General features: G+C 38.7%; 9 protein-coding genes and 1 non-coding gene across 23 annotated transcripts in view; 9 read left to right on the top strand and 1 right to left on the bottom strand.

The window, feature by feature from the left end:
* The window catches only part of si:dkeyp-72g9.4, a 10,838-nt gene extending 9,477 nt beyond the window's left edge, over positions 1-1,361 (top strand). For both annotated transcript variants that reach the window (XM_036588309.1, XM_036588308.1), the window contains one exon: positions 1-1,361. This exon is cut by the window's left edge and continues 1,090 nt beyond it. The gene's annotated coding sequence lies outside the window, so the exon portion shown is untranslated.
* A 1,503-nt stretch (positions 1,362-2,864) lies between these two features.
* Positions 2,865-13,260, top strand: kiaa1191 (KIAA1191 ortholog). Of its 4 annotated transcripts, none has more exons than XM_036587948.1 (9): positions 2,870-3,079; positions 4,438-4,569; positions 7,265-7,374; positions 7,883-8,076; positions 9,559-9,670; positions 9,879-10,003; positions 10,427-10,530; positions 10,642-10,820; positions 12,183-13,260. In XM_036587948.1, exons 3-9 carry the CDS (start codon positions 7,347-7,349, stop codon positions 12,392-12,394), a joined length of 954 nt encoding a protein of 317 aa, XP_036443841.1. In that variant the 5' UTR covers positions 2,870-3,079; positions 4,438-4,569; positions 7,265-7,346; the 3' UTR covers positions 12,395-13,260. The 4 variants fall into 4 exon arrangements, with proteins under 4 accessions (XP_036443840.1, XP_036443841.1, XP_036443838.1 ...); XM_036587945.1 differs by having other exon boundaries at positions 10,639-10,820; XM_036587946.1 differs by lacking the exon at positions 2,870-3,079 and adding an exon at positions 3,088-3,534 and having other exon boundaries at positions 10,639-10,820.
* A 19,360-nt stretch (positions 13,261-32,620) lies between these two features.
* Positions 32,621-56,040, top strand: gfpt2 (glutamine-fructose-6-phosphate transaminase 2). Its single transcript, XM_036588663.1, has 19 exons — positions 32,621-32,776; positions 34,180-34,287; positions 34,981-35,076; positions 35,253-35,378; positions 38,055-38,113; positions 39,166-39,300; positions 43,522-43,583; positions 46,556-46,635; positions 47,993-48,110; positions 49,164-49,327; positions 50,400-50,495; positions 50,828-50,925; positions 51,606-51,726; positions 52,379-52,536; positions 52,626-52,740; positions 52,854-52,981; positions 53,189-53,356; positions 54,046-54,207; positions 54,897-56,040. Exons 1-19 carry the CDS (start codon positions 32,770-32,772, stop codon positions 54,939-54,941), a joined length of 2,046 nt encoding a protein of 681 aa, XP_036444556.1. The 5' UTR covers positions 32,621-32,769; the 3' UTR covers positions 54,942-56,040.
* A 936-nt stretch (positions 56,041-56,976) lies between these two features.
* On the top strand, positions 56,977-77,524 carry mapk9 (mitogen-activated protein kinase 9). 3 transcript variants are annotated; one of them, XM_036588661.1, is made up of 12 exons: positions 57,038-57,603; positions 65,586-65,737; positions 66,322-66,451; positions 66,550-66,608; positions 68,271-68,409; positions 69,914-70,079; positions 70,202-70,273; positions 71,813-71,995; positions 72,297-72,421; positions 72,551-72,614; positions 74,057-74,128; positions 74,228-77,524. In XM_036588661.1, exons 2-12 carry the CDS (start codon positions 65,622-65,624, stop codon positions 74,368-74,370), a joined length of 1,269 nt encoding a protein of 422 aa, XP_036444554.1. In that variant the 5' UTR covers positions 57,038-57,603; positions 65,586-65,621; the 3' UTR covers positions 74,371-77,524. The 3 variants fall into 3 exon arrangements, with proteins under 3 accessions (XP_036444555.1, XP_036444554.1, XP_036444553.1); XM_036588660.1 differs by having other exon boundaries at positions 57,039-57,541; XM_036588662.1 differs by lacking the exons at positions 71,813-71,995; positions 72,297-72,421; positions 72,551-72,614; positions 74,057-74,128; positions 74,228-77,524 and having other exon boundaries at positions 56,977-57,541; positions 70,202-70,284.
* Positions 77,525-77,561: 37 nt separating this feature from the next.
* si:ch211-247j9.1 (rho GTPase-activating protein 24) lies at positions 77,562-102,083 on the bottom strand. Of its 3 annotated transcripts, XM_036588659.1 has the most exons (8): positions 102,032-102,083; positions 92,396-92,509; positions 84,184-84,391; positions 83,840-83,972; positions 83,135-83,208; positions 82,930-83,051; positions 81,035-82,064; positions 77,562-79,080 (listed from the first exon to the last, which is right to left on the bottom strand). In XM_036588659.1, exons 1-8 carry the CDS (start codon positions 102,081-102,083, stop codon positions 78,843-78,845), a joined length of 1,971 nt encoding a protein of 656 aa, XP_036444552.1. In that variant the 3' UTR covers positions 77,562-78,842. The 3 variants fall into 3 exon arrangements, with proteins under 3 accessions (XP_036444552.1, XP_036444550.1, XP_036444549.1); XM_036588657.1 differs by lacking the exons at positions 92,396-92,509; positions 102,032-102,083 and adding an exon at positions 86,050-86,704 and having other exon boundaries at positions 77,586-79,080; positions 83,840-83,969; XM_036588656.1 differs by lacking the exons at positions 92,396-92,509; positions 102,032-102,083 and adding an exon at positions 86,050-86,277 and having other exon boundaries at positions 77,590-79,080.
* An 11,119-nt stretch (positions 102,084-113,202) lies between these two features.
* On the top strand, positions 113,203-120,280 carry clk4b (CDC-like kinase 4b). 3 transcript variants are annotated; one of them, XM_036588254.1, is made up of 14 exons: positions 113,209-113,308; positions 114,275-114,432; positions 114,794-114,830; positions 115,714-115,927; positions 117,405-117,495; positions 117,794-117,860; positions 117,946-118,062; positions 118,167-118,333; positions 118,584-118,678; positions 118,765-118,894; positions 119,014-119,096; positions 119,200-119,279; positions 119,573-119,663; positions 119,783-120,280. In XM_036588254.1, the coding sequence occupies exons 2-14, from the start codon at positions 114,306-114,308 to the stop codon at positions 119,930-119,932; spliced, it is 1,449 nt and encodes a 482-aa protein (XP_036444147.1). In that variant the 5' UTR covers positions 113,209-113,308; positions 114,275-114,305; the 3' UTR covers positions 119,933-120,280. The 3 variants fall into 3 exon arrangements, with proteins under 3 accessions (XP_036444148.1, XP_036444147.1, XP_036444149.1); XM_036588255.1 differs by lacking the exon at positions 114,794-114,830 and having other exon boundaries at positions 113,203-113,308; positions 119,783-120,140; XM_036588256.1 differs by lacking the exons at positions 113,209-113,308; positions 114,794-114,830; positions 117,405-117,495 and having other exon boundaries at positions 114,306-114,432; positions 119,783-120,140.
* A 1,209-nt stretch (positions 120,281-121,489) lies between these two features.
* On the top strand, positions 121,490-260,499 carry LOC118820319 (collagen alpha-1(XXIII) chain). Of its 2 annotated transcripts, none has more exons than XM_036588613.1 (30): positions 121,490-121,983; positions 122,902-122,971; positions 213,008-213,043; positions 219,630-219,637; positions 221,098-221,124; positions 225,373-225,399; positions 227,565-227,591; positions 230,600-230,626; positions 230,858-230,884; positions 234,986-235,063; positions 236,068-236,184; positions 238,974-239,000; positions 239,131-239,157; positions 239,269-239,322; positions 242,629-242,682; positions 242,804-242,839; positions 243,078-243,125; positions 243,711-243,764; positions 244,122-244,166; positions 245,639-245,719; positions 245,855-245,908; positions 247,227-247,292; positions 247,408-247,434; positions 247,543-247,611; positions 250,675-250,737; positions 250,832-250,858; positions 250,956-251,009; positions 252,284-252,370; positions 254,328-254,366; positions 259,253-260,499. In XM_036588613.1, the coding sequence occupies exons 1-30, from the start codon at positions 121,717-121,719 to the stop codon at positions 259,253-259,255; spliced, it is 1,626 nt and encodes a 541-aa protein (XP_036444506.1). In that variant the 5' UTR covers positions 121,490-121,716; the 3' UTR covers positions 259,256-260,499. The 2 variants fall into 2 exon arrangements, with proteins under 2 accessions (XP_036444506.1, XP_036444507.1); XM_036588614.1 differs by lacking the exon at positions 234,986-235,063 and adding an exon at positions 233,323-233,382 and having other exon boundaries at positions 121,491-121,983.
* A 7,533-nt stretch (positions 260,500-268,032) lies between these two features.
* On the top strand, positions 268,033-268,105 carry trnav-cac. Its single transcript has one exon. It is a non-coding gene; the product is annotated as a tRNA-Val (tRNA).
* A 733-nt stretch (positions 268,106-268,838) lies between these two features.
* LOC118819904 (receptor of activated protein C kinase 1) lies at positions 268,839-273,279 on the top strand. Its single transcript, XM_036587903.1, has 8 exons — positions 268,839-269,065; positions 269,620-269,791; positions 270,571-270,718; positions 270,836-270,931; positions 271,492-271,602; positions 271,883-272,023; positions 272,794-272,904; positions 273,132-273,279. Exons 1-8 carry the CDS (start codon positions 268,957-268,959, stop codon positions 273,195-273,197), a joined length of 954 nt encoding a protein of 317 aa, XP_036443796.1. The 5' UTR covers positions 268,839-268,956; the 3' UTR covers positions 273,198-273,279.
* A 4,960-nt stretch (positions 273,280-278,239) lies between these two features.
* LOC118820277 (heterogeneous nuclear ribonucleoprotein A/B-like) lies at positions 278,240-282,542 on the top strand. Of its 3 annotated transcripts, none has more exons than XM_036588557.1 (9): positions 278,246-278,519; positions 279,036-279,218; positions 279,972-280,140; positions 280,214-280,372; positions 280,455-280,586; positions 280,681-280,774; positions 281,110-281,274; positions 281,368-281,453; positions 281,913-282,542. In XM_036588557.1, exons 2-8 carry the CDS (start codon positions 279,049-279,051, stop codon positions 281,436-281,438), a joined length of 960 nt encoding a protein of 319 aa, XP_036444450.1. In that variant the 5' UTR covers positions 278,246-278,519; positions 279,036-279,048; the 3' UTR covers positions 281,439-281,453; positions 281,913-282,542. The 3 variants fall into 3 exon arrangements, with proteins under 3 accessions (XP_036444451.1, XP_036444450.1, XP_036444449.1); XM_036588556.1 differs by having other exon boundaries at positions 278,247-278,519; positions 279,032-279,218; XM_036588558.1 differs by lacking the exon at positions 281,368-281,453 and having other exon boundaries at positions 278,240-278,519; positions 279,032-279,218.
* Positions 282,543-288,358: the final 5,816 nt, after the last annotated feature.

The following is a 288,358-nucleotide window of genomic DNA, read 5'->3' as shown; positions in this document are numbered from 1 at the left end:
GCAAAAGTGACCCTATAGATGGTGACGTGTCAATGCCACACCATAGTGTAGAGTTACGGTGAATGTTAATGCTAAAAACTGATCAGTGTCAGTCCAGTCGTGTCCAATTGTGATCAATAACTGTATTGATTGTTGGATGCCTTTAACATTGTTTGGTGAAGAAAAAAAAAAGAATTCTATCATCAAAACTGCAGTACTAATATAGAATACTATACATATAGTTTAGCTTATTCAAGGTCGGGACAATGGGACAATGCACAAAGTAACAGATAAGTATATCACTGTGTGTTTGTTACGAGATTTATTTGCATTTTTATGTCCAAAATCCTATTTTTTACAAGTTTGCATAACTGGCAGCTAGGGCAAAACGTCAGTCTCCATGCTTCCAAAGAAATCCCGAGATATTTAACGGAAATTCAATACAGCTCCCATTTTCCAACCATTAGGGTGTAGAAGCTTAATAATAGCTGTGAAGCTTAAAGCTTACAGGCCATATAGGTCTAATTTAGGACGTTATTCTTGCCCAATCTTGTTGTCTACACTTGTACACCTGGAGGGACTGTACATATCAAAAAGACTGTCTCCAGGTGTACACGTTTATTAATGATATATGAGTTCATGTATAATGATGTGATTCCCAAACAGGTCCTGTAATGCCCAGTTAGCTGGATGAAGAGCCAACTGCTGAGACCATAAGATCCACAAAAGGAAGGGTTTAGGACGCAGTTTAATATTGGCCCAAGGCTTTTGGTGCCACCCAAACAATAATTCACTGCCATCTGCTGCCTGCAGCTGCAAAATAACTATAATAATCATAATGATAGCCATTCTGTTCAGGCTCAGCCTAATGTTGATCAGCTAAACAGAGAGCACTGGGTGCCAACTTGCAAGCATACATTCCAGCTTTTAAGGGATTGATTCTCCAAATAGGAAAGCAAACATGTCAGAGACCACCTTTATGTTAAAATGGACCCTCGAGCATTTGACCTTCAACAATCTTTTCTGACATTGAAGCATAATTGTGACAAAAAAAGCCAATCTAGGACTGCGCTGTTATCCTATTATGACTGTTTTTACTCACAGACCCTGAATCCTTTCCAGCATTGATTTGGTGTTCCAGTATTTGCAGGTAATTTATCTGTTAAATGACAGACCTTAGAGGAAAACCAGTAGATGCATGACTTTGTAAATGATTTTCTATTTATGCATTTGAAGTCCTTTAAATTATTATGATGAATGCCAATGATTTGAGTAAAAAAAATAATATTATATGGGGAAATAAAATGTTATTTGTAAAGTCTTCGAAATTGTGTTCATTAGATTTTTTCACTTTTTTAAGCAAATAAAATGTCTGTGTTCTAGTTCTTTGTTTTCTGTCTGTGTCCTTCTGTTTTTTTTTATTTCATGCTTAGATTATTGCCAGATAATATGCATATTTTAGAATATTCCTTTAAACTAGTTCTTTTACAACATTTGTCAGCATAACTGACATAATCAGGCAACCCACACAGAAATCTGATATATGACCCTATATGCCCATGTATTATATAGGGTCAGGCATATACTTCAAAATATATGTACATGTATGTAGTGTACATATATGTAAGTATTAAATATTGTACATATGGGCACAATATATGTATCATACTTATATGTCTGATAGGTGGGTGAACACATATGCACGATATATGGATCATGCATACAGTGTGTGCTCGATACGTATGTTTGATCCGTGGATCATACATACCTGATACAAACACTAAAAGGTTTTTTTAAAGCAAAAAATCAAGATGAAATGCTCCAGAAGCATACACTCAATGAAAAAAAAAAATCTTATATTATATAACATGATGTTTTCTGTCATATGTTTTCAAATATATGTGTTGCACATATATGTGGGAATAAGCTGATAAATGGCTGCCAAATATTTCACATATATGACCACATGTGACAAAGGTGAGTTATATATGCTAATATGTCATATATTTGAAATCCATATATTACCATACATCAGATTTCTGCTAATATGACATGGGTTACAAATATAAAATTTACCAAAAATAAATCAGTTCAGACAAAAAGTATCTGTTGACCAAGTAATTGATGAAACAGCATGATGACATATAAACATTGGAACGAAATCACAACTAATGTCAAATGAACGTCATCATTTAACATGAAGGCAGATATGAGCTCACGGATATGTATAATTTACATAGGTCACGTGTTCAGGAGACAAAAATGAACATTCCGGTGTGATTCCTTCACGTTTTGACACAGATCGACCTTCGGTACAGTTTTTTTTGTGGTCAGACTGGAACGTTAGTGGATCTGTGGATTCACTAACACTGCAGATTACATATACCAATGAAAAACTCGTGAACGACTCGTTCATTTGAACCGGTTCTTTTTAATAAATCCACTAAACCGATTCACAAGTCCAACTGAATCGAATACTTTATAGCATTTACACGATGTATCTGAATTATAGGATAAATACCTCTAATATTCGACATAAAATACATAAAACATATGGATAGTATACTGTAACATTTTGCAAGCCTCTCTAAATTAGCTTACATTTTTTCATTACTCTGTAAAAGGCTTCTTACTTCAGTAATTTATTTGCCCTTTTAACATTAAGAATCTGAGTCAATTACTGTGCACAAGTACCGAGTACAGACTCATTCACTGAACGTCGTTGTATGTAGCGGAGATGTGAATCAAGTTGCTTTGACTTGTGAATCAATGAATCGTTGGATCGCGCATTTGATTCACGGAGGTGGACATGTCATGTGGTCACTCACTGCCTCACTGCGTTAAACCGAAGTACTGCAACTGCGTGTTGACACGATAAAGCATCGCGAGATTTAACGGGAGTTGAGCGCCCTCCCTCTCAGGCCTGTGTTTTCATCCGTTCACAGACAGCTCTCGGGAAGTTATGGCAGAAACAAAAGGCGACGCTGTTCAAATACGTTCAAGGAGTGATTCAGTCGCTCTCTTCAGACTGTCCTCGTCATGTTTTTTTAATTGTTAGCTATCGACGAACAGGTGGCTGGCTCCAGCATCACTCCGCCAGGTAATTTAGCCACTTGTTTTATTGTTTGGTTTGTCGTGCTCGAAGCGCAGCCGTTAGCCAACCAGGTTAGCTTGTTCAAGTGAAACTGGTTGAGAAAAAATGACGGTCCAGTTTAGAGACAAAACGCGGTTGACCCCAGCTTAAACCCCTGTTCCTGACGTGTTTGATACTTGACACGAGTTGTCAGCTGCCGTAGTCGGCTATGTTTTTTTCTGTACCCTCGTCGCTTCAGTGCAGTCAGCTCAGCTTCACGATTACATAATGCTTTACTGACCGAGTGGCTGTAATCCTGCACTGACCGCCCACACTCAGTCGGCACCGGTGTTTAACTGAGCCTCATCCCCACATACTGTCATGGACAAAATATAAGTATTCCCTAAGTTATTGTAATTAACGGGATCTGTTTAACGTGCTGTCATATAAGATGGGAACAGAAAGTGTAAGGCCTTCCTGAGGTAATTACGCGTTAGTAGTTGTTGCTAACTGTATCTTGGGCGTCTCATTTGTATGATCAGCAGTTTTTAGTTGTTTATTACTGAGCTAGCTAGTATTAAGTGCTACAGTATAGGAGAGATGTTTTATTTATTTATTTCATTTTTTTAATGAACTTTATGACCCGCTGTTTCTTTGAGTTCACGCCATTCAGCATGGGCTTAATTTTTTATTTTCTAGTGCTGTTGTTGATGTTGGTAGAACGACCTTTTTACACTGATCTACATACAGTCTCTTGCTTTTAGTAATAGTTAAAGTGAGGATTTAGGCAGGTGATACTGTTCCCAGATATAAGAACGGACCTTTTTAATGGCTCTTTTTCTTCGTTTCCAGTCATCTACTTTTCCTCACTTACTGTACTTCCTTGGTATCCCACAGTATTCAATGTGTGACTTTCTCTTCGTGTTGGTTAACAGTTAACCTAATCTCCAGTTAATGCTGGATCTCTAGTTCTCTAGTTATTTTGAAGGGTTTTTGGTTGTAGATATGTAGATCTAAACTGTAAATTAAATAAACCCTCACTCAGCTGTAAGTCACATAAAATGAAATCATGCCAAAGTGTGGCATGTGCGTTGTTCTCATGACTCTGCATTAAATTGTGTATGTAAATATGTATGTGGTGTATATACTTATGTAGTATGTAACAACTGAATAACTAACCAGACCACGATTTCACTGAAAACATTTAGCATCCGATGGCAAATCTGATGCAAGATCACAAGCTGTGGAGCAATTATGAAATACGAAGCCAGGATCAATGTCTGGCATCATCAGATTCAGCCAGAACTGTGTTAACAACAAGCTAGCAATCAAGAGCATTAGGCTTCATGGAACCTTTTGTAATGGCTCCTTTTCTTCATCTCCAGTGAATCTACCTTTCCTCACTGATTGTACTCCATTGGTATCGCACGATGCTCAGTGTGCAACCTTCACTTTGTGTGAACCAGCAGTATCCTTCGCTATAGCAGCAGTACTCCAGGCCGAAGTGCCCTGCTCTGGTAAGCACGTACTGTCCTTACATGTTTATCTGCTTGTTCCTGGAAAACTGGGGGAGCTAAAGAACACAGTAGCACCTTTCACCCACAGTGGTGTTGATGTATATATTAACTGGCTTTACCTACTGCTGCTGTGTTCATCTATGTCATCACGGCAGTTAGTTTTGATTTGCACACATGGCATTTTAATAATTTAACCAGCCGCAATAAACAGAACTGGGTACTAACGGTAATTTACTGGCTTTTAGATGATTTTCCAGTAGATTTAACTTAACATAACCAAAGATTTCATAAATCTTAATCAGTGTTGGCAAGTAAATTGTTGAGCTGTAAATTGTCTCGACTTCATCTCTCACTCATACAGATCTAACTCAGCAATTTGACACAGCATTTCAAGGTTAACAAGCACATGTGAGTGCACATAGTGACCCTCTAGAAGGAAACCAGAAGAAACTTTCTGTTCCTTTGCTTAGTTTTCACGTCTGGTTCTTGGCGATTGCTTTATTTGTTTGCCTTCATATCGCATTCTCACCAGCTCACACAGCAGAAGGTGCCCATCTGCCCCATGTCGCAAACAAAGCTCTTTTAGACTGGAGGGATGGAAGTGTACTTGAATATTGCATCATAATGACCTCCGACTAGGAATGTAAATGATGAACTGTTTTACCATTAAAAACCCCAGGGAACCTAAATCTGTGTCTTCTTTCTAATTAGGTTAATCTTGTTCTTGCAGGCAAACAGTACACATAACTAAGTATACCCTTTGAATAATATTCCAGTGATCAATAAATATATTCAATGAATCTGTGAATGAATGAAGAATGAATCTATATTTCACCAAATTCTTCAATCCTCTTGATGTTAAACAAATTATCCTAATCTTGGGTAACGTTTCCATAAGCTTTCCTCCTTACCAATCACAAGGCCCCGTCCACTCAGAAAGAGTCAGAGAAACTTAGTGAGCTAAAGCTAACCCAGCATAACCAAAAGCTTGCAAGCTAGAGCACCTGTCTGTAGCTGCTTGTCGCCCATTCCTTCGTTTATCTATACACGTTTTGTTTGTTTGTTTGTTTGTCCATCCATCTGTCCACATGTCTGTTCACCTGTTCCTTCGTGCATTGCTTCATCTGTCCAGTCGTTCATTCATCCATCCATCCGTCCGTCTATCTGCACATCTGTTTGTCCTTGACTTTTTCCGCCCAGTTACCGTCACATAAAATCTGGATAATGATTTTAGTTCTGTATGAGTTGCAGACCAGGCTAGGAGTGTTGGACAGAAAGCTGTCAGTAAGTCTGCTCATTAGCCACACCCACACCATTCTGATCAGCCTTTTTTAAGCCTTGTTTTATCATATTTATATCTTCAGCTTTGCTGAATGTGTTAATATAAAACTAAAGTGTAGTATCATACAGACATTAATATTTTACTGTGTTCCCTGGGACTTTAAAAGGCAATGAACTTTAAATGAACAAGTTAGCTTGTTCAAGTTAAGGAAAGTTTTTAAATGTTTTTTGAGAGTGTAAAAGGCAATTGGTACCTGTAGATACACCTACCAAGAAATGAAGGACACAGCCAAAAATAATGCTGTTCTGGACCACTTTTTCAAGAAGATCTTTTGCAAGGGATAACACAAATGACTATATTGTCCATGTTCTGTGTGAGAAAATATGGTGCTCAGTGGTGTGAGAAAATCACTCATGATTGTGCGAGTTTATAGAGAAGGACGTAGTGGACTACGACAGCTTTGAGAACTCCTGAGCCAAGCAATGAGCCAAAGCTAGCTGCGATCATGTTATTTAGGTTCAATTTAACTTGAGCTAGTAATGAGTAATGAACAGAACTTTAGAACTTCAGAGCATATAACCTTCAGTAGCCCATCACTGTGTAACAGTCATTTTGTCAGCAAAACAACAAAAACAGTGTTCTTATATGCGGTATGTTTTAATATGGTTGCTTACTTCTTCTGTTTTAATGATTTTAGTCTTGTCAGTTAACAAATAGTCTCTAACTAATGATGGATCCCTGTTTTCCCTAATGATTAATGGTTATTTTGAGGTTATTTTTTGATTGTAGATATATAGATCTGAACTTAAAATCAAATAAACTCTCTCTCAGCTGTAAATCAGATAAAGTAAAATCAGAGGATCACATATCTGTTGTACCTAGAACTATTCATTAAATATTGAATGTTAATATGTATTTAGTGCGATGCAGTGTAGTGTGTGTGTGTGTGTGTGTATATATTTATGTAGTACGTCACAACAACTAATCAACTAACCTCAATTCCACTGAAAATATTTAGCATCTGATGACAAATCTGATGCAAGATCACAAGCTGCAGAGTAGTTGTGAAATACGAGAAGCCAGGATCAATCCCTGGCATCATCAGATTCAGCCAGAACTGTGTTTAGCAAGCTGATTGGATCTAGTAAAAAAAAAAAAGATAATCAGATACTGAGATTCAGAGTTACTCAGCTTATCCATACTTGACATTTCTGATTGTTTCTATTCTGTACATAATTGATTGTGCTTTAGGAGGATAAGTATGTTGATTGACTGACCGCTGTAATGAACGCTTAGTATATGACTGTAAAATGGAGCACACAGTCAGCATTTCATGAATTCGTAAAGGAATTCTTTTTCCACAAAAGTGTAGAATATAATGTGATGTGGAGTTTTTGTCCTGTTCTCTTGCAGGTCGGACCCAGTCTGCCACCTGTTTGGCTATTCCTACCTTATTACACACTTTCGCCTCAGACAAAGTCTGTCCTAAATAGCCATGGTGTCCAGACCTGGTGACATTCCAGGTGAGGACGAAGTCTTCTGTGTTGGCTTTGTTGAACCTAGTTATTTCCATGACATGGTTTTACATCTTCATCTTTCTTTGCGGAAATGGCCTTGAAAGATTGCACAAAAGTGGTCTATTTTTATTTCACTGATTTTTTTTTTTTTGTTTTCACATTTGTACCATTTAGTCTTGACCAGCTGCCATTCTGGCACAGGAATCTGTCTGACCTTACACTCATTCAGATTATGGAAAATGTGAGAAATATGTCAAATGTGGTTTGTGTGAGAGTGAAGCTGTTGCCATGCAGGCTAGAAATGTCATCTTCAGCATTGGGGGATTATTTGTTTACACCAAAAATGCATTAGTATATTGTAAAATTTGTCCAGTCCTTTTAGTGGTCACTGACTGGAGCATGGCAAAAATACTTCAGACCATTCAATCAGCTTTAAAACATGACCTAACTTGTTTTGGAAATTGATAGTCATCTGTAATCTGTTCACCCATAATGTGTTGTTGTATTGTCGCAGCCCTAGAGGCGGGCTCAGGAGGGAGCGAGGGCCTGCTCGGGGGCATGTCCATCCCCGCTGGAATGGCTCGACGAGCCATCAGCTATGACGACAACCTGGAGCGGCCCATGTCTCCTCCTCCCTCTGATATCAACATCACCAACCTGTGGAAAAGACCCGTCATTCCTGAGAGAAAATTCTCCCGATTGGCTGAGGTGCTCTATCTGCTACTGTTGTTTCAGTGAGAATGCAGGGCTAAATGTTTACATTTAAAGAAATAGTTTGTTGAAAAATCACATTTGCGTGATTTTCTACTTGCCCCAAATGCAGTTGATGGGTCAAGACGTGTTTGTTGTACAAATTTTGTTTCTTTTGTTTAAAACTGGAACCGCTAGGCAAACACAGGAAGTCTATTAAGTCACCATAACCATTTCCACAAATACCTACAAAAATCTTACATATTTGGTTTACATTAAGTCAATAAGCTGCTTAAACTCCTTTTAAAAATTGTTTATTAAAATAGTCCCTTTAAAATAATTAAAATTGATCCATTTTGCAAAAATAAAAAGAAGTGTACAGACGGTCTGGTACATTACCACCATTTCCATGCAGACAACACATGCAGACTGTGGCTTTTGGCCTACAAAAAATAAAATTCCTTATTCTAAAATCTAGAGTTGTAAATTTTTGCGAATGACACCTCAAGCAAATGTTTACTTTGTCTACATGTTTGTTGTGCTTGCTTCCTGTCATGCCATATGTAGCTATGGGGTGGTCTGTGGAGTCACTGGTGGGTATGGCAAGTAACTGACTCACTTTTTTATGTGTATGTTGAGGTAACTCAAGGTTGATGCTCATTTGTGCAGAATATGTGGTCCTCAAATTTGTAATCGGACATTGTATTGACCTGCTTAGGTTCTCTATTGACGTGACCTTACGGTGCTGTGTTGTGAATGTCCTTAGCCCCCTCTTTCGTAATATTTTACAGAATGATACCCAGTTGTGCTAAGGAAAATGATTCCAGATATCCAAAATGGCTGCCCCTTCTGTTAACTGCACAGAAAAGTCGCTTTGTTTTAGTGTTTATAGTAGGTAATAATGTGTTCTAAACCACATGGACTTTTCTGTGTGACCTGAATTATGACCTGGGTATGGTTTGAGCAGGTTGAAAGACATTTTGGGAATGTATTCACAGAAATGGTTTGGGTAACTACTGACTTCCAGTGTGTTGTAGCATCGTTAGCCAAGCAGCTCCTGTTCTAAGAAGTAAAATTAAGTAAAAAAAACATGTCTTGGCTGATCGACTGCATTTAGGCTAAGTGGAAAATTTGATTTCTGATCAGATGAAGAGTTTACCTTGTTCAGACAGTTGTGCTCATGGTCAGTGAAGTGAAATATTAACAGTGCAGTGTGATTTATGGCAGCATAAAGGATTAGTGTTACTCAAATTTCCAAAATAAGCCAACCAAATATATAACTAACCACATGATATTCCATAGCAGGGCCACATCCTGTTTATTTAAATTATAGGCATAATACTTTGCAAACTTTGTGTAAAAAAAATTGTTGGAGTTCTGTGGATATTGATGATATTTTTATTCTGAAACTCTGATATAGTGTGAAAAAGATGATGGTTACAGCAAGGTGGCATTTGCTTGTAGTGTTTTAAGGGCTGATGTATTTTTGTGTACTCTCAGGAGGTTGAATCAGAGAACGCAATCAAGAGCACCCCTGTCCTTGAGCCTTCCCATCCTTCAGCTCCAGTGGTGAAGGCCAAAGCTTCAGTCCTCATGAACTCTCTCATCATCAGTAAGAGCAATGGGCAGTGCAGTCTGCTAAACTGTTTTGGTCCAAAGGACACTATCTGACAGTATTAACACTAACAATGCATTATAACTTGAATTCAGAACAAATTACTGCCAGGAGAGTGATTGCCTTTGCTCTTAGCAGTAACACTGTTAGCTGGTGATATGCCTGTAGCAAATACTCACAAGGTACCTCTTCTTCTGTGCTGTAGAGCAGACCCAAGAGAGCATGCAGAGCTTTGAAAAGAGAGCTGGATTGACAGATACGGGCTACACGCCACACAAAGGCCTGACTGCTGAAGAAACCCGCTACCACCGCATGGCTGAGTCAATGCAGGTGAGTTTCCAACCTGTCATACACAGCCATTCAGTTAGAGCCACTTATCATGTTATTTTAGATATTGTATATGTTCCCCATCGTGGTGTTTATCTGTTTTCTTATTTTATATATAGTAATACACTGTAGATGTAAATATTGTGAATTAGACAGGTGTCTCTTCGGATGTGTTTTGACTCATATTTCACTGTAATTATTTATTTGCAGTAATTTGGTCAACATACCTGCCTTGATATTTGTTCCCTGCATTTGAGTTATGAGGCATTAAGGATTTATTTTGTTACTGCAACTCAGTTGGTTTTAGATTTATATTGAAAACTTTGATTTTAAACTTTTGAAGTGTTGTTGCTATTCTTAGGATCAATGTGCCTGAAAAATTTACTGGTGCTTAATTTTTATTAACTGTGATCTTTCATGTTGTAGAAACTGCACATGCAAAGTGTTGACATTAAGGAGGATAAGCAGCCCTCTTCTGCTCAGTCAACCCCAACTGGAACCCCTCAGTCATCCCCCAAACAGAAGCGCAGGTACAGTATCACTGTTTTCCCCCAGTCTGGCGAAGGGGGATTCGGCAATTGAAACTTAATTTCGTGTACAACCGTATGAAATGGTTAATGTGTGTTTGTGTTTGTCAGAAGCTGGTTCAGCAGTCAGGGCTCTGTGGCCTCCCTCACTGGCTCAGAGCTCAGCTCCAGCTCTAGCTCTAGCATGGACCTGGGAGCAGGTGATGGAGCTGTGGAGCGCTGGAGCGTCTTTGGACCTAGACCCCAGGTTCACAAGTCTACCTCTGACATGGGTGCAGAACCAGGCTCCACAGGTAAATTACCTAGAGCACCCTAGATGTAGGAAACACCATCTTAACATTTTAGTCTAAAATTCCACTGAAAGTGCTAAAAAGCTTTGAGGACAAGAGCTTCTTTATGTTACACTAACATCACTCCTGGTGCAGGACTTGTGTTTTGTGTCTCACATGTTGCAAATAAGGCCTCAAGTGTGTGTTTCACACAGATTAGACACTGTTCTCAAACATCAGTTCTTCAAAATTAATTTTAAAACAGTAAAGGAAATGGAAACAGTTTTTCTATTAAGAAAAAGGTGTTTGTAACAGCCAACTTATTATAGGCATCCTGTTTTTAATTTTAATTTTGATTTGTTGTCAGTGCCTTATACTCTCAAATTTTATTACTGCATTTGAATTAGGGATGCAAGTTTTATAAATTCTTTTGACAAAAACTGACTGTTGTTAGTCAGCAATACATCATTAACCAGTAAGCCTAAAATCTAGGGTGTGACCCGTCAAAATATCAGTCATAAATAGTTCTGAAATCTGAGTTGGATGAGACATGTTTGAAGCCATTTTAAAATATTTGATATATGCACACTTAAGACTGTACTTGTGAGTCCACTTAATGCATTGAGATGTTAAGTGTTCCTCGTATGGATCACTAAATGTATTACTGATAGGTGAGGCCAGGCGAAAATATAATCAGTTAAACATAGACGAAATAGCTTTCTGACGTATCACTTGCGAATATTTGCTTTCAGTGTGGTATATTGTTATGGTTAACACTACCGTCCTCGTGAAAAGTTGCCCTAAACACCACTATTTTTAGCCTTGCAGAACCAGTAGCACTGGTTGAACAATTGTTTATTAGTTGGTTAATGAGGGGTAAACCTTTGTATAAGTATAGTATAAATGTATAGTTACTCTTAGAGCATACTGCTAAATTAAATGCAACCATTGTGACATTAAAACTAAACTACTATTCTCCAAAATTAACTTTGAACTAAAATAATGGGCATTTGTGCAGGTCTTAGCATAAAAGCTTCCTAAACTGGCCCTCTTTTCTCAGCTTAATCTGTGTAATGGAACATTTTCTTTCTGCCCCTATTTTCTTGATTTGAGTAGTAGTAGTTTTAAACAAGATAGTGTGCATGTAAGACCATCTTATTTAGCCTTTGCCATTAGCTGTATTGACTGGCCACATCACACAGACAGACTTTTGTTTTCTTTTGGCTTTCTAAGCTGTTTACAAGGCAAGGTCCAGCGTGCTAATGACATTGCCCCTCAGAGCTTCTGAATGTTTGCTGATGGTTTAGCACTAGGGATGTTATTTACGCTTGCTGTTCACCACTGACCCCAAAAGGTTAAACTCTCACTGTTCTCTGGGTCACACAGGGGGCTTTGCCCTGCAGTCCTACAAGGGCGCTCAGAAGCCCACCCCCATGGAGGTCATGAAGGCGCAGGCCACCCGGCTGGCCGAGGATCCGACCAACTTCAAAGCTCCGCCAAAAATGGAGATCCCCACTGTGGATGGCAAGCGGCAGATGACGCGGCCCCACAAGCTCAAACACCGTGACATGAACGTGCTAACCCCCTCAGGCTTCTGAAAGCTCACTCTAGCGTTCCCTCACACCACTGGAAACACGTAGCTGGTCTACCCTCTTTCCCTTGCTATTTGTGTCCCTCGTGCTGTGAGGTGACTGAAGTGTGTGTGTTTTTTTTTTTGTTTTGTTTTTTTTTTTTTTTTTTTAATTATCCCTTTTAAAAAAAGGTTAAAACCAGTCTGTGCCCACATGATTCCTAATGATGGCCTTCCTGTTTTGTCTTGTGTAAATGTTATGCCTCAAAGTAAGTGTGTGTAGTGAGGTGCCATTTTTCTTTGCTTTCTGCCTCTTCACACTTTAGCCTTTGAGTGGGCTCCAGTTACATTTCGTCAGGTGTCTTATGTTTATCTCTTCGTCTACAACAGTGTTAAATTACCTCTGATTCACGTTCTGTAAGAGACATTGATAAAGTACACGCTAGACAATCTGGCCTCATGTTCTGGGTTTTATGGGTTGTTTTTGCATGTTCTATAGTGCAGCTTTGAGTTGGTAGTAGACCCCTCGTTTCCTGCCTGCCAGCAGCTGTCATCTTATATTCCTCAACTCCATGGTAGCTACTGTAACCTCAACATTCTGTGGTCTAATCGTGTCTCTTGATAACCTTAAATCTTAAGTCTTAGCTACTGTATTGAAGTATGAAACAATATTCTTGACAGTTTTGATACTGCAGTGTCAAGTATATTGTTAGGAAGGCACTAATTTTGTTTGGCTGATGACTAATTTTACTATTTAATGTAGATGGCGCGAACAGGTGGTCTATTTTTGTTAAATGGTGAAAATTTTATTTGTTAAATTTCAAGAAGTCGAATGTATAGTTCAGCCTTCTTGGTGGACCTGTAAAAACTTAAATAAATCTAAACACGAGTTTAGCTTGAGTGTCTTCTCTTATCAGCTGTCATTCGCTTTGCTGGAAATGCTGGAAAATCTTTCTGGAATGTGAGTCATTGCAGTGGACTTGTTCCTTGATGTCCAGACTATCAGAGTTAGGTCATCTGCTTTCTGTGTTACAAGAGAACTTGATTTATTGATGCTGGATCAGTTTTTTTGGCAGTGCTCTCAATAATGAGCCATATATGAGCAAGAATTTCTGAGTTGTATGGAAATTAATCAATTTCTTGAGCAGTTCGTTTGACACATTCTCTGATCTTGTTAGGGCGACATTATTTAGAGGGAACAGATTCTCAAAACTCTTAAAACAGTCTCAACTCTCTTGGACCATTGCATCCTCCAAATGGTCAGAACTGGTTGCTCCAGTGATTCTCAAAACATTTTGGGTGCCGTAATGTCATGTTAGCGATCTATTCTATGGATGTAGTTGTAGTAAAATTTACGAGGATGACCTCAGAGCAGATAAGACCACAAGATATTTATGAGCTCTGTAACAGAATGACATGGAGACATTGCTCCCTCTCAGTATAACCCAAACTGAAATGAACTGTAAAGCCAGCAAAACCTGGCTTTTAAGAAAAGCGCAGCTAACAAAGCACTTTACGGAAGACAGTGGTTAAAGTAACATAAATTGTTGTAATACAATATAAAATAAACAATAATTTTTGGCCAAAATCCACAGTTGTCGACTCCAAAACAACGACCTCATCCTTTGCCACCAATTTCTTGGACTCTTCTACTAGACTGGGGAAGCGGGGCTGCACAGAGATGTTTGGCCTTTGAGCACTTTCTTCCTCACAAGCAGCAGCTGTGAGCTTTTCACTGTGATTACGCTGTAAATGCTGGATCATATTTGTTGTGTTAGCCGTTATATAGGCCATGGTTTTCTTGCAATATTTGCAAGTTGTTTTGGTTTTGCTAGTTATCCTGTCTTCGTTTTTTGTGTTGGAAAACGGGGAAACCAAAATGCTGCCACACCTCGGATTAATAACATGACAGAGCATCCTTAATCTGAAATTCACCTTCACCGGTTTGCAGAACAGAAGAAGCAAGGCATTATCAAGGCTAAAGACTGTGCATATGGGAGCGTGACATATGATGTGCTAGTGTGGGTGAAATCATATTTTTGCATTGTGATGTATCGTGTCACGATTTATCGATACACCTCTACTAATTTCTCATTACCACTACACAGTAAGAAATTAAATCTATAAATAATCTTTTTTATAATCAGAAGGCTCTTGTCATACTAAATATTTTAAAGCTAAACATTAACATTAACATATGCACACAGTATAGTATTTTGCAGTTTTATTTCACTATGGCAAAACATGAATAGTCATTTAGGCTTTTCTTTTTAATTGTGCCACATAGAAATTTGTTGTTTTAGTTTGCTTCCTTAGAGTTAACAAGGAAAACATATACATTTGTGTGTGTGTGTATGTATGTGTGTGTGTGTGTGTGTGTATATATATATATATATATTATATATATATATATATATATATATATATATATATATATATATATATATATAGTGTGTACACAGGTCACTGTTGCTCTTTTATGTGTTGTAACTATGTATTAATTATTTTTAAAGTGTTTGTGACCATTCATAAACTCTTTATAAGGGTAGTCATACTGTAAAGCAGAATCATAAACAATAATGTAAAATTAATGTGAGTTGTTAATTTGATACCATTGTTTACATTAGGCTGAAGGAAATGGCATACCATGCGAATAGGCTCTTTCACCCACTTCCCATTGGCTGCATGCATACTAGAACATTGTCTGACATCGGTAAAGAGCAAAACAGCTGCCATGCCACCTTTCCTTTAAGTTTTGGCCCAGTGTTATGATTATCTCAGGATGGTCCATCCTTCTTTTGAGATGACACACTAGGATGCATACAAGGCGGTCTCAGAGTGGTCCCAGGTTTGGAGGATCGTAATACAACTTGGACAGATGTCTCTATGATGCTTTAAGAATCTGGCCTGGAAAAATAAAACAATGTTAGGATTGCTGTTATTAAATACAAGGTTGAATCCCAAAAGCTGCCACAAGGAGGCGACAGTGCCGCAAATTATTTGGAGAAAACGTAGTTGAGTTTGCTGTCCAAGAAACAGGAGGCCCTGAAAGGGACTGCTTTGAGCAGCGTGTCTTCAGGATGCCTTTGCAATGTAGAGCTTTTTCAGCTTTCTGTGCATTCATTTTGCACAGCCTTGTCAAAGATCAATTACAATTGCAATCATCACATCTAACAATTAAACCTAAACAATGTATTGTCTTTACTCAGTGTCATGGAAAGCTGGATTTAGTCGTGTACATATTAGCACTATAAGTCTGTCTACACATATGAGCCCTGCTGTGTTTCTTCAGCTCATATGCTGCCTTATTGGCAGCCTCCTCACGTCTGGAGCTGCCATGGTAAACACACTTTCCTGGAAGTCCCCTGCACCCCCACCCCTAAACACACACACACATGCATCCCTGAGCCCCAGGCCTCCTCCCTCTGTGACGCTGGAGTTTCACTCTCTGACACATCGTAGGTCATTTCCTGTGTTCGGCGGCCTCCCAGCGGGATGTCTGGAGTTAATCTGGAGCCTGGTGGTCCACCCAACCTGGGGCTGCCACAGCTCTGCTCTCTACGAGTCACTGATAGAGCCATGAGATCACGGTCTGACCACCACACTGGACAGACGTGGGTTTGGGGCTTAAACAGGGAGGCGAGACAGCCACAGAGACTGTGGCTGTGTTCCAGTATGCGTACTTGTGTCCTTAGTATGAGGCGTAGCTTGTGTGTAGTGTTCTGGCAGAAAGAGCACCACTGTGCTAACCAAAATGGTTAGCCTTTGTGCAGAATTCTGGCAGGCAGACTACTTCTGTCTTAAAATGCTTACCTGTTATGGATAGTACTGGCAGGCGGAATATTTCTATCGTAACGCTCTTAGCCAGACTCTGTGCGAAATTCTGACCACTAAAATATTTGTGTTCCACTAGGATGCTTTAACTATTGTGTAGAATCCTTTTGATGTCCCCAAACATCATTTTAAAAGGAAATATGATGGAACGTTTTTGGAACATGTTAAAGGCATCAAGTTTCTAAAAAATAATTGTAATATTTATATATAATTCATATTTATTTACCATTGTTTTGTAATCTGATCCGTTATTTCATTAATAGGGAACTCCTCCTCAAAGGTTTGACATAGTTAAATGGTTAAGATGTAAACAAAATCATTCTGAGTGGTCTGGTGTGAAATGCTCTGTTATAGAGAAGCTTTCTGAGTCAGAAGTGTTCACAGCGCTAGTGATAGGAAACGTTTCTAAATGCACTGTAAATGGAGGGCACTGTAAGGCAAAGTAATACCCAAAGAAAACATTTTTTTTTTGCTTTGCTTTTCAAATTTACCACTATTTTACCATCATCATAATTACATATGAAACACTGATCACTTTGGGTAGTAAGTAAAATGACTTTGCTCTGTAGACATTATGACTCCTGGTTCCTATCACCACCACTGTAAAGAAATCTGAGCGAGCAAGTTTCTGTGCAATGAACCATTTCACATCAAACCACTGTGAATGAGTTTGTTTATGGCTCAACAACTGAATTATGCAGAGCATTTGAAAAAAACAGTAGAATTCCCCTTTAAGTAACTCGTGTTGGACACAGAGTTAATGTACGTACATTTTGAGTTAATTATATCTAATGTGTTAGTTTGGAGTACTGTTTTTAAATAGAGTCGTTCACCCTCGACTACTTGTACACAATGGCATCGTAAGAAACTACAGGTCAAAGTACATTATGAATTGAGATGGTAAGACTTTTTTTAATTTTAGTTTTCAAATGAAAAAATGCTACATGCAAAGAACAGATGAATATCTGGCCACAAAAAGTGGGGGAGATTCAGTGCCACTCTACACTCATATAAGAAAAAGATGGTTCTTTAGTAAAGACAGTGGTTCTGTATACAAACATGAACACTCAAAAGAGTGTGCTTAAATGGTTTTTTGCATGGTGAAGTTGTTCTTCCGATTGATGGCGAGTTTGTTTTATATGGTTCTGTATAGACCCTTGTTGAAAATGATTTCTATATACCACCAAAAGGGGTTCTGCTATTGTTATGTCATTTATGTAGAACCAGTATCTTTACTAAAGAACCCTTGAAGAACCTTTTTTAACAGTGTGGGAGGGGCAGTTTCAACATATGCACTTCTGTGGCTTCAGTATTGCGCCCTCTGTTGGCCGTCTAGATCTCTACAATCTAGAATTATCATAAACACTATAATTCTAATAAGCAGACAGAATTCTAGACAATAGTTAAACTGTCTGTGCACCACCTTTGCACACTAGCATCCTAGCACACATATTGGAACACAGCCCATTCCTCACCTCTGTGTTTATTCTTCAGTGTGGTCACGTGGGCCTTTGTTTTTGACTGGCATAATGGCATAATGTTGGGTTTTCCGAGTCGGGATTCAGGAATGAGTGTCATGGTTGAGATCACATGGCCGTAAATGTGACACATAGTTATGCACAGGATTCAGCAAAGGCTTGTTTCTTTATTCCACCCTGTTAGAAGAAAAAGCAATTACTCACTAAAAATTCAATAAAACATTGTAGCTCAAAGTCACTCAAAGTGCGCTGTTACGTTGACAAGGCAACAGATTACAAGTAATAAATGTTGAGTAATGTGAGCAACACATTGGGATTTTGTCCTTTTGGCCTTAAGGAAATACAGTAGAGGGAATACTGGAACAGCCTACAGCACTGCTCACAAGTTTGTCATAGAAGTTTATCTCTTAATTTCATAATGAGCTTATGCAATGATGATTTAAAAAATATAGACACCGAAAGGTATTTTCTGATGTTTGTTTTTTCCCCACTATTTCAAGTATAAATTCTTTGTTGACGTCTTCAGAGTGTCCGTATCCAGATTTGATCAACCATTTGCAAACACAAGACATGCTGGATATTATTTGGATTACAACTTCATTCACATTTCTATACAGCTTTCACAGTCATTCTGGAACCTACAGCTGCTCATCATTGTATATGCATCTAAAATGTCTTTTTATTTGTCAGCTTCCTACAACCCTTTTAGAATGTCCTTGAAGCTAGCTTGAAACCTTTTTTAAAAACATAGACATCAAAATTTCACTATATTTCGAAACAAGTTTCAAGTGCTTAAGCGTGAGCTTTTGGATAAAAATGTCTTTAGGATCTACATACATTCAGCAGTGTTCAAACTAAACTATACTGTAGGCTCAACAAGATATAACAAGTTTCATTACAATGGTTGCATTGGTTTAGTCGGGCATGTATGCCGTATACCTGACTTTTAGTATACTAAGGTCAGCCACACTAGTGATAAAATGAAACTGGTGAAAGCTTTTATCTTAAATGTGACATAATCATGACATAGTCAGTATGCTACAAACTAATGTTGGCTCAGCATTTCTCAGTGCCCACCTGCTCGGATATGTCCTCATCCTCCTTAAGTAGCTTTTTCATTGTTGTCTTCTCAGAGCCAGCTGGTTTTTTGTGCAGTTCTTGCCACTGCTGTCCATCTTCACATAGTTACAAAGCCTTGGTGCAGGTGGGGGCTGCTGATTTACCCCCTAAATTGGTAGAGATATAAATTTGGATGTAACATTTGTAGTTTGTCTGAGTGTTCTTGTGCTTCTATGTGTGAGTTTACATATTAGCTCACAGTAACCGGCCCAAAAACTTTATTCAAAAGATGCTGTCCCTTCTTTTCATGTAACTACCAAAACACAAAGAGTTTAAGTCCATGGGCGGAGCCTTATTTTAGCCACACCCCTGCATTTTAGAGCAGGAACTCAGACTGTATCCCTGTCGCTCATGGCCACATAGTGAGCAGTTAGATCCCATTGTTTTCAAATAAACATGTCCCACAGTCTAAAAATCAGTGTGTAATACTAAGAATGCTCACTACCGAACCATGTCTTGCAATAAAGTAAACTTTTTTTGGTTATAATAAAGTTATTATGATATATATATTCATATTATGATATATAAGTTTGTACAGTTGTTCAAAGTTGTGTTTGCTAGTCATTTAGTGGCACACATTTTTGGGTTCTACACTATCACTGCTTAAGCATTTGGTAAAGTTTGGTAAAGGTGTTGTTATGGTTGTTTTGGTAGAAACTAAACTGAATGTTCATAAGTTTTAATAAAATAATATGTAAATAAGGTGTGAGGTCACTCAGGCCAAAGCAAATTTTTTCCAAAGGTGCAGCTGTTTTAATACATGCATGTTTACAAGGAAGACGTTACTAAACATGTTGTACATTGCCAGTGTTGGCTTGCCCCACCTTTTACTTCCTCTTGAGTTTTGGCTCTGACTGCGAGGCTACGTGAGCGTGTTTCATGCCTACCGACTGCTATGAGGAAATCGCATTTCTGCATTAAAGAGCAATCAACTGAAAAATAAATCAGGTTGACTTGAACAAAAAGAGACTGATTCTGATTTGCATTAATGAGCACCTGGTGAGCAAAGTAATGTGAAGTAAAAGTAAAGTGACGTGCAAAAGGAAGCATATCATCATTTTGAGCGGCTTGTGAATTCAGTTAAGTCACCTGAGGAACATTCCATTGTCACAAGACAGCAAAAAAGGCAACTTTTATTTTTCACTTTGCTTCAGTAACTGAACTGTATCAATGTTGACCCTAATTGGGTAAAACCAAACAGCGCTGGCAGAAAGTCTTCAGTGATATTCTGGCATCCTCCTTAGAATCCTAGAGTCATTGCAGGAATTTTGCTTTCTGTCTACATTACACAATGACTTAAATGCCATTACATAATGAATCGTTGCTTATGTAATAAAGTACATTTACATTCTGTACAGACAGGTTTGAGTCTGCACTTCTGACTTTTTTCAGGTAGTTTCAATGTCAAACAATGAGAAAAATATGGCAATAAAATACATATAGTTTTTCCTTTTCATCACGTTTAAATCATCATAATATATTTTCTATTTTATATACAAACACAAATGTGTTCTCAATGAAAATTTACTTTTCACAGAATTTCTCCATTTGTTTCACTGAGCTATGACAGAGAAATGATTAAACTAAACATAAAAGTTTGAGAGATCAGGACCAGTAGTACTGCTCAGATATGACTATTTGTGTATGTGCACCCAAACCCTTGTAGACTAATGGTACTAAAACAGTGAAGAAGGATACTCATATACAACTAATATACAACAACACAAAGTCTAGAGTTTGATTTGGACATTATGGCAGTGGCTCTGTACCGCCAACAGGAAGTTTTAGAGCCAAAAATAACAATTCCAAGTAATGTATTAATGTTGTCTGAAAAGCCTTAGCTCCGACTACCTCTATTTCCGCAAAAATATCCTGAAACAGCTCAATCTCCCTTTGTAACCTAATTGGTTGGAATCTTTTTGAATCCATTCATCTGATGCAGCAGGATTGTGTTTTAGTGAAACTCCTCTCTTTTGTGTCTCATTCATTGGTTTTAGATCACACTTTTTCATTTGGAATTTACTAGAAAGCCTTTAAACCTATTGCTTTTCCCAAAACTAGAAGAATAATGCCAGGTGCATGGATTCAAGCGACTCTGATGCAAAGTCTCTTAGTATGTGTCTGCTTAACTCTATGAACTCTATGAACACTACATTCTTAAAAGTAAAGGTGCCACACTATGTTATGCTGTGGAAGAGCTACTTTTGGTTTCCTAAAGAACCTGAATGGATCTTATAAAAAATTAGATCCTGATAATGTTAGTGTTATACAGTACTGTGCAAAAGTCTTAGGCACTTTAGGTTTGGAAATGGTTAGTTGAACACATTTGTATACATAAAATAAGTGCTTATTATTTTAATGTTATTTGTATTTATTCTAATATTAGTATTTCTTTGTATTTCTCTGGGAAAATACATGCTTACTGTCCAGATAAATAGCCTTTTAATTCTTACTCTCTCAGGTGCCTAAAACTTTTGCACAATACTGCATACAAATGCAGGCTTATCACTCAGTTGCTTATAATAAGACGTATTGTCAGGCAACTATGATGAATTATTCAGTAACTGCTATGAATTATTCAATGAAACTAATATGTAAGTTGTGTAGTAATGGGAGTGATGACCTGAACTGTGAGCTCACATACAAACCCTTAAGAGTTTAAGGGGTTAATGGACACCTATTTGGCCATTGTATACAATGGCGTTGGTTGGCATAGCATAGTGGGTAACAACACTGCCCTCCATGCAGCAGTATAGGGTTTGATTCCCTGCTCAGGCAGGAACACATGCTATACCAATAAGAGCTCATGAGCCTCCTAATGACACATTCACCTTCTTCTGTAACAGGATTAAAAATGTAAGTTGTAAAAAGAAGTGTCAGCTCCACTAGAACCTTTACATTATGTGCAGGTTCTTTATACTTTAAAAAGGTTATTCACACTCACATATCTTATTTACAACTATGGTCCTTTAAAGAACAAAAGTTCTTTGCGGAACCAAGTGTGTAAAGGTTCTATACCAATTAAAGGTTTTTGATAGAACCATGTGCCCAAGCAAGGACCCATTTATTTTTAAGAGCACTGGCTTCTTACTGAGTTACTAATTGTAAACTAAATCATTCTGTAACTACTGTTAAACTAATTTGTAAGTTTAAGTTGTTGTGTAGTTATGAGAGTGAGGAACTGAAGGTTAATCTACTCTGTGGACCAGTCATAATACAGTAATATAATTTATTACTCATCCCAGCTGAAGCTGGTTGTTTAATCATGATAAAGACCTTTAACCAATTAGGCAACACAATAATAATCTGGGTCCATCGAACACAGGGAGGGAAAATTCCCTTTTCTTCCCCGTTTTATTTTTATTCTCATTATAAAAACCACAGTAGAAATCAGTAACCAACCAGGAAGGCTTTTTTATGCTTTACTTTCAGACTGATTTATAGGTGCTCTAAGGACGTTCTTGAGTCAGGAGGTCAAGTGCTAATTAGGTGTGTCAAGACTGTAAGAGTAGATGGGGAAGTACATGTCTGCCATGTATGTTTTTCTGTTTAGCTTATCATTTAGTCTTTTACAAGGCAGCCTCACCCCACAATCCCTTCCCATGATAAAGCTCCCCTGATAGCAAACGACGTCTTAGTAGGGCTGTAGTCAAGGCCACCTTTGTTTAGGCCAGGACTATGGCTAGTTGAGCATATATGAAAGTGAGAGTCATGATCATGAGTCCTCTTCAAAGCCAAGCTAGTCTTGAACTGCTTCCAGTCCACTTAACACTAGAATTCTAGATTTACCGCTTTCATTTTACAATACTGTTTGAATGTAACTATGCAAGTACATAGATAATTACAAGAAAGTGTGTTTGCTTTCATTTTCTATTCTATATTGACAGGTCCGAGTCTGCACTTTTTTCACTTTGTTGGCTCTTGTCCATTTGTTTCATGGTCAGCAATATGTCTCTGAAGTCGTGTCATCATTCTGGCTATATTTGGAACTCTGTGTCTGAGCTGATTTTTCTGTGGGAGAAAGAAATGACATTTTCAAAAATTGCTGCCGACAAGCCCTGTAGTAATCGAACAAGTTCCAAAATCAATACACGTGCATACAGAGATTTTACCTCCAAACGTTACTGGATCTTCTGAATTACGAGGTCATTAAAGAGCTGCAAAAAACTGCTATTGCTACATGCAAGCTAACACGGCTACACGCTGCACTGACATCATAAGACTGGAAACCTCATCAGAATGCCAAAATAAACTTTGTCAAATGTGGTAGTTAAGTTACTTTGGCAGTAGTAGCCTACAGTAGCTGATGTTATAAAATAATGTTTATAGCAGACTTACCTTCATGTGATGCCATTTCAGTGTGCAGGAGCGTACACAGGATAGAACACTTGGCTTTTGAGTATTTTGTTTACCACAGAACATGATGGTGGTGATGCAAAACAAAATTGTACAACATAAACATAATCAAATTCATTGATTCAAACATAAATGTGATCTATATCAAAGGTTTTGAAGGTGGCTCCAACATAATGATGCACCAGTGTCCTGACTTTACTGGTGTTCAATGCCACCTCCTAATGTAATGCCGATGGAACTTGGCTAAATTAAACATAAAGAAATGCAATGATCTGGTTTTGAGGTGCTTGAATGTGAGTCATTGCTCAGTCCTTATTACACCAATATTTCTTGGTACTGAGCTGATAATATGTGATTTCTTTAAGAGTTTGTGAGTAGAGACTACATGAGACCTGAAGATCGAAGTTACCCAACTTTTGATTTCTTGTACATCATACATAATTGTATAATTGTATATAAGTTCATATGAAAGTCTGAAAAAGACCATTTAGTAGTACCCTTCCACTCAAATGAAGATACAGAGAGGCTCATTCATGCATTCACATTGTTATAAGCAAGTGGGATTACTGTAATTCTTTGCTAACTGCTTCACTTGAGCATATTATCTCAAAGCCTGTTTGCTAGAGCCACGAATCTGATTTGAAAATGTGTTCATGCCAGCAGGACAGGATACTTCTTACTGCAGAAGTTTACAAAAAGAAAGAATTCAAACTTTCTTGTTGGTCCACTGATACACATCTGAATCATCCAGGTTGAACTTTACTTCATTATCAGCCCTGCAATGTGAGGTGAAGTGTGTCAAAGGTACAGTAAAGAAAAAAAAGATGATATTGTAGAACAGAGGCTATACAGTACATGAGTGTTGACTTACTGAGGCTGGCTTTATATGGTGAAAACTAAGTTCCTTAATCCTATGTAATCTGTTTGTGTATATTAAGCCTTTGAAAAATAATTTTTAAGGAGCCATTATGGTTATAGCCCACCTGATGCCTCGCTCTTCCTGTCCTAGAAGCACAGGTTCGCTGAGGAGCATATCTCAGTATCCTCTTCTGTAATAATTTTCACCCTTTGGATCCCAAATAATTTTGTTCTGTGTAAAATTTGGGGGCATCAGGAGAGGAGAAAGTGAATCTAGCTATGTGGATCATGTTAGCAGCAGACTAGAAGAATAAATGATGGCACAGTCAGCCATGTAAACAGCTGTTAGCCTTAAGTCAGTTGGAGGGAGTGTCTCTTTGTGAACCGCCTTATAAACCATCTTGTGTTTTATTTTCTCCACTCATCCGGTGAAAAGTATGTTGTACGTTGCTTCGATTGGCTGTTTAATGGAACCTATTTCATGTTGAGACACCTGCAACTGTTGTGGCTGAGTTTCAAATGAGTTGCAGGACTTTTTACACAACTCAAGTGCAATTTAAATACATATAGGTTTAAAGTCTTCTTGATGTCAGGACAACCAGTAAGTACAAGCTTGGAGCTTGATTTTCTCCTCTCTCTGAAAGATGAATGCTAAGTATTGTTTATCTGATCGGTGACAGTTTTGTGATCTATCAAGTTTTCCACGATTGTTAGCTCCACCCACTACTTAACTTCACACACCTGCAGATTTTTGGCATACATCGTTCCTAAAAAAAAAGTCCACTTGATTTCAAAGCTGAGGCTGAAGGCCTAAGTTGGGTACAATAATCTCTTGTCTGAATGCCATCAGTGGCAGAATTTTTCGTCACAGCTCTGTTGAAAACAGTGGAATATCTGGTTTGCCGGCATCCATCTACCACCAAGATTTGAACGCAGTATAGACACTGAGGCTTTTACTTGGATATTGCAAGTCCAACACCGCATGCCATCTGTGGCCGGGAGTCCAAGAAGCCCTGTTTCTCCCCAGTCACTCAGCAATGCTATCTGGAACAGAGCTGAAAGTTAGCATTCTCCTCCAAGCATGTTGAGCTGTGCAATAATGTTGCATTTGCATCATATTAAAAAGATGTAATGGCCTTTCACATGTCTCAAAGGAAGCATGTGCTAGCCTTCACCCTCCCAGCTTGGTAGCACTGTATGATAAAAAAATTATTGAACTAGGGGGAAAACTGAGTAAAAAAAGTAACTCATCCCCATTAAGTTTCATTGTCCCACCATTAAAGCAGCAGAATGATTTATAACACATTAAAATGATCAAATACTTATTACTTAAAAAAGTGTTGATTTCTAAGGCTTATGATGCCCCTAGTTATGAGTAACCAATTTCCCCTTGACAAGTGCTTTAACAAACACAGGCTAAACCTGAATACAAAACAGCATTGTGGTCACAATAACAAAAAACATGTAAATTGCATCCAAATCTAACAATCAGTGTGAAGGTAACATATCAAACCACAACAAAGCTTTATTTGAAGAAAACTGACAAAAATGAGAGCTAATCAACAGAAACCGGAAAAATTAGGAATGCTGGGAAACTTTACACATCTATGTAGAGTTTGTTAAAAGAACTCTAAAAGAAAAGAATGTATGAGAAGCTTTTTGACCACATAATGCATTGAGATCTTATTTGAGAATTCTTTTTCTTAACCTAGTAACTCTCATTTTTCATATTATATTTCAACACCGATTTGATTAGTTTTTCCCAAAGACATGTCTTAATAGGTAGTGCAACATATTCTGCCTTAACTCTTGTGGATTATTTTTATGACCCAGAAGTGTTTTCACATATAACTTCCTGTCATAAAACTGATTCTGTAATCAGAGGTAACTATCAGAGAGTAAAAGATTCCAGGGAAAGATTCAAGTGACTAAGACAAGAATATCAACAGGAGGAAGAAAACTGAATTTGTCTTATGAAATGTATTATCTTTACTGTTGATTTTAAAAGTTTATTGAGGTGTGCTCGGTTCACGCAGGTGATTCTTTTCTTCCTCCCCAAAGTTTACCTAGTTCCAGCTGTGGCACATCTGTTGGGCCCCCCAGGAAGGCACCACTTACCTCCAACTATTCAAGCAATAACGAAAAGCTCTAGAGACGATAGTAGCCATGAGCTTTGAGTTTAGTGACAAAAGTCAGTACAGGCTGTCTCTTTTCTATCACTATGAAGAAGCTGTGCTGAATCCATTTTGGGTGGTTGAGGAATGAAAATCATTCCTAAAGTGGATGTGAGGCTGAGCGCAATGTCTTCAAAGTTATTTTATATCTCAAATAGACTTGTTTATGTGGTTTCCAACACTAAAATGTCCCATTTTATAGCTAAAACAATAGTCGCATCCATCTTAAAGCCTGAACTTTGTCTGCACCTTTGTGTAAATTAGATTTTAGACTGAAACATTGCTTCATCAAGATCTGTCTGCAGGGTACACAGCACATTAGGTCATCTGTAATACTCAGAAGACAGGCTAGTAGTGCGTAAGCACACACACAGCCTCCTAGCTGCACAATAGCAACTGTTATTGCAGACCACTTGTGTTTGTCTGCAGCACCACCCTGTTAGTGGTCACTGGCAAACCGCTGCCCGTGGGCAGATCGGAAGTTTCTCACACTGTTCAATCTTTAGAGTAATTTAAGCCACATGGAAGATAATAGTCAACCATGTGGAAAAAATGATTGTGCTAATGTAACCCTTCTAGAGTTAATACTATTATTTAGCAAAAATATTTAATGTAATTATGTAACTAAAAGGGGAAAGTTCATGAATGAGATTGAAGTTGGCTTGATTGTTGCTATATGGTCTCAGGTGGTTGCTAAGATGTTGCTTGGCCATTGCTATGTTGTCCCAAGTGCTTGCTAACATGTGTGAGTATATATATATATATATATATATATATATATATATATATGCTTATATATATATGCTTATGAAAGTAAATGTGAGAAAAGACCTTTGTGACATTATTTGTTGCCGTTAAATTTGAATTATCTCATTTTGGCATTCAAAAATTGTGTTTGAACAAAAAACGCACGTGATTGGTCACAAAAAGACTATTCCCATGAAGGCTCTACGATTTTACAAAGAACTGGCTTTCAATAATAATATAAATAATGATACAGTTAATTACATAATGAACAGGGATGTACATGGCTTACCTCAGAGCTGTTGTCTTACCTTTTTAGGTGAAAGCACAGGTGTTGCACAAACATGTAGCTGCATGCTGAGGAATAATGTTTACCTTTTTTTTGCATTTTATTATTCAAAAATATCTGAGGGAAATGGGTAGGTTTTTCTATTACATAATTAATGGAGGTTGCTTCAGAGCTAATGAACTAAATTCTTAGAGCTAACAGGTACAATCAGATGCTTAAAAAGTCATGTTCCAAAGTTACACAAGGTATTTTCCTCAGTGGACAATGCGCCAACATGGTAGTTTGTCAGAGAAATATATTTTATTGTTTCTGGAACTAGTTCTGGATGTCTGACTTAAAGGTAATGTCCTGTATAATGCATATATATATATATATATATATATATATATATATGGCAAAAATAAAAAGAATGGACTGTAGGCACAACAATAATTTCTTATCAAATTTATATAATAATAAAATGTTTCTTCTACTTACAAACACGAAACTGGTATCCACAGGCAATCTATTGTTATACTTTTAAAACTTCCTCCACAATTAATCATAAGCATAAGAAGAGAGTTTAATGGCATAGGCCATGAGTGACCTGGGGTGGGGTTAAACCGCCATCTATTAAAATGCATAGCATTGTTTTGGTCCATTCAGGTAGACAATAGTTGAGAGTTCTCTGGTACTGATGATTATTGTTATTCTTTGATGTCATGGGGCTGTGGCGCACCCAGAGAGCATGGAAAAAACTTGTTGCATTGCCACATAAACCAGTTCATTGTAACAGACTAACAGTGCCAAGCCAGAGTAGTAAGAAGAACCTTAAAATTCACATCAGACAGCAGTGATCTAGCAAAGCGTCCACATTATGGGCTGAGAACCAAGAACTAGCTTTAGGTCCCTTTAGGCAGACGTGGAGATGAATGGCAGAAAATACCAAACTTTGAGGGGGCAGGGAGGATGAGGCCATTACGTAATACACTACTATTTCATATGCTGTTCTACATGTGGTTTTAATTCCCAACTCTCAGGCCTGGCTGTTCTCTTTCTCTCTCTCTCTCTCTCTCTCTCTCTCTCTCTCTCTCTCTCCCTCTCGGAAAGGGAGCTCCGAGAATCATGCTGCAATCTTAAAACCCTACTACTGGCCATTGTGCTTTGTGTAAGAATAGAACTATAAAGAACCAACTATAGAGCAGAGTGGTCACTCTGTTTCAAGCCTCCTAAAAAGTATCTGACTCTTGGCTTTTCCACCTGAATTTACAAGCTGAAATCTAGGCTTTCTATTAGCACTTCACATGTGCAATGTTGTTGGCAGTTTCACAGAAAATCCCTAAAAATGTCCCTTTCTGAATCTTATTTTCAAATCCAATTTTGAACAGGGATAATTTAGAGAGAACATGGTCTGCATCATGTCCTGAGGCGGTCTGTCTGTTTTCATGGCCATTATTTAAAACTAATTCATAACAATATAAAAGCTCAAATTGCAGACATTGGTGAGATCCTCAGCAAAGGTTCAAGCTTAAAATAGTCCTCATTTAAGGCTATGTTATTACCCAGATATAAGACATATTTAATCTCAGGTTTCTGTAAGTAAATGAAACACACAGACAGGTGACAAATTAAGGTAAAACCTGGGGAAATGAGTGGAGAAACATGCTTCTCGATACAGTAAAGCAATTTATATCCTAGACTTTGAAAAAAGATGGCTCTTCAAGGGTTATTTAGTAAAGACAATGGTTCTACATAGAACCATAAACACTCCAAGAACCATTTGCATAAATAAATGGTTCTTTGCATGGTGAAATGGTTCTTCAGACTTCAGATGTGGTTCTTGTATTTTTTTAATAAGCTTGCATGATTAAAGGATTCTCTGCATCGTGTAAGCGTTCTTCAGATTGTTGGAAAATGTGCTGTAGATGGTTCTGTATAGCACCAAAAAGGGTTCCTCTATTGTGACAATGTCAAGCTTGTAACAACAGAATAACCCGTTTAGGTGCTATATAGAACCCTTTTCAAAAGGGTTTTATATAGAACCATCCACAGCACATCCTGTAAGAATCTGAAGAACACTTTCACGATGCAAAGGATCCTTTAATCATGCAAAAGGTTCTTTGAGTGTTTATAGTTCTATATAGAACCATCTTCTGTACTAAAGAACCCTTGTAGAACCATCATTTTGAAGTGTGTAGCAGGGTTGCAGTGTATAAAACTGTCATTACAAAGATGAGGGTACATTTTTTAATTCAGTGGTGCAAAACTACCACATAGTGGCTCAACACTTTTAGACACTTCCTCCATCTGTACGTAATTTTCCCATGTGATTTTTCAGTTTTTGGTGAAATGAATTATTATTAAATGACAGATTAATCTCTCTTTTAAAGTAATCAAGCATGTTTATGTGAAATAAGTTTAGTGGTAAATGATGAAGATAATGAAGTAAAGCACAGAAAATGCAGACAACTGTGGGGTGGACTGGGCTTAAAGCAGCCCCTTGTACCCTTTAAGCCAATGTTACCCCTGTTTTATTTCAGAAAAATTATCAGTTTTATTAAAAGAGAGAAGCTTAAGCCGCTACATGAACAACAGAATCACTTTATTGTTTTAAGAACAACCAACAAACATTTAATTTGTAAGCCGTTGTCTAAGTCGATTAACAATCAGTCGCAATATTGTAGGTCAGTTTAGATTCTGTTAATCGACTGAGTACATTTTTTAAATTTAATTTACATGTGTTTACTTATTTGTATACACTTTTTATAAAATGCTGCCATAAGAAGTTTTGTTAAGTGATAAGAGGAACCATTTTAATTTCCTTTAAAAGGAACCATTTTAATTTCCTAAAGAACCCTTGATGTAAATGAGATGTGTAAGTATGAAGAACCTTTTAAAGGTTCTTTAAAAAAGGTTCTTCACATTCACATGTCTCCTTTACTAGAATGGTTCTTTAAAGAACTATTGAAAGGTTCTTCAGCCAGCCAAAATGATTATTCTGTGCACTCAGAAAACATAGAACTGGCTCTAGTGCTTGTCAAGAAAAGACATTCAGTTGATATTAATCAAATGGTCTAATTTTTAAAATGTACATAAAGTAATCATGTTAAAAGAACAGAATTCTCCTAAGAGTTAAGTCAATTAAATTAAAGTCAAATAAAAGAGACTGAATTGCATTTTTCAGCTTCTTCCACCATCAGTTCTCATTTCATGCTTAAATGGTGTTGTTCATGGTGAAATCGCTCCTCAGATTGATGGAAAATGTGTTGTATATGATTCTATATCCTTTTTGAAAATGGTTCTGTGTAGCACCAAAAGGGTTCTTCTGTTGTTATGATGTCAAGCTAGGAACTACACAAAAAGATGGTTCTTCAAGGGTTCTTTACTAAAGAAAATAGTTCTATATGGGTCTATATTCTGGACCATTATTTTGAAACATTTTTAGTGTACAGTAAAGCCTCTGTATTTTATTTCAAGCTTTGAATGTTTCTCCACACTAGTTTCCTTCTTTACTGATTTTGTGGATGAGTTGTGACTTCAGTCTTCTTTAGTCTCCTATCCTCTGAGCACAGTCACACAGGGGGTCCAGAATCCCTTCTTCAACCATCTTAATACCACACAGATGTCTGCAAAGGGGCTACATTTTCACTGTAACTGCTGGTCACCAATAAATTAGGCTAAAACAGGCTTGTATGAAGGGACTGTGGCTGGATTTGAAGTTAGCGATACTGGTGCATGATTTGGTTCATATGTTTGCTTTCCACAGAAATATGACCATGGAAGCTCCTGTACAGGTAAACTAAGAAGATTCCACATTAGCATTCAGGATCGGTCTAAAGATGTTTAACATATTTAGAATATTAGCTGGTCAGTGTCCTTTTTAGCTAAGAAGCTATGAGTCATTTTCATGGAAACTGCAGAATACCTGATTAACTGAAACTCAGGAAGTCTATTTTTTTCTATTCAGAAGCTAAAATGAAATGCATATAAAGCATTTATCTAGAAGAGACCAGGAAGCTAATCTTAATTTAAATTCATTCAGGTCCAAGAGCCACACCACCAGCATATTTGTAATTAGTGCAGATAGGTGGTGATTCCAGCAGTGTGGAATTTCTAGGCTGGACTCCCATCTACTGTCTGCTGCTATTTATATGACTGCACTGATGACAATAAATGGGTGAAGAAATGCTTAAATGTGTTTTTAAAAGTGAGTGAGTGTGTGTGTGTGTGTGTGTGTGTGTGTGTGTATGTATGTGTGTGTGTGTGTGAGTGTGTGTGGTATTTAGCTCTTTGTGGGGACTAGATGTACCCAAGAGGAAAACATTTTGACCTTTCGAAAAGTTTCTAAAAAAAGTTTGATGTGGGCACATGTGGCTCCATGAAGAAAAGTGTTAATGTAAACAAAAGCATTTAAAAGTCTGAAATAACTTGCCAGGTTAATAATTGCTGTTATTTTATTGATTAAGAACTTGTACAGTGTAGACTGAATTGCCAAGTTAAACATCAGAGGATATTTCAAGATTTATTATTATATTACACATTCAACAATGGTTCTTTTTTTACAGTTATCTATTAATTAATTGATGACTCAATCTATGATGTTGTAGTAGCATCGCACTAGAATATAATTTCTGACATTTATTTGCAACTTGCAAAAATACATTTTTGAATGCATATATATATATATATATATATGCCTGTTGCCCTGTTGTGTGTAAATTTCATGATGAATGGACCAAAAGAAAATTACTTGAAAAAAAGTCTAGTTCCATTAACTTACATTAAAAGTAAAACATGTTTCTATATATATATATATATATATATATATATATATATATATATATATATATATATATATACTTTCTGCCTTATGTAAAAATTTTATGAATTTTATGATAAGAAATGGTACTAAATAATTTGGAAAAAATAAGTCTTGTAAAATTAGCTGCCAAAACTACTTAAGATTGTTTTAGTATTTAATATAGTGATTATATACATATATTAGCATATATTAGCTACATAGAGAGCTACACTAGAAGATAGTTATACAAATATAAATATGGAGGAGGGGTCAGGGAGAGAGAGAGAGAGAGAGAGAGAGAGAGAGAGAGAATGTTGTCATATAGTCATAAAGTCATCTTATTTTAAGCTTATTTTGAGAGATGTCATTTAATGAGTTCATTCTATTATAACAAATTTTATTTGTTTTATTTAATAGTCAGATCATTATATAAAGCTCTGAACGCAGCGACTTGAGTAATTAATTCAGCTAAGTAGGAATTATAAAATAATAATCTGTAATCAGAAAGCTGACGCGGTGAGATGCGTCCTCGCTCTCGTGCCTCTCTATGTTAATGAGGCGGAGTGGGCGGGATCAGCGTTTCCGTGGAAACCGGAGGTGGAGCGGCCGCTCTTATAAGTTGAGGAGGAGGCGTGAGTGTGTGGATGTGTGTGTGTAACAGCACAGTTCTCTCCTCAAGTCACTGGAGCTCACTGCCTTGACTGCAGCGGTTTATTCCTCCACTTCAAGACACTCACGGCTACGTTTACTTGAAACAAAGACATCATAACGATGTGTGGTAAGTCAGACTGCTGTCATTTTTGTCACTCTACAGCTGAGGCTAGCTGAGGTTAGCTAGCTGCTGTTAGCCAGATAACCTGCGTCGTGGATAAGGCGGATAGAGTTCAACAGCTGTGAGAGAGCTTTAGTTTGAAGGATGTAGTGATAAATGTTGAAAAAAGCCGCTTGTCATTAGCACTTAAATCGTTTGCCCTGCTTTGACGAAGCCGCCTTGTGTCAACGTAACGCCACTGACAGATCCGGTTTCAAGGCAGCAAGGAAAGTGTGCCAGACTGTACGTTCTTTTTCTTTCTAACCGGACAGGCGAGGCTACGTGGCTCAGTTTTAAATGAGTCACTGTCAGCTTGGCTTTACAAATATTTAACAAGTCATTTGAATCCCTTAATTTCATACAAGTCCCCCTCTCTCACTTAGCTACTTCGTCTTTCCGTCTAGAGGTGGGCAAAATATGTAATGATATTTTTCTGAAATCTGATAGGTTAGAACAGACAAAGTAGTGCTACACTTTAAAAATGCTATTAAAAAAACTGTGAAAACAGTTACTTGTATTTAGCATGTCACACACTGTGCTGCAATAACTCTAATTAAGCAATAATAATTATACTCTATTTTTTTTATCAAACATGCAGTTGGGGTCAGAAAAGCTTATTGTGACATTTTGTGGTGTACTTTATTATGATGAAGATACATGTCATATTGCCCAGCTCTATTTCCATCGTACAGTTAACCCCTTAAACTCTAGGTTTATTACTCAGCTATAAATCTTAGGTCTTATTATCTAGTAATTACCATGAATTCTTCAGCAACTGCTATGAATTAGGTCCTACTGTGAGGCCCTTAGAGTTCAAGGGGTTAAAAAAATCTCAGACTTGAATTGTTTATTGTTTCTAACTCCAGGCTCATTATATGCTCAATCAGTGACATTATAATGTTGCAACATGTCTGAAAAGGGTTTATGAGGCTCAACACTTGAATGTTTATGTCTTTTAGAATTTAATGCTATACTTTTTTAAAAAACTTTCCCTACTTCCATTTTATGCACCCCTAATAACTTCTCTCTGACTCAGTTACTTCATAGTTTCCCATCACATAGTTATGCAACCCCTTAAATTCTATGCTTAATATTCAGTTATTAGTCTTAAGGCTTGTTAATTGCTAAGAATTATAACTACTATGAATCATAACTATCACGCAGTAACCACTGCACTTTATACAGTAAGCATCATAAATCTAATATGTAATATTGAGAGAGAAAGGAAATTACAGTTCTTCTTCTTTGTCTCATTCTGTGTTCACTTGGCTACATTATAGTGTTGCAACATTTCTGTAAAGTCTTTACAAGGCATGTCACCTGCATTTTAATAACCTTTCCGCCTCCTCTGTCTAATGCCCCTCCTCCAGGGATTTTCGCCTACCTGAACTACAGAGTGCCACGGACAAGGAAGGACATCTTTACGACGCTGGTAAAAGGACTACAGAGGCTGGAGTACAGAGGTTATGACTCTGCAGGTGAGATGGCTCCTCCCAGCTCCTGTGAAAGTAATGTCAGTGTGCTGTGCTGGAAATAGATCCGGCTCAGAGCTGAACAGAGGCCTCGTTTCATGTATTTTGGCAGTGCAAAGAGGCCGGTGTTTCTGTGGCTACTGTGTTGGCAGCAAACTGCAAAGGTGATGCATTGACGTTACTTGATTCGAGAGTGTACGCCACCTCTATGTGAATAAACTACAGTTCATTTTGGGGAGTTATTGCCAGAAGTAAGTAAACTGAAAGACAGAGTTGTGTTGAGTGTGTTGTTGCTACAAAAAAGAAATATCTCAAAAATAGTAGGAGAATGCAAAAAAAAAAACAACTTTTTTGTAAATTAATGTAATTAGATTTTACTTTTACTTTACTAAGTCATTTTGGAGCCGTTCTATTGGTCCATTCATCATGAAATTTCCACACGATATACAGGACATTGCTGTGTTCAACTGAGGTAGAAAAATAAAAAACTAAAAATTGGGGACACGTTTTTTTTCTGGACAGCGGTGTGGAAATGCTGTACACTTTTGACTCAAGTAAACTGAATGCATCCCTTTTTTCAGTGCAGACTGAATTTAAGCTCTCCGATTTATGTCTTCACTTCCAGTTACCTTTCTTGAGAACAGGGTGACCTTTCATGTTTTTTTTTTTTCATGTTTTAACTTTGTGTGTCCTGTCCAGGTATTGCAGTGGATGGCTGTGGGAAAGACGACAAAAACAGCATCTGCCTCTACAAGAAGAAGGGCAAAGTAAAAGCACTTGACGAGGAGCTCTACAGTGGGTCCAACCATTATGTCATAAATCTTTACCTCCACCTTTCTCTTCATCTCTCCCCTTTCATCATCGTCTAGTCCCTGTCCACTCTCAGGCTGATGACTGCATCACTCACCCCTGTCCCCTATTCATATTGAATTGAACTACTCATTTACTTGAATTTCCCTTCATTTTGCCAGAGAGTGACTCACTTGATTTGGACATGGAACTGGACACACACTTTGGCATTGCACACACTCGCTGGGCCACACATGGAGAGCCCAGCGCTGTCAACAGTCACCCGCAGCGCTCTGATAAGAACAACGGTAAGTCATGCATACACCTTCACACACTTTCAGAGATTGCACAATACTGTGTTACTTATTACATTACAAAACATGCATTTCCCAGTGACTGCCAGACATCTGGAATCATCACTGTATTTGTCAGTATGGCAGCAGTACACATTAGAGCTGTTGAATTATTTAGTGGCCGCTATCAATTTGGTCCTGTTACAAGTTTGTTAGAGTTAAAGGGTTAAAAAGCTACTTCAAGAAGTGCCAGTGAATGTTTTATTGGGCAAATGTGCCCAGCTTGTTTCGCATTGTTTTATAATTGCTCTTATAATGGGAAAACCTATTTTCTCAAATAAAAATTTAAAATAAAATAAAATAAAATATAAAATATTTTGTTTTGGTATGTAGTTTGTAAATATTGTTAAATTTTTACAATGTAATATCATCTCCCCAGTCCGTTTAGTCTATATATAGACAGCTAAATTCATTGTTCTTGTGATATCATGAAAACCAACACATTTACGTGCATACACATATTCAGTCTACAGTAGTTTAGTCCAATCAGTTCATGCTGAAGTTGTAAGCAGTTCATCTCAGACTGCTTGGGGATTGAGTCCCCATACAGGGCAGCCAATCAGAACAGAGCTGATGTACATATATTAGCTTTAAAGGCTCAGTAACCAAACAGTCTGTTTAATTCTAAGGGGAAAAAGAGGATGGAAAATGGCCATGAAAAAAAAAAAAATATTCTTAGTTTTAGTACATAAACTCCCACAAAAATGAAATTTTTGAAAGTAACCTGGCTGCCTTAAAATGAAATTATATATTTTTTTTAAATTATTAACATTTTATTTTAAAATTTAACTTCAAATAATGAGTTAACAGAATGTAACACACATAATTATTGAGCCGTTAACTCGCTATTTGATGTTCAATAATCCTGAAATTAACTTTTTACTTTTTTTTAACTTTAACTTTTTAAGTTCAAATTATTTAAACAAATTTTTTACAGCAGTGTTTTTCTTACTCCATGCCCTTTTGTACTCCATCGGTCACTTTATAAGGCTTCAAAATTTCTGTAAAGTTTTTTATGAGGCACCCAACTTAGTCTTCTCACTTGCTCAGATAAATTTTGGCTTCCTTATTTATTAACTATCTATTTAGTACAATACAAAAGAAAATGCTCTTTTTGCTGATTGAAGTAAATAAAGTGCAGTGAAACTGTGCTCCTTTAATGGTAGCATAGTTAGTGATTTTATCATTTTAGACATTATTATGCAGCCAGAATGGTGCTTTGCCTTCACACAATTTTAATGTGTCAAATGGTTTTACACAAATAAAATGTGTTACAACAATGTAATTCTTGCTAAAAGAAGTAAACTGAAAGACAGCAGTTATGCTGATATATTTCATTCATACACATTGACACATTTGAGTCAAAGCACCCTTTTTTCAGTGTAGTACACACCCTAATCCTCAGCAGATAAGAGCAGATAAATGGCAAGGACTGGGCTTAGGTTGCTGCATATTACACCGCACCACACAGCTGATCCCTGAAAAGAAACAGGACGTTCATCTCACTTTTCTGACTCCATAAAGCAGCCTTAGACAGAGGATCCATTTAGAGCCACTGATGAAGGATCCGGTGTCTCCACTGTAATCCCCAAGAAGACAAATCAGCTACAATGAGCACAGAAGGTGTGCAGCTACTTTCTCAAATAGGGAGACTGGGAGCTCACAAGTTATGTAGAGAACAGATGACTTTGTTTCTTCTACAGACAAAAAAGTGAATTTTCCATCAGCAGTAACGTGTTGAAATGCTGTCATGCACATTTTTGCAAATGTATTGTGAGACTACAGGAAAATGCAAATGGGCTTGAAAATGCAAATCGGTAGTAGCCGCTAATGGAATTCTGCTGTATTGTAAATCTAAATAAATGTACCTTGTTATTCAAATGAACATTGTAAAAAAATAAAAAGGGTCAAGTGAAGTTGACATGTTTGTCAGATTTGGACTGATGAGAAACATAATGATTTAAATGATTCTTTTGCTGTTATTTTATAAGATATAAAATATATATTTATATAAATTAAATGTACACGTATATTGTCACTGTTAAAAAAAACCTTGTATCTCCAAAATGGTAGCTTTACAGGAAAAGGAAATATATTCTTAATTCACTACTCTCTGTGTAATTTGACTAGAGGTTTTCAAACAATACAACTGTATGTACATGAAACATATTGAATATCAACATCAACCCACAATTTCCATATCACTGCATACCCCCATATATTTGACAATATTCCAGACTCTATTCCCACTTATTCCTCCCCTGATACTCTGGTGAGCACCTGACCTTATCTGTGGACATTTGGGCTGTGGGCTTTCAGAGGATACTGGGCTGAGAGAAGCAATTAGAGCGAGAGCCAGAGCAAAGACTTTATATTTTGAGCAGGCTAATACAGAAAGACAGGCAATTTGATTTGTGTATGTGCCAGTGTAGGCCTGCATGTGCATGTGTGGGTGTGTGTGTGTGTGTGTGTGTGTGTGCGCAAGATCAAGAAAAGCAAGAGGCATATGTGCTCCATTTTATTTTAAGTTAAGCATAACCCATTAATTTTTGTCTGAATGGAAAGTAAAGCAGTGAGTGGGCGCTATGTATTGAGTGTTTATTTATAACATCTTTCTGTGTCTTTCTGTAGAATTTGTGGTGATCCACAATGGCATTATCACTAATTACAAAGAACTGAAGAAGTACCTGGTAAGTGAAAGTTGACATTGCACACACAGGATGATTCATGTCAGGAAAGTTATTGACCCATCCATTCTCCGCTCACTAATGCATTCTTTTGTGCTGGTGCAAGGTTGGACAAGCTTTACAGAATGTTAACCAAAATCCTATTCAAGATAATGAATTTAGGTTAGAGTTTAGATACACTACATTAAATGGAATTGATTTCCTGTTTAAAATGCTTGTTGTAGCTAATCCTAACTAGGGTGGAAATGGCAATGAATTCGCAACCATGCAAGAAATTTGCAGTGATATTTTTCCACACCTCTAAAGTTCAGTCTTGAAAGCTGGTTACATTTAGGTGTAATCTTTCAAACAATTGAAAGAATGCATATCTGAGTGGAGAATCTATGGTTAAAAATGGCAGTGGCCTAAAGAACCAACGTCTTAAAATCAGGTGTTTGCAGTTGGTTCAGTTTTACAACATACTCAATATTCATTCCTGAGGGTGTGCCAGTTAAGAGAAGACGTAGTGGGTAGATCATATTATGGCAACAAACTCTCCTTTGAATGGATGGTGAGAGATTAAGAGTAGTGATTGTAAGCTTTTTTTGGTGTTGGGAAGAATGTGGAGTGACGAGGTAATGGTTTCCTTTTTTTCTATGAATGAAACTATGCCAGAGTTGGATTGCAGATATTGAACTCCCTCAGAGACAGATGACTAATATTGTGAGCCATGTGTGAGACACCCACTCATAAAGTGCACTTTCTTAGTCCAAACTCATCCCAGCACGTACAACTATGAGATTACAGTGATGGATATACCTACTTAATACCACTGGAGCGTTAATGTAAAAATGAGCAAGCCTTACTCACTCCTGTGGTGTAGGTTAGTAACCATCATTTCTCAGCAATAGTGCTTTAATGTGATCAATGTAATCCTTGTAGTGTAATCCTTTTAAGAATTAAGGGGCTTTTTTCCTTTCCTCCACCAAGAAAAAAAACCCAAAATGTTGTTGTTTTGCTGTTCATGCTGTTTCAATGTGTAACCATGGCTGTGTTGGGTCCCACCCTTTTGACAGGTTTCCAAAGGCTATGAGTTTGAGTCAGAGACAGACACAGAGGTCATCCCCAAGCTGATCAAGTATCTTTATGACAACCGCGAGAGCAATTGTGTGTCTTTCTCCACCCTAGTGGAGCGCGTCATCCAGCAGCTGGTGAGCATCAGGACTTTGCGTCTGAGCATGTGTGTGTGCGTGTGGGGTGGTCTTACTCAGACTCTTCTGGAACCTCCTGGTGCATATCGTCAGGGCTAAAGTCCAGTTGTTGCTCAGAGTGTCTCTAAAAGGCAAAGGGAGCTTCCTAATAACCCTCTATTGAAAGTATCTTATTACCAGCTTTATGGCCTGCTGTATATCTCGGTCATAATTACTGCTGGTAAGGCAGCTGAGACACTGTAGGTTGGAATTAAGTGACATTTTGACTTCTACTAGAGTTTAAAATATTTGTCCAAACTCGACAGCACATTCTTTCAGGTTCAGATGTTGTTTCCCAAACGACATTCAGGTTCTAACAGATCCACTTTAAACTTATTTTACCTTGCGTTTCCTCCTGCTTCAGTTTTCTCCTTACTTTATTCTTTACTAATTTCACTACCTTAAATAGTTTTTAATCATGCACGTCACCCACCCAGCACTGAGGTTCACAAGGTCCTTCCTCATGAGAAAACTTAAACAATGAATCGATTCAGGAAAGTATCTTTAGTTAAGCCTAAAGAACATTTGATTTGTTTGGCCAAAAATATTATACAGTCATATGCAAAAGTTTTGGCGCCACTGGTCAATGACATATTTCTTTGATTTTCTAAGTGAAAATAAGTTAGCACATTTGTTAAACCAGAATTTAAACTTATTTTTGGACAGCTGATTATTTTATTGTGGCATATTATGATATATTATTTTTTAATGATGGCTGTTATTGTCATTACAAAGTAACCAGCTCTATCATGTCAGGTTTTATTTGGCACTTGGGGTGATGTTGGGCTGGTTTGGCTCAGATTCGGACAAAATTTTGTCAGACTCGGATCGGTTTCAGACTCAAAATGTGATGCTGTGTGTCATTTTTAGGTTCAGAGCAAAATTTCAGGTCCAGATTAAGCTCTGCTTCCTAACGTATTAGGAAGAAAGAAATCTCAGAAGCCATAATTTGTTACATAATGAGTAAGACTTATCTAGATTTGAGCTGAAATCACTATGATCTTTCCTGTTAGCAGCTCAGAGGATTCATGTATTTATTTTGTACTGGAAAAGGAGTGTTTTGTTCTTATCAATTGTCAATATCACCTTTGGACGTCACCTAGGGCCAAGATGCTCCCCCTCCAGATTCAAAAGTCCACATCTATATAAACGTCTCCATTGACAGCTTGGACACTTTGAACGTGCCATTGTCACTGCCACCCACCTCTACTGCCTGCATTCTCCTTACAGGAATCAATAGTTTATCATTAGTTTATAAAGCCCAGCTCTCTCTATCAGCTCAGGCCTGTTTAACTTTCCCCTCTTCTCCCCACATCGAGATATATCGTCCTTTATGGCTTCTCCTATAAAGTGATTTCATTATCTAAATTGGCTTGGCAGCCCCGACTTAACTTAGCGACGGAGTTCAGCGAGATGAAAGAGCGATAAAGTTTTGAATGGCCGTGCATCAGGTTGTGCAGTATGTGGATTTTATGGGTCTTTCGCCTTCCTTGTAGCAAGCAGTGCTAAGGGAAGAGGCTTCGGTTTACAGGCAGTAGAGGGAGGGAGAAAGGATCAGAGAGATAGTCCGAGGTGATTGAAAACAGACTGAGCCCCGAACATGTTCAAGTGCTCCACTTGTTTTGTTCGTTTTGTGTAGTTGCGTACACTATGTATAAACACATAGTTTTTCAGATTGTTTTTAATTAGTGAGCACGTTCTCTATGTCTGTTTAACTTAACATATTAACCCCCTAAACTGCAGGCTAATTGTTCCGTTACTAATGTGAAGGCCTATTATTTGGTCTCTGATATGAATTACCCACTAATTACTATGGAGCTACTATGTAAGGTATGTAGTTATTGGGGAATAATGCAATACCCCACACATTTTATCCCCTTGTGATGTCAGCACTCAAACCTTTCAAGTGGGGCGTTATGTACTTTTTAGTATAGTTAAGAAAACTGTTGAATCATTATTTAAACAAAAACTTCTCTTCATAGGCAAGGCAAGGCAATTTTATTTATATAGCATCTTTCATACACATGCCCTGAAGCTGAGTGTCGCAAACTAAGCGTTTCACCAGTCATGAATTTTTATCACTGATTCAGATTCTTTACAGAAAGATGTGTATTAATTTTATTATCCCAAAGCTCACATTGTGTAAAACACATGAAAGACACTAGCATTTCCAGTGCTTTCTATCAACCAAAGTTGCATTATAAATTGCATTATTGTGATTTAGTAGTTTATAAAAACTGTCATTTTAAATTCTTAAATGGAGAATCAGTTACCTATTTAAATAACTGAAGGCCTGCCTTGCCTCTGATCTGGTTGGTCAGCACTGAAAAACAATGATGACGTGGGGACTTGAACACTTTGAGTTGAACTTTTTTGGACTCAGGGCATCCAGAGCACTGATGAAAACAATTGAAAACAATAGAAAAACTGTACCTCAATTTTGCTATGAAATTTTGGTATAGGTGTAGCACTTTCTGACACGTTATTTATGTCTAAAGTTGTAACATAGATCAGCCAAAATGAGAATAAAATATTGTCTTATTGCTGTGTTTGGAGCAAAAATTGGCCGATACCAATCAATTCCAATGAATTTCGATAGCACCTCACCTACAGTTGTGTAAGCACCCTTTTTCTTTTCTTTGATCCCGATTCCAATCTTGGCCATTTCCAATCATTCATCACTAGCGCAAACAACACCCAGCCAAATTAGTATAATAGCTTACTGTATTAATACAACCATTAATGTTTAACAGGCAGACTAAGTGTTTATGTGTGTCACTTTTAGTAAAGGTATGAGTTTGAGTGTCTGTGTGGGTTGGTGTGTGATTTCCTCTCAGTGCGAGTGCACACTCAGTGTATGGGCAGGAGGTGGGAGCTGGTGGCACACAGAGGGCTGGTATATCTCCCTGCTCTGAGCTCACTAAGGAGTTCTGTTCCTCTTAGCACCTCTCTCTGGGCCCCTGATCTCCTCACACCGCAGTGGTCGGCTTAACAGAGCCAAGAGAGAGGGAGCTGACAGACTTTACAGTTGACTGCAAGACTTAGGGCAGCATAACATGAACCAAATGACATTTGATGATGATACTGTGTAAAACAATTACAATACTGTATTTCTAAACAGCTGATTACTGTATTTTTACAGTTTTGTTTCCTGCACCCTTTATTTTTAATGTACATAATGTACTCGTATATACTGCACCCACAGCTGTCTGAGGGCCCTCAGTTTTGCTACATTATGTTGTAATTTCTGGTAGCAAATTCTTGAACAGCCATGCTTACTGTTAGATTGTTGAGAGATAGATCATGCTATTTTTCACAATGGCATAGTACAGTTCATAAACCACACCATCAACTGAACATCACATTACAGCAGTTCTGAGCATTTCTGCCAGTCGTTAAGACTACAAAGATGGCAGTAACCAAACTTCTCTCAATTACAACGTTATGAGATGAAGTGAAACACAAAACACCATCATGGTTGGAATACCAAAACATGTAAAATGCATTTGGTAGGAATAACATGTTAAAAAAAGAAAAACTCTTGCAAAATTAACTGTAGATGAAAAAAATAAAAACAAAAATTAACAAAACTGCAAGGAATACTGAGAAGCTTCATCTCCATCACTACAATATTTGGTTACTTTCCCAATGTGCTTTGCAGAGTACAGTTAAAGTTCTTTGACAAGAAGCTTAAAATGTTTCACCCAGAATGCACCATTTCTCACAGCAGTCAGCTGTATTTCAGAAATACAGTAGATTACAGCAGTGCTTCCCCTGTACATTTACATCAGTGATCAGTGATGCATATTTTATCTGTGATATGCATTTTGATGAGCCTTTAACCATTAATAGGTAAAACTTGCCCTGTGTTATTTAGACCAAAGTTATTTACATTTGTTGGGTGATGGGAAGCCTTACTTCATCTAAACAAAAAAATCATGTGGAACTCTGGTTAGTCAGAATGCTCAGACACACAGTAAAGCATTTAGTGATTTATTTTAGGGCTTATTCACATATTGCAAAAGTTGGCAATATCATTATTGCAAAGGCTAATATTGGGATAACAGTTAATAAACAATACATTGCAGAGACCTAGCAAGAATTTGTGAGGTAGCAAGGGCATTTTTCTTTTATTATGACATTTTATTATGAGTGCACAAATGATTATCTTTTCTCTTGCAGGAGGGAGCTTTTGCCCTTGTGTTCAAAAGCATTCACTTCCCAGAAGAGGCCGTCGCCACCAGGTCAGCAGCAATAACGTCTAAAAACTCTTTTCTGTGCTGTTTTCTTTTTCTTCCTCTCTCTGTATACCTTTTTAATCTCTTCCTTCAAATCAACTGATCACTTTTGTTTTTAGTCATATGTTTAATTTTCCCATGCTTCGAAACTGGGTCATTGAAGCACTGTGGTTTTGTGTGCCACTATGAAAACAAGTCTTTAATGCAGGAAATCGATAAGGATGTACTGATATGCTGGCATATGGCCTTACTCTAGTCTTGTCTTCACCTCATGTTGTGCCTCAGACTCTTTCATTTTGCACAAGTAAGTTTTTAACACAAAGTAGTGGTTTCCTGCTAGCTAGTAAAACAAATAACTTTGTAGTTGTAGAAATGGGCATGACGTGTTGCATTTTCCTGCTGTTACTCATGCCTTTTCCAGCCATAAATCAGATTCACTCCACTAAGTTCCTCAGTTAATGCCTTAGAATTTGCAGTTGTCACTGGTGATAACAAAATCATGTTGCAAGTTTTTATTAATTTTTTCTGATTGTGGCTCATTAGAACAATTCTATCAAAAGTGCAGATTCTAAACTCTCAATCTATACCAGATTTGTGTTTGTAAGTGGGAGAGCACATATTTTATTAAGATTTGACTTTGATGAAAAGACATCGTTGTGTGCAGTGTTGTTTTGCATCGAGAAAAAAAAGATGCTTGACGTTTTGCCTTGTTTTTATTATCATTTGGCATTGAAACAAAAATTATATATATATGTATACAAGTCAGAAATGGAGACTCAAACATGGTGATTCAGATCAGAAATCAATGATAATAGCGTTTTTATAGCAAATAATAAGTAAGTAACAAATAAGTAGGGATAAAGAAAAAATGAATAAAGAAATGTAATTCATTGTGTAACTTGCCCTGTATGCCTCTCGACTTCTAAGAGTTAAACCGGATCTACTCAAGCCTAATGCAGCAGAGCAGTGCTCTAACCTTTCAGAGACAGTATATATCGATTTATACATATGAACGTGAGCCAAGTGAGACCACGTACGGAGTTAATCACTCCCATCTGCCTGCCTTCCTCTGAATGAGTGCGTTGTTGCTTGTGGTCAGTTTTCTCTCCAGACGGGAGAATTGTGTAAGTCAGCGCATGTTGCGCAGATAATCTGTTTTATACTTTCTCATGAAAAAGTGTCCAAGTTGTTGTCTCAGGTTTTTGTTGCAATCTGTTTTACTGTCTGCCTGGAATGGTTTTTCGAAGAAACCTTTTTTTAACTGAAATGTGCCTCAGAGGACACAGATCGTTGAGGCATAGTTGTTTGGTAGAAAGATCTTCTCTCCAAAAGAATTCCCATCGCCAGGTCTCACCAAATTGTTGTGGAGAGCTTTTTCTCTACTAGGCTTGTCATTATACCCAAATTTTGACTTTGATACTGATACAGAGGAGTGGGTGATGTGGCAAAAATGTAAAATCATGATACTTCAAGAAGTTTTCTTCAAGTTGTTAATGACATCTGAAAAGTTGGAGCAGACAAAGCAGTGCCACCACTTTATGTTACATATTTTGCTGAAAAAATGGTATGTTTTTGACATGCTAATGGGTGTCCAATTAGCATGTGCAATTAGATTTAAATACAATGTGAGTATAGTTTTGGGCTATAGGAATAAAGATTTGAGAATACTGAAAGTATTGAATTACCACATTGCAGTATTGAAAAAGCATTGAGCTTTCGTGCAGCACTACTCTCTACGTTGTCCTTGCCCTCCCTTATTTGACTTGGATTTGACTGCACATCTCACTGGACCAAATCTTTTCGGTCCTATTCCATGTCAGTCTCTTTGCTACATCTGAATTAGAAGTCCATTAAATATAATATTATCTGGAGTGCTCTTCACAGGTTAGGGAACGTTACTCAGTTGGCTGAGCTTATTTTAATGCAAGTGCCACACCTGTTCAAACAGAGCAGACTGTAAGAATGTGTACCTATGAGACTTCTGTTTGGCGTATGTCAGTGTAAAGATTTGTAGATTGTGGCAAAATATATTGATCTTGTGTGCGAAGGGAATTTATTTGGTCATATTTCCTCTAGCCGAGCGGATCTGAACAAGGATGTAAGGGGAGAGAGAGAAGGATAGAGAAACAGAATAAGCCTTTGTGTCACACAGGTGAACTGTTTGTTTGAGCTCTTGTCAATGCTGTGAAATGAAATTTATAGTATATGAATGTCTTATAGCATAACATAACTACGTCACTTAGTTTTGTAGTAGCTGCCACATAATTTATAATAGTTACTGAAAAATAAGTCAAGATTTATAACTGGATAATAAGCCTGCAGTTTAAGGGGTTACCATATTAATGTCTGTGCAAAAACAAAGTCAGCAGTTTGTAGATTTGTATTTTGTTTCTGTCCCAAACTACCATTTTGTGTAGAGCAAGCATATAAATAGGACTATACATCCCACTTTTTGTTGTTTGTCTAATGAAACAAATCAATAACAAACTCTTAGTGATGTGAAATCTGTTCTGATTGGGTGTACACGCTCGCTCAGAAACTATCAAAGTGCATCCAAGAATAAAGGCTGCATCAAGCTTCTTTTACGCAGTGAAACATACTAGAGAGAACATTAGAGAACATACTACACAAAGCTCAAATTCCTCATGTTGGCATATTTTACTGTGATCAACATGAACATGCACATATTCCAACTACTCTGGTGGCAGATATTAATGAGTTAAAGGGAACAAAGCCAACGCATCTGAGGGGCAGTTTCCCAAACATAGATTAGTCTTGGACTAAATTGCACTGCCAATAGTGAATCACCATTGAAAGTTCTTTTTAGTGTAGGCTTATGCTTAATATGGACCTGGCCTTGAATGTATCACCAGTGAGATGTTAGGTTTGATAGGGTAAACAGTGATTAGACAGGATTCTTTAGTGAGTTTCAACAGTCTGTGCTCTCATTTAACTCTGTTAACTTTTTTGCCTTCTAGGAGAGGAAGTCCTCTGTTAATCGGCGTGCGAAGCCAGTACAAGCTCTCCACTGAACAGATCCCCATTCAATACAACAGCGGTGAGTACCAGTCCTGCACTCATCATCCATGCAGAATACACACCCATCAGTGCAACCTGAACAGCTCACCAAACCAGTTCTGTGAAGGAGGGACTACTGTCCTTTTAATGCATTCCTTTACAGTGACCTGCAACTGACAAAATGTGGTTCTGGCTTTGTGGCATTAAGGCATGGCTAAACAACAAAAGCAAGCATGCAGAGCATGTCACTTGGGGCCAGGCATGTGGTACTCTTGAAAATGTGGTTTTATTTAGACCAGTAGTTCTATATAGAACAATTTCATGCTTAAATGGTTCTTTGCATCGTGAAATCGTTCTTTGGATTGATGGAAAGTGTGTTGTATATAGTTCTATCTAGAAACTTTTTGAAAATGGTTCTTTGTAACACCAAAAAGTGTTCTTCTGTTGTTACAAGCTTGACATTGTAAACTAAAGCTTGACTTCCTAGGCTACCTTTAACTAATTCACGGTGTTATTCATTCTGAATAGTCTACTGGCAGTGCAAACCCCAAGCAAATCACATTTTTCTATACTTGTTTTACCCATAAGAAATGTGTTAAGATGGCACTACATTAATACTCTCTGTAGTTGCACTTGATTTACATGCAATTTCAACTAATATTATACGTGTTGTACTAACGGCATAGTTAATACCTGATTAATCTTCCTTTCTGTGTTACAATTTGTATGGCACATGATCATTCTGTGCTTCATTAGGCATGTACCGGTTTACACAGCTAACTGTTTTAAAAATGGGAGGTCATATGTTCAGAAGAAACATTGTCTCTAGATCTTGATCTTCCATGAAATTGTTTGTGTTTGATTTGGAACGGAGGAGATGAACAGTAAATAGTGAGTTTTTTGCACTCTTTTCTTGTGACTTGGACCACATAGCACAAACGCCAGCTGGGTAACATATACGATTATACAATTTAGCGTAGATTTAACAATTTTGTTAGAAATGTTTTTCAACCTAATGTCTATCTGCCACATCCATAGCAAATTGTCCACTAGCATGGACAATAATACTTAGTTTAAGAACAGAAAACCCAATGACTCTGAATCACAATTACAATAGAAGCCACAGATGCTGAAACACCTTTTCTTTGGCTTCTATTATAAATAAATACAGTAGAGAGAAATTGTTGTCTGTGGTAATCAATGGTACCATACACATGCAGCAGTTAGAGATTAGACCAAAAAATTCTGGAGTATTCATTTAACCAGCAAAGGTGGTTATCAGTCACAAATTCCAAAAGTCCTACTGCCCAACTCTTACATTTACTGTTGTCAATTAATGTTGTTAATTAAACTGTCATTTCTTTAGTTAATGTAACATGTTTGTTTCTGATCTACAGGAGATGCTAGGAGAGACATTCAGAATAAAAACTACATTAACAGGGTGGACAGCAGCAATGCCTTACACTCTGTAAATGACAGGATGGCTGTGGAGTTCTACTTCGCTTCTGATGCCAGGTAACACGCACACACATAAACAGACACAGACTGTCATTGATAATAATCTCAGCATGGATTCATGAGTCTCTTCGTGTAAATAGGAAGAATATTTTAAAAAGTATTTTTAGACATTCCTTAACCACAAAAATCCAGGTTAGATGAGTAGAGCATTAAGTAGGCAAGGCCAATACACCATGAACAGGCAGCTCAGCACTGCTGCCTTGTGGCCACAAAATCTTGTTGCAGTGTTGATATTTTCCCTACATCGGGTTTCTGAGCAACTGTATTGCCATACTTTATTGTAATACTGTTACACAGAAAAGTACTGATTGATGTTTTCTGTCATTTTATTGTTCATCCAATGTACTTCTGAACATAGGTTACACAGAATCTACAGAGTACACGCGTCTCCACACTGTTTGTTTTCTGAATTTAACATACTGGGAAAAGAAAAAAGAAGGGTAAAAAAGTGGCACATTTTAGATATTATTTTTTTGTCCGATATATTAAATTCACCATATTAGTAGAATTTGTGCCCCACATTTTGCAAAATGACATGGTTAAGTTTGTTCCCTGTAAAGGATGTTAACTTATTTTTACTCAGAAATTCAACAAAACATGTAATTTAGCCAGGGGTGTTCAATTTTTTGCACAGAACTTTATGTTAATGTTTCCATTTTTAGTTTATTGAAGCAATTCATTTAATGTTACAAAAGTACAGTATTTCATAATAAGCTAATATGTTATCCCCAAGCTAACATATGCTTACGAGGAGTGTGCATTTCCTCTCTGCTCTTGATGTTTTCAGAGAGAGGGGCTGCCCTCACTGTGGGCTTACTTGTGTAATTTTTATTATACTTTATGCAGTAAACTCAGTATTAAACTGAGTACTTTATGTGCTCCAGTCTGTTTAATGTATTGTTTGATGCATGTTTATATTAATGTAATCAGTACAATATGATACGTACTATTGGTACAATCCTATTACATTTCTCTCTCTCTCTCTTTCTCTCTTTCTCTCTCCCCACCCATCACCCTATATTTGTCCAACTCTCTCTCTGCATCTCTCAGTGCCATCATTGAGCACACCAATAAGGTGATCTATCTGGAGGATGATGACATAGCAGCAGTGGCGGAGGGGAAGCTGTCTCTGCACCGCATGAGCCGCAGTGCTGGAGAGGATCCTGTCCGAGTCATCCAAACCTTGCAAATGGAACTTCAGCAGATCATGAAAGGTGACAGACCTGCCTACAAGACATTTGCACACATATGTACAGCAGTCACTGAACTGAAGTGAAATACTAGAACTAAATTAGAGACTTCTAGAGTAGGGATGTAAAATGCATGCACTGATCTGAAGGTGCATCAGTTTTGAGTGTTAGAATCAACGGCCATTGCTTATAATAACACTCAATAAAATATGCACTCATATTTTATGAATATGAACAAAAACATTGAGTTCTGTGCAAAAGTCTAAGGCACTTTAGCCAATTTTTAAACCCAGTAAGTGTGTTTTACGCTCTATAAAACTTAAAAAAAAGTAAAAGCTTTATATAATATAAGAATAACTACTCATAAACACAAATTCAGTAAAATATAACTTTCTTTTTTTTAAAAAAGTAGTTGTGAGCTAGTTTTAGTTCCAGACTTCACTTTGACACCTCCAGCTGCTGCATTGATTTGTTCAAATCCACCACCAGCACAACTGATTCAACTTGAAGTATTGATTAGCCACATTAGGTATTGGATGATGACTACAATTAATTCTGGGCTGCCACAAGCAGAGCTTTGAAAATGGTTAAGTAAACTTATAGACTTACATAAGACTCATTGTGCTAATATTCTTTGCTCTTATTTTAATATTACTGTTTTTCTGAGCAAATAACACTTATTGCACTGCTAAATTGCTTTTTAATTATCATTTTCTCAGGTGCATAAATCTTTTGCGTGGTACTGTATGTCTATATGGAACATGTCTATATTGTACTGCTGTGTAAATAACTTCTCAAGTCACATTTGTGTATTCAGTGTATAAAAAGTTTACTTGTGGTGAAAGCTGAGATTTTACGATGCATTAAATAGTTTCCTAAAGAATCAAATTTGAGATTTACAGCCCTATTATGGGCAAAACAAAATAAAAACATTCCCAGAAAATAAATGCATAGTTCTGCAAGAAATTTCAATTAATCATCTTTCAAGTGATCATCTTATATCATTCATTCTGTCTCTCTCTCTCTCTCTCTCTCTCTTTCTCCCCCTCTCTGTTTCTGTATGCTGATGCTGGCTCTCATGGTTCTCTCCCCGCAGGTAACTTCAAAGCTTTCATGCAGAAGGAGATTTTCGAGCAGCCTGAATCTGTCTTCAACACCATGAGGGGCCGCATCTGTTTCGACACCAACACAGGTAGAGCCTGACCTCTATCTCCACCAGCCGTGAAACAGCAAACAGCACTCACACTGCGCTGCCTCCAGGGCCAAAACGTGCTCCACTGATTTGGAGTGCTTCCACCAGCAGGCACTAGTTTAAACTGGGGCACTGCTTTCTGCATGCCCTGGAATAGCTTGTACATCTTTGTGTATTGTGGTAGTAAAACACTTTTACTAGAAATTAATGGAACTTGTTGATGGAACTTGTAAAACTTGAACATATAGCAAGCGTTTCTCAGTAGACGACACATTTTTTTTGGGTACGGCGCCCAATAACACGTGTTTCCTTATGTATGTTTTTGTGCACAGTGGTGCTTGGGGGTTTGAAGGATCATCTGAAGGAGATCAAAAGGTGCCGGCGCCTCATTATAATCGGCTGTGGAACCAGCTTTCACGCAGGAGTCGCAGTAAGTTACTTTAATCCAGGAAAAGCTTGTTAATTAGCTAATTAGTTCAGTCAGGTGTATTAGAGCAAGGAAAATGAGTGACATCTAGCTGCAGCAGGGCACAGCCTCAGCTTTGACAGAAAAAGGTGGAAGTTAGCCAGTTGGTTAGTGAACCATTCGAGTTAGCTAGCTTGCAAAAGTGCTGGTGAAGTAGCTTAGGTAAAAGTCTATTAGCGCAGTTGTTTCAGAGAGGATATGTGATAGTTACATTTATATGCAGTAGAAAAACTAAGGGTGTGTTAGCTAGCTAGCTACCTAACATAATTGCAAGTGTAGATAACCTTCACGCTAACTCTAACCTCACGTTTTTATTTTAAAAGAACAAATTACACTAGCTAACATGGTTGGGGAAGTAACTAACCATAACCCTAACCTTAACTGTTCTATGTAACATTGGCATGATCTGTCTCTAACACTTTGCTAGACACATAGTTGGCTAACATTTGTCCAAGCTGGGGCTATTTTCACCCAAGCTAAGGCTTTGCCCAGCCAAGGGCTTGGTCTGTGGGGCTGCAGCTGGGTACTGCTGGGGGAAGTACCAAAATGTGCTGGGCAGGGCCAGGATCATGTTTAAGAACAATCTGTATAAGTGAATTAAGTATTTCATTATGCTTGAAGTTTGTATCTCTCTCTCTGTTCAGACAAGGCAGATTCTGGAGGAGCTGACTGAACTACCTGTCATGGTGGAGCTGGCCAGTGACTTCCTGGACCGCACCACACCCGTCTACAGAGACGACGTCTGCTTCTTCATCAGCCAGTCAGGTACACCACAACTGAGACACTGCAGCTTGCTTAAACTGACCAAGTGTCCTCTACTACCTTACTCTGGTCTGCGCACCTATAGCGACATAATGATAATATTGTGCTATTATGAAAACTTTTGCCAGTCATTGGTGTAATATTATACCAATGACTGGCACAGTTTTCTCCTTACCTCATATGTAATTGATTATCTAAGACATGCCTGGTGTCCAAAGTTTACTTCTTTAGTTTTGCATCAGAGAACACAAGGCTAATGTATGACACACACTGTTAAGTTACCTATCAAAATGAACTGCTTAGCATAGCTAAAAAAATGCATTTTTTATCCATTTGGATAGATCACAGTATGTTATACAGTGTCTGAAACCTACCAACTCGATGTGAGGCAAGTGTGTGATGATTTAGGCATGAAGTTTGCACATGGATAATCAGTGGGGTGTTAACTTCCAATACTGGTTAGCTACATTAGCCTCATAGCTCTAGTGCAAGACTAAAGAAGAACATCAAACATCTTGGCTGATTAACCACATTTGCTATAAGAGGAAATTTGTGTAAATATGATTTTTTTGCCAAACTGTTGCCAAAAGTAGACGACAGTGGCAGCTACAGTGACAGCAGTGATACAGGCTAATGTAGGTGTGTCTGTGACTAGGTGAGACAGCTGACACACTGATGGCTCTGCGCTACTGTAAGGAGAGAGGAGCTCTCACTGTAGGGGTCACCAACACAGTGGGCAGCTCCATCTCTAGAGAGACAGACTGTGGAGTCCACATCAACGCTGGGCCTGAGATTGGAGTGGCCAGCACCAAGGTACGGTACAACATGACAGGTTGTCCCTCTCTCTGTTTCTTCCATCTGTCTCTCTCTCTCTAATGAGTTTGTATGATCCTCCTCTGCAGGCCTACACCAGTCAGTTTGTGTCTCTGGTCATGTTTGGTCTGATGATGAGTGAGGACAGACTCTCACTGCAGAAGAGGAGGCAGGAGATCATCAACGGCCTCCGCAAACTGCCAGGTGTGTGTGTGTGTGTGTGGTAGAGTTCACAACACAGACTCTGTGATTTTTGAGATTTAGCATGTGTCTCTGAGCTGCACTGATAAACACTCCCCCTCTCTGTCTCCATTCAGAGCTCATCAGAGAAGTTCTTGCACTGGACGAGAAGATCAAGAGCATAGTAGATGAGTTTGACCAGCAGAGGTCTCTGTTAGTCATGGGCCGAGGCTACCACTATGCCACATGCCTCGAGGGGGCACTGGTGAGTAGTTTAATACATCTACTTTAACTCAGGAACGGCTTGTTAAGTAACCTATTAGGTGACCAGGTGTGTCAGAACAGGAAAAACACAAACATTTACAGATTAAGGTAACTCCAGGATCAGTCTTGGGAACCATTGCTCTCAACAAAAGAGCTGTTTTAAATGAATCATATGTTTTGATTATGAATGTTATTGTGCATCCTGCAGAAAATTAAGGAGATCACGTACATGCACTCAGAGGGCATTCTGGCTGGAGAGCTGAAGCATGGCCCCCTGGCTCTGATTGACTACCACATGCCTGTCATCATGGTGATCATGAAAGATGTGTGCTACATTAAGTGCCACAACGCCCTGCAGCAGGTCACAGCCAGACAGGTAACATACATTTTTTAAAGTGAAAACTCAAAATCTGTTTTTACTCATTGGCATATGTAAACACCTGAATGTGTGAATGGTCACAGATGAAATTATCTGTTTTCTGCTGATGTATTGAGGCTGTGAAGCAGCTTAGCTCAATGTTGGTTCTTTTTAAACTGCTATAAAATGTGCCTTCTGACTCATTTTGATATTCAAGTTTCCATAAGGGATACGATAATGAATGGATAATTGTTTAACCGCAGGGAAAAATTGAAAAAAAAAAAACAAAAACAAAAATGGACATTAATGTAAGGCTGCAGGCTTGCATTTTAAAAGATGGTTTATTATTCAAAAATACCCCAAGGAAATGTGTAGGTTTTTCGTGTCTGATGAGCAACGAAGGCTGCCTCTTCAGAGCTAATAAAAAATAGTTTTCATAAATAAAAAAAATTGTTAATTTCCTTTCCTGATGATCATTTCACCAACATACCACTTGTAGCTTTGCTTGGTTAAAAAGAATAATGCTGAAATGCAACTTTTTCAAAAATTGTCAAAAGCAGTAAAGCAGCCAATTCCTGAAATTGTGGTAGAGAAAATATATTTGCCCACAGACCAAATCACTGACTTCTACCATCTATTCACCAAGACATCTATTTTCTGAGTATATATTCTTTAATGAATAATTCTCCCTGCTGTGTGTCTCTCAGGGGCGGCCCATCATCCTGTGCTGCCAGGACGACCCAGAGATCAGTAAGATGGCGTATAAGACCATCGAGCTCCCTCATACAGTGGACTGCCTGCAGGGCATCCTCTGCGTCATCCCCCTGCAGCTCATGTCTTTCCACCTGGCTGTGCTCAGAGGATATGATGTGAGTCAAACTCTCATAGTACTGTGTCCAGCTCTGGGCAGTCATGTTTAGATTTTTCTTTTAGATATGTGCTGTTTGTATGTGTTTCATGTATATTTACAGTGATCAGTTTCGGTTGTGTGTTCAAAGATATAACATTTTATTTCGGTTCCATTTTTTTGTATATTAATCTTTTACCCTACTTCCTGAGATGTTTTCTTAATACTCTTACTCAAACTTAAGACAATATTGTATATTGACTTAAACCTCTCCTAAACATCTCTCTGGGATTTAAGCAACAGGGTGTTCCTTTGTCTTAAACTTAGTTACCTGTGTATTGTGGAGAGCAATATTAGGCAATCGAATCCCTGAAATTAACTGTCTCATCTGTTTTATTAACCAAAGCATTTCATCTGTTTTATTAACCGAAATGCATATGTTTCAGCAGTGTACTATGTACAACGCACTGTACATAGAAGAGATTTTACATTCTTTACCTAGACAGCAAACATCCTAAAGATTGTTATTCAGTGATTTTATAGAAAACTATGCAAACTGTAAGTTATTCTTAAGTTATAACAGTGAGGAGTGGAACTGCCAGTGGTTCCATGAAGTAAGGGATTGAAATATACGACAAATTTTCTGTTTCCAAAATGATATTATTTTTGTAAGATGCAGTTTTTTCATCTATTACATGGTCTTTATCACAGGTGGACTGCCCAAGGAACCTGGCCAAGTCTGTGACCGTGGAGTGACCTGTCCTGAGAACCCAAATCTAGGAGTGTAGACTTGGAGAATACCTACCATCATAGTGCAATTATGAGTGTGTGTGTTTACATGCGACTGAGTGCGCATGTGTAAACGTGTGCATATTTATGAATTATGACCAAAACCCTGAAGACCAATCTTCCCCTCAGCTGAACCGGTGTGAGGGTGCTCCATGAAGTGCATTGATTTGATCTCTACAAGTGCCTAAAATTTCTACTACTAGTGAAGGAAACACTAAACTGTGCCTTAAAACCTCCGCCCTCTGCACTCGACTGAGCCAGAGGAGCACAGAGAGGTTGAATGTTTACTTCTTTCAAACCAATGTGCAATACTTTAAAAGTGATGGGAACCAAAGACCTTTATGGGTTTGAGTAGATGAAGGAGTACTAATAAAGAAATCGAATGTCTTTTGCCTTCTCCACTGAGAGCTGTGGAGGTACTGACGTACATAAGCCAAATCATATTTCACTGTGAGTGACACCTGGATTCAAGTGAAGGGAGTTTACTATTGATTACAGCACGAGGAAACACTGTAAATACTCCCAAAGTCACCTCATTTTCAATGTTATGTAGCCTAATACTGAACATTTTCAGACATCCAGATGACAGTTTTGCTTGTAGCTGTTTTTTTTTATTTCACTGTAAATATTTTCTGGGCTTCACTGGAAAATCTGAAAAAGTAGTGCTGTTAGGATATTACATCAAATTCATATTTGCCTGAGGCATTCTGAGGTACACTCCATTGTATTATTAAATTTACATTCCAATTTTTTACCTTGAAATATTTACATGATTTGTCTCAATCTATTTATGTTATGTAGAAATTAGATAACTTATTTTCTACTGGCTGGGAGTAAATAGGTTTTTAATTGCTCCCGATAAGTCCTATGTAATTGTCTCTATTGTCTGTATTCATGTTGTCAATGTCCTTTTTAAAATCAATTTTATTATATATTTTTTAAAGTTTTATGGGATGAAGGTTAAGGGGTATGTATATAAAAAACAAGTTATATGGAATATTTACTGTTTACTATTAGACAGTGATCACTTGTAATAAAAAATTAATAAAGCATGAAGTATAGGTGAGTTTGTTTTTTGTTCATTTCTATTTGCATTTGAGTTTTGATAGTTAATTTTTAGGAAAATGCAATAAATGCATGTTTTTCATTTCTTTCATTCACAGAATCTGGTGCTAAGCCAACCCTGTCTCAAAAATAGCCTGAAATAGCACATACATATTGTATGATGTGATGTTTTTTGCTGTATGTTGAATCTTGTGGGATAGTGGAGTGTTTGAGTAGTTTCAGCATGATAGCCTTTTTGATGTTCACCATAAGTGCTTTTATTAAAAAATAGTGTTGCATTCACCACTACTAAAAGAGAGACAGCTTTCGCACAAGTCGTGATGCTTTATTTTCCAGCTGTTGTCGGCCACACCATACATAAGTGAAGCTTTTCTCTGTCGAACAGCTCGCCTATGACTCCCTCTGTTTCTGCACACACACACACACACACACACACACACAGAGACACCCCTGGGGCGGTTCCTAGCCCTGCCCTCTCAAATAAGAGTCCTTAACAAAGTAAGTCCAGTGAATAAATGCTAGAGAACAAGAAATATAAAATTAACATGTAAACATTTCTTGAACCTGCTACAAAAGCTCATTTTAAAGCTTCATAATTTATAAAGAAAAAATATTGTAGTGGTATGACCGATACTCAATCTATCAATATCAATATGGGGAAAAAAGTGACGTGCCATTTCTATCCAAAACCTTTTCAGCTTTGGGATACAATAGAAACAGTGCCACCATTCAGATGATCAGGGTACCGTGTGTATGAATTACATGTTCCTGAGAAAACCCACTTCAACATCTCAGCCTAATTCCAGTGTAGCTCACTGCCACTGCTGTGCTCACCTCAGGTTTGTTGTGGTGTGTTTTGATGGAGTTTTTCCTTCGCTTGACGGAGGAAGTCACGCTTAGAGACGGTTGTGATTGGCTGAAAGGCGTGTCAATCATTATTTTTGCAAGTCGTTTTAGAAACAGCGCTACAAAAACACTGCCGGTGAACAGAGCTGAGTGGGCGGTAGATCATGGACCAGTGAAAGTTCAGCATTTGGAACATCTGCTCGGTCCACACAGCAGGAGTTTCACATGCAGACCTAAACAGCCTTGAAGGTGTCGTTAGAACACTTCCTGTCCGCCTGCTCTTACTTCCTCCAACTTTTTCTCCTCGCGAACTGAAGTTACGGCTGACCTGACGGCTACGCCATTACGTCACCCTCGCTCGCGCAGAACGGTCGAACATACACACGTCTCTCTCTCAGACACACACACTCTGTCCCACCAACCGCCGCCCTGCAGTCATGCCACTGACACACGGGCAGAACCGCGGATTTCACCCTGAAATAGTTTAAAAAATACACAGAAAAGCGCAGAGCCGCTCTGCTGCTCCCGCGCTCCAGCCTGGGAGACCCTGTTGGATGTGAACCGCCCAGCCGGAGACACTCTTCCGCGATCGAGGCTCTCCTGTTCGGCCGCCGTGTATGGGAGTGAAGCGGGGAAAGCGAGCAGACGAGGAGGAGGTGAGCAGCGAGCCAGCTAATGAACGATTACCCGGCTAACATCACATTAACACGGCGCTTTGGTACGTTTTCCGTCGTCTCTCAGCCATGTATAAGCGGATAATGAACGCTGCCCTCTTTTACGGCGTACTGTTGTAGTTTACCGAGAGTTTGCGTCGACTTTAGGCGGCGTGCTGTGCTGTGTTGTGCCGCGTTAGCTGCGGCCACACATCTGCAGAGTGTTGGCCTGGAGCTACCGCCGTGGCTAAAGGCCACATTTACCACCAACACGGTTTGAGACAACGTTTAACTTGGGTGAGGACTAAAAGAAGTAGCTACCGTTAACTGCTTTCTCTTTGTTAGACGAGTAGACTGGAAGAAGTGTGGCTGTGGATAGCCAGGCTTGCTTGCTAAGCAGAGCATGCCGTTAGGCTGGTAGGGTTAGCGCTGGAGGCGACCAGAAGATCCACTGGACTTGTATGAATGAGATGTTTTAAAGCAGAGAGAAGCAAAAGGTTTCTGTGGAATAACTGTAGTCAGTGCGAAATGTAAGACTTTGTTTTGGATTCATGTGTATTGTTCTGAGGAATACGATCTCATACCCTTCATCATACCTGCACAGACAAATTGCTGAGCTGAGTCCTAACAGGTCTGTGTGGACGAGCTGTGAGAATTCAGTTAGAAGTGAGGAGACGCTGCTTTAGTAACGTACGAGCTGTGTTGACATTTAGTGCAACACAGTATGAGAAGAGATGCCTGCTAGAATGTTCTTTGGGTGTCCTGTTTTTGTATGGCCTTAGTGAAATGAAAATAAACCAGTGACATTAATCTTGGTCTGCTGGGTATCTGGGCCCAGGAACACTGATACTTGATCCCTGATAAGCATTCTTATTCTGAGAAGTTTCATAAATATGGGCCATTAGTTCATTATGAGTAGATCATTTGATTGAATGATTTGAGGGATGCACCAGTATGGGAATTGTGGGCCGATGCTAATGTCCGATATTTTTCGTGTACATATCTATATGGCGATACTTATGGTTTTATAAAATGCATAAACCTGGACTTAATCCATCTGTTTTAGCATTATAGAGAAATGTAACATTTATTTTTGTAGGCTTATAAATACAGTGAAATGGATCAAATGCACACATTTTAGTAGCCCCACATCTAGATGCTCTGCTCTTCCAGAGTACAATACATACGTCCTCAGATATTTTAAAATATCTGTCTATACATTGGTTTCTGATGTCATCATGCATCCCTAGAATGATTATTTCATCATTTAAGAAAGAATTGCCATTAGTTGATAACCAGACCTGGTTTAGCTTCTTCCTTCTTTAAACCTGTTTTATATTTCTTACACTATCTTTCCGACATCTCTCCCATCACAACGGTAGATTTGTGATGCCAGTGATGTCAGCATATTTAATATTAGAATATGACTGCAGAGTCATATGTGCAGCCGTAGACTGTACTTTGGTGGCATGGAGTTTGGAGAGGTTTGGCACTAGGGGTCATGTTTCATTTTTGATCCTAATCTGAAATGTTGAAGATGGAGTCAAATTTAATCATAGCTAGTAAAAGAGAAATAAAAGGACTAACATGGGGCTGAGGGGACGAGATAAAGTCCAGCAGCAGCTGCCCCCTGGCTGAAAGTCTGTGGGGCCTTTCTAGGTCAGACTGTGTGCATACTGTGGGGCTCTTCACACTGACCGCTGCTTCTGCCTCTTATTGAGTGCATGGCGTAATATCTTTCGTGTATGTATATGTGTGGGTGTGTTCGTGTGAGAGTGTGTCTGTTTGTTTTTCTTCACATTTGGATGTCAAAACTCATACTTTAAAGCTATCTCATCTTGTTTGTAATTTCTGACCTCTTCCGTCCTGCACATTTGTAACCCCAGCCAGCCGCCGTCGCTGACTGTGAATTGCTTCGCTTATCAGGCTGTAGCTCAGCTGTAACAGACAAGTCTGCAGTAATAAAAATAAATATATAAATTAAAAATGTCTGTGTCCTCCGCTTCCAGACGGGCAAGGAAATATGGGCATGGAGCAGTCGGCGCTCGGGCAAAGATAAAGTCAAGGCAAGGGGGTACCTGTTTGCTGCAGTGAGCTGAAGCAAGCCTGGCCTTTCTCTCAGTGATTTAGCACTGGAGACCCAGGCGAGGATGGGCGTAATTCAGCACGGGCGGCCGTGCCTGGTGGCTGTGGTGTGGAGAGAGGGAGTTGTTTTATGGCAGCATCTTGCCCAGGGTTTTTTCTGCCATGCAGCTTCCGAAAGATAAGAGTGGCCAAGACGTACTTCCATTTGAAAGTAAGCTTTGTGTGTGCAAATCTGCTTGTCTGTGTGCCTGTCTTTGTGTCTGTCTGTCGGGTGTGTGGCGCGCCACCACAGTTTTGGTTTGTGTAAATAATGTCACTAAATGTGTATGTTGCATGGCATTGCAACACTTAGTGATGTTTGCAGTGACTGAGCTATAGTCATGCAGTCACATGGTATGTAGAATGCAATTAGTGCCTGAGTTTAACCTCATTTTGTTGTGACACGTGAGTACTATTTATTTAACATTGCTCATTATCCTTTCAGTATTGATATTAGGCTGTTATGACTCTACTAACAGGGTTAATTCTCCTTGCTCATCCAAATGGCAGCTGAAACTAAATGCTGAAGAGGTGTGCACTGATATGAAAATTGTGATATCCGATAATTTTCATGAATGTATTTGCTGGAGCCAACACCAAGGCATAGACCCTATAAAATGCAGAAATAAGAACTACATCTACTTACATTAGCATTTTGGAGGAATGCAAAGCTTTTTTCTATAGAATTCCAAGTAGGTCTGTCACAGTTATTACATTATAACTTGATCACAACAATTTGAGCTAATCGTGATTATTTTCCACAGTTAGATCCCACAGTAGAATACTGCTGCAAACAGAATATTATGTTCTTTTTGATTAGATTACAGTACAGCAAATTTGTGTCAGTAAAACATTGCGGAGAACACGTTTATTGAGACACGTCTTGAGTCTTATGACAACACATTTGTGAAAAAGCAGCTGTGCGTGATGTTTGTATAACTGATATTTGTTAATAAGTGCAGTGGTGAGTACTGTTTGTTTATTTGAGCTTGGGTTGTGTTCGTGGACGCGAGGTTGTATTCGGTAATTTGGTGTAATGAAACATTAATCACGTACTATAAGGTTATTGTGGACACCTTGAAATACTGTAACTGCATTTTAGTCAAAAAAGCTGCCTTTTCACCAGAATTTTTTAAAGACCTGAGCAGCTCTGCTTTCATAAGCTCCCACTATGCTGTCACATTCTGATTACGGTCGCGATACGGTCCCTCCTCTGAGCAGCCAACCACAGCACGACAGAGGGAGGAGAGGTCCTAAAATGTGTTTTTCCATTAAAAAAAGGTTTAGAAAAATCCACATTCCACCCAGCTTGGAGGAGGGGAAATGCTCCCATACATGTATGTTTAGTCACAAACTGTATGTGTATGAAGTACATACAAAGTAATTGGGGGTGGGACTTTACTGTTAGCTTGACGTTAACATGATAGACAATCTCATTAACAAGCTTGTAGAAATTAGCTTTATTGTCATGTCTTTTTGGATAAACACAAGCTACTAATAAGGTATAATCAATTTTATGTATTGATATGCACAGCATGTTCATGATAAATTACAGCACGTAATCATGTTGTTTATATTGGAGTATTTTCACAGCTCTTGGTAAACGGCACTGCTCTATGGCTGGCTTCTCAAGTCCAATCCTAACTGCAAATAGTCCTGTATGATAATCACACACATTAAGCGTCGTTGTGTGGGCGTTTTTTTTTTTGTTGTTGTTTTTTTTAAATGTTTTACATCACATATTTAAGTACTGATGAAATCCACAATATACTCAAAAGAAAATAATTTGATAATATTGTCGTATTGTCCAGCTTGTCAGATACTAAGTGTTTATAACTAGTAAACAAGATAATCAGACATGTTGGGCACTTTAGGCATTGTACTTTAAATTGTTAATAGTAATTATTTATACAGCACTTAATCATCAGCTTGTTATGGTTGACCGGCCTAGTTACAAATGCAGTACACAACAATGAATGTGTCAAAAGATGTTGGTCAGTCAAATCTAAACATCACTCTGTTGATTAAATTTGTATTATATATAATTTAGAGAGAGAGAGAAATCATCACCAGTTCTGATATAAATCCAGTATAGTCATGCATCACTAATGCTGAATATTTCAATATTTAATCAAAATGAAGATACTAAGAGAGAAAGTTGACAATCTGTTACCTCTTTTGGTGTGCCCTTTTTGGTCAGGCATTAGTCATAAGCAACACGATACCACAAATGTTCATCAGTTATAGTTTTTCGTATTGATCTGCATGCTTGGCTCGATTGCTTAATTTCCTACTGTAAAAGTGATGCCATTGCAGGCTGGCTGTAGGCAGAACCAGCTCCATTAAGATATTGGATTATGAAGCTTTCTTTAACCTGATTATGTTCATCCATCTCCATACGGGATCAGATGGCCTTAAGGAGAGAGTGAAGGCTAACCTTAGCAAAGCCCCAGCTTATGGTGTTAAGGGCTTGGTGAATGTGGAAGTGCTAATGGTTTTGACTTCCTCACTTTTGTTTTACATGTAAACTAAGCATGATTCCTTCAGCTGGTTCTTATTCGTCCGTTAGCAGTTTCTGTGGCCTTGCTAGTGTTGCGCTAGCCTAGATTTCTGAAAGCTTCACAGTCTAAGTTGTAAACCACCAGAGGATTGTCTTTGAGACAGTTTAGAAAACAAAAGGGAAAAAGAAATGCTGAATTGGTGCAGGGGGCGGGGTTCAGCTCGGAGGAATTAAGCCTAGCTGTTGAGGCGCTGGCTCAGAGCTTCACAAAACACGGTGAAATCAAAGGACATCAGCACATGAAAAACAAAGTTTGTTGCCTGTTGGGATGATGTTCTGTGCTCCCCTGTTCTGTGTTGGAGGAAAGCGGAGAAAGAAAAGAGAAGCGAATTGAGAAGCAGAAGATTTAACGCCCTGTGACAGTCAGGGAGATGATGACAGTGAAGAGTGGAAGAAAAAAGGTAACATTGCCTCAAAGGAAGCAAGTCGAGAAGGCTCGGCCGAAAGTTGTAGCTGTCTGTTGTGCTAAGGGTTTTTATAAAGTGATGTTGCAGTAAGAGGGGAATAGTTCTGAGAGAGGACATAAAAGAGGGTATCTGAGGAGAAGAAGAGAGTCTGAAATGAAATGAGAAGGGAGAGTGAGAGGAACAGAAGAGACAGTTTTATAGGCAGAGTTAGAGAAGGGCATCATGCTGAGCCTAATCAGTTCTTCGCTATTACGTAAACTCCAGGAAGAGAGGGAAGGGCCTGGTGGAATCACATCACCGTGCTGTGTGCGCGTGTGTCTGTATCGGTCTGTCTCAGACAGAGATAATCATTAGGAATTTTTTTTTTGTAGAGTAGCATAAGTGACTGATGCTTAAAGGAATTTTCCTTCGTTTTTCATCCGACTGGCTAGCTGTCTAATCTGCAACGTACTGTTGATCACCACAGATGACATTTTTGTGCCGTTTATCACGAGAACAATTCAGTGAAATGCCACATTACATGACTTTTAAAGTCCTAGCAGATCATAGGTATCTCACAGTATGTGTGAATGGAATTTGATGTACATGCACTTGATTGCACTCATGCCTTAAACTCAGTTCATTAAAAAGCTTAGCTACACGCAAGTGTTTTTTTTTTTTTTAGCATTTTCTTTCTCCTTTTTACTTTTTTTTTCTATGTTTACTTTTTACTATTATTTGAATTTTTTTGTACTAGTATTTACTTCTTTTGTGCTCGCAAATTTCGTTGGCTGTTGGAGGAGTCCATTCAAGTCGAGTAGCTGAATGGCATACACTACTAGATGATGCTCACTTGAAAAAATTCAAACTTTTGATATACTCTGACTTCAGGGCTGGGCGATAAAACGATAACGATAATTATCGCGATATAACTTTTCCTCGATAGAGCGATACGACATGTTCGATAAATGTTTGATATATTACACCATTCTCACGCTTCCACGTTCTAGCAAAAGCCTTGGTGGCGTTTTCTACTGCAAGGAAAGCGACACTACTCTGCTGTCGCCAGGAGAGGGCGCACTTCCGAGTTTTTCTACATGATTAGTGAGGGAGGGGGCCACGAGTAAGAGGAGTCTTTAGCAGCGGCTGAAACGCAGAGTTATACGTTCCCTGTTTGAGTGGAGCGACCGGTGATCTGTTCTCCTGTGACCGAGTGTGAGTGAAGAGGTCAGTGGTGTAACTGTACTGTCCTACAGCGAACTCACCTCTTTCTGTACATCCTAACCAGCTTTAGCAGCATTAAATCACGATCACAATCCTCACAACTACAGAGCTGTTACAGCGCTCGGACAGTCATATTTAAGTATGAGTGCATTCCCAAGCAACGAAAGTGAAAGAAAGAAGTGAGTTCATGCAGTTACAGCCCTGATTTAAACGAAAGTAAACTGAGGAAGCTGTTAGGCATTGGAGAGTGGGAGAGCGCTAGCTTTCCAGGCTAGCTGTTTTTAGTAGCTGGCTAACTTGAAGCAGCGCTCCGTCACTCACACAGCACGGAGAATTGATGAGACTGTAGATCAAACACGGCACAAAAGCACCGCTTTAAGTTTAAACTTACCTAAAAGGAGGACTCTGTTTGTCTAGTGTTGATATTTTGAGGTTCACCACTTAAACTACTACAATTGAATATCCAGTCGTCGCTAGCTGGTGTCTGAATACTGTGATGTCATTTGTAGCGGGGTAGCCGAGCGCTCGGCACCAGCTAAAAATAATCTGTTTTCTTTCTTAAATTATGACTATTACAAAATAGCCATGCTTTTCCACCTGGCAAAAACAGCTCACCAGACACTCTCTCCCACTCTCCCATGACAGAATTGTGAAATGTTCCACTGTTTGGTGAGTGTTTGTCGTGTTCCGACCATAAAGGATAGTTTAAAACAGCAATTAACCACCCAGGAGCAAAAATCAGCCTTCAAACTTGAAAGAAATAATGATTTGACATTTATCGTGGGATTAATGATTTCAGTATTTAAATCCTTGCACCTTGAAAGGTTAACTGAGGACTCGAGTACCCATGCAGATCCCTAAAACCTAGTCCTGCATAAATTTTGCCCCAAAGCTGTTTATAATTTTATGTTTTTCCTTTTAATTGTTTTTTCTTCCCTACAGCTATTAGCTCTTTTCTTCTGTAAGCTATTGAGGTAATGCTGACTGTTTGCTGTGCCTTTCAGTGCACAAACATCTGCCTGTAGTTCTGATGTAAGTAGCTGTTAGTATTTCTTTTTATTTTGCATAATAGTCAATGGTGCTTTTGTAATTTGTAGTTTGCTTTTTGCTTGAAGGAGAGGATAGTTATATTTCTGTTTACGCAGCAAAAAAAAAGCCTGTCTGTATTTGCGTCATATCCAGTTAGAAGCAAACTATTTTAATATCCAACAGCTTTATCAAGAGTATGTTTTTTCCTGCTCCTGTAAAGGTCTCATATATATATATATATATATATATATATATATATATATATATATATATATATATATATATATATAACAGTGTAAGTGTGTTTGCTTAAACTCTTACTGATGAAATTCAGCAACTGCCCAATCGCTTCTAAGATAATTGAGTTTTGACTCAAAGGGTTTTCTGTCCTTTTCCAAGTACACAGAAACACATTTGAATTGGTGTCTGTGGTCAACTGTATGCTGTATATGCAACAGAAACAGATTAGGTTAAAAATCTTGGAGTATTCCTTTAACCACTGCATTCTCTTTGTCTTATGTCACTGCTGGCTCTTAAAATATTGCCCTCTAGTTGACATTTATTCTTTCTGATGTCACTGATGCCCTGTGTCTGGTTCTACTTGTATGAGTCATTGCCAGTGTCATCTGCACACAGCACTTACGCAGTACACCTGGAGAGGGGAAAGTAATACATTGGACGATCTCTCTCAGTACTTCCCTTCTCTCTTTCTCCTCTCTCTCAGGTCTGATTTGTCGAGAAGCAATCAGTGGGCGGAGCCATGACTGAGGGGGAGGGGCACTTCTACAGTGTGCAGGTGGGCGACTCCACCTTCACGGTGCTGCGGCGGTACCAGCAGCTCCGCGCCATCGGCTCCGGGGCCCAGGGCATCGTCTGGTGAGTGGGCACTGTTGCACTGCCATTATGTCACCTCCCCCAGCTTAGCTCATTCAAGCTAATGACAAGTCTCTGTCTGTCATCTCATTTAGCATTAGGCAAAATATGATTTTATTTGAAATACTCTACTGTTCACAAGTTTGTAATCAGTGTCTTTTAGTAGTATATAACTGGTTTTGCTGCAGATACATGTAAAGTCGTTCTAATATGGTGCCAGTACTGTGCAACTTTTAAATAAGAAGTTTTAGATGTGTCCACAGTAGAAGCCACAGAACAGAGCTATTCCATAATTATTAAGAAACAACTTAATTCTCATTGCTAAAAAAATAAATATGCAGAATGCTGTGTTTGAAAAAGTATGAAAAGGCAAGATAGCTTGATAAGCAATTTCTGTTATTTGATAAGTTCTTGTTCCAACAAAATATTGAATTAATGAAATACCTTCTTGTACCTATTTTGTAATATAAGTTATTATTGACTAAAACAACAAAAAATTATAATATGAATTGATTTAAACAGCTATGTATATGATGATGATGATGATGATGATGATAGGAGTGTCCTTTCTTCTCTACTTGTCGAAGCTCTGCTCTGGACACTGTCCTGGGTATCCCAGTAGCTGTAAAAAAGCTCAGCCGGCCTTTTCAGAATCAGACCCACGCCAAACGGGCCTACAGAGAACTGGTGCTGCTCAAATGCGTCAATCACAAGAATGTACGTCTCCACCACTAAATCTCCTTGTGCGCATCAGGCTAATTAGCTCAGCCGACTATAACATTTAAATCTCTTGTCCGTCTCTCCTCTTTCTGCAGATTATTCGTTTACTGAATGTCTTCACACCTCAGAAGTCCTTGGAGGAGTTCCAGGATTTGTAAGTCTGCAGTGTTTTTGCTAACTGTGTCTTTTGTGTGCTGTTTCTTTACTGCTTCAGAGAGTTGTTTTGTTAGAGCCCAGGTGGGGCTATTAATATTCATAGGCTTGCTGAGGCTGTAATGCACACTCCATGGGTGCGGATAGATTATGTTGTGTAGAGTGCCTATGGTTTTATGATTGAACGTCCATAAAATGGTTCTGGTCTGTGAAGCACTTTCAAAAAGGAATTTATGAACATACTTTAAGTCTAAACTAAAACGTATTTACGAGGGTTGTTATGATGCACAAAAGTAATGATTCAAAATATATATGATATGATGTGGTGTGTTAGTGTTTAGTATTTTATTTAGGTTAGTATTGTGTTGCATATTCCTTCTTTTGGATGACAGCTTGTGTTTTTCTAGGCATGAACTGCATAAGCCTTTTTGACTGATGCTGAACCGGGTTTGTTAAATCTTCTCTTTTGGACGGCCAGGTTGTGGCAGGTTTTGAAATTGGCTTTTCTCTTTCCATGACTTCAGTATAAGTGATAAGTGTTTCACTTGATTTTGGAGTCTTCAATAAATCTGCAGTCTGTCTCAGATGTTCAGTCACCAAGAGACAATATTTTTGACAGATTAATCCAGCTAAGTATTTAAGTGAAGTGTTTTTATATATATATATATATATGGTAAGCCAAACAGGAAATATTTAATCAACATTGATATATATATCTACAATGAACTGAAATAAATTATTTTGAGTCAAGTGTTGTTGGGTGGTGGTTTTGCAGGAGTACCATATATAATGTATAATACCATTAAATATGATATGAGACTGCTAGGACTTGGTCATGAAATGTTGGCTGACAAGTAACTGTCTTTAAAAATAACTGATTAACAATTTTATTGTCTTCTTTGTTCACTGTACACAATTAGTGAAGTACAAACTTAAAGTGGCCATTTTGCCTGATTAGCCATTATGCCTCTTGGGTATGTTAACTTAGTAGCCAAAGTTGCCCAGTTGGACCAAAAGTGCTGATAAGTTACAATGTTGCTGAAATTGTTTATTTTTTAATAAGATAAAGCACAATTTCCATAATACATTAACAAATTAAATAATTCTAAAAGCATAAATAACAATTGAGATGTTCCAAGAACACTGTTACCTGGGAAACACTGATTTTTTTTTTGTTTTAAAGTAAGCACATGAAGACGCGAAACACATGCTGTGTTTTTTCACTGTAGCAATCAAATGTGGCAAGGAAAAAATTCAGGAAATATCATTGCAGTTCAGCAACCCCAGCAGCGAATCATTCATCTGTTTTTTTTGTGCTTTACCCGACTGACAGACAGTACTTTTTGTGAATGGACATGCCATTGTGGTCTTCTTATATGCTAATATGCTAGCCATGCTATGGTCTGCGTTCAGTTTGGACTTGATTTTTGTATGTTTTATTACACCCCAGCAGTATAATCAGCATTAGAAGGAGCTGAATGTGTGGAATTTGTTGTGCTCGATGCCCTGTCCGTTTCTATTCAAGAGCCTCGTCTTGAGCAAATAAAAATACTAGGGGTGTTGTTACATCCCTAGTACTTTTAGTGTTGAATTCCTATAGAGGAGAATCTGTCTTGGAGTAAATTATTAAAAGTTAATCTGACTTATCGTTTGATTCTTCTAGGTATCTGGTGATGGAGCTGATGGATGCTAGCCTGTGTCAGGTGATCCACATGGACCTGGATCATGAGAGAATGTCATACCTGCTATATCAGATTCTGTGTGGAATCAGACACCTTCACTCTGCTGGCATCATTCACAGGGTAAAGAGTCTATGTAGCCATGAGTAAAGCCTTCTTCACCTGGCATTAGCAAAGACTGCGTAGTGGATTTAGAAGCAGCATTTTAATACTGGAAGAAAGTGGATGTAGAAAGTAGCATTTTTCAAATATGCAGCTATTTGAAATTCTTAGTATTTGTTTACTTAATCTGCTGTCTGAACAAGGCATGTAAAATACAGTAAATGAAAGGTTTTGTACTATCTTGCAAGTTTTAGTTAAGTTTTTAAACACATCATAGAACTGCAGAGAATACGACATGCATGCAAGCTATAAACACAATTTATGTGAATTATGTAGATTTGTAGGGTTTTTAATTTAAGATTTATTTGCATAATCCATATATGTATTTTATTTTTGTGAGCCAATGTAAGATAACGTGCAGCATCTTCACAAAGATTTAAAGTAGTTACTCATTTACCTGGTTTTCATTTAGCACAGCCGCAAAATTGATTTGGAAGTAAGCTTTGTTACTCTTGTTTGTTGCTACATAAAGTTCTATAGTTTAACGGCTTAACTTTTGCTGCAGTAACTTTATCTTGCCAAATTCATTAACGATAGCTCATGGTTCATGCAGTTAAGTTAGTTTTATATTGGTATTGGTGTTCATATTTTAGCTTTCGAACAGAGGATGCAAGAAAGACTGTGTTAATCATTTTCTGCAACAAAGGCAATCAGCTATGATGTAGTCTGTGTCTGAACTGATGCCATTTTTCATAGAACACGTTGATTTTTTTATAGACTGCTGTAACCGCTGAGCTGTTAAGGGACTGTCAACAAATATAGCCACAAGTGGTGATCATAAGGGTCCAAGCATAACACGCCAATCTGGAGACATGAGTCAGTAAAGGCCTTTTTGCCAATAGAACACAAATGATGTGCAGTCATAGTTTTTAGAATGCTCTCCATTTATAATGATTGTTGATGGATGGTCTTAAAAGAAAATATCTGTCAAACTTGTGCAGACTGACCTTCTGATCTTTGAGGAAGTGGATGTTGTTTTGGCTTCTGAACCAGTCCATTTGCATTTGTGGTGTGGGGACACAAGCAGCTGATATTGCGTCTCATATAAAGTGACATGGCGGCATTTTTATATGTATATGTATGATGGTACATTTGCACAGTACATTACAAAGTCGTGTGACTCTTGGTACCAATCTGTAGGGCAGCTGGCAGTTTATCACACATGCCTAAAACTCAAAGGTAATTGTTATATCAAGTGAATATTCAAGTGCAGATCAATTCCTTATGTTGATGTAAAAATATTGTTAAAATCCCCATCCTTAATAAAAAGCAGTTCCAGCAACTTGCGCTATGCAGACATCTAAAGCCTGAGCATTTTGCCATGTTCATTTGAACATCTGGTGAGTTGTATTATGTGTGTGAATTGTTCCTAGGATGATGGGCAGTAGTTAACAAGAATCACTATGGAGACCAGACTGTGTAGTAATATATTTTTTTATTTATTTATTTATTTTTTGCCCTTCAGGACCTGAAGCCCAGTAACATAGTGGTGAAATCAGACTGCACTTTAAAGATCCTTGACTTTGGACTGGCCAGAACCGCCTGCACCAACTTCATGATGACTCCATACGTGGTGACCAGATACTACAGAGCACCAGAGGTCATCTTGGGCATGAAGTACAAGGAGAATGGTGAGAGCGTTTACCTACCTAATATACTTCCAGGTTGGGTTATTGGAATGCTGCTTTTGAAGACCTGTATTTGAGTATTTGATTATTGTGTTTGAATGTGTTGTCCTACTTTGCCTTTACAGTGGATATCTGGTCAGTGGGCTGCATTATGGGGGAGATGGTAAAAGGCAGTGTTATATTCCAAGGCACTGATCGTATCCTTTAAACAGACTTTAGATTCTTCAGGCTCTCAGAGCCTCTGGTTGCTGCTTACTTGGTTGTAGTCACTGGTTAAAAAGTGCATTTGAACAGTGGCTGAATGGTCACACACCACACAGTGTAGCTTTTTGTGTTTTTTTTTCTTATACAAGGCCAAAGGTGTCAGGATACACTTCCTTTCCCACAGACATTTGTTTGAATCATGTTGGCAGCTTCCTTTGATTAGCTGCTGAAGTACTGTGCAGCGCGTTTGTGCACGCACAGATGGCAGCAGAATGCATTTGCAAGGCTTTTGCTCTCTTGGGAAGTAGGAGACTGTGTTTGTTCTTTGAGACTGTCTAGACCCGCTTGCTTTTCTCTAGCACAGTTGAATATTTTATGTCTTAGTAACTTAAAAAGGGCTTCCTAAGATTTTGCATTAAACATTCTGAAGTTGTGATGCCCTTGACATGGGCCTGTAGTTTGTGCAGTGCATCCTTTTTCTTTGATGACAAATGAAAAACTGCACTTGAAAAACATATTGCCTTATTGTTATTTCTTCAATGTGTAATAGGACTGTTCTCACTGCAATTCCAAATATTTGCTGTGTTGACTATATTTGGAGGTGTGTAAAATACTGAATTAAATAGCAGACCACAGTTTAGATCGCTCTCATATTTAAAGTCTCCCCTCAATTTTATTCAGAATAGGCTAGTTTGATTTTACCATCAGACATGAACCCTGTGATTGATGGAGAACAGGATGTGTAAAGACAATAACCTTTGTCTTTTGCTTTCCTTTTTGTTAGACCTGGCTGGCCTGATCAAAACAGTCCTCCATGGAACAGCTGCATTACAATTGCCTCCTTTGCCTTTTTTTTTTTTCTTTTCTTCATACCATGTTTTTGCTAGTTTGTCATCAGTCTTGCTTAAGCATGTTTTGTTTGTATATATCTTCTTGCTGTTCAGTTAGGAACATCCGTTTACCAGTTGACTATCAGCGCATATCTGTAAGACTATCCAGCCTGCGTTTGAGCTGTAAATAAACATACTTACAAACATCTAGTTTTTCCTTCACTATTATAAATAAAAGGGATATTTTAACAGTCAGAATTCCTTCAGTAATTGCAAGCTAGGGGAAAGCCAGATGCGCCTGCATGTGTTCGTTCCCTATAATTAGGACTTTCCGTGCTTAATTTATTGTTTGTTTCCCCTAAAGGCTCAAAACCCCAAATCATTAAACTGTGATAAGTACTCCTGACCTACTCTTACTCCAAAATTACACATTATGCAAAAAAATAGCAGCTGCCTACCTAAATATTTCTTTTCTGCTGTACTCATTTCTCTCTCAGCCCTTTCTGTTTTGTTTTGTTTTACGTTATTGGCACACCTTACTACCCTCCCCTGTGTATACATCCATATGTATACATTGATATGTATATCCGTACATGGATGCACATATTTAGCTCAATATCTCTGTACATATCTCTATATCTGTGTATCTCTGAACTAGCAGAATCCTTTTCATTTTAACTCACTTAACTGAGCTCCTGCCAGACATTGACCAGTGGAATAAGGTAATCGAGGTGCTGGGCACTCCCTCTCTGGAATTCATGAACCGTCTGATGGAGACAGTTAGGAACTATGTGATGAACAAACCCCAGTTCCCCGGAATCAGCTTCAGCGAGCTCTTCCCTGACTGGGCTTTTCCTTCAGAGACTGAGCACGACAAGCTCAAGAGTGAGATTGGCATTCTCTGCTTTATAATCCTCTCACTGGCTCGGTCACTTTCACTCTCCTCGCTTGGTTGTCAGCCAAGTTTCCTTGCTCTATCTGTCCCTCTTTCTCCCCGTTTCATCTTCTTTGCTTTCTGCCCCTCCCCCATCATCCTCTCTGTCTGTTATGCAAGCAATCATTCCTCCAGTGTTCATCTCTCAAATATTCTCATGTTTCCAAAATTTGTCATTGATGCCTTGATGTTTCCCCTGCAAACTTTATGACTGTATCTTGTCCATGTTCTCTTCCGTCCCGCCTCCTACAGCTAGCCAAGCTCGGGACCTGCTGTCAAAGATGCTGGTGATTGATCCAGAGAGTCGCATCTCTGTACAGGAGGCCCTTAACCACCCCTATATCCATGTGTGGTACGACCCAGCCGAGGCTGATGCGGTCAGTGAAGACTCCCCCTTCTCCCACGTCACATAGCCCATTGACACTGTTAAACTGAGGACGTTTTTTATTGTACCAGACAGACGTCGTCTGTTAAGGTCATTTTTAATAGCTCTTTTGTATTTGCAGCCTCCACCTCAGATCTCGGACAAGCAGTTGGAGGAGAGGGAACACAGCATAGAACAGTGGAAAGGTAAAAATGCTCTGTGCACAATTCTGGAAGGCCAAGAGTGCTAGTTAAAGTGACGGTTCAACCAGAAACACAGTTTTTCACTTACCTCAAATGTAGATTATCAATCAAGCTGTGTTCAGTGTCCAAAGTGGGGCTTTCAGCCTTAGCAGCTAATGGAAGCTTAAAGTTTGGCATTGGGGCATTGTGTGCTAATAACAACTGAGGCTAAGACTAGCTTTGTGCAAACTGCATGCCTAAATCATCACGCTTTCCTGAAACCATGCTGGGTTATTAATCTCTAAAAGACTTGTTTATGTGTTTTTTTTTGTCAGTTATTATTAATTATATTAATAATAGGCAAAAGCCCATGCCTTAGCCAAAACCAGTACAGCATCTTGAAGCCTGAATTTTGTACATTTTATGGACAACCGAAACCGCATGAGCAAGTCTATTTCTATTAAACTGGCCACAACCAATGGATTTTGCTTTGGCTATCTGTGCATTATAATGGGAAACAAACAGGAAACAGACTTATGCAAGCTATTGCTCGGTGTGGTGTGATTAGTATTACTTTGATAAATTATTCAGGATTTTTTTTTGAAGAAGAATTTAGTAGTAGTTTTAAAAATTCCTCTACATGTCACACAGAACAGCAGTTTGTGGTTTGTGATTTTACATGTCAGTCGAACCCAACCCAGTTTTCCTGTGTCTATACACCTGACGAGTGAGAAATAAAGTCTGTGCTGGTTGGCCCAAGTCTGCAGATTTTGGATTTTTTTGAGGCAACAGTTGGTTGAGTAAATTGAGAAGTGTGTGTGGGGTGCAGACCTCCCAGTTGTTAGTAAGTAGTGAGTAAAGTTTATTTATATAGCGCTTTTTACAACAGGTGTTGTCACAAAGCAGCTTTACAAGGAAATGAGCATTACAAAAAGAAATCCGGGTCCGAGCCCCCATGAGCAAGCCAGTGGCGACAGTGGCAAGGAAAAACTCCCTAAGAGAAACAGGAAGAAACCTTGAGAGGAACCAAGACTCAGAAGGGGAACCCATCCTCCTCTGGTCGACACCGGATAGTAAACATTGTTAGTATAAAGTATTATAGTACAAAAACAGGGTAAAAGGTACAAAAACAAGGTAAAAGGCATTTCTGACTAAGTAGGAGAGTATTAAATGTTTGAATCTCTTTTTCAACCTAACTCTAGTAGGGTACATTGGTCAGTGACTCAGTCTGAACTAAATCCTCTAACAGCCAGTGAACCATGCTAGGAATGGTGGAGGTTTGAAGTATGGGCCTGCCACCACTGCTGAAAAAAATCCTAGAGAAGACACTGCGTGTCTTGGCTTATTTAATGTATTTGGAGAATGGGAAGAATTACTTGCATTTTTTTGCCAAACCATTGCATTAATGTGCTAAATCTCTGTTGGCTCCCCGAATGAAACGATTCCTTCTCTCTGCCTGTTTCTAGAGCTAATCTATAAAGAGGTAATGGACTGGGAGGAGAGGAACAAGAATGGTGTTCTGAAAGAGGAGTGCTTAGGTAAGTCACTGATGACCTAAATGCCAAATTGTGTCTACTTTGTGCCTGTTTTACATAATTGAAATGTTAACGTGTCTGTTTCTGTTCTGCCCTCTGCAGTAGACGGAGTGGCAAACAGCAGTGCTACAGCCTCACAGTCGTCCTCCATTAATGACATCTCCTCCATGTCCACTGAGCAGACGCTGGCCTCTGACACGGACAGTTCCTGCATCGACACCATTGCAGGGGGGCTAGAGGAGTGACAGTGAGCCTCTTCTCCCCAGTGCTCCCTCCCTCCCTCCCTTTCTCTCTCTCTCTCTCTCTCTCTCTCTCTCTCTCTCTCTCTCTCTCTCTTCTCTCTCTCTCTCTCTCTCTCTCTCTTTCTCTCTCTCTCTCTCTCTCTCTCTCTCTCTCTCTCTCTCTCTCTCTCTCTCTCTCTCTCTCTCTTTTCTCTCTTGCCTCATCTCACCCACATTTTTCCAGATGGCAGTGCGGCCCATGATTTGGTCCAGACTGGAAGACTGTGAAGTGGTGGGGCTTTTGTGGATGGAGTTCTTGCATATTTCTAATCATTTAAGTGATGAAGAAATGTGAATAACTGGTTTCATTGCCTTATGATCCCATGTCACTTTTACATTTAAATAGTTTCACTAGTAATGCGTATAGGCTAAATGACTCACTCCAAGGTCTGTGGAGTTTATCGGTGCTTGTTCCATTCATTTGTAGGGCCCCTTCTTTGCTGAGCAGGAGACTGCACTAATGAAATTAAATGGTTATGTAGAGAGTTGGAACTAGTACTTGTTGGGGTTATAGCACTCAATGAGTATATTTTACCTCTCACATTAAAAAAACAAACAAACAACCAACTCAAGACTTTATACGGTGGCATGTGCTAAATGTAGCCCCCTTTTTACATTTGCCCATCACCTTAAATGCTTCCTGTGTGAATGGGTGAATAGGGCCTCATAGGTTTATATTATTACTAGCAATGTTTTTAGCTCATCATAATTTCTCAATTTCATTAAGAGGTGGGCTAACGGATTGTCCGAAATCATTCTCTCTCTTTCTCTGTGCCATGTAGCTGATATTGCCTTTCATGCCATCACCCAAAAGAAGCACAGTTTGACACTCGTGGAATAGGCTAATTAATAGCAAATTCCCCCTTCAGAAGTCATTTCAGTTCTCAGTGCTCTGTCTAAAGTATTGATGCATGTTATTTACCTTGAACACTTAAGAAACGACTACAGATCCTCTGCATATACCTGAATACACCTATACAGAAATGGTCGTGCCTGCCTCTGTATATAGACATAGTACACCTTGTTTTCAAACAGAGAACTTGATCATGCATCTCATTCATATAGGGTGTAGTCATGTATATACGTATATAAATTTTGTGTAAATGTTTTTTTTTGTGAAATCCTGATTTTACAGCTTCTCTAAATATGTTTTAGCACAAGTACTGTATAGCATAAGCATACTTTATTTTAAAAAAATTAAATGGTTGCAAATTGGATAAGAAAAAAAATGCACACAGAATTAAAAAGATCATATACTGTGTAAAATATTCAAAATGTAAAATGTACATTGATGACAAATGCTAAAACTGTGGAAGCAGTGCACAAGCCTTCTGTTCCGTATCATTCCAGAAAGAATTTAGAAGAAAACTGCAATTTTTGAAGATCTTGGTGCATGATCTGAAAGATGACCATTGCCTTTTTTCATTTTCGCAAACTTGAGGAACCCGTGTGAATGTTGTACGAATCAGTTATCTTTTTTTGTGAAAGACTTTACAGTAGTTTTCAGTTGTTGAAGATTAACAGCCTTTCACTGAAAGAAAAGGATAATTATTAATTGCTTTATATTTTACACTTGAACAAAAAGTTACCAATCCTTTGTTGTTTATTCAGTGGCAAACTACAAGTTACGGTGGATTCAAAGTCCTGTGATCTTTTAGCACAACGGAGTGTGGTACACATTGAGAAAGCAGTCTTTACGTGCGTCTCCAGTCATCCATCCCTCCCAATCGCCCTATTGTCACTCTTAGAGAAGGACCAGAACATGTACTCTGCTGACTCTTGAGAAAAACAAAACACAACTTGGAGCTGTTCCATTATGTGGTATAGCTGTATGCTAACAGAATTGCATGAAACTCATTCAATGCCAGGGTTGCTTATTGGAGCACATTGATAACTCCTAATCTAAGGACATCTGTGAAGATCTGCTTCACCTCCTAGATATTAATAATTAATTATGGACTCGTCAGGAGATGGAAATGGCTGGCTTCAGGCGGTGTCTGTGTGTATGTGTTTGTATGTCTTCGGCCTGCTCTAATGGACTAAAAATGGGCTCTATCATCCTGCTAGACGAGCCCTTCACTGACTGACCGACGTGGAGTTCGGCCTCAGCATCATAACCGTTCATCATGCCTTAAGCTATTCACCGTTTCTGCACCTACAAAAGCATTTTCTTGCAGTTGGATAAGACATTCAGGGTGATAATTTTGCTCTTGCAAAATCACCTCCTCATTTATACACATTTCTCTAGAATCGCTGTAAGAACACGCACTTGGTTTTGTTTTTTTGCATTCTAGCATCAATATGAGACATGTAGGTATGCATGACCTCAACAGGTGCTTCTTCTCATAATAGTAGCACTGTAATACTGTATTACAGTAATGCAATAGTGCATTGTTTGTGTAATTTTTTTTTTTGTTTGTTTCACCTTTCATGGGTTAGCTTGCCTGTTATTAGTGGAATCTGATTTGTCCGAACATCCAGTTCTGAATGAACAAAAGTGGACTTTAGTGGTATTAAACCCCTGTACGGGTGCAGAACAAGCTGGCTCTAAACTTTCTCAAGGGCTTTCTCTTTATTTTGGTGTTACCCTTGTGGGAGAGGGTATATGTCTGTATGGCTGTGTCACTTTGACAATCTGTATTGTTGGAGACGGAACCAGTAACTGAGTAGATTTGTTTGTCTTTTTTTTCTCTGGTCGGTTTGTTTTTGTTTTCACCAGTTCGCATTCACTATCAGATTTCTCCCAGGAGCAGTTCCACATTTTTTATTTTTATTGTTATTTTTGCTTTAAGACTACATACCTACATTTTTAAGCCATGGGTCACTCAAACTTGTTTCAGTCAAAACCTGAAGAGTAAATATCTTAACTGCTATGTACAAATATGTCCGTATTGCTTTAGCGTGGTTTGTATCGTCGTGACATGTATGGATGCGTTCTTGGTGGGCTGTTGGGAGTGAAAGCTCTCAGTGAGTTCTTGCCATACAACCTTGTCTGAAACATATGCAAAATCTCAAACAGGATCCTATATCTACTGCAATGGAGAGTCAGATCCATTTTTCTGTAAGGGAGAAAAAGAAACATCTGTAACAACTGGCTAAATAAAAAAGCTGAAAACGATGTGCTGCTTTTACGTTTCTTACATTTTTTTATTTCTGTATAAATGCATGTCAGTTAAAGTACAGTATGTACACATTATTAGAATGTTTTTTTGTGTTACGTAAAATTTATGAATAGTTGCTTGTAAATTTCAGTGTTATTTCCGTTAAAGCACCCAACTTTTAGATACAGTGTCAGTACATGAAATCATACATCAAAATCTAAATAGATTCTCAATACTTCATAAGACCTAACTCATCCTGTCTCATGTATTTTATGATATCCATGCTTCCTAGACATATCTCTTCCCCTACGTTTGGGTCGTTCCATTGTCTCTGAGTACCTGCATAGCAAAAGCCATCTTTCAGACAGTCATCTCTTAAAGAACACCCTGGTCCTCCTGGTTGCTCCTGGCTCTTAGCACCTGCGCTGCTTGTATTTGAAGCACTTTTTCCCCTTTAGGGTTGCAGTAGGCTTTTATCATCAGTGAAAGCCTGAGACGGTTTTAGAGGGTGTTAACAGTACCAGTCAAAAATTTGCACACACCTGATTGAATGTGTTCTTCATAACCATGGTTTAGGCATAATTATTGAAATTTGCTTCTAAGGCAAATAATAGTGGTGTTTGATGCCTGCATGAATTTATTACCAAAACACAGAAGTTGTTCATTAAAATATGTGTATACACCCTCAGGAAAAAAAAAGGTGCCAAACTGTCTTTCATGACACTGGGGTGGTACCCTCACGGGGACATAGATGTAAAATATTCCATTGTATACTTTTTGTTTGTTTGTTTGTTTATTTATTTATTATAAATTGTATTTACTCTGTTTTGACTCCAATGTTAAAATGTTTAAAATGTACAAATACGCCCCTTTCCTCGACAAAAGTGAATGCAGTGTAGCTTTAAAACTCATTTGAAGTCCACAGGTTGGCCTTAAGACTGTTGTTGCACCTTTGAGGGTACATTCACATTGTTTGTACCCTGATGAACAAAAGGTCTATACAATAGCTTTTTTTCCTGACGGTGTACAGTATATTTTCTGTGCCCCCTAACAAGTGTTTTTATACAGAACTTTAGGTTCATTTATCAAACGTCTGTCCTTCTTAATGCATTTAAATAAATTAGTTGTGTTTATGAGGTAGCATGGCATGGGTCAGAATAGCCCTGATAAAAGGTCAGTATTTCTGACTATAGTAATACCATTTTTTTATGTTTTTTTTCTTCACTGTTATTCTAAAATGTGTAAAATATGACCGTAAAGAAGAGAGCAGGTTGTGTTCAAATGTTCAACTGGTATCGTTATGGCAACACAGATTGGTGGCAGTGTCTGGGAGCCTCAGAAGCTCTGAATGATGCGCTCTGTTTTGCGGGCCTCTGAATTGAGCTCTCCAAATGTGTGGAAGAACTGCTCCATTTCTCTCTGCAGTGCGGCGTTGCGCTGGTCTGCATCCACTCTGGCTCGCTCGACGTTCCTCATCTTTATCTCTGCTGCACTGACCCAGCGCCGCTGCTGCTCCAGAGAAGCACGCAGTTCCACCATCTGCCCCTGGAGGGCCTCGTTCCGACGCTCCAACCTGTGTACCCAGAGTAAACATTCACTCAACCAGTGCTACTGTTCAAAAGAGGACTCACTGTTTTTAATCATGTAAAACTGCATAAACGGTCAAGTCATGCGTTTCTATGATAAAGTTCAAGCATAAACGTCTGTTATTGGGGGATATGTCCTGCACAGAATCTCTTGCTGGCCATCAACTTGATTTTCCTACATTTCAGCTTCATGAAACACCTCAAAAGTATAAGAGTATCTTGACAAAAGACTTTTTTTTTGTATTTTTACCCAAGCAGCAGAAAGTGGGAATTAATATGAAATCAGTTTGAGGCAGAATATTCCAGGGAAGCACATTGCCTGATGATATAATGGGGAATTTTTGGCTAGGAGCCATTTTAGACACATCAGATGATGGTGATGTCTTTATGCATCTTCACGGCCCTGCAAATTTATTTTTATGGCCTGCATAAGAGGGTACTTGTTGGATGTCTCTGCAAAGTATTCTGCGTAAAGATCTCTCAGCAACAAGTAATGGAAGAATATACTAACTGAAAATGTGTTTATTCCTATTGTGTTGGTTAGTCCAATTTTTTAATACCATGAAGCACTCATGACACATACCTTTTTTAAAAAATGAAAATGAGACATAACTGTCCTTATTATGGAAAATAGGATTAGAAGATATTAGTTTGAGATAATAGTAAACGTATTTTGGGGGTGGGGCAATCTTGAGCTCATGATGTAACTTAAGATATTGTAGAAATGAGTCATTCATAGGTTTGATAGAAATGCAGGAACACTACAAGAAATGGTGAGTTGCCATGGAAAAAAACATTAAAAAAAGATTATAAAACAATGCTGGTAAAAAGACCAGAAGGTGAATTTGAGATGATTCTATAATGATTGAAAAAGCTGCATAGCATAGAAAATGACGTTTTCGTGGAATGACTCGCATTTTAAGTCATTAACAAATCTCAAACATAATTTGACAAGTAATTACTAATAAATCTAAATTACTATCTATTACATACATAATTAGATCATTTGTCATTTAAGACAACAAATGATCTTGACATTACGATTAGTCAACAAAGTTGATTAGTGGTTAACATGTTGGTGCATATTGGTGCTTAGCATTCTGTGATGCTCTTTATCAGAGGTCACTAATAGGCAGACCGCGGTCTAAGTCTGGACCCAGACACTGTCCTATGTGGACCTGGCCTATAACCAATAAACTATGGAGAATTATTTAATTTTGACCAGGTGGTCCTATTTTAATCAGCGTAACTTTTCTAGGCTTTACAGTAGCTTTAGCGGCCCGGGAAACTCATAGACCAGCCGCATGCGTTGTAAAAATCACACGTGATGCTACAATCAGATCTGTGCATTACTGTGAGCACTGAGACTCGAGTGAGTGGCGCATACACAGAGGAGGGACGAGGCGAGACGTAGCAGTTGGAGAAGAAAGTCAGCCAGATTGTTTTACATGGTGTGTTCTAAAAAGAGAAAACTGACAATAAATATTGTTGAAATTTTACTGAATTGTACTTTATTTGATTCGACATTCAGTTGTTAACTGTATAAGATGTAAATATAAGTACTACTTCAGTATACAGTATATGGCACTGAATCATAATGCAAGCTAGATATTATGAGGCTCCGGACCTTTGCTTGAGGAAATTTTCTTTGGACCTTATTGAATTTTAATTAAAGACCTTTGCTCTATAGTGTCTGTATGATACAGGCAGTCATTCTAATAAATTTCAATACACTACAGGAAGGAAAAATGGCTTCTGTTGTTTTGTTCCAGCAAAAAGAAATCACTTATCGCACAGACGGAACGTGATGGCAGCAGTATGACTGTGCAAAGTGAGAGGAAACCGCAGAAGGCGTAATGGTTCAATTACTTGGTTAATTGAATAGTAGTCAATACATGAATCGATTATGGAAATTCTTATTTGCAGCCGTAGAGTGCTTACCTGTTGATCTTGGCTTCATACTCTGCTTTCTGCCTGGCCATTTGGTTTCGGAGCCCGGCCAGGAGGCACTGCATCACTTGGGAGGCAGCAGGGCTTTGTGGGTCGCCATTCGGAAGAAAGACCTCACTGCTGCCAGTACTCAGAGGGGCATCTGTGGGGGCAGAAGAGGAAGCAGGGGAGTTGGGATGTGGATCTCCTTCCCCAGGCTCTGTCCTAAAAGAAGGGAAGTGTACAGAGCTGTGGCAAGGACTAGCAGGTCCATCGCTCCTGCTTCCCGCATTTGCTTCGTCAATGGGCAAGATTTCACAGGAGGACCAGGAGCTGCTGCTGTCAGCAACGCTAGGGGATGCTTCCAGCTCCTTCATTCCAATGACCACCTCCTGATCTTCCACAAGTTCATTTGCTTGTTCCTCGGTGCCCATGTTGTCATATACAGATAAGGTGCTATCCTGGGCTTCGCTGCTTCCACCACTGTCCCCTAAGACTCTCTCAGTCTCCCAGCCAGATTGTCCCAGACCAGGCCAACTACAAGGCTGTACAAAGTCATCTCCACCTTCTGCCACTGCTGTCATAGAGGAGGAAGCAGAAGGTGGTGTGGTCGGACAAAGGATAGGTCCTTTGCTGGGCGACTCCTGTGCAGAAAGGGATGGGTTGTGGTTCTCATAAATCAGAGCCGAGCTGGACTGAGGAGAAGCCTCAGGCTGCCACTGCTGCGTCTCTGATAGAAGACGGTGGGTGCGCATACTTTGGTAGGATGATCTCCTTTCTGTCATAAGTGGCAGAGAGAGCTTCCGTGAGCATTGCATAGAGGTCTGAGTTGACTGGGGCAGTCGCTCGCCACTCAGTCCCACCTGAGGCTCACTTGGATGCCCAGAGGACTCAGCGTGCACCCACTCCACCTTACTGCACTGTCTGTGTATGGGAGAGAAAGTAGGTATAGAGGTTCCTGGAGAGCTGTGGTTTTCTTTCGAGAAGAGCGTACAGTGCTCTCTGATTAGCTCGGACATCAGATGCTGAACTACTGCTGCCCCTGCAAGTAAAAACACACCACATTAGTGATGACTGATGTACTGTGGGAGTGATACACAAAGGAGGATTTTCTAGAGATTTGGTTTGTCCGGGCGGAATTTTTTCACTCCTTATCCTGTTGGGTAGCCTTGACATTTTTTTAAGCTGTACGCAGTTTATGTCTGCCATGAGATTTTGGAAGCTTATGACCATGCACTCTCAGAAAAAAGGTATGAAGCTGTCACCCTCAAGGGTACATCTCAGTACCTTTTGTCAGGGAACATAACTGTACCATAATCCATTGAAATTATATTTTCTAAATTGTATTGACTCCACACACCCCGTCTCGTCTCCAGGCTTTTTATTTTATTGTTCTCTTTTAAAACATTAGGTTATGAAAAGGTACACATATCTATTTTTCCCTGAGAAAAACTTATTTAAGGTACACAATTGGACCTTAACACCACTGTTGTACCTTTGTGGGTATGTTTACATTGTTTGTACCTTGATGGGTGAAAAATGTACCTGCACAGAACCTTTATTTCTAAAAGTGTGGATGACTCTTGCTGGTGTAACTTTAACTCCTCAACTTCATCGATACACGTTGTGAAGCTTGCCCCGGTATGAATATTATTGGCTCAATAAAAAGACACTGGGAATCGAGAAATCTTGCATCTTGGTAGCATGACATTGCTCCTTTTCCAAGTTATTGTTTTCTGTTGTTTGTCCTGTTTCATTATTTGATTTGGAAGCTGTCCCCTAGCTTTCTGATTCTTTTGGGAGATTCAAACTATATCAGCACATCAAGTTTGCCTACTACTTTCTTTCTCTCCCATTACTTTTCTGTCTGGCTCCTTTTCACATACATATCTTAAAAGTATGCCCACCTCCAATAATACTCTCAGGGTCCTCAGCTTTGGGCCGTAGAATGTTTGGCCCAAAAACAGTCGCCAGGTTCTGGATACTCATCTTGTTGGTGCTAGAATAGGACTGGACCTCATTTAAGAACCTGCAACAAAAATACTGATTTGGACTGGAGCGTTTTGAAGATCTAATGGCACCTGTTGTTACACCCTTTGAACCCACACTTACTGGCAGATGTATTTCAGAAGGTTAAAGTTGGCTACGGGAAGCTCATGAAGAAGATTTCTCAGCTCCAGCAGACCCTGAAGACCAGACCAGAAAAGTGTTATACAAGATGAAGCGATGGAGAATCTTGTACTGGATCCTCTACTCATTAGTGAGCACTGTGAATGTATTATATTTTACTTCCTGTCTACATAACCCTGAATATCCTTGCAAGGCCTTCTGATTAACCTCATCGTCATTGATCATGCGTGTCCCACCTCACATCTACCATTTTATCTGACTGGTCTTCCAGCAGATGGCATCAAACACAGCAGCCCGCCTCGCCTTTTTAATATCTACTTGGTACTGCAGGGATGTTAAACTTCAGTCCTAGCAGTTCTGACTATCCCTGGTGCCAAAGCTAATGAAGAGAAAGATTCTACTTTATGCATGTAACCATCAAATCATATGAAGATCCCTTCATACTGTGGAATTCACACTTTTTCAAATTTGAAACTTTGATTAAAATATGCTTCTGATGTTGAAAGACTTCTGCAAATGTGCAGTTGGTGAGGAATTTTTAAATTGGGACTCTAGGGACCTTATGATCCACTTTAATGAACCTTAGATGCATGCATTTGAACCACTCAGGGTAAGAACGTGTGCTGAATGATGCAACATAGTGCAATCCTCTGCAATGTAATGTGCTGTAATAAATGTAGTGGTTACCTGCTCCCTGTCTGAGGGGATTTTCTTGCCACACATAAGAAACTCTTGGTAGCGACAGAATGGCACGAGTGGTTCAGGCAACTCCCTGAGGTATAGCTTTAGCAGAGATGCCACTGTGTGGACATCTGTGCTGCTGGGATAGCAAAAACACAGAACTCAGCTGACAGCGTTCCCTTCTTTGCCAGTTCTATTTGTCTAACATAGTTACTTTCTTCATAAGTCTTTGATCTTTTGGTATGGTATGCTGTGAATGATTCATCTGATACCTGATATGACTGGAATGACTTAGTTCGTGTCTAAGAAGGTTCTAAAATGGAAGTTCTTTGTGTGCTGCTAGCACTTACCTGTCGAAGGAGGGTTTTTCGCCAGCATCAAAGGCCTCCTGCAGCTCTTTGACCAGTGTGGCCTGGCCAGGCTGTCTGAAGAGCCCCACCTCCAGCAGCCCGCGCTCCCTGATAAAGTCCACACACTGCTCCACCACCAGAGGAGCCATATGATTGCCATAGCGCCGCTCGTACAGCACGGTCTCCTCCAGCCGCTGCCCAAACACACCTGAGATGAAGAGGCAGGGCTGTTATGGTCCAGGCTTTGTGTACCCAGCCTTGTCTTGTATGGGGAAAAAGCCTTCAAAGGTTGTACATGATGTTCAAAAGTTTGGAAACACTGATGAAAAGTTTGGAATTATAATTTTTTTGTAATAATATAAAAGCAAAAACTGACACCATATTGCTCTGATACGGCACCATACTTCACAGTTCACAGGTTTCACATAGTTAGTTAAAAACCACATTGTTGATGTGTCCAGATTGTAAAATGACTGTATAGAATCTATATAATATTATATATAGTATAGTCTCCATTTTTTGCAATTTTTAATTTTCTACATAATTGGAGCTCAGCAGCTGTCAGCTGTAGCTGTCAGCAGCTACATTGTGGAAAAATTTCATGATGAATGGACCCATAGAAATTGCTTGGAATAAAATCATGTTAAATGAACATTTTTGCCCTCTCCTTTAAAGTTACTATTTCAGAAATACCTGTCTTTCTTTGGACAGCGATGATATAATTTATATAGTATTCTTGATACTAAATAGTATCAAGAATGATGTTAATATCTAATGTAAAAGATATCGCTCACACTTCAGCACAGCGGGACATTATAATTCCCTTGTAGTGCGCTTACTGAACCCTAACAAGCCAGTATAGTTGTTATTTAACTTGCAGCTCTTTACTAAAATTTTTTTAAGCTACAGATACAGCACTTCCAGAATACTTTTATATGTGTACATAATAGTCTTTTAAATTTGTTAGGTGTCCATTATTAAGCCATTTCAAGCTAGTGATTTACTAGTGATTAATAACTAGTGATTTACTGGTTTATTATTCCTACATTATTAAGCAGTAACTACAGAAATTAACCAGTTCCAGAGCCCTTTTATCTATCTGTTATATAGTATTATAGTACTCAAGTCTTAACAAATTACTCAGCAAATTAATGGTCCCAGTCTCCTCTCAATCTCAAGGTGAAAAAGAGGTACTCCTTTATTTTATTTCTTCTTTTCTTCTTTTTTGTTTTCACCATGAGAATACAGAAGTGTGTTTTAAAGCTTTCATTGCCATGATATGTCACTTACCAGCTATTGGCTTAATAAGGCTTATTAATAATAATGGACATTTAAAATGGTCTGCAAAAGATTATGCTGTGTAATACAAAAAAGTCAATATCAGTCTGTTAATTACTGACTGCTGCTTTAATAAGCTCAATAAAAGGGCATTATAGTGTCACTCTAGACAGAAGTATTATCAAAATGTGTAATATTTAATATTAAACTAATAGCCATATAATATATATGATGGATAAAAAATTAAAACGTGTGTGTAAAATAAAACATCTAGAAAAATATCTTTGACGTCTAGTTTAGATTGTATATGTTATTGTGTATTACATGACACAAGTGACATTAACATGGCAAATGATTACAAACTTTTGACCTGTAGTGTATTACAGTAGTAATGTCACTGTGGGCAATAAGGCAGTAGTAGGTCAGTAAATATACAGTATCTTGGCTTGCAATTTAAAAAAAAAAAATGTTTTCAAAAGCATAGAGGAGTGAACATCCTAGATAAAATTAATACCGCCTGTTAGAGGTCCCTCAGCAGCGCTGCAGCATTGCACCAAAGCTCTCTGCAAAAATCTCTGAAATACTCACGCCTCTTGAAGCTCAGCACCCTTTTGATTTTCCTGTAAGCGGACTGTGAGAGGTAGCTTCCTGTCCGCTGGACCGCCTGCTTGTTCTCGGGCATCTTCCTCCGTCCTCCTCCTCACTAAACAGTGCCTCTATCCTGCGATCTGCCTTAAAATCACAGTTTCTCTGGCTGACTTAGTATTCCCGAGCAGAACAAAGCTCCACAGCAAGCAGTGCAGCCTCACCCTCCCTGTCCTCCTTCTGACGACTTCTTCTGTTTTGTAAACTCTTGCTCTGCCCTGGACTGCACGTCCTGCTTCTTTCTCTCTCCCCCCTCTCCTCCTCCTCCTCCTCTTCTTCCTCTCTCCTGTGCGCAGGTGAGCGGATATAAGCCCCAGTGCTCTTTCAGCCTCGGAGCTCAGGAGAGGCCGTCTGAGCTGAGGAGAGGCAGCAGTGACCCTCAGGCTCAAATATGCAGGCTAATCAGATATCAGCATTCCAGCAGTGACAACAATCCTCATCCCTCAAGAAGAGGCATTGTTCCTCTGCAGCATGACCCATACATGTAAGTGGAATTATAAGAATTTTAGATAAATGTTAGTTAATTTAGGTTTTTTATTGAATTGTTTTAATAGTTTACTTTTTATGTAGCATAGCATGAATGAATTAATATAATTAGTTTAAATTAACATTTACATTTTTATAAACTGTGAAAATAAAAGTAATAAAACAGTTCAAGTCAATTACAATCCAGCTGTTAGGTGGATGTTTCTGCGATGAAATGACTTCAGTTCCTTGATAGGAGGCTTGTCTTAACAGAGCATCCTTAATGACCAAGCTGTGGAAGCACCTCCTCCCTTCGGTGACCTTCAACCTCTGATCTCCAGTGAGCTTGGCTGAGGGGGCCGTCCGAGGGCAGCCATCCGCTGTTCCTGTTTCTTTGTGCTATTTTGAAGGACTCCTAGGGGGTCAAGTTTCTTTGCAGGAGCTTGCAGGTGTCCAGGTCACATGGCATGGTCAGCAGAGATGCTGTCTTTGACGAGCAGAGATGTTTGTCTTTAACGAGACACTAATTACTTCGAGGAGTTTCCAGTGACGCGAGTTGGCACCTCCTTAAGCTCACTGTCAAATCATGACTGCCTCCCTAACTGCACGTCAGTGTGGTCAAGGCTGCTCCTCCTTGAATACCTTTGGAATTGCGCTCTCTCCCTTTTTCCACCCCAGTGTCACATGATCACAGTCTTTATGTTTCCCTGCCTCTGTCCTCACGTTTTCCCATTTCTTTCCCTCTCTTGCTCTCTTTCTCTGTCTCTCTCTCTCTCTGCTCTCCTCTACCCTTTTTTACCCCCCCACCTTATCCCGTATCAGGCTACTCTACTGCAGGCTTGTTGGAGCATGGCCAAGGTGGCGCCAGCTCCCTCTATGTCTCGTTCTATCTCCCTCGTCTCTCCATGAATCATTAACGCTGCACAACGCTATCACAGGTCGACTAAAAATAAATGAGCTAGAACGTGTCGCCTTTTACCCACTCTTTCACTTTCTTTCAGGCTCCCTCTCTCTCTCTCCACCCTCTCTCTTTCTCTCTCACTTTCTCTACTCCCCACTCCCCCTAACCTCACATGGCTGCTTGTCTTTGGCTGTTTTCCATTGGCCTGCAGTGGACACGCCCCCAAGCCCTTTTTTAAGGTGCACATCCGGTTCGGGTAACTCGGTTACTCTGATGACAGTTCTGATCAAGCATGTAGGAGACCTTGAGCGTGCGCTGTGTGTGTGTGGGAAGTGCATTACTGTGCCAGTGTGTTATCTGTTGGAGAAATCTGTGTGTGTGTGCAGGAGCCTCAGGCTGGGGAGTAGTTATGGCTGCGAGGTGGTGTGGGGAATTCATTGGGACTGTTAATCTTCTGGGAAATGAGTGACGAGTTCAGCTCAGCGCTAGATCGCCCAGAAGGACATGGCCTTCTTAGTCTTCTAATGTTCCGTGATAATGGCTTTACAAAATTGACCATGGAACATACCACCTGAACCATGAATTTGAAGCCATCCAGTGCAGAACAACACTGCTAAATACTGTTTCTGTTTTGCTTTGTAAGTAAGTAGGGATGGGATGGTTACTGGCTTTATTTATGTATCACAGTGTATGACCCGATGATAATCATGCCACTTCATGTTGTAGTATTCTGATAACTGTGTATTATTATCTCTTACAGTGTAAGTAAATAGCTAATATGTGAAACTTGTTACTTTGAGACTTTTTTTTTCATTTTTTTTAATAGTCGATTTTTTGATGTTATAAAGTAAAACAAGTCTGTTAGTATAATATCTGTGATAACAATTTCAGTGTGTTTCAATGCTGTTTAAACATTTTTACAGTGTTTACTCTAGATATTTTTTTCAGACTGGGTGGTAGACCCCTCACAGTTATCAGTGTTGTTATGCATACATGGGGTCATCAAACTTGTGCAGGGATGGAGTAGTATCATCATACAAAAATATTTTTTAAAATGCAGTACAAACAGTGTACATGATACACCAAGTTACTTTCTGTACACAATTATTCGCAAGAAGTGCGATTGTGATTGACTTCATTAATATTCAGTTAATTTATATCCTTTATGTGCAAATATTTTACAGTTAATACTAGGCCAAAAATAAATCCTATGTATTTGCATAGAAATGTATAAGAATAGTCTCAATAGTTCCTTTAAACCAATGCTAAGTATACCAAATAGTATCTGGTGCTCACCTGATAGTAGCTAGTGCTCACCAAATAGTATATGGTGCTCACCTAATTGTAGCTAGTGCTCACTGAATAGTATCTGGTGCTCACTTGATAGTACTAGTTGGTGCTCACCTGATAGTATCTGATGCTCACTTGATAATATTTGATGCTCATCTGATAATAGCTGGTGCTCAGCAAATAGTATCTGGTACTCACCTGATAGTAGCTAGTGCTCACCAAATAGTAGCTAGTTCTTACCAAATAGTATATGGTGCTCACTTGATAGTAGCTAGTGCTCACTTGATAGTAGCTAGTGCTCACCAAATAGTATCTGGTGCTCACCTGATAGTAGCTAGTGCCAACCAAATTGTATCCAGTTCTCACCTGATAGTAGTAGTTGGTGCTCACCTGATAGTATCTAATGCTCACTTTATAGTATTTAGTGCTCATCTGATAATAGCTGGTGCTCAGCAAATAGTAACTGATGCTCACCTGATAGTAGCTGGTGCTCACCAAATAGTATCTGGTGCTCACCTGATACTAACACAACATGCCCAGATCAGTTGCTCTATAGTTTCCATATACATGTCTTGATTTATTTACTTTATTATGATAATTTTTTTGCTTTTCTTTTACTGACATTCTCAGTATATTTTAGTTGTTAAAAATCTGTGATAATTCTTGGTCCATTCCTATTGTTGAGGTAGTTGAAAGGCGAGGACAGTGATGCTATTGTTTGTATGTCTAGCACAGCACAATTTCTCCTCACTGCTCTGCATTAAGGGGTGTGATAGAGAATGATGGGGAGCTGACAGCACCCTTGAGACAACCGAGGTGTACTGTAGTGCTGTTGGAACCGGGAACCTAGCCAAGATGGACCCACAACTCCCTCCCAGGATCTCTCTCACTCTCTTTCTCTCTCACTCTGCCTCTGTGTCTCTCTACCTATGTCTCTCTGTCTCTCCTTCATTATCTCTGTCTCTCTTTCTTACACACACATTGCAGGTGTAAGAGACAGGACAGTGTTTTGCCAGTGGGGGCCAGATTGGGGGCGGGGTGGGTTGGATCGGGGATGTGGGGAGTGCTGTACTCTGAGCTGCCAGGCCTGAGCTGAAATAGTGCATGAAGTGCACAAGCAGGAACTGAGATTTAGAATAGTCTGTTTATGCCAGGAGGTTTATATCCGGCACACATTGAGAGGTTTCGAATTCTTGAACTCTCTATGACACTTCAGTGCCACTGCTAGAACTTTCTCCATCTTGGCCCATTCAGATACCTTAATCCTGTTCCGTTAAGTGAGAAACATGAGGGGAATTCTGTGTTTTCGCCAGAGTTGGATGACATCGGATTTAAGAGCATGTGGTTTGCAGAGTTTAAGTCAGATGTGGGTCACTGTAGACAAAGCTCAGCTTGAGACAGAGCTGGTATGTGTAATGCATTGACCATGTCTGGGAAATGGGGGGAATGTGTGTATTGTATCAAGTGGTGTGCGTGCATGTGTGTGTGGTGGGAGGGGAGGGGTAGTATTATGACTCAACCCTTGATAAACTCTGGCTGCCTAGGTAGCATAAAATAGGTTCAGACACTTTCATCATAGTGGCTTAATCAGGTGTGGCATCAGAGAAACAGGCAAAAAGCCCCTTTCTGGATTTTCCTGAGAACTTAAAGGGGGATACCATACATAGATTTTCATTGAATTTTCTCCCATTAAGACCATTTATGCCTCATGTGTGTTTTATGTATCTAAATACAGTCATAATTTATTCTACCATTGCTATTTTCCAACCTCAGAATTAAACAGGCTTTTTTGGTTATTGTTCTTTTAAGTCTGACACTGTACTTTGCAAAAGTCATGTATTTAGTTTCCAGTCAAAATGTCCATTAAGATTTTCATTCAGTGAAAAATCAGAAAACATATATTTAACAGAAAATTACACTAAAACCCCAAAGTCTAAATATAATGTCACTTTTTTCAGTGTGTCCTTTTTTGCCTTTATTACAGCTTCCATTCTTTTCAGGAGACTTGCTTTTGGTTTTTCAGAGAAATCTTGCAGAAATGTTTTTCCACATCTCCAAACTTCAGTCTTAGAAGATTCCTGCCTCTCACAATCTATGTAATCCCAATTACAAATTTAATCTGATCATCCATAAAACCTCACTCCACATCTCTAATGCCCAGTTTCAGCGTTTTAGTGCAAAAAAAACTTTCTGCTTTTTTGTTTATTTCTTTTCTCAGTAACAGCTTCTTAACAGATATACATCCTTTCAGACTCCTAGCATTGAGTCTGTCCATCCTTCAAGGATGAAAGGTAGACACTTGTGGATTTTTTCAGATGTGAAGTAAGAGTGGAGCTTGATTGTCTCCTCTCTCTTAAATATATAAGATGTAAGTACTGTTTATCTGATGGTGACAGTTCTGGTGGTCTATCAGGTCTTTTACAGTTGTTAGATTGTTAGTTGTTAGGACTCCCATTTTATATGTCTTGTCAGAACTGTTTGCCCCAGTGGATTTGCAAGGGTACAGTGGGTGCCAGTGAAGTGAGACAGGAACTTCAGCCCTGAATAAATGGGCCTCTGCAATCTCTGCTCCACCTGGTGTGCCTGAACTGTTAGGGCTTACATCATGTATAGCTGACAGAAGGCTGTCAAAACTGCTCTACCAAGAGCTACATCTTTGGGCGTAGTTTCATTTGGTGGACGTAGCTGTAATTGGTTGGTTTTAATATTGGAAGGATGATCAAACACAAGCAGGATTCTAGAGGCTTTGTCTCTTGTGGCTATGGAAATCTGAATTTTTAGGAGATGCTTCCTCCACTATTAAATGAAAGTAGAAAAAATGGCTTTTAATGCATAATTGATAATGTGTGGGGGAAAATTTTGTAAAAACATGCAAATTTCCTCCGTATAGCCACCATAAGTTAATCCATTTTAATATCATTCATCAGATGTACTTCATTCCTGAAAAGTTGTATAAAAAGAATAATGATTGCTCCTGCTATTGTCCCAGATGTAAAGTGGGGATAGGAACTTTGCTAGACATGCTGTGGACCTGCCCCGACCTGGAGGTATATTGGAAGGCAGTTTTAGATTTTATCAGGCTATTGTTGGTGGGATTGTTCAGTTTCGAATTGTACTGATATGTCTATGTTACATATAAGCTTGACTTCATGGTGAAAGACTAACAAACATATTAATAAAAGAACAAGATTGGAAGAATGGAAGAGTTAAACTGGCAGTACAGTGCACAAAACCAAAGAATGGACCATTTAAATACTCCTAGATTTGTAGGAGGCTATTGTGTATTAAACTCCATTTCTTGCATTCTGGCTCTAAAAATGAATAACTTTTACCTATTGGCGGTTTTGACCAAAATTGAATAAACAAAAGGGTGGTCTCTGACTTTTGTACAGCACTGTACATAAATAATCTCTATTTTGATTGGCTGTTCTATGTTATCTCATTCAAAAAGCAGTCCAGGCTGAAACACTCCCTGTACCTTCAGTGTGGATGACCAAGGCTAAACTACTGTCGGCTAAATATATTTCAATGTGTTGGCTTTTGTGGCTTCACACAAAACACTGAAGTCAAAACAGACAGTTGGACTGCTGTGACTTCCAAGTGAGAGTAAAATATGTCTGTGTATGTGATCACCTGTGAAAGGTATCCACACTCCTTTATTGAGGTTCTTCAGCCATTCCTCCCCTTGACCACAGCTGTTAGACAGGAAGAAGTATGATCCAGGGCTTACTAACACGTCCCTGTTCCCTACCAGAGAAAGAGGGAGGGAGGGGGAATTTGTTACTTTGTCTGTTTTGGTGTCATATTTAACTGTTTAGCATTTTTCTCATCCACACAACGCAGCAGATTAATTTATCGATTTTAGCTGTTTCATCAAATTGGCAAAGTGATCAGTAATCTCTATATTGCGGTCAGAGACGTGCATAGGAACCTACAACAAACATGCAGAGCTTTAACTCTAATTTGAATCGATGGGAGGCACTTGCTTAATACCGCAATAGATTGAATGGGTGCTTTAAAGAGGACTCTGGTGACCCTCGCCATCATCTTAAATGTCACTCTTCAGAGCTTTTCAGGCCAGTTTAGACTTTGTGCACAAAGTGAGTGCAGAGACAGTAAAGGCATTCATCCTGTTTCCATCAAAACCTTTCCTGAATAAGTTCTCATGTATATCGTCACTGTCATGTCACAACTTTGTACCTTTATTTCAGTTTTTTATTTTTTACCTCTTTTGAAAATTGCCAGCTTTTCATTTTATTTGAACATTTCATGGTGAAAGGACAAATATTACCTGGAAAAAAAACTTGTCACCTTAGAAGAGAATTTCCCTGATTTTTTGCAAATTTTGAGCATGAATGATTAAATGTAAACAAAATCATTCAGTGTGGTTTGATATGAAATGTGCCATTCTAGGGAAGCTCACCGAAGTAGAATAGTTCACAGCGGTGGTTCACAGAGTTTAATACCTCCCTCGCAGACAGTTCTTACAAGAAATGGTTACAAATACATTACCTGAGACATTGTTTTACAATAGATTTAAATGTTTGGCCTAAAATTTCAAAAATTAAAATAAAAAAAACCTTTCATGGTAGAGGGACATGCAGGGCATTTTACAGCAAAATAGCAACTAGACAGCGACTATTTTGCCATTATCAACATTACATAAAAAAAGAAGAAGCATGTAGGTTCAGAGATGGTTTTGGATAATAAATAAAATGTCTGTATTTGTGTTGTAGATATTATGACCCCTGGTTCCTATCACCACCACTGTAAAGAAAGTTTTTCAACTCAAACCATCCCTGAAATAATCTGAATGTTCTCAATGATTAAACTATATACACTCTTCAAGGGTCTCTTCAAAGGTTCTTTAGTAAAGAAATGGTTCTATTAAGAACCATGAACACTAAAAGAACCCTTTGCATCATTTAAGCGTTCTTTGCATCATAAAATGGTTATTCAGATTGATAGAAAATGTGCTGTAGATGGTTCTGGGTTAAGCTTTTTTTCAAGGTAATACATTCTTCTATTTCTTGTTGAAGAATGAAAATAATTTTGCTTGGCATAACATTTACAGCAACATCACCACCATTATATAATGTTTCTAGATCTCTGTAATATAAAAGAAGCCAACAAGGAAAGATGTAATACAGTTGGTCAACCACATACACCTTCTGAACATGAGGTGCTGAAGTAAGCATGAAGCATGCAGTCTGACCGTCTGCAGGTTCCTCTGAAGGTCAGATTGAGTTACCTGTATGAACATGCTCTCCAGGTCCTAAGCCTGGGAATTTTCCCCACAGTCACTCCATACCAGCCCACCAGTCAGACATGACAAATCCGCACACTCATAAACAGCTCTGTTTTCCATTCCTGCTGTGTCCCAGCCCTTCAGCTGAAAACTGCTCAAAAGGAGGGGGAGCAATAGATGTCTTTAGAGTATTCTTGTGATTTCTAGTTACTATGAGGATTTGGGAAGAGGATTGTAGTCTCTGTGTTGATTGCTTCTTTGTGAACCAGCTGGAAAATACACCTGAGACATTTAAAGGGGCATTCCAGACGAAATTTAACATGGAACAGCATAGTACAGCATTATATATCTCAGCCTCAACTCTTTGACAGAAATAACAATTTTGTACCCTTTTTGTGTTTTCGTCCATTAATGTTTTCTCAGAAATAAAATAAATCCACTGATGAACCACTCTTGGAAACTAGTAAATGCAGACATGATATTGTATGATGCAGCTTATACAGTTTTCTATTCATACATCTTAAAACTGTGTTTAACAAGCCATGTTGTCATATCACTACTTAGAACAGAAATACTATAGAACATTTAAAGTCTACAAAAATATGTGAAATTATTTGCTTTCTGAGCTGATATCTAGCCTGATGATCTCATTTTAGGGTCTTTAGCGACCTCCTGCTTTGAGTTATTTTATTTTGATGAGGAAAATGTAAGAAAACCTAGACTGACTGAGCTTTTCATATGAACAGTGTTAAATAAAAGTATATATGGGTGGCTCGGGAGATCTAAGCAACTGTTTATACTGCTTATTGCAGGAAGCAGCCCTGCATGTAAGTGTCACTGCTCTCTACTGTGTCTGATCCTGAAATAAATGGGATAAACAATGCATGACAGTAGATGGGTTACAGTCCGTGACTGTACTCTAATATAATGGATCTATAAGGTGGGCAGAGTTCATGAGTTGGCATGTAAATGGAAGAACATGGTATATGTTTCTAATGAAGTAGATAGTACATATGTCACAGAATTCATTTACAGCTCCTCCAGTGCCCAAAAAATGGGATTATTAACTTTCCATTTGTTAACAGGATCAAGATGCATGAAAAAAAAACAACCATACTGACTCTTCTTGAGCAGACAATCAAACAAGAACCCATCTCAGTACAGACTAAACACAGTACTATGAGCAGATCCTCTAGTAATCACGGTCACTCTGTCCTTTCGGTCAGTCTTGCATCTAGACGATGGCCTGAGATGAATCGGGTGACCATTTCTTATCTTTAAGCACTGCTGGAGCTCAACGGGGGGAAGAGCACGGCATTGATTTTCATAATTTAATTAAAAAGTCTTGCTGTTTTTCCCCCCATACATTTCTCAGAGGAGATATTAATCAAAGAATGGGTCTCGGCCACAATTAAACCATGCTCCAGATTCCGCTCACATTTGCTGAGAGAGAGTGCAGTAATTAATTTCAGCAAGACACTTTCCCCTAACCAAGAGAGAGCGGTAAAAACCAGCTAAGTGGTTTATCAATACCTCCTCTATTCCGAGCATGGCTGGTAGGACCTGCCATAGCTTAATGACAGCGGAAAGAAAAGACATTCCAAAGGGTTCAAGGAAGTCACTGCTGCTATAGGCACCAAAGCTTACTGAGTTTAATGCGAGTGAACATTTGTAGCCCTCTCAATGACATTACTGTTCCCTCCCTCATTCTTCAACCGAGTCCCAGACTACTACTGGATCAGTTGCTCGGCATGCACTGATAAGAGAGCAGGCATTTACCGGTTAGCTTAAATGGATTAGAGAGCTTATAGATAAACATAACAAGGTTTAATGATGAGGAGTAGCTGGCAAAAGCTAAGAGTACACAGAATCATATCAGAAGTTTCGGACCATTCACTGAATCAGATTGATTGGATGGGATGCTGAACGTGACCCTTTCAGTCAGAACATCCATTTGTAACCTAATACAAATCTAGAGTCCAGTTTACTAGGGCTGGGTCAGAGATCGTATCTGGGATGGTTTCTCTAAGTAACCACTGAGACAAAAAGGACATCAAGAACTGATTTATTGATTGATGAACCACAGTGCGTTCTCCATCTCGTGCAATCTAAACTACAGATATAATATGAGTTGGATTTCGACATTTCCGTACTAGACCTCACTGCTCAAACAAAACTATCCAAGTTATTCCTTAGAAACACGTCAGTCTGGCACATCAAATCATGACTTTCATGCTAAATCTTGGGACATGCCCACTTCTTTCCAGTGCTGTTTCTTTTTCTAATCAGTCGCTAAGGACCTCTGCACCACAAGGGGACCCGCAAGTATTTATTATTGTTTGTGTCAGTCATTGTATTGGCTAAAATGTATTTTATGAAAAAATGATTGATGACTTTGCTTCCAAAAAATCAAGGAAGCAGAAATGATGCACATGCCACACATAAATAATTTTATTTATGTTTATTTTTCTGTTTCATTGTGTGTTTTATTTATTCTCTTTTGCCCTCTATGTACTTAACGACTTTTACTATTATTATTGTGTATTTGTCTGGTCAAAATTAGTTTACGTATTAATTATTTTGTATTCTTGCATACAAAATAAACTCAGTGGGTGGATGAGGAGCCCCTCAAGTAGTGATGGCACTTAGGGCCCATCAGCATTCATAAATGGCCCTGTTTCTATCAAACTTGTAAATTGTCCATTTTTGCAAAGTCTGTTTTTTTAAAGTTTCAAGTCTATTTGGGATCTTTTTGACCTTATACAGCAAAACGTTTGAGTGCCCCTGTTCAAATGACACGTTTTGTTGATTAAGTGAAAAGTAAGAAGTTTGCTTAGAAAATCAACAAAACAAGGGTCAAGGGTGCCCAAACTTTTGCACATGACTGTATTTTCTCAAAAAGGAATACTCCTGTTTCCTTTGAACTTTTCTTGAATAAGCACACGTAAGTTTCATTAGCTAATAAAAATTACCTTCATGCTTTAATAGTTTTTTAACTTTTTTAAGCCAGTATTTACTCTTTATTTAAAGAAAGGCAAGCACTGGATTTCATGCTGAAGTCTGTGAAGATGTACTGCATTCTTTCATTTCTTGTTGTCGAGGAATCCATTATACACAGAATCTCTTGCAGAAACCAAGAGGTATTCTGTCATGCCGGCCATCAAAATGACTTTATTGGGCTGTGAGGATGCATAAAATTTATAAAGACATCATATCATCGTCACCTAGAAACCACTTCCCATCATAGTGACGAAGTGCTTACCTAGGAAACGTTGCGTCAGATGTGAAGCAGGTATGGTAAATGTTCAGGCTGTTGCCAGTAAACATATATTAGCACTAAAGCAGTTATATGCCCAGGGCTGCAGTGAATACAGAAAATTAAGCTTTTCTGCCTAGACTACATGCCAGAAAGTAAGTAAACACCACTTCTACTTAATGAATTTAGCTACTTTAAGGTGCACACATTGCTGACACACCTTGTGAAAATTAGAAGATGGCAGAAGCTGATTTGAAGCGGATTTGAGGTATGATTGATGTGCAAGTATTTATTTGAGTTGAATAAAATCTGTTAAATCGCTTGTTACTATATGAAGGTTTTTATAGGATGAAATAAGACCATTTTTACGTTGCAGGCTTTTAATTGCTCACCATCCAATACCTTTGGCATATGAAGTGGAGTTTGTGATCCAGAGCTAATTATCCAACATCAGTACCTGACCTCACTAATGCTCTTCAGCCAATCAAATGCTCACGGCAGTGTTCCAACATCTAGTGTAAAGCCTTCCCAGAAGAGTAGAGGCTGTTACTACAGCAAAGAGGGACAAACTGCCTATAAATACCCTTGATTTCAGAAGAAACATTGAAGTGTCTATGAACATTAGCCATATATTATTGCTACATCCAAGCTGCAGGAAAGACTGAGGAAATCAGGTGATTTCCAAATAGTTTATTAAAAAATATTACAGCATTAATAAAACATAGCACATCTGTCACTGTCCAAAAAAAATACATGTATATCCATTTTGATCAGATTTTGTTTTTCATAATTTGAACATGCCAGATATCCTTTACATTGTGTGAAAAATGTTTTGATGAATGGGCCAATAGAAATGCTCCAAAATCACTTTTTATTAAACCTCTTTACATTAACTTACATTTAAAATTAAGAGCTAATAGCCTTCTCCTGTAAAGTTACCATTTTGGAGACATGTTTTTCTTAATATTTTAATGAGAAGAAATTTGAAGGACTAGTGGCTTTTGAGATAATACAGGGCCTGTCTCTGAAATGTTTAGTTCTGAGTTCTTACTAGTTATGACCTCAAGATGTAGCTGTAAAAAATATCCAACAAAAACATGTTATAATATATGAAGTTGAACCAGCTGATTTAAAGTGAGATATTATTCTTACTGTTGTGTTATGTTTCAGTACAGTCAGATGTCAGCACTCAAAAAGCATTTCAACTCAGTATTATGTTTAGGAAGTAATTAAAAAAGTAATAAAATAAAGTTTTGAAATTTTGCATGGTTTTACAAATTAAACAAAAGATTTTCCTTTTTTCATAAGTGCAATAAACCCTGTACATTTTGAATATACTGAAACAAGAAGTTTATAACATTATATATAAATATGCTTTAGCTTTTTAGAAATGCTTTGAATGATTTTTTTAAAACTACAACTTAAGCACTGTGAGGTTTCCACACTTAGAGGTGGACACACCGTCTCCAGGTTTTTGTTCAGGCTTTCAGTAAAGCGATTCCTTCAAGACTCGGAATGGCACACCAAAACATTCTTTCCATCTTTATTGTTGTTATTGGCCTAATATCTACATCTCCCCGCATCTACATCTCAGAGCTGGTGAAAAGGATGGGGGGAAGTACAGAGAAATTATATTTAAGTAAAAATTTGAGTGCTGTGTCAAAATCTCACTCAATTAAAAGTTGAAGTATGGAGCCAAAAATAGACTTAAGAAAGTCAAAAATTATGTGTTTAAAAGAGCGATTTGTAAGAGTTTAAAACATTCCCAAATTAACTAAGATTATCAACAGAATGTGGAGAAATAAGAGTTTTTATGTTATGTCAAAGAAGTCTATCATGTTGCAGAGACATGTACTAAAGTTAGCATGCTAACCAGCTAGCCCTGGCCTTTCCTGTCATGTAATACCACTTTGTACCTGAAGAGGTGATAGTGAGTCACTGTAATGTCGATTCTGCCATCAGTACAAATAATCAGAGTTAAAGCAAACTTAACTTTTCAAAAACATTACTACTCATTTTCTCTTATTCTGATGTAAATGTATGCTTCATTTTGCCAGTTTTTGCTTTAATGTTTTTCTATTTGCTGATTTTGCTGATATATTTTTTGCGTCTGAAATCACTCTTTTGCTTCTGACCTGTGGCACTTTTTAACAGGAGGCAGGTCTTAGAAGAGGGTGTTCATTTGCAATCTCCATTTGAGATTTGTAACAAGTACTTTGGAGGTCTAAATTAAAATAAGGTACAAAATGTATGCATAAGTAAAAGTCTTCAATTTCATAACGTACAAATCTTTTAAAATATAGCTTAAAGGGGAATTCCACTGATATTTCTCAAAATTTCTGCATATTTCAATTACTGATTACAAGCAAAGTAATTCAGAGTAGTTTGATGAGAAATGGTTCATTGTAGTGAAACACTCAGATTTCTTTACAGGGGTGGTGATAGGAACCAGAGGTTGTGATGTCGGCAGTACAAATATAGCCATTAGTGAGCCTACATGTGTCCTCTGAGTTTTTATATGTAATGTTGATGATGGTAAAATAGGGGTGAATCTGGAAAAAGAAGTTTCTTTGGGGACTGTTTTTTCTGCATGTGCCTCCAAGAATGGATTTTTTAAAATATGTTGTAGGCCTGAGGCTTATCTCAAAACCATCATAAAACAATGTCTGAGGCATCAGACAGTGTAGACAGCTTTTAGAAGAGTTAAACATTTCAGATGTCTGAGAAATTGGCAGAATTTCCCTATAAGTGTCATAATAAAGTACAATATAGTAGGTACAGTAAGTATGTTGTATAAAAGCAATAGAACAATTGAGGTTGTGTGTTTTTGTGACTGACGAACGATGGTTATGTTATTCACGGTAACACTTTCTCTCATGTTCTGTTGCTTAAGGGTGAAGAATATTATTTTTCATGAATGTAAAGTTAATCTGACAGAATTGTTGGATATTTGCAGATGAAGTGCTTGATTCATGCACCTTGCACTGTTTAAACACTTACTGCCACCTCTCTCAACTGATTCAGAGTGTTTTGGGTTATCTGTGGGTGCTTGGCAGCCAAGTCTCCTCCAGATCCTTATATTAAGTAGCCATGTCCTCAGCAACACTGTAGCCGTCACTCAGCCATCCATCAGACTTTGCACCTCAAATCACTGTACTGCTTGGGCTTGGCTTTCACATCTGTACTATGATCCCACCCTGTGAGCCATCAAACAGCCCCTGTCTAGCCCAATAACCTTTTGCGGTGTGCGTCTAAACCTGCCATATCCATCTGAAGCACGGCACTGACAACACTATTGATAGGTCCACTTAAGCTGATGGACATGCCTCTATTGAAGCGCTCTGCAGTGTTATGAAACCAGATCAGTAGGTCAATTTGTATACCAAATCTGAGCAGTCTGCTTTACACCTACCTGCTTTACACCCACCTATCTGCCCAAGCACCAAGTACTGTTATTGTTTTTGCTCAAAATATCTAAAATCACTATAAACAAAAAAAGTAAGTTGATTACAATTTTTGTTGATTAATTTAGGAATAGAACAAAGAATACAAATTCAACACCTTTCTAGGTTTGAGATAATTTGACTTTAGTGTTGGGAGAGTGAGGTGAGGAGGACCTGCCACTGCAATGGTAAAATAACCCATGCTAAAATAAAAAAAAACACACACACAAAAAAGAGTACACTAGACCACACTGCTCAACCAGAAACTCCGCTTAAGCTTGACACATAATGTCATCATATCTATTATATCTATGTTTAAAATGAAGACATAAATATGGTCTAGTATTCCCATATTTCTGTCACATCATTCTGCAGCGTCTTTCAAAATGCTCAAAATGCTTCAGAACTAAAAATCCATTTAGGATCTTTTTGAATCTTTGGTTTCTTGAAAATGTTTCTTTCCACCTTTTTCCTAGAGCTATTTCGTATTAATAAAAAATGACTTGGGCCCTTCATGGCTTATATCAAATCTGCTAAGGCTGCTTTACAAGTCTTCACAGATGATCTCTCTTTAGCCCCCCAAGCACCACTTGTCTGTTTATTATTGCTGTTGTTGTTGTGCATTGTGTAACTGCAATGTGATAGAACTGAATGGAACACCGTAATTATAATCTACAACTTTACCTCTCGCTCAGTGTAGCCTGCTTTAATACTGTATAATAGCATTGATTTACTCTGAAAAATAAAGACGCCAAACATTAATAATAGCATTAATTCGAAAAATAAAGGTGCCAAAAACATGTAGAATCACTGTTGCTTCCCTACAGGACCTTGAAATGGTTCTTTAAACTGTGAGTGTCAGGAACCTTTTTAAAGTTTATAGAACCATAATGGCAAGACTCTGTACCAGTTTAAGTTTTTTTCTAGAACTGTCAAAAGTCAAAAAACGTTAAAGAACTTTTATTTTTTGGAGGTGTACTCTTACTCAGTACTTCTGTTTTGATAGGATCTCTGTCCAGTATTGCAGTCACTGTCCTGCACAACATTTTTCTACATTGTTCCGTCCTGCACTTCTGCATTGCAGGTTGCACCAGTGCAAACAGGTACAACAGCAAAGTTTAACTGAATTGAACTGGAATGAGATTAGCTGCTGCTGCTGCTGCTGCTGCAGGTTTTCGAATCAGCTTTTCGCTGTAACAGCACTGTGACCTCAAAGACAACACAGTACATTTCAAGTCTGCAGAATCCATACCAGAACACATGACGGATGGATAAAGAGGCACTGGGTACCGGAGTGATGACGTGATCGTGAGCGCACTGACCTTTCTGTGCGGCGCTGTTGAACTTCCAAGACTTGAAGCAGGTGAGTCCCATGCTGCAGATGTTTTTATCGCCCAGCTTCACCACAGCTCCGGTCCTCTGTGGCTGTTTCTCATTCTCTACATGCTGGGGCTCCCGGCGCTGGAGCTGGGGCTAAGGCTAGTAGAGGCTGACCACATGCGGCGGTGTCCCTGACCAGACCACAGGCTCTCCAGCTCTGCCATGGCCCGCTTTGGACCGCCCCATCCGTCTGCCTCCCCCTATCTCCCTCCCTATCCATCTCATCAATAAAGGCCCAGCGCCGTCCCCCTTGGCAGCCCGCGCTGGGGAGATGGGAGGGTGGGGTGGGGGCCCTCTGCGGCAGACGCACCTAAACACACACACACGCTTGCTAAAGGCAAAGTCTGGCCTCAGCATCCGTCCAGCAGCTGTAATTACTTCAGTACAGTACAGCATCTCAGGCGGGCAGGCAGGGCCAATTTCCCTAATGCATCCACCCCACACACCCACGTCCCCCCACCCCGGCCCCCGCCCAGCATTTTCTTTAATGGCCATCGACGTGATCGGCCCTCAGCCGCACGCAATGACTCAAAGAGGTTATAAAGACGGGAGCGGGTGGCCGGCACGTTAAACTTTTGAACCATCCTCCATTACACTAAGCGGAGCCTGTCTCTCTCTCACTTTCTCTCTCCCTCACTTTTCTGTCTTGCTCTCCTGGTCCCCACTATATCCTGTCCTCTTTGTGTCTCGCTCTCTTCTCTTAGTCGCTCCTTCTCTCCCTACTTGCTCTCTGTCTCTCACTCTTTCTATCCCTCTTTCACGCTCTTTTTATTCCACCTTTACTCTTATTTTGCTCTTTTGCATTTCCTTCTTCCTCTTCTTTTTCTGTTCTCTCTTTCTCTCCCTCCTTTTTTGTCCTACCTCTCTCTCTCTCTCTCTCTCTCTCTCTCTGATGCCCTCTCTCTCTGTCTTTCTCTCTCTCCTTTTCTGTCCTCTCTCTATCTCTCTGGCATCTCTCTGTCTGTCGTTCTCCATCATCTCTCTCCTCTTTTCTGTTCTGTCTCCCTTTTTGTCCTCTCTCTCTCTTTCTCTTTCTCCTTTTCTTTCCTCTTTCCTTCTCTCTCTCTCTCTCTCTCTCTCTCTCTCTCTCTCTCTCTCTCTCTCTCTCTTTCTCTCTCTCTCTCTCTTCCCTTCTGGCGTCTCTCTGTCTGTCCTTCTTTGTCATCTCCTCTTTTCTGTTCTCTTGCCCTTTTTGTCCTTTCTCTCTCTCTCTTTCTTTCACCTTTTCTGTCCTCTCTCCTTCTCTCTCTCCTTTTCTGTCCTCTCTCACTCTATCTCTCTCTCTCTCTCTCTCTCTCTCTCTCTCTCTCTCTCTCTCTCTCTCACTCTCTCTCTCTCTCTGTACAGGTGATTTATGTTCTCTGCCTGGGCTGTGTCTTGGGGATATATTGATCCTGATGAAAGAGACTCACTTCATTTGGAGGAATAATTCTCCTGATCAGACTTTACACGTCCCATCAAATCTGGAAGCTTTAGCTGGACTGATGTGCTCACTCACTTGTCATGAATATCACAAGCAGGACGGTCCACAGCTGCTGTCCATACTCTTACTAATCTTCCTCTTCTGAATGTATTTCTGAGTGGAAGCAGAGGAACGGTCATCTCTGCAGTTATTTCTGTGAAATGCCATCTATTCTTCTCAAGTGCAGATAAATGTGCTCGTTCTCATCCGGTTGACATTCTAAAGTAAATTTCTCTTTGGTTATGATGATCAATATCTGTCACATTCTTATTAGCATTTCTTCTCTGTAGCTGTTTCTGCAGATGACTCCAGCTACCTCATGATGAACGAGCAGTACACAGTCGGAGTCAAGTTTTGCAGAGTTTTCAGATTTCTCTCCTGCAGAACTCATCCTGTTTGATTTGGCTCATGTCCAACCAAAGTGCCTCACAAGCAAGATGACAACGTACTCCGCTGTGGCCAGCTTAAAGAGATACTTTGGCAGGGAATCAAATTTACAAAATTTCCACATACCCTGAATGTCAGTCAGCCAAAACAGGTCTGGTGTCTGAAGTTCTCTTTAGGCCTAGTTTTGCACTTGAGCTACAAGGCTAATGTAGATAACAAGTAATGGAAAATAACAGCCCAACAGTAAGCATTGTTCTGCATGCCTAAATCATCACATATTTGCTTCATGTCATCTCAAAAAGACTTGAAGTGGTTACGAAACTGTATGACTACCAAACCTGCAGTGGAAGCCATCTTAAAACTTACATTTGGTCATACCTTCGTCCATTTTGTCCTCCACATGTCTTGGTAAATGAACTTCATTTGAGATAGTGGAAGACTGTGTAGATTTGATTTTTCACCAAACTATCGCTCTAAAACTGAATGTTTTTCTATTTACAGTGCTGTACAACAGTCAGACCACCCTTTCATTTGTTTATATCCCAGTCAAAATGACCACTAGGTACAAATTATTCCGCTTCAGGAAAAAAGCAGAAGCCTACACAGAAGCTTCATTTAAATAATATCATTGTTTCCAGTGTTTGGTGTGTTCGTGCTTTGCCTTTATTAAAGATTTCATTCTATTCAGAGGACTTCCTTTCAGGTTTTCAAAGAAATCTGCAGGGAAAATTTCCGCAAAGTTCAGTCTTAGAAGTTGGTTGCTATTTTCTGCTTCTCACAGTCCGAAAAAACCTGATTGTGCATCTCAGATGTCCAGTTTCAGTCCTCTGGTCTTCTGTTTTTCCCTTCTGTTTCCTTCTTCTTGACAGCTACACATCCTTTTAGACTCACTGAGTTCTCACAGTGGAAGGATAAACAGAAACACCTGTGGATTTTTCAGATTTGAAGCAATGATTTTTTCCTCTGTCTTAAAGATGAAAGCTTTCAGTACTGTTTATCTGTTGGATGGAGATGGTTTTGGTGGTCTACCACACCTTTTGTTGGGAGGACACAGCTGGAACTCAGCTGGTTCTTGGTGTATATATATTTCTAAATATGTGTCTGTCAAATATATGTTTTCTGTTTTTTTCCAACAGTGAAAAAGAATAACTCGTATGGTCTTTAGCTGTTTTAACTGGACATTAAATAAACAGAAGGGTGACTTTTCAACAGCACTGTTCATATACAAAAACTACTTGCAAAGTACCTGTTGATATGTTGACATGATGACTTTGTGACACAGTGTGAGCAGCAGATTGGTCTGCTCTGTCCTTCGTTGCTCATAGTCTGCGATGATTCACTCCATGACTGGGCCTCAATGGAGGCCATTCCAATTACCACTGAGAGCTTTCACCTCCTGTGTCAATACGCCTGACTCACACCATTCATGTGCTGAGGCAGAAGCTCTTCAGAAAATGAAACCACACACCAGCTACACACACACACACACACACACAGACACACATACATACACACATACACACACACATACAAATATCTTTCATCTTGCCTCGTTTTTCATGACATGTCAGTCTATGAGATTGAATGGGACACTATATGTGAAGTCAGACAGGCTTCAGTTTAATTTAGGGTGTGGGCCCTCAATTGGAGCTACTGTGGTGCAATTGTTGTGGGTACACCATGTTAGTTCCGTCAGTAGTGTGCACCATATCCCAGTTTTTTATATGTTTACCTTGCGTTTAGTAGCTTAGCATAATTATTGTCTCACTGCATTACAGAGTACACAAGAATCCTTGTTTTTGACATAAAAGAATTGAAGGCAGCTGTCCAAAACAGCTCTGTGATTTCAGCACAGCAAAAATGGAAATCATTTTGACTAAAGTATTACAGGTCTACTGGAGACATGCCATGGCTACACAGTACTGTAGTTGAATAAATCTATTGTATTTGTTGTAGGACTATGTTTAATGTCACCCACTCCTATATATAGTAAGCTTCAAAGACAATGATAATAAATAAGCAATTGAAAACCATGTTATATCCATGATAAACTATGTAAACTATGCAAGGGAAACATAGTTAATAGTCAAACCATGTTGAAAGTTCTATAGTAATAGTACAGTGGTTAGAAGTGGGAAGTAGTAAAATATGGTAGAAATACCATAGTAACCATAGTTTCTATGGTATTGGGAAAAAAATCTAAAGTGGGTTAAACTGCTCTAGGGTGGATATACATGCAAAACTTTAGGCAGCCCTGGTCAAAGTACATGTTTTGATAAATAAGATAAATTGATAAATGCTCAATCTAAAATTGATACCTGCAGCGTGATCCAAAATGTTGATACAGTAGCATGTTTACCACTGTTCTACACCACCGTTCTTTTAACAAACCAATTAAAATGTGAGGACTCAAGACACAAATTGACATTGTTTTAAAAGTGGAATTCTTCCATTATAAAACTTTTCAGCTGTTGTCGTATTTTGCTTTATAATGTGCTACACGTTTTGGGCAGGGGACCTTTGGTGTGTACCTGGGACCTGGACTGCAGGCAGGCCCATTTAGCACCACACTGATGCCGCTATGCTGTTATAATACATGCAGGACATGGCTGTTCTGTTGAAATGAGCATGAACATTCCTGAAAAAGACGTTGTCTAGAAGCAGCATATATCGCTCCAAGATTTGTATATATCTTGGTGCTTTCATAGTGCACAAGTCACCCACTCCATGACAGACCCTGGATTTTAAACTTTATGCTGGTAATAATCTGGATAGTCTTTTTTCCTTGGCCTGGAGAACACGATATGTATTATTTCCATAAACATTATTTCCCATTAAAACCTAAAAGGTTGACTCCTCAGACCACAGTGCACTGTGCATCAGTCCATTTCAGATAAGCTTGAGCTGAGAGAAGTCGGCAGTGTTTCCAGATGTTATTGACCTTTGGCTGCCACTGTGCATTGTACAGTCTAAATTTGCATTTGTGGATGCAGTGACAAACTCTGCTTTTTGACAATGGTTTGTCAAAGTATTCCCGAACCTATGAGGTGATTATACCAGAAGCATGCTAAACTTTCATGCAGTGCCATCTGAGGGATTGAAAGTCATAGGCACTCAGTTGTGGATTTCGATCTTGCCCTTAATGCACAGAGATTTATCTAGCTTCCCCGAATCTTTTGTTAATATGCACTGTAGAGGGTGAACTACCTAAAATCCTTGCAGTCCCTGGCTGGGGAATGTTGTTCTTTAACTGATTATTTGCTGACACATTTCTGGCAAAGCGGCAAGCATCAGTTAATCGTTGCTCATGAAAGACAAAGCTTGTTCTCAATGCCTAATCTTAAACTGCCCCTGTCGCAACATTTTGGTACTTGTTGCAGGCATACATTTAAGAACGAGCATATATAAACATTAAATATCTTGTCTTTGTGCTGTTTAAATACAGGTCAAAGTGGATTTACGAAACACTGCTTTCTGTTTTTATTTGCATTTGACATACTGTTCTAACTTTTTGGAATTGTGGTTTGTATATGGTCCCTTTAAGGATAAGTCATTGGCCTACATCTTTACAATGAAACAGCAACCTGTAAATGCAAGAAACAGGTTCTCACAGCCCTTTCTGTCCTAAATCGTTGACTTCTTTCTGTCATTTCCCACAGTCCAAAACACTGTTACCACAATCAGACCTCTCTCTCACACACACTGACAAACTGCTTCTGCCCTCTACAGCCTGAAACACAGCATGGCAGCCAGGTAGGCCATGGATTAATCTTGGTCGATGGTTGTACATGTAAGTCCATGCTCTGCTACTGTTCACTGTGACTTTTACATGATCAGGTCACTGATCATGATAAATGCTGGTATCATCACTCTGTTACAGATCATTCCACATGTGATGTGTGGTATGCTGGCGTGTTGTTTTGTTTATGCAGGCTATGGCAGGGAAGGTTCAGTTATTTGCTGTGTGGTGAAAGCTAAGATTAGCATGGGTAGTATACGCAAGTGCTAACACCCGCCAAAATCCATTACCTCTTTATATATAATGCTGCTGGGTCAGGCCAGGTCAGAATGTTTCCTCATGTACTGTATTACGTTCTGTTGCTTTCAACATGGTGCACCAGTACTTTGTGATCATCTGAAGTAGTGGATCACAGTCAGACTTGGCAGGCTTGACTGTTTCAGGAGTAAAGGTAGCTGTGCTTCTTTTGCTAAATATGGGCTGTCTTGAGGAAAAGAGCTGCTGAGAATGAATGCAGTACGACTAAAGATCATTTACTGACCTGCATGATTTATAAATGTGTAAGAACAGTAAGAACAGGACAGCCACTTCAAGCACATAAGTACACACTACCCAAATCCCTGCTGGTGACATCACGTATAAATAAAAATAATGCAGCACACTGTATTAGCGCATGGGAGCGAGATCCTAACGCGTGGCCACGACTTAGTAAGGCATAGAATGGAGGCTTAGTAAGGTGTGAAGATCATGCCTTATTAAGCTGTGGTCAAGGTTTAATTGTCTTGTTTATACGCCTCACGAAGTCATGGCCATGACTTAATTATCTCGTTCCCATGCCTTACTAAGTCGTGGCCATGCATTAGGATCTCGTTCCTATGCCTTATTAAATCGTGGCCATGCATTATCTTTATTTATTTTTATTTATACAGGATGTCACCAGTGGGGCTCTGTAGTCTTTCACTGTACAGTACTGTAAAATTTAATGGGTAATACACTTTTGAAAAAAATGGTCAAATGCGTGTAAATAAAACCACACATATATTGTATTTTAACACCGCTGCTAACTTGAAATAGAATATAAATCCACAAAAAATTATCATATTTATTTCACAGAAATTTGCATGTTTAATGCTGGTTACAGTTATTATTATAGTAAAATACTGGATGTCAAATTTACTTATTGAACTTGTGAAACTGTTAAAGTACAGAAATGGCAGTATTTCTAAGAAATTAAACGACTGTATTTTTTACAGATTTTTACTTCCTCTCTTTGAAAGACTGAAGGAATATAAGTTAGTGAAATAAAACAAAATAGCAAACAACGTTCAAAGGCGCACTATGTAAGATTTGGCGATTTGGCCAATGAACTTGTGCTTCTGTACATAATTCTAAATGATCTACTATTGTCATCATGTCTTCATCAGTATGATATTGAATTTGCATTTTAGACCTAAACATTAAGGCAGATCTTTTGGGCTGAAACATTGCTTATAAATTTAGCATGAGTGGGCGGAGCTAAACTGCTGTTGACCAATAGACAGAAATATGTAAACGCATTGGTTTTGTGACAGCACAAAATGGCAATGTTTACATACTACATCAAAATCTCTTATTTATGAAAAGAAAAAAAACAAGGTGTGATATCAGCCCCTTATATACAGCATGTTTAGAGAAGGGTAGGATGAGGGCTGTATACCAGTTTATTTCTTTATTCTTAACACAGGAAGTGACTCCTGATCACAATTTCACGGCCCAAAACTGCATCTGAGCTCATCCGGATGCTGAATTAAACATAGAAGTGACTCACCCCTGCCAGGCACACGCCCATACACAGAAATTACTCACATAAACCACACACAGCTTTCCATCTCCAGGCATCAGTGATGTGCAGTGGGACTTAACTGACTAATCACATGTACATCGTCCCTGAAGGACATAACTTGATGATATCATCTAGTGTCACAGAAAAAAAGGCTTTTATCTGAGAAGAGGCAGGCAAGTGCCCCAGTTCATGCCCTAATGAAGGGATCACTATGTTAAAACACTAGCTGCTACTTTCAAGGGACCAACAATTTGATGCCTTTAAAGGGCTTTATCACCACACTGTAGAGATTTAGAGTTCCACAGGGACTAATCAGGGAGAGTGTTGAGGTGACCAGTGTCTGGAATAATTAGTAAAGTTCATTAATCAAGCACTGAGACGAAGACGAAACACAGACTCCCAACTAAGGATGGATGGATTGATATTGCAATGTTGATACTTCCAATTTTGACTTCTCATCACTAAGTGTGTTCTTTAAGCAGTGAAGAGAATATCTGCTGATTATTTTTAAATGAGTGTATTTTCAAAGTTTCAGCAGAATAAATGCTCTGTAGATTTATATAAAGATCTATATAAAGGCAGATCATACACTTTATGTCCAAACGTTTGTAGACAACTCCTCATCCAGTGTTTCTTCTGAAAGCAAACGTTTTTTTATTTCCTTAATAATGAACTTGTTAAGATGTGACAAAGTCATTAACACGTCAGAATTGTACACAGTGGTGGTGATAGGAACCAGACGTCTGAAGAGTTTAACGCATTTAAAGGCTAGAAGAAACATTAAATGGTTACGAATACACTGCTTGATGCCTGAGGCAAAAGGTGAAATAGTCCCCAAAGAAAATATTTTTGACCAGCTTTAGTACTATTTTAACATCACCATCATTACATATAAAAACTCAGAGGACACGTGTAATTTCACTGGTCATTTTGGAGAGTAAATAGAATGGCTATATTTGTGTTGTAGACTTTGTGATCCCTGGTTCCTATCACCAGCATTATAAAGACTCCTGAGTTGGTAAGTTTCTCTGTGATGCACCATTTTACATCAAATCACTATGAATGTTTACATCTTACTGATTGAATTTTACAATTTAAAAAAATTGGTGGAATTCCCCTTTAATAGTAAATTTGCTGCTGTAACAGCCTCTACTCTTCTGGAAAGACTTTACACTAGATGTTGGAATATTGCTGTGAGGATTTGCTTGCATTTAGGCACAAGAGCATTAGTAAGGTCTGGTACTGATGCTGGATGATTAGTGTTGGTTCACAAACTCCTAAATGTACTGGATGGAGCTCCAACACTCCAGAAAACACAGTTCCACAGCTCCAAAGCCCAAAGCTGGGGGGGGCTTTATACCCCTGTAGCTGACACCTGGCCTTGAGCACGGTGATGTTAGGGCTGCGGAGGCTATGGCAGAGTGTTACATTCTATTGACTATACTTTTTCAATAGAGATTACACAAGCTGTATGTGCACTACTGAATGCTCAAAGTAGCTGAATTCAGTAATTAAGAAGAGGTGTTTAGATATTTTTGGACATAAAGTTTATTTCACTGCAGTAAACAGTTTGTATGGCGGTCCATGTAATACTAATGTAAAGTCTGTCAAATATAATGTATTGTCCACATTTTTACTGTTTTTCATCTTAGAAATGACAGGTTTGTATCCCTTTTATGTGCACAAGATGACGTAGTATCAGCAACACATCCAACTAAAGAATACTAGGCAACCCATACACACAGATAGATGAAGATGTTAAGCATAAACCACTTTGGGGAACCGAATTGACATTTTGTACCAGGTCTACACACTTTTCATTTTTCAAAATTGAAGCTATGTGTCTTGATAAACGTATTCTTTGAGGTCACTGACAGTAATAAACCTCTTGTGTTAATAAACTTAGTTATACTGTGTTGTTTGCCACTTGCTCTTGTTGTCATTGTTAATGTTGTCATTTGTTAGTTTAAGATGTGTGTATGTATTAACTGTGTTTTATTGTGCTGGGCTGTGGGTTAGTCAGTGTGGGTTTAGTGTCTACCATAGAGTGAAGTGCTCTCACTCCCCCACTATTCTCCCCTACTATTCTCACTGTTATTCCGTGGCCTTTGCTGAGCAGAATTACCTGCAGCAGAAATCATGGCTTCTTCTGCTTCTTCTTCACCACCAACACCACAGTATACTTTGATATATAATAGTTTAGTGTTTTCTACATCCAGTACTCTAGCCCATCGACATTACACAGTTCTGTATTTTCATGAACCTGAACCACATACCACAACTCATCACACACAGTGAATTGTACGAAAATCTCAAAGGGGATGATGACAACTTAGTTCAAGGAATCTAAGCCTGCTTGGTGTGTAAATCCAAATATGAAGGAAATTAAAAGACAGTCTTAGGGCCATTTCTAGTCACCAAGCCACAAGGAGTGTGGAAGCATATCAGTATTAAAATTAAAATGAAAATGTAATACATTAAATGGCAATGTATTTGTTTGTTTGCATTTAAATCTCCCACTTGTATATGCAACGTTAAGCTCAAAATAAAAATTCAAATGTAATACTGTGATTTTATTATGCCTTTTGATATATTAATATTGACATTTAGTTTGCACAAAGATTTAGATGCTTAATGAAGAACTTTATTTAAATTAAAATGCATTTCCAGAACTGCATATATTACATGCCTAATGTGATTATGCAATAATGGTGTCAAAATAATGATTAATTAATTTACTGTATATACATTTTCACTACCTAATCATGCATTTAAACTGCATTATCAAAGAGAAAGACATCCTGCTTGGGGTCCTGAAAAATAATCAATACTTCATTTTGACAGGAAAACAGAACAGGTAAAGAGGAAAATAAAATATAAAGAGGATAATAAAATAGGGAATTTTCTAGCCTGGTGTTCTTTTTGATAATGCAGTTTAAGTGTATTATTAGAGAATGAAAGTGTCTAAAAGATAAATTACATTTTAATTATCATTTTGACACATTTATTGCATGATCACATTAAGCATAAATATGCAATTTTGGAAATACATTTTAATTTTCAATGACATGCTTGTGTTTATTTAGTTCATTATATTATTTCATGATTTTATGTATGTAATTTAGTAGATGGCATTTTACCTGTACATTGTTATTTATTATTTTATTGTCTTTCTGTTTCCTACACTAAGTATTAATTATTTCATTCTTTTAATTCATTAATTCATTCTTGTGTACATCAAATGACTGGACTGGATGGGGTCCCCAACTAGGATGTCTTTAACGGCCCTCAAATGTTTAGTAGCGACCCTTATTTTAGATGGTAAAATATAACGGCACAACCCAAAGAGGATGGAAAGAATAGACTGAGAGAATAGCCTGAGAGAATAGCCTCCTTACTATAAAAATCACAAGTCTAGCCTTTTTTTCGTGTGCACAAGAAACGTCAGTGTGTATTGTTATGTTGTTAGTGTTGATTTTAATCAGTATCAGAAAATCTGTAGTATCGACCATCCCTAAATGATACACAACACCCTGTCTAATTACTAAATATTACATTGTGAATGGCATTATTATTTTTTTTTCTTCGAGCTCGCATTAAAATAGGGCCCAGGTTCAATAGTCTTGCTTTCACTGCAGAGACTTCAAATTTGTTGAGCGTTTTTCCCACAAACCCAACCCGCAGCCGCTCTGTTTTTGTTTGAGTGAAACGGAAGTCGAAGAGAGTCGTAAACGCTGTGTGGAAGCAGTGCGGATCGTGTGGAGAGCGCAGTGTCTTATTTCAACACTTGGAATACACGCTAGTTTGAGGTGAGGATATTTTAAGTTAAGCTAACCTTTGACCTTGATTCTCACCTTTATTCATTAGCTGGAGACAGCAGTAAACTGTTTGGTGTCTCTACGTGACGCGAAGGAGCAAGTTAGCTAACAGTTAGCGCTAACCGGTTAGCAGACTCCTTTAGCGCCTCATACAAACTGAATGGGAAGCTGTTTAAAAAGGGGAGTAACATTTTGTATCATTGATCTGTGTGTGACCTAACTGTAGTGGGCATAGTGTACGAGTGACCCCTTTAGTTGTTGTTAAGTAGCTTAGCACTCGCTTTTCAGTTCAAATAACGAGTTGTGTTTGCTAGCTGTTAACTAGCGTTAGCTTACAGTGAAAAGGGCTCTTGTGCTACTTTGATCTAGCTAGAGACGTACAGCATTTAAAATCGCAAGAGCTGTGGAAGATAATGAAATATTTTGGGAAAAGTGTGGATTCATAGACGAGAAAAACTCCAAAATGTGTAATGTTAACGTAGATATGTTCTCATTTCCTCTGCTGCTCTCTCACAAACGCAAGCCATAGTTCATATGTTCTCTAACCTTAATATTTTATAGCTAAATAACGTTAGCTAACAAACTATATAGGGTTAACTAAGTTAGGTAATAGTGAAAGAGAAAGTTACAGCTGCAGTCTGAGTAACTGTTCATGGTTACAAGTGAAGCCTGCGGTAAAAAGGGCGTTTTGTGTGGAGTTATGTGGGAATGGGTGCGGCTTGTTTAGATAACATTGGTTAATGTTAGCTAAAGCCGGATTAGCGAAGTCGCTTGAGATAAGCAGCAGCATCGCTGCCGCCTCTTGAACCCCAGTAATGAGACCCTGGGCGTCGTATTGGTTATCGCAGCAGTTGGCTTGAATTTTACTGCCTAGCAGGGGGCAAAGAATGTCCTGGGGTAAGATTTCACCCTCATGATTTTTATGACTTCAACCTTTTTTCATCTGGCTTTGGGAAGATGCGGCGCTCGAAGCGGATGCGGTCGCCGGATGGATGGATCTCGGAGTATAGCTGGGAGGAGCGGGTGGAGGTTCGGAAGAAGCCGAAGAGGATCTCCAGGAGTTGGGAAAGAGAGAGGAGACCCGGGCGATACCACCACTACAAGACATACGAAAGGTAGTTCAAAGTCAGGATTGCACAGACTGTATATGTTGTGACTTGTAAGAAACACACCCCTTAATCTGTTTGTACACGTAACAGCTCAAGCTAGATGTAAAATGAAGGCCATTAGTACAGAGTGTACTTATTCTTGTACTCTTTTTATTCCTGTGTTTAGGATGCAATGTGCTGTAACAGGCTGTCCTAATGATACGTCAAGCCTGTCTCAAACTAAGTTGGTGCCAACAATTCAGAGAATGCTGTGAAGGAAATAGCATTCATATGACGCGGATTGTATTCTCAGGCATTTTTTTGCCCCCCTCTCGGATATATTCCTCTGTCAGACCAGATTGACTTAGTGGTTTACTTTTTGATTTAGAGCAAGCTGAGAAAAAATACCCAGGGAAAATAAACAGGTGCGTAATGGTTCTTATTTGATCCTCAAGGGGTCAAATTGGGTTGAACAACTCAAGAGCATGTAAATTTGTGATCTCTAACAGTCGTGTGCTAAAATGTGAAATGTTTTATTGATTTTCTAAGAGAAAAGTAAACAAATCCTCTTTAGTAAACAAACTCAAATGTGGTGTTTTCTTCACATTTTTGAGCACAATTTCTGTTTATTTAGTTTAACAAATTGAGAAAAATTAAAACATTGAATATAACTTTTAGAAATGCCACATTTTTTTATTTTCAAAATATGTTAGATTCAATTAATAAACGTTTTTCATTTAGGAAATCAACATCATTATTTGCCCATATTTTGCGTATGACTGTATATGCATACTAATATGCTTGTATTGAAAGATAATGTTAATCCAGCTGTGACTTACTTATGTAGGTTTGATGCATGTGTTTAGAATGTTTGGCACTTAACTGAGATACAAGGTCCTGCCATACCATGAGATGAGGCATCCTGTTAAAGGATTTACAACTACAACATTGACAGGTTAAAGCATGGCTTTCCTCAAGCTGTCTGAATGTGTGAGAGGAGGAGTGAAGCATTCCCAGAGGTGCTGTCTCTGAGGCTTGTTCTAAGTATAGCCCCTGTTGACGATCCCTCTTCCTCTGGGAGGACATTTGATGCTTTTGACGCCTCACAGATCAGGATATAATATTCTTCACACCCTTGCTGAAAGGGCTAATAAATTGTATCAGAGAGACTTGTGCTCTAAGTTTCTGAGGTAGAGACAATATAGGAAAGCTGAGTGTCTCCAGATGGGTGCCTGCAGATCGTTCTGAAGAAGGTACTGTGCATTGTTTATTATGTTTCCATGCTTATAGCTTGTATTATTTCTGCAGGTGCCACAAATCTAGGAGGCTGGAGTATACGGAGCACAGGGCGCAAGAGCCCAGTCTTGAGTTGCGGAAGTATGATAAGTGGGCTGACGATCGGGTTGTGCCCATGAGGGAGCAAGAGAGGGACAAGGACTGGCACCACTATAGCAAGTCCTCGGCATGCCGTGGCAGCAGAGAGCACCACTGTTCACACCACCACAGCCATCGATCACACTCGGTAAAGAGCTTGACTATCACTCACTTTGCTTCTGACAGGCTTCTGATATGCAGTGATACAGTGGGTGGTTTTGGTTAACTTCTGTATGCTTTATATTTTGAAAGGAAGATCTGTTCAGTCTATTCTGAGTGTAGAACCAGCCAGTGATAGTTTTGAAATCAAATATATTTTAGGCAGCTTCTATTATGGGCTCTCATAGAAAAGTCAAAGTAGTGGCAGATTACTTATATGTAGCTTAAAGCTGTATGTTAAAGAAATGGCACTTTTAAAAAAGTTTGTAAAGAAATGATTTGGTGAAAAATCAAATTTACACAATTTTCTACTTACTCCAGATGTAGTTGATCAGCCAAGACATGTTTGCCATCCAAATAGTTTTGCTTTTTTAAGTTTTAATCTTGAACTACAAAGCTAATGTTGCAAAAACTAGAAGTCAGTATTAATAATTTTCGAATTGCTTAAACTGCATCCAGGTCTTTAAGGTCACGCAAACTTGGTGTGGTGTAGAGCACAGTATGGTTTACTATAATCTAGAAAAACAAATAGTTTGCAGCTGTCTTAGACAATAGGAGTGTGACAGATTATGCCTCCCTTTAACATGTTTGCAGGTCATGCAGGCATATGGATAGTACAGATACGTTTGTGTGATTACTTGTTTTATGTGACACTTGTGTTATGTGACCTTTTTTCAAAAATATATTTTATTCTTGAATTTTCAAATTAAAGATATATGTTTAAAAATAGAAATGACAGGAATCTTGAACCTAATCCAGTGTCCATAAGTCTGATTCCGCAGGTGAGTCAAAATTCAGCTCATTACCTGTTGTCTAAAATAGCTGCCCAGTCTGTTGATGAAGTTTTGTTCATTTCTTTAGTTCACATCCAGTCATATTGTGCTCTAAATTACTTTGCCAGGTCTGCAGGACCTTAATGTAGACCTGGATGTGGTTTAAGTAGGTTGAGAGAAATTATGGGGATGTATTGATTTGAGTGATTATCAACTTATGGTGTTTGTTAGCAAAGTTAGCCTTGTAGGTCCAGCGTAAAATTTAAAGAAGCAAAATCTGGACACTGAACATGTCTCGGCTGGCTACATTTGGGGTAAGTGGAAAATTGGTAATTTGATTTTTTTTGCTTTGACAATATACACTGGGTCATAGAATAAAATAGCCATTCCACAGTTTGTTGTGTTGTTACTCCACATTACTCCAAGTCTCTTGTCTGAAAATGTTGTTGCCATGTTTTTCTTCTGTAACACACGCTATGTTGGCACCTGTGCCGTTGTTCGGGGCTGAATTTGAAATTGCTGCTGCCGTGGCCTGGTGCGGGTTTCTGAACGGGTCCGAATATCTCCCTCCCCTTCACCAACCTTCTTGCTGAATGAATGAATGACGTGTTCGGGCCTGGTTCTGGCTGGTGTTTGATGATGGTGTCATGATGGTGATGCTGATGCCCGTGAACGTCACTTCCCTCCTTCCAGAAAAGTCATCGCAGGAAAAGAACCAGGAGTTTTGAGGATGATGAGGAGGGTCACCTGATCTATCACAATGGACACATGCTAAGAGCAAGATGTATAGAACACATATCTTTCTGTCTGTTCTGTGTCTAGTGGTTGGGAGACTTCAAGTTAGTTGGGGGTTACATTTTGAAGGGGAGCTGAAATATATTTGTACTAGATTTAACTTAAATAATGTGGGAGTACCATGCTGGATGTTTGCACGCTTTTAAACCAGTAAATATCGATATACATACACTGTAACAGAAATGTTCACAGTCCCCTGTAATGCACTTGCTAAGTCTGATAATTGGTTAACTTACATTGTCATTAAGCTGTACTGACGGCCTGCTTTTTTTTTATCTTCTTAATAGATGAGATTGTAAGCACTCTCGGAGAAGGAGCCTTTGGAAAAGTGGTGGAGTGCATTGACCACTCAAAGTAAGCTCTTCTCTCTCTGACTGCCTGTTTATGAAATACTAAAACCCACAAGTAAGCTGTTGATTTTCTATTCATGTGTTGGCAGAGATGGTATGAGAGTGGCCCTGAAGATCATCAAAAATCTGGAACGTTATCGCGAGGCAGCTATGTCAGAAGTGGAGGTGCTAGAACAAATGAACTCTCTGGACTCTGAAAAGAGATTGTGAGTGACTTCAATGTAGTGATGTGTTCATTTTCTAGAATTCGTTGAAAAAAAAAAAGAGAGATTTCTAATGTGCAAAAACAAACCATGTCAATGCCTTTCAGTGCCTGTGTGCGGATGTTGGACTGGTTTGACCACCATGGCCACATCTGCATTGTGTTTGAGTTGCTGGGGATGAGTACTTACGACTTTCTCAAAGAGAATGGCTTCATGCCCTTCACAGTGGACCAGATCAGACATATGGCATATCAGATCTTCAATGCTGTACATTGTGAGTTAAGGCCACTGAGTGCTTTGAAAACAGATATAGTAAAAATTAACTTGTGCAAATATCTCTTCCTATTTATTTTAAATATATCATTACATAGAGCCATAGACTGCTTTAATTACCATTTTTAATGCATTTTATTCTGTTATCTTTTTTTTTGTTTAATTTGCCCATGGAATTTTTGTTCTTCCAGGCAGCACATAACATGATTAATTGTTACCCTGTAACGCTTTTTTTAATTTTCCTTTAAAAGTTCTTCATCGGAATAAGCTAACACACACAGACTTGAAACCTGAAAACATTCTGTTTGTGGACTCAGACTTTGACATTGAATACAACGCCAAGTTGGTGAGCTGTGATATTAAGCATTTGTTCTCTTTTTAAACCACTGGAGTTTGGAATAAGCACTTCTAAAGAAAAAAATCTTTATATAGAAACGGGATGAGAGGACATTGAAGAATCTTGATGTGAAAGTGGTGGACTTTGGCAATGCTACATATGACCATGAGCACCACACATCAGTGGTGTCGACACGTCACTACAGAGCACCTGAAGTCATCTTAGGTAAGAGTCTCTTTATATTACAGTGAGTGCAAGGGCAGTATTTAATGTTATTGGCTCTTCCAAACCTGAGCTGCAATTGAAGATGGTTTTAATTCATTCTGTGTTGTTTGTATTGCCAGAGCTTGGATGGAACCAGGCTTGCGATGTTTGGAGTCTGGGCTGCATTTTGATTGAATACTATCTGGGACTAACACTGTTTCAGGTAAGTAGCACGGCAGAGCTCCCTTTACTCTGAATTCTCCAGTATCTTATCCATAACATTACATTTTACATGCTAATTGACACACTTCCACCTTGTGTTACAGACTCATGACAGCAAGGAGCATCTGGCCATGATGGAGAGAGTTTTAGGCCCCATACCTGTTCACTTGCTTCAGAAAACAGGGTAAGAGTAAGACTGGCTATTTGTTTGGTTTACATTTAGTGGGTGTAGGTTTCTTCTCTCACATCATTAGCAGGCATCTACAGAATGGTTAGTATGAGTCTCACGAGAGAGGTTATAAAGGAGGACACTGGTTAGTCCTCATTCAGGGAGATAGGAGTCTGGTCTTCTACTGGAAATGATCACCTGGCAGCATTGCCAAGACGGTCGCCGAGTAGACAGACTTTATGGGCTTTGGTTACACCATAGGAAATGTAAGCTTCAGGTAAATGTTGAGCTGTCTGGTTTGTTTATAGGAAGCAGCACTATGTTTATCGTGACAAGTTGGACTGGGATGAGCATACCTCATCTGGAAGATACGTGAGGAAGCACTGCAAACCTCTCAAGGTAACTCGCACTCAAACATCTGAAGGTCACACCTAAAGTCTGTTGCAGCTGATTTGAGTTTTGTGTAACGGCTTAATCGGTTCATTCATATTTATACATTGTCTTTTTTACTCCTCCAGCAATACATGTCCTCAAAGAGCTCGGTCCACGAGCAGCTGTTTGACCTGCTTCAGAAGATGATGGAATACGATGTGTCCAAACGCATCACCCTGGAGGAGGCCATCAGACACCCATTTTTTGCCCCTCTTAGGAAAGAGAGCAAAAAGTGACCTTCTAGTCAATCTACACCTCAATACAGCTCCCAGGGAGATTGCTACTGACTGTATCAGTCTGCTTTAAAGGAGCAATAAGTAGAAATGAAAACTTGAAGTGTTAAGGAAAACGATTTCTTAACAAACACAGCTATGCATCATCTGCATGGTGATGAGTTACATCTTTATACCTCTACTGACCTGTAGTGAGCCAGTAACATGCAGCTGACCAGTGAAAAGCTACACCATGCATATGCTACTTATTTCTCCTTCAGAATTGTGTGCTTACTTACTGTCCATACGTATTTATTGATCGAATGTACAAGCCATATTCCAGTCTATATTGTGTATATTAAACTTTACTGTGTTTTCAGGTAGTCATTGTTGTACTGTTATTATTAAAACTTGAAAGTTGTTTTATCATGGTGGTTTTCAGCCTTGGTCCTGCACATTGAGTGTTTTCCCTGCTGTAAAACACCCACTCCAACTCAGTAAGAGCTTGTTATTGAGCTGACTGATTAGATTAGGAGTATTAGAGAAGGAAGGATAAACAGATATAGGTGGGTGAACCTCTGGACCAGGGTTAGAAACCATGAATGTTGCTTAAAACAGTTCATGCTGAGCTAAACACAATCGTGAGCAGGGCGGTGACTGTTTTGGACCATCCTGCTGTGAATAAAGATCCAGCTTTTATGTGATGATCTTTTAAAAAATAAAACTCACTTTACTGCTGGATGTGCCTCTGGGGATTGTTACCATAACCGAGTGGACAGCTAGACAACATTCAGACAGATGTTCTAGTTTGCTAGCTCTGTTGCTCTTGCTAGGTTAGCTTAGAAAGTTGTTCAGGCTTTAAGAGAGCAAGAATGGGGAAGGCCAGTTTTGTTAAAGCTCAGTGGGCAGGACAAGCCATATCAGACCTCTGATTGGAGGAGGTGATGCTTACCTAAGCTTTACCCAATATTGCAACTGCCCAGATTAAATCTATGGGGAGCTTTGGTGAAGTGTATTTATTTGACAGTGAGACGTTGTTCATAGGGCATACTTTGTATCTATAGTATTTGCCCACAGCGTTTTGTCTCCAACCTAATTAGAAAGAAAGCATGGTTTCAGTGTCCTTAGAGGTTTGAGTAGTGGTCTTTGACTTTACTGAGTTCTCGATTTACTGTTTGGTGAGTGTTCAAGCAACACTATAAGAACACTTAAACGACTCTATCTTTTTTTCCCTATAATAAACAGCTGTTAAATTGTCCTGTAGGTGGCACCACAGCTCCGTATTAGGACATCAGCGGGCGACTCAGTTCAGCTTTGCCCGAAATCTGAAAAGTGTCTAATAATAAGGAAGCAGTTACCAGAGGAGCTTCTTAGGCTTTTTAAATCATGTTTGTCTTGTGGAAATTCAGACAGTTTAAGAGTTCAGTGTAGAAAAGGTTCTGTCGTTTCCTTTCTAACACTTTTAAAGTGAGGAGCTGTGGTCTCATTTAGTTTAAATGCTCTCGCGCACACGCTTGCTGGAAGCGGATTGGTGGAAGTGCAAGCGCGAGGCGCGCGCGTTGCCCCGGAGAGAAACAGCTGGAGCAGAACTCGCGCTCCTCACACAGCTGGAGGCTGGAAGCGCGCGCACTCACTCTGCTCTCTGATTGGCCTATCCGGTGTGTCGGTGTGTCCCCCGCGTGTGTCCTGTCAGCTGAAGGTCCAGAGAGTTCTGCTCCGCGCGGCTCTGAGCTCAGACAGAGAGAGGGCTCAGAGGGGCTCAGACGGAGTTTGGAGTGTGTGAAGTCAGAGCTGTGAGAGTGTTGAGGATGCAGTGTAAGGCTCAGCTGAAGGAGATGGACAAACCGGCGTCCTGCAGTTCCTCCCCTGCGGCGCTCTGTCTGCCCGCGGTCTTCTGCTTCGTGCTGTCCGGAGTGTCTGTGGCGCTCTGTGTGCTCGGCACCTTCAGGTCGGCTCACCTGGAGCACAGAGTGGCGCTGCTGGAGGCAGAGCGAGGCTCGGAGTTCAGCTCAGCTCCGTCATGGCTGGAGGTGAACGGGACTCTGTGGGATCTGATCGACAAGCTCGTTCAGAAGGTGAGCAGATACGGACTTTTCATCGTTGTTGATTTTGAGGGGTTTTTACTTTATTTTAGTCGTTTTTAACTGCCTTTAATTTAAGATCGATTTTTGGCTTTTTTTAGTGTAATTGATTTTAGAGTCTTTTTAGAGTTTTTTGTATTTTTGTGTTTGTTTTTGTTTGTTTGTTTCGTTTGGTGTGTTTATTTTCTCTTTTAGTTTTTATTGTTTTTAATATAATTTTATATATATTTTTTACAGCTTTTAATTTCATTTTTGATTCGTTGACTTTAGTTTTCTTTGTCTTATCAACATTTTTGTGTATTTTTACATCTAGGTTATTCTTTATATTCTGACTTTTTATCAAAACAGTTTGTTTTATGCTTTTAATTTTGTTGTTTTATTTGGTATGTTTCTCTTTTAGATGTTATTGTTTTTAAATGTAATTTTATTTATTTTTTTACAGATTTTCATTTCATTTTTAAACAAATGGACTTTTGCTTTTTGTCTGATTTAACACATATATTTTTTTACATTTTCTGGGTTATTTATATTATGATTTTTCAAAAAGTGGATTTTTTTGGATTTTTTTTCTATTTTTTTATATGATTATTTTCTTTCTTAGTTTTTTTAATGTAGTTTTTTGTTTGTTTTTTTACAGCCTAATTTTATTTTTGATTTGTTGATTGTTCAATTTTTTATTTACATTAACATTTACATGCCTTGTGTTACTATTTTTTTTATTAATTTTTAATTCATTATCTGTGGTCATCACATGACTACACATGATTACCAGTGCTTTGATGAGATCATCTAGTTAGAACCCTTCTGTATTTTAGTGTAATTACAGCTCATATTTCTGAGCAAACAGTCAGTCACTGCAGCTGATAATGTCAGTCAGGGACTTTTAACAGAAATGTATGGTTACTCCTTCAGAGACTCATGGAGGAAGCCCCCAAGCTGCGTACTACGAGGGACCTCGTGCAGGAGTGCTCGTGCCCACCAGGTCAGTCTCTCTCGATCTCTGAACACTTCCACTTTCTAAAGACATGTCCTCTCTCGGGCTTCTGTACAGAGCAGCCTTTCTCTGCATAGAGGGATCTCCAGATCTTTGATAATCAGCTCATTCTTGCTGCAGGTGACAGGCTGCATGTGATTTTGGAATAAACAACTAAAATCACAGTATCAGGCTTGTTCTGTGACGTCAAATCATAGGTCATGTATACTCTTAAAACCAAAGGCTCCAAAAGGGTTGTTGGTTTGGATAAATGGATCTTTAGCTGGTATATAACCTTTATGTGGAGGTTCTTTTGACCTTAAAAAAGGTATTTTATATTTTTTTATATTACTCTTTCTCTGAAGAACCTTCCATTGAAAGTTTCCCGAGGGAACCTAAAGTGGTTCTTGTATGGTATTGCTCCAAAGAACTCTTTTTGGCACCTTAACCTTTAAGAGTGCAGTACTTGGATGTTGATGTTAGACAGCATCTTCTTCTGTTTCCACACTTTGAACATCAGGAGAATAAGTATGCTCAGTCAGTGATGGATCAGTTTGCACAGCTTTGTTAGGGGGCTTTGTGTTGGGGGGCTTTGTGGGAAAATTGCCAACCAATCCATAGAAAATTGAACAGAGAGCTTTTTTATTTAGATAAAACACTTCAACATGTAACAGTTTTAATACAGTCCTGAAATATTTCAAAAAGGAACATTCAAAACAGTATCCAAATTTAAAACTGTATCATTAATACAGTCCTCTGTCTCTTCTAAGGGTCTCTCATTTGAACATTAAACATGAAAAAAGTGGCAAGTAACAGTATCAGGTTCAGTGTAGATTTTGCAAAAAACATGATGTTTTGTGGATTTCCTAAGTGAAGTTATCACGTCTTCTACAGGGAACAACGCTATAACATTTTTTAGCAAATTTTAGTGCACAATCTTCATTTATTTATGTTTTCTTTGTTCCCCAATATGTTAAATTCAGAAAATAAGCAGTATTTATGCATTAAAGGGTTGTTCTCTGTAGAGAATACGTTAACTTACTCTCACCTAGGACATGTCATATGACCAGCCCATACTGTTGTATTTTAACTGTGCCTTTGTGACATGTTGATGTTGACTTTACAGTTTCAGGGGGCTGAAAATGGAGCCATGCTATAGAATATAGGTTTACATGAGACAGTTCAGGTTTTCGTGCTGTTTAAAGCTCAGCTGCATTGAGGTCACTATTTTGCACAAAGAAATGCAACAAAAGTCTTTTGATTTGAAATAAATGGTGTATTTGTCTGAGTTAAACCAATCTGACTAGCACACAGTCAGAGCTCTGCAGCATCAAGACATTTAACACACAGAACATTAAAGATCAAATCTTGACTTCATTGTACTGAAACTGAAAATGCGTGTATTGTTACACATCAACACTTTGTGTAGTAGATGTGTCTTTGTAATCTACCCATTTAATGGTCAAGAACTCAGTGTCCCTCCTGCTGATGTGCTCCACTGGCTGGTACATCTGCGTGACCACAAGATGTATCCTATACTTCTCATAGACTTCATGGAGCTTAAACACAGCCAACATGTGGAAGTTATAAAGTCCAAAATGTGGTTCTTCTGTCCTCGGCCTGATTGACAGTAGTGGGTATGTTGTGAAACTTCAGCCGTAAAGCATAAAAATCTATAGAGGGTGTCGATAGGAACGGTTAAGCAGGACGGAAGGTGCTTAACCCTGCATGGGTTTGTGCACTTTGTTGCATTCTTTTCAAAGTTTTACTTTCTGGGAATGTAGCGCCCCAGAGAAAACGACAGGTTTATTTAAGGCTTAAATCAGAGACGTGCCCCCAGAATGCTTTGTAGAATTATAAACGGTGGGATTTACTGCCTCTACAGTGATTTTGTGACATTGATGCCTACCTACAGACTTTGCATCCACACGCTTTCTGTTGGGCCTGCCAAACTGTGGGTATGGTTTGGCTTTACGTGCACGTCTCATGGGACACTGACTTGAGCCACCGTTCACTTTCTGCTCTTGTTTTCTTTGCTACAAGTTTCTTGTTCGAGCTCCAATCATCTTGCTGCATTGCCATTTTCAAAGTTTTGCCAAGAGTGAAGAGCACAAAAGCTATTTTGGCAATATTGGGGGGTTTGATGATAATAATAACACTAATCCTAGGGCATTACAGCAATACATGGAAATTCAGTATATATTCTCTATAAAACATGGAAATCAAATAAAGGTGCTGTGCACATAGGTATAGTATGAGCATTTGTGCTCAATACCCCTTCCTGTTTGTTCTGTACTGTCTTGTACCAAGGCTCTGGGTAGAATTTAGAATGGTGGAGGAATATGCAAATACATGAAGGTGAAGGTGAGGGAAAATGTTGTTTAGCCTGGACATCCCTTGAGGAATATAACTATGATCACTATGCAGTTTTCTGGCAAAAACACCCTGGCCAGTAGCTGTCCTGTGAGCTCCTACCAGCTGGCCTCAGTACAATTCATAAAAAAATGATTGCATTATTAGGCTGTTTCTTCTATGTTTTCTTATGGCGTGGGCATTATCAGACTTGTCTTTTAAATAAAAAATTCATTTTTCCATCATTTGTGAACTTTATATGTGGCCATATGTCTTTACAAACTTAGAAACCAAGCCATTGCTAAAACTAGCCACAATCTGTGCAGAGTTAAAAACAGCTTCTGCTTTCAGTGCGCTCATCGCCAGGGGCATAAATGAGAGCAGAGTGGACCGAAACTAACTGAGGACACGGGTGAGCTTCCCAAAATCACTGTCAAAACCATGAGATCACTTCAAATGTTCTACAGAGCATGCAGATGATACTCTCTCTATAGTCTTAAGAGGGTTCTTCTAGGGGATCTTTATCACAGGAGAGCATTTACAGATATTCTGGATGAGCTGCTTCTAATGAAATGGTTTTGTCTTGATCCAAAAAAGTGGACTTTTGTGTCATAGAAAATTGGGGTTATAAAATGATTGAGCACATTAATAGGGACAGACATTAAACCGTCCAGGTCTCTGATATGTAATCATGTTTTCTGGGTCACTGTGAAGGGATCAAATCTGTTAATGTTATCTAATGTTATCTAATGCTATCTAATGATAGATAGATAGACAGACAGACAGACAGACAGACACAAATTAGACAGACATACAGATAAACAAATACATATACAGCTAGATTTGTCTTATCAAGATACCTTATTGAGTTGCCAGTGATTGGCTCTACCTTCTCAACCAGCAGCGCCAGCCAGAAGAGTGGTTTAGCACTTATTTGTGGTTTGTGAGGATGTTTGGCTGTATCAGGAGAGCATGATATAAGGCGTAAATCTAATTTGTCCTGTTCTTTTTGAAAAACTATAGGTTCACGTGTGAGTTTAGACTCACTAACAGGCTGCAGCCGTCTGTGGAAAAGTATTCGGATGTAAGCCAACATGGTTAATGCAGCCAACATTGCCCATGTGAAATGAAACCATTCTCTGTCTTTTTGACTGGAGAGAGATATGTTTTACTGAGTTAAGCATTTCTTTTTATCTGATGCAGGGTGTTTGTGGTCAAATTAGTTACATTTTTGCAATCGCAGACTGCTCTGCTGGCTGTGACCAATTTAGCTGCATGTTCCGTTTTATATCATTTCTAAGCTATTTTGCACAAGCTCAGATCAAAGTGAGCTGCTTATAGCCTTACTCCTCAGTACTCCAAATATTTTTATTAACTGTTAATTATCAGACAGTCTGCTAAACACTGTCCTTCCAAAAGAAACCCAGCAGCTTGTACGGACCTTAGTGGAGTGTTTTTACTGGCTGTCTAACAATCTTCAGTTGGTGGCAGTTACAGCTATGAAGGGATGCCTACAATTTACGGCCTTGCTGCAAGTCCACCCGGGACGTTTTAGCGCTCGCTTTACTGGGCCTTAATTTTTATCGCTTCTAAAATATTTTTCCCCTAAAGTCAGAGCTGTTTTCTATTGCAGTGTGCTTGTAAGAATAGATTAGGGGGAGCTTTTAAAGCAAATCTAAATACGGTTCCTGAGCTTTTGGAGCAAACAATCAGGGGCCTCAGGAAGCAGGACCTGTTTCTTATGGCTCTTGACCAGATTGATTGGGCTAAGAAAGTGAAAGCATCTAAACGCGTCTCTGAACTCTTCTGAATGTTTCTTTGTGGGGCATTTCCTCTCCCCAATTAAAGCCTCGGGCTGGAGAGTGACCTGGGGCTGCGTATTGAAGGGCCAGGGGCAGAAGGTAACCGGGCTGTGTTCCTGAATAACCAGCACGTTTGAATATAAGACTGTGAGGGGGCTTCTTTTGCTCTTGTTAAAGAGCTTTCATTCCCAAGAAGCATGAAAGCGCACTTGAACCTTGGACACAAAGACAGCAGAGGCCTGCAGAGAATGAACTAATGGGCTCGACAAAGCAGCATATTGACGCAAGCCCACCAAAGCCAGCCACTCAAATGTTGGTTTCCTGAATTCCGTGACTGATGATGACGCAATGCTCTCTTTCAGAATCTCAAGATGACCGCTTTGTTATTGAATGAATTTAACACTTTTTTCAGTTCCTAAATATACTCAGTTCCTTCTCATCATGGGCCCAAGTTCAGATAAACTACATGGTAGACTGCAACAGAGAATCAGAACCGCAAACCATAATAACTACTGTGCAACTCACATATTGCTTTATGGCTGAGAGACTATGACACTGGTATGTTACACTGGTGGTCCTTCAGTTCTTGTAATAACTCTTTTGTTTTGGGTTCTTCAATTATTTCCCCACTGTTAGTCACTGCCAAATCCCGCCTACTGTTTAGGTGTTATCGCACAGTGCTCCCAACATGGCAGCTTTTTCTGTGTGGCCAGTCACTGCAACTTTTCAAACTGATGCTCACACAGTGTCCAAGGACAGCTAAAAGTGCTTGGAGGAAACGCCAACTGTCCAGTTCTATGTACTTGACTTAACAGATTCATACAGCTGGCTATTGTCGCTGCTTTCCATTCAACAGCACGGCCTATTGCTGGCACCTAGCCATGGATAGCTGTGACATCGTCAACATGTAGGCCCCATCGTGGTTTGGCCCTGTGATAGGATACAGCTCTTTAAGCCTGTTACACCGCTTAAGACCTATTAAATGTTCTAAAGGAAAAATGTTTATCCTATTAATGTCCACATCTGATTTTTTTTTATTTACTTTGGTCACTATGTTCTGTGAGCTTGCATGAGCACAAATCTTAACCAGAAGGCTAAAAATCATTCACTTGAAGGAGAACAGCCATGTTTGGCTATTTGTTAGTGTCAGAAGGTGCTGTGTCATGCCAGAGGGTGAAAACATGTTTTCTGCCATCAAAGCCACCTCAGAGAAAACAGAGAGAAGATTCATTTCCCAAGAGTCAGTGCAGCGCCATGACTCTCCCATTCAGTCACTCCTATCCACTAGCTCAGCCCTCTAAAACTCACAACAGAAATGGTGTACCCTCACAATCCACCAACATGCCTCCTTCAAACTTACAACAGAAACGAAGTCTTACCAACCAGGAAAACAGAACTAGCCACAGTAGTAGATGGAGTTTAATATGGCTGGGTCTAGTGACGTTTACATTTACATTTCAGATTCTGAAGCAACCAGAAGATCATATAATTTTTAACAGACGTTTGCATTGGATCTGGTAGAAAAGACACAGTGGCAACTACAGTATAAGAGGGATTCATGCGCTGGAGAATTCACTTTAGAATATTTCAGCTAACTCTGCTGAGCTGAGACAAACATTTTGTAATGTTGTCAAGTGAGCGCTCTTTCTAGCTCAATTACAGACAGCCCACTTCCGCTCAGCTCAGGCTTTCTGTTTCTGCTGAGTGTCCATGGAAAGAGCTCCAATCTGGATCTGATGCCATTCAAAAGTCCGAACTTTAACTCCTCCTTGAAAGCTGCAACCTTTTCACTGTTAACTTTTTCATAGACTAGCTGCAGGCTGTGATAAAGACTGACTTTTTTCATGCACACCCTTCAACAGCACAAGCCAGTAAACGGACTAACTCATAGTAAAAATGTTTGTTAATTCCATAGAAATCGCAGATCTTTATGAAGCTGCAAAGCTAAATGATGTGGTAGATGAGGAGGCCTGGTCATGCCAGGCAGTGCTGATATAGCTACACCCTCACTAGCTGTAACAGTCCAAATGAACTCTGGGAGATGTAGGAATCAAGCTTTATAGGTTATTGAATAAAAAGTTCTACTGCAAAATTTCATGATTTTTGTTCTGTATGTTTATTTAGAGGGCTGGATAATTGATCAAGGCTACTTGAAAGCATGACTGGTCCCCTTTATATTATCTAGTCCTTTGGTTACATGGGACTTCTGATTTTCAACAAAACAATAAAAGTCCAAATTTGATTGTGAATAAATGTATGAAAGTTGCATGCAATCAAAAGAAAACACTGTAAATTCTAAAAGATTTACCTACCCTGCAGTACAGGAACAATGCCACTCTTTTATTTCCATGTTGTCTACATGGCTCAGACGTTGATGAGGCCGTAGGCTGTACAATATGTTGCTGATTAAGAATTTCAAGGGGTAAATTGTCTATCCTTGCTATAGGAAACCTCAGCCTCAAAAGCTTGTCAAATGTAGCTACAGTAATGGTTTTTAAATTTAATTTTTAAAATTTTCTACTACAAAATAAAAAGAAGCACCACGGATCCACTGGCATGGATTTGTGTGATCCAAATGTCAAAGCTGAAATGTGCGTGTCACTGTGATTTTTTTGAGTTACCTCCTGTCCTGTCCTGTGAAGACATGGACAAACATTTGTGTTCTCTGTACTTGTTATTTGTGATTAAAGGATTGCAGTTTGACCAGTGACAGATTTAAACACCATCTTGTTTGAGAACCATGTCTTTGCTCTTCACTTTCTCATAGAGGCCTTGTATTAATAGATACCACATTGACAGACGTCGGAGGAACATGGAGAGGCATGCCTTAGTGGTTACAGAGAAGTGTTCTTTCCCTGTGGTGCCTGCAGCTATACAACCTGCTTTTATGGCCCAACAAACTGTTTTAGTGCTTAGTTTTGAACGTGACATGGCGAAGAGTTCTTCGCATAAAGCTGGGAGATATAGCGGGCAAGTAAAAGAGAGAGAGCAGAATGTTTCCCACAACTGCATAACCTCGTGCCCCGAGCCTCAGGGTAACAGCGATGCTAAGTCGGGTTTAGACGCACGCAGTCAGGTTGTAGAAGTGCTTTTGGAGCCGTGCTGATCTGCAGGGATGAATGCGCCTCCTGAGAATGTAATCTCCCCTGTTTTACTGGACTACCCATTGAGAAGACTGTAATCTTTAAGACTTCCTCCCTGAAGCTGTCTGGGTCTGCAAGGGTCTCAGTCTGCAAGTGTCTATTGTGTGTTTTGTGGTAGAGAGCAAAGACTTGAGTTATTTTGAATGTTTATAGTACTAAAGCGATGCTTCAGCTAAAAATAATCAAATTAATATTTCACTCACCCCAAATGTAGTCGATCAGCCAAGATAAGTTTGGTGTCTGAATTCTTTGCTTCTTTAGTTTTGCACTGGAGCTACAAAGCTAATGAAGCTAACAAGTAATAGAAGCTTATAGCTGCCAATTAGCACTGTGCAGAAAAAAGCCTAAATCATGCTAAATCACCATGCTGGGTTGTTAACCCATTACAATCCCAGTCTTAGTACATCCTTAGACATATTATTTATTCAGTAATTACATGGGAGAAGATGCAAACTGGCTGAGTAAACAGGAGAAAGGGATGAAAGCTTGGACCCTGCTGGCAGGTCTGTTCCTTTTAAAGGTGAAGTATTCTTGCTTATCACTGCAGTCAGAGCATCTCCATTTTTCAGTTTTTGACATAAGTTGAAAATGCCTGTTGCCCTTTACATTGTACCTACATTTCATAATGAATGGACCAAAAGAAATGGTACAAAAGTACTGGTTACATTGACATACATTAAAACTAAAGTATGTTTTTTCCTTCTCCTGTAAAGTTATCATTTCTGGAGATACAAGGTTTTGGTCCAACAGCAGCTTTATGTAGTTCAATATTGTATGACATACTGTTATTAATAAGAACTGACAAAAGTACAGGCTTTAATGTGGCTGCTACTACTGTTTTCAGCTATACAGTATTCTGCAGTTAGAAACTGCCCTTCAATTATTTCATTTCCATTCAAAATGGACATTACGTTATTCATTTTCAGGAGATATTTTTGTGGAGATTAAATATAAGACAATGCACTTGCATAAGGAAGAGGAAAATCAATGGAAAATAATAGAAGAAACAGGAGTTTCCAAAACTGGAGATCAAAAAATGATTAAAAGAAATTGGACTCCTAACAACTATGACCTGGCAGACCATCAAAACTGTCACCATCAGATAAACAGCACTTAAATCTTTCATCTTTGAGAGAGAGGAGAAAATCAAGCTCTACTCTTGATTCAGATCTGAGAAAATCCACAGGTGTTTCTGTCCATCCTTCCATTGTGAGACGCTCAACACTTTGGGTCTGAAAGGATGTGTAGCTGTCAAGCAGACGTTACTGAGACAAGGACATTTGCAAATCAAACAAAGAAGCTGCTGGTGTTCTCAGAACAATGGACTGACCACCCCAGAGTCCAAACCTCAACATCACTGAATGTGTTTGGGTTACTTGGATCATGAGAAGCAGAAAACGCAACCAACTTCTAAGACTGAACTTTGGAGGTGATTAAAAATATCCCTCCAGATTTCATTAATAAAATCTGAAATAATGTAAACTAGAATAAGCAAACAAAAACATGCGATGCTGAATAGTGGATAACATTTTGACTGAAAATTCAATAAATGAAGGGTGTTCCAAAATAAAAGTCAGAGTCCAAACTAAAGAAGCAAACTTCAGACACTAAGCTAGCCCTGACTCTTTGTAGCATATCTGAGCCTGGTGCAGTTAGATACAAGCACAATCACATTTTATTAGCACTTACCCATGAAACATCTTCTTTACAAAGCCTGAAAGTCATAAAACCTGCTGACAGAAACATACTGGGCTAATCCACCAGACCACCAGGCAACACACAAACAAAAGCAAAAAAACAGAACATCACCACTTGGTTCTTGGAACAAACACAAGATCCCGCGGCCAGATGATTGTTTGAATCATTAAATGTCTACGATCGACAGACATTCTGTGTCTCATTGTTATTTCATTGAACCCTGGAGGAATGCCTGATGTCAGCCTGTCTGTCAGCCTGTCCTGAAACCCTTTTTCAAATTATATTATTTGATGTTTTCTGGTTATTGATTAAATATGTCAGAAGACTTTCTTGTAATTTAGAGTAGACTAAGGCAGTTGGATGCAAGCATAAGCATACATTATAGTGGCTTGTCTCCATCATCGTTACAAACCATCATCATTATAAACCCCTAAACTCAAGAAACTGACAGGATTGCACTGACCAAATCCACTAGGCAGCGTACAAACAAATGCAGGAAAGAAATGAAATGACAGTATTGGAACTTGAAGCAAACATAAAATGCCACAGTTTAGAAAGGCTAATCTCTAATCTGCCACATCTTTAGTTTGAATAATGTTTCTGTTTCCCTGTAGTAGAAGAACTGCTGAAAGAAACTTGTTGACTCAAAACTCATAATACAAGCCCATAACCCATACACCAGCACATTTTTCTAGTAACAGTGGTGACCCATGGCTTTAGAAGTAGGTCTTCAGTTCAGTCTATAAACGTCAAAACTTGGTCAGAAACAACTTTATGATTTTTTTTGTCATGTTAATGTTAACCTAACAGCAACTCACATGAATATTTTTTGGCCATTCTAGATTAAACATGGACATTTGAAGCTTGTAAAAGACATTCTATATGTTATTTGAAACTTGTAACAGACATATTAATCGCGTTTTATCTTGTAGCAGTTTTACAGTGACTTCGTCAGTTTGCCAAAGATTCCTGTCAAAGATCTGCTGCTGTTTTTTGGTATGGATAACTGACTGAAATGTAATGTATTGGCTACGACTCGCACTCATGGTCAGTGATATCTAAGATTTCCTAGAATGAAGGCCTAGAATGATGTTTTTCCCACAAAATCGGTCCCACCCATTGTGCACACCAAATGTGATTGATTGATTCCACTGTCAGTTCCAAATTATGTTGCTGATTAATCTGACATATTAGACCTTCAGTTCAGCTCCTGAGGACCTTACCAATGAGAGAGCTAGCTTAGCTGTGCCTACCTAGATACCACAGAGAAAAAAACCCTGACTGGATACTTTCCATTTCACTTTTCCTGAATTTTAACATTTTGTTTTCATCCAAAAATGTAATAATGTAATAAGAGTCTCACTACAATACTTTCAAAGTTTACCAGTTAAGAGTGTAAATATGGAGGAAAAAATAGAAACATAAAATGCGGCCTGTGCAAAAGTTATGGCACGTTATTTATTGTTTTGTTTTTTTAGGCTAAATTGTGCACTAAAATTAGTCCCTCTGGAGGCTGTGTTAACTTTTAGGCGGTGTTCGAACTTTTGCATACTGTATATACTGGCACTGTTTACAAAAAGACACTAGTATAGTTGATTATGGAGAGAGCTGGAGCCAGCAATCCAAAAGAATCTGTCAGGTAGAGCCTTGCTGACATTTTTACATTGTGTGTCAAATCATTGAAGCTCTTGGACTCTCGAGCAGTCATGTATCATATGCTTACACTTGAAGATCAGTTCTGCTTAGCTCTCTATGAGGTCTCCTGAGACGGTGGTGAATATTTGAACCTTCCTATGTGTTTATATTCCAGCGTGCATATCGAATGCATTGCCAGATGCATTTGATGTGAAAATTGACAGCAAAGACCTCCACGATTAGCTGTTTCAAGAGTAGCCCCGTACAATCCATAAATGCAGTACAAACCTCTCCTATTATCCTCAATTGACATAGGCCTGTAGTTGGTTGCTTTCTCGAAATAGCCAGTCGGAACATATCTCCTCCATCAGGGTCAAGATAAAAACCAGCAAATAATAACAGTATGGTGGCTGTACCGTTGGTTTATTGAAAGCATCTGTCTGTAGTTTGTGGGAGGGCATTTGGCACACTCTCAACTTTGCTGTAAAAACTCTCTCCCTTGTTTCGCTGCAACGTTTCCCAATTCATTTGAATGAAATGTGAGGCCTTTACTCTCTGAAACGAGAGCCTGGGTATGGAAGCAATTATGGTATGTTAAGTTGGATTATCTAAAAAAATAGCTGATTGTTCGAATCTTTAAATGTGTGAGATTGAAAGATATTCTATCTCTCACTTTCTCTCTTTCTCATCCTCATCTCACGCATTGCACCTTGGGCTCTTATAGATTTTGGGAGGAAATTTATACCATTCAACCCTGAAGGAATGCCTGACGTCAGCCTGTATAAAACGCTGCAACCTTTTTGCAAAATATAATTTATTATTTGATTGCGGCCCATAAACTATACTTTTGACTAACTGACTTGGAGTGGAGTGATAAGTGTAATCAGCATGAGGTCTTAATCTGCAGGTTAAATTGAACAATTCGCAAAAGCCCACTGACTGAAAGATGGATCGCTGTCCTTACTTTTTATTGACTCTTGCGTTTTCCATGGTCATGTGGACTGCCGCTATTTGGTGGCTCATAAGAGCTGGGACTTAGCAGAGCCTAGCTGATTTGTTTGTTTTCGAGTCACACACAGGGAGGGGTTGGCAGGGCTGTCTACATCTTAATTTGTTAAACAAGTGTTAAAATGCTCATTAAGCACTTGTGGTCAGCTGAGCAAAACCTCTTGCGGAGATGTCTGGGTTACAGTATAAGCACATCTGGCCTGTGTGCTTAGCCCAGTGGATTGAGAAAGGTCGACTAAAAACTGGGAAGGCCTCATTTTCCCCAAGCCTGGATCAGCCCCAATCTCAGACGAATTTCAGAGGAGCTGTTGTCAGCAGTGTGGTGATGTGGTGTATATTCCAGAGCCAATCTAAGGGGATCCTAGCCAATCTAAGGGGATCCTGGCCATGTCCTATGGAGCTAAATGGCAAAAAATGTTTCATTTTACCTATTTTTTCTAGCCTTTCTTGCTTCTTACTTTCTCTTGAAAGTAGAAGAATGTATTAAATAAAAAATATCAACAAGAAAAATGCTTTTTATTTTTCTACAGCAAACTGGTTTTGGCCATTAGATTAGCAATAATGTTGATTGTTTGAGGAGATGATCAGTTCATTAGTTGAGATAACTCACTGATGACATGAATGCCTATTAGACACTGTTATAAAGAGTTAATAAGAGTTAAAAAGCATTGTTGATATATTTTATGCTGCACTGTCTTAAGAAAACACACATACGTTTTCTGAAACTGCTTATCCTTCTGGGTTGCGGGGGGGAGCTGGAGCCTATCCCAGCGGTCACTGAGCAGAAGGCAGGAAGCACCCTGGACAGGTTGCCGGTCTATGGCAGGGCAGACAGACATGTACGTACATACATACACACACACACACAGGGGCAGTTTAGCATGTCCAGTTAGCCTGACTGTATGTCTTTGGACTGTGGGAGGAAACCCACACAGACACAGGGAGAACACACAAACTCCACACAGAAAGGACCCTGGTCACCCGGCTGGGAATCGAACCCAGGCCCTTCTTGCTGTGAGGTGACAGCGCCACCCACTGTGCCACCGTGCCGCCACTTTAAGAAAACATTTATTTAAAAAGGATTTACTATTGGGATTTTGCACAAAGGCTCCATAAAAAGTCATTCATTTTCGGACTTTCTCATGAGTGCCCTCTAGCGGTTTGACCAACCCTTTCTTGATACTGTCCCCCTCTGTCCTGTCCTAGCTCCAACTAAACACTGCCTTTTTTTTAGTTTCACCTTTGTTATCACTATATGAGTTTCTGCAACAAACACATCATTAAGGATTGTGATAACAGAATGGATCAAATTACCTCCTATGCGCAGCACCAAGGTGACGTAATTAGCCTGGTGGGAACGTAGCGAGATAAGCCTAACAAGTGCTTCCGTGCGAGGCTTGAACTCTGCTCTCCCACGTGGACCACAAGTAACCCATTCAGCTAAAGAACCAAAACCTTGTACCTCCAAAATATCAGCTTTACTAGGAGATGGACAAAACATTCTCAACTTTGAATGAAAGATCTTTTTCTAAGTGATTCTGGAGTATTTCTACTGCTCATTAAATTTTCATACAAAATAAGTGACAGCCAGCATCTTCCAGTTCCATACAAAAATAAGAAATGTAAGAAATGGCAAGCAGAGAGATACAAGGTTTTGTTTTGACAGTGACTTTATAAAATCTTCAATTCAAGCACTATGCACCACGGGTCTCATTCCTCAGTATCTTCCTAGGTTTTTTCTTAAATTTATTAAAAAGTCTGCGTCAGATTTGTGACGTATTTTTAAATCGCAGAATTGTTCGTACCTTTGTGCTCTTGAGTGTGTGTAGATTCTGTTCTTACCTAAGAACAAATCCCAAATAAGAAAACACTGGTGTCAGAATCTTCATAAAAACTGCGAAAGTTGGATTTAAGAAGAAATTCCTTCTTAAGAACAGTTGGTGAATGAGGCCCAGTGGAAATAACAAATGCTAATTTTTTAAAATCATGCCTAGGTTAGCTGAAGTTGGCTGTAACAGGGTCAGTTACCATTAGCAAGCTAAAGTTGGCTATAACATATGGCCGGTTACCATTATAACATTTTGAAGTCCTTAACTGCACATTGCAAATAGGCTAACTTAATTAATGTCACATAGAAACACTTACTGAAAGGCACAGGCATCTACCGCACATTTAAAATGTTAAACTGTGAGGGTCTATGATGGCTTCTTCCTACAATTGCTGAGTGTAAACTGTGTGCAACACTTTACACTGTGATTTTACATCATCCAGTAATTAACATCTTACTATAGCCAGTTGCATCTCCTGTTGTCAATAAAGTGGTTAGTCTAAAAGTGGCTAGTATACTACAGCACTTAGTTTCAGATAGAAGGACAGCCTTGGTTTAGTTTGCTCACTCTTTTATGGTGGCTGTGGATATGCTTCTACAGCTTTACTCCTGCTGAAGAACTCTGTGTATATAGAATCAGTGAATTGGCCTGGTTTATTACAGTCGTACCATTTTGTGCTTCTTTCTACTTGTTCTTCTTCTGATTTTCCATGGACATTTTTTTCTTTTCTTTTATCAGCATACACCATCGCTGGAGTCATCTGTACACTTTACCTCATATGCTTAGCAGTTCCTTCACGTCCTTGTTGCCTGAAATCCTTCACCTCCTCTGGGTCATTCCCACTCTGATGGAGGTTCCTCAGCTGGTGGGCCTGCACATGGCAGGCAGCACGCTGTTGCTTTGCGTGCATGTGTGAGCTGAAGCAGCCTGGTGCTCGTACCGTCGTCAGGCCCTGGGCTAATCTTAATTGCAAATCTCCCAAATGCCTAGAGCCAGCCAAAGACCCCCCCCTCCTGCTTCCTCCATCTGTGTGGCAACATGCCATGTCTCTTCACAATTTCAGCTTCAGACCTATTTCTCCCCTGACAGCGCTTTCTCAAACTGCACGCTCTGCAGCAGGGCCTCGGAGCCTTGGAGGCTGTTTTCCTGAAGTGGGAGCTGAATGGAGTTTTGCTTGGGTATTGCCATGGGAATACGTGTTTTTGCCACAGATCGACTGTACGATCTTTCACCGGCAGCATTACTGGAAACTTTCATGGTCTTGAGAAGCTTTTTAACATCTTACAGATATACCGGGTTGCCAGTTTATTAGGAACAGCTACCTTGTACCTACATTCATTGGCCACTTTATTAGGTAAAGTGCCATATAGGTGCATATGAACATTTGTGCAGCTAATCATTGAAAACTGAAAAACTATGAAAATAATGCTCATGCAAATAGACAGTTGCACAAAAGCATTAAAAAATAATCATAGTAATGTAGCATTAAATTATTCCACTACTTAGCTAGATTAGTAACTTGTATGTTTAATTCTACATAAAATCATGTATGATGTGTTATTTAGGCTACATTTGCATCTTTGTATCATTTTCAAGTCAAGAGAGGAGAAAATTAATCACTTGGCTTTATAGATCACAATGCAAAAAGCTACCAATGTAGAACAAATGCTTGCACAAGCAGCCTTTCAAACAGCTGTCATGTTAAGGTTAGCTGACTAGCTAATAAGCAAACTAAGCTAACTGATTATCAGCAAAGAAGCAACTTTATTGCAAGAGACTAACGTTTGTTTTTTTTTTTGTCCAGTTGTCCAGTTTCCGTCGGTGGTATCAACTGGTTGGCTGTTTCATGTAACATGTTTCATAATGTTGAGAAGGTTGTAATTGTAATTGTTGTAATTGTTGTGGTTGAGTTTCAAACAAGTTCCAAGTGAAATGCAAATGAAATTTAGTTTAATGTAGGTTTCAATTAAGTAAAGTTGCAAGAAAATCTCTCCATGTAAAGTCAACCTTACAATTATTATGCATAGCAACAGATGAGAGAGCCCCTTTGTTGCTGTCCACAGTTTGTCAACTTGTGTATGCTTAAAGTTTGTATGTCTGAATCTGTGTATAGTTAAAAATAATTCATTCTTAGATGCATCACAATTCTCTCTTGAAAGATTCAGAATAGGTTCAACCTCTTTTAATTGATTAAATCTTTTAGATTATGAAACAGACCTATAGACTTTCTAAGTGTGAAGACTGTAGGCTATATACAAATTCACCTGAACCAACAGTTCTTATTACCTACAAAAACTGGGGGGGGAAAATCATAATGTGGACCATAGAAAACTGAAATCATTTCATAATCACATCTTGGCACCCTGAATTGAAGTCAAATTGTAAGGTGCCAAGAGATTCCCCAAGTAAACAAGCCTGTTATATTCAAAATTTAGCATCAAATAACATGTTTTTTGATTTTTATCATCCACAGGGACCAAACTTAAAGGTGCAGTATACGATTTTGAAAAATAATTGTTGTTATTTGAACTCAACAGCAAACAAATACATCCATAACCCCTCCCTTCAATGCTCCTCCTTTTCCTGTCCCACCTTAAATGGTGCAGCAGTTACATTCCGGTGCCTCAGCTTCTTGTTCAATGGTGCAGAGAACCTGAGAAAGTTGACAAGGCTAAAGTTATTCTCATTTCCAAGTTCCACCTTAAATTGTGCAGCAGTTGCATTCTGACGCCTGAATGTAACTGCTGCACCATTTAAGGTGAAACGGGAAAATTCGAACAAGTAGCTGAGGCACCTGAATATATTGATGTCTTATCTCATTCTTTCTCAGAGGCCTTTTTAGGCAAAGAACATGGTTTGGAAAGTCGCTTTCACCTCAACATTTCCTACTGTTCCTAATAGTTGTATAAAATAATAATATAAAATGTTGTATATAGAACCTTTAAATATGGCATATTTGGAAAAAAAAATCAAACAAAATGAAATATACAGTGTGCCATAACTTTTTTCACAGGGGACATTTTATGTTTTATTTTTGCCAAAATGTTAAATTCAGCAAATAAACAAAAATTGTAGGTACAGTAACAGTATGTTCTCTGTAAAAAATTAACATGATAATTTACAAAACACATAAAACAAAATGGAATTTGACCAACTTTTGCATATGACTGTATATTGCAGAAATAAAAAATGGTCAAATATTCCAGGTGTATTACTGAATAGGCTCTTGATTCAGTTGCCCTTTCTGAAGCACATACACTAAAGCTGACATCTAACAAACCAGACTGTGTGTCTCTGAAGACTGGGCCGGGAACAAGTGGACAAGGGCGGTTATCTTCGGCTCAACTGGCATAGAATTCAAATCTGTGTGAAGACTATTTTGCAGACTAAGTCAGAGTTGCGTGCAGTTGTTGAATTTGGACGATGGCAATCTCTTAATTATACGTGCTATTGTAGGCCTCGCTGATGGGCTAGGAGATAAGGTGCTCTTTTATGCCTCTGCTCCGTACAGAACACAGTGACTATGGGTGATCCATGGGGGATGGCTTTGTGTTTTGTTTAATTTTTCCTTCCTGTTATACGTTATATAATCATGCAGCATTGAGCTTGTTGACTTTTATCCTAACAGTCATTAAAGTACTGATACAAAATGTGCTAGACATGTTTTATTCTCTGGTTTCCTTGCTATGACTCTGCTTCCCTTAATGTCTGCAGAGGTTTTAGTCATCAATGTCATTCAGTGGTCTAGTGCACTGGTTGTCAACCTGTGGGCCTTGGCCTCTTAGTGGGCAGTGGGGGTACTGCTAGGGTGTCATTTTTTTTTTTATCCCTGAAATTTGTTAAAATATATACATATTTAACTAAACATAATTTTTAGATATGACAAACATTATTGTGATATTGTGATAATGATAAAGTGCAATTAAGATAAAGTAAAACCCTTGATTGAGCTCATTAATTGGTCTGTCAAAATGCTATTTGATTATGATTATACACTATATAACTAAAAGGTATTGGGACACCTACACATTACATGCAGGAGCTTTTATGACATCCCATTCTAAAACCTTAGGCATTAATATGGAGCTGGTCCCCCCTTTGCAGCTATGAGAGCTTCCTCTCTTCTAGGAAGCTTTCTACAAGATTTTGGAGTGTGTCTGTGGGGATTTTTGCCCATTTATCCAGAAGAACATTTGAGAGGTCAGACACTGAGATTAAACAACAGGACCTGGCTTACAATCTCTGTCCTAGTTCATCCCAAAGGTGTTCAGTGGAGTTGAGGTCAGGGCTCTGTGTAGGCCAGTCAAGTTCTTCCACACCAAACTCACCCAGCCATGCCTTTATGGACCTTGCTTTGTGCACTGGGGCTCAGTCATGCTGGAACAGAAAAGGGTCTTCCCCAAACTGTTCCCACAAAGTTAGAAGCACACAACTGTCCAAAATGTCTTGGTCTGCTGAAACATTTAGATTTTCCCTTAACTGGAACTAAGGGTCCTAGGCCAACCCCTGAAAAACAACCCCATATCATTATCCCTTCTCCACCAAACTTTACAGTCAGGCAGGTAACGTTCTCCTGATATTCGCCAAACCCAGACTTATTTATTACACTGCCAGATAGAGAAGTGTGATTCATCACTCCACAGAACACATTTCCACTGCTCCAGAATCCAGTGGCAGTGTGCTTAAAATCTACCTGTTTAAGCTTAATTTGATCCACGTGTTAGCAATGGGTGTGGCCGAAACACCTGAATTCAATGATTGAATGAGTGTCCCAATACTTTTGTCTGTATAGTGTATTTTTAGTGCAAGTCAGTGTTAAGTGTTTCTCCTTTCAGTTGTTTGGAGTTCATCCATCATGAATAAAATAACTGCATTGCTAGCACTAGGCTTTATGTGTGTGGGAACTGAAAACCACCCCTCTGTGTTGTGTGTTCAGAAGTCTTTCCAAATTAAGCTTTGAAGCTGAACAATTTACTCCATCACATGGTGTAACTAAACATATTGAATATGAATCTAAACATATTGAATTAAACTTTTCTCTCTTCAGCCTGACATCCAGCAGTTGGTAGCTACTATCAACCACTCTGCCTTTCTCTAGGTAAGTCAGGAAAAAAAGATGAATTGGTTAGGTTTCTTGGGAGCTGCAGAAGGTTTTGTGATGTTGTGTGGGCTGCATGTTGCAAAAGGTTGGGAACCCCTGGCCTGGTGTTAGTAAGTCAAGGTGAATGGAAGATGTTTTTCCACTTACCTGAAGTCATGAAGCTCCCTGAGTGAACAAATCCAGTCATCTTGACTTATTACTACTGGATGCTTTTCCTTTAGTATGTGTCCAGAATGTTCAGAAGCATGGAGAGGCTTCCAGCACGATGGTGTGTCTGGCAGAGATTTAGGATTTGAGAACAGCAAATGACCATTGCTGCCTGAGCTTCACACTGCTCACTTTTTGAGCTGAAACTGTGGTTTACTGTGTTAACTGTTGTCTATGCTGAAGCAGATTTGATTATAAAATCATTATTAAACAGTTTCTCAGCCTAGGATTAGGCCAAATCTAGCATAGGCTATTAAAAATGTGGAAGAAAAGCCAGAGGAGGTGTTTGAAATAGGTATTTTTAATATTGGCACACAGGGGAGCCCACTCTGAGGGTCAGGTTACAGATTAGTCTTTAAGACAAAGCCAGTATGACAGTCTGAATGAAAGCCAAATCCAAATCCCAAGTGGAAGTCTACCACTATTTGGTCTATTCAGTATATCGTCACTGTCCAAAGAAAAACATTTTTTTATTATTATTATTTTTATTTTTCTGTTTCATTTAAGGATGGCAGCTGTTTACATGGTGTGAAAATTTCATGATAAATGGACCAAAACTGCTCCAAAATGTCTTGGAGTAAAATCTCAATGTTAGTGAAAGTAAAGAAAGTTTTCACCCTATCCTGTAAACCTAACATTTTGAAGATACTCATTTTTCTCAGGACAGCAACAATGATGGACACAGAGATGAGAAGATGAGTAGAAAGGCTTACAGTGAGCAACTACACATTAAAATAATCAATATTTTGTTAGTCTCCCTCAAAGATTCACCGTTTCTAATTAGAATAGTTCTCATCCCTCATTGCTCACTAACAATTCAACATTGATGCAACATTTTACACACACAGACTAAACAGTGTCATAGTTAATCTGATAGCAGAGTTACTGGGAAAATATTTTGTTTAGTTATTTTAATTAATGATCTCCAAGTCAATTCAATTTAAATTCTGCCAGAGGGACGGTCACTAAGGGGTCTTTGGAAAGAGGCCATTGATCTTTATGGTAAAATTTTGAATTTCTTCCAGTCCACGAGATCAATCCAGGTTTAGACGATACAACAATATGCATTTGTTATTGTGAGAAATTACTTCAAGATGCAACTGAGAATATTGTCAGTACTGCTAGAACACTGACCACTGACCAGTGCTTCTTAAACTAAATTTAGATTTACAGGACACATGGTGATGTTATACTGTCTAATTTAAACACTATAAGATCATATCTTATTAGATTAGTTTGAATGTCAGCCTACTTACGTTCAAAAGTTTGGCATTTTTTCAGTCATATAAAATCAGTATGGTGGCAAATAAATATATCGCTGTTGTTGGAGGAAAACCTTGTATCTCCAAAATGGTAACTTTACAGGAGAAGGAAAAAACATACTTTACTTTTAATGTAAGTCAATGGAACCAGACTTTTTTCAAGTCATTTGGGGTCATTTCTTTTAGTCCGTTCATCATGAAATTTACATACAATATAAGGGGATAACAGGCATTTTCAAATTATGTCAAAAACTAAAATGTCAAAAATGGAGATACAAGGTTTTCTTCCAACAAAAGCAATATGGAATGATTCTAATATTCATGTATACTAATATAATATAGTCCTATGCAACATCACAAGTTTATATAATTACAAATAGTTAGAAGGAAGCTGTAAAAATTAAATAAATAAAATAACTAAGAAATGTTAGATGTGTCCAGAGCTGACCACATGAATTTGTAATAAAAATTAATATCCAGAATACCTCACTATTACGAAAGTGACTTCACATCTCAAGGCTGATAACAACAAAAATTCCAATAAAAACAATTACAGATCCTTGAATAACGTCTTGTTGCCAAAGTAAATATTAAATATTAAATGCATCTAAAAGTTGTTGCCTGGTTGAGTCTGCATTGCATGTATTATTATTGCATATAAAATAAAAATGAATAATATGAAATCTGATTCCAATCTTTTGAGCGGCAGCGTTTGTTTCCTTTTTTACTAGTTGTTTAGTATTTTTTATTTTTTTTATTTTTTGTTTAGTATTTTTTATTTTTAAATATCTAATTTATGACACATAGCATTTGGGTGAAACAATACAATTTTGTCAGTGCATTATCTGTATAACTTGTGGCTTATAACTTTTTATTAAACCTCAGAAAAACTAAACATTGTGATGTGTATCATACTTTACAGAAATGTCTTCACGTATCGTGATATTTTTCTCATATCATTCAGCCCTCGTTCAAATGTCTCTCAGTAAAATGATTCCCATGCTGAGTGAGTACCCTGAACTTTTGGCCCTCTGTGACCGTCTCTTCACCTTAATCCAAGCGTTTCATCACCATAGTCGGGGGGAGGGGTGTCTCATTTGCTGATTATCTCAGCCCAGACTAATAGCCGCTGACACAGTGTGGACACACGCCACGGGCTGTCCCACTGACACCCAGCCAGGCCCCATGCAGAAAAACAAACTCCTGCTCAGGATGTCCCTCCAGTACTCACCTCGTCTCTGCACATAAGGAGTGTGTGACTGTATGTGTGTGTGTGCGTCTTGCCTGAAGGATTTCGGAGGTTCAGGCGCCGGTCAGTGGACTGCTTTGTTGGTTTATTTAATTCTATTGTTGGACAACAGAACAGATTACAATAAATTGAATAATGAGGCTCAGTGCCCTCCTTTCGTTTCTCACACATGGCTTTTATCTGGGCAGAGAGAACAGCGAGCTGCCTGAACAGACACTTCTTTTTAAAGGGGCACAGAGGGTTGAGGTTTGAGTATGTTTTATCAGCAGAGACGGCGTAGCAGACCTTTTTGCCTGGAGGGAGCACTTAAAGTGTGAGATGGAAATCAATGGATTAACAACATCAAAGTTTCTTTTGCTGCAGAGCCTAGAGCCGAGCTTGACTGAAATCAACAGGGCCGTCAGGTTTTATCTTAGTTGACGACTCCCCATCAGCCTGGACACGGTCAAACTGAGGGCCAGTTTATTGTGTAACTATGTTATTCATCAGTACAGTAAGGAAGTCATTCTTTAAACAAATGGCAGATGCAATATACTGTAACATTTTTGCTATAGCATACTTCAATTTTTAAAAATATAAGTGCTGGGGTCGATCAAATACATTTGGTATTTAAATCTACTTGGTAAAAGATTTAACCTAGTCTAGAGGTATTATTGTTGGTTGCTTTAAATTTGTTTTACATAATTTATTTCAGTGTAACTGCATTATTGCATGATTAACTACATAGTTACACAATCAATTACATAATTATAAAAAACCACAGCTTACTTTTGGAGTTTTATTCTGTGTTGACAGCTTGGAGTCTGGACTTCTACATTTTTTCTGTTTATTTTGAGCTGAAAAATGACAAAAACATGGGAAAAATGTTTTTCTTTCCACAAAACAGACATGTAGACAAAACAATAACTTTTCATCAAATTTAAATCATAATAAAATATCTCCTTTTTGACTTACAAACACAAATGTGAAAGTTTGGAACCTGCACTTTCCACACAATTTCAGCCTTTCTTTCAGTGAAATATATGTGTTTTTTTGCCAGCAATAACTGCAACTTCTGTGGGTTAAAGATGCAACCCTTTAATGTTAAACATTATAGGTACTAACCCATATTTGCCACTAGAGCTATTGTTGTCTCTAAAGTAGCTATACTGTATATGATATTGTGTACTGTTCAAAGGCCACAAAGACAATGACCAGAATTTAAAACATGATCAAGTCAACTGAAATATTCCCATATTAATCATATTTTACTGAATGTCTGTCACTGACAATGGAACAGTGTAAATGAAGGTTAGATTAACCCCTTAAATGGCCAGGGTCCACCGGCTGGCCCACACTTCTATTACACACTTCTATAACCTAAGAATAGCTCGGCCAGTTTGCACTGAAGTCCCTGTAGTTACTGAATAATAAGCCTTGGTATGTAATAAGCCTGGGATTTTAAAGGGCTAAAAATGTTCATTCCCTTACACCTCTGCTTTGAATGAACTTTTCTTTTGGTTGACAGCCTTCTAACGGGGAAATTCCCATCTAGATGCTTATTGTCTCTTTATTTAAAATGATCACCAAGCTTAGCAACAGAGACATACAGCGCCAGGAAGGAAAACAATACAGGCATATGATAAAGGTGGCAATATAACATCATGTAATCTAATTATGGGGGATAATCCACACCCACTGCACCTTATCCCCTCAGTCTGACCCCTAAGATTCCCACACACATCACACTTTACCCTTGACTTCAAGGGTCACTGGATAAATCACACATGTGGCATTGTGTGCATCCACATGCTACTTCAGTCTTTGCTTTGTGTTATTCATGATCTTTTTGTTGTGTGTGTCTATGTGTGTGTTTCTGTGTGTGTTAATGCACATTTGTATTAGGTGCCTGAGTTGCACTGACCAGTCAGGTATTTGTTCAGCATGCACTGCTAAGCATGGGACAGCAGGCCATTCCAGCTCACCAACACAACATCTGTCAGCAGATTTCCCACATTTACTCACCCACCCATGCCCACTGCCGTTTGACCACTGCCTGTTTCCCGTCTATGTAGTTAAAGATTTCACTCCCTTGAATTAAAGGGGAATTCGTCTGTGAAATGAGTGGTTTGATGAGAAATGGTGCACTGTAGAGAAATTTACCCACTCAGATTTCTGAGTGGTAGGAACCAGAATCTACAATGCAAATATAGTCACTTTATTTATCAACTAAAACAACCAGTGAACCTACATGGCTTCTACATTTTTATGTGTAATGTTGACAATGGTCAAATAAAACTTTTTAAGTTTAAAACAAATAATAAGAAGAAAAAACTAAAATTTCTTTGGGGACCATTTTGCCTTAAAACACATGTACATCTCCAGTATGGCTGCATCAAAAAAAAATGTTTAAGGTCAAAACCCTTCCAAAACTATCATAAAACAATCTCATCATCAGGCAGAGTATTTGTAGCCATTTAATATAATCCATTTCTTTGAGGGAGCTTTTGGAGGAATTAAAATATGCCGATGTCTGGTTCATATCACTACCACTGCAAACAAATCTGACTCCACTCTAAATGACTTTGCAACTTATAGCTGCATTTGTTCCTCATTTCTATAATATTTATACCTTTGAGACCTAAACGTTGAAATCTGACCCGATGTCTCTGGCTTTTAAATTATTATTTCAGGTTTTACAGGGTGACTAACACACACACACACACACACACACACACACACACACACACATATTTTGGCATATATTTTTTTTCCTCCTGAATCAGTAAAGCTACTTTTAATTTTAACAAAAAAAACTTACATAGTGCAGCTTTAACACTTAATTGTGCAGAAATTCTGAAAAATCAATGGATCACCCCTTTAAATCTTATACCAAATATCAGAAGCATGTCGTTGCTTTGATAACAAAACCTCATATCTCCTAAAATTCGTAGGAGGAATGAAAAAAATTATGTCTTCAAATTTGATTTAAGTTCATGTAACATTTTTGTATGTAATTCTGAACTATTTCAGTCATTTCATCCATAAAAAACATGTTCAGACTCATAAAACAAACAAACAAACAAGCAAAACATGTTACTGTTTTTTTAAGTGGCAGTATGAAGCTTATGCACATTGAATACTAAAGCCTAGAAAAACTGCCTTGACAGACTAGACTAGATAGACAAGACAGACTGCTGGGTAGTAGCTTCCAATGGTTCCTTCTGTGAAAAAGGAAGGTTGGAAAACAGTTGTGTTCAGCCTTAAGCAGCGCGATCTGATGCAAACTGTCTGTGACATGGACGTAATCCACGGCTCATGAAATAATGGCTTTCTTTATCCCGTAAAGAACTTTGTCACTTTCAATCCTGTATCCGGTTTCCCTCCAGTTCCTGGGCAGCGGCACATCTGTCCCAGCCTGGCTTAACTGTCTATTAACTCTCATCCAAGACAGACCACATTTAATTTAGCTGCCTGCAGATGTAAGGATTGTAATACCGCTGCACGTTACTGGAGAAGCCGTGCTGTTGTGTATTGCTTATAAAGCTGTCATTCATCCTTCATCATGTTTATGAGGACATGCTTGCAAGAAACACAGTGTGTCATGTAATATTAACGTACTTGAAAGTCAAAGACAGTTCTCAATGATAAAGTTTTACAGTAGGAGTCTGTTTTAAATGTGCCAGTAGTATTATCTGTAGCTTAGCCACATGGTGTGATCATGTCAGTGGCCTTCTACCAGAGGGGCCATCATCTCTGTGATCATTCATGTGTATTTGTAGACGTCGGTTGTGAAGATATACTGCTGTAGAGTATTTGGAGGGATGTATTTACCAGAGTTCTAAACAGATCCTTATCGCTCAGGCTAGCATGACTAGCGCAGGTGTACGAGGCCGTTCACACTTCAGTAGCACACTGCTTCTTAAGAAACGTGTTCCAGAGCTGTGTTTTTCATTAGAGCGTCATTAGGTTTGACCTTGCTGAAGAAGCTCGGTCTGTTCTAGCGTTAAAAGTGTCTGACCTTACAGTTCTTCTGCAGTACACATGATAATGCCATTATCGTGTTCGCTAACAAGGATGAACTGTGAGAACAGGTAGTAAATACAGTTTAAGCAGGCCCCGTAAAACTAGATCCTTCCTGTGTGTCTGACTTTAAGCCCTTTCCATCAGGTGTGGTCAAACTCTAGATGTTAATGGCTGACCTCACCTTTGGAGATGAGTGTGGTCTATTGAAACTCACTGATCCAGTGTCAGAGTGCTCTGCTCTACAAGCATGACTGCTTCAATAATATGTGGCTTTTATGTTCTAACAAGACTGTAAAATGTGACAGTTTTGCTCGTATTTGTAAGTATGTATATTACACTATGTTCCTCCAAAACACGAGTATCTTAACGTGCGCATGTTGCGAAGATTGCATTGTTAAAGATGTGATTGAGAAGCGTGGCTTTATTGCTAACTATGATAACTACTCTAGCTTCAGTTAGATAGTTAGTCCAGAAACAGTGGAAATATATGCTGGAACATCTCCCACAGAGGAGAAAACACCTTGTGTAAGATGACAAGTCCTCAGCTGTATCCACTGTTTTACAAGTTAGCTGTAGTTTTAGCTCACGTCTCCAGAGGCAGCATCCATTTCATCCAGCACAAAAAATGCAGCTTTTCCTCTGTTGTCTAATATATGCCTCTGCTTGCTGTTTGTTTTTACTGCTACATATGTTTTTAACCCTGTTAATTTCAGCTGAATTACTTTTTTTTCTTACCCATGGTTAACTGGGTATCATTCATGAACTTTTGCAGATACCTCAATATCAAACTCAGTCATAATGCACACACCTTCAGTTCTGACCATAAATAAATAAAGTCAAAATACAGGAAGCTAATGGCAATTCAGTTGAACAGTTCTTGGCTGGACCTTTAAAGATTGTTAACATACATTTTAACTTGTAGCAGTTTTACAGTGATTTCTTCAGAGTCCTGTCAAGAGATGTCAATACTGTTTTCCACCTGAATAAACGCATTGGTCTCAGACCACCACTCGTACTAAAAATCAGAACGTGTATCCAGGATTTCCAGAACACCCAGAGATGTTTTATCTCACAAAATTGATCCCACCCACTGTAAATCAAAACATGATTGGTTGACTCCCCTGTTCTAATTATGTTAGTGGTTTATCTGATACTTCAGGCCTTCAGTTCAGCTTGTAAAGTTCTAAACAATGGAAGAGCTCCCTTAGCTCTGTACATCTAGATACTGCAAAGAAAAAAGTCCTGAGTGGATCGTTTTAGTCAACACTTTTTTTTTCCAACTAAAATGTAACCATACATTAACACAATTACTACAGATTTGAAGACTTTATCAAAAATTAACTAAACGAACTAAACTTCTCTGAAGGCCTAGAAGGCCCTGAGGGTTCCCCACTGAGTAGAAATGCTGTTTTTGTAATTAAAAAGCATTTGTAATTTAGAGTTGTGTAGCAGTTAGACACTCTGGTTTTAGAGCACAAATGAGGTGACCCTGCCTCTTAATTTGCAGAGAGGCTGAAGAAAATGGGTTGAGGGTCCATTACCCGGACTGTAATTCATAAACCAAACAGGAATAATCATGAAAAGAAACATGTTTTAAAGCTCTGATGTGAAATTAAGTACAGTACATTGCTCTGTAATACAGAAATTGTTCAAATCTGGCTTTTAAGTGTGCTGTTTTAAGGTTAGAATACAGTCAGTTAACAGGTCGCAGCGGCGGTTTACAGCATTGCCTTCCCCAAATCAGGAAGTGGCTACATGTTTTTTAAGTTACAGAAACAGACAGGAATGGAAAAAAAGGGCTTTGGGGAAAAATGTGGTCTATTAGATCCTCTCTGCCCATGCTGTTTCAGATTTCATGGAGAGGCGGGTCAGCCAGGTGTAAGTAACGTGCAGAAAAGCCTGCGAAGAGTGCTGTGGATGGGTGGAATCGTCACCCTGGGAGCGGTGGCTTAGATAGCTGGTCTGGTTACAGTGACTGGAGGTCTGGTGTCAGCACCCCCGTAGCGCAAGAAACTCGCCACTCTGCTGCTGGTAGAGCGTTTGAGTGATGGATGTGGAAACAGCATGGACAGCTGAGACATGTGACTGACACAACACTCAAATTAGTCACAAACACACACCGTGCACATGTCCGTAAGTGTAACTGAGTGCAGAGACCAAAATTGCAAACACTGTACATACCTGTGTCCAGAAGAGTAACTAATCACCGAGGCCAGAACTGACCTCTCTATTAATATACTAGTGCAGCCCTAATGGCAGGCTTCATAAAATTATGAATGATGATAATACAACAGTTATATTGTAGACAGATATAGAGGACAAGTGCAAATGGGCAGACTACTGCTGCATCTCAATTGTATTCCTAATATTTCACTGTTCTCTGTGTATACAGTATGTAGTATACAATTGTAAGCAAAAGTTTGGGTTCCCAAAATTACATTTTGTTGATTTGTTGAACATATCCTCTACAGAGAGCACATCTCTGCACATTTTAAAGCACAACTACTGTCTATTTGCTGAATTTCACATATTGGACCTATTGCACAGGCCACATAAAGAAAATGTGGCCTGTGCAAAAGTTTAGCACATTTTATATTGTTTATACAGTATGTACATTTTTTACCATATGTTAAACTGTTGTTATTACATATTAAATATGTTAAATAATTTCATGTTTAAGTTTGCTCCCTGTAGAGGATGTGCGTACTTATTTTTACTTCAAAAATCAACTACACATGTAATTTGATCAGGGGTGTTCAAACTTTTGCATACAACTGCATTTAGAAATGCTGAGTGATAGTGTGGTGAATCCAACATGCCCTCTTGGCTGTTCTTGTTTTTTGATATACACCTCTGAGGTTGTGCGTCATTTTGCATTAGGCAACATACCCAAATAAGGAACTCCAGGTCTGAGCTGTGTTTCTCTGTGGTGGGGGTGTCCCATCTTATCTGCAAAGATCTGGTGTGCAGGCAGGTGGTCTTTCCAGCAAAACTGCTGAGCCAGCCAAATACACATCCTGCGGTAGGATATAATGCTATTTTGAGCAGAATACACACCAGGGTCTTAACGTAGCCTCCTATATGTTTATTTACTCATAGCTATTTACTCAGAAATACACTAATATTGGAATAGATACAAATAATATTGATACAATAAGTAGTGATTTTATGTATGTCAATGTATTTTTTGCTTTACCATTTTCAAACTGTGGAAGCCCAGTATTATTTGTAGTTATCATTTATCTGGTTTGGCTAATCAGTGCTTATTTATTATGCTTATTTTTATTTGTTCTTACGTTATATAGTGCTTTTACTTGCAGTGACACATTTATTCCTGAGATAAATGATTTTAAAAAGTTTGCTTAGGTGTCTAATATTTTTGCACAGTACTGAACATAGCTCACAAACTTTTTACAGTCCACTACTGAACTTCAACATTTTTTTATAACAGTACCACCTACTTGAAGTGTGGCCTACCTCTGTCAAAGCCACTTAACCAAAGTCTGCATGAGTAACGTGAATGCAGTTTCATACCCTGACGTATTTCTGAGTGAAACACCATGTTAGGGAGGGTCTCTGAGCTCACAATGATAGGTGGGGGTGGTGGGAGGTGGAGGTGAAATTTGAAATTATAGTGTAATAATTGTTTTCCCCACTGGAGTGCAGTGATGTAATCAAAAATCAGAAGATGATTTAGGGCGGGTAAAAGTCACTACATTTCGATTAAAGGACTCTTTGTTTTAAAACGGCATGATGAATATGACCAGAGACTTGAGCTAACAAAGTAGAAAGTCAATTTCTGATTTCAGGTTGTCTTTAAAGACATGACAGATGCTGAGTTGAGTACTAGCTAATAAGATCAAGGTGGAACTTATATGTAAGGTTATTAAGTAATTAAATAATTAGCATTTCCCTATTGTAGCATCTTTGCCATCTCACATAATTATAATAAAAAGAACAGAAGTCTGTGAGAAAACATTTTTTGCTTAAGTTTGATAGTAGTTCCAAAGTAGCCTACCAGATTGGAGCTTTAAATGACGTACAGTCATCAGTTCCAGACTTTCCGTTTATACAAAACTCTGCAGTTAGGTAACATTTCTTGTGTGCTATCTGTCACTATTGAAATGAGTACATAGTGCATATCATTGCTGTCCAAAGAAAAACAAGCACCTCCAAAACTGGTAAGTTTACAGGTGAGGCCAAAACATTCTTTACTTTCAGTGTAATGTACAGTAAAGAGATTTCATTCCGAGGAATTTTGGAGCATTTCTGTTGGTCATGAAGTCATAAAATTTCCACACACTGTAAAGGACATAGAAAAGTAAAAAACGAAAAATCACCTGTTCAGTTTGGATAAACAAACCTTCATCCTCTACACAATGATTGCTGACATAATAAAAGTCTCCATCAAATCAAAAATATGTAAAAAAACATGTTACAGGGAAGACTTTACCTTAGCTCAATTAGCCTGCATTAGCTCCAGGCTGAAAGCTGCGTGAGACGCTCCACTCGTCACGTTGAACAGCCAATGCTCAGTTCCTATTATCTTATTTCCTTTACTAAACTAAGTGATGGTGAGCTTGATTGCTTTTAGCATGTTGACCACGAAAGGAAAAAAAAGACGTTTCTAAAGATCAGTGAGCGAACTGAAGCAGTTGTCAATCCGAGGAATTTTAATGAGGTCAAAATTAGACAGTCTTACTACTGAATCATTTTTTTGTGTCTGCGTGCTACGTTGCTACCAGATGTCATCGTTTATGCTCATTGATGCTCATTCAAGCAGACGCTCATGTGTGCTCTGTCAGGATGAGTCGCTGAAGCAGATGATGGATTGCTGCAGGGGATTGAAGTGAGCTGATAGGGCTGCCACATGAGATGTTAGATTATGAGAAATGGTTTGGAAGTTGTCGTGAGAGGGGTGTGATTGCTGCCCGGCAGTATGGGTCAAGCATCAGTAGCACAGTATATATGTATGACCCTCCACCAGAAGAGATTGTCTGCCTGGGGAGGAATGTAGCCCTCCACCTGCATGACGAAAGCCAGGCTGGCAGGTCCACTGACCACAGTATGTCGGGAATGTCGGGTGCTGTTTGTTGGAGACATCTGCCGACATGCACCTGCTATCCTGGATTTAGGATTAATGAAGCATTTACCTAATTTCTGTCTGCCACATCTGGATTGTTCAGTCAATTACCACAGACAATAAGTTAACTGCATTTCTTTTGCTTTAGTGACAGTGTGCATTCGGACTGGCACAGACTCAACATGTTTGTGCTGATAAGCAGAAAAAATCCACCTGAGAGTCACTTGAACACATGCTTCAACAGAAGAGATAATGCTGCTCCAGGAGGCACCACATGACCGTCCTTTGTATTTGGATGATGAACTCAGGTAAATCAGAATTTTCACTGCAGCACGAGTTGGCAAAGTTGTGACGTCAACCCTAGCTAATAAACTACAATACCCATTTCACGGCCCTAGTGTTCCGTTCATCTCTCACATAAACCACATGAAGGCACATGTTGGCTGAACAAGTTCCTCTTGGAGGAACTACTGGGACTTTTATCTTAAAAGCAGCGAAATTTAACCTGTCACAAATTTGCTTTAAATTGAATAGTGGCCTAGAAATAGTGCAGAATCTTGAATATTTCCTGTTCTTTTTACTTTAAACTTCTCTTCGATTTTTTTCAAAATTCTTAAACATTATTTTGTTTTTTTTTCCAGGTTTCAATAACAAAAATTTTCAATGTGGACAGACATTTGGACCTGACTGTATGTGTTCTAAATAACCTCAGAAACATGTATTCACTAAATTCAGGAGCTTCTCTTTGGCAGTGATTATAAATGTGCTTTGAGAACTGATTCACTGTTCTTTTCTGTGTACTTACCATGGTTGAAATTATTGTCCATGATAATCAACTGTACAATACAGATGCAGTAGATAGAGATTAGGTTGAAAAACACTGGAGTTTTCCTTTAAAAGCCCATCAAGGCTGTGAGCGCAGTTCTCAGTGGAGCCTGCCTGTTGCTCTCCATTCAGAACTACAGGATAGCACCTGCTTCACCATCACAGCATTACTATGAGGTTACCGCACACTCTTTCTCTCTGCCTTTGATTATCCAAGAAACCCAAATTGCCTTAACTGCACAAATAAAAATGATTGGAGACTTTTAATTGCCTTAAATGTCCAGAAATACCTTGAAGCATGACTGTCATTAAGCCATTTTAAGAAGCTATTTGTTTCCCATTTCCTGACAATAAATGTAATTCATGTTTTTTTTTAACTGCACATGTTTTAGATGAGAAACACCTGTTGTCCATTAGGAAGACCGTCAATGAACTTTTCTGGGAGCAGCTTGAGAATTTAGCACTAATCTTGAATAGCTGTAGAAGACGTGTACAAGGAAGCCTACATTCTTACCATCTGATTTAGCAAGTTAGCCCTTTGAGTTAAGGCAGTTAGCACAAGTTAGTTTTCCCCTATTTCTCCCTCTTTAGTTTTTAGGCCATCATTATTGAGTACTGTGTTAATTGACCCCCTAGCATAATTCTAGTCCATGACTCTTGGTGAGTCTGAAGAAATGCAGCACTAACAAATGGAGAGGAATGCAGTGGTCTTTTAACCCAGTCATAGATTGGACCTCAACAGGCTGTATCAGACAGCAGATCAGGCCATTGTACCCTTCACCTTTAACCTTTCACTACCACTGATTGCTCCGTATTGCAGCTAAGCACCATGTTCACGGCTTTATGGTCATTGATTAATGAGTGTTTACACACAGTGTGCACATGGGGTTGCTATCTGAGGCTGTAAAAGACTTAAACAATACAGCTGAAATGGAGCACAAGTATGGACTAATTAGCGTGCTAGCCTTTCAACAGCTGCACGCTCTTTCTAGCTTTCATTAATTAGTGTCTGTTCAGTGTGACTCCAGAGGGGAATCTATAGTGAAGCGGGAAAGTGGAGCATAATTACGGCAAGCATTTCCGCCGTGTCTAATGGGAATCTAATGGTCGTGCCAATTGCAGTAGGTTTGGAGCTAGGGTTGCCAGGTCCATCTGACAGCAATACTTTGGATTTTTTCTTCCTTTTTTGGCAGGTGGTTTTGCTATGAAGCCTATATATTTATTCTTCTGATATTAAATGCACTGAAATATCTTTCTCCTCTTTAGTTATTCCACCACAGTCTCCTTTACAGCTATCCAAATTAGCTAGCCAATTTAGCTCACACCACACAGAGAGTTTTGAACTATAAGCAGTTGAGAGCAGCTAAGAGTGGCAGTTGTAGCAGTAACTAAACACAGGTTAACCAACCCAATGCTGGGCTTTCCATCCAAACATTTCACAAACTTGAAGCAAATTTCTAAACTCTTTAAAAGAAAATGCACACTGATTATATGCAAATTCTTAATGATGATATGATATGCTTGTGACATATGGTGCAGGGCAAAAGGTGCACTTCATGCTGGCTTGGCTCTTTTCATATAGCAAAGGTGAAGAAACACGTTTAAATAGAGTGTCGGTGGCATTTAAATGTTGCATTTCTACAATTGAACTAAACATATCACTAGAAACTGTAGTAGCTGTCCCTATAAAGAAAGAATTGTCAGTTGTGGATTCAGAAAGTATATTTCAGTGTTATCATTCTTTACTGTGATTGCTCACGTGCCTTTTTTCTGAGAAGATGAGAAGAACTTCACTAAGAACCAGATAGCAAGATCTGATACGCCGGATCGCTCACCGTGTGTGGTGTATACAATGGAAGGATCTGAACCTTTATTAGCTCTCATTAGCTCGCAGTTTAGACAGCTGTCTGTCAGCTTTACATAGCTGTAGCCCAGTCCAGAATAGAGAGCAGAGTGGGCAGTGGCTTATTTACTAAGGGCTGAAGACAGTGTCCCAGTTCGGTTGTTGCCCACCAAACCCCCACAAACCCCACTGGGGTGAACAGTTTTGAGAGAAACATCAACACTTATTCAAAAAATTTGTTTCCGTCATAGATTTTTTCGCTCTTCACTTTTACCAATAACCCAACTTTTCCACCTCATTCAAACAAAAAGTTTTTGTGCTTGAAGATTTTTATGAAGTTTTGGCTTTTCTATCCATGTGTCTTATACACATTTTCAAAATTTGCAAAAAAAAAACAGATGAACGGAAAATCCACAATAGGCCAACCAATCATTGACTAACCAAACATAGGCCAACCATTTGTAAGCTCTTGCCTGTGGGATTTATGAGGTTATTTTTCTGTTCACAGCAGTAACCTTGTTCAATGAGAGACACAAATTTTACTCTGATTTTATTCCCATTCAGAAATTAAGTCCACTAAAAATCTCAATTGCAGAAGGCCAATTCCGTGCCTCAAGGCCAAACCTTGAGGGTTGGCAACCCTATTTGGCGCTGGCAGTGCAGCAGTGGCTTTCTAGCACTTTGCTTAATGGGAAGTCCGCCATGGCAGAGGGGCTTGCCTGAGGTGCTCGCTTGTGGTGGGAGGTTTAATGCTTGCCTGAGGTGCTCGCTTGTGGTGGGAGGCTTAGCATTCTATCTTCTCCTGCTGCTGAGTGATCGATATTCCTTAGGAGACTGCGGCTCGGTTCTTTCCGCTGCTGTGGTTCAGGTGGTGGGAAGGAGGTTTAGAAAGTGAAAGTTCAGAATTTACACCACACGCCACTCTGACCTCGACTTGCTTTGTGTCCTTTAGTCTAATAGATTTTCAGCCTGTGTTTCAGTCACTTTGGGAGGAAACAGAAACTGCTGTCTGAAAGCTTGAGCTGGAATCCCAGCTGTAGTTGTTTTGTCAGTTCTGGGCTCGTGTGAGTGAATATAGGCTGTAAGCAGAGTGAGAGAAAGCTATACTGTATTTATCTGTAACTTATTTGGGTTGTGCGCACCCACAGGAGCCACAGCTAAATGTTTGCTTGTAGTTAAGAGAACTCAAGCAGAATAAACATTAGCACAATGACTTTCTGGGTAGGAGAGAGAGAGAGAATGGGAGAGAAGGAGAAAGAGAGGGCGAGAGAGAGAGAGAGAGAGAGAGAGAGACAGTGAGAAAGAGAGAGAGAGAGAAAACAAGGAAAAAAGGAGAAAGAGAGGGCGAGAGAGAGAGAGAGAAAGAAAACAAATAACCACAGCCATATGTGCCCTTTTAGCACATAGCCTCCATAAACGCTGCCGGTAAAAAGAAGCTAATGCAGTTAAGCCAGTAAATGAAAGAGGACACCCTGAAAACATGTTGATTGGCAAAATAAACCACAGCGAGATCTAACAAATAAATCAGGAATTCATGATTGGAATGTAGTCAACAACTAAATCTGACATTAATTAATAAGGCATACGAGTGTCTTCAGCTTTGGTGCTCCTTAATTTAGCAGAGAGATCCACCACTGCTCCATTATTTTTTCTCCATGAGCGGAGTGAGGTCTAGAGTCATTTTATTTCCTACGCCAGCATCAGAATCCTCATATTCAGATAACTATCTACTGACAAGCTTTCAATCATAAATTAGGACTTTCTTTGCTGCCATGTCTGCTTCAGATTTAGGAACTGCAGCATTAGTGTAGGATACCGAACATGTTTAAAAGTTCATTTATATTCACATGTGGGAATCCTGGTGTATTGTTTGGCATTAAATTAGTCTAGAAATGAACAACAATATATTTTTTTAAATGGTCATGAATTTTTACCATCAATGGGGGCTGTTGCCATGGTAACCATGTTAACCGTCACTGGGTACAGGCCTAGTTGAGTTATCTTCCAGCAGGTCAGGAGTAGGTCACTCCCAGGGGCGAGCCAAGTGCATGCGGGCAGTGAGAGTGTGAGGAACCCCGTGGAGGATTTATAACTGTGGCTGCTCTGCATCAAAGTGTGCTGTAAGGTGTGGGTGCATTGGTGTCATCAGGCCACAGCCTCTTTCTATTACTCTCTCTCAGAGTGAGAGGTTGAGAGAGAGAGATTGAGAGAGAAAGAGAGAGAGAGAGACCAACACTGCTGCCCACTGCTTTGGACTGAACCATCTGTTCTTCCTGAGTAGAACCTTGGTCTGTGGAGCAGTGGAACTGTGTTGTAGGAAGTGATTTTAGCACCATCCAGTACCTTTGGGACGAGCTGGAGTGGAGTTTGTGATTGAGAACAGCATAAACACCTGACTTCATTTGCGCTCTTGTGGCTGAATTCAATCAAATCCTTATAGCAATGTTCCAGAACCTACAGTAAAGTCTTCCCAGGACAGTAGAGGCTGTCTTTAACAGTTTCACAGCAGCCTAATAAGGTCTTATCTGCCCACTATAGATTAGCCCTGTATCTTTGCTAGTGCACCTTTAGCTTTACTAGTAGGTCTAAATTTGTTAGGTACTGGTTATTTCTAATTGTTTTTTTCTAGACACTACACTGAATATTATTGTGTTAATTCAATATTAAAGTGACAAATAACCTGGTGTAACACATTTATCCACTACTGTTGGTCTGAACTAGATGTAAACATATACGATTAAAGCAGCTAACTTTGTTTTCACATGATAGTGGGGGAACTTGGAGGGGTGGGTTAGGGGGTATGGGATGATTATGCAACATTGCACATGGTTAGCCTACGTCTTTCCACTATCGAGGAATGCTTGTTTCCAAAAGGCAAAGTAATTGGATGGCTTTATAGCCTTATTTGTTAGCTTTTCCTCGCATACCACACTGTGGTTTTTGGGCATTAGCATCCCCAGTGGCGATGAATCTGTGTTTAATGCTGCTGTCATCATACTTTAGACTGAATGACGCTATTTCTTGGTTTCTTGGTTTGTTAATTGTCAGTTTCTTCATTTTTGACTTTGAAGCAACCTACACACAAGACCGTAGAGAGACGTTATGTTTAAAATGGCATAAAATCAGTTTATAATGCATTTATTCAGCACATTTCAAGACAGGCCACATGTCAAGAAACCATTCCTATTATTCAGGTAGGCTAAGCAGAATTCGCAAAGTAAACGAAACTGAAGCAAATAATTTGGCCTCATGAATGTTTGTGATCTTGTCTCAATCCCAAAGCTATCAAGATGACTTAATAAATTGAGACATAAATCTAAACACTTAGAAATGATTCACAACATAGACTATTATTGCTTCAAATAAACGCGGCAAGGCTGTTTCTTTAATGCAGGCGTTGGCAGCAAATGCCCACCTAAATTAGCCAGTAACAACATCATCTGTTTTCACTGTAATTAGGTGAATGTTTCACATTGTCTTCCAAAACTAAAGCAAGCAGATATCATTGGCTGTATTAAAGCAGTGACTCAGTGAGTAGCATTGTCTCTGAATATTACATGCCTTTAATGTGGTCGCAAAAGAGTGGGCAGTCTTAACATTGTACATTACTTTATTTTAACCCCTTGCATGGCCAGGGCCCTCCTAAAGTTTTATTACACACGTCTATAACCTAAGAATGGCTGACAGTTTGCACTGAAGTCCCTGTAGTTACTGCATAATAAGCCTTAGTATGTAATAAGTCTGGGATTTTAAGGGCTTTATGCAGCTTTCATTTTATATATATATATATATATATATATATTAGGGGTGCGGGAAAAAATCGATTCTTAGATGTATCGCGATGTAGATGTGAACGATTCTGAATCGATTCACAAATGTCATAAATACATTTTCTAAATATTAAATTTATAACGTAATGTTGACGGAACGCAAAGGGCGGAACTTGGAAGTGCAGAAGTGCAGCGCCTGGACAGTCTGTGGCGGCACATAACAAAAACACAACTGGATGAGTGAGAAATCCGACCGGCTCCCTCTGCATTAAAAGCCAGGTTAGGTCAGGAGTCACAACACAAATGTTAACATTTTGTCCTTTCAGCAAAAATCAAACCACTTTGGGAGCCACAACATTTAATGTCCAGTATGTCTCAGTATGTGATAATGTCCTAGTATAGACTAAACAATATAAACGAAAACGCTGACTTACTCTACTCTGCTTTAAGCTTTAGCTGTAGCCGCTTTCCTTCCGTCTCCGCCAGAAAACTTTTCCTCAGAAGTAGATCAGTTAAATGTCTCTCAACGTTCGACTGTTTTACGAGGCTGAAGTCGCTTCTTATTCTCCAGCTTCTTGTTCAAATTTACCCGTTCCACCTTAAATTCTAACTGAGGCGCCAAATGTAAATGCGACACCATTTAAGGTGGAACAGGAGAATTCGAAAGAGAAGTGACTTCATCTTTGCCACTTTTTAGTGTGTAACAGTCTCTCGTTGCAGATTTAACATACCAGGAAACCAACTGCGCTGCTTATAAATGCGAATAACGCATCGCTGCTATGTGACCTGCAGTCCGCACGCCGGTTCTCAGTCGTTGCGAAACAGGGCTTTCGCGCTATGTTGCACACGACCCGAAGATATTTTACTGACACAGCGTTAAAATTAAGTTAAAATGTATATTGTCTCTACATTCTGTATATATCTTGTGTATATTTAATATATGTCAGTTGGTTTTTCTTTTTACTTTCTGTAGAGTGATTAGCTGAGCTTCACCACAAGCATTTCAATGCATAAATGTCCTGACATGTTGTGCAAATGACAAATAAACTTGAAACTTAAACTCGAAACTTGAGCTCACACAGTGAGAAAATATAAATGCTATATAGAAAAAAAAGATGCATCAAGATGCATCGATAATCGTTTTATAATCGCATCACAGCCCTCTGAATCGTAATTGAATCGAATCGTGAGGTGCTTAGAGATTAGATCATAACATAATCATTGTAAACATTTAAACTCTGAATTCTTCATTTTTTTATTTACTGTGGGGCCACAGATTGAACTAATTCAGTACAATGTTCCATATATAAAAAACAACTACAGCTCAGGAATGTTTTACCATATAGTGAGAGTGGAATAATGCTGGGGATCCCTGCATCCACAGCCCTGATTTAGTCTCCCTAGAGCTGAGTACTGGCTGACGAGGAGTTGGAAAATTGATTTTGGCCTCATTTTTCTTAATATTTTCTTCCACTGTGTATTACACAGTGTTCCAAAGCTTCACAGTTATGAATTGCCTTCACCTTCAGTGCAGAAGTTTTACTGTCCACACCAGCTTTCTGAGGAGATATTTCATCTGGCAGAAGTGTCGGGGCAGACGATCCACAGGGGGCCGGACTTTAATCTTTGGCAATGTCAAATAGAGATGTGTAAGAGCACTAAAGGTTTGGGTCAGTAGCTACATCATGGCCTGTGAGTGCCGTTCATCCTTGGCTCTTTCTAGACTACAAAGGCATGTGTTATCGATCAGAGTGTGGAAGCGAAGCAGCTTGATTCACTAGGGGTCCTTGTATGTAATAATTCATAGATTAGAAAAGAATTTGTGTACAGTGTAGATTGTCTGGGGAAAAAAGAAGGATGTGGATAGTTTAAGTGTGCTTTATGTATCTTTATAGTATAGGAGCACTGCACTGTGAAGCTGGGCAATACAGTAAAATATAACATTACAATACTCTGAGACATACTGCACACTTAGAACTGACAAAATGCCCTAGCAAAGCAGAAGTATCAATTTCAATTCAGCATTAGTGTAAAAATATATTTAACTAAGAAGTACATACAGTGCAATTTCTACCTATTTTGGAGAAGGCCACTCAGTTGAACTGTGCATTTTTTCTCCAATAACATTGATGGAATATAATTTGATGGAAATGTGTATGATTTACAAAACTGGAAGCAAAAAAAATATTTTCTTTTTGTAGGTGAGCAAGCAAGTCAGCTTTTATTGTAGATGATTTTTTGATATCAAGAAAGCTGCAGCTGTGCTGTCTCGGCACACTTTTGTCTCGTTTTTACTTATTTATTTATTTATTTATTTTGTAGAGTATTGTGAATTGTTTTCATAGCAGGGGTTCTTTCAGCCATCGTTGCTCACTAGCAGCTCAACATACAGTCAGAGCATCTCACACAAAGATTGAACAGTGTCCCAGTTAATCTGATAATAGGGGAAATCATTTTATTTGAATAAATCAAACATATTAGTTGGATGGTGGGGTTGCAATCAAACAGCTGGGAAAAATGATCCAATCATCTCACTGTTGCTATGCAGTTACCATAAAGTGGTTGATTTTGTTTAAAGGCTCTCCACTATTGTTCAAAATCTCATTTTTCACAGTATACATGCAGTTGTTCAGTGTTCTAAAAGATACTAATGATACCCACCATGATATACTCAAAACAGCATATTGTGACAAAATCACAATAATGAAAACAAATTTTGATGTTGCCTAATGAACTGGCCAATTTTGTAGAGCTGTGCTCCAATATGGAGGAACAGAAAAAAACATTCTCCATTTATATTTAACCTTTGAACGTCAAGTTTTGTAGGTGGACAGCTGCCTGGTAGGGAATTCCAAGTCAAATATTAGAAGTAGTGTGATTAGAGAGCCTCATGGTCAGACACAGTTCATCAGAATACGAGTTTAAAGTTCACACACTTGTGTTTTAGAGATCTGGTTCTGTATTACACTTCCAGACATGTTTCCAGTTTCTCCACCTGTGCATTTCAGCTTTGTTTTACGCTGAAAAAAGGAATATATACAATTTACTTGATATGTGTTCATCATTTCCACATATACAAAACAGATTACATTAACACAAATATGGACAAAAGAAAGTGAACTGAAAACCAAATTGTGTTGTAGTGTATTGTTTAAAAGCTGTGATGTTATAAGTTTTATTCATGTGGAACTGACATTCACACTCAAATCAAGTCAATTCAATTCAAGTAAATTCAATGCAAATTCAAGGTTTCCCCCATGACAAGAATTGACCGTAATAGGATGCAGATAATGAGGAAGCCAACTGGTACACACTTGCGTATGTCGTCTGAATTCACAGCCCAGCTTCGAGGTGCTGGAAAAAGTTGTCATACTCTCCGCCAACATGTTGTACTAGTCGTATTTCATTTACTGTTAGGAAAACAGTTTGGCAGCCCCGTTACAACATGGCCTTGATCTAACTCTAATTAATCATGCACTCTGTCACACAGCGTCATTGAGTCATTCAACGGTCTTATTTAGAAGATAGCTTTTTGGCTCAAGCTGCTAAACAAGGGCATACCTAAATAAGAGCTGCGCTCCAGTTGTGAAAGTCCCTCTTGAAATTTCAGCATTACGCAGTGTGGGAAAGTGACCACTCAAAAGCATTCCGTCTCATCATTTTGCTGCAGACATGGCATTGCTGCATTGTTATCAAGAAGACTGAAGGCAAAATGCACTGGTAGATTTTACACTTGTCTGGGATCCACAAACATGTGGAGCCTTCAGAAAAAGTACTTTTGTTAACATACGCTCATGCAACCACTTTCTCACCCTGCGCCATCTAGCAGCTCCGCCATCTGGAGATATCGTCCATTTGACACGCTGTGGTTTTACTAGCCTCATAACTCTTCTGCCGTAAATGGTACATTTGTGGGTTTTGTTTTGTAAATAGCTTGTCTGGCATTAAAGAAGGCAGCACATGTGCTTTTGCTGTTAATGCGTGTTCCATATGATGGCCTTGCACACCTTTCATCACTGAGTTTAGGAATGACTTTGCATAATGTGTAGGTGGAGGTGGTAGAGTGTCTTAAGGAAAACAGCATGGCTACAGCTGCGTGTCTATAAATGCTTTACCAAATATGAATTCAAGCCTGTATTTGTTCAGTCAAAGAAACAAATGAGGTGAGGCACTGAGGTGGACGAGAAAGCCTGGCTCAAAATTGATGTTCCAGTTCATCATAGTGGTGTTCAGTGGGGATTGAGGTCAGGGCTCTGTGCAGGCCACTACAGTTTCTCCACACCAAACTCGTCAAACCGTGTCTTTATGGAGCTCGCTTTGTGCTCAGGGGCACAATCATGCTGGAACAGGAAAGGGCCTTCCCCAAACTGTTGTCACAAAGGTAGAAGCATAATTGTCTAAAATGTGTTTGTTAACTAACATTACTAACATTTCACTGGAACTAAAGGGCTGAGCCCAAACCTTGAAAAACAGCCCCAGCCCATTATCCCTCCTCCACCAAACTTTACTGTTGGAACTATGCATTCTGGGAGGTAGCAGTAAGTTCTCCTGGCATCCGCCAAACCCAGATTCCTCCATCAGACAGGTAATGAAGTGTGAATCTCCAAAGAACTCATTTTCTCTGCTTGAGTCTTGGTTTAGGCTTAACACTTCCATTTCAAAATAAAAGCACTTACAGTTGACCAAGGCAGATCTAGCAGGGCAGAAATTTCACAAACTGGCTAGATGACTGGCAAAGGTGGCATCCTATGACCACGTTTAAAGTCACTGAGCTCTTCAGTATGACACATCCTACTGTGTTTGTCCATGGAAATTTCATTGTGCGTGCTTGATTTAATATACCTGTTAGCAATGTATGTGGCTGAAACACCTGAACTTAATAATTAGGAGGCATGTCTACATTCTTTTAGCCATATAGTGTATGTATGTATTAGTCCTGTCAAAGCACTAATAACACATTATTAATAACATATTGATGCGTTCAATTAGTAACGGCACTAGGTTCTTTTTTTTCTGGTTTACCCCTTCAAACTGTCAATAGGAGTTCAGGCTGAAGTCCATCTGTTTGGGCACTGTATGTTGTTATGAAAGAATCAGTTTTTAAATGGCTTATAAGCAAAGCCTTCAGCACATTTGTAAGCATACACTGTACAATGCTCTCTGAAGAACTATGGATAAAGCAACAGCAAAGAAGAAAGCTCCAATTCTCCTTAAGAGGCTTCACTTTAACAATAACCCACAACAATGATTATAATGTTATTGAAAGTAATAAAAACATTCAGATGAAACTGATTTTGGCTACACTTACTGCTATAACAAAATGCACTGCTTTTTAAGTGGAAAAAAATGGAAATGGAAAAAAGTGAATAATCACAAATAACGTGCATAAAATTAATGCAATTAATTGTTTGAAAACCCTAATATGTACATGTGTGGAGAATTCTGAATGTCTGAATGTGTATGGGGAATGTGTCTTGGCTCCTGTGAAGGCTATTGGAGAGCTTTCGACACAAGAGCACTTAAGCCTCTGAACTGTTTTGACACTCCATTTTGCATAACCGAGTGTGCTGAAATCTTTGTCTAAATAGGGCTCACTTTATCTACTAGCTCATAAAAAGTGATAAATTATATCCTAAATAGTGTGGAAATGGTAGTTGGGCTGTAGTAATTACCACAGATTGGACAATCTTCAGCTGACAGTAAATATAATAAGTCAGAGAAGTGCATGTGCTATTGTAACCCTACTGTTAATCATTTACTAGCTTCTGTCCATTAAATCATGACAGTTCTTCTAGGAAATGCAGAGAGTATAATAAAAGAATATAAATTACTCAAAGCAGACTCTGCTTCAGATCTCCTAAATATCTAAGATGGGCCCGCACAAAACATTCTGTCTGTTCATCGTTATTGCAATATAGGCCATGGGGAATACTAGTGTTGCAGAAGACTGTGATCATCCTGATTAGTCACATTTCCAGATAATTGTTTTTGTGGGTGTTTTGATGAATCATGGTATTCATGTAATCCAGCAAAAGTAAATTGTTTTGGAAAAAATAAAAGCCAGGCTTTAACCATGTCACATTATGGCTTCACCTGTAGGCCTGTACCCAGTGATGGTTAACCAAGTTACTATGGAGTAAAAACAGATTTACTGCCAATTCATAAAAACACTGATCATTTATTGATTTTTTTTCATGCAAACCAAAGCAAGACACTAATGTTACAACACATGAACATAACAGTTACATTAAGACCACAGTTTTTGTACCTGACATAAATGAGATTGTTGTAGAAACTGTTGAGCTGCACTGGTTGAACACACATTTGATGACACACAGATATCATATTTGTACAAAAGGCAGTCCATGTTACAGTGCAAGTATAAGGACATCTTTCACCATTGTGTCAGGTCTTAGAAACCAGACAAACAGCTTTAGGTCTCAGGAAAAACAATGTCATGTCTCAGCTCCTGTACGTTTGGACATCAGGCAAAATGGCGTACATCAAAAAGACATTAAGCTAAAGCGGCCACAGACAAAACAGCCACAGATGGCCTTGAATAATATAGTTCACTTATGTTCTGCATTAATTACATTTTTGTGGCCAACTAAAGATGACAACATACCACAACCACAACCTTTATACAAAACTATTATGATGTCCTTTTAAATGTAAAACTATCACTAGAGCTATATTGCTCTAGCATCCACTTGAGTGTTAGAGCCAGTCACAAAATTAATGGAGAATGCTTATTATTATTATTATTATTAGTAGTAGTAGTAGTAGTAGTAGTAGTAGTAGTAATAGTATTGTTATGTGGAAATAAAATATAAAAAGATAAGGGCACACTCTTGCCTACCTGCTGGGTCACAGGGGGTGCAGGAAACACCCTGGGCAAGTCGCCAGTCCATCACAGGGCAGACACACAGACACGTATGTTCACACCTAGGGGCAGTTTAGCATCTCCAGTTGGCCTTACTGCATGTCTTTGGACTGTGGAAGGAAACTGGAGTACCTGGAGGGAAACCCATGCAAACACAGGGACAACATGCAAACTCCACACAGAAAGGACCCTGGTTGTCGAATTTCCTTGCTTTTGTTAAATAAAGGCCTTTGAATCAATATGTAAACATTGTGAAAGTTTCAAACTGTAGCATTTGCTCTCCAGTCCATACAGTCCATATACAGAAACCACTAAAGAAAAAACAGTCTGTTTTGAATTAATTGATTCTATGAAGTTACATATGTCCATCTATACAGTCAACAGCATATTAGGTCCACCCATTCATATTTAAGTTATAAGACATGTTTTAGCTCTGAATGTTTTTTTCAATGAGGTACAACACAGTCAACACTTGGATGGAAAACGATCATGTCAGAGTGTATATATATATAGACAGATATAGATATAGATATATAATTGCAGTATTAGTATTTTGTCCATATTGTGCAGCCCTAGTGTGAGTGTGGGAAAGAGTCATAGATAAGCTTGGTAGTACCCTAAGATGGACGTCTGATCTGAAATCAGTTTAGGTTTTTCTTTTGTAATGGCAGTGGTTAGGGCATGGGTTCAGCTTGACATTTGACCTCTGAGAGCGAGCTGCTCTGCGTCTCTCCACACACACCGAGTTTCCCATTCTACAGCTGAGGAGAGAAGTGACCTTCTACAGGGACAGTGAAAGAGAGGCCAAGAGTTAGAGGACAGGGCAAAGAACTCTTGAGTATTTTTTTAGGATTTATGTCTCCACTTCTGTTGTGTTTGGTGTGTCAGTGTATTTATGTGGGAAAAGTCTAGTACAAACATGACTAAAAGACAAACTTCGATACTCTTCATTACCTAAATGATAAGACACCCTTTGCGCATTTCTGCTACATCACTGGAGGAATGTGGAAAGACACCAAACTGGTGTCAAGTGAGCAGACTGATGTGGAGAGTTCTCCTTTTTTATGCTATCCCTCAAATTCCTCCCGCTGTTTGTTTACAGTGTAGTTTGTATTGCTAGGCTCACTCCGCTCTCCCCTGGGGCTCTCTCCATCACTGGGAGCAGCTGAATCTCCCAGGGATTCTCTGCAATTTCCTCCATGGACCCTGCGGCATCAGGCCTGGCTACACTCTCCGTCAACATTCGGCAGATCCAGTGGGAAATAGTGCAATGCTGAAATCTTTTATTTCGTGTCCAGTGCTGCCTGTGTGGCTCCTCTCTGTGTGCCTGGCTTGTCGTCGCAACGAGAGGGTTCTTTGGTGCAGGTCCTGAGCGATTGAATGATTGCGATTGCGTTGTCTTCATTTCCCATTATATTATTTTGCCGAAGAAGAGATACATGGGGCTGTTACTCAGAGTACCCCTCATGTGTTATTGCTTTCGAAGAGCAAGCGGGCCACTTTTAAGAAGAATGGATCCCCTGTGGCGTGGATCTTGGACAGGGAAGTGATGCTGACAGCTTTTGGTGCAGTGCCACACATCCAGAGAGGCTCACTGTTTTCCTGACCTGACTCCCCTTCTCCATCTCTGATTCAGAAGAGTGCTGCTGAGAGCAAACACTGGATCCCTGCGGTCACTGAGCTAAAGTCTAACCCAGAGATGTAGGTCAGGTTACGACCACCGATCTACCTAAACTGCACATGACTTTATTGCATGTTCTCTCTTCGACTATCTCCTGTTTCGGCGTGACTTATACCAAGCCCCCTGCGTTTTGGCTTGCTTTCCAGAAACTTTGACCTTGCGGAATGCATTGTGAAAAATAATAGGAGCGAAGAATACATCTATTATGGCTAGGCTAAATTGTTTATAGCCTTTTTTCTCCCAGCGGCGCTAGCTCTCAAATCATGGGACGCTCCAAGATAAATACATGTTTTAGATGCAACAGCTTATTATTTTTGACATTTTCTACCGATGGAGTGCCATCTCAGGACCTCTCACACCACAAGACTCGACTCCTCGAACGGCCTGACCACAAGCTTATGTAATAATGATATGCTGTGGGCAAGCATTGGGCCCTGTTCTCTGTTATACTAAGTAATCTGGGGAATAAAACATTTTTACCCCATCCTCTAGATCGCAAATCAACACAATCTATTTTAAACCCCAAATTCCCTCAGTCTTCTGAGTTTTCTCGCCCATGTTTCAGACCAAACAAGAATTAGAATAGCGAGTAGAGACTAGATGGCTGTGGAATGTGTTTGTAGCTGCAGTTTCCGCTGCTGGTGGAGGCTTTGGTCATTAAGCCTGGTTTGTCTCATGTTTGGCCGGCTGGCAGGGCAGTGTGTGAGGGCAGCCACAAGGTTGAGGGGTTAGCAAGCCAGTGGGAGGTAGGAGCAGAGGGGAAAGGTCGTACATGAGGAACCCTGACAAAGACCAGCCAGGCTGCAAGGTTCTTCTGCTTTGGTTCTGTAAATCACCAAGAATGAGTGGACATCCCTGAGAGTGGTAGTCCTGGTCCTCACCTTTGACCAAAGCATATCAGAATGTTGGAGATGCAAAGCTTGTGGGAAAGTATTTGAGCAGGAAATTAGCATCCAGCTCTGTTTCTTGAAAGTTTGGCTAAAGAGGGTCATGCTCCGTATCCTCACATATGTGGGAGGGATGGAGCAGAAGGGCTCTGTTAATGCTTTAAGATGCAAACATGCAGCTAATTCTGCCCTTAATTTGCTCTTTTCCATTGATAGTGTGATTTCTCTGTTCTCTGATTTCTCTGTTGTATTTATGTGATAGATATAGAATGTGATCTGGCAAAGCCAAAATTTAGTAGATTTTTATTTAACTTGTCTCACAAACATTTTTGACAAAGCAAATACATGAATAAAAAAAGTCACACATCAGTTAAGTTTTTTAATTACTCTGTCAATAAACTCAGTCAATAATAAGTGCTTGCTGATCTGAACTGCGCTCAGAATGAGCTTGCAAACTCTGAAATGATCACAGTGCGTCCAAAAATAAAGAAAGCCTCATGCGTCTTTCATACAGCACCAATTCTACATGCTAACAAGTATGTAAAGAAATTATGGAAAAGAATCTCTTGGTGGACTGAGGCAATGCATACTAATGTAAACTCTTAGAAAACAGAGAGGCCATTTGTGGCACTCTTTGCCTCAAGCAGTAAAATCTGCTATAAGTTGTGCTACAGAGTTGGCTTTGTCCTGTGTGGTGGATTTTGGTATTCCCTTGCTCGAAGGCCAATTTCAAAACAACTGTATCCACATCATGTAAATAAACACATTCAAATTACACATTTCTGAGAGGAGGCCAAGAGGTCAAGCTGAGACCCTTTTGCACTGTTTTAAAGTATATCACACTTTCAGTTGCCAATGAGAATATTATTATTGTGAGAAATTAGTTTGCCATCCACACATTCAAAAGCAGTGCTAGATGTTTGTTGAAGTACATCAATCAAATAAGTAATTCTTCTATAAACCGTTCCGATTGATTCAGGTGATGTATGACAAAAATGGTACTAGAATCCAGTCATGTGTCCTGAATGAATTGGACCAATGGTTTACTAGCACTAGTTAGTTTGAGACTAACACTGATGACTAAAACATTGCTTCAGATAGTTAAACATGCGCTCAATTTTATTTGAAAATCAGTGGTCACCAGCCCTGTTTCCAGAAGATCCACCTTCTTGAAGAGTTCACTTTCAACCCTTTTTGAACACATCCAGATCATCAATCCACTTAATCCTTTCAGGTTGACCCCAAAAAAGTTTATATTTCTGTTGTTTTCTCTGCTCTTTTCTGTTAATAATGCAAGTTCTTAATGCTGCTGTTGTATTTATTTTGATATGTAAAGCATGTGATCAAAAAATCTGAAAATTCTGAGATTTAATAGTAAACACTTACTGAATCAAACTGTGGTCTGATAGAGCATAGATTAAAGGCCTTTTGGATGTGGTTGAAGGGGAATAACACTGTTTTTTCCAAATGTCTGCATAATTAAATGGACAAAATATAAACAATCATTTTGAGTGAACTGATGTTAAACGCTCTAGTCTAGAGAAACTAAATGAGTCAGAATTGTTCACGGTGGTGGTGATAGGAACCAGATGTCTGAAGCATTAAATGCCTCTAGAAGCTGCATCACACAATCTACATAACACAAAGTTATTGCATGAAATAGTTCTGAATATGCTGTCTGATGCCTGAGACATTGTTTTTTACGAAGGCTTTGACAAAAGCTTTTTGCCAAAAATGTACTTTTTAAAATGCATTCATGGCAGAGGGTACATGGAGGTCATTGTAAAGCAAAATAGTCCTCAAGGAATGTTTTTTTTGTTTCAGATTGACCCCATTTTAGCATTATCAACATTACATATAAAACTCAGATGATGTTGTTTTGGATAGTAAATAAAAACTGCTTTATTTTGTTTTAAAAAACTGGTGGATTTCGCCTTTAATTGGTTGGATCAGTTGTGATATATTTATGCTGGAGCAGAATTCAGGAGGAAGGTAGATTTCCAGGGTCAGGGTTGGTGACCACTGACAGTAATACTGCAGAAATAGCCAGTGTAGGGGGGATTCTTCAAACTTTACCATCTCTACTCAGATCTCGTAGATCTTCAGAAAGAAGACCCTGCTAGTGTGTGTTGTTCGTAGAAGGTGGTCCACAGGTTGTTCAAGAGATACTCTGGAGCTCTGAACTCAGGTCAGTGTGATGGTCAGTAAGGGCAGATGTCAGAACCCTCGCAGGAGTGGATTGTGGGAACAGGTCAGTGGAGGTGAGAGGGCATTCCATGTTGCTGATTGACAGCCCTCCCAGAGCCCTACCGCTCTGACACACACAGGAAGAGTGCGGTAATAGTGATGGATACTCCGATGGATTGGTTCCGTCTTGAGGTGCCAGAACGTTTACCAGCTGAGTTTTGCAGGAATTTGTAGTGAAGAACTGTACATCTGCTCTTTTTTTGGCCACAATTCTTTGTATATTAATAAATTTAGGAGTCATATCATCACTGTTGAAACCTCATATCTCCAAAATAGTAACTCTGTATGAACAAAAAAACATTCTTAACTTTGAATGTACATTAATAAAAAATATTAAATTACAGTCATTTTGGACCATTTTTATTCATACATCCATCCTGATGACAATGTAAAACAATGTAAATACAACAACAGAGGTAAGAGGTTTTGATGTGACAGCAATTATATATTCTTCCAGTTTATCTAGATTATATATACTTCAAGTTTATCACATTTTAGTTTTGTTTGACCTTTTTGTACATTAGTAATGGTAGCTAGCTGTCTGGCTAAGTAACTTAAGTATTTGATTCCATGTTTACATTTCAGCTGTGCATGTATGGTCAGTTGCTAGGTAACAGACATGACAGCTGATTGTCAACCTCGATCGAGTAAGTTAAGATTTCCTAACTTAAGACAAGATGCTGTAAGATTGCTAAATTAAGATAAGAAGTTAGAATGTAAACAAAGTAATTCAGAGTGGTTTTTGATGTGAAATGCACAGATTTAGAGAAACTTAGAGTCAGAATTCTTCACAGTGGTGGTGATAGGAACCAGACATCTGAAACTTTTAGCCTTTAAAAGCTACATCACAGAAAGTTATCACAAGAAATGTTTACGAGTAAGCTGGCTGATGCCTAAGATGTTATTTTACAATAGTTCTGAGAGAAGGTGTTTGAGCTAAGACATATTTTTAATGCAGCCAAGTCAGAGAGATACATGCATACATCTGTTCCCAAAGGATTTTTTTTTCAGATTTAATACTATTTTACCAATAATCAATACCAATATCAATAAACATATTAAAACTCAGAAGATACGTGGAGATTCACTGGTGGTTTTGGCTATATTTGCATTGCAACACCTGGTTCCTATCACCACCACTGTAAAGAAAATTTCAGTAAATTCTCTTGTTAGAAATTTGTCAGGAAGACTCAAGAGACTTCAGATTTCAGATTCTGAGTTTTATTCATAGGCAGAGAGTCATGCATGAGCACAGCTTGGTCATCAGTCTGTCACCAGTGTAACAAGACATATTTGGGAGGACCTTATATACATTGACAACTGTGAGGGAGGAAGGAGGAGGATAGGAAAAGAGTAGGGGGTAGAGATAAGGGGTGATTGTTATCACCTTAAGGTCATGAAACGAAGGGTCTTTTCAAAACGAACAAAGGAGTGAGGTGACAAGGTGAGAGTGTAACAGTTATCACTTCACTGGAACAAAAGGCCATTTGCTGAAACTCTACAATAAACATGGTTAAGACCATAAGATAAGATGACATACAAGGAAAAATAACATTTGTTGAGAATATTTTCTCTCATAATGCATCGTTTCACATCAAACCAATGTAATATCTCAAAGACTTAATTATGCATTTTTTTAAAAAAATGTTGAATTCCATTTAAACTAATTAGAAGACTTGCCTCTGTGCTTTCTGACACTGTCAATGAACCAACATACATTACAGAGCTAAAAACACTAGAAGCCGCTATTGTGGAATCTGTGATGCCTGCATTTGAGGTCTTGGAAAAAATGTAATTCAGATTTTTGCAGCATCATTGCTTTAAGTTCTAAATAAAGTGTAACATCAAGACAGTTTTGGATAAAACTTTGTTAACAGATACAGTTTATCACTGACAGGTTGATGAATTGCTCCTTATGGATGCTTAACGTGGGGTGACAGTAAGCAGCATGTGGCATTGATCGACACCTTAAACTAGATCTTCTGGGGTCAGAGAGGTTTGGTCCCCTGTGACAGAGAGGAGTTTACATTCAGGGCAGGGTTAAATAGAAGTTCCTAAGAGCCAATGTACAGAAAAATGCTCTTTATCTCAGTTATGGTGCGCTCTGGTTTGATGCAGTCTGCTCTCAATTATTCAGCTTAGGCTTTTAATAGGTGCAGCAGAAATTCTTCCTTTTTAGCTTGTTAACATCAGTGTAAGGCATAGCGCTAGACATAGGGTTCACAAAGAGGGGAGTAATCACATTTTTACAGCCATATAGTTTATAAAGTGTTAGGAATTCACCTTATTTGGCGAGTGAAGACTCTTTAAAGAGATGCATCAGCGTTCTCAATTACAAAGGCTTTGATCACTAATTATGCTTCATAAGCTTAATATCGTTGACAATTTCCCAAGGAATCTGGAGATATACTGGTTCTTGCATTGCAGTGTAGTGTAGTGTATCTTAAAGCACCCTCTTGTGTTCAGCATGTACAGTGTTTATTTACTTGCAACTGCTCACCACAACTGAACACTAACGCTGTTCAACAGCTTAAAATCTACAGAACTACATTCTGTTCACGTCTTCGTTTAGTGGCCTAGTTTACTGTTGTTGATGTAACCTGTCACTTTGAGGTTAACTTGTGACCTGATTACAGATCATTTGTCTGAAACCTTGTGAGGACACCTTTCTGTGTTTTCTCCATCTTTAGAGCGGAGAGAGTCCAGTGCATGTCATCTCCCGTGTGTGTGAGGGGGTAACAGGGGGGACCTCTGATGTTCAGACAGTGGAATTCCTAACACGTTCTTAAACGGTTCCTCATGAGCCCACAGATGCTTTGTGTGGTCTTCATTCCTTTTCATCCCTCGCCGTCCCCTCTGTCCTGGAGGAGGGACGATAAACGACAAAACCTCTCCTTGATCTGTTTACTACTCGGCTCTCCACAATGCCAACACCACCACCCCCCCCACCCCGATGTCCAAACTGGCACTTTATTCTCCTGACGTGGCTGCTGTATTTCATTTTCCATTTTCAGCCAAGAAAGAAGAACAAAAGGCATCCATTCTCATGACTGAGTCAATCAGTGTGATCAAAAGAGAAACACTTTGTCACTTTGAGTTATTCTCATTGATCCATATGTGACAGCAGCTTAAATTCACCAGTCATTTTATTAGAAACACCTACTTGTTCTTGCACTCCTTCACTACTTTGTGAGCTCCACCTACCTAAAGTCACTTTATAGAGGTGTACAATTACAGACTGTAGCCCTTGTTATGCAAAATGTTACCATCTTCTACCTTCATTATTGATCAGTTTCTGTTGAGCAGATATTATTTGTGTGGTGGACCAAATACATTTACATGACCATAAGAGCCCATTCTGAGGTAGCCTGAAACTGGACTGAGTTGTATAAGTTACTTGTCTGTTTGAAATGCTCCCATCATGACACACCCAAGTTGATCCACAAACACTGTCCAAAATTATCCAATATACAATGTCCAAAAGTATTCAGACTTCTTCTAATTAGTGAATTCAGCTACTTTAGCCCATTGCTAAATAAGGCATTCAATTGCACATGCACAGCTTGTATGATCTCCATGAAAAAGCACTGTACAATGAGAAGCTCTGGAGCTGCTGCACATAAGCCTAAGGTCACTAGTCTCAATTTCAAGTGTCAGCTAGAGGATATAAGGCCTTCTTGGGATGTGGAGCAGTGAACTGAGCTCTCTGAAGTGATGGAGCTCCATCCAATACCTTTGGGATGAGTTGGAGTGGCATTTGTGATCCAGAGCTAATCAGCCAAGAAAGTGACCACACTAATGCTCCTATTGCTGATGCAATCAAATCCACACACTAATGTACCAACATCTAGCCAAGAAAAGTAGAGGCAAACTTTTAAACCCTTTTAAAACCATTAATTTCAGAAGAAATGCTTGGTGATCAGGTGTCTAAAAAGTTTTGGACATGTGAGTTTCTCAGTGTTTTGGTTTTCCTGTTTTCTCCCTCCATTTAAATATCTAGTTAAGTCTGTTTCCGATAAAATACATGTTGCTTCCTCTCCATAAAAGCAAAGAATTTAGGCCTTTGGTGGCTTGTGTTTGTTTTGGTGTAAAAAAAAAGATGTTATGACACGTGTGGTACTGCAGAAAAAGCCACAAAATAATGCAAAAATAATGATGCACAGCGTGCGAGTCAGTGGAGAAGTCTCAGCGTTTACACATCTAAGGGTAGTTCAGTTCCCTAGGGCTGGACCAAAGAAGGAAAGACACATTGTTGTATTTTAGTGCTGGTTCTCTTAGCGTTCACACTGACATATTTGACACTGAAACAAAAGATTTAAACAAATGTCATATTTCTTTGTGACAATAACTGGGACACTATCCACAGAACTTTCAGATCCATGTAGCACTCTGATCTAACTGAGCTCAAAGGTTTTATGCATGTCTTGTTTTATGTGTCTTGTGATATTCTAAAACAGGAAGTCATGAGTGCCCACGCATTACCATGATATTCCTACAAAAATGGTCTACAGAGGATGATGGTTCCCTCCTTGTTTGATCATCTTTGGTCCAAATTCCATTCATATTTCAACCGTAAGAGTCTAAGACCTGTTGTACCGAAACCACACGAGTAGTTGCACACAGAAGTCCCATCAATTGAACAAAACCTGCCAAGTGTGAACACATCTTAAAGTTAACTCCAGTACTCTGGCAGGTATCTGCCTGCACCATGTTTTAACACTAGAAAGACCGAGAGAGTTTTGGAATTTTGAGATGTGATTTTGACATTTTTGCCAAAAGTATTTCTACCTTATAAGGACATTAACGGTCATTTTGTTTGTGTACATTAGACTGAATGTCACCTCTGTAAGCCAGGTCTGTTTTATCTCGCTATTCTGAGTCGGATGTTATTTTAGCAGTGCTTATTCAGTAGCCTACTCCTCTATCTGCATGTCAGTCTGCAGTTTGCTGCAGATCTGTTATGAATGAATTTAATTTTTTGATTATTTTAAATAATAGACTGTTAGGCTAAAATATTTAAATAATATATATTTGCTACTTTTATGAATATGTAAGTTAATTTTAAGCAGCTTATAGTTATTCTAATTTCCTGTGACAGTTTGGCCATTTAGAAGTAAACAGCAAGATTTTCATTGCATGGTTTATTATGTTCACATGTGAAAGTAATTCATTTGAAATCCATTGCTTTTCTTAAACTCTCAGAAAAAAAGGTATCAAACTGTCACTGGGTTAGTACCCCTCTTGTCACTGAGGTGGTACCCTCAAGGGTACATCTGAGTACCTTTAGTCAGGGAAAATAATGGTACAATAATCAATCATTGAAATTATATTTTCTAAGTTGTATTGACTCCACACCCTGTCTTGTCTCCAGGCTTTTTATTGTATTGTTCTGTTTTAAAACATTAGGTTATGACAAGGTACAAATACATACTTTTCCACTGGAAAAAACTTTTTTAAGGTACACAATTAGACCTTAAAACCACTGTTGTACTTTTAAGGGCACATTTACATTGTTTGTACCTTGAAAAAGGAAAATGTAGCTGCACAGTACCTTTATTTTTAACAGTGCACTGAAAAATATATTTCAGGTTATTTGTATATCCTGCCTTAATTTGTTGTCCAGACATGTCTTATGCAGTATGAAAGTGTTTTTCCAACATGAGCATGTAAAATTCAAACTTTCAAAATGATCTCTATGGCCGTTCCAGCAGTTATGGAATTCCAGCCTTTCTAGTTTTTATCAGGTCTAGGTTTAGTTTAGGTCAACTTGGACCTTAATTGGACCAGGACGATCAAACCATGTTTTTATTTGATCACGACTTAAATTACCTGTCTCATCAGATTAACACCAAACCATTAGTGTGCATGTAAATGTAGTTACTGAATTGGTGATTACATTGTAGTGTATGTGGTGCTGGTACGAGTGTATTAGGCTCAGTAGTGTAGCTGTAATTTTTGCATATGTCAATGTGATTGCTAGGAAAATCCAGAATATACAACCAGAAGCAGCTCTGTGATCAGAAATTGACCACTGAGGAAGGATTAGAGAATTACAGTCTCTAACTGTACACCAACAAGAGGACGTAGAAGGTAGGTGTTTCTCATAAACTGGCCAGTGAGTGTATAACATCAGAAGCTGGATAGACCAAGAATGTGATATGTGTAAGAGCAGAGTAAGGGGCATCTGTTCCTGCTCTAGCTCTGTAGCTGGAGAGTTGCGGTCAGAATGACCTTACGGTTGACCTACATAGAAACTCTTCCTGGATTAAAGCAGGATAAAGAGGAGAGCAGAGCTCTTTCCAGATGATTTATTTGCACTCGCTGCCGCTGGTTACTCGGTTGTGTTGCAGTTAGCAGTGTGGGATTAGGATGGAATGTATACGTCTCGCTGGTTGCTACAACACAGCTGTGGAGAGGGCCGCAAAAGTCATGGCGACTCCATGCTGAGACACCAGGAGTTCCAACAGAGCACAAACCCTGATCCCTGCATAAGTCCATCAGATTTCAACGTGATGCTGCTCACATACTTACTCATTCCATCATTAGCCCTCCTAAAATTTAGAGTAGTCTTGATATTAACCCTCTTCGGTTCCCTGTGACTCCTTACTTACATTTTGTGCCATTATTTCTTGCTCATAGCTGATTTAAACAAGCAAAGGAACTCTGTCAAAACTGCAAATGCTAAACTTCATTGTCAATACTGCATTTGTGTTTGTAAGTAGAAGAGCGGATATTTAATTGTTATTAGAATTTAGTGTTGGCTTATCCATTTGAACAATTAATCTTTCTCTATACTTGAAAGTCCTAAATGCCATCCCACCAACTTTGCATACTTTTTTCATTTCATTGTGCTGTATACTCAAACTTGATCACCAGCTGCTACTGTAAAAATATCTGGAAATATCGGTTTTATCTTATTTTTATCATTGTTTACATCGATACAAACAGAAAGAAGCCAGAAGTGCAGATTTAAATCTGCTAAAGTGTAAAAATAAAATGTAAATTAGGGCTGCATTTTGGTATTCAGTTATTCAAGTGATCTAATCAATGAGGAATCAATTAATCAGCTTTAATGTGGCCTGTAAATGTGAAGAGCTTTAACAATAAAATGTTCTGTGTTCATCAAGAGCTAAATTGCCACCATAGAAAAACATGAGCTGCTTTGTTTAAGCCTGTCTATAATTTAATCTACATTGAATAATAAACAATATATGAACAATATATGAAAATGAGTGACATAATCATAAATATGTAGATTAACATTATAGCTATTCAGGCTGCAGCATCATTTAACTGATTCAACATTTTCACATGCTAGTATTTTAAATGAGCTACATGTGATTAGGCTTTCAGCAAGAGCAGATGACAATTTCTTCATGTGAAAACTAGATTTACAAAAGGAGTATTAATTTCGTATCACTGTGACGGGATGAGCTGCTGAATGTTCAATAGTTTTTGAAGCAGCTGCTAAATACTTCCAATTAACAGAAACCACCTTAGAATATTCCAGTCACTAACCATAATGTAACATGATGCGCTTTAATGTTGTTAATATTGGTAACATTTGTTCATTCTGACAAGCTGCTTACCTGTACAAACTGCGTTCAGGGAGTAGTTTGGTTTGTCATAACACCAGCATGGAGGGAAAGCTTTTGCTTACTACAAGGCTCAAATGGACTCCCTATTCACCAGCTTCTTATTTATATTTTCCATTCTACCTAAGTTACATTCTGGCACTTGTAAGAAGCTAACTTCAGCTCTGTCCATTTACTGACCATTGTACTGTTTCGACACAAGCATGTTTTTTTTTCCTTGGTTGAAGGTAACATGCTTTCGTGGTCAGACTTGCACATGTTGTTCTTCATTTTAAGAAAATACTCCCAGACTTTGTTCTTTTTCTTTCACTATCTGCTCATATTAGTACGACGCTGTCAATGAATTACTGCTGTCATGAATTTAAGGAATAACTCATTCACACATGCTAACAATGAGTGAAACTTAGGATCCATCGATTAGAATTATGTATTTTGAATAATGCTATCTGATGGTTATTCTTTTTCAATTGATGTTTGTAATAATAAATGTTTTGACGAATCTCATTACACTTATGTAATGCAAATGAATGTGTGGTGAAATGACAATAATACTGATAGACTTCTAAGGTTAAAGGCAAAATCTGGCAGTATACTTCACAAAACAAACTAAACATAATCAAACTGACATTCTATCACAAGTATGTAAACTTCTGTAAACATGATCAAACCAACATTCTATCACAAGTATACTTAAAGAGAACTTGATGTACTAAAGGCAGCGCTGTGCAGTGATGCAGGCAACCATGAGACATGTGGACAATTCGCAATCTGGGAGGAGTTTCAGAACAAACACCGAATTCTGTTTAGCACACGTCACCATACAAACCAAACAATAACATCCTTTTTGCCAAAAAGATGTCTTTTTGCTCTCGTTTAATGTGTACTGCCAGCCAAAGTCTTTTAGCATTGAAGCAGCACTTCCCCATTTACAGCTTTTCAAACTGTTTCAGTCCAGCAGTTTGGTCTGCAGTGAAGGATGCTCTTGAACTGGACCTCAATGAATCTCTGGTCCCAGTGAACTGAACAAGAGTCGCTTCCTCTGATCATTTGCCCTCTTTGTCCTTGGATGGGCTCTGTAAAAACACAAGAAAATACATACTTTCATCGTCTATTTATGTAATGTTTTGTCCGAAGCATTGCGCTCCTTGACCTTCTCCTTGCTTTGTGTCGGAGCGTCTCCAAGCAAAGTGCTCCTCCTTAGCAGGGTCAGCTCCGAAGCTTCCTCCAGAGCAGCTTAGCCTAATCAGCAGCAGACATGAGTCATTTCACATGGATCAGACTCAGCAAAGCTGAATAAAGAGGTATTCACGGCGCCTCGCTTACAGGGATACAGTGCTGGCTTCGGAGCACTCCATTGCAGAAGGAAAAGTCCCCAGTGATCCGCGAGGCTGGAGCAGCTCCATGTTGCGCAGATATTTTGTGAGGAGAGGAATTGAGGCATATTGTTTTCATTTTGATATTTCCATAATAAAGAACTTTCAGACGAAGTTGATCAAATAGATCATCAAACACAGAAAGAACTTTATTCTGTTTTTTCTACGGAGTTTGGAATTTTTGTAAATAACAGTTTAGCCTTGTATAGGTGGTAAAACACACATTACTTGGAAAAAACCTCTTTGACTTTGCTATGTTCTGTCAAGAGTTGACACCAAAGCTGTCTTAATCTGCCATTATCACACTTTCTTTCTCACTGATGTCCTACCTCGTTGCACTGTAACAGTTACTTTAGCGTGAACAACTGGTTCCCGTTAACTCCAAGAAAACCTGCAGCTTGAGGCCCTCGCAGAGCTGAAAGGTGGGGTTAGAGGGCGCCCTCCCTGCTGTGTTTCTCTTTAAAGCTGTGATACTGATACTGGGCCATGGGCGGTTAGGGCACCGAGTGGCCCTTTAGCGAACGCTCAGGTGCGGATAGGTGCTCACTCATTCAAGGCCTTTTAGCTCACAGTGTCACGCCCTGGGGGAGTTGTAGCAAGACCCCATGCTTTAAATGATGCTACTCTGAGGGAAGAGGCCAAATGTACTATTTATAGTGTCTGCACACATGATTTTATTCAAGATGCTGTTTTTCATTGAATAAACTGTCTTTGGATGTAGACGTAGCTAAATCTTTCTTTGAAAGGCCTTTTATGATGTTCCTTCTGGTCTTAGACAATGGACTTTTGGGAAATTGATTTCATTTGTGCTGGCTTAAAGGGTACTGAGCAAAGTTTTATGGAGGAATTCCATAGAAGAACCATTATTGGTTCCCTAAAGAACCTTTCAGAGGATGATTCTTTAAAGAATCATTTGTAAATAAGGTGTAAAGAACCTCTTAAGGAACCTCATAAAAAGCCTCATATGGATAGGCATCATGCTAGACATAGACTAAACTTCAGGATCGGGTTGAATTTCAGCTTAATTGGCCATTGGCCGACATTAAAACTTGAAATATTTGTACAATGGTACCCAACTGCTCACACTGGGTTTGGATCGTTTTGGACATCATTTTCCTAATATGTGTCAAATATGTGAGTAAAAAACTTTGGAATGCTGTTTGAAAGAAGTACTTGATGAATAAATTTGTTAAAGTGGAATGTAAACTTAATTTTAGACTGCTGATTAAACTATTATATCATATGATTTGATATTATCTTTATCCATAGTCTAATGACTGCTTTTATTCACATGGTATTTAAACTGACACTATCCTCTCAGGTTTTACTCAGCATTTTGGGTGATGATGCACTGGTTCGGGTCAATTTCAGGCAGAATTTTCTTGAGCTTGGGTCAGTTTTAGACCTAAAATATGATGAAGTGGTTTGGGCTTGGTTCGGACAAAAAGTTCTCAGGCTGCATTTGCATTCGGACCAAACCTTTAGGCCTGATTAAAGCTCTGTTTAATATACAGTGTGAATCTACGTTTGATTAACTGGTCAAATGAGCTCTGATTGCGCAGGTAGATAATCGGACGGATTTCTGACAGAGTATGGGTGCTGGACTTGCCATCCTGCAGTCCGGAACTGTTTGCAATATACAACAATGAAGGACCTATAAGGTTGCATAGCTGAAGACGCCTATAAGAGAAGGATGGCAAAAAAAAGGTCTCGGTCATGGAAATGACCTCAAGGAAAAAGAGTGATGCTTTGCATTGGCGACACTGTGTCATTGTTTATTCATACAAACATAAAATATTTTATTTTTGGAATGTATAAAAATGCGACAATACGGTAACTGGATATTGCTAAAATCGAATGAAATATACTTGGGTGGCTGTCAGTATGCTTTGGGAGGGTGCCACAGTAAACATATAGCCTGTTTTTGGGAAACACTGGATTTGTCACAAGCCTATCACAGCCTATCCCAGCGGTCATGGGGCAGAAGTCAGGATGCACCCTGGGCAGGTCGCCAGTCCATCGCAGAGCAGACAATAAAAAGGTTCTATACCAGTTAAAGGTTTTTCCTAAAACCGTACCCCCAAGCCAAGAACTGTTTAGAAACTTTTGTTTTTTGAAGTATAAGGTTTGTGCCAGTATAGCAGGTTTTAATCTTGGTAGGATAATATATCCTTGAAATATGGTTCATTTCACTATGTCATTGCAGAGTGTGGGCTGTGAAAATGTTTACATCCTGCTCTTTGTCAGGACCCTGCTCGAGTTTTCTAACAATGACAGAATTAGTTGCTTTGCCAGCAGTTGTAGCGTCTATATCTGGAATGAGCTTTTATTACTCTTTCCTCTCTTGGCTGTCATAATTTCCTCACTGTCAAGATGCCTTCTCAAGGAGACAGTTTGTTTGGCCACTTTTCAAATAACACAAAATCATAGCTTGAATTAATTACAGACCAGACGAGTAATATTTCAGAAAGAGCTTTTCAGGAAGAAAAACAAATACAAGGATGAAACCGTGTTAGTGTATTGTAATATCAACAAACAAACCTGTTTTCAGCACGCTTCATGACTGTGGCCAATCCATCATTTTACATGGTGGAAAAGTACCCTGAACATTCATGTTTTGTTCCAAATGTTGTTTGGATTTTGTCTGCCTGGTTTGTTTTGCTCTGAGGCCTTAGCTCAGATGTGGTGCCATGAAGTAATCTAACATTCAGATAAAGGATTGTTTTTCAGGCATTCTCAAATGTATTACAGCATTGCAAAACTGGTCTGTATGCAGCCGGATTTCTTCTCATTTTCACGTTTTGCACTTAGAAAAGAACAGCAAACCCACTGATTTGTCAAAACTCACTCATTGACTCAGAACTATTTATGCAGAGATTTGCAAAAATGTTTGTGTTCATGTCCTTCAGTACAAACCCCATTTCTGGAAAAGTTGGGACAGCAACACACTCAAAAAATGTTGGACAGAGACATGTTTACCAGTGTGTTACATAACCCTTCCTTTTAATTACACTTTTTAGTATTTTGGGAACTGAGAGTACTAATTGTTGCAGTTTTGCACGTGGAATTTTTGCCCATTCTTGCTTAATACAAGACTTCAGCTGCTTGTTTTTGTTTTCCCAAAAACAAGCTGAAACATGGACTCATTTGACCACAGCACACATTTCCACTGTCTTTCAAACCATCTGAGATAACCTTGGGCCCAGAGAACTCGGTGACATATCTATGTAGAATTGAGGCATAGCTGTCATTTTTTACTACAGCAGTGGACTTTGTTAAGTGACATGGGTTTTTCAAAGTGCTCCTGAGCGCATGTGACTATATTTAACTCAGTAGTATGACAGTTTCTCATGCAATGCCATCTGAGGGCTTGAAGGTTTCATCCCTGGTTTCCAGCCTTGCTCTGCGCAGACTGAGATATCTCCATATTCACTGAATCTTTTCACAGTATTATGTACAGTAGAGGGTGAAAAACCTAAATTCTTTGCCATTTGCATTGAGAAATGCCTTTTTTGAGCTGTTTGATGATTCTCTCATAAAGTTTGGCACAAAGTTTGGCACAAAGTGACGGACCACAACCCATCTTTGCTTGCAAACACTGAGCCTTTGGTGTGCGCTCCTTTTGCACACAATCATGACACCCTCACCTGTTACCGGTTCACTTTTTTATTGTGGAATGTTTCAAAATGATGGAACTTAAATATTCAATAAACTCCTCACTCTTATTCTGCCCTGTCCCAACTTTTTCATGTGCTGCTGGCATCAAATTCAAAATTTGTTTTTATTAACAAAATACAGCCCTATGATGGACTGGCGACCTGTCCAGGGTGTATCCTGCCTTCTGCCCAATGACTGCTGGGATAGGCTCCAGCACCCCAACCCCCCCACCCATGACCCAGAAGGATAAGCGGTTTAGAAAATGTGTGTGTGTGTGTGTGTGTGTGTGTGTGTGTGTGTGTGCAAATACAATCAGTTTTTTAGCCAAAACATTAAAAGTCATATCTTTGTACTTCTGTCAGTTAAATCAATGTTCAAGAGAATTAATAAATCACAGATTTTTATTTCACTTGCATTTTACAAAACGTCTCAAATTTTCTGGAAATGAGGTTTGTAGATCTAACCTTCCTCAGGCTGCCTCTTATCACGGTAATTACATCTTTGGACCACAGAAACAGAAAAAAAGGTGTTCTTGGGAAACTCTTGGGCGTCAAGGTTAGACCAACAGACTTGGACGATGTCTTGAACCTGAGAAGCCGTAGAGAGCGTGTTCCTGCTTTTATGATCTGGACTTGCCAAGTGCCAAATATTTTCACTCAGCAAATGTTATTATCCTAAATCTAACCTCATACCAAATAAATATTTTCTCTTTGGCTTTTGCTCGGCTAGTGCAACATGTAAAAGCAAAGCAGATCTATGTGCAGGTCACATTTATTGATGGAGCTCAAACTACATACTGCACACTCTGTTTCTCTGAAAACTCTCAGATGTCTGCTCATTCTGTACTGATTTATAGATGGCTGTCATTGCTATCCAGGTATACCCATGTATGGTTGTTGCTCTTAGCAGGCTGTATATTTGGTGGGTGCAAAAACAGAGCTGATCCGTAAGAAGTGAAAACAGTTAGAACTCACAGGCTGAATATTTGCAGCCTTCTGTTAGGTCAGCTCATTTGGAGGGTGAAAAACAACAATAAGTCAGGAAATAGATTACACAAACTATGAGTAATGAGACCCAGTGTTTGTTATTAGGAGACTACATGCTTTTCTACATAAGAAAGGGAAGAGAGAGAGAGAGAGAGAGAGAGAGAGAGAGACACGTGGGCAGCACAGTTTTGTGTTGGTAGAGTCCATCTTCAGTCCAGAATAATGTTTTGTGAGCTTTTTGTAGTACAGCTTATATGATGCACACCTATATACAGAGAGACTATGGGTCAGTTTCCCAGACCCAGATTAAGCCTAAGCCTACACTAAATGGGATATTTTATGGTGGCATTGCGGTTTGGTCCAAGACTAGGCTTAATCCATGTCCAGGAAGCCAGTCCTATAGAGTTGTATGCACGTTAACACGTTCTCTACAGGGAACTTAAATATAGTATTTTTTTGCTAAATTTAGTGCACAATTTCTATTTATTTACTTTGTTTAATATATGTGGCATATCTTTTGCACATCCCACATTTTATGCTTTATTTTTTCCAGATGTTACATTCAGCAAGTAAACAGTAATTGTGTATTAAAAAGTGCAGAAGTGTGTTCCCTGATTTCCCCTGATTTTCTTATTTTCATTTAAAAAATCAAGAAAACATGTCATTGTGACCAGGGGTGCCCAAACATTTGCATACACTTTTATGTTTAAAAGTATCCAAACACCCCTTCTAAGGAGTGGATTTTACTTGAAGGGTCATATCACTAAAAAATAAAGCTATGCTACTACCCACAACTATGCTAATTTGTCTTTATTAAAACTTTAATTTTTAAAAAATGATTTGCTTTTTACTTTTATATTCTTGAGTGCATTTAAATACAGATACTGATTTACTTTCACTTTAGTATTTTTTGGCTTCACTTCTATTCCATACTTCCTTTAGACAGAGCACCCAAACCTTTACATAAACCTAAGTTCTCTGTCTTTTCTCCAAACCTGTCAATTGTGCACACACAGGTTCTATAATCTCCATTGCTGTATAGATAGATAGATAGATAGATAGATAGATAGATAGATAGATAGATAGAAACTTTATTGATCCCGAAGGAAATTTACCAAAATGAATGAGACACTTTGACGCAGCCACACATAAGCCTAAGGTCTCCATGCCCAATTCCCAATGTCAGCTAGAGGGATATAAGGTTCTTGTGGCTGGATGCAATCAAATCCTCACAGCAAAGTTCCAAAAAATAGTGTAAAATGTTTTCAGAAGAGTAGAGTCTATCACTGCAGCAAAAGGGGGGGCAAACTCCCTATTAATATTCTTAATTTCAGAAGAAGTGTTAATGAGCAGGCGTCTACAAACATTTGGACACATGCTCTTGTAGTATAAATGCAGACTGTATTGCTCAAAGCAACTGACCATTGTTCCAAATAGTACCAAAAAGAGTTCCTTCGGAGTGATTTGTTAGAACAGTGGTCACCAAACATCCTGCTGGAGATCTACTTTCCTGCACGTTTCACCTCCAACCAAATGCTAACACAGCTCATTCAGCTAATCAAACACTTCTGAAAACACTAATTAAATGGGTCAGGGAGGTCGATTAGGGTTGGAGCTAAGGTCAGCAGGAGGGTAGATCTCCAGGAGCAGGGTGACCACTGTCTTAGAAGAACCACCTTTATTTTGCTAAAGAACCCAAACAAAACAAAAGAACAAAACTTTTCAAAAATAATAACTTTTTTTGCAAAGGAGATGTGCAAGTGGGAGTCAGCTTTTTAAAGTTTAAATAACCTCCACATAAAATAAAGGTTTTAAATATTATTTCTAGAGCCATACATTTTATCCAAGAAGCATTTAGGAGCCTTTATTGTGACCTGTGCCATAATAGCAGGTTTGGTCTTAATAGGATAATATGCCTTGTAGAAATGTAATTTAGTGTATTTCAGTTATGGCATTACAGAGAAGAGTGTTTATGTGACACTTAGCAGAGACGCACAGTTCCATGCGAGGTGCCAACTGTCCTTTTAAAACCTCAGTCCCCATCTGGAACCACTGAAGGCCGAACGCAATCACACGCTCACTGAGGGACACATACTTCACAATTGCAGTCAGAACTCTTGAGCATGTCCCAGACGACACAATGGACTGTATTGTTCGCAAAGATAAACATACCTCTAAACCTTCATTATGTGGCTTCATCCATGCTGTTTAGATGTCAAATAGACATAAAAAGTCTGAGGAGGGGAGAGTCTGCTGCGTTTTCATGGTTTTGATTATACCCCATGCTTGGGTATTTGCCTTTCGTTTGGAGAACAGAATGCTCTGTGTTTTTTATGGTGCATTCAGTATTTGTTGAATTATACGGCCTTGTCGTGTATTTTTGAGAGTCATATGAGGAGGAAAGATTACGATCTGACGATGTTGGTTCTCAAGCCTAGTTTGCACATAGCCTGAAACAATACACAACTCGCAAACTCTCTGCATCAAAGAGCCGTGCATTTTAAGACTGGAATATATCACTCTGTCTTTACCCTGTCTTAGTCCTCACAGACAGGCTTTCATAATTATAATGAAATGCTTAGATCTGTCATTTCTGTGGTCTGTGTGAATGAGTGGAAGGTGCTCTGTGAACGCCTGAGATTTGCCAGCTTTTGATCTTCAAGTGTTATGACCAGGGATGCACAATTATACTGGATTCACACCGTATGGACAGATATTTGGTTCAGAAAATTTTAGATGTTTAGATTTCACCATTTTGATGAACTGATATTTGATGACATATTTTACTCTGGAAGAGACTAAAATCTCTGCATTTCATTTATTTCAATGCATTTCTAACCTTACAGACATAAATGTTACATTTCTATCCATTTAAAAATGTTTATGTATCAGCATCATCAGATAACTGAACAAAAAATATCAAACATCTGCATCAGCTCACAATTCATATATCAGTGCATCCCTAGTTCTAACGTGGCATATCCTCTAACAGATTGCAAAGGATCTTAAAATTGGATCCAATTCCTTGAACCGATTCTTTAACCATATTTATGTCAACTCAAGCATCCAACAGTGCCACCATGTAAAATGAGCAGCTACCTCAGAACTCCACTTTCTGTTATTGAGTTACATTTATGATTTTGCCAGACATGCATTAGAAACACCATTTTAGTCATGGCTAGTTAGTCTTATTGTTACTCTCACTCATATGACGCTACCAAGCTGGGAGGGTGAGCCAGCAACCGCTTTTGTCGAACTGCCGCTAACACAACAACATTCGTGACAGTAAGGAATTTTGAGCCTCCTGAAAACTTAATGCATGGGCCCCTTGCCTCACCTCATTTCCCAACATTACAACATTAAAACATGCCAAAATTTTTATAGCCTTACTCTTTATTTTGTTATAGCTCTACAATTCCAGCTCTTACTTAACATGTACCAAGCTATGAATACGAATATAAGCAGCATGACTGCATATCAGTATACTGTATTCGACTGCACTAATTTTTGAATGCTTCTTAAAATTGAAAACCTCTATAATGAATGTTTTTGACTGGAATAGGACAGTTACATCACGCACAGCCCAATAAAGTCTTCACAAACAAATTTGTTTATCCAGCTACAGATTGTACTGCATCCAGGCTGATATATAGAAGGAAAGACTCAAAAGTGTCCTTAGCATTTCCTACTTCACCTCCACCTCCCTTGAAGTTAAACTTCAAGTTACATTTCAGAGGTTGTGAGAACATTTTAACATGAAAATCAGAGTATACTGCAGTACTGATTTATGAGGGAACAACTGGAAACCTTCATAAATTTGCAGTAGAATATGGGCTTCTGTTTACGCAGCTCTGTCACATTGTTTCGCTTTCACAACTGCAGTTAATACACCATAAGTTTCCATTCTATTAACAGCTCCAGATAACACTATACGGCCAAAATATAGGTATGTGGACACCTGACCATCCCATTCCAAATCCATGACCATTAATATGCCCCCCGTTTGCAGCTATAACAGCCTCCACTGTTCTGGGAAGGCTTTCCACAAGATTTTGGAGTGTGTCTGTTGGAATTTTTGCCAATTCAGCCAAAAGAGCATTTGCGAGGTTAGGCACTGTTTTCTGACGAGAAGAACTGGCTCACAGTTGGCGTTAGAATTCCCAAGGCGTTCACACCAGACTTGTCAAACTTTGTCTTTTTAGACCCCGCCTTGTGCACAGGGGGCACAGTCATGCCAGAGCGGGAAAGGGACTTCTCCAAACTGTTGCCACGCAGTTGGAAGCATATAATTGTCTAAAATGTCTTTGTATACCGTAGCACTAACATTACCATTCACTGAAACTAAGGGGCTGAGCCCAAACCCTGAAAAACATCCCCAGACAATTATTCCTCCTCCACCAAACTTTACTGTTGGCATTACACATTCTGGTAGGTAGTGTTCTCCTGGCATCCATCCAACCCAGATTCATCCATCAGACTGCCAGATAGTGAAGTGTGATACATCACTCCAGAGAACATTTCCACTGCTCCACACTTCAGTGGTAGCATGCTTTACACCACTCCAGCCGACGATTGGCATTGCAAATAGTGATCTAAGGCTTGTGTGCAGCTACTCAGCAATGGAAACCCATTTCATGAAGCTCCCGATGCACTTTGAGTTTGCACAGTCTACCACTTCATAAGAGCTTACTGGAGGGGTTATAGGCTGGAAAATACATTGTTGCTGGCACTGTATCTAAAACTAATCTCTAATGATTATGCACTGAATGAAGCATTTTATTTAAGAATCTTTCAGTAAGCCTGAAAGTCACAGGCAAAAAAGTACAATCTTTGTGGGCCCTTGTCTCTTCAGGCTCCTTGTAATTGTCCTAATCTTCCACCCTCTTATGAGATGGAATATAGATCCACTATGTAGTTGTACAGTGACAGACTGTAGCCCATCTGTAATCTATTTACCACTCTCTACTCAACTCAGTGGTCAATGTCTTACCACAGGCACTCTGTTGGTCAGATATTATTTGTGTGGCTGACCGTTTTGAAGACGTAGCAGCATGGTGGCATGTGTGGTGCTAGTATGAGTGTATCAGGCACCACAGCACTGCTGAGTGTCCCACTACCCAAAAATATCCAGCCAAGAGTGGTTCTGTGGTCAAGAACTGACCACTGATGAAGTGCTAGAGGATGACTGACACATTATGCATCAATAGAAGAGCTACAGTCTCTAAACTGCACACCAGCAGAATGGGGCAAAAAAGCAGGGCATTCTAATCAAGTGGTCAGTGAGTGCAGACACAGTTCCAACCATGTTAGGTGTGTGTTAAGCATGCAGAAGCATGTGTGTATATAAATGCCTTAAAAATACATTCATGGTCCTGCATTGCACCATTTTACTGACATCATTAATAATAATCCCATCACTGTCCCCAACTGTACATGATGATGTGATTGAGTGCAACAGTGCAGCTGTGAATCATATGTTTGGCAAAGTGCTTTAAATACATTTCCAGCACTCTCCATTGGTTTCGTTTCAAGAACAAATAAAATCAGGGTATGTTTCTCAGAACTGGAAAACACCAACATTAATTTACAGTGGACCTTCAGAATCTCAGAAATTAGGTGTATAGCAAAAAACAAAACAACACAAATAAATGACATTTTGTCTATTTGGATGAAATCTTGGGTTCCTAAGTCAGTTAAAAGTCTAAAATGTGTTTTAAACTCCAACTTTGAACCAGTATGGTAGAATGATCTATGTACCCAAATGTATATATGCATATATACATATTTACAATATGTCAGGACACAATTTGTATCTCCAAATTGGTGACTTCACAGGAGAAGGAAAAATGTTCTGAACTTTTAATAGAAGTTAATGTAAGAAGTTTTTTTTCCCAAGCAAAGTTTGTACTACTTCTGTTGGTCCATTCATCATGCTACGTTAACACAGTGCAAAGGCCACTTTTTTAAAAATTGAAAGTATTCAAATTCTGTTAAAAATGTAGATACAAGGGTTTTGCTCCAATGGTGACAATATATACTTAGCTAGCCAGCACAAGCATCTATTAGCTGATGTAACAGAACATTCTCTTCCTAACATGTTGAGCTGTACTATGACTTCCTTAGTGGCAGTTTAAAACAATATGATGACTGGCTTCATGACTTGGAGATAGCACATGCTAGCCTTAACCCTTCCAGCTTTCCAATTTTTTATTAGTTTTTAGTTTTTATTTCTTTATTTTTTGGGGGGGGATCCTAAATACATAATAAAAGCACTTGGGTCAATCCATGTAAATTCACACACCATCTGAAATATGTTTAATACTCTCAGGACATAAAGTCATTCTGATAGTATGTGATATTTGATATTTTAAGCTTGTATCTTTACTTCCTGGGATACAGAAACTTGAAAAAAGTGAGCAAGATCTTAATTTTGGCCTGTATTGTAAAAACCTATAAAATGACAAAGATGTATCTCTGTATCTGCTGCTTTGGCAGGTAAATAAACCTTAAGTTAAGGAATACTCCCTAAAAAAAGTGTGTGTCAATGGTTCAAAAGCAGTTACTCATCAAAGTTTGCACTCATCTCAGATTTTATTAGACAAATCTGATATGGTCAAATCTGGTGATTTGAAGAGAATCTATCCACCTGCAACATCTTAGCATGAATCTCCCAGGCCCAACAGTTCACACCAGTATGGTCAGGGTGTCCAGCCCTCCACCACACACCTTATCTTTCTCTTACGCTTTATCTTTCTCTATTTTGTTTACTTATTCTCTCTTGTGCTTTCTTTTTTTGACCAGTGTTTACACTGGAAAGAATATCTGGTTCAGCATAATGAGGATTCACCAAAAAACATTTTTAAAAAATTTAGTACTCCTCATGATCTTAATGGGACATTAATGGGGCATCTATCACCTATCACATTGTGTTGCAGTCTCTTGAACGTTTGGGTGGTTTTGATGTGCTGGCTCAAAAGTCATCCAAGGTTGCATCCAAAGTAGATCAGCAAGAAAACAAGAACAAGTTTCAAGTGTCAATTCTTCATCGTTAAAGATTCCAAATGCTAAAGCCCATGCACTTTTCAACTCGGCAGTTCTTGTTTTCCACTAACACTGTAATAGATGCTTTACATCTTGACTGGGCAGAAGGATGCCAAAGGAAACATACAATGGAGCCAGACTGACCAAACAGAAGAAATGGTTCTGAAGACTGTAAGACAGAAAGTGTCTTTTCTATGGCTGAGTAGCTGGATGGTGCTCTCACTCATGGCTTACCATTAGTCTGTGATGAGCTAAGACCTTACAAAAATGTTCTTAAGTTGGGCACTCGTGCTGATGGATCATGAATGGTGCGCTTATTAGAAGACGGGGATTCTGGCATGTAGGATGAGCAAGGATTACAGGCTTAGGACATAAGAAAAGTCACATGAGGTGCTTCTATGTAATCTGAATGGAGCTCTGTTTCAGGGATCAAACTCCCTATTCCTCACCCCTTCCACTATTACTGTATGTCAAAGCTGAATGTATTGGAATTAGCTAGAAGGAATAGATCATGTCGAAACAGAAACAGTTTGTACAGCTATTCCATGCTGGAGAAATCAAATAATTTTGGTTATTGTTACAATTTTTCTCATCTGGACAGTATCCATTAAGGCTGTGTAGTTTTATGGCATTCCTGCTCAGTAATCTAGTATTATAATGTAAGTTAATCATTCTTTATAATGACTTCTCAACAAAGAGGTTTCATTTCTCATAGCAAGAAAGAGCCACTAACCTGTCGAAAAGAATTATTGTCATATATTTATTATCATGTATTTATATTCCTTTGAAAACCTCAATAGCCTCTCTCGTTTTCATGTCATATTTCAAACATAAGCGAGCCCAGTACACATCAAGTAATATCAAATATCAGCAATTTTACTGGATTCCATTCAAAAGAAGTAGCAAAAATGCAAAAAAAGATAGAAAAAGAGTGTTCTTGTTGTTGCCCTTAATCTCAACCTTAACCATTCAGCCTTTTTGTACTCTTATATTTTATACTTTTTATATATCTACTGTGCAGCTGTAATATATATAAAATACAGTGATCATCAACCATCGTCCTGTAGGAGCTAATCGAGGTCTTCTGAAGATAAAAATGAGGTGTATCAGGTTAGTGTGATTGGGGTTGGAAGTAAAGTCTACAGGAGCCTCCATGAGCAGAGCTGGCGACCACTGCAGTAATACCTTATACAATGTTGATTACACTAGACTTTAAAACAGGAATATGAAATGCAACGTGAAAAAGGGCCATATGAAAAAAATCTCAACAAATCTGTGGGCCGAGAAAAAAAAATATTTTAAATTAATGTTGAGCTATAACCCAAATCAGCCACTGTTTATTCAAAATACACAGTAACTTCAACAGTAAAATATAGGAACTTGTTGTGAAACGGACTAATGTTAATATAGAATTGAAATACCTTTGCGGGCCAGAGAGGATTGTGTCTTGACACATGGGCTCTAAAAGGTAATTATACTGTAAATGACAGTATGTACTGTAATGATCTGTTTACAATATATTTCTTGTCAACGTGTCTACCTGAAGATTATCTACAATTCATTCCATCACATTTGATCAAATATGAGGTGTTCTGGATATTACTTTGATTATAACTTTGTTTTCAGTGTTAGACAGCTTTCTTAGCTATTTTAGAACCATCTATTGTTCTGTTCATCGTTCTGGACATGTCTGAAACTTCACACATTTTTATTTACAGCTTCCTAGCTTCCTACTAATGATTTCTAGTCTGTGAACAGACCTATCACAATTATCACATGATCACCTTATTATTTATTTGAGATGAATGCAGTTATTGTATTATGTGTGTTTGGTTGAAGCAAATAAATATAAATAAAAGAAAGCAGTAAATGCATTCATTGAGTGGAATTTTTAAAAAATGTTTGAGGGCACCACTGAGTTTGTTTATCTGCTGGTTTATCTGTTAGCTATGCGGCTAATTCTAATGTTATTAGCATGTATGCTAGCAGAATTAGTTGTTTGTTGCTTAGATTTTCACTCTCATGAAGAACATGTAGCTTTGGTCTATATGATTCTGTGTACACATTGTGCACAGTATTGATTCAACAGTACAACCAGTGTTAGCTACTAAGAAAACATAGCTAGCAAGTAAGGTGGCTAATCAGACAATTTGCCACTTTAGGCCTGAATTTTAATAGTTGTGAACAAAAAAGAAGAAAAGACAATTAAATCATTAGTCACAATCATTTATATGACAATGAATCATTAGCTAAAATGTTATGATCGTGACAGCCCTACTTGTAAAACTGCACAACTCATTTTATACATTTATCTGAAAACAGATGATTTTATATTATTGAAGTTATTGATTCCAAACTTTTGAACAGTGTAAATATGTGGATTTTATGCATCTTTGTGAAGTTTCTCATCTCATCCAGAGTCCTGTAGGGAAGTGCAAATATAATTTTGGTCCAGAGGACTCTAATCACCACCTCTTTCACTGTCTTCACTCTTCTAAACAAAGACACAAACCTTCCTTTCTCCAGACCTCAGTAAGAGCCATAGTAGTGTGTCAGTTAAGCAGGCTGCGTGCTAGCTCTCTGAAAGCTTTGTTTATGCCCCGTGAAAACACACCAGCTCTCCACATCTGGAGCCGTCTGGAGCTGCCCAGCTTGGTTATCCCTTAGCCAGGCGGCACTATGTAAAAGCCTTAGGCCAAATAAGAAAATTATATATATATAGCTAATTATCTGCCAGTAAGCATTATTTTAACAGATACTGTACTAAATACAAATAAATATTATTACAACAGAGCTATTTTATGTGAGTAGCTGTGTTAATCAGTACTTTAATAAGCCCTTAAAATCCAGGGCTTATTATAACCCTAGGCTTATTATTCAGTAACTACATGAGGTCAGAGGCACTTCAACCTCCTTGAGGGCTCTGGTGCTACAAGAGATCATGGGCACTACAGGTCTAGCTAAAATCCATAAAATCAGTATAACACAACATGACACAACTCCCTGCCCTCCTGACTGATGTGGACAAATTACACACGCTTTGGGGAGCATGGAAAGAGACGTCAAAGGGCTAACAAACACCAGAAAAAAAAAATGTCTAATGTTACAGAACACCAGACAACATGCTGCGCCGACAGTCAGCGACTTCCAGCACTACTCAGTCTGCGAGCGCCACTCATCCTCTTATTAGCATTAACTTAAATCCAGAACCACCACAGAAAGCATTTTTTTTCACCTGAGCTAATGTTACTAGCCTGATCACATCATAACTTATTTTGCCTCCTTCCTTTAAGCTGGGAAACAGCAAGTTTGTGAAGAGTTAGTTAGCTGATACCAAACATGATAAATCCACTAAATGATGGTCACAAAAGTTTAGTCTCATAAATCTATATTTATGTATAGAGTATATTTAGTTAGAATGTAAAGTGTAAACTTCTCCTGGACATGAGATTGCAACGCTTTCAATATGCTTTGTCCAATCTGCTGCATGAAGCTTCCCTACCAGTGTGTGGTAGTTTGTTACATAAAATCATTAAAATCAGCGAAAACTCAAGTCTGCTACATACCATAGTCTACAGTTTGATTGTGATATAACATGCAGGGCAAATTAAACCCATTTTCCAATTAGTACACTGTAGACTAGCTTGCCATTCTCCTTTTCTTGGCTGAAAGGTTTTGAATAATGTCCCATTGAGCCGAGGACAACGGTGCTAATGCTTATAGTGCATCTTGGCTCTAGGAGCAAACTTTCAAATCGTCAGAGCTGATGTTTTGAATAAATCCAGCCAATCAGCCCAGAAATGAATGGCATATGTAAAAAGATAACTCTTAGTGTGCTTGTGTGTGGCCAAGTGTGAAGAAAAAGGGGTGGGAAGAAAAAGAAGCACCCAAGTAGAGGCCTCGAATAATTCAGGGCTCCTGGGCTGTTTTTGTTACTATGACTTTAAGACTGATATATATTTATATAAACGACCTCTGTTTTGATTGGCTGCCCTATAGCGTGCTCTGTTCCGAAAACAGTTTGGGCTGAAACATTTCTCAGAGCCTCAGCGTGTCCAGGCGGTTGTAGACTGAATAAGGCAGGTATATGTTAATGCTTGGGTTTTTGTGACATCACAAAAGCAATGAATTCAAAACAAGTAGCTTAATTTCTGTGTATGGGCTGGAGAGTGAATAGTATGTTTAAAACTTTAACCATGTTTACATACTGATATTTTAAAAGAGTTTTTCATAATTTGGTCTTTTTAAGTGAGGTCAAGTGTGCTGGTGGTGGAAGTTAACAAATCCAGAAAGTGGTTCAGGTGTATTGCAGAGAACCTGCATTCAATATAATATAGTTTTTATGCAAGAAAAATCGCAGTTTTAACAAATTTCTTATTTGGCTGAAGCCTTTTGCACAGTACTATACGCTTCCAGTTCTCTTGTCTGGGAGGAATAAGCAGGCCAACATACCCTTACAGTCTGTTAATGAGGACGAGGCCTCGAGACTTAACCTCTCTCTCTCTCTCTCCACTCCTCTTCCGCTCCTTCCATCAAGTCACCATGCAGCATGAGGCAGCGTGGGGACTTTGCACCACAGGAGAAAAGAACGTTCATTTGGTGGCCGGCATAACGAGCGGAGGGAATGTTTTCACAACTGGAGCGGATTTACTCCTCACTAGAGGGTCTCTTATTCATAATGGCATTGTTTTCTGAATACCAAGTTGCTTCCATGGAACTTGTGAGCGAAGTCAGTAAACATGGAAGCAACGCTCGCATTTACCACACTCTTTCATTCTCTTTGTCTTTATTCTCTTCGCTTCCAAGAAGCCGCAGGAGAAAAGAAACTCAAGTTTACAGCCATGTGCAATATATCTTCACCGCATCAGTCCAGATAAAAAGAAGCTGAATCTGGAGGAGATTTATTATTAGACCCTCGCAGCAAACAAGGAGCCCCCTTAAATAACTCAGGTGACTGACTGCACTGAGATATTACCATCAGTCTAACCATATCGATATAGAGACAATGCTTCAGGTTTTTTGCCAGGACCTTTTGATGAATTGCAGCTCCTTCTTAAGCAAAACCATTTCAGGCTCGTCTCTGCTCAGCAGGAAGCATAATAAGTTGTTCCCATATCAGCTCTAGTTTTGATCTCAGGCTGCCATTATTTAGGATAGAGTTTCCAAACTCTGTCAGCATCTGGAATAAGAATATATAGAAGATCCTGCCCATTATTTGTTCCAGGGAAGTGTCTAATTTTGGGGAAAGTTATGGGTTTCACTGGTAAGAATAGTCGTTTATAGCAGTGGCTGAATCATCATGTTACAGCACATTATTCCACAAAGACATGTTACTGTTTTTGACCCTTTGTGTTAGAGAGGTGGAATCATCACAGGCGTATGGTTTAAACACCACTGTAAATCTGTGCATGATGTACATCCAAGGCCAAAGGTTTGAAAGCAAACTACTACAAACACTAACTTTTTCAAAATAAACATTTTGTCAAGCAATAATGGACAGTGATGTGTTTATCAATATAAAACAAAAGGTTTGGCTAAGAGTGTATTTATATAAAAGTTATATTGATAAAAAGTGAGATTTATATTTTGATTGGGCAAAATCTGGGGTACAGTGAGGTACAATGTTGTGCAAAAGTCAGAGTCCACCCTAAGTGAAGAACAAGTTATTCCTTTTTCTGGAGATATTTGTGAGGAGATTAGGTATAAGATACCATGCAAAACCTGGTAGATCCCAAAAATGTCATCAGATAAACAGAACTTAAAGCTTTCATCTTTGAGAGAGAGGAGACAACTCAACACTGTGAGTCTGAAAGGATGTGTAGCTGTTAAGAAGAGAATTTGTAAATAAAACAAGCTACTGGTGTTCTCTGAACACTGCACCGACCACCCCAGAGTCCAGATGTTAAGATCATTTAATATGTTTGGGATTGCTTGAATCATGAGGAGCAGAAAATGTGAACTTCTGCAAATCAGCCCATAACAAAACAACCTGTCAGCTGTGTGGTTTCTTATTTCTGTTCTATGCAAAAGACAGTTTATCCCTCAAAAACTGCAGTTTTTTCCGGTGTTGTTTATGTCTTTAAACTCAAAGGAAGGCAGTCAGAGGTGGCTGTTTTAATCATTGTGGTCATCATTAAGACTATGTATTGGAGGGGTTTTGTTTGTGAATTGTGGCTGGGAGAGATGGATGCATTTTACACTTGTAAAACATCTGGCTTACATCATTTCCACAAGAACTTAGAGCAGTCAGATTTAAATCTGTTTCAAATGTGTTTTGAGTGCATTTACACCTGCATTTTTATGTTGGTAATCTCTATCCTGGTATAATTCCAATGCTCAAAATGACCAGGTGACCCAGGCACTAGCTTGTTTTGCTTCTGGTGATTCTGCTGCAGCCTTCATATGATGCATTTTTTTGAACTGTCATGCTCTTTCATTGTCGTCTGTTGAGCAACATGCACTATGACTGAAAATCACTCCTCTAGCCTGCACCTCACGCTTCATGTTTTTTTTTACCCCTTTTCAGTATAAAATGCAGTAGCCATAAATCATTTTTGTAGGTATAGAAGCAAATCAGCATTTATAAAAGTGTTTTTATTGTGTTTAAGTGCTATTTTCTATTGCGGCAGGGGTACATGAGTTTTGATATGAAGCAGGCTGTAGCTGTGCCATCTATTTGATCTCAGCATGGCTGTCGTCGTGGAGAGGTGTGACTAGTTTTCACAGCAGGGAGGTCTCCCCCTCCCTTTTCACTCCCCATTGCTCGCTAGCAGCTCAACAGAGTCACAACATTGCACACACACAGAGTTAACAGTGTCCTAGTTAATCTGATAACAGAGTCACTGGGAAAATATTTTATTTCATAACATTAATCAATTGTCCATTTCTATTCCACCACCAAGGAGCCTGCAAGGGACTTTTCCACTGAGCAGCACAAAAATAAATACTTTATCAACAGCTGACCAATCAATATTGAGGACGCCTTCTCTCTAGTCACCAGCGAAGGAAAAGCTTTGATTCTTTCATTTTTGAACACTCAGAGCTGCATCGGCCTGACTTGGTTATAAATAAGATTAACATAATCTGAATGCGAAAAAATTAGTCTTTTAAGTCAATTTCAGAATGTTTATTGCTTATCTCAGTCTTTGGCATTCTCTCAAATTGCTGTCTCATGTTTACCTACTTGTCAGTCAAATGCATTAACTCGCTCCCTCCCATATCCTGCTTCTTTTTAAGCATGAGACGAGGCAGAACTCACATTCAAGAAGGCATTGTGTGAACTTACCCTTAATGATCCACATGATCACATTCAAATGTTCTTGAAGGCTTGAAGAACGGAATCACTTGTTTCTAAATAGTTAAAGTTTGTAAGCGATTAAAAGAGAGTTAATGTAAGGAACTGTTATCAACAAAGAGTAAGAAGGCTTTTCCCATATCTTTGCTGTTGGAATAAAGCCTTGTATCTCCACAATGGTAACTTTACAGAAGAAGAAGAAAAAACATCTTAACTTATAATGGAAATTTAAAAATTAATGTAAGAATGTACACATTGTAAAGGGCAGCTGGTGTATTCAAATTATGTTTAAGAAAAAGACAAAATTGAGATATAAGGTTTTGTCCTGACAGTGACAATATAATACATTTAGACTAAGAGATAATATATTGGATAATATGACTGCAAACCAGTGAAGGATTCGCTGGTAAAAGCTCTTTGGTTAAACTACATGTCAAAATTAGTTTAATAACTAGTTTAAACTAGATTTCTTGTCTGGCAAATTGACTTCTGTGTTAGTAATCTTCTGAGTGACTGGACAAAGTTGGACTTATTGATTAAATGTGCATTTTAAATGTAACCATTTGTTGTGCTCAACATGATTGCCAAGGAGCTGTCATTGAGAATTTACGCATAACTCCAAAAAGAGAAAATGCCATATACCCTCCACCAGCTAAATCTTCCTCCTTTTATTTGACATTGTGTTTTGAGTGTTCCAGCTTTAGAGCCAAGAAACTGCAAGCTGTCCTCGAGGTCATTATTCAATGCCATAAACTCAAAGTGGACAAAGTCACATCCTGGAATTCATGAGCCTAGAATGATTATTCTTCATGTGTACAAATACATACTATATCATGCATCCTTTTATGCAAAGAAAGTAATTATTGAGAAATGAAATCAAAATAAATACTTTACTCTTGCTGAAAACTTGGATTAGTTAAAATACTGCTCGTTCATTGGCCTGCTCAGTTCCCTGACTGTAGACTGGATAAATTCAAACATGCAGAACATAAATTATGCATTCAACCACATTAATGTAAAATTTCTCTTCATGTTTCTTCAGTTTGAAGGATTAAATTAATTATAAATACCAATAATAATTTCCTTAGCTTGTTTTCATTACAAGAATGTTAAATATAATTTTAATCAAGCTGTTCTGGTACAGGCAAGATGTGCTTTATTGAAAAGCATAATTGTTACCTTATTGGGCTTTAACTCAAGTAAACAGTTACATTTGCTTTCAAACAGCTCTTTGTATTTCGTGCTCTGAGAATCTGGTTGAACTCCGCCTTGGACGTTTGATCATGTTTGCTCACGTTTTCACTCCGAGGGGTCCGCAAATGCATCAGTGCAAAGCTACAGCTGGACTTGGTCTTGTTTCATGCAGTGATGCTTGGTGCAGTCTGCGCTACACGTGTGATTCATGCTGGAATGTTCACCCCTATCAGAGCTCCATAATCACCAAATCAGGTCCGCTCGCACCAGGAGCTGCTCATAAGCCTTTTCTTTGGCGTCTGCAGAGTTTCTTTGAAGTTAAGCTCTGGGGTGTCAAACCCAGACCGTCCCTCATCAGCTCAAATGAGTCGTTTATTCCAATTCAATTCCATCAATTCCTTATTCATGTCAAACAGAGTTTTCATGTGATTTCTTCTCCAAACATAATTGGTGCTGTAACAGAGATATATTGGGGTGTTTTTGTATCCAGGTTACATGATACAAAAACATAATTAACAGTAGACATTTTCCAGCAAGGAGTCATTGCAAGCATAGATTTACAGTAAATACTAAACTGCTGTGGAACATATTTTTGAATATAATACAGTCCTGCCTTAAGAGATTGACTAAACATACTATTTACTGCCATATAGACACTCTTTCAAACTAAAGCTACTCGATGGTTCTTGGCTTTTTGCCTGTCTACGGTTACCTAAATAGTGAACAGTCTGTGTGGTGAGTTGATTATCAACTGTTTTAGAGTTAGGTATAGAACTAGGATTAGGTGTTGGATTGAGGTTAGCCTATTTTCACAGCAGCCAGAAAACTAGTTGTTTTGGAGGTCCCTCAGTTGAACTGTAGTGTTTATAGAATAATTGGTATGATTTACAAGACCAGAACAGGCAAGCAAGCCATCATTTATACAAGTATTTTTATTGTGTTAAATGATATTTTTTATTGTGGCAGTTATACACAAACTCTGGTATGAAGAAAGCTGCAGTTGTGTTGCCTGTTGTATCTCAGCATGGCCATCTTTGTGGAGGAGTGTAAATTGTTTTCACAGTAGGCGGTTCTCAATCCTCTTGTTTCCCTCCACATTGCTCACTAGCAGCTCAACGTCACAACATGTTACACAGAAAGCCAACGCTGTTCTAGTTAATCTGGTAAAAGAGTTACTGGGATTTTTTATTTGATGATATTAACTAAAGATATCAGAGTTGATTTACATTCTACTGGTCGAATTGCCACTAGGGGGTCTGCAGAAAGAGGCTATGTCTAGGTTAGGTCTAGAGAGCTTGGTGAGTGTTAGGGAAAATATCAGCTTAATCATTGTCTACTGGTTTGTAAATGACTGTTAATAAGTGTAATAAGTAATATATCTTTATAAATACATTATAACATGGCAACTTTATAATAGGGTTCCAGCTTATGATTATTATTGTTCAAAAAAGTACATTTTAACCGTATTTTAATAAGCTAGATGTTCGGGTATGAATCACAGGCATTACCAAGGCCATTTCCAGCAAGTTTACGGAGGAGTCACTGCAGTCATACTCATACAGTAAATATAAACTGGTATGGAATATGTTTTGGATTATAAAGCCCTCCCTGCCTTCATAGATTTCTGGATCTATTATGATGTATATTGAAGGAAGCAACAAAAGCATCTTCTCACAGTGGAAAAGGATGGTTGCATACTCCTGTATGTCATTAAGATTTACTAGCAAATCGTGATTCAACAGAATGTGAGTCGTTCTCTCTGCCATACGCAAATAATTATGATAAGGTTATGCAGTACTGACTCGGGCCTTGCTCAACCCAACCGCCTCAGCCATTAAACAATGAGCAGCACATACTATACACTCAATTCCCCAAACTCTTCTCCACCTGGGGAGAGAATAGACCTTTTTGTTTAGTGTAGTTGGACATTCTGTCCTGCGGTCTTGTGTTTCTGCGCTTAACTAAGACAGTTATTGTAAAAGACAGGCAAGAAGAATGGTGCAGTTTTCGCTTGACCTTTTTCTGATGTGGCCAGCATGCGCTGCCTTCGCTCCAACATGTGCTCCACGAACAGTAAAAATAAATCAGGCTCTGGAATAAAGAATCAGGGCAGATGAAGCGGCGTGTGTGCATTAGGAGCAGCCTCAGCCAGCTGTGGCTGCTGCCAGGTGATCACGCGGGAGCCTTTCACCTAATCAATGGCGCTGTTTTCTTTTATTTGAACTGAGCTGATGTTCTTGCATTAGGAGGTTAAGAAAGCATTCAGAAAGTGCATAGTACTTAGTGACTGGAGTCATTGTTCTTAAAGAATAATACGTGGACAGTATCAAATTGAAATTGTAGCATTTTCCACTGCTTTCTATAGGAAAAAGCACCTGGAGATTTGTCCTCATGTTAAAGTCCAAGTAATGAAACAGCAACATCTCCATAAATGAGAAGAAAGAACTGATTTGATTTACACCGTGAGACCTGCCATTGGTGAAAATTCCTCTAAAGGTTTTCTCGTTATGCGTAAACGCCATCCATATCTTGTCTCCAATATTGAGCTCTTCCAACAAAAACAACAAGAAAAAACATAAATTAACCATTCCACCCTTTTTTGGGTTATCAGTTACTTTATTTTATTTTACAGGGCACCAAAAATGCCATACATGTCACATGTACTGTTTTTAAATTGAGCAAGTGGTCAATTGTCTTTTTGAATGCTGTAGAATGGCTGGAGACCCTCGTTACATAGCGTGATCTGAGGACACAGATGATATCTGATGCATATTTTACCTTTAGAAGTTGTAGTTTTCGCTGGTGGTAATAAAAGCATGTGTAATTTGAGATGAATTATTTCTCATTCATAGCTCTTTGAAACAAGTGGAACATTTTTATTGAAAGTTCAGATTCTAAATTTTAATCAAATTTTGCGTTTGGGTTTATAAGTAGAAGAGGAGATATTTATTTTGATTTGGATGAAAAGTTATTTTTATGCATACCATCTTTTACATTTTGTTTTGTCATTTCTTGAGATGTGAAGAAATGGGAAACACTCAGATGTTCAGACTTAAACCTGTTAATACAGAATGTAATTTAATGTAAATGTAATCCATTGCTTAACCCACTAATTAAAAGCATAATTATGTAATTACATATGAAATTACATGTAGCAAATCATAGTCACAAAGAGCAGGACACAATCTAACACATTTTGGTTTTTTTTATTAATTATTATTATTTGAGCAAGATTAATAACTTTTTATATATGCAACCTACACACAGGGTTAAAAATAGGCTGGAATGCACCTGAACCTCATTCCAGAACTTAAAATGAAGCTCAGATCTTGAAAATCTAGGTAATCATTTTCATAGGGAAACTGCATATAGTTGTTTTACTCCATTGTAAAGCGTGTGCATGAAGCAAAGTGTCAGTTTAACTCACTTCAGTTTTGCCCTACAGCCTGTTCAGTCTATGGAAAGTCACAAGCTTTTTTGTTTTCTAGTTCTCTTCAAATCATGGTGGAATTTATTTGCATATGTACTCTACTCAGTGTAATTAATATTATTTGATGATTTGTGTGATTATTACAGAAATTTTCAGTCAGTGGGCATAGTTTAACTTTTTACTCACTTTAATTTTACATTTTAGTTAATAAAACTTGTGCAGCATAATGACAGATACCCAGCTAGCTAGCCTGTGAATTTCATTCATTGCGAGTTAGGTATTTAAGGCTATGTTCAGAATGCCAGCCCAAATCTGATTTTTGGCACATGCAGATTGTATCCAGACTGATTATTGATAGTCTTACATTAAATATGTTTTTTACAAATCAGATCCAAACCACATTTGCAGGTTGTTGTAAATGTGATCCAAATCCGATTTTTACCGATATGTCTCAGTCTGGACACTGTGGCCGGTCAAATTGGATTTCAAAGTGTCTTTTGCGTCACAAGTTTGGAATTTTAAGGAGTTAAGGTGTATTTCAATGTGAAAAAGCACCAGACACAAGCATTTTAGGTGTTAAAAAAAAAAAAAATGCTGGAGTTCCAGTAAAACCCAGTCATTTCCACCCAGCCACTTCCACTCCAGTCTACACATCTCAGCTGAAAAAGAAGACATAAATGTTGTTTCGAGCTTCTACTTTTTGTGAAAAACGTAGCAAAAAAGCCTAGTGGGTATAAACACTAAGACTGACTCCATAGGCAGGGTTAATTGTAACAGACTAACATGCTAGTTGTTTGCAATAAAACACTGCAAAGGACAATTAATTTAGTGTTATTTGAACCAGAAGGCCAGATGTATTACAGCACCAAGAGGCTGATTAAATATAATAGGCCTGAATTCTGTGGCTAATATACAACTCAGTAACTGACAATACTTACAATGAATATTCACTTTTATGGTGCAAAAAACAGTCTTCAGGATGAATCTTAAGAAATAGGTGAAAATTATCTAATAACTGTCCCCTAATACATAATTCTCCCTTAATAACTGTTGGTTAACTGTTGGTTTACAACAACGGTTTTGAGAAGACAATGGCTTTAATTACTGATTGCTATAGAAAGACTTTAACTGTTGTTCAGGCCATCATTATAAACATCAGTACCTCCTGAAACCATAAATGTTTGACTTCCTCCCAAAGAAATACACTTACACTATTAAAGCAGCAACATCTGACATATCTATTACAGAAACCTATCTATTATATTTCATGTATTTTTCTATGAAAGCCCAGGTTTTGTTTATTTGCTTTCTTTAATTGGCTGTAATGAGTAACACCCATTAATGAAATTCTGGCAAACAAATCAAAACGTCCCACCCCACCCAACACATTTATTTGATGTTTGTGTGTTCCAGTATTACTCACTTATTTTCACTATCGTTTTTCTTGCTTTTTGCACTTATCACCAGTGTTTTCATCTTAACGTTAATTTGGCATTTGGGTGTGAAAAACAACAACCATGGCCCAAAGGGAGGGAAAAAAACCCTTCCTGTGTTGGCCATTTGATCTATTAGTTTATGTTTGCCATGCTCTGCAGCAGCGAGCTGGTATCGTAAGATGTGGATAAGTGGCCTTAATCGGAGTCTGGACTGAATTTGATCCCGGGTGGGTGGGGAACACCAGGCCCATTTATTGCTTTTTCCTCCCTTTTTTCACACCCTTTGTGCCAAATAGGCCTTTTCTCTGGTGTAACAAATTAAACCTCTTAACATGTAACACCTGTTCAATTAATGCCTGCGGAATTCATCATAACACCAAAACCCCCCCATTAATTATGTCTGCGACTTCGCTCTTAATACAACACTGATGGAGGGCCCAAGCCCTTTCCAAGCACCTGACAACACTTTGCAATTGAAGTCTTAAGGTATTAATTAAAGCTAAATCTTTTTGAAAGCTGACTGTAAGTGTTATCTTGTGTTTGTGCCTTTCATCCCTCAAAGTTATTTAGGGGAAATGAGTTCTACCTGCATGCTGGATCTCATTAATCAGTCATATCTCCAAATTTAGTCAGTGTGTTAAAGTAAAGGTAATAGTTATATGATTTGTGCATTTTATGTTATTTTACTAGTAATGATGAGCATTCTTAAAGCCATTGCACACCAGCAATATATTTGTGTGATTTATTGGGACAGCAGTAATTAAATTTGATCCATGTATAACTGATGATGTCAATTTTTCCAACCGTAAAAATGGCATATTATTTTATTTGCCCTCTGTTCAAAACCTTTGCCAGTGACATGAACTGTCTGACCAATCATGGTCATCTCTGCCTTTGGCATGGCAACAACCATAATGACGAATTGGCTGTGTACCAGCAACTAGAACTTTTTTACAATCATGAAAAGGATCAGAATCTCCAAACACAGAGTTATAGCCTGTGTAGGAGCACTCAGTGTTTGAGCTTCTGAATGAAGTGTTGAAGTTCTTCACGCTACTTTCCCTTTTTTTAAAATGGAAAGTAGCAAAGTGTCACTGTTTTCTCGTTCTCTGAGGAGCAAAAGATCTCGTATTCGTACTTTAAGTCATGCAGCCTGTTTGTTTTGTGCTTCATCTCGTGTGGAGCTACATCTCCAAAATCAGTTCAAACTGAGTTACAGAGATCTGAGCTGTGAGTGAAAGAGTTTTAGCTCCTGAATGAGGGGGACAAACTCTCCGTTCTCCTTTTGCTTTTCTAAAGTGGAAAGCATTCTGCACAATGTCACAGTGTGTCTGATTTGTGGGAATTAAAGGATACCTTATTGATGTATATTCTGCCCATTTTTTGGTCTGCCAATTATTTAGTCACTTTGCACTTAGCAGTATTTCAGAAGCCCAAGAAGCAGGTACTTATCCAATGTTTTATTTAGAGGTCCTTATGTCACTATTTATTGATGCATTCTTGCTGAATTAGAATTCCAATCTTGTCCATTTGGTCATGGCATGTTTGTGAAATGTTTGTGAAACCGAGTGAAAACAGAGTAATTTAGTAATTTAGTGTTGGTACTGATGTATGGATGACATACAGTGCTGTAAAAAGGCTTCAAGGTTTCCTCTCTTCTTTCAGAAATGTTGCAGATGTTTTTAAATGGTACATCAGCTTGATAAAATCAGAAATTAGTGCTAACTTTCAAACACCTCAATTCAGCCAAAGATGATTTTAAACTTATTTTAACTTAAATCAGTCTCATGTGTTGCAAGAAGGAAATATGGACAACAGATATTATTGCGTAAAGAAGTGCCCTCAGCATTTGTGCTGTGCCTTTTCCAGCCTGATTTGTGCGTATTAGGATAATTTCATTTCAGGGTAGGAACAACCGGTTCTGCATTATGTTGTTTAAAAGGCATGCTTATTGCACACAGTTGTTTGGCTAGATGGAAAGAGGCCTCACTTCATCACTTACCAACAGCCCTTGGTCTGTTTGACCAAAGACACTCTACTGTTGAAAGTGAAACCATAAGGAGAGGCAGGAGAGCCTTACTCATGAAATGGATGAACTGAAAGATCACTTTAAAGCCTTATTATTCAGTTATTAAGTTGGCTTTTCTTCTTCCTGAACTTGTAGTGAGAACTAAACATGCTGGACTCAAGTTTTTTATCAGTGCTGTGTTCACCACAAGCTAGAACCACAAGACTCTGCAGGATTGTACAGCCTATACTCGAAGAGGTTATTAGCCCTTTTTCACCCTGTTCCTAAAAGGTCTGGACCCAGACAGGACCACCACAGAGCAGGTTTTATTTGGATGGTGGATCATTCACAGCACTGCAGTAACACTGACTTGGTTTAGTGTGTTAGTGTGTGTTGCACTGGTATGAGTGGATCAGACAAAGCGGTGCTGCTCCACTCACTGTCCACTCCATTAGACACTCCTACCTTGTTGATCCACCTTATAGATCTAAAATCAGATACAGTAGCTCGTCTTTTGCTGCACAGTTTGTGTTGGTCATCCTCTAGTCCTTCAGTCCATCAGTGGTCACAGGACGCTGCCCACAGGACAGTGTTGGCTGGATATTTTTGGTTGGTGGACTATTCTCAGTCCAGCAGTGACACTGAGGTGTTTAAAAACTCCAGCAGTACTGCTGTGTCTGATCCACTCAGACCAGCACAACACACACTAACATTATATTGGTGTAAAAGATAATGTCAATATCTCTACCTCTTTTTCCACTACTGCCAGTATACACTCTGTAGACAAATATCTTTGGACACTCCTCTTATATCACTATCATACAAGTATGCTAGGAACAGCCTAGCAACACCTTTGCAACCACCTTAACAACCACCTGGGATAGCAACAGCCTAGCAACACCTTAGCAACTGCCTACTAACCACAAAGCAGTGTGCTAACAACATCCTGTAATACCATAGCAACCTCTTTATCAAAAACAATTGACAGTATTCTGCAACTGCTTTAACTTCTTAAACATTATTAACTGCCTTTGCTAAGCCAACTTAAAGTAATAAGTTCACTTAAATAACTTAAAGTATGTTCACCAACTTTCCTTTTCTAGTTAATCTTAAGGCTTATTATTTGGTAACAGTTACATACTGTTCTGTAGCTACTATGAACTAATTTGTAAATAATGATGAAAAAATGGCTGGATCCCAAAAAACGAATTAATAGAGTTCAACCTATATAAGTTATTACTTTTTTGCCATACTATTCATGTGTAATTACTTAATTACATATTTAATTACATGGTGATTACCTTAATTCCATTTACATACATTACGTTCCAATTACATTTTGTACCCACAGGCTCAAATCTGCACTTCTGACTCTCTTTTCCCATTTGTCTCGATATGGCCGATGAGATAACTGTGACTTCTAACGGTCAAAGGATTAAAGGTTGTATGTAAGTTCTTAGCACATCTTTTCAGGGAGATGGACATGGTCACACACGGTATATTTGCACACTGTATCTTTGCTGAAGGTGATTCATCTTGAGTGTGGTGGAAGTCTGTGCTCTCTTGAACTTGTAAGAACTAAAGGTGCTGGACGCAGGCTTGTTTTCAGTTATGTGGACTGTGTCCACCACGGATGCTTGTTTCTGTCTCAGTGTGTTGGGTAATAGGGCAGACTGCTGTCCATGTGGTCACTGATGATACAGGGCACTGAGGTAAGAAGTGGACGCACTCTTTGAGTAAGGAATAAGCAACAAGGAATTCAGCAAGTCCTCACAAGGCACCACTTATGACTCTTGATATTATCCACGTTTATTTAGAGTGCTTGACCTTTTCAGTTCTAGACTTATTATTATAGCTTTTAAACTGAAGGCTTATTATCTAGTAACTACTCTACATTATTCCGTAAGTACACTCATAAGAACGGCTTCTTAAATGGGTCTTGGCTTGAACAAGTCGTTTATGGTTTAAAATTGTTATGAAACCTTAAAACTCGTAAAAACAGAGGTTCCTAAATGGATCTTGGCCTGGATGTATGCTTTTAAAAGTGTAATGTAAACATAATACAACAATTTTCAACCAGGTTTTTTTCTTACACACTTAAAACGGTGGTTCTTCCCTTAATAAAGGAAATGGTTCTATTTAGAACCATGAGTGCTATATAGACCCATTCCCATGCTTAATGGTTCTTTGCATGGTGAAATGGTTCTTCAGATTCACAGAGAATGTGTTGTGTATGGTTCCATATTGAACCTTTTTGAAAATGGTTCTATGAAGCACTAAAAAGGGTTCTGCTATTGTTAAGATGTCAAACCTGTAACAATAGAAAAATCCTTTTTGCCATTTTCAAAAAGGTTCTATTTAGAAACATTTATAACAAATTCTTTCTCAATCTGAAGAACCATTTCACCATGCATAGAAATGGTTCTATCTAGAACTCATAGTTATAAATAGGGCAATTTTTTATACCAAAGAACCCTTGAAGAATCATCTTTGTAAGTGTGTAGAACCACATGTCCAAGCTAAGAAACACTGCTATAGAAATTGGTATATAACCTTTACATTATGCTTTTATAAACAAATATTCCTAAATGGTTCTGGGCTTGCATGTGTAGTTCTACTCTCAGAACCCTTTAATTGGTACATTGTTTGGAAGTTCTTCAAATTTTTAAATGATTCTTTACGATCTCATTTATAAAAGTAGTTTAAAAAAAACACAGAGTGAGTGTTCTATGGTGCTGCCCCAAAGAACCCTTTTTGGCACCCTTATTTCCAAGAATATGGAGGTACTTTGAAAAGGCTCTTCACACTCGCACATCTCATTTACAAAAATGGTCCACCGGAACATTTGAAAGGTTTGAACCATTTGAACCGTCCATTGAAAGGTTCTTTAGGGAACCAAAAATGCTTCTGCTAAAGCTTTGCTCTGAAGAACCCTTTTTGGTACTGTTACATTTAAGAGTGTACTATGAAACTAATATATAAGTTATGTAGTTATAAGAGAGAGGAGGGAACACCAGGATCTGCTGATGGGCTCTTAGAGTTTAAAAGGTTAATAGACTTATAATAGACAGTTCTGAATTTTGCCTGGAAATAGTCACATAATCATATCGTGCAGGGTTTAAAATTAGAACCTGAATTTCAGTGTACTATCAGCTCAGTAGTTTCATCCTAAAATAAATCTTAAAATGGAATTTTATTAATTATTTTTAAAAATCTGCATAATTAAATGGATAAGATGTAAACAAAGTCCTTCAGAGTGGTTTGGTGTGAAAAGCTTTGTTCTAGATAAACTTACAGAGTCAGAATTGATCACAGTGGTGGTGATAGGAACCAGACATCAGAAGAGTCCAATCTTACAGAAGTTTATGATATGAAATGGTTATGAATATACAGCCTCATGTGTGAGACATTGTTTTATAATTGTTTTGAGAAGGTTTCAGCCTGATGTTCTAAGCCAAAAGAAACATATTTTTCTGATATACCACTACTATACCATGATCAGCATTGCATATAAAAACTCAGAAGACACATGTGGGTTCACTGATAGTTTTGAATAGCAAACAAAATGGCTTGTAGACATGACAACCCATGGTTCCCATCACCAACATTGTAAAGAAATATCAATATGTTTCTCTACAATTAACTATTTCACCTCAAACCACTTTAAAGAAGTTTGTTTAAATCTCAGTCTCTCATTCATTGGAATTCTCCTTTAACTATCTACACCTTTGACTTCCTTCTTAGTCTTTTATAAGTCATACTGCCTGTATACATTGAGAACATACTGTACAGAACACATGTCTGCTCAGTTTAGCCTGACTGGCAGCTCTCAGTACTCCATACCCTCTCTGATCCGGCTCAGTCAGTTTGCGGTCAGCAGGGTGAGTGCTGGTGTGGATGGCTGTGTTTGTTTGGCTGAGCTCATATGATGTCATTCTTGGCTCCTGTGGGGCTGCAGATGGAGGACAGTGTGAACGGGTTTCACTGGATTTCCTTGTAGCTGTTAGAAGGATCCTTTTCCCAGCACTTTAATCTGCACTGAGGACACTTCTCAGGAAGCTCTCCCAAGTGTAATCAGCCAGCGTGGACCTGGATGTGCCATTTTTCTCACACGCTAGGGTGTGTCAGGGCCACTGAGTAGACATAGTGGACACAGCAGTTACACATGGCACAGCGTTAGCCCCTGTTATCAATTTAGAGCTGCTTATGTAAGTCCAGTTTGGTTTGTCAGAAAAATGCATTGTGAAATCTTCCAGAGGGTGGTGACTGAACTGCATTTTGGAATGATAATAGTGTTCAATAAGTATGTGCTTTTTTGGCATTAATCAGCCAAAAATGTAAAGTATTTTAGCTATAGAAACTTTTGTAATAATAAAAAGTACCAAATTAACTGATTTAAACAAAATTTCTATGATCCACTGAACAGTTTCCTAAAGACTCATAAGCCAACCGATTTGAATCATGGAGAAATTCATGCTTTGAGTCATTTTCTAAAGAATCATAATTGAGTCATGGTGATTCATTTAGTTGTTTTAGAAAAAAAATCATAATTGTGTCAAATCATTGTAAAATTTAAGATTTGTGATGCTTTGAATAATTTCCTAAGGAATCATAATCAAATACAGTCATGGTGAAATTTAAGGTTCACATAACTACAGGGACTTCAATGCAAACTGGCTGAGCTATTCTTAGATTATAGAAGTGTGCAGTAAAATTTGGGCCCTGGTCATTTCAGGGGTTAACAAATTATACTCAAATTCAATCAGTGTGAAATTTAAGATTCATTATGCTGAATCGTTTCCTAAGGAATCATAATTGAATTCAATCATTGTCCAAAAGAATCATAGTCAAATTGAATCATGGTGAAATTTAAGATTCATTATATTTTGAATCGTTTCTTAGAGAATCATACTCCAGTTGAATGATGGTGAAATTCAAGATTCATTATACTTTGAATCGTTTCCTAAAGAATCACACTCCAGTAGAATCATGGTGAAATTTAAGATTCATCATGCTTTGCACTGTAACTGAATCTATTTGTTATGTTGTCAGAGATTTATATGCCTGCTAGCAGCTCATTAGAAGCCTGCCATGCAGCAGATCTGATATGATGTGTGGTTTATTTGTAGCCTCAGACGAATTCCTAAGCCTCTGAAATGTACCGTTTAGCTTAAGGGATGTAGGTGTGGTTACTACAGCAATAATAGGTCAGTGAGGTATTACAGAGCACAGCTGTATTTGTTTCATTCTCAGGGCTCAAGAAAAAAAGCAATGAAGGAATGTGTACATCCCCTACAGCTGCAACAGATTTTATAAAAGAACTGTATTAAAGCACCTGAATGATAAGACATACATTTCCTTCCTACAGTGCTTATTTATCAGAAGCACTCTCAAAGGCCTGCACGCGACCAACCATAACATTTAAGATATATTTTAAAAATTGTGGATAATAGTGGCCTATTTCCTGCTCTCCAGGCCACGGATTGGTAATAAATTTCTCTCTATCTGTTTCTCTTCGCAGGACCGCCAGGAAGGCGGGGCAAGAAAGGCAATCCTGGTGAGTATCCATTTCCTTTCTCCACCATGAACCCAATTAATCCGTCTATTAATGCGAGGAAAAGGCAAACAGATTTTCTGCATTGACATTCATTGTGTACGGCTCAATGTGGAGGCTGACATTGAACAGCTGTGAGTTAATGACTTTTTCAGTCATTACCACTCATTCATCCACATACATTTAGAGGAAGAATTATACACAATTCCTTGTTTGAAAGATACCTACAAAAAGACTTATACTAAAGGATCCTTGAGTGATTTCAGCTGTGTTCCAAACTTCTTCCATGTAACGTCTCCCCTTTCTTGACCTGTCGGTGATGTGAAGGATGTTCAATGTTCTCTTAGGTGTTCCAGTCTCTTTTCCGTCATGTGTTTTTAGTCATGTTTAGTTTTGTATGTCTTTGATGCAGCACTGAACAGATGGAAATGCCCACGTCTGTAATGTGGTTTTGGAAAATCTTCCTGTGGCTACGCTAACATTTCTATTGTCTCTATGGGGTCAATATGAGGTTCTAGCAAATTCCCCAAGCATGCTGTTTGCTTTAGTGGCGTTCACTTAACCTTGAGAACCAGAAGTTGCTTCCATTTTGTCAGTGCTATGGTATCTATGACAATGAAGAATTTTGAAGCATTCATGAGCATGCTGCGGCAAACCAGTAGCGTGTTATCCAGAGACAACTTAACATACTTCATTTTCCTATTGTTGGTTATTAACAGTCAGACACTGCCTTACTGTAGTAATGGTTGCGGCTTAGTTTCTTTCCACTGCCTAATAAGATCTTCAGTCATTTTAGAAATTGTCTCACCTTTGAACCAAATTGGCCTTTACTTTCCACTAAATAAGATCGGCTCCCACATTCGGTCCTGAGAAGCCCATGTTCTGAATATTGCTTTTAATAATGATGGTTTAATAATGATCACTGATATACACCAAGCGATGAAAAAGTGGCCTCTATGAGAAGTTTATCCGTGTTTCTAGGTCCCCCTCTGCATAACACAGGCATACGGATTAAATAACATTCATAAACCAATACTTGAGTATAAGAACAGCTTAGGCCATCAATCAAGTTGGGAACAATGCCTCATAACTATAGTGCTATAAATGGAACAGGTGTGCTTCACTTTAGTTTTAGGCCCCTTATATCAATGCAATGTCATTTATTTCATAAAATCCTGCAGTCTTATGTCATCTTGCAATTATTTGTACTCTCCACAGACCACTGTATTTTTTGCTTCTCCACACATCTCCCAACATTGTTCCACAAGTTCTCAATAGGACATTTAAATCTGACTGTGTTGGCCACGTCATCGTCTTGACAAGCAGTGGAATCTTGCATTGTCTTGTTTGGAATATCCAGTCATTTTTTGTGGTTTGCCTGCTTAAGAGAACCCTTCAAACACATCAAACGCATTTGCATCAAATGACTTATGTGCATCTGAGCAATTCTTTTTGACCTCCAGTGTAATTACCATGCCATCTATGAGTGTGGTAGAGCAGAGAAAACCAAAACCACCCAGAAAAAACACAAAAATATGCAGAACATGGGTTCCCCACAATTAGGGACCCCTGATACTGAAGGTTTTAGACCCAGTCTGGATAATCTCTGAATGATGAATGCAAACCAAAGACAAAAATCCTGGTCTTCCACAAAGGTCATATACTTCACTATTTCATTTTTGAGATAAGCTTCAAAATTTGGCAGGACACTCGCATCTGACTGGCTCAGTTTTTATACCTCCATTAAGAGTATCAGATCAAAGTGCACTCCATTATTATCACTCGGCTTGCCAGACAGTAGCTCTTCTTTCCATATCTTGGTTCCAAATGTACCGTGTTTCATCTCACTGCTGATTCATTTGAGGGTGAATAGTGGTTCTACTAAATCACTGGCCTGTTATAGTTGCTGTCAGCCCTCTTATGTGGTGGTCCACTGTATATTAAGTGTGGACTGTTGGTGCTGTCAGGCCCTGATCCACTACACTCATCTTCATGCTTAGCACTTACATTCGTAGGTACAGTACAGACAGAAGTGAGCAGTTTACTCAGTTACATTTACTCAGTTACATGAGATCATTTATGCTGGATTTGCTTAGTATTTCTGAATAATAATACTTTTATTTCTACTCAATATTATTTGTGTGGAAAGTAATCTATGTTGTACTTAATTTAGCAAGCAATTACTTGTTTGTGTTTGATTTCATTATGCTCTATTGGGTCTGCTTTGCTGCTACTCACTTTCATTTCTTAAGCTTTAGCATTTTATTCTAAACCATGCAGATCTCAAACAGAAAACAATAGTGTCTAAATGTCTCCTACTTTTATGCTGATAGACAGGGGCATAGCACAGTGTGTCCAGACTCCCCCCAAAAAATCAAGAAACGAAAAACAGCTAAAAATCAATCAGTTAAGTTGTGCTTTCACAGAGGCAGATCACGGCTCACTGAGTGGGTGTGGCTACATTTTCAGAAGACCCACCCACCCATGAAAATGGGCCAAAAGTCACAAGCAAAAGAAAGTTTTAGAAGTAAAAAAAGTGATTCCAGTTGCAAAAAATGAAAAATTCCAGCAAAACTAACAAAATTACTAATATATTTATATCAGATTGAGTGAAAATGATTAGCAATCTTAACTTGTCAAATCACCATCAAAGCATTTAAATGGTTCTTTAAGCATTTGTTCAAAGTTCTATATACACTATAACCATTGCCTTTACTAAAGAACCCTTGAAGAACTTCTTTTAGGGGTGTAGGGTACTTGAGTCATTGTTTCAACAAAGTAATGAGACTGTACTGGCCTACTATCATAGAGTATGGGTCTCTGCTCTTCCACCGCCCTCTGAGTGTATGACATCTGCATTTCCCAACTCTGCATATTTTAATGTGTTTCCTGCTCTAATATCTTGATTCCACTAATAAGCTAATTAACGAGCTCTTACTAGGTTGCAGTGGGTGTGTTAGAGCAGGGAAAACAATAAAACATGCAGAGCAGGGGTACTGCAGAACTCCAGGTCTGAGAATGACTGTAGTGCAGGGCCTGCCACACCAAATACAACAGCTCATAACTCTGTTGATCTAGATTAGACATCTAGAGTAGACATCAGAAACACTGCTGAGCTACAGAGAACTACAAGGAGTCATCAACAAAGAACACATAGACACTTACAGACACACACCTATGGAGACATGAGAAGAAGAACTGTATCTTTGTTCTCTGTTTGATAACTTTGGCTCATGATGAGGATGATGGGAAAACTAAAACAGTCCACACACTCCAAAACTCATACACACACTGCTGTCAATAAAACACTCCCCCAGCAGTCCAAGACTGACCCAACTGACACAGTGGGGTCCTGCTGGTCTCTCCCGCTCTCTCTATCTCTCTGTAAGTCTCTATCTCTTTCTGTCTTTCACTATTTCTCTCTCTACTCTCTCTACTTTTTCTTTTTCTGCTCTGTCCCCCCTTCACTTTATCAGTCTCTATCACTCTTTCTCTCTTTTCCTCACTCTACTTCTTTCACCCTCTTTTTCTCTCTCTTCTTCAATCTCCCTCTCTCTCACTCTCTCTCTTCCTCTCTTCTTTACCATTTCTTTCATCCATTTTTTTTCCCTCACTGTCCCTCTCTGTCTCTATCTATTTATCTATTTCTCTCCCCATCCTTTCCTCTCTCTCTTCTTGCTGACAGAGATGGATCGGGTTTCTCTCGTGGCCGTGTGACAGAAGACCCCTCAAAAGAGGAAAAGAGCTCTTATCAGTTTGGCTGTGTGTAGGAGTTTCTCGTTTGTTTACACTCTGCTCTGATCCTGTCCAGGACCGCTCAGGACCCTCCCACCTCAGCATGAGTCTCCAGCTCCATTTACTGTCACATTCCCCTGCTATCACATCTCTGGAGCCATCTTAGCATCGCCAGTGACCACTCAATACATTACATTCAATTTAATGGACAGGGGCAAAGGAAACTATGCAGCAGTCGTGGGAAGTAATAGCCGACATATTTTTCTGAAAGCCTATGACACTTACAATATTGTAAACTTATTAAAGCGATGCCAAGAGAAGTTAGCTTCTGCATCAACTGATGTATTATCCACTGAAAAAGGCTTTGTGAAACTGCAGGCCGCAAACCAAATTTACTCATTGTTAAACGAGGGCTGATGGTAACAGACTTGTGGAGAATCACATAAAATGTTCCGTTTTTTACTACGCAGCACTGATCTCCTGCCCACCAAGATTGTTTCCACACTGTTGGAATGCTTCACATTTTCTCAGTGGCTGTGTTCAATTTAGCGGATGCCTCTGATTTAAAGGAACTCTTCTCTGAACGTTGCTGAAATCCATTGGTCTCTTCTGAGCATTGTCATTAAACATGAATATCTGTGCCCTCTGGTAGGATGACAGATAATGATCAGGACAGACCTGATGGAGTTTATCTGAGGAGAGTTTTATTCCTCTGAATATTGAAAATCCATATGAAGATCTCCTCATTGCAGTGAACTGTTGCATATGCTGCGTTTACTTATCCAATGTCTGTCACTTATCATTATTGTATGAGAACGCTAGCTGGCAGTCTTGGTCTGAATCCCAGTATCACCTTTCATCAGTTAAAGTGAAGACAGCAGATCGAAACCGCTCAAAGCCACAGACAGCTCTTTTGATTTTCATGTGTTCAGAAGGAGACTTAAAGCAGTAGTTTTGGGGGAAAAAAAACAAATTTACCCAATTTACTCCCAATTTACCCAAATGTAGTCAATCAGTCAAGACATGTTTGGTGTCTGTTTGCTTTTTTAGATTTAAACTGAAGCCATGAGGCCAATATAGCTAACAAGTAATGGAAGCTTATGTCCCACCAATTAGCATTGTGCAAACTGCGTGCCTACACATACGTCCACTTTGTCAAGTTTTTCAGCAAGCTCATCTACATTTTCTGAAATAGATAAAAGGGATGAAAATATAAACAAAATTCATACTTCAAGATACCTGCTTCTAATGTTTTAGCCATGCAGTATGCTTTTGTCCATTTTTATAGGCAAGATTCAGTCAGAGGAGCTGTTTACAAGTCTAAATCGAGTGTCAAGTGTCTGAGATGTGATTGCAAGTTGAGTCTTGAGTCTTCAGTAAAGAACAGTAGCTTAGTCTTGTTTTAGCAGCAGGTTTTGTATTCTAGCTAGCTAGCATAACAGCTAATCCAGCTGTTTTAGTCAATTTTAAAGTAATGTGATTTATGATGGAAAAAAAGACAGCATAGACTAAGCTAAGCTGTTATATGCTGGTCTGGTGCTGGTCTGGTGCTGGCTCAGCTGGTCACCCAGCATGGTCATGCTGGTTGACCACAATATGGGTATCCAAAGCATAAGCTGGTTTTGCTGGGGACCAGTCCTGCTGGACTGTGCTGGTTTTTCTAGCAGGGTCAAGTGTGACTAGGGTTGGGATGTAACGGAATACAAGTATTTGAAAACAAATTTTTAGAATACAGAAATTAAGTATATATATTCAGTGCAAGTTACTATTTTTAAAGACAGTGTTCAGAATACATTTAGTTCTCACATTATTATGAGAATACTTCTAGAATACCCACTAAATTAAAAAATATATACCATCTTTAAAAGAAATACCATCAATGATGGATTATTTACCATTTTAAAATCAGCACATGGTGTGTAAAAACATACTCTAAAGATTTCTTTACCAACACTGAAATTCCTGCTAAAGCCTGAGTAGACTCATAAATCACTGTGATTATCATTTATTAATCTCAGTCTTACTGAACTCTGCTAAAGCCTGAGTAGACTGATAAATCACTGTGAAGATCACTTATTAATCTCAGTCTTACTGAACTCTGCTAAAGCCTGAGTAGACTGATAAATCACTGTGAAGATCACTTATTAATCTCAGTCTTACTGAACTCTGCTAAAGCCTGAGTAGACTGATAAATCACTGTGAAGATCACTTATTAATCTCAGTCTTACTGAACTCTGCTAAAGCCTGAGAAGACTGAAATAAACAGCTGGCTTGTCACATTGGTTTATCTGTGTTACTGTGCTCTGCTGAAGCCTGAGTAGACTGATAAATCAATGTGATGATCAATTATTAATTTTAGCATTACTGAACTTCTTAGAGGGATGATGAAACTGAACAGTTTCCTCAGCAGTGGGCATTCTCACACGTGGTAAGCTTAGCATCAGTGTTGTACTGGACTTGTGCATGCATTTTGAGAGAAGTTACATATACTAATTGAAAATCATAGCTTCCACTTTATAATCAAATTTGCAAGATTTTGTTATTGGGATATACTGAATTGTTTGCTTAGTTCATTAGTTACATAAGCCTCACGGCTCCAGTGCAAAACTTCTGACATCAAACAGCTTGGCCCCTCCAACTACATTTGATATATGGGGGGAATTTGTGTAAATTAGATTTTTTTGTTGAACGATTATTTTAATGATGAAAATAATGTTGAGCGTGACTCAATTACACCTGACTAGTCAGCTGGCACAAGAACAAAGGTTTGGGTTGAGCATTTCTGAGAACAGTGTCTGATAATACTTTCATCAACAGTTTACGCTGGACTGTTTGTTTGTGTTTGTGTTTTCAGGAACTCCAGTAAGTACCCGTGTTATCTGTGGGAGGTTAATGCAGAACAAATGTGTGTGAGTCGGGCCATGGGCAGCCGTGGCACAATTCCCACCACAGTGCCATGTGCTAGCTAACGCAGATATGATGTGGGGCATAACCGAGGTAAGATAAGAGGGAATGGCATCTGGAGGATGGATCCACTGAACAGATTTTGTATCACTTTCTCTGTATGTTCCTCTGCTCTGATTGGCATTCGGACAGCCTTAGTCTGGCTCCACTGCCTGTCTTACACTGGCAGCAGTTAAAAGAGCCAGGACTAAAAAGCACATATCTTTATAGCTCCCACGTTCTTACGACTCTTTCACACATAACAAAGGTTTTACAGCAACTGAACTGCCATTGGACAGGTGTGTGGGGAGTAGCGTAGATGCTTTCCGGTGTTTGGTAGTGTCGCCGGTCCAGACATGATCTTGTAATGAGAATGTCTGGGGACAAGCATGAGGAATTTTGGGCTAAATGTGGCTTTTGCTAGCTAGCATGTATTTTTTTTCATTTGTTATCCATTGTACTTTGGACAATTGAGAATTAAAGAGAACACACTAGTCTTGTTTGCAGGGTTTTTATAGTTAGTTTGAGTTTTTGTTTTTATCATGATTGTAATTTTACTTTTTAATTGCTGTTTGGTTTCGGTTAGTCTTAAGCATGCATTAATAGTGAAGCATCCCGCCACGCTGTCATAGAGGTGCGGGAGACATGGCCAAGCAAAACAGCCATGCAGAGAGGTGCCTGGACATTTATTGTTGTTCACGTTTTGTTGCTAGTTAAGTGTGTACATGTCATTTTTGCTATTTTGTGTGAGCTAATGTGGTCTTAGCCATACCATTCCACTCCATGGTAATCTTTAGAGTGGAGTGGAATGGTATGACCGGCCGCTTGAGTAGGACTGGGCAGAGGTTCTCTCTTGCTTCCTGTTCAGTGAATTCTATGTATTTTCAGGACAATAATGTCCCAAACAACAAAATTAGTGGAGGCAAAGTACTGAAGATAATATAAACACTGCACAAAGATAGAAGTACAAACTTGTATATGTGTCCTTTCAGTTAAAGCCCAGTGCTCAAACATTCAATGTACATATTCACAACGTTGCATCACAACAGGCTTTTAATGTTGGTGTTGCATCATGATTAGCAGCACAAAAATGAAAATGTCCATTCAGTTCTTTTCCCACTAGTCATTAACATGACTGCCTTCTGAATATGAAAAGCCAAAGACTTTGCCATGAAGCAGATAATGGAGTTTCCAAGTGTGCATTGCATGTTCTTAAATATTTACTATATCATGTTGCTTTTATCTGTTGAGCCTCAATTCTAACAGCTGCACTTTCTCTATGGGCTCATTTTTTAAAAACTCATTTAGAGACAACAGTGATGTGTGCACTTAATCCTAATCCAGATTTGATGTTGTTTTATTCTCGTTAATCCTAACAGGGCACTCCAGGGCGGGACGGCTACCCGGTAAATATCCCTCTAATTCTTTTCACTGACCAACTGCTTCCAGACCGCTCTGTGCCTTTGATACTTCTAGAGCTCAACAGCGAGAGGTTATAACTAGCTTTAGGTGTCATACAGCACCACCTACTGGAGATTACGTGGCTGTTCAGGTGTCTTCCATACAATGACCTGTTCATGCTGATCAGTAAAGCGGTGAAAAAGCAGCACCTGATCAAAAAGGCTTTTGATGATCAGCATGTCTCTTGGCTTAGTATCATTTGCCAAAGAACATGTAGAGTTGGATGTTTTGCAAATGTATGAAAGCCGCATAGCACTCCTGAGGCTGAGTGGCGCAGGATTATTATTCATTTTCACCTGGCACAAACCCAAATAGTAATGCACTCAGTATTAGCAGAACAATCAAATTGAAACAAAGCACCATGTTCTGTCATCCTTGCTTGTAAAGAAATTGCTTCTTCACGAATCCATTTCAAAACTATACTCATTATCATAAATTGGGGTGCATTTTAGCTGCAGCTTGGCATTAGATGACCATGTTACATGATTTCCTGCTTTAAGTGATTGTGATGATGGGTCACACAAGAGTTGACTAATGTTAATTGATATAGGACCTTTGTATTATGTGGAGATTCTTTAAACTTTAAAAACGTTCCTCTGGAAAAGTGGCTCTTTCAAGGAGTATTCATTGAAACGTTCTTTTGAGAGGCAAAAGTTGTTGTTCTGTGGCAGCGATCCAAAGAACCCTTTTGCACTCATTTTAAGGGGAAATTTTTCAAAATTTCTGCATAATTAAATAAGATGTGAACAAAGTCATTCACAGTGGTAAAATGTGCCATTCTAGGAAAAACTTACCAAGTCAGAATTGGGCACAGTGGTGGAGGCACTGTTTTATGATCGCTTTGTGTTAGCTTCTAGACTAAAAGATATATGGCAATTAATCATGGTATCAGAGTGGTACCTGCAGAGTGTTGTGGGGCAAAATAGACCCAAATGTTTTTTCTTAGATTTACCACAAAATAAAGTACAACCTTAAAAAAGATGGTTCTTCAAGGGTTCTATAGTAAAGAAAATGGGTCTATATAGAACCATGAGCCCTCAAAGAACCTATTGTATGATTAAAGGGTTCTTTGCATCATGAAACGTTCTTCAGATTGATGGAAAATGTGCATTATTGTGCTGTAGATGGTTCTTTACAGCACCCAAAAGGGTTCTTCTATTGTTACTTGACACCACACCCCTTTGGGTGCTATATAGAACAATTTTCAAAAAGGTTTTCTATAAAACCATCTGCAGCACATTTTCCATCAATCCGAAGAACGCTTTGATGATGCAAAATACCTATTAACCATGCAAAGGGCTCTTTGAGTGTTTATGGGTTAGTATAACCATTTTCCTTACTAAAGAACTCTTGAAGCACCATCTTTTTTAAGAGTGTATGTAATAAGTAAAGCATTTATAACAGTAAAAAGCAGCACTGTTCGGCCCAATCCCATTTCACCCCTTGCCCCTACCACTTAGCTCTTAGCCCTCTGTTTTGCGTGTTCACGTCTAGGGTAAGGGTGTCCTAATTTTTCTTGAGATAGAGGGGTAGGGTGAAGTGTTAGGGCTACATGGCCCTCCAAATGGAGGTTTTTCAGAGACTTACTCCAAACAGAGTGTTATGAGAAAAAAAGAAAAACCGGCAAGATGGCTGCATGAGCAACCAAAGAAAGACAACAACTGGAAGGTCATGGGTTCAAATCCCAAGACCAACTAGGTATTCCTGGTTGTGGCCCACTGCAAGACACTTAACCCCCTCCACAGGAAACCAAAATGCCAAATTTAATTTGTACGATCAGCAAAACATCTTGGTTGATGGTTAATAGTCTAATTACTGACCATGTGGTTTGGCACATCCTCAGATTCACACTCAGCAGCTACTGCACAAAGACTGCCTGTTCTTTCTAATGCCACATGCATACATCGACCCTTTAGCAGAGGAGTTAGTTGTAAGCAGCCTTTCAGGCTGCGCAGGACGAGTGCTCCAGATGCGATTGGTTGCATGCTTTGGCAGCCCCCGTGCTGTTGTAATATCAACATGGAAACACTCGACCGTGTGAAGTCCCTCCAAGCATAACATCGGAACCAGTCCAGAGTGCAGCGTGCTCGGCACTCGGCCACATGTGGACTTCCAGCTCTCTCTCAGTCAAATCATCACAAAACACACCGTCCATCGCTCCTGCTCGGCCTGAGTCTGCACATCTGCAACCTCGCTCTTTCCCTTTCTTTTTCTCCCTCTCTTACTCTCCCTTACACTTTCTCGCCTGCCCTCACAGGTTTGGCAACCACACACCAGTGGCTCAGATGTGGAAGCTGTGCAATGCAGCTGGGAGAAGTGTGCTTTTCTGTTGTTTTGAAACACTTTTCCACACGTTTATGTCTCAGATTAGTCATAGCTATTCAAAGTGTGGTGGATTGTGTTATTGGTATCGCTATATGTGTGGACTTTGCATATTATGAAACACCTCGATCAAAAGGACAAAGCTCTCAACTCTGCAGCACAACTCAATTTAAAAATTCTGCTCTTATTTCATAGCAATGTTTACAACGGAGGTTGTAACAAAGCAGCTTTAAAGAAATCTGGGTCCAACCTTCTAATGAGCAAGCTAAGAAACAGCTTCCTAGGAGCATGAGAAAGAAAGACTGAGAGGAACCAAGACACAAAAGGAAAAACTCCATAAGAGCATGAGTACGATACACTAAGAGGAACCAAAAATTGGAAGGGAAAATTCCCTAAGGGCATGAGGAAAAACAGGAACCAAGACTACACAGAAAAAACTCTCAAAGAACAAAGAAAAACAACTGATCCAAGACTGAAAAAGAAAAAAACTTCCTGAGAGCAGTGGGAAGAAAAAACTGGGCCTCATTCACCAATATCTTCCTAATTTTTTTCTTGAGTGTGTTCTTGAGATCCATGACGTGTTCTGAAACCGCAGGATTGTTCACACCTTTGTGTTATTGAGTGTGTCTAGATTCTGTTCTTACCTAAAAAACAAACCCAAATAATAAAACATTGGTGAATCAGAATCTTCGTGAAAACTGCATAAGTGGGTTTTAAGAAGAAATTTCTTCTTAAGAACAGCTGATGAATGAGACCCATCAAGAGGAACCAAGACTCAAACTAGGAACATAAGGAAGAAACACTGAGAGGAACCAAAACATGGAAGGGAACCACTCTCTAAGAACATAAGGACAAAAAACAGAGGATCCAAGACTCAAAAAGAAAAACTTCCTAAGAGCATTGAAATGAACCACTGAGAAGAACTAAGATACAAAAGGAGAAACTGTAAGAACATGAGAAAGAAACACTGAGAGGAACCGAGACTCAAACAAAAACTCCCTAAGAACCACTAAGAATCAATGCTCAAAAGACTCAACACTGGATACGTTATAATGGTAGGTTAAGTGTAGAAGGTGCGCCATTCTATAACAATACGAGTCCTTGGGCAAGACTCCTAACACTGCATTCATCCACTTCTGTTGCCTCTTTTATGCTAGGGTTAATGTTCCTCTGTACAATTCAAATGGCTCTGTGTAATCCCACTCCTCTACTGCTCAGTATGCTGTATTAGAAGCCCTTTTTCAGTCATAAACTCCTCTGCCTCCTCAAATGGCTTTAGATGTCAGTTTACAGCAGATAGGATCATTTGCTGACTCATAACAGTCAAGGTCATCGCTATGAGTCACTAAGTGGTGTTTCAGCACCGCTGGTAGAGTGGACAGCAACCTCTCTGGATTAAGAGCATGCCTGAGTCTGAAATGATGAATTGAGCTTTTGTTAACTGAGGTGATCCAGCATATGTGTTGTGGGGCAGTCTGGAACTGGTCTCTTGCTCATGCTATCTGTATCGGTTTGCAGGCGCTGTCTGAAGATGAGTTACATCCCAGATTTGGCTCTACTTTACCTCTCCATTCTTCCTCCATCCCTGCCTAGGTCTCTTTTGTTTCTTTCTCCCTCTCAATCATCCACTTCCCCAGCTCCTCTAACAACATTGTTGCTTTCGCTCTGTCATTATAAATCCTGTGTGACATATATATCTCCATATCTTCTTCAAAAAACTCTCACAGTTCATTACTTTGAGAAGGGAGATTCGGCATCATTTTGTTGCAACTCATAGCTGTGAGATGACCTCAAAGCTTGATGCATCTGATCCTCTGAGCACATGTCATTCTCTGATGGATCTTTTTATCTCTATTTTTTCTCTCTCACAGGGTCCTCTGGGTATGGATGGTAAGCCTGTAAGTACTCCCATCTGTCACACAGCTTTAACCTACACCACCATATAACAGCAGGGAACAGTAGAGGCCAGACAGTTTATAGTCTTTGGTGTGTTTCCCTTATCTGTTCCCTATTGATCTCTGGCTTAAATTGACCTATCCATGCTCCATCCACAAATGTGTTCTTTCATAGCTACTGTTGCGGGGTTGGACAAGCTCTTTGCAGAATGTTGGCAAAAGTTCAGTTCCACCTGATGAATTTACACTATGTGGCCAAAAGTTTATGGACACTTGACCATCACATCTTTATGAGTTTGTTGGACATCCCATTATAAACCATGGGCATTAATATAGAGTTGCCCCCTCTCCCACCCCCTTCATGCCCATTCAGTAAAAAGAACATTTGTCAGGCACTGAAGTTTTGAAAAATTATCTCCTAAAAAAACCCCAAAATATTAATCCTCCTCCACTAAACTTTGCTGTTGGCACTATGTGTTCGGGTAACATTCATCTGTCAGACTGCCAGACAGACATTTCCACTGCTCCAGAGTCCAGTGTCGGCATACTTTACACCACTCCAGCCCATGCTTGGCACGGCTCATAGAAGTCTGAGCCTTGTATGCAGCTGCTTGGCCTTGGAAACCCATTTCATGAAGCTCCCAATGCACAGTTCTTGTGCTGTTGTTGCTTTCAGGGGCAGTTGGAAATTTGCGTGGTCTACCATTTTGTGGCTGAGCTGTTGATGTTCCTCAAAACCATTTCACGATAATTGCATTTACAGTTGACCAGTGCAGATCTAGCAGGGCAGGAATTTTACAAACGGACTTGTGGCAAAGGTGACATCCTATGACCGTTCCACATTTAAAGTCACTGTCTGTGTTTATGGAGATTGATATTATACACCTGTTCACAAGGGGTGTGTCTGAAACTCCTGAACTCAATAAATATGCAAAAATAGAGGGGTGTCAACCTTTTGGCCATATAGTGTTCATCAGAGTTTAAAGCTGTTACATAATGTTGTTTCTATTAGAATGCTAAAAAGTTTAAAATGCTGCTCTACTGAGTGGCACTATATTATTATGATGAAAATGAAACTATGAATGTTTTATTTTAATTTGATATTAGACAAAAACTAAAACATACATGTGGCCTGTATAAAGTTATGTCACATTTTGTATGTATTTTCTTTCTTCAATTTATTCAACTTAGCAAGTAAATTAAATCATGCATTAAAATGTGCAGAAACATGTAATATGAGCAGAAGTTTAAACTTTTGCATACAACTGTATGTTTACTACTAACATGCTATCATGAAAAAGACTACATTACTGTCACTATCATTTTTGGTGTTCAGTGTTTACAAAATAGCATTCAGAAATAGCATTACATGTGCTAACTTGTTACACCTTGGGACTTGCCTGTCTTTACTTTGGACTTGAGTGTCAAGACCTGAGATTTACCTCTTACTTGCAGCTTAGTGACTTATTCTCACCTAAATATATATAATTTGAAATGCATAATCCACTGTAAATTTATTGTATTTTGACAAGTTGTACTCTTCAATTTCTTATCAGGTTGAGTGGGATGTATTTGCCAGCATTCTTTAAAGCTTTTCCAAGCACAGTTTGTATGAAAGAACATAGTGGATGGAGCTTGGATAGGTCAACTGTGCCACATGTTTAAGCGAAACTATTATCTTGTTAAAGCAGCCATGATTCAGGAAATGGGTTTTCTGTATCTGTATAAATGCTTCAGTTAATCAATTTAATAAATGTGCAGAATTTAACCCTGCTACAATATGTGCTTCTTTAAATTTGCACTGGAGCTAATGAAGCTAACAAGTATTGGAAGCTTATAGTCTGCAGTCTAGCATCATGATAGATGACTATGTCATACAGTGTCAGAAAGCACTTAAACAAGTCTGTTTGACATGACTTAACAACTTAACACAGTTTGAGACAAGCATGTGATGATTTATGCAGTTTGTACAATGCTAAACTGATGGCTAAAAGCTTCCAGTTCTTGTTATCGACATCAGCCTCATAGCGAACACAATACTAAAGAGTTTACAGAAGCAGAACTTATCTTGACTCATTGACTACAGCTGGGGTAACAGAAAAATTGTGGTAATTTGATTTTTGACTGGTTTGCTGGAGGGCTCATTACTATATTACCTGTGTTTGCAGGGTCCTCCTGGTCCCAAAGGCAGCCCGGTATGTACTCACATCTTTTTTCAGCCTGTGGTTTAGTGGCATAAAAATGATGTATCTTTCTGATATATTCACATTGAAATTCCCGTTTGATCCCGGGTAATCTCCCCCTCCGTAAAGAGGCAGTTAGGCCTTCAGAGCCAGGGGTAGTAAACCCTGCTCTGTTACCTCTGAACTGTGTGCCTGATGTTTTGGAGAGGCAGAGAGCTTCTGCTCCCCTATAATTCATCAGAACGCTCCATGCACATGCCCATGTTTACACAGAGCCAGCAGGCCTGTCATGGCCCAGCAGAAATGAAGAATGGCTGGTTGGAAGGAGCCTCTTCAAAAAGCCATTAGTTCTAAGTCATAGTATAAACTTCAGAGTCGATTAATCGTCTGTAACTGTTAGCAAAGCACTCATAATTTTGAACGATAAGGTGAAGATTTAGATGAAGATTCAGTTTCAAATGAGGCCCAAAATGGATGGCTACTCCACAGCTACAGGAGAGAAGGATGGAGTTGGTGTGTTTATTGTAATGATGATTTAATGCAGTCATTTAGCGAGGGTATGCATTGAAAAGTTCAAATTAATGTTGGAGAATGCATTAGAATGTGCTTCAAATGTATCTGGTTTTCAGTCAGGAACATGTGAACACATGTGGCATTAAGAAGTGCCAGAACATGAAACATGTGTTGCATAACTCTCTGGAATAAACACACTCCATCTGTTTGGAAGAGAGATGGATAAGATGAGCTCCATTGTGTGACGGTACCTGATATTGTATTTCCATCTCAATCACTACACACGCCATAACCTTCATCTAGTCAAAAAGACACTCAGACACAGATGCACTAGAAACTGGAGCACGTGTAGCATATACAGCGCCAGTCAAAAAATTAGACACACATGACTGAATGTATGGTTCTCATACAGTCTTAAAAACCCACTGTACTGAAAAATATGGTTTTTAAACGGTCTTGGATGGCTGATAATGGTAATATAGGCTGATATTTGTATCAAATGTGTTACCATAGCACAGAGCTCATATTTTTCCATTGAAAATACAGACATTCTCAGTACATCTGGAAAAAACTATTTGTGGGGCACTACATAGCAGTGTAGTTTTGTATGTTCTGAATGAGCTTGTACATATCACAATATGTTATTGATTGTTCTCCTGAATTGGTTCAAAGTTAGAATTGAAAACACATTTTGGAGTTTTAAATGATTTGGGCTTTAGACTAAATACCTTTTTGTTTTGAGTGACCCTATACCTTAATTCTGTTTATGTTATTAAAACAAATGATTGAACATTCCATTTTATCACTAATAAAAAATCATAACACTACTGAAACTTTAACAAATGTTTCAGTAGTGACTATTTCAGTAGTGACAATTTTAGACATTTTTTAACTCAAAAACACTAGCCAGTACATGACTAGCAAACACAATAACATTGGTACATACATAAAATGATATATATATATATATATATGATTTTTCATTACAATATAAAAATGTTCACTTTAAAGTTTACTTTACTTTAAAGCAGACAACATATTTCAGTAGTGACAATTCTTAATGTTACACACTGAATTTCTGACTGTAAGACGCATTTACTGCAAAACAATGAGCTCTAACTGCTCACCATGTGGCCATGAGAGACAGGGATGCAGTCTCACTTCCTGCTGTAAAATGCAGGGGTGTGGCTAAGATAAGGCTCCGCCTTTCGACTAAAACTCTTTGTGTTTCAGTAGGGACATGAAAACGAGGGACAACATCTTTTGAATAATGTTTTTTTTTATTTTTTTTTATTTTTTATTAATTAAAAAACATTCAAAACAAGAAACAAAAAAAGGATTCTTTTACAAGTTGAACTTTAGGAATTAGGATTTGAGACAGACACTTCCCAATAAAAAAGTACCCTATAAATGATGATTTTGTATCTTTTTTAGCTTATTACTACCTCAATTACTACATCATTGTGCACTAGCAGGCAGGGAAAAGTGATATTATCCTGCAATATGATATTTCACATCCCACTACCACCACCTATCATCGAGAAAAAAACAGCTAGCTCAGCGACCCTCCCTTACACAGTTTTTCAAATACATCACAGTGTGGAAACAACATGCTTTATGACTTCTTATTCATATTGACTCATTTAGAACTTGAGATGAAAAATGTAGCTCATCACATCATCTTATTTACATGAGCCCCTTATTAGAAGTTATTATTTATAGAATTATTACAGAACAGATATAGAATCATTATAAAATCAGCCTCTCCTTGTTAATGTGTTTAGAGAGGAATTCCTCTGAGATGTAAAGCCATTCAGAGTGGTTTGATGAGAACTACTCCATCCAAAGTCAGAATTCTAAATCTCCCTCACAAATAGTAATTAGATTAAATGCTTACAAATACATCACCTGATGTCTGATATATTCTTTTCCAATCATTTTGAGATAAAGTTTTGGCCTACAATGTGTCCTTTCACAGCAGAGAGGTTGATTCAGGGCATTATAAGGCAAAATAGCCCCCTTATGCATGTAGGTTCATTGGTCGTTTTGGACAGCAAATAAATTGGCTTTATTTGCGTAGTTGACCTCTATTCAAAAGAAATTTGCATCAGTAAGTTTCTCTGAACTACGACTCTTTACATCTAAACAATTGAAGTATACAGAAATGAAATTGGAATTCCAGTCAGCTATGTTTTGACAAGTTAGGGTGGTCAAAATAATCTATTATCAGTAGTGTAATATTAGTAGGATTATGGTACTCCCATACATATTATTTCAGTTGTAAAGGTTTTCTATGAGTCGGTGTGTCTAAAGTTTTTGACATCTACTATATTAGGAATAATATCTCATTATTACTGCTGGAGGCCTGTACAGTACAAGCAAAATACACAGCAGGCAAAATTAGAAGGCTTAAAGAATAAGAGTGGACATTAAACCACTAACTGCTGGATAGTACAGTGATAATGATCTTTTAACTGTTTTTTCACATCTGTCTCTTCTCCTGCCAGGGGATGCCGGGGCCAAAAGGAGATAAGGTACACCCACCAGAGTTCAGAACACATTCCAGCATGATATTTTCACAATTTACTACACCACTGTGGGATCTCAGCAAAGGTTTTAGCCTAATGTAAGCCAGCCTTGAGATATTCCAGTGCTTTCTGAGCACAGCTTCAGGGCTTTAGCAGAATGGATTACGCATCACTGTGGGCTGCTTATGTCAGATATGGTTGCACATAAGTAATGGCTAATTGTTTTTCTCTCCACAGGGCGACCAGGGAGACATGGGGCCCAGGGTGAGTGTGCCAGAAACATCAATCGCTAAAGCCATGCCCTGCAGCGCCATTGAGCTCATACACTGCCAGGTTCTGTGTAAATCTATATGTCAGTTTCATTCACGTTCACACTGTGGAGCTTTCACTCAACAGTGCTGGTGTGAATTGTATTTTCACACTGACCTTAGGTCAAGTCATAGTTGCTCTTACAAAGATTGTAGTTTGCAGAATTCAGATAAGAGCGATCAAGATTGTGGTTAGGATTTGGATAGGAATGGTCAAGATTGCAGTGTGGCAGTAACTAGCTATGAGGACATCAGTAGTTTCAGAAGTGTTTTTGTCAATTTTCTCCAGCCATGAGATTAAATGAAGAAACAGCATTATTAAGATAACACAGTCACAGGATGATGACATTTCTGGGATGATGAAATTTTCATTTGTTTTCTATGAGTGCTGTCACTGTATTATGGCCAGTCAAAATCTGCCAAGCTCCAGATTATTTTCTTAACCCTCCAATTACTGCCTAGCAACTGTTGCTATGTGGAATTGCTTCAGTACATTTTCAGCACCCATCATGTTCATAAGCAGCATTAGGACACTGAGGTCCCTGAAGTTTCTGAAGGGTTTTATGGTATTCAATGTGGAAAAAGCCATTGAAACTACACAGTGAGCAGTGAACTGCCCGCTCTGTTAATGTAACAATGGAGGAATGAGGAAGGGACAAATGAAAGGAAAAAGTGCATAACAGTTAAGGATGGGTAAAAAGGAGTAAAGATATTGTTAAAAAAAATTCAAAGGTGAAACTTACAGTTGGTGTAATTCTCAGCAGTTATTTTATTCACTATGAGATGCAGGTCACATTTCTGCAAAATGGACCTCACCAAACTTTTGATCCTAGTTGCAGCTGTGGATTGAACTTAGAAATTTGACAGGAATTATCAAGATTGCTGTTAAGATTTGAAAAAGAATAATCAAAACTGCAGATTGGAGAGGAATGGTCATGATTGTGGTTCAGAATAGGAATAATCTATAAATTGAGGTTAGGATTTGGAAAGAAATGATCAAGACTGCGGTTAGGAATTTGATCGGAATTATCAAGATTGTGGTTAGGATTTGAATAGGAATGATGAAAGTTTCATTTAGTGTTTGGATAGGGATCAGGATTGTGGTTAGGATTTGGATGAGAGTGATCAAGATTGTGGTTACAATTTGAATGGAAGTGATCAAGACTGTGAATTTGAACAGGAACAGTCAAGACTGTGCTTCAGATTTGTGGCATCCTTGTCCTGCTCCTGATGTCCATTTACTAACGCTCTGTGCAGACTGTCTTGGATCTGCCCATTTGCCATTAGAGATAAAATAATGGGCCTTGACAAATCAGCCATGAGGGCAAAGTTCATCCATCTGTTCTGTTTATATCTACCAGACCCATCACGTTTGGCCAATTTTTACAAAGCTTCTACTTTTCCACCTGCCATGTCAACTCAGTTCTATTAGAAACAGGTGCTCAGGACCATGTTTTGGATGGATGAACAGGCTCAGTAATTGCTGTGTGTGTGGTCTGCGTTGCTTTTGCTTCATCCTATCATAAATATGAATATGTTGTTGACAATGGCTTCCGGAGCATTACAGTGTTCTGTGTGTCGATTGTAATGGTGAATTAGCACTTTCTTTCATCAGACATTAAGCTCTGCTTTGGCTGGGAACCGCAACCTATAGAATCCGTTAACGCTCCTTGGGGACGCCAACTTTTTGACCCAGAAGCAGATCTAAGCTGAATGTTTCCTAGCAGATGGCAGAGCTTACTTTGTACTGCAGGTGGAAGGGGGCAACCTGTGACCTCTTTCCTTTTCCCAGAAGTCATGAGAAGCCATTCAAAATCTAAATCAAAATGTAGTCTTTATATACCGACTAGCATGCTTAGATCAGTGCAGTATGCTGAGTCAGGCAAAAAACGATGTGCTTACTCTACATGCCCTTTTTAGATTCACGGTGGTTGCCAGTTTATCATGGTTATTGCAGAGTAAATTGTTAGAGCACCAAAAGCCACTGTCATTATGGAAAGAGAGAGCAAGCTTCTCCTGGGAAAGCATTACCTTTCTTCATGGATCCCTTGCCTTCCCTACCACAACTCTAAATAGAAACCTCATGGGCTAATGTGCGGCAATGAAAGGTAATCATATCCAGAAGCGCGTGGTATCTGGAACGCCAATATAGCCAGAATGTCTATAAGAGTCTTCTCGTTGTTTGTTGGTCGGAAAAGTAGGTCAGTGTGAACTACATACGCACAGAAGAGGAGTAAAAATCCAAAGTCGACTCATCCGTTCCTCATGGGTGTTCTAACAATATCGCTGTTCACTTCTCTCACGTCATCTCTAAATCTGCCTTTATGCCTCCTTGTTTATCTCCTCCTATGCCTCTGTCACTTCACTCCTGTACCATCCCCTCTGACCTCCCAGGGCCTTCCAGCATACAGTGCCTCGGCAGGCTTGCTCAGTAATCAGATTCTCACAGTAAAGGTTTGTCCCCCTCCGGCCACTGTCCATCTTCACATAGGCCTTCACTTTATTTGCCTCAATACTGTCTCAGCAGTGACTGTGTTTCTGAATGCCTGGCTTATTGTTGCTTTTCTTTCTCTCTTCTTTGAGGTGGCAGTGCTGCTGTAGTCTTCCTTTCTGAACTGTTTTTTTTTTGCTCTTTCTGTCTAAAGGAAAATGTTTTACCCAGGGAGGTAACTAAATTTTATAGGGTAATTCTAGTGACTTTTCAAAAATTCTGCATAAATTCCATCATTTACATGTAAACAGTCATTCAGAGTGGTTTGACTGAAATAGGGCCTTGTAGTGAAGCTTGCTGACTCAGTGGTGATGATAGTAAGCAGTGGTTATGTTGTCCTTACCAGTGAGCCTGCAGGTGTTTGAGTTTTTAATGCTAAAATAAACAAAAATAAAGTTTTCTATACTCTATTCTATACTATTTTATGTTACAAGGCCCTGCGTGTACCTCTCCACCATTAATGACTAAACCAATATATTTTAGGCCAAAAGCTTCTCTCAAAACTATAAAACATTTACAGCCAGCTTTCTGAAGTTTCAGACGTCTGGTTCCTATCACCACCGCTGTGAACAATTCTGATTACGTAAGTTTCTCTAGAACAGAGCGTTTCACACCAAACCACTCTGAATGACTTCATTTACATCTTAATGATTTAATTACACAGACAATTTTAGAAAGCGATGGAATTACAAATTTGCAGTGTGCAGTGCGCACAGTTTTTAAGTCCTGACTGTAATCATTCTGATGTAAATAACCTTATGTAATTCACAAATTCACTCACTAATACTTAGAAGTCGATTATTATTATTGTTTGTTTGATATACTATTCCAAAGTAATTACATACATATATTTAATTTTTTTGGTATATTAATTACATTTAGGTTTAATTTACATTCTGTATTGACAGATTTGCTTCTGCACGTCTGACTTTTTTTGTCTTGATATCAGTAAATACAAAACATGCCAAAAGGTTGTTTTTTCTTTCCACAAACCAAAACTGTACACCACACAACAATCATTTTTCATTCAATTCAAATCATAATAATTTCTCCTATTTTATTTAGGAACACAAATTTGGTATCATGTAAAATCATCATTGGAATGTTTACAAATTGCGCACATAATCTAATTTCTCTGCTTGTTTCAGTGAGCTAACAGAAGTAAGATCAAATTACTCCATGCTTTTGTTATTGCTGGTGATAACTGTGTCTTCTAAGGGTTAATAGTCCTGTTTGAACTGACCTCACACTTATGTAATAACATAAGTAAACCTACTAACAGACACGGACATGCTCCATATTGTTATTGTTATTGAGTGTGGCGCCTGTTGCAAAACGTTAGTTTTGGGGAAATTGCGCAGATATCCTGCACAATTCAGCCAGTCAAATCTCTAACAAATTACATTACATGACCTCCTGTGGTAAAACAAATCCAGTTTGAATAGTGTTTAAGTCACTTTTTTGCTGAGATCTTCCTCTCTATACTGCTCTCAGGTCACTGTTTCATTTCTTGTTCTTCACACTCTCTGCTCTATTTCTTGTCTTTCTTGACTTCTCTGCCATCAGATGGTCTTTCCACGCTATGAGCACGGCTTTCTCTCTGCCACAGCCGACCATCACACTTTTCACAGGCGTCTTCTAAAGGTAGAGCCTTACGCATGTCACACCACCTTCTCTCCATTTCTCATCTTTCTCTTCATTTCTCTTTCTCGCTTTCTTTTATGTTTTCTGACATCTCATCTCACATGTGTGTCTTTGGCCTTGAGACCCTGCTATTAGCTCCTGTGGTGTTTGGGCTGTTAACGTGCATGCCTGCTTTGAAATAAGAGAAATAAGAGCAATGGGGAGAAAGAAAGATAGAGACAGCCAACTATATATCCCTTAGCGTGGATAAATGCTTTGTTTATGGACATTAAGAGAAGAAAACATACCACCCAAACCACAGCTAATAACTGCACCAAAATAGACTTTTTTCATCTTGGCAGCTTAATATGCTAAAATGAGGCTATTTTTATATGAAACCACAGCCTTGAACTCTCTCTCTCTCTTTCTCTGTGTGGATGAGTGTGCAGTTTGCCAGCAGCCTCCACTCTCGTTGTGGGGTTTTGGCTAGGGCTGCCACCCCCACATGCCAAATAAACCAGCCAGTTTTCGCTACTGCCAAAACCTCTCTAGCTCATTATGCATGGATTATCACTGAGATGAAATGAATACATCACAAAACGTGTATGAAACATGAATCATTTGTGGCTGGACTAAAAATGTCCATTTGAATAACATCAAGGCACGAAAGTAAAACAAAAGGAGATCATGGAGCAATTTTGAGCTACTTTTGATTAGTGTTATTTTACTTTCCACCCAGATATGATTTAAAATTTCTCTCTCTCTCTCACTCATTCCCTCCCACCTTCACTCTCTCTTCTTCTTTTTCTCTCTCCACTCTCCACTCTCCCCCTCACTCACTCTGCCCCTTTCTGTCACTTTCTTTTTCTCTCCTTTTCTCTTCCTCTCTCTTTTCACCCTTTCTCTCTCCTACGTTTCTTCTCCCCTCTCTCTCTCTCTCTCTCTCTCTCTCTCTCTCTCTCTCTCTCTCTCTCTCTCTTCTTCTATCTATCTATCTATCTATCTATCTATCTATATTTCTGCAGGGTGATCAGGGTCAGGCGGGGCCTCCTGGTCCCCCGGGGCCTCCCGGAGAACCTGGTCCCAGAGGGCCTCCAGGAAACACAGGCAGAGACGGACCCCGGGGCCACTCAGGAGAGCCGGTGAGAGAGCAAGCACAGGCAGCACACACTTACACACACACATTCACTCTGTCTGTGATGAGCTCACTCACACTAAGCCCTCTATGACTCAGACTTAGTTCAACAGGTGTGGCTCTTCACATGGTGACACTGTATACAGCAGCAAACCTGCCGCTCAGGCTGTGTTCAGATTTATTACAGTCAGACATGCACTTACTGCTAATGGCAGTCAGTCGTCAATCAGAATCAGAAGTTTATTGAAGGATCGCAAAAACGTTCACTAAACTGTGGCCAGGCCAAAGACACTTACATGAATCCTCGCAATATATTGTAGTGTCTTGGTGAAGAAGGAGTCAAAGGAGAGGCTGAGATTTCTGCTAACGGCAACAGAAAAGGCACATGAATACAGCCAAACTCAAGCGGGAGGTCACCATGAGCCATGCAGTTCCACTCTACAGTAAACACTCAACCCACTAACTAAAACCTCACCAAAACACAAAATAACACAGATAACACATACACACATCTCAGACTAACAAAACAGCAACATAAACAACATTAAACAACAGCAAAATGTCCCTTTTTTACAGTGGGGTGTCGGGGGGGCCCATGGCACAGCTTCGCATACCATGCGAAGAGAGTCAGTGGCCTCCACCACAGTGCAAACATACACCCTTGCATCAAACTTATGATGTAGATAGATATAGATAGATAGACTAGGTGTAGCAGCGCTGTGGGCAGCAGTAGACTAGTTGAGGACAATGCCTGAAATACAGCACCTGTAAAAACTGCAGTGAAGATGCAGAAGGTGGAGGACAGAAATACATTTTTCTGCTAAGTACTAAGCCCAAAGTACTTTATTAGTGTGGAAATACTACACAAAATGAAACTAATTTCATTGGAAGGTGTGACTGCACTGAAATACAGGCTCGCAAGCCAGACTAGATAGACTGTTTAGCCCATGACAAAAACCCTACTAGCCCTACACTACTATTCAGAGTAGTGGTCAGCAAATGTATGAGAATATCTTGTTTTCTTGCTGCCTGCACCTTTAAACAAATTTCTGGAAATTCTTAAAACAGGACAACGTGAATGTTTTCTAGAATTTAACTTCATAAACATTTGTTTCCCATAAGACAGAAGGCCAGTGTACAGAAGTGCAGCTAGCCAGAGCAGGTTTAAATTCTCTATGACGTGAGATTCTGAGAGTTGTGGTGATTTTAGGATGCAGTTTTCATCAGACAGTCAGTGTACTTCTGTGTGCAGAGTGCCTGAGATTGAAACTTACTAAAGTCCAACTTCTGCTGTGCACATCTTGCACCTCAGCATCTGCTGCCCCAGCCAGTATTACCAAGCTTTCAACAGAAATTTTCACTACATCCAAAACACTTGCATTGTTTTATTGTGGTAGCTCCATACTAAATGCAGAGCTGTGCATCAGTAAACAGGACTACTGAAACAAGCTGTGCTCTTGCACCCTCATGCATACAATTCAAAAAGGGTCCTCAAGTTGAATATGAAAACCAGCCTATTCAAATATTGTTTTTCCTGAAATTGCAGTATCAAGCCTATTGTGAACACATCTTTACAATTTTCCCTCTGTAGTTCCATTTCCTCTTTGCCATTAATGTAAGCCATTATGGAATTGGAAGCATTTTAATTCCATTCTAATACCATATTTACCTTTTCAGTTTTTGAATGAAACAGTCCACATGTACACATGCACTGACAATGATAGCAATTCAGTTCAGTTCATTCCAGTTTAGTTCAATTCATTTGTATAGTGGGAAACCTTTAAGGCATGAGGCAGAGAGGAACCCAGACTCAGACCCTTCTCAGGTTTCCAGTGGTCTGTCATCAACAGAGTGAAAGTCGCGGTAGTTTTAGACATCAGAATCACTGTCTTATGTTAGACATACGAATAATGACAAATACGCAATCATGGTAGGTAAAAGTGCAAAATCAAAGGTCTCGCTGTCAAATGGTGCTGCTTGTATATGCCATCTCCATCTTCACGAAAGCAATCACTGAAACAAACTTCAGTCTCTCATTCCTTTTCTCTTTCTGTCTCCCCCATATTGTGAGCAGATGTTTTAGGGTCACAGACTCAGAGGCCATTTCCTGTTGTTGTCTTGCAAATTGTGTTTATCTTTGTCTGAACGAAACCACCTCATTAGCAGCTAAAGGCCTGCCGTGGCTCTGTCCTGCTCACCCATTGTGCAATGAGACACGCTCTGGTCTCTTAAAGCCAGAGGCCTGAACACTAGATGGTGTCTGTGTTGCGTCTGCTGGATTCAAGCCTGTCAACAGATCATTTATTACCAGGGTTAGGTCTGTTACAAGGATGTTTGTTGGCTCCTTGGATGGCTGGCTCGACATCACACCTTGGTTGTTGACCCAGCTAAGAAACACATGCAAGGAGTCATTTTGATTGCAGTTATTTGCATCTGTGTTTTGTACATTTTGTGTTTGTTTTTCATGCAAAAGCTCTCCATTATTGCTTGAATAAATCCTGAATAATCTACAGCCGGAACAGAGGGCTTTATTGTTATTGTTTTTACTTTTAAATTGGCTTTATGGGATTTTTTATTATTTTGGGGTTTCTTCATAGGTTGCGCTCATGAATTGCGCAAGAAAGCCAGTAAGCACAGCATGCTTCAGTTTGTGGGACTCATGCTTACTCTTTTGTAGATTTGCTGTGATGAGACATCTAGTGGACAAGTTGCAGAACTGCACCTTCACTTTTTTTTTTTACTTTAGTTGAAAGTGAATGATCCCATTGGCTAATACTGCCTCTGCTTTTCTAACAGGGTCCTCCTGGAAAGGATGGGATGGAAGTAGGTATTTTTAACTTGTTGTGACATAGTGCGACTGTTACTGGACTCATTAATATCACGATTCTAATTTTACATTAAAATGAAATAATTCATTAGTATTAAATGACTGTGTTTCTCTCTTGTTTAAAAGGGTCCAAGAGGGCCACCTGGTATAAAGGTAAGTTCTTTTTTATCATTCTTCTGATAATTTCCTTGTTTGAATGAGACACTTAAGCTCATTTTGGTTACTGGGTGGTCATTAGTGTGTCTGGTCTGGTCTTTCATACAGGGTGAAGTTGGAGAGCGTGGCATGACTGGACTTCAGGGCCCTCCGGGGCTTAAAGTAGGCTTAATGCTGTTGTTTTATAAGTTATCAAGCTTCCAACAACTGTACAATTGTACAAAGTGATTGCAGGGCAGATATGTTATTGCTATCGTTACTGTGATACATTATGTCACAGTGTTCTAAATACAAAACACAATCACACTAAATGCTAAATATGATGCATAATGACACTAAATAAAGTACGATACACACTATGCTAAATCCCAGCATAGATTAGCATGACTGATCACCAGCAAATCCAGCATATGTTGTGTTTTGGATACTGGTATGCTGGTCAGCAACAAAGGCAATTAATATGCTGGTCACCAACAAAACCAGCATATGTTGTGTTTTGGATGCTGGTACGCTAGTCAACCAGCATGATCATACTTGGTGACCAGCTAAAGCTGGCCCAGACCAGCACTAGACAAACAGGAATCAGCATAAACCAGCTTGTAAATTCCGTGCTGATCCGGCCTGATTTCTTCAGCAGGGATATGATACACAATATGCTAAGCATGATAAACAATATGCTAAATACAATACACAGTAATTATGATACAATATACTAAATACAGTACACAATATGCTAAATACAACACACCATATCGCTGTTGTCAGAAGAAAACCTCATATCTCCAAAATGATTAATGATACAGGAGGTGGAAAAACTGTACTTTACTTTTAATGTAAGTCAATGGAGCCAGACTTTTTCCAAGTCATTTTGAGTCTTTTCTTTTAGTCCATTCTTCATAGAAAATTACATACAATGTAAAGGGTAACAGAAATTTTCAAATTATGTCAAAAACTGAAAAATGTCAAAATTGGAGATACGAGGTTTTCTTCCAACAACAGCGATATACAAATACAGATAGATAGATAGATAGATAGATAGATAGATAGATAGATAGATAGATAGATAGATAGACAGATAGATAGATAGATAGATAGATAGATAGATAGATAGATAGATAGATACTTTATTGATCCTGAAGGACATTTAGCAGCCAGAAGCAGTCACACAGCACAGGACAGTTATAATAATAAGGGTGATACAATATAAAAAGAAGAATATATACAAAAAACCTATCTACAGGCATTTATACAACTATAAATATACAAAAATATGCCCAAGTCCAAGATCCATCCTGAGATACAAAAGGCAGTACAATAATGAATGTACAAGGAGGCGTAGGTAACAGCATATAATGACAATACTGAATAAATATGTGCATATATTGGTACTGACATAAAGTGTCCAGATGTGGAGTAGTGTTCAGATGTGCAGGTGATAAAGTCACTAAATTAGCAATATGAGCATATAAAGAAAAAAAAAGGAAGAAAAAAGTGCAAAAACAGTACAGTAAAGACAGAGCTACTGGAAAGGCTGCCACCCACAGTACACAGTATGCTAAATACGATACATAATATGCTTAATACAGAACACAATATGCTAAAAACGACACACAATGTTTCATACACAGTAATGCTAAATATGACACACAATGTGCTAAATATGATAGACAGTAATGCTAAATACAAAACACAATATGCCACCTCTCTTGCTGTTGCTATGTTTATCAAACATTCAGCTCACACCATCTATCTGCAGCACTATGCAAACAGTTCAAAAGAGGTCAAAAAGAGTAAATATTAAACTTACAAAGCAAACAAAGATTTACATAATTTTTCTACTCAAATAAACTGGCTTTACAACGTGTTCAGTGCTGACAAGTTCAACAGTTGACAAAATGTGACTCATGTGGCCAATTTAAACCAAAAAAGGATCCTGGAAACCATTGTTACATTAATCAAACCAGGCAAATATTGTAGCCACCAGATGTTAAAGCCACAGGTGTTGAGTGACAGGTAGTACCCTTTCAAATGAGCTAATGCTAAAGCTAACATTGGAGCAATTTGGTGTTGCATTAGATGCTAAGGAAGACATCTTTTACACAACTGGCAGAAAACAAGATAGCGCACAGGTTTTACATGCTCTACAAGATTGCTATGTGCAACGTTATCAGTATTATCACTGTTATTTTATATTTTTACTGGTATTGCTGATATTATTGTTGTTGACAATAATTTATTTAACCACAAAACAGGCATTTTTCAGGCTGTTAAAATATTATAATTAAATTTACATGCACTTCTACCAGATGTGAGTTTTATTGTGCAGCTACACCAAAGATTAAACTGATGAATAACAAAACTGCCAGTGAAATTTGTGTGTATGACTAGATTTGATCATAGGACCAATATCCTTATTAATACAGTGTATTGTGAAAACATCCAAGTATTATGATGTCATAATTTTGGTATAATGTCCATCCTTAGGTGACTGTAACAGTCAAGTAATTCTAAACTTCAGCACAGTATATGGACCATTCTACCAAATTAGTAGAATTAGTAAGCATTATTTGAGACAGTAATCAGCTATATATATACAAAATCATCATTTATAGTGTACTTTCTGTTCAAAGGTGTCTGTCCCAAACCTTAACCCCTATATTTCAACTTGTGAAAATAATATTTACATAAAAAAAAATATATATATATATATATATATATATATATATATATATATATATATATATATATATATGTATGTATATATATATATTATATATATATATATATAAAAGGTCTTTTTGATTTATTTTAAAGTGAAGGTTAAAGATTACGTTTCTCATAAGTTTAACATTTTAAATGAAAAAAAAAAAACTTCATTCATAAAATGAGTATATAATGAGTTATAGTCCATGAGTGGAACCTTATTTTAGCCACACCCCTGCTGTTTACAGCAGGAAGTGAGACTGCATCCATATCAGTCATGGCCACATGGTGAGCAGTTAGATCCCATTGTTCTGACCTGTCCTAAAGGTATCACTACCGAAACACATATTTAATGCATTTAAGACAACTTTTTGTGTTTTAATGGAATATATTATGATTTTATGTGTGTTCAACTGTTCAAAGCTGTGTTTGCTAGTCATGTACTGGCTAGCGTTTTTGAGTTCTGCTCAAAATTAAAAGCTTAAATTGTCACTACTGAGACAGTCACTACTGAAACATTTGGCGAACTGTCAGTAGTGTTATAATTGGTTTGTTAGTGACAAATTGGAACGTTCAGTCATTTGATTGTTTTAGTAAAATAAACATAATTAAGGTAGAGAGTCACTCAGGAATTTAGTCTAAAGTCCAAATCAGTTAGCAGTGAGATGCATTTTCAGCTCTGACTTTTAGTAGAATGATCCATATTTGTTGCTGTTTTATATTGATGCCCTGGCTTCTGAGTTAAAATCACTTATTCTTCTGTAGGGAGATCAGGGTGAAGAGGGGAAAAGAGGCATGGATGGACCCCCGGGTGTAAAGGTACAATGCTTGTTAGATATTATTGTGGTGCACAGAGAGCTTATAAAGAATTAAATAATATTAGCTGCATTTTTTACTTTAGTATTAAATTATGAGCTCAGTTGTATGCCTGCTCTTACAGGGGGAGAGAGGAGAACCTGGTTTTCCGGGACCAAGGGTAAATGGGCTGTGTCCTAAATCTATAAACCTAATGAACCTTTTTATTAGTTATTATAGTGCTCTGCTTTAAACTCTTCAGTTAATCTGCACTGACATGCTCTCTCTCTCTCTCTCTCTCCCCTCTCTCTCTCTCTCTCTCTCTCTCTCTCTCTCTCTCTCTCTCTCTCTCTCTCTCTCTCTTTCTTTCTTTTAACTTGCTTATCCTCTCTCTTGCTCTGGGCTTTGCTGGAGAGTAGGGGCCTCCTGAGGTCTCCGGCGAAATTGGCTCACATTTAGACCTGACGGTAAGGTTCAGATTAAAGGGAAATTCCACCAAAATTTCAAAATCTCTGCATAGGTAAAACGGTGGGATGTAAACAATGTTATTCAAAATGGGTGTAAAATGCTTTGTTCTAGAGTAACTTACAGAATCAGAATAGTTCACAGTGCTGAATAGAACCAGATATCTGAAAAGTGTAATGCCTCTTAAACAGCATCACAGGTTACTACATAAAATGGCTATGGATACACCGCCTGCTGTATGAGGCATATTTTGGCCTGAAGTGTATTTTTAAGCTCTATTCATAGTGGAGAGGTATGTATAGAGTGTTATAAGACAAAATAGTCCCCACAGTACAGTCACCACCGTAATGAAATCCAACATGGTAAGTTTCTCTACAATGAACCATTTCACATCAGATCACTCTGAATGACTATGTTTACATCACAAACACTGAATTATTCTGAAATTTTGAAAGAATCAATGAAATTCCCCTTTAAGCCCCTTTAATGTAAAATCCCACAATGCCTCATAAATTGTGTAGTACTGTTAAATGGCCTAGTTTAAAAGATTAAATATTTATACATTCTGTACATACCTTTTCCTGCAGTGTCAACAGTGTCTGCCAGGTCCACCAGGACCTCCTGGAGAGCAAGGAGCAAAAGTAAGAGACACCCTCAAAAACAGGACAGAAGCAATATGTCATCACTTTCATAAGAACCTATATTTTTTTATGCTTTTCATTTTTTACACCATTTGAAAACAGCAGCCCTTTTCATTGCATGAACACTTCATGATGAATGGATCAACAGAAATTTTGAAAAGCAAAATTACATTAACAGATGGTAAGAGTTTTTCTCTGCAGCTTGTATCTCCAGTTTTCTTATGACAGTGAAAATATAAAGTATGCAGAGAAAAAAACAAATTCTCTGCGAAGCACATGTGATCTCATACAGCTCACTAGACATTTGTTATTTTAGTTAGTTTTTGTTTTATCCACTGAAATCTATTGTGTTCACAGGGAGAGATGGGTTCTCCCGGATTGCCTGGATCTGAGGGCCAACAGGTACAGTGTTCAATAGTTTGAAATCACTTTCCATATTAACACTTTTTTGTTATTTTATACACAGTAATAACTAATACAGTGTGGCTTTAAACATTTATCAGGTAGGTATTTCTAGGTGTATTACTCGATATTTTAACAATTCTTTAAACATGAATGTATTAAATGATAAAACTGTATGACAGTATTAAATGAATAATCTATTAGAATGATCTGTTTAAGTTATCAGCCTTGATATTTGATCTCCACTTTTGAAATATGCTGAATGCTGAATATTGATTTAATAATAATCATAATCATAATAGTAATCCTATCTTTATTTATAGAGCACTTTTCATGCTGGTGACAGCTCAGAGTGCTTTACAGAGGTCATAAAGCTTAACAGTAATAGCAGAAACTATGAGTATTAATCTGAAATCATATAAAGCAGACAGATTAAAAAATAAATACCAAAGAGATGTAGAATTTTAATTCAATGCTGAGTTAAAGACATGTTTTTTAAATGTTTCTTAAAAGTGAGCACTGAGCTTGACCATCTAATATAAGGTGGAATTCCACAGTTTAGAAGCATAATAACTGAAAGAGGCCTCTGCACGGTTTCCATTTTACGAAAGGTATTTGCAGAAGGCCAGTATAAACATAATGGATCATAAACAGAGAGATATTCTCTATCTGAAGTAATGCAGGTGCTTTAAGGCCATTTAGTGCCTTAAAAAAAAGTAGTAGCAGAACTTTAAAAGGTATCCTGAAAGATACAGGATATAGTGCAGTTCTTTCAAAACAGGGGCGATTTTTTGTTTTTTTAAGATCTGTGCTGCTGCATTTTGTTTGAGTTGTAGAGAATGTAAAAAGAGCATTACAGTAATCAACTCTGCTTGTAACAAACCTACTTTTACCTAAATGAGGTAAAAAGCTACTTTATTGACTGTGTTTACATGCAGGATAAAACAGAGCTCAGAGTCCAAGATTACACCCAGGTTTCATACTTCAGGTTTGGTATATGAAGCTAAAGAACCAAGAGTCTCATAAAGAGCATGTTTCTCTGAGTTTTGGTACCAAAGATCAGTATTTCATTTTTTTATGATTTGGTTGTAGAAAATTTTGTTACAACCACTGAGAAATATCCGACACACAGCTGGTAAGCCTGTCAACGGAGACTTGATTTTCAGGAAGAATTTATTATAACTTAATTCTTTATGCTCTACAGCTTTCACAGTCGTTTTAGAATAGCTCTATTCACACTTATGGACACATTCAATACGTCTTAATTTTTATTCACATCTTTCTCATGTCCTACAAATTATGTGAAGCCTGTGAAGTTTTCAAACCTACACGCTAATGTATATTATTGTGTCATATATATATATATATATATATATATATATATGTATGTATGTATGTATGTGTGTGTGTGTGTGTGTGTGTGTGTGTGTGTATATAAAAGATTGAACTAGAGATTTAACTGATCTCCACAGGGACCTAAGGGAGAGAAGGGTGAGACAGGAGAGCCTGGAGTGGCAGGAGAGAAGGGAGAGATGGGTGTGTCCGGGCCAGCGGTGAGTAAGACGACTAAACCTGTAACTAGACCACCACTGCAAAGAAATAATTAATAGTACAGCTGATGCTACGAAGAGGAGAATGCTTTATTTGCAAGAGAAGATTGCTGATAATGACATGAATCTTTATTTCAGGGTGCTGACGGTCAGAAAGGGGAGAAAGGAGACTCCAGACTTGAGGATAGTTTGGTCAGTTGAATTGTTTAATACGCATGGTGTAGTCATTTTTCATATCATAGAATTTAGAAGTACAATCTTATACAGTTTTGACCACATTCAAGTCATATCAAAAGTGTGCAACTTTCTTTAGATTTCCATGTTTATTTATTTATTTACTTACACAATTTAGAAAAGGCCCAAAGTTGTAGTAATGACTGATAGCTTGAATGAAGAAGAAAACTTTTGTTGAGTCTTATAGTGCACTACAAATGACAGAGACTATGTTTCACTTATTTTGTTTCCATTTAAACAGCCATTAAGTACAAATATTAATTTGTCTGTGTCAGAAAAAAAGAGGAAAACAATATTTAACAGAACATTACACTGAAGCCTCAATAACTAAATATAACATCAATATTTTCAGTATTTAGTCTGTACATTTTTCCACACCTTCAAAGTTAATTCTTAAAAGTTGGTTACATTTTCTTCTTCCCACGATCCAAATAATCCAAAACGCATTCAGTGATGTTAAGCTCTGGACTCTGAAATGGTCAGTCCATTGTTTTGAGAACACTAGTAGCTTCTTTGTTTGATTTGCAAATTTTCTTCTTTTTTATCTATTTCCTTTTCTCAGTAATGTCTTCTTGACAGCTTCACATCCTTTCAGCCCATAGTGTTGAGTTGTCTTTTCACAGTGGAAGAATGGATAGATTTTCTTCCCTCTCTCAAAGATGAAAGCGCTGTTTATCTGATGGTGACAGTTTTGATGTTCAACTAGATCCTGCATGGTTGTTGGGAGTCTCCTTTTCTCTGTATCTTTTAATCAATTTTTGAACTCTAGCTTTTACTGATTATGTTATATATAATTATCTTATATTTAATCTCTTCATATCTGTTTATATCAAAATGAATAACTTGTACTTAGTGTCTGTTTTGACTGAGAATTGAATAAGTGAAAGTTGATCTCTGACAGTACCGTATTTGGTACAAAGGGTAACACTTTACTGCAGGGTACAGTTCATAAGGCTACATGACACCTACATAAGCTTGTCATGACAACTGACATAGACCTACGTAAAGGTTTACAAATGCTTATTCCGATAGATGTTGCCTATTGGAATAAGCATTAATAAACATTTATGTAGGTCTATGTCAATTGTCATGACAAGCTTATGTGGGTGTCATGTAGCCTTATGAACTGTACCCTACAGTAAAGTGTTACCATACAAAGAAATGTTGCAAAAGAAGTGCTGGTGCCAAATTTATCATGTTCCCCTCATGAATCTGCTTCTTCAATTCACATAGTTTAAGCCTAAGCTTGAGAGAATTTGGTTCTTCTGCCTTTTAGGCTCAGATCATCTCACTGCCAGGACCTCCAGGGCCTCCTGGACCACCTGGCCCACAGGGCATCATGGTAAGGAAAAACATTGGAGCCATTTTTATTTTATTTTTAACAACTGGATTCATTGAGTAAATAAGCCTCAGCACAGAAAATAAATTACCATATTTTCCATTTGCTTTCTTCTTAGGGGCATCATGGAATGCCTGGCCAGAAGGTACGACTGTGGTGGCACTTTAAAAAGAGCAAAAACATTTGGGATTGGGATTTGTGTTTATATGGGAATAATGGTGTGGTGAATGTAAATGTTCGTGTTTGAACTCAGGGGGAGCCGGGTGAGGCAGTGAAAGGAGAGAAGGGGGATATAGGAGAGAAAGGCCCCCCTGGACCGCGGGTAAGCTTCCTATCCTGCTGCTTCTGCTATAGTACTTCACCTCAATGCTTGTAGCTATCTTGTAGCTTCACTTCTATCCATGACCCACAAGCACTTGATCTCACTTCAAAAGTGTGATCTTGTGCTCAATGCATTGTTCTTTAACCCAAATGTAGTCAATCAGCCAAGATAGGTTTGGTGTCTGAAGTTTGGTTGTATAATTTTGCACTGGCACTGTGAGGCCACTGTAGCTAACAAACTATGGACACAATCCCATCGTTTAGCATCACATCATGCTGACCAAGGATATAGGAGTGATTTGGAAACTGAGGGGACACTTTAATGTTGGGGGCCTGTGATTTTCTCAAAAATTAAAAATGAACAAGCTGACAAATTTATTAAAGTATGCTGTGCCTTAGTGACCAACTAAATAGCAGCAACATATACACTATATTACCAAAAATATTCGCTTGTCTGCCTTCACATGAATATGAACTTGAGTGACATCCCATTCTTAATTTATAGGGTTTAATATGATGTCGGCCCACCCTTTGCAGCTATAACAGCTTCAACTCTTCTGGGAAGGCTTTCCACAAGGTTTAGGAGCGTGTTTATGGGAACTTTTGACCATTCGTCTAGAAGTGCATTTGTGAGGTCAGACACTGATGTTGGACGAGAAGGCCTGGCTCGCAGTCTCCGCTCTAATTCATCCCAAGTGTGTTCTATTGTGTTGAGGTCAGGACTCTGTGCAGGCCAGTCGAGTACTTCCACACCAAACTCACTCATCCATGTCTTTATGGACCCTGCTTTGTGCACTGGTGTGCAGTCATGCTAGAACAAGAAGAGGTCATCCCCAAACTGTTCCCACAAAGTTAGGAGCATGAAATTGTCCAAAATCTCTTGGTCTGCTGAATCATTTAGAATGCCTTTCACTGGAACTAAGGGACCGAGCCTAACTCCTGAAAAACAACCCCAGACCATAATCCCCCCTCCACCAAACTTTACACTTGGCACAATGCAGTCAGACAAGTACCGTTCTCCTGGCAACCGCCAAACCCAGACTCGTCCATCGGATGTCCAGACAGAGAAGCGTGATTCCTTACTCCAGAGAACACGTCTCCACTGCTCTAGAGTCCAGTGGCGGCGCTTTACACCACTGCATTCAACGCTTTGCATTGCGCTTGGTGATGTAAGGCTTGGATGCAGCTGCTCGGCCATGGAAACCCATTCCATGAAGCTCTCTACGCTGTTCCTGAGCTAATCTGAAGGCCACATGAAGTTTGGAGGTCTGTAGCGATTTACTCTGCAGAAAGTTGGCGATCTCTGCGCACTATGCGCCTCAGCATCCGCTGACTTCGCTCTGTCATTTTACGTGGCCTACCACTTCGTGGCTGAGTTGCTGTCATTCCCAATCACTTGCACTTTATTATAATTCCACTGACAGTTGACTGTGGAATATTTAGTAGCGAGGAAATTTCATAACTGGACACAGGTGGCATCCTCTCACGGTACCACGCTGGAATTCACTGAGCTCCTGAGAGCGACACATTCTTTCACAAATGTTTGTAGAAGCAGTCTTCATGCCTAGGTGCTTGGTTTTATACACCTGTGGCCATGGAAGTGACCGGAACAGCTGAATTCAATGATTTGGATGGGTGAGTGAATACTTTTGGCAATATAGTGTAGTTTTTGTAATATGGCACATTAGGTAACTGCTCAAATATATCAAACTACATCAGAGGGCATTTACTGGCAAGCCACAGTCCGAATGCCAACCTAGTAAAGTATCCCAGCCAACCAAACTGAGCACTGTTAAATAAATTCTGTGGAAAAAATGATTCATGTGATAAAAAGGTCATATTTCATCGACATACATGATGATGAACCAGCTTGGCCTCTGTGGCAGTCCTGTACTGTAGTTGATCCAATCACATGTACTTACTTAAATGACTTCAACAGAACACAGTGCAAGATATCCAGCCATAAAACAAATAATTTCACATATTTTTTTTTTGTTTAATTGCATTTATTATTTCTGGTCTGAGTTGCTTTTCATTTCAATAGAATAAGTATGCTGCAAAAAATGACATCTTGGCAAGTAAAATAGTCTTAAATCTAGTTAATATATCTAACATTTCTCTATTTCTTCTATTATTAGATTATTTCATTTCTTTCTAGAAATGTTTTATTTGTTTTAAGTGAGGGGTGGCATGGTGGCGCAGTGGGTAGCACTGTCACCGCATATTCAATTCCTTGTCCGGGGAACCAGACGTGTCTGTGTGTGTGTGTGTTTTAAGTGATTTAAGTAAGTCATATTATCTCACTATCTTGGCAGATCATTTTGGTTGTTTAAGATACATGCTTGAAACAAGCAAAATGATCTGCCAACATAGTGAGATAAAATTACTTACTAAAATCACTTAAAACAAGTAAAAATGTCTAGAAATAAGTTAAATAATCTTATAATAATCTTACAACAATCTCAAATTGAGAAACAGAAGATACATTGCCTAAAGATCATTTTACTTGCCAAGATGTATTTTTTGCAGCGTAAAGCAGAAATACTGTCCACATTTTTCTTAAAAAAAATTGTGTTTCTCTCCCATGTGGATTTGGGGAGAGTAAGCAGTTTTATTCTCTAACCCATTCAAACTTTATTGTGCAACCAAACAACAAACAGAACCAATAAAAGTGTGTGTGTAAAACTGGTCTCATACAATGGTTTCTACGCCTCTGCTGACTGTGTGCTTAAATCATCACACACTTGCCTCAAACCATGCTTGTTAAGTAATCTCTAACATGAGTACATAAGTAAACATATTTGAGATTAGTTAATGACAATGTGATTTAATGCAAGTGTGATGATTTAATCATGCAGTTTGTTAACTGGTGGGCAATGAGATTGCATTACCTGTTAGCTTAATTAGCCTCGTAGCTCTACTGCAAAACTAAAGAAACAAATAACAAACACACTTTGGCTGATTGACTTCATTTTTGGGGAAGGGGACAACTGAATCAATTATCTTCAAGTAGAGATTGAACTGACCTGTAGATGGGACTGATATTGTTCTTCATTCTCTTCAGGGTCTTCAGGGTTTTCCTGGCTCTAATGGTTTGGTTGGTCTACCGGGTGCAAAAGGTGAAAAGGTCAGTGTCAGTATCTTTCCAAAGCCGTCACTGACAAGTTTAAAGAAATGTATCTCTTTTTTATTTCACATATATTTGTTGTTTGTGCTGACAGGGAAAGCAAGGGGAGCCTGGATTAGATGTAAGTATGTTTTGGGCACATAATTATAAAGCATTATACAAAATATGATTTCTGGTTTGGATCACACATTTTACTGACCCTGGGTCTCCTCTGCTAGGGTTTTCCAGGGCTCAGAGGGGAGAAGGGCAGCAAAGGCGACCGAGGAGAAAAGGTTGGCAAGAGAAACTGTCACGCTCTCCTGACACAGTTGTTGCTATTATCATTATTCATTATTTCATGAATTAGTCAAATGCTAAATATTAATATAGTAATATTAAAACTATTAATAACTTTTATATTGATTGCTAATATTAACTGATTTCTTATTCATTTATTAAGTACTTAATCCAATCATTCATTTTTACACAGTGTTGGGAGGCTTACTTTAAAAATGTATTCAGTTATAGATTTCTGATTACCTGTTAAAAATGTAATTGTAACCTAATCCAGAGGATTATTATATTAAACTAACATAATCTGATTGCCTCACGTTACTTTTGGACTACTTGTCTTGTTAAAGTTGTTTAATTACATGAGGACAAGAGAAAAATAACCAGAATTTAACCCTGTATGTGGCAAACAGGAACACTACACTGTTTTATGATACAGAATAATAGAATATAAGTGACAAACATTATGCCTCACAAAACCAATAAAGGTGAAAAATGTGTACAGTGTAATTCGTTTGAGTTTTCTATTTATATAATAAATATAAGTTCAGAAATTAAGGCACAGCTCACAAGGATAAACTTGATTTTAACAGGAAAATAAAACAGTTTAATACACTGAGACTAAAACCTCCCAGTCTAAAATACAGGGACACAAATAATCGATATAGACTGACCCAGTACATTGGATCAAACACAGTTTCGTCAAAAACTAACCAGCGTCAAAGGTCACTCTGGTAGAAATCTTCTTTTGAGACCCCTCATCAACAGTGATTATAAATAAAGGCCACATCAGTTTGCTTTTGTAGAATTAGGCGTTATGTAAAACGAAGTAAACGACTGATTCAAGTGTCTTCAGGAAAGCACTGCAGTTCTGGCAAAAAAATTTAATACTTACTAAAATTTCTATAAATTGGCTAAATAAAACCCTCCTGGCAGCAGGGCCTTCCTCCCCCCCTCTTATCTCCCCAAAGTAAAAACTGTTCCACACAATTCAAGTGATACATCTATCATTAAAACAGCGTTTGAATGTAATCCTGCTGGTAATCACCCTGTTTTTATAGTGCACCTGTAATCTGATTACTGTCATTTTTTCTGTAACTGTGACAGAATACAGTTATGTTATGTTTTGTGTCCTGGATATGTAACCAACGTCAAAGGTCTCCAAACACCAATACATATATTCTGTGACTACCTAACCCTAGAAGCTTAATAGCTTGTGTTTTTAGATATAAATGTCTGCTCATGCTGCTTCCCTGACCACTTCCATTTCTTTCAGGGTGAAAGAGGCTCACTGGGGAAAAAGGGTCTAAAAGGACAAAAAGGAGAGCAGGGGCCTCCGGGGCTGGACCAGCCCTGTCCTGTGGTATGTTATTCATCCTCGTCTCCACTGCTTCTACAGTGCTTGTGATCAGTTTGCTTAAAAGTCTTTTATCTTCAGAGAGTAGTGACAGCCCAAGCCTTTTCCAACATTATCAGTGTTGTGGTTTTTCTTGGTCAGTTGCTGGTTATAGATGGTTAGTAGTGTGACAGATTTAACTTGGCTGGGTTTCACTAACAGGAATCCAGTGGGGGTAGAGAACATGGTGGGGAGGCAGAGTCCAATCCAGATGCCCCCTGCCCATTGGTACAGTATTTGTGCTCTGGTTGTGCTGTGATCGTGTTGGTTCTGCCATTGCTAATCATTGCTATTCATGGTCTAGTGGGTCCTCCTACATGCAGTCATGGGGTCAGCCTCATACAGCAAGGAATTCAGATCCAACTCTGGGACCGGATTCTTCAATTACTGTGGACAGTCGTAAACCACTAGGACCATCTTATCTCCAGAGGCTCAGTCAGAACTGGCTTCTCCAGCGATTCTCAAAACACCATTTTGTCGAATTACTGGTCTTATCTGTGGGTGTGGCTGTAGTAAGTTTTAGGACTACCTCAGGAATGTCCTATATAAAAATAAAGTCATCCATTACACTTCTCATTGTGATTTAACTGTACCCCACAAAAAAGTTCTATCTATGCATATATATGCAGTAACATAAGTAATCAGACATTAGCAGTATGCACAAGTACATATATAAAACAGAAATAAACATAAAATAAGTGTAAGTTTACACTAGGCTGAGGACAATGACAGCCTATGTGCGCCTCCTTACTCTCTTTCCATTGGTTGCAGGCATATTGGAACACTGTCTGTCATTGGTAGAAAGCAAAACAGCTGACGGTCCACCTTTCCTTTAATTTTAGCCCAAGGGTTACACCACGACTATCTCAGGATGTTCTAATCTTCCTTTGAGGTACTAGGATGGTCAAGACCTGGTCACAGAGTAGCCCGGGGTCAAAATGAAAATTCCAACAATCCAAAAAAAAAAACTGCGTAATTAAATCATTAAGATGTAAACAAAGTTATGGTTTGATGCAAAATGCATGATTCTAGAGAAACTTACTGAATGTGGACTGTTCTCAGTGGTGGTGATGAAGATGTTGCCTGATATCTGAGTTATTGTTTTACAGTGATTCTGAGATTTTGGCCTAAAACACATTTCTTTAACCCCATTTATGGCAGAGAGGTACATGCATTGTATTTATTTCAGATTCTGTTGTACTATTTTACTATTATTAACACTACACAAAAAACTAAGACATCACATGTAGGTCTGCTGGTGGTGTCAGATAGTAAATAAAATGGATATATTTGTGTTGTAGACATCACAACCCTTGGTTCCTCTCACCACCACTGTAAAGAAATCCACATCAATGTTTTCCTACAGTGCAGCAGTTTGTATCAAACCACTCTGAATGACGCCGTTAACATCTCGATAATTCAATTATGCATTACCCTTTAAGAGGGACATGCGATAACATCCATGAAGCTTTCAGAGTCCGGCCCTTGGGTTATTGTGTAACAGAGATACTGAACGTGGTAGCACTGTAAATTTTAATTTGAGCTGAATTTAAATGTAAATGTAAAAATCTAAGTCAATTCTAAACCTTGCACTATGAGGCAAACCCACAAGAAAACCATCCCAATTGTGTCAGTCCTGTTTTGTTTTTAGTTTTGCTGTGTAGTTTGACAAATTCACTGAAGGTGTGTTCAGAGTAGTGTTCGGTGGTGGTGGTCAGAGCATGATGTCTTGTGATTGATCTTTGGAGTGGTTCAAATCAAATGTGTCTGTTTTATTTGGTGTCTTCCCTTACATTACAACAAATCTCTGCTAGTGTGAGTGGTGTGTTATGAAAATATTTGGGGTATTGTTCCTCTGATCCTTTCTTCATCACAATCCATCTTAAAAGTAACATTCACCTCTTTCTCCTCTTTCCGTTCCTAGGACCGAGATGGACTACCAATGCCAGGATGCTGGCACAAGGTTTGTAAGCTATAATTGAAACTTTCTGACATACTTTACCAGTTTTTAGAAACACCTATCTTGTGGACGCACTCATTCAGTCATTTTATCAGATTCACCTACCATATAGGTGCACTTTGTAGGTTTACAGTTGCTGACTATAGCCCGTCTGTTGCTGAACAATTTATTAGCCTTCTTCTCATCCCATTCACCACTGTGAGACCACCATCCAAAAATTATTGTGAGCAGTAGTTGGCAGATAAATTGTGGAGCAACAGAAGGGCTACATAATCAGCAGAGATGGGTGATGACTCTGTTTTACCAACGAAACACAGCCAGTCACATACATACAGTGAACTATCAGTTGGATTGAATTTTCATTATGAAAGTAAAGCATAACAGAGCGACCACAAATTCCATAGAAACCAAAACAAACAGTCACAATACTGTTTGAATTACATTGAGCCAGGAAGCGCCTAGCTCCCACGAAAGAGACTTGAGCTCCCTTAAATACATTAACATCTGAAGTTTGGAGGTTTTGGATACTGAAAATGAGCTATAATCATATTTATAACAACATATTTTTGCTCTGGCTCTTGTGAAACATGGCACAAATGTTGCTTGTTGAACAGAAAAATAAAAGCGCATGCTATTAAATGATCTCCTGCAATTCCCTGTCCTGTGGTCTTTAACAGCGATTTTCAACCTGTAGGCTGCAGCCCCCCAGTGGGCCATGGTGGTACTATCAAGGGGACATTGTCAGTTTTTTTATTTATCTTTTTAAATCACAAAGCATAATTGCAATATGTAGACATTTTACCAAACTTATCATGTTAAATATGAGATATATATCTGTTGTGATAATTATTTGGAAAAATAAAACATTAAAAATACTGTAGTGGAAAACGGCTTACTTCTAATTCAAAAATAAAGCATTATGAACACCAGGAGCAGCAAAAAACAGGGTCATTTATTTAAGGATTATGGTTTCACAAAAACATGAACATAAATGCTGAACATTGGTAGAAACACAATGATTGTGTGTACATGCACTTAATATTCCAATTATAATGGGATTTCTGTAGTTATCTGATTATTCAAATGGTCATGTAAACAGCACACGCTGATTTTTTAGATTGGAGTAAGGTCTGGAACTCCAGTTAAGAAATGTGATAAAGAGAGCTGTATTTTAGCTCAGTAATCAGATTTCTCAATGCATATAAACTCTTTCGTTAGGATTTCTCAGTCTGCGTATGTGCGAAAACAGACCGCTGTACCAGAAAAAAGCAAGCACTGTTACCACGAGGTGGCAGTAGAACACTTTTGGAGCGACGTTGAAACCAACTACATTCTTGATTAATTAAAGGATTATGTATTTTCATAGTTTCAGATAAAGCGATGTAAAGACCCATGTCACGTCTTCTTCTGTATGTTTATTGGCCAGTTGTAAAACAGAAATCTGATTACTGCATGACTCATGTAGACCCGGAGTTTCCCCATTGCATGTAAATGCATTAATCAGATTACTGACAAAATCTGATTTTCTGCAATTATCGGATAATTAAGTGCATGTAGCCCTCCAGCATATTCCAGACTTCCAGTCTACCCTTCAGGGTCTCACAGTTTGCACATACAGAGAAGGCTGCACATACACAGGGAGGGCCGAGAAACACAGTATAGTGAATGTACCTATAAAATGACAACAACCATTGAAAGTGAAATTACTATTTTTCCAACCATGTTCATAAATCTTGAAGGAAATCTTCCACAATGCCTAAATATTTGGGCCAAATTGAGTGCTTGATCTTGCAAAATGCAAAATGCATGACCATGACCAGCATGGCTAGCTAGATATGTTTATGTAATCAGTGCTTTGTGAAATGCTTCTCTTTTTGATCATATAGAATTAAACCATTATGGATAAATGGCTACAAAAAAAATGTTGCTTGCATTTGAAACAAATGGTCTAGCCAAGAAAGCTTTTGTGGGTGGTCGTGTGGGCTAAGAGTTCTGAAAGTTTGGGAACACCTGGTTTAGAGGTGACTCCACACCTCCAAAAATGGTGGGGCAAAAGTTACTGTTTCCGTGTGTGCGCTCACCATGACAAATTCCTTGTATGTGTAACATACTTGGTGAAATAAAGTGATTTTGATTCTGATAAAAAAAAAAAACTTTGTCTGCACTACATCACTGCTTGTCAAAGTATATGTTTTGTTGATTTTCTGCATGAAAACAAGTTAACACGTCCTCTGAAGTGAACAAACTTAAATATGGCAACGTTTAGTGTACAATTACTATGTATTCACTGATTTTCACAAATTGGAAAAAAATATAAAACACGTATTTTGACCAGGGGTTCCCAAACCTTTGTATATAACTGTAGCATATGTCATGGTGACAATATAATAACATGTCCCGATAAACTAGTAAACCTATTCATAAAAAGTGGCATGTTTTAAAGACCCTTTAACACATGCCCTTTCACCTGGGAACTTCAAAGCAGGAAGGGGTTACGCATCAACACAAGCTGGAGTCAAAATCCAGGTACCCTGTACAACACCCAGAAACAAGGAGAGCTCATGTGTGAAACCGGAAGCTGATACATTACCAGAAAATACAAAGACGTCTACATTACAGCCATGAATACAGAACAATCCTGTGACACATTTGTTTAGTTTTGTTTTTTAGTTTAGTTTTCAGAGTGAAAATGTTACATTATTGTACAGAGTAGTGTTAGAAATCCACCCTGCATGCGTGCACAGCTGCTTCTGTGCAAAAGCAAACCAGAACATTTGTGTTTTTATGGGCAGTATTTCATTTTTCATGGGAGAAAAAAGTTGCAGGAGAGAATTTCACACATGATTCAGAAATGAAAGAGCTGCTGAGTATAAATGTATGTGCCCCAATAAAATTCTGTTTGAGGCCTGCATGTGTGAACGAAGTGAAGCTCAAACTTTGTCAAAGTATCCTGATAATGTCCTGGGTTTTGAGTGTGTGTAGGGCTCATGTTTTGACCTGTGTGCTTCATTGGGTTCAGCTCAGATAACAAACATTAAGTCTTAGTTTAGTGCAGTAGCAGTGAGAAAGATAGAAACTGACATTTAGTAAATTTCACTCAGTGTGGTAGCAAAAGGAAAACATGCATAGAAATAGCAAAACGTTCACTAAATTAATTTTTAGATTTACTTTCCTTCCCCTTCGGGGCTGCATAGTGCAGGTTATGGAGACCAGTGTTTTTTTTTTGACACAAGCTAACTGAACTCAAAAAGTGGTGGGGTATCGCCCCGGTAAATTGAAAAGTGCCCTGGTTTATTATATTTGCTAAAGACAGGAACACATCATCTGTTTGTGTGTGTTAGTCGGTGTCTTATATTGTTGTTATTACTGAGTAGCCAGTTATACTGTTAAAATTTGGTTGTTGCCTTTGAATTTATTTTTTTTTTTGCATACGTATTTTTATCCTGTGAAATAACTCACCACATGAATAATCTTTTCACTAGATACACTTATGTTCTTCCTCAAGTGATTACTTACCACTTCTACTTCTACTTCTACTTAAATAATTATTATTAAAGCCCCTGTCTGCTCATTTTCATGACTGTCTTCTAACTTTTATCTATAGTTTTTGTGATGTTTTACAGTGAACTGGCAGAGAGAGAATGCTGTTGGTCTTTTTCTGAGAGATTTTAAAAATGACTTGAAAATGACCGTTTTCTTCAGTTTGATTTGAGTTGGTGGGACTACATTGGGCACAGGGGACATCAGATCTGCCAATGTAACAAGTAGAGTTAGATATATGTATTTACACAACAGTTAGTTCCAGCCATGTAAGCTGATTGGTTAAGAGGGGTTCTAACCATACTGTTATTTCATCATAACATCACGGGTTTTTCACAAACACTATATCACTCCGCTGAGACACCGTTGCTAAGCAACGACTTTGACAGCTGTAGGAGACACTCAAGCCATTTGAACATTTTTACTTCTTAATTTGCCACAAACAGAAAATGAATACTTTTAAGATTACATTTGAGCGACAGCCAATTTGGTCAGACTCTGAAGATGAGACTACAGTAAATTCCCAAACTGCTGTGACAGAAAAACACCTGAACAACCTGGAATTAGCCAGAAATTAACCGAATACCATTCGCCAAACAAAATGGGCTGTAAGATGCTTTACAGACTGGCTGGAACAAAACAACATTAATATTGATCTAGCAAAAATTGACAACACTGAGCTAAACTTGATATTGCAGCAGTTTTATGTCTCAGTCCGTACATCAAAAGGCGAGGTTTACAGCAGACTGTGCAGCGAGTGAGCGGAGCTCATTCGTTACTCTGACATAGAAACGAGCTGCTTGTTAAGGAACTATAATTTGATCCTCTCTCTCACATAAAGTGACTGCTGTCCCAGCCAAAACTCCCAGCAAGCAGATTATTTGAGTTTTTCTAAGCTTCTTAATTGTGCTTGTTACAAAGGTTTATTACACCATCGTTGTTAACATTGCCTGGGAGACGCCACTGTCAGTCACTTGTGTTCTGACACGCCCACACAGTTATGGTATTTATCTATCATTAAATTGTATTAATTTATGTATATTTCTTAACTATAACACATTTTTTCTGCAACATAGCTTTACTATTAAAGCAAAAAAGCTGAACATTTTAAACCATGTTTTACAGGGGCTTTAAAGCAACAAGACAGATACTTGAGTTTAATTTTTGGCTACTACACCCATCTATAATAATCTGCAATTGAAAACCTACAAAGCGTGCCTATATGGTATGTATTTCTAAGAAGGTATTTCTAAAAAACTGTCCACTCAGTGTATGAGTCATGCCTTATCATAATCCTTCTGATTATTGTCATTCATTTTACAACATTCTCTCCTCTTGCTCTCTTTCAGTGATGACCAACCAGAAGCATGGAATCTGTACATATTGATATACATATTTGCAACTAACATTTGCTTTTTCCCCTCTCAATTTTGTATTTTTTCTATTTAATATACTGAGTTTTCATACAGAAAGTTGTCCTTTGAGCCTCCTTGCAAAAATATCTCTTCATTTCGCTGCTTACTACAAAGAAGGGCTCAGAAATGTAAGGATAAAAGCAAGGACGCTTGAGTTGAAATGAGCTGGTGAAGGCACATGGACTCAAGTGTGTGAGGGGTGCACAGAGAATGCTGCTTCTAACCGGGGAGGAGAGGAACCATGTATGACCAGCAAAAACCTGAACCCATCTAACAGACTGTACATGGTGGCAATAGCTAAAATCTGCTTGGATCTGCTATAAGTCATCTGGGCTGGCCTGAAAGATTCAGTGTATCCACCCTATACTGAAAGACTGAAGCAGGGGAGCAAGACAAGGTTTCTTATCCAGGTCCATGAGGAGAGAAGATTGGGAGCTACATGGAGAGAAAGCACGGCCTTAGGGAACCCCTGTGATGGAGCCGAACTGTGGACACTTTAAATGGACTTTGACTGTTTCACACGTCATACATTCTCAGCTCTCAGGAAACAAAAGTATTCATGTCAATAAAAACAAAACAACAGTTTAATTTCCGATCTGAAGAGGGATGGGTGTGGTTATACAAATATGTGGAGGTCCAAACTCCACTTCAGTATTTTTTACCTAATGAGCAATTGGACTATGGCATCTGTAGGTTGGTACACAACAATTAAATCATATATTAGGCCATCTTTTCACTTTCAAATATGTTTTTGAATCACACACGCAGCTGATAGGGTTTCACATAAAATGTTTATTTTATTAATTTTATCCAATATCTTAAAATAAATCTCATCAACAAAACATGCCATTTCACGGAAGATGTTCAAACTTTTGCATCCAGAAGTGTCCAGACACCCCTTTCTAATTAGTGAACTCAGCTACTGAAAGGTGCACCAGTTGCAGACTCAATTGTGCAGTTGCATTCAATTGTATGATATCAATAGAAAAACACTATCATGTTTTTGTTTCTGAGTCTGTCACCATGTGCAATGCCAAACATCAGCTAAAGGAATACAAAGCCCTCCAGCATTAGGCTGTGGAGCAGAGGAACTGTGTTCTCTGGAGTGGTGGTGCACCAATACCTTTGGGATGAGTTGGAGAGGTGTTTGTGATCCAGAACTAATCATCCAGCTTCAGCACCTGACCTCACTAATGCTCCTGTAGCTGAATGCAATCGAATCCTCACAGCAATGTTCCAACATCTAGCATAAGGTCTTCGCCCCAAGAGTAGAGGCTGTTACTGCATCAAAAGAAGGACAAACTCCCTATTAATACTCCCTATTAATCTGGTAAACCTACAGCACAAAGATCAGTCAGTAGATAAAACAGTGATGAGTGTTAAACCTTCTTTGTTTTCTATACATAAGGATATAAAATACTTTCTCAATAGGGTATTTAAATACTGTTTGTTTAAAAATGAAGATATTCAAACAGCAAAAATGGTTCAAATGCCCATCCCTACAACACAGTCCAGAAATTAAACTATTGTGGATGTCCAGTTTTACTTTGTGTTTGAAATGTGCAAACTGCTTTCTGCAGCAACTTCTACAATTCCTGGTGAAGGTTTTTAAGGACCTGCTCTCAGTACTCTTATTGATTCTGTGTAAATAATATGTATAGATATTACCTTATAAAACTTTTTAGAGCTTTAGTTTTTGAATGAGATTGTTCTACTGATAAACAGTGTGATGTGTTTTGTGTATTCGAGTCAACGATCCTTAATCCATGTGTACATGTCTGTTTATGATGCATGTAGAGGAAGGATTTGAGCAAGGACTGCATTTGTGTTTTTAGGCCTATGCCATTTTCACTTTGTGGGAAAAGCATGCTGTGCTGCCAGTGTTAACAGCAGTGTTTTGTATAATTTCTAATGGTTTGTGTGATCCTTTACAAAAACAACCCTACAAGAAACTTGTATGTATGCATTCCTGAAAGTTTTTTATGTGGATTTGTATCTTCTTCCTGAGGATTCCTACAGATGTCCTGTGATGCTGCAGTGTCCATTCCCTTCCTCAGTTGCCTTAATTACAATACTCAATATTTATATTGTAAAATATAATATTGTCATAAATCACATCAAACTGAAAGATAACTACTTAAATCAAATATTAGCCATCATACATGATGTTCAAACAGATGTAATTGGGAGAAGAATAAAACATACATACACTGCGTTCCTGAGTTTCACTTAATTTGTTTTTATATAATAGACCAATAACAGCTGAAAAAAAATATTTCTAGCATCACTTACAATTCCAGCTATCAAAAGCCTCAAAAAAATTTCTACCTTACTTTTTTTTCCCCACAGTTGTGCCAGATGGGTAACGTATGGGAAAAAAAAATGCACGCTTTGTATGTTACACCAGCTTTGGCCTGCAAGGTGCGGCTGTAAGTTTCACTGGGGAACTTAGTGGCTAACAATTAGAATGCTATGTTTGGTCTGACCAGCAGTGGGTGCTGCTTTTCCCTTTACCCTTCAGGGACCAGGTGAAAACAAATGCTTAGCATTAGCATGCTAATTGTTAGCCAGTTAGGTCCAGTAACTCAGACATTTGCACAACATTGTTAAAGAGCATTGCTGTACAGTCAGTACCATTACAGTCAATAGTGTTAAAGACAGTATGTCAGAAATTATAACACATTTTCTTTCCATACTGTGATGTATTTCTGAGTGAAATAACGTATGAGGGAATGTCTCTGACCTAGCTAAATGTTTTCACTCGAGAAACTTTACTTGAGTATTTCTGTCATTTAACTGCTTAAAATCCCAGGCTTATTACATACTAAGGCCTATTATTCAGTAACTACAGGGACTTTAATGCAAACTGGCTGAGCTATTCTTAGGTAATAGAAGTGTGTAGTAAAACTGGCCATTTGAGGGGTTAATACCTTTCACTTGGATTCATTACATTTTCAAAACAGGATTGTTTCTCTAAATTTTTATTTGTTTTCTTATTATTATTATCATTATTAGTAGTAGTAGTAGTAGTTTTTTAAACAGGTTTCTATTCAGGCACCTCACCAAGCACCAAGTGGTAAGCCAATCAAACGTTACTGGTTAAAATTTAAATGTGGAGCGGTCCCTTAAGATTTAATTAAGCACACATATCTTGTTTCTACACTCATTGTCCATTTTATCAGATCCACTTACCATATAGGAGCAGTTCTACAATTACAGACTGTAGTCCATCTGTTTCTCTTCATACTTTGTTAGCCTCCTTTCACCATGACCTTCAACGGTCAGGAACCCCACAGGACCACCACAGAGTAGGTATTATTTGGGTGGTGGATCATTCTCAGCACTGCAGTGACACTGACGTGATGGTGGTGTTTTGGTGTGTGTTGCGCTGGTATGAGTGGATCAGACACAGCAGTGCTGCTCGAGTTTTTTCCCCCACCCACTCGTACGTGGTGATGCGATGAAAAATCTGATGTTTTAAAGTCAGGCAAAAGTCAGTACACTTTAATGGAAGATTACTGGAAAACAAAGTTTGTCTTTTAAATGATAGGAATTAATGAATTTTCCTTAATAAGACCAAAAGACACATTCAGAAGGTTCCTTTTGAAACAGGTGGGGGCCATTTTAAGTACAGTGCCAGTTAAATCTGCCAATCCGAAATGTATTGGTTAATCAACTGAGTGTGTATGTGTGATTGGTGTATGTGTGACTATGGTGAGACCAACCATTGTAGAAAATCTAATGTACTCCAATGAATTAATCACTGCCAGAGCCTCACATCACACAAAGAGTAAAACATGCCGGGAATTCTCATTTGTAAATTAACAGATGTGTCAGTGGTAATTCTGGCAGTGCGTCTTCATAAAGTAACGTAGCATTAAACGAGGATAAGATGTGCATTACTGATTATCTATGGTATCTAAACAAGTCCTGACTTGTGTATTTATTTTAAGGGCAGTATTTTCTATGTACTAAAGCGTCACCATACTGGCTTGTGCTGCCATGGGAGCACAGGAGGAGCACATGAGGCCATACAGAGTGGCTGTGTGAGGAGGCTTTTGGGAAGCACCACATTCACGGTAGGAGAGACATTTATTGTAAATAAGTTGTTGTTAGTCTAAAGCGTGTATGCGTTTATTTGTGTAATTCTGTTTCAGGTTGTGGGGGTGGTTTGTACGGTGTTACTGTCAGGAGAAAGTACGGCTAGAAGCAACCTGCCTGCTATCTCGGCTGTTTTGACAGACCGGCGATCAGTCATACTGCTTTTAGTACGGTATTATCCAGCCACGCAGCCATACTCATGTAAGATCGCTAGCAATGATCATCAGTAAAGATCCAGGTAAACAGTTAAAATTGTCCCAATAGGAATTGTGTGTAGTCCGGAGATGAGTCAGAATGATGATGTTGCACAAACCATAGCAATTATGACATCATAAAGATGGAACTATTACATTATCAGGGTGCTGTTCATAAGAGCAGAACTCTGAGTGATCATTATACAGTTTGAACTCTACAGTCTGTCTGCAAAACTCTCTCTTTGGAATATGTAAGTATGTAAGTGTTTCAACACATGTAGTGGTAAGTTACCACACTGTTAAAAATGAGAGGTCAGCTCAACATAGAATGACATAATAACTGATTACATGTTTTTTCTTGAGTTGACTCAACTTAAGGACACAAGCGTTCATACAACTCAAACTTCTTAGTTGAGCCAAAAGTTCCCTGCATCTCAGATAGGTAAATAAAGACTATTTGTATTTTATACTCAATTTTCCAACAAGCCAGGGCTCTTTCCATCAAACAATAATGCTAGACATTTTTCCTCTTAGGTGCGCACTTACAGAGAGCTATAGCATTGCTGGGGTGATGGCTTAGTACACCACACCAATCAAGAACATCTGAAGCAACCATCTCATGTGGTGCAACTGTCAAATAATTCATCCCAATCTCAGGAGTTTGAATCCTAGCAATACCATAGCTGTCCATATCCAGAAGCCCATGAGGAAAATACGCCAGGTTGGTCTGAGGGTAGAAGAAGTGCCAATTAGTGGGGAGATTGAGTAAAGCATTTTTGATTTTGCTTATCTAACCAAGATGCAGACCTAGAAAACAATAGCTGGGAGAATTTTTGACTCAACTAAAAAGTTTGAGTTGTGTGAACTCAAGTTGAGTCAACTCAAGAAAAGCCATGTTTACTATATCATTTTAAGTTGAGCTGACCTCTCAATTTTTACAGCGCAGTTTTTTGTCAAAACAAAAGTTTTAATTCCTATAATTTATTTTTTTGAGGAATAGATTAAAGGAGAATTCTACCGATTTTCAACAAATCTGAATAATTGGTTAAGATGTAAACAGTCATTCAGAGTGGTTTGTTGTGAATGACTCTATTTTAGAGAAACATACAGAACTGTTCACAGTGGTGGTGATAGGAACCAGACATTCAGTGTGTTAAATGTCTCTAAAAGCTTCCATACCGAAAATTATGAAAGGTATGGTTGTGAATACGTTGCCTGATGTCTGACACATTGTTCTACAACAGTTGTGAGACACAATTTTGGTCTAAAATGTATTTCTAAAAAAATATTACTGGTGGAGTGATACATCCAGGGTGTTGAAAGGAAAAAATAGTCCCAAAAAATAAATAAATACTTTTTAAAATTAGTGCTATTTTGCTATAATCAGAATAACATGTAAAATTCATAAATATGTAGATTCACTGGTGGTTTTGGAAATAATATGGATAGTAAATAAAATGGATATATTTGTGTTGTAAAGCACTGTGACCCTGGTTCCTGTCACCACCACTGTAAAGAAATCTGAGTTAGTAAGTTTATCTAAAATTGCTAATTTCACATCAAACCACTCTGAATGACTGAATGAATTTGCATTTAAATGTTGTGAAACAGAAAATATGTGTTTTCTTATTATTTATCAATTAAAATTTTTAACGTTTAGTCTGGGGAATGAAATCTGAGAAAGTACTGTGCCATTACTGTATCTGCTAATATGCATGAGGATTTGGGAAAATAATCATACAGAGAGTGGGCTTTTCCAGTAAATTCACTGATTTTGTTGTTTCTGCACAAAAAATTATGCTCTAAGTTCATCATAAATATGTTTTGTGTATCATAAAAAATCTATCCTTGTATTGTGAGTAGAATTTCCTTTCTCCTTCATATTGTTCACCTTCCATACAAAATGTAGCCTCCCCATCAGAGATATCAGACTCCAATGCTGGTAAGCCACAGTTTACTCTATGTCAGGGGTGGCGAACTCCAGTCCTGGAGGGCCAGAGTCCAGCACAGTTTGGTGATTTTCTTACTTAAACATCCCTGATTAAGCTCATCGGTTAATTGAAAACTTTGCTGGATCCCGGAACGCAGTTTGCCACCTCTGTTCTACCTCATTTAACATCTCTGATTTATCTCATCTGTTATACATTCCAAAACTTCTACAGAAATGTTGTGATCAGTTGCATTCTCTGTAAAATGCTGCATTTCCCCCATGCAGAAAACAAGTGGTGAGTCCACAGTTTCTTCAGCATCAGGAGGTCATAGTTACACACTCTCTGCAGCTAAAAATAAAGAGAAGAAGAACAGGATAGAGGTGGAAGGTGAGAATGAGCCAGCCATGTCAGTCTCTAGATTGATGATATTCTGAATGAGCCAGTGGATTACGATGATTGGAGATGGAGTTCCATTCCAGAATGGCTAAACTGTCCAGGACTGAGAACGAGGAGAAACAGATGTTGAAAGATGAGGGAGAAAAAGAAAATGAAAGAGAGAACAAAAGCTCTGAATGAAGATCTGAAAGAACAGCAAGAAGAGCACAGAGAAATGTTAAAGGTGGAGAAATGAAGATGTGGATATAGAAGAACAAGATGCTAAATACAGAAGAATGTGAAAAAATGAAGAAAAGTACCACAATAAATCAAAAGAAACTCCACGGTGGCTTTAAGCTTTGGCATCAAACATTTTTTAACAGAGTATCAAATCATGGAGAACGCTGAAAAGCCAGTAGGTAGATATTCAGGCAAAATCTTATAGCTCAAGAAGAAAAAAGCAAATACTAAATAAAAATAATTAATCTCAATAATTCCATTATCAGGCACATATATATTTGCATTATATTTGTAAAATGTGGTTTTAAGAAATGCTAGTGTGTGAGGTTTACACGCTTATGCGAGCAAAATCATTAGGGAGAGGGGCAGGAGAACTTTACTGCTGTAAAATGGTACACAGCTCCCCACTGACCTGCAGGAAGAGGCACTGTATGTACTCTAGTGGTGGGAAAATCGAGACTGAAGTGTTGATACATCTGGTTGTGCCGTTTCTTTTTGAAAATATGTTTTGTTTTCTTTTCGCAGTAAACTGGGTATCTATTTATTTTATACATGTGCAATCCAAAAAGTTAAAAAAACCTTTTTGTACTAGAGTTTATGGTGCTGTTTGATTGGACTGTTGCTGTAAGCAGGGTTGAGCAAAATAAAGTAGTAATGTTTTAATTCCTGAACACACTATTCTAAATGTATTCAGTAATGTATTCCATTACAATACAAAAAGGGAACATATTTAGAACGCATTTAGAATACATGGATAAATCTTTTTATTATTATTATATTATTATTATTATTATTATTATTATTATTGTACTTAATTCACCTTCTCCTTTCTGTAACTGTTAACAGTTTTTTCATGTAATTATTCTGTTAATAGATTTTATGAAAAAAATTGCTTATTATCTAAATGAAATTCTTAAACATTTTCCTGTCTCACCACCTGCTTCAGTCTACTGCTGCTCCCACAATCCCCTGAGCAGGAGTACTGTATGATACTGATATACTGTATAGACACTGATGCTAAATATGTCACTCACGGACATGTCCACTACTAAGGAGATAATTAGTTTGATCATCTCTCGAAAAGAGCTCAGTAACACTGAGATTAATAACTGATCATCACATTGATTTATCAGTCTACTCAGGCTTTAAAAGAGCTCAGTAACACTGAGATTAATACCTGATCACATTGATTTATCAGTCTACTCAGGCTTTAAAAGAGCTCAGTAACACTGAGATTAATAACTGATCACATTTTATTAGTCTACTAGTCTAGTCTAGAGAACTTCAGTTAGTAAAGAAGGTCTTATAGAAAATGGCCAAGGAGTATGTTTGATGCCCGTGATTCTAAATCAAGTTAATAAACAATCATTGATGGTGTTACTTTTGTGATTATGTGTTTTTATTTAATGAGTAAGTATTCTAAAAGTGTTCTCCTAATAATACTAGCTACGTTTACAAAATGTAACTTGGACTGAATACAGATACTTCATTTCTGTATTCTGGATATGTATCCTCAAGACTTCCGTTACATCCCAACCCTGGCTGTGGGTTTGTTACCATTTCGGGGTCATCTTTTTTGTGTTTTCATTTTGAAGGTTGTTAGCAAGTACTAAAGGCTTGTTCTATAGCTGGCGTAGATTTATGAGCACACTTAAGTAAGTGTAAAGTAACCACACTTACTTTACAATGTAAGCATTTAAAACGTATTGCTCTAACTTAGTAAATGAACTCTGTATATTTGTTGTATTGTAGTTTCGAGTCCGAATACTTGTTTCAGAAGCGAGTTTGTGCGCAGGTGCAACGCGCACAATGAAAAGACACTAAACGAGCGCCACCAACTCAACTGGTGGCCAAAGACGTTTCATGCTACCGCGTTTCCGTAGTGTAGTGGTTATCACGTTCGCCTCACACGCGAAAGGTCCCCGGTTCGAAACCGGGCGGAAACAGGGTTAAACTTATGTTATTCCTTCAGTCAACAATTTTTTAAATCTTTTGGTTGGAATCTTATCATGACAGAACGGGCATGCATTTACTGACAGGAGTGAAATGTAATAGCAGTGAGGGTCACACATCAGTTCGAGTACAGTGAGATTAGTAGAACTAACGTCAGTAACTTCTGTGCACTCAGGTAAAATTTTAATAAATGTGTATTTTTCTGATTTTTTAAACTATGATACTTCTGCTCACATATATGTATGACAAAAGTACGTTTTACTCACACTTTAGTCAACGTTTAGTTAATAAGTCTATTTTTCTGCTTATTTATTTATTTTTGTTCATCTCACCACCAAGACTGCTTTGTCCCTGGTCACACCGTAGACTGTGTGGGTCACTCCTCTGACTTCTTAAGTTTATCATTTATTGTATTAAGGGAAGAGAGCCTAAAACAATCAGTTCATATGCTGAGATGCTTTTGATCAGGTACTTTTACTGTAGTTGTAGTTTTTTGTCTTTTTTAAATGTGCTTTAACTTTTAATTGAGTTATTATTTGATAGCAGTAACGTTCACTGTAACAAACAGAAACTGTGAATCAGTTTTCAAGACGAATTAAATTCAAACGTAGTTCTCTCTATTTTTAATCTAGCTCGTTAGTGTTCAAGCGAATGAAATCCGGCCGCTTTCAAAAAATCCTACAACTCCCAGAATGCAACAGCTCGGCCTCTTGTGTTAAGATTTGTTTCCGGTGGCTTGGCGGTCCTTTTCCTGTGCCTAAATCGTTGAGTAGCTAGGCTGCTGTAGCCCTCCGACTCAATCTAAAGCCATCCACCTTAAAAGGCACGGTGTAAACTAGCCAAAATGACCGAGCAGATGACCCTAAGGGGGACCCTAAAGGGCCACAGCGGTTGGGTGACCCAAATCGCCACAACGCCTCAGTTTCCAGACATGATTCTCTCTGCCTCCAGAGGTAAGCGGTCCGCGCCATGTCACTGTGCCGGCTAGTGGATGTGGCAGAGCGCTGAGCTCTCACTGCTTATAAGCTGCAGGCAAAACTACAAACAAGTTATAAAATCACCGTAAACCGCTGTTTTAACGTGCAGTTCCCAGTACACGACTTATAATTGACAGTTGTTGTCGAAATGCCAACTTAAAGCCAAAGGTAACTCAGTTCAGTGCCCACTGAATGGTAGACTCTGATTCTCTGCTGATTTCCAGAGGAGGTTCAGTTACAATTATCTGGTTTGCTTTAAACGGTATTTTCCTAAACTCGAGATTAAAATGTGTGCCAGTTTTTGACGTCTCCAGTGCTGTGGTACACACGTCTCATCCTGTTGATTGACTTTTCCTTTGCTTATTGTGCGACAGCTTGTATGGTAGGGTGGTCTTGCCAAGTTTGCCAAGAGGCAGGTGGACTTAACGTAAAAAAAACTACAATAAAGGTATTTTAGTTGTAGTATTCATAGCAAGGAATGAGCGGCATGAGCAAGACATTTAGCTTCTCCTCTTCTTTCTCTTTTGCAGACAAGACCATCATCATGTGGAAGCTGACCCGTGATGAGACTAACTATGGTGTCCCCCAGCGTGCCCTGCGTGGACACTCACACTTTGTCAGTGATGTGGTCATCTCCTCAGACGGGCAGTTTGCTCTCTCTGGGTCCTGGGATGGCACACTCCGGCTCTGGGATCTCACCACGTGAGTTTTATCCAGAGAAGGGGCTCACTGAGTCAAGACCACAGGAACCAACACAAAGTCTACCCTCTTTCTGTAGTCTCTTGCTTGGCTGCAAGATCAAAATTAGTTAAAGAAGTCTGGGGTGCTATACAGCAGTTGGGTGTTGAAGTGAATGCAGTGGTTTCCTGCACTTCTGTTTGTGGGCTGTGCCTGGAATAGGGTCCATTAGCAAGGACTATTTCCTCCCTGTAAAATCCAAATTTCTAAATTTCACATTGGTAGCTTTTCAGAAGGAGGAAAAAATGTTCAGTTTTAATGAAAGTTAATATAACAAGATTTAATTTAAAATTTTGTATTAATCTCCTTTTGGAATGGGGACCTTTGACTTTTTGCAGAACCTCAGTGTCTCCTATAGGACTTTGAGAGAGAATTCAAGAGGTCAAGTTCCATCATTGCTGATTGCTGTCAGTAAAAACATTCTATTCCTTAAATGATTTATAAGAGAAAGAAGGACTTTCGTAAACGTATTGTATGTTGTTGTACTGCAATTTTATTCCAAATAATTATGGTCCATTTTATTGGTCCATTCATCTTAAAATTTTGCACAAAATAAAGGGCAGCTGGTCATTACAGTGTATTAAAAAAAAACATACATTAGATATAAAATTTTTGTCCTCACAGTGACTGTGGTTCCTCCCTTTTGTGAAAGTTTCAGGGAATGCATGTCCTGAATATGGCCTGAAAGTACAATCAGGAGTGTGCAGCTATTCTCTCTTATTTGTTGAGTTACCTTCCTTTAGGGGAACCACAACCCGTCGTTTTGTTGGACACACCAAGGATGTGCTGAGTGTTGCCTTCTCTGCTGATAACCGTCAGATCGTGTCTGGCTCCCGGGACAAGACCATCAAGCTGTGGAACACTCTGGGTGTCTGCAAGTACACCATTCAGGTCAGAACCACAAAGCTTAACAGACTGTATTAAATCTTGTAAATCAGTCTCAGGTTTAAGTGCAGCTGACCCAGATTCAGGTGGGTCTCAGAGCTCTAAAAGTGCATGTGTCCACAGGATGAGGGCCACACAGAGTGGGTGTCCTGTGTGCGCTTCTCCCCCAACAGCAGCAACCCCATCATCGTCTCCTGCGGCTGGGACAAGATGGTCAAGGTGAGTGCAAACGGGTGGGCAGTGTGATATTATATTGTATTGTGATAAATTATATCATAGTATGCTTTTTTGATGTCGTGGTCATCGCCAGTGTATAGAGCAATGATCAACTGCATGTTTCATTATGTAACATATGAATAGAAGTATAAATATTAGCGTATTTACTTATGCATGTTGGACAGATTGTTGTGCTTGCATGAGAGCAGGTATTGCACTAAATGATGTGAGGTGGTTTAAAACACAGTATGTAATGAAATGTGGAACTACTGTCCCAACTTATCAAGCTTCAAAGACTAAATATTATGATGCATATCATATATTGTTTGACACATCACTAAGTACAAGCTTATGCCAGCTTCTCAAAACAGTATACAGAGAGTTAAAAAAAGGTGTCAAATTGTATAAGTGTGGTAGACCGTTGGTGAACTTCAGAGCAAAGTGATATTATAGGAATATGTTGCTATTTGTGATTTGGTGATAGAAAAATGTTGATTTCAATGTTGGGTGTCTTTTCTAGTTTTGTAGCTTCTTAACACTGCAGTTGTGGTCTTTCCCCTCAGGTGTGGAACCTGGCCAACTGCAAGCTGAAGACCAACCACATTGGTCACACTGGCTTCCTGAACACGGTCACTGTTTCCCCTGATGGATCTCTGTGTGCTTCTGGTGGAAAGGTAATGCTGTTCTTTAACCACTGATGTTATTGCCTTTACTTTTGTCTGTAGTCTTCATGTAGAGGGTGTGCTGAGAACAGGTGCAAATTACCACCACTGATCTTTGGAAAGTCTGTGCGTGTTTTATTTTTTTTATTTATTTTTTTCTCATCTCTATCTTCCTCTCCCTCCTGATGATTTTGGAGCCTTTGGTGTTTGGTTTACAATATGTACCATCAGTTAAGCCTTTTTTAGCTTAGTTTTTAACAGTGTTAGGACTGATGTGTGTTGTCTCCTGTAGGATGGGCAGGCCATGCTGTGGGATCTGAATGAAGGCAAGCACCTGTACACTCTGGATGGTGGTGACATCATCAACGCCCTCTGTTTCAGCCCTAACCGATACTGGCTCTGTGCAGCCACCGGCCCCTCCATCAAGATCTGGGTACTGGCATCTGTCACTATTGTTTTGGGTTCCTGTCTGATCACATTGTTACTGGACCTGCGTTTCAAAGATTGTTTTGTTTTAACTTGGTTATTTTGGTTAGTTTTAAGTGCTCATTGCATTCAACATTAGCTTCAGTTTTGCTGTGTTCCACAAATCTTACATAGTTAGAGTTTTTGTGTAAAACAGCATTTTGGCAGTCCAGTCATTTCCATCCATGAAATTGTGGTTACATTATTTACAGTCTTCAGCTGAATGTTCCATTTGGCTCATATTTGCTTCTCAAGGCCAATATTAAGCCTCTCTTTCATATTGAGTGGTGGGAGCTAGCTTGAAAGATGTTGCACATCAATGCTGTGCCCACAGACTAGTTAAGTCACTGTTTGAAAATGTTGCAGAGTGGGGTAGTATCAGTGGTCTTGACCAATGAGGCAAAATTCACTCTGTCCTCAGTTCACCTTGTCCCCAATCCGTCCCTTTTTCCTACCCTTAAGAATTCCTATTTTTGGTCTCCTTTTGTTTTAGCCTCTTGCTGTCTTCCTCGTTAAATGCTGACATTTAAAACTAGGACAAACTTACGTATGAGTGAGTTATTTTTTCAGGGTCTGGACACTCTTAAACCATTATCATGTTAACTTTATCCTGCTTCTAAGGGACAGTGTCTGAAAGGTTTTCTTGAATTTCATCAGTTGCTGCTGTTAGCAGTATGCATTAGCTTTTTTTTTTCTTTCTCCCTAACCTGTTGTGCTGCTGGTGATTTCCCTCTGCAGGATCTGGAGGGGAAGATCATTGTTGATGAGCTGAGGCAGGAGGTGATCAGCACCAGCAGCAAGGCTGAGCCTCCTCAGTGCACTTCCCTGGCCTGGTCTGCTGATGGACAGGTAAGAACTCACACAGGACTCTGTGCTTTGAAGTGATGTGTGTGAGCGTGTGCTGGAGTGTGTGTGGCACTTGGTCTTGCTGTTGTGGGCAGTGGATACTTGAGTGAAAACGTGGGCTTAAACGTTTAGAACGTTTTATTAGTATATGGTTAAATGTAAATAAAGGTTCTTGGTTGAGCTCTTGAGCGTATGTATTAAACATATTGTTTCATATTTGTTTTTCTCAGACTCTATTTGCTGGCTACACTGACAACCTCATCAGAGTGTGGCAGGTTACCATTGGAACCCGGTAGACACCTTAAGTCCAAGAATAAAATGCTAAGAATGGAACTTGGATAAAAACGAATAAAGTAATAAAAATCGGATCATTTGGTATCTTGTTATCTTTAGTGTTCCTTTTTCTGTTGTCCTGTTAATGTTATCTTTTATTGCTAACTGATAAAATGTCTTGTTTTTGTTCTACTTCAGAGGAAGTGATTTCTTTATTTGCTTAGTTTGGGTCCATACACCCTGAGTGAGTGTAGGGGCTGCTGAGCACGTGCGCTTGAACACTCGGAAGAACAAAAAAAATGAATGGATGGGATGAAATTGTACTGTGTGTGTATGTGTGTGAGAGAGAGCTAGAGAGTGGAAAAATGGCACTTTTCACAGCTGAAATTAGTTTTTGTTACAGTTGCTAAAAAGCATTTTTCAGGACCATGCTCACTTTTTCAATACTCTTCACCCACCTCTGCAGAAATACAGTTCATCACAACAGTTCAGTTTATGCTCAAAATTAGGGCTGCAAAAACTAATCAATGTTATCAGTAATAAAGAAAATCATAGGCAGTGAATTGTCAATTACTTTGATGTTTGTGTGCCTTCCCCATTTTCATTACCTCACAAATAGGGAAAATGCAGATGGCAGAGACTATTGTTCCGGATGGAGATACACAATATGGGGATCATATTGTATTGACAGGTAGTTGATTAAAAAGAAAACATTTCCATCAGACAGATGTTTGAACTTCACCAGTATTTCAGTCTGATATTTGATGAGTTATTGTACTCCAAAAACAGTAGTATGTTTAGGTGATGCTGGATTGCTGTGTACAGTATGTGCATTTATTCATTTTTCCTGCAGTTGTAACTCTGCAACTGTCAGTCAAATTTATCTGTAATGCTAATCCAGGTGGATCTAATCCTAATTTCTACATTTTATTAATGTTTATGTATCTGCAGATATGTACATGATATCTGCATTGGACCATGATTTCTAATAGCAGTGCATCCCTAGTTCGGGATTAAGTATGACTCAAGTTAAAAAATTAGGGCAACATTTCACTTTAACGTGATCTAGAAGTATAATTTTCTGTAAAATGTGAAAAACTGAGCTTACCCGGCAAGCCTGTGGCATTGTCATGGCTGGGCAGCTAAAGAAAACACATTCAACCACAACCAAAGCCGTAATGAACCAATTTAATTGATTATGGAAGTTGTCATTAGTTGCAGCCCTATTCAAAATGCTCTACAAATTCAGCAAATTCCATCAAAACATGAACACTGGAGTTCTTGTAACAAGAATACTTTATTAGTCATAGCATAAGAAACACTAACAGCTGTCAGCATTAAGATGGATTCAGTATTTTTATGATTTATTACAATATAGATTTACACATTTTCAAATGCTCATTATATCAGAAATCATTAAAAACAGAATAGTATGTCTGTACTATATATGAACAAATGAAGTGATTTGAAATATAAATCCAACTAATTACTTTCAATAGTTTAGCAAAGAAGAGATGTCCCTGATACAGCTAATGTTTAGCCTAACTGGTCTGTATCACTTGTCCACAAATGCCCATCCACACTTAATGCATATAAGGTTCTGGGCCCATAATGGACCATCTGCGGTCAACAAAGTAACTTCAGAAGTGGTACCTTTTTATATGGTGAACACTTGGGTAGGGTTTCAGCTCGAATGGAAGACAGTTGTGATTTGCCTATTTAGACATTCAAACAGCAGTTTGTCTCCACAACCATTATTATTTTTCTGAGCTTTGATTGTTGTCCGGTATATCATTTGTGACTTTGCAGATTGATATCCACTTTGTTTTCATGTTAGGCTTTGGAGTTCTTTTATAGTAGTGTATTTAAGCATTTGCAGTTTGACCTCTAGATGTTATACAGTTGAGAATGAGTAAGAAGTGAATGAAAGAATTTTATAAATTATGTTAATTGAATGCATTTGTTTTCTAGCAAGGAAAATCAGATAGTGATAGTTTGTTAGCAAGTGTTAACTTTAATTTTTTGACCCATTTTTACTCTGTTTCTAACTCAAAGTTGAAGATTCCCACCTACTGTCTTGTTCTCTTGATCACATGACAGCTACCAACCTGTAAGGAACGAGGTGCTTGCTCTCCAAGCCAAATAAGCCAAATGAGGCTTTAACTGCCTCACCTTAATGTCCTTGCAGGAGAGCGCTGACCGTTCACCAATGCCCACTATGGGCATCACTCTGGTGATAGAGAGGAAGAGCTGAGCCTTCTTTCATGTCAACCTTAAAAGACCTTTTTTTACCTTGTTAGCTTATGTGCTTGGTCATACTAAGCATAATTTTACCCAATAATCACCTCCATTTCCCACCAACCAAGCAAAAATGTTCTAGCTCAGAGACCTCCCTGATTTTTTTTTCCACTTTTCGTTTAGAAGTACTTCACGGTACAGAAGGGAGGTTTATGATTTTTGATTCACGCTGACTGTAAATGTGCTGTAGTGAAGTGTTCAGACAGGCAGTAAGCCTGATCTAGGCTGTCTGTGGGGTGGATTTCTTAGTTTAGCTTTTGCTTTTTGTGGTCAAATAACCCAAAAATGGCACTTTGGCTTAAACATACAAAGTCTGTAATGAAGATGCTCTGAAAATCTAATGACAAAATGAGCAGTATGAAAAATGATTCTCCACTTATGTTATTTTCTTTTGTTATTTGTTTAAAATGTACATGGTAATATCATTGTTATGATGTAAATGTACCAAATTTAGCCAGATGGCTAATTTCCATCTGCAGGTTGATATTAATATTAAAATAAGCAATGCTTCTCACATACACAAAAATCACAAGGCAATATTATAAAAAAAAAAAAAACAGTTACATTTAACTTGCTTCTGGCATCTTCTGGCTTTTTCATTTAAACCATACCTTAAGCTACATTTAATTAATAGTGCCATAAAATATGGAAATACATTTTTTCTTAATAATTTTCTACGTTTTTTTTTTTCTTTTATCTTCATCACATCCATTTGTTCTGATATGTTGCTGACATGTAACTTACCAAAATGTATTGTTACATATGAATGTGAACATAATCTTGTTTAATCAAAGATCTATCTTTGGAAAATAGGCAAGTCATCTTTACACCTGCCGTTAACATACGTGTCGGGTGAACCATAATCAGCTGTGTAATCATAGCAGAGACACAATCAGCTGCATGAAGCTTAACTGGTCTTCTCTCTCGTTTGTTTAAAAGTTATTAGCAGTCCAAACACATCAGAGATACATGGAAATGCCAGGAGTGAATGGCTTCATGTCTCGTCCACTTGTGATCAGTTCACTCGAGACATACATCAAGCTGCAAATGCTCAGAGGTTAATCCCAAGAGTGAACAGAGCCATATTTGCCGACTTGATTAAGTGAAGTATATTAGATTTACACTAAACAAGTCTTCCTTTCTTAAAAATGCATTTACCGTTTTGCCTTTGTCGCCTTTGTTTTGTTCTACATCCTCTTTCCATATATGCTGCCATTGGCACTGCAGTTTAGTCCAAGACTAGGCTTGATCTGTGTCCAGGATTCATGCCCTAGGTGTTCTTTCAGAAATTATCTGACAGTGTGATCACAGGTTTAATAACTTCCAACAGTGTTGGAGCTTCAATGTAGCAAAAATGCTGGCTTTGTTTAGAAAGATGGTCAGATCTAGACTGTCTGCTTTTTTAACATTTTTTTGTTTTTTCACCATCCAAATGTCTGCACATTTTCTTAATATCTGAATAGCAGAAAGATCCCACAGAACTTGATTTGAGTTGCCTTTTGATGCCTTTACATGCCAGTAAATGCTAATAGGCCTACTGCCTGTCTGAACACTTCACACATACAGTCCACTGAAGAAGGCAGTCACATACAGTCAGTCAAATACAGTTTGAGCTGTGTGTGAATACTGCCCAAGGCTATGCAGACATCAAGCTGCAAATGCTCAGATGTGTTTTTCTTTCCCCCATGTGGGTTTGTGTGTTCAGGCAAGCTGTTTTATTTTCTATAACTGTGTTCCAGGCTCTTACCTAAACATTTTATTCAGGCTATAGTATGTTTTATCTCTGTGAGTAGAACACCATTGTAAATACAAAAATGATTGTATAGAGAAGAGCAGTTCTAACATCTAAATTCTGCACGAGTGAAAGTATGAAACTATTTTTAAAACTGCCTTAAAACACTTCAAACAGCTTAAATATTTCAACAGTAGCTGTTCACAGAAGGCTACTGAGCAGAGACAAACTCACAGGCCCGCTTTATTGGACATAATCAAATTGCAAAGCAACACAGTGATTAGTGGACATTCTATTAATTATGCCATCTAATGCAACAACATTGTTTCAACACCAAAGTTTGCACACAATCAGCACCAACAACAACTCATTCCTGAATCTCTCCTGCCTTTCAGTTCTAGCATTGTTAGTAAATTGTGTGAATTACTATTGGCACTGCAAATAATTTGAAGACTAGACTTAGTCCATGTCTGGGAAACCGCACATAGTCATTTAAATTTTGTGTAAAACAATCATTGAGAATACCAAATTGTTGGACCTTATCAAGATTTGAATTGAATCTTGGTCTTTGTATTGTTAGGCCCCTACTATATTGTAACATAAATACTGATTTACCATTGAAAATCCTTTTTAGTCCAGAATTTGTTTAATCTAGACCAAGTATTGTGAATCAAATTGAGTCTTGGGCCTTGTTTTGTTAGGCCCCTACTAAATAAAATCATAAATGGTGATTTAACATTTAAAAATCCTTTTAGGCTGGAATAAAGTTTGATCTGCATCTGGCACCCTAACCCTCAAACAAAAATCTAAATTTTGATTAGCTTCTGCAGTCTTTTTCATGTTTGATTTTTTGTGTGGAATTGTCTCTTTACAGCTTTGTATGATTAACTGAGTGAGACCACATTCCTTTTTTATTGTTTACAATATTAGTGTGACATAATCTGAATGTATTTTGGCTTCAGCAGGTCCAACACTGGCGCTTGTATGTGCAGGTTTTGTATGTATATCGTGCTGAACAGAAGTATATTATGTAGCTCTTGCTGAGTGAAAACACTGTAAATCCTCGACTCAGCTGGAACATCTTGTGCTCGTGTGAACTCACGGTTTGGACAGGAGAAAGAAGTGCGCTTGAAAAAAAGGGAACAGCGGGACTAACCAATGGGATGACAGTTCCATTGCGGTGAACTCCTGTCCGTCAAATCAGATGGTGTTTTATTGAGCGGCTTTTCATCCGGCGCTATAAAAGCTGCCACGAGACGGCGATGTGAGCGAGAGTCCATCTTGAGGAGCAGTCGCAGCTCGGGACGCGCAGACGGTAAGCCGGCACCGGGTTTCAGTCTGATTAGCTCATGCAGAATTGTGTGGTTAGCGGAATGTATTTTGGAGATTAGATCCGGGCTGCATGTTCTCATTCATGTTTTCGGCATAAACAGTGAGTCTGGACCGCGTAGCCTAGCGGTTCAGTCTGCTCCCGGTTAGCTAGCTAACATTTAGCATTGTTTAGCTGTATCTAGCATGTTGCTAACGAGCCGCCGGTCCTGTACCAGGCTGGGAGACGTAAATGATAACTACCTGCGTTTGTATTTAGCCTAGCGAAGGGTTAGAGCTTCGCACAGTCTTATTGACTTATGAAAATAACAAATTGACATCTAATTTAAGGAGCCTGTCGTTTTTAAGAAGTTCTGTCACTGAAAGTGTCATCCGGCTGTGCAGCGCTAGTGTGTAACGTTAGATCACACCCATTTACCGACACGCGTGCTACCAACCCCGCAGGGTGAAGGGGCTCTCTAAAATCTGTAAACCTTGCTGTTTCTTTTGCACTGAAAGGCAGCAAGACACTCGAAATGGCCGACGCTGAGCAGCAGTTTATGGAAACCTCCGAGAACGGCAACGGAGAGGAGCTGAACGGCGCCGGGGAGCAGCTCGAGGCGGGCGACGACTCTGCGGCTCAGGATGAGTCTCACAACGGAGATGGAGGACAGATTGACGCCAGCAAGGGCGAGGAGGATGCCGGGTGAGAAACTCATGAAGTCGCCGTTAATAACATTCGGAAGTGCTGTTTTTGTGGGCTTTTGTTCGAGAGGTCTTTGTTGGCGCCATGTGGGTGTATGGGGGATGGGCCAGGCCTGGATGCCTTTCAGCGCCATTGGTGGAACTGCCGTTCATTGTAGCCATTGTGATTGGAGATGGTTTGGAGGTTTCATAAGCATCACTGCAGTGAGTTGGATGGTGAGATGTAACACAGAGAGGTGTAACTACAGTTAGATTTGGTACGATTTTCCAGGTCAGGGTTTGTTTATTCTGCAGGTCTTGTAGTGTGCTTCATAAATTAATTTGGCTGCATAAATTCTGTTTGAAGTCAGGGTTGCAAAGTTTTTGTCCTGGAGTGAAATTGGTCAGTACAGGTGGTCTCTATGTAACGCACAACAGGATAGGATGCATGTAAATGCTTAGGCTGCTCCAGTAAAGGTGAGACCCTTAGTGAAAAGTGGTGTATTGATGCTTCTCTGCACTTTTCAAGTGGCTTTTTATTGTTCTAGACAGCATCGGTCATTACATCCTTAGTAGGTGCCATGGTGTAGCTGTTTGGGTTCTTGACAGTGATCAAAATATGAGTGAGTTGAATAAATGGGTGTGGAGGGGTTCTTTTAACCTTTTTATTGCAAACCTGAGTTCCAACAGCTTTTAAATGCTTTAGGCATATGTTGGTAGTAAATTGTTTGTTTGCCTTGGAATATGCAGTTTAAATTATTGCTTTTTTCTGCAGAAAAATGTTTGTTGGTGGACTTAGCTGGGATACAAGCAAGAAAGATCTAAAGGACTACTTCTCCAAGTTCGGTGAAGTGACGGATTGTACCATCAAAATGGATGCAAACACTGGTCGATCACGTGGGTTTGGATTCATCCTCTTCAAAGAAGCTGCCAGTGTAGAAAAGGTATTTATGGACAGCGTGTGCTTTTGTTGGATATCTTATGCCTTGGCCTGTTTGTAACAAAGATGTGTTACAGGTGTTGCAGCAGAAGGAACACAGACTAGATGGTAGGCACATTGATCCCAAGAAAGCAATGGCAATGAAGAAGGATCCAGTTAAGAAAATATTTGTTGGTGGCCTTAATCCTGAAACAACTGAAGAACAGATTCGGGAGTACTTTGGGGCATTTGGGGAGGTGAGCATTTTTCTAAGCAAACTTTAAACTCTCAATCTCTGCTACATGTATCCATATACTAATGGATGTTTTTCTTTCTCAGATTGAAGCTATTGAATTGCCCACAGATCCAAAGACGAACAAAAGGAGGGGGTTTGTCTTCATTACATATAAGGAAGAATCCCCTGTGAAGAAAATCATGGAAAAGAAATACCATAATGTTAGCGGAAGCAAGGTAATTAAGGACAGCCTTGTGTCCAGTGTAATTACTTGCTGTTAGTTATTGAATGCATTTGTTTTGAAGTAGCCTTTATGCCCTTCTCTTTCAGTGTGAGATTAAAATTGCCCAGCCCAAGGAAGTGTACCAGCAACAGCAGTATGGTGGTCGTGGTGGATATGGAGGACGTGGCAGGGGTCGAGGTGGTAAGTAAAATAACAGGATTATAGTGGTCTTGTATGTGAATTCAGTACTATAAAGCTTGGATTTGCATTTGATCCCACTGATATGGAGTGCCAGTATTTGGACTCTACATAATATGCATAAGTGTAGGAGTCTCTATGCACTGATGTTGGTGAAAAGACTGGATGTACTTGTCCAAGGAAGAATTAATCTCCATTTGCAATTTGTCCAGTGCAGATACTTGGTGTGCAGTTACATTAAACTGCATCAGATCCAGCTTTCACAGAGACTAGTATTAAATGTGTGTACATACCCTACTGGCACTACTTGGTCCTAAGGCTTACTTTCTTCTCCTCAGGCCAAAACCAGAATTGGAACCAGGGATACAACAACTACTGGAACCAGGGCTATGGTGGTCAAGGCTATGGCTATGGTGGTCAGCAAGGCTATGGCAACTATGGGGGTTATGGCAATTATGACTATTCTTCTGGCTACTATGGCTACGGTGGTGGATATGACTACAGTAAGTGAAGACTACCTGCTCTGCTTGCTTGATCACTATGGTTATCTTGTCTTTGCACAGAAGCGCTCAGTCCCTCTTTGTCTCATCTTCCAGACCAGGGCAATACAAGCTATGGAAAAACTCCAAGACGTGGAGGCCACCAGAGTAGCTACAAGCCATACTGATCACGTGTAGTGCAGGTATGCATTTTAGTGTTTCATTTAATGGTCAAATGTAGGCATTAGCTTTTACTGGATTTCATTCAAGTCCCAATAACTCATGTTTTAACTGAATGGAAATTTGTGTTCAATTCCTTGGCAATAATAAAGAAGGGACGTGTAGCAACTCGAGCTTAATTTGGACTTAAATAAAAACTTTATAAAAGATGCATCTCAACTACACTACTTGATCAATAAGGGTTGATGACTGCTCACTTGCTTTTTGGACATGCTTAAGAGATTGGCTCTTACTATTAAATGCAATGGGCTACTTGGCTTTGCACAGCACCTGGTGCCTTTCTACCCCCCCCACCCCCCACCCCCCTCATATTCTAATCAGTCCCTGGCTTCCTACTTTTTATTTTTTGCCATTAAGCATGCCCTATCTTGCTCCCCTATTTTGCATTTAATTGCACTTGCGCATTTCTTTCCACCCCTTAGGCCGTAAGTATTTTCAACCCAAGAACCCATAATGGCGGCAGCAGCAGCAGCAGGAGGTCACTCAAGATGGGACTTTTGGTATGATGGGACTCATGCTCCATTTGTACAGGACAACAAATGAATGGGGAAGCAGTGTCACTTTTCCACACTTTTTTATTTTTTATTTTTATTTTCTTTGTCCACATTTCCAGGCATGGAAGTGTAATTTTTACTGTACTTTTTGGTACCTTTTTTGAATCTAATGTATTGTATGGTTGTATTTTACATGTTGACTGGATTTACAGCATATGAAAATCAGGAGCCACCAGAGCTTTTGAAATAAAACATTTTTGAGTAATTTTTTTCCAGTGTTTCCAGATTTACTATTTCCTGTTGCTGCAAGTTGCATGTCTGCAAACCTGCACCAAGTAAAGGAGGAGTAATAAAGGGATCTAGATCAGTATCATTAAAATGTCTAGTGAATGTCAGCATTTGAATAGTGTTGCATTGGATAAGTTTGTTTATTTTGGATTTCAAGTTAATTTGACTGGCCTGATAAAGATTAAGCTTAAATGGCTTTTCTGCCTTTTCTGAAATCTCATTCCTATAGTGTCATTGACAAATTGTTAGAAATAAACCTTGTTTAATATTTCTGTGCATCTTTTCTGTATTTCTAATTTATTCTGGTTATGGGTTAATGTTACTTGTTAATGCTAGTGTTAATGTTATGCCTGGTTGTTTTTGTTTTTTGAGTACATGCTGACATTACATCTGCTGGACCATTTAACTGTGTTCAAGTTTAGTCATAACTTCATGAGGCATCTTGTCACTAGATAACCAGTTGGCTCACTGGTACTGTTTTTCTAGGCAAGTAATAGTGATGGCAAATCTGTGTTGAAGTTGGCAGTTATGCCAGTAGCCAGTGCTGTAGTGTACATGGAATTACAGTAGCTTCTCATGAGTTGTCACAGTGTGGTGGTTGCACTGTAGTCCTGCTGGTTGTATCAGTTACCTTTCTGTAGTAGGTGCAGTTCAAAATCTACCTCTTCCTGTTTGCATCCTGACTTTAGTTATTGAATGTCAAGGTTATGGTGTTCAATGTTTATCATGGCTAAGAGCAGACCATGGTCTCAACAAATGACCACAGAAATTCACCCTGAATTGTCTTGACCTTGCCTTTACAGCAAACTTAATTATGGGTTTCTTAAAACAAACTTGTGGCAGGGATGCAATGTAAACCACAAAAAAAAAAACTATGGGTGGCAAATATGTCTGTACTGTGGTGATCAGTTGTAGGAATGTGCTTTTCTGGGCATATCAGTGCTTAAAATATCAAGCATTAATTGGTGCTGTCTACTTGGGTTTGTTGCACAGTTGGTGAAATTAGTGTCATTATACTCATGGTTTTCATTCTTTTCAAATGTGATGCTACTGGTGCTTTGTGTTTGTTCCAACCTCCTCAGGAAAACTTGGATAGTTAGTACATGATGTGTATTGTGTACTGTAAAAATGTTTTGAAATGCTAAATGGCCTACCCTTATAAGATGCAACGTGGTATAAGAGGCCAAAATCCTGGACCTCATTTATAAAACATGCTCACCCTAAAGTGAATGCATGTGAAAAAATTGTGGTTTGTAAAATCAGAATGAAAAGGGGTGCATAGATGAATGCAAGTTTCCACCCTGATGTACAAACAGCAGTGCCAGTATGTTAAACTGTATGTTCTTCATGAACATTGTGCTTTTATAAATTGGTCATCCATAAAAGCAGAGACCTTAAATTAAGAGCAAATTTATCATTAAATTTAAGCACATTTTATAAACAAGGTCCCTGGACTGCTGTGGGATAGATGTTAAATTATCTTCCCCCATTTTTCAAAGATTCAAGCAGGGGGAGAAAAAATGCTTTGGAGCCATGATGTCTGTTACAACTTCTTATCTTATTAGTCTTGGGGTTGTTGCCTCTGAATGATAGTGCTGTGAAAAAGTATTTAACCCCCTTGCCAATTTCATGTTTTTTGCCTTGTCATCCTTTAATATTTGATAAAGATAACCCAGGTAAACACAAAATGCTGTTTTTAAATGATTTCATTTAATGAAGGAAAAATGCTGTTTAGCCCTGCCAGGCCATATGTAAAAATAATTGCCCCTTAGCTACTAAATCAACCAGTTAACCAAATTCAATAGAATATTGGGTTCAGTTTCACTGGCCTCATCCAGGCATGATTACAAGACCTGTTTAATCTAAACATCACTTAAATAGAACCTGTCTGGTGATGTGAAGCAGGCTAAAAGGTCTCAAAAAGCAGCACATGATGCCACGTGTCTGAAAAGATTCAAACACAGATGTGGAACAAACACACTGAAATCTATCTGTAGATTACAAAGCCATTGCTAAGACTCTAGGATGCCAGCAAACCAAAGTAAGAGCCATTATAACAAAGGGTTAAAACTCAGAACAGTGGTGAACCTTCCCAGGAGTGGCCAGCTTATGAAAATTTGACCAACAGCACATTGACGACTCATCAAGGACGTCACAAAAGAACCCAGACGATCACCTAAAGAACTGCATGCCACACGTGCCTCAGTTAAGGTCAATTTACACGGTTCCACAATAAGGAAGGCAAAAATAGCATCCATGGGAGAGTTGCAAGGTGCAAACCACAGCTGACCAATAAGAGCACAAAGGCTCATCTTGCATTTGCCAAACAAACATCAAGATGACCCCAAGTCTATTGGAATACTATTCTGTGGGCTTATGAGTCTAAGGTGGAAGACATGAGTCCCATTACATCTGCCGTAAAGTTAACGCTGCATTTCACCATGAGAACATCATATCAACAGTCAAACATAGTGGTGGTAGTGTGATGGTCCAGTGCTGCTTTGCTTCTGCGGAAACTGGATGAGTTTTTTATAATTGATGAAACCATAAATTCTGCTCTATATTAGAAAATACTGTGGGAGAAAGTCCGCCCATTAATTTGTGACCTAAAGCTCAAGCGTAGTTGGGTTATGCCGCAGGACAATAATCCAAGGCACAAGAAAGTCCAAATCTGAATGGCTGAAAAGATGCAAAATTAAGTCTTTGGAGTGGCCAAGTCAAAGTCCCAGTGAGATGCTGTGAAAAGACCTTAAACAGGCAGCTCATGCTCGAAAACCCTCCAGTGTAGCCGAATTAAAACAATTCTGCAAAGAAAAGTGGGCCAAGATTCCTCCACTGCAATGTAAAAGACTCATTGCAAGTTATCGCAAAACGTTTTGATTGCAGTTATTGCTGCCAAGGGTGGCACAACCGGCTATTAGGTGTAGGGGGGCATTTACTTTTTCACAATGGGTAATATAGGTTTTGAATAAATTGTTTTCAATAACTGATCATTTAAAAGCTGCATTTTGTGTTTACTCGTGTTGTCTTTGTCTTATATTAAAATTAGTTGGATGATCTGAAACAAAATGGCAAAAATAGAAGAAAACAAGTAAGGGGGCAAATACTTTTTCACAGCACTGTCGTTCTTCATTGTTATTTAATGACCAAAAAATATGAGGCTATTCTGCGGGAGCAGGTGCAAAGACTAGTAGATATTTTTTACAGTTTTTATATTTTAACTAAAACACGTCAAAACAAAAACACAAATATCCCAACTAAAGTCACTAAATGTATGTATCTGGCAAAAGCAAACAATTGGCTGTTTGCCTTTGTTAAGCATGTTAACTTTACTCATAATGAAATGTGAAAATACATTAAATCCATAATCTGATTAGAAGAGTCATTCCTACTTTTCACAGACGTGTTTAATAAAGAACAGAATACAGGAAAAGGTGCTACATCCAGCATCATACACTCACAGACAATAAATATAGAGCAAGTATGAAGTACAGGACAAGAGTAAACAATGGATATTACGAGGGGGCGGTAAACTAGCTGTTGGTACTCAGCTGTTTTTATTTTTACCTCTTTTTTAATCTCAGGCCTTGTGGCCTCACCACCACCACCCCATCTCTGGGGGAATATTTATTTTAATATTTATGAGTTCAGTGTTCATGCCTATAAATACACTATATGGCCAAAAGTTTGTGGACAACTACTCATCCAATGTTTCTTCCAAAATCAAGAGTATTTTAAAGGAGGTGTGTCTCCCTTTGCTGCAGCAACTGCCTCTACTCTTCAGGGAAAGCTTTCCACTAATCTTGGAACATTGCTGTGAGGATTTTATTGCATTCAGCAGCAGAAGCATTAGTGAGATCAAGTGCTGATGTTGGATGATTAGCTGTGGATCACAAACACCTCTCCAACTCATCCCGAAGGCACTATACTCTCACACTGTAACTGTCTGCAAGGTGGCTAATACAGGATGATTCAAAAAGATTCATCCGATTTCAAAGCGCCATATTTTTACAACCGTGAGGCGCCTAGGAACCAATCACATACCACTTGTCAGAGTTTCTGACTATCACTGGAAGATGGCTCCTTTCAGTCTATGTGGAGATGTAACCCCTGAGCAGAAAGCGTTTTGCGCTCTCCATTTCAACAAGAGTGAATCCGTCATAACTGTGCAACGTGATTTTCGTCGGCACTGAACCTTCAACAGCTCAGAGCATTCGACATTGGTTCCACAACACTGGATGATCTCTGAAATCGCATTGAAAGAGCCAGGAGTACAGTGACACCAGACATGGTAAATCCAGCATGGGATGAATTTGACTATCACGTTGATGTCCGTACAGCTGGAGGAGGTTCATATTGAGCACTTTTAAAGTTACATAATAAACTTTATGCTCACTTAAACCATTTACAGTTTACTGCATTGTTCTGTAATGATTTACAAGTGAAATAAATCATTTTGAAATCGGATGAATCTTTTTGAATCACGCTGTATTAAGGACAAAGCATCTCTTCAATTGGAGATCTTGAAAATGTCAAAATCAGATTTGCTCAAAGAGCAGCACAAGCATGACAGCATGAGTGAGTTCTGGATTAACCCTTTGAGGCACAAGCTGTGCAAACCCCTTCTAACACACAACATGGGTGAAAAAGCACCTGTATTAATTTCCTGTTATTTTATGCGTGACTGAGTGCTTCTTTGCTCCATCTTTAAAAGCAATTTATTTAATCATTTAATATTCTGAGTGTTCATTAAATATTTTGTTTTTGATTACCACACATTGTTTTCATTCTTTTCTTACTTCATGAACTAAAATAGTTTTTGTATAACTACAAGTTTACACACTTGTATGCAAGTGTGATAAAAAAACACATATTACAATATTAATTTTGTTAAAATAATTATTTTAGCAGTGATTTAGTCAAACAAAAATACATATAATATTTTAAATATGTTTATTTGTTATGTTAATACACGTATGTGTGACCAAGTGACAAATAAACATTTCAAATATTAAATGTATTATTTTGTATATGTATTTTTTTTTAAATCACAGTTGCATATATGGGTCATCACATTACTCGATGTTTTGTATAAACCTGATGTAGTAATACAAAAATTATTTTTGTTCATAAAGTAAGAAAAGAAGAATGAAAACAATGATTTGTATTATGGTAATATAAACAAAATATTTCATGAATAAATGATAAAATACATTGATTTCAAAAGATACAGTCAAGAAACACTCATGCAGGAAAAAACATAGGAAATGAATACGAGTCCTTTTTTACCCATCGTGTGCATAGAAGGCTAGTATAAACTGAAATTATGAAAATAAAAACTCATGTTGTACATCAAAGGGTTAACATGGTTCCCTAGTTCAGGCAACCAAGAATGATTGCAATGCTGCTTCTTATAATAATTTCCTCCATCTGTATCTGTGAATCATCGTTTTCTTCAATATCAAAAACCAGGACAGGAACAGACTCTGCAGTGCACACCTTGATCAGTGTCTTCACATCGCTACAACAGAGGACCACCCCAACTAGCTGTGTTTCAACCCACCGCTGTCACTTCTCTCACTGAATGGTGAGTAATATCAAGTCACATAACTGTAGATAGGCCTACCTAATTACATACAACATTGCCTTTGCAATGTTGGTTGAATGTGGTCCTTGATGAAAAGTAATTGGGGACCACTGCTATACGAGCTGTGCGTGCATTGGACCCCCTGCGTTAGCAGTGAGTGCACCTTAATGCGTCTGTATTCACTAATCAGAAGGGGTGTCTACAAACTTTTGGACATATAATGTACCAGCATGCAATAATTTACTGGATTTGAGATTAAATTATGTAACTGCCAGACATAACAGAAAAGGGAAGAAGACATTTTTTTGTGATCAATTTTTTTTTATTTGTTTCCTGTTAATCAAGCAGCATTTTATCACAACATTACAGAACTGCAGGAAATAAAAAAAAAACAAGGACAGATGTACTGATTTAGTAACTGTAGGGTGTTCGCCTAATAGACAAAGGGATGGGGAAGTTTGAATTCGGTAGATAAATGGAGATGTTCTCTGTTACATGT

Source organism: Colossoma macropomum, unplaced genomic scaffold, assembly GCF_904425465.1.
Source record: "Colossoma macropomum unplaced genomic scaffold, Colossoma_macropomum, whole genome shotgun sequence".
In the NCBI taxonomy this organism is placed as follows: Eukaryota; Metazoa; Chordata; class Actinopteri; order Characiformes; family Serrasalmidae; genus Colossoma; species Colossoma macropomum.
The sequence above is the reverse complement of the archived record's forward strand: the minus strand, read 5'-3'. Positions and strand labels throughout refer to the sequence as shown.

Coding starts and splice junctions, on each gene's coding strand:
- clk4b (XM_036588254.1), top strand. CDS start 114,306: ATGGATGGATCTCGGAGTATAGCTGGGAGGAGCGGGTGGAGGTTCGGA. Junction 118,063..118,166: donor CTGGACTCTGAAAAGAGATT/GTGAGTGACTTC, acceptor AATGCCTTTCAG/TGCCTGTGTGCGGATGTTGG. Junction 118,679..118,764: donor TTGAATACAACGCCAAGTTG/GTGAGCTGTGAT, acceptor ATCTTTATATAG/AAACGGGATGAGAGGACATT.
- LOC118820277 (XM_036588557.1), top strand. CDS start 279,049: ATGGCCGACGCTGAGCAGCAGTTTATGGAAACCTCCGAGAACGGCAAC. Junction 279,219..279,971: donor AAGGGCGAGGAGGATGCCGG/GTGAGAAACTCA, acceptor TTTTTTCTGCAG/AAAAATGTTTGTTGGTGGAC. Junction 280,373..280,454: donor ACTTTGGGGCATTTGGGGAG/GTGAGCATTTTT, acceptor TTTCTTTCTCAG/ATTGAAGCTATTGAATTGCC.
- kiaa1191 (XM_036587947.1), top strand. CDS start 7,347: ATGGTGTCCAGACCTGGTGACATTCCAG. Junction 8,077..9,558: donor AATTCTCCCGATTGGCTGAG/GTGCTCTATCTG, acceptor GTGTACTCTCAG/GAGGTTGAATCAGAGAACGC. Junction 10,531..10,638: donor TCCCCCAAACAGAAGCGCAG/GTACAGTATCAC, acceptor TGTGTTTGTCAG/AAGCTGGTTCAGCAGTCAGG.
- LOC118820319 (XM_036588613.1), top strand. CDS start 121,717: ATGCAGTGTAAGGCTCAGCTGAAGGAGATGGACAAACCGGCGTCCTGC. Junction 242,683..242,803: donor ATGGACCCCCGGGTGTAAAG/GTACAATGCTTG, acceptor CTGCTCTTACAG/GGGGAGAGAGGAGAACCTGG. Junction 250,738..250,831: donor CGGGTGCAAAAGGTGAAAAG/GTCAGTGTCAGT, acceptor TTGTGCTGACAG/GGAAAGCAAGGGGAGCCTGG.
- si:ch211-247j9.1 (XM_036588659.1), bottom strand. CDS start 102,083: ATGGGACTCACCTGCTTCAAGTCTTGGAAGTTCAACAGCGCCGCACAG. Junction 92,510..102,031: donor CAACAGCGCCGCACAGAAAG/GTCAGTGCGCTC, acceptor TTTCTCTGGTAG/GGAACAGGGACGTGTTAGTA. Junction 82,065..82,929: donor CCCTGAGAGTATTATTGGAG/GTGGGCATACTT, acceptor TTTTACTTGCAG/GGGCAGCAGTAGTTCAGCAT.
- gfpt2 (XM_036588663.1), top strand. Junction 48,111..49,163: donor TACTTCGCTTCTGATGCCAG/GTAACACGCACA, acceptor TGCATCTCTCAG/TGCCATCATTGAGCACACCA. Junction 49,328..50,399: donor ACTTCAGCAGATCATGAAAG/GTGACAGACCTG, acceptor CTCTCCCCGCAG/GTAACTTCAAAGCTTTCATG.
- mapk9 (XM_036588661.1), top strand. CDS start 65,622: ATGACTGAGGGGGAGGGGCACTTCTACAGTGTGCAGGTGGGCGACTCC. Junction 66,609..68,270: donor TTGGAGGAGTTCCAGGATTT/GTAAGTCTGCAG, acceptor TGATTCTTCTAG/GTATCTGGTGATGGAGCTGA. Junction 72,615..74,056: donor CAGCATAGAACAGTGGAAAG/GTAAAAATGCTC, acceptor GCCTGTTTCTAG/AGCTAATCTATAAAGAGGTA.
- LOC118819904 (XM_036587903.1), top strand. CDS start 268,957: ATGACCGAGCAGATGACCCTAAGGGGGACCCTAAAGGGCCACAGCGGT. Junction 269,066..269,619: donor GATTCTCTCTGCCTCCAGAG/GTAAGCGGTCCG, acceptor TCTCTTTTGCAG/ACAAGACCATCATCATGTGG. Junction 272,905..273,131: donor CCTGGTCTGCTGATGGACAG/GTAAGAACTCAC, acceptor TGTTTTTCTCAG/ACTCTATTTGCTGGCTACAC.